The sequence below is a fragment of the Pteronotus mesoamericanus genome, unplaced genomic scaffold (assembly GCF_021234165.1).
Source record: "Pteronotus mesoamericanus isolate MK-2021 breed Mesoamerican mustached bat unplaced genomic scaffold, CSHL_Meso_final contig_164, whole genome shotgun sequence".
Classification (NCBI taxonomy): Eukaryota; Metazoa; Chordata; class Mammalia; order Chiroptera; family Mormoopidae; genus Pteronotus; species Pteronotus mesoamericanus.
The window spans coordinates 23,685,530-23,971,831 of NW_026555065.1; the positions used below are offsets into that span (position 1 = coordinate 23,685,530).

The following is a 286,302-nucleotide window of genomic DNA, read 5'->3' on the forward strand; positions in this document are numbered from 1 at the left end:
CCCCCGCCCAAAATAAGGTGACTGGTTATTTCGTCCAAGATAACTTCCCTTTGTACCAGGGTCTTGCTTCTCCTGCCCTTAACTGCAGCTGCGAACTGCTCTCCCCACCAAGGGGCGCCGACCGATAGGCTAGAATGCAATCCCTAACCCTTTTGGCACCAGGGACCGTTCTGTGGAAGACAGTTTTTCAACACACGGGGCTGGGAGGCGGGCAGAAGGATGATGGTTTCAGGATGATTCAAGCTCATCCTCTGTGCGCCAGATTTCTTAACAGGCCACAGGCAGGTCGACCTTGGAAGGTGTGGGAGTTGGGCGTTTGGCAGGAGGTTTCCTCCCTGGGAAAAGTGATCCCAGCCAGGGAGCTGCCCTGCTCTGCGCTTGAGGTTCCACCACAGATCACCTGTTATCTGCATTAGAGAAACACAAACAGGTCCTGTCAAAGATCAGATAACCATAAAAGATACACATACTGAGTACCGACAACGTGCAAAGCACCAAACTATGGTAAGTTCCTAATAATCACTATTACTTCATTTTGTACACACTCTGTTGCTATGAAGTAGGCACTACACTCTTCCCCACGTTACAAAAGCAGGAACTGCAGTTCAATAGTGGAACAATTTGTCCAAGGTCTTGTGGCCAGGAAGTGGGAAGCCAGGAGGCAATATTCAAATCCAAGCACACTGTCCATGCCCCCGTGCAAACTGAGAGAAGGGGGTCTAGCTGATGCCTCGTGTCTGTACTGTGCAGTGTTCCCCCTGCGTGGAGCCTGTCAGCATGGTGTGGTGTGTCTCAGGGACACAGAGTCCTTCCAGCCACCTCCTCACTGTTTCCAAAGCCTCCCAATTGGCCTCCACAGCTCTCTGGGATGTGGGGAGTAGGGCCTACGTGCGCTTTGCTTGCTACAGACACAGTACATTGTCCCTGTTGAGGTGATTACAGCAGTATCCTTCCACATACTCATTACTACATCCTTAAGCTGGACTTTGGAATAAGAACCAGAGACCAGCCCTCTTGTCCCTGTCCAGTCACTCATTAGCTGTGACACTGCACATTTCATGCTCTTAGCTTTGGTTTCCTCATCTACAGAAATTGTTACAATTACCTAGGATGTCTGTTTGAAAGAGTAAGTGAGGTGATCTAGAAGAAAGCTCACTGCTATAGCACAATGTCTCACATAGAGCATGTGCTCAATACACTCTAAATGTGGCTTTAATCTGACAGTCATTCTCAAATCCACCTCTTCCCTGGACCAAAACTTCCCCTCAGAACTGCTTATGGATATTCTTCTTGCCATTTACTGACACCAGATTATGAAGTGTGGGCATTCTGCTTTTATATAACAGAAGCTGATTGTGGGGAATAACTCGAACTTTGCTGAGCACAGGAATGCAGAGGTGCCTTAGGGAACTCCCAGCTACAGACACATCCACTAGTACCTCCCTACCTCTCACAATTCAGGTAGTAGTTGCCGTGAGACAGATAAAGGCTGACTACTGGCCCAGGGAGAGAGAGGGTCGGTATGCAAAAGTATGTGAATTTGACCTGGGACTTGAAGTCCAAGGACAAAAAGGGAAAGGCTTTAGGCAGGCCTTGAGAAAAGCAAGAGCAAAGGCCTGTGAACAGTGGTGTTTGGAGAAAATACCTAGAGCACTTGGGAATAGAAAATGGGATTAGCTGTGGCCAGTTTAAGAAAGGCATTGAATAGGCCCTCCGAAGGCATTGGTTGGGGATGAGATCATCTGATGTGGGTTCTAGAAAGACAGGCAAAAGCTTGGGTGGAGTCCACATTAGAAAGGATGAGCTCCGAGGCAGATGCAGAGGACCAGTGGGGAGGGCCCAACCTGAGGAAAGAGAGAAGACTAGGAAGACCCTGGGGAAACATTTCTGAGAAGGGAGCATTGGATTTTGTGTCAAGTTAGATGTGGAGGGAAGAGGGAAGAAGAGTGCAGGACTTCTCTTGGGAGACTTGGAAGATGGTGCAGTGACACCGTAGTCCAGGAAGAGGAAGAGCTGCATGGGGCAGGGCGGGGTGGGGGTGGGGAGGCAGAGGTCACGTGATTGACCTCAATCCAAACAGTGGCACTTGAGGCCCCTGCAGGGCATTAATTGAAAGAGACCCCCACACCTGTGGGACAGTCACTAACTCACTAATAAATATTTATTAAACAATTGCATAAATGAGCTTTGTCATGCTTCTGTGTTTATATTTGTAAAATGAGAAAAAACTTATGGCATCTTGAGTATTATGAGGTATGCAAATCACTCAGCATTGTGCCTATACCTGTAAAATGCATAATATTAGTTAATTATTAGTAGTAGTTGTTAACTGAATGAAGACCCAGACCAAAAAGAATGATTTAATTGACATAAGTAATTTATTTTTAAAAAATAGACGTTTTAAAAAATGGTTCTAGATTTCCGGAAAGAGTGAGAAGGTAGCAGTTTCCATGTGCCTCACATCCAGTTTCCCTCATTATGAACATTTTACATTAGTATTGTACATTAGTTAGAATTAGTGAACCAATATTGACACATTATTATTAACTAAAGTCCATACTTTAGTCAGACTTCTTTAGTTTTTACTTAACGCCCTCTCTCCGCTGCAGAACACCATATAGGATATCACCTTCTATTTAGCTGTCCTGCTTTGTTAGGCCCATCCCTCTTGACCGTGGCAGTTTTTCAGACTTTCCTTGTTTTTGATGACCTTGACAATTTTGAGGAGTGCTGGACAGGTAGGTATTTTGTAGAATGTTCTCTATTAGAATTTGTCTGATATCTTTTTTTCATGGTCTGCAGGTGTCATAGGTTTTTGGAAGGTAAAGTACCATTTTCATACATCATATCAGAGGTACATACCATCAACATGACTTATCACCATTGATGTTGACCTTGATCACCTGGCTGCGGTAGTGTTTGTCAGCTTTCTCTACCTTAAAGTTACTCTTTCCCCCTTTCATACTGTGCTCTTTGGAAGGAAGTCACTACACACAGCCCACACTTAAGGAGAAGGGGTTTATGTTTCCTTGAAGGTAAAGTATAAATCAATTAAAATTCTTCTTCATGGGAAATTTAGGAATTTGTTCTGAAATTTAATTTTTAATTTTATCTTTTTAGTATATTTTATTGATTATGCTATTACAGTTGTCCCAATTTTCCCCCTTTGCCCCCCTCCACCCAGTACCCCCTTCCCTTCAGCATTGCCCATCCCACTTAATTCATGTCCATGGGTGGTGCAAATAACTTCTTTGGCTTCGCCATTTCCTATACTATTCTCAACATCCCCCTATTTTTCTTAATTATTCTTCTTAACCCCTGCGTCTTTTCCCCTCCCCATTCTGGCCCTTCTCCCTCCTAGCTGATAACCCTCCAAATGATCTCCATGTCAATGATTCTGTTCCTGTTCTGGTTGTTTGCTTGATTTGTTTTTGTTTTTAGATTCAGTTGTTGATAGTTGTGAGTTTCTTGTCATTTCAATGTTCATAGTTTTGATCTTCTTCTTTTTCTTAAATAAGTCCCTTTAACATTTCATTTAATAAGGGCTTGGTGATGATGAACACCTTTAGCTTTACCTTGTCTGGGAAGTACTTTATCTGCCCTTCCATTCTAAATGACAGCTTTGCTGGATAGAGTGATCTTGGCTATAGATCCTTGTTTTTCATCACTTTGAATACCTCTTGCCAGTGCCTTCTTGCCTGCAAAGTTTCTTTAGAGAAATCAGCTGATAGTCTTATGGGAATTCCTTTGTAAGTAACTCTCTGCTTTTCTCTTGCTACTTTTAAGATTCTCTCTTTATCTTTAACCTTTGGCATTTTAATTATGATGTGTCTTGGTGTGTTCCTCTTTGGGTCCAACTTGTTTGGGACTCTCTGTGCTTCCTGGATTTGTATGTCTATTTCCAACACCAGATTAGGGAGGTTTTCTTTCATTATTTTTTCAAATAAGTTTTCAATTTCTTGCTCTTCCACTTCTCCTTCTGGCATCCCTGATTTGGATGTTGGTGTGTTTAAAGTTTTTCCATAGGTTCCTAAGCCTCTCTTCGTTTTTTTCTTTGTTTGTTTTTTGAATTCTTGTTTCTTCTTTCTGTTCTGGTTGAATGTTTATTTCTTCCTTTTGTCAAATCACTTATTTGAATCCTGGCTTCCTTCCCTTCACTGTTGGTTCCCTGTATGTTTTTCTTTATTTCACTTAATGTATCCTTTATGTCTTCCTTTATTTTGTGGACACACTTAATGAGATCTTTGAGCATCCTGATCACCAGTGTTTGACTCTGCATCTGATAGGTTGGCTATCGCCAATTCATTTAGTTCTTTTTCTGGGGTTTTGTTCTCTTCTTTCATTTGAGCCATATTTCTTTGCTTCCCTAATTTGGTGGCCTCCCTATGTTTGTTTCTATGTATTAGGTAGAGCTGCTTTTACTCTCTGTCTTATTAGCGTGGCCTATGTAGAAAAAGCACCTGTAAATTGTGTGGGTGGAGCCTTATGTGACTTCCAGGGCAGGGCAACCTGCTTCACTGCTTTGTAGCTTTGTGTACTGGGGAGAGGGGTGTGGCTCAAAGAGGGGTCAAGGCCACTGCCTGGCTTCTGGAGGCCTGCTGGGCACTTGCCCTGTTTCCAGTTACCTCACCCACCTCCTGTATGTGACTGGCGCTCTTCCAGGGTTTGTGTATGTTTTAAGTCCATGTGGGCCATTTAAGTGGCAAAAGTCCAGCAGTCTCTTCCACTGCCCCAACACCCACTGGTTTTTACAGCCAGAGGTGATGGGAGTTTGTCTTCCTGGTGCTGGAACCCTGTGGTCTGGTCTGGGGCTGGGATTGCTCACTCCCAAGGCATCTGTCCCGATTTTTATCCGCCACACATGAATATGGAACTGTCCATTCTGCCGCTACTGCCACTTCTCCATGCTGCACCATGTCTTCTCTGCCCCTCCTACCCATCTGGATGAATGTGGCTTCTTTAAATCCTGATTATCCGACTTCCATAGAGCTCAATTTTCTGATGGTTCTGGTTGTTATTTGTTTTTGAGATCTGGTTGTAGTTCTTTCTTCGGTGCAGGAATGGAAAGCATATCTACCTACGCCTCCATGTCAATTTAATTTTTAATTATCACAATAAATGTATATACATTTTAAAGTACAACTACAAAACTTATTAAGGAAACTGAGCAGTCCTTCACCTCATCCCCAGTTAAACTCCATTGAGTTTAACTCTATTCTCATCTCTCAGTGCTTATCTAAGGATATTCTCAGAATGCACCTGCACCTCCAGGTGCGTGTGAATTTATTCCTCTGTCCCCTCTGGACTGGCTTCCCTCATACTCTTCCTTCTGTGAGGGTCAGGGCCCCTTCTAGGTTCTCCCTGTGCCCCCTGTGTGGATCACCCCATATAATGACCAACCTGCATTACAATTACCTGATAACTCTGTCTCTCTCTCTCTCTCTTTCTTTCCTCTTCCCCTCTTCCTCTACCTTGTCTTCCCACTCCCTCTCTTCCCCCATCCCCCTCCTCCTCCCAGGGCTGACAATTCACTGAGGGTAGGAACAGGTGTCTTGTACACCCTGTCCTGGGACAGGGCCTTGCACATTGTTGGCTCCTATTAAAATATGCTGAAGGAGAGAAGGCTCTTGGCCCACTCAGCCTCTTCACAAGTTTTTACAAGAGGTTGTAAATTTATTCTCTTACCTGTTTGGGTTCAAACCTACCTGAATCTCCTCAGTTCTCAAAAAGCCTACTCCCCTCCCTGTTACTATTATCTCTTCTCCCACTGAGTAAATGTCAAAGCCTCATGCAAGGCAGTTGGGGACCTAGCCTGCTCCCTTTCTTCCCCAAACCTTCTAGGATGGTAGGCCCAACAGCCCCAAAGAAGCCATTGGGCAGCAGGGAAGAGGACACATGTCTAGGTGAGAAATAAAAGCATCCTCAGGTCAGCAGTCCTCAAAACTAGGGTTCACATGTCCCAAGGAGCACAAGGAACCAAAAAGTTTTAGGGGAATCGGTTTCCAGAGCCTCAGCTTCCCTTGGTTCTTTTCTAAAAGTAACCAGCAAGAGAAGGTCCAAGGGCAGGTTCACTTCCACCTCCGCTGCTTCTCTTAAAAAAAAAAAAAAAAAAAAAAGTGGACTGCTCAACAACCGGCATGGTGAGACACCCCCTACGCCACAGTGCATTGCTTCAGGGCATAAAAATTTGCAGAGCGACCACTGAAGTTACTGTTGTGTTCTCTCAAAGACAATAAGACTAGGTAACAAGTCCTTTGTACATCAAATGGATTCTAGTTCTTTAACTTGAATGCAATTTGAGAACCTAATCAGGTTTTAGCTAACTTAAAAAAAAAATCACTGATATTTTGGCATGTAATTTTAAAGAGGGTCAAATATTCCAATACCATTGCTATACCAAACCTCCTTTGATTCCCATCTAATGATTTATGTGAACAAGATTTCTCTACATTTATATCAACACAAAACCAAAAATATGTAGGAGGAGACTTGATCCTGAACTTTGTATCAGTCAAGCATTCTATCCATGAATATATGAACTAATTGAAAATAAAAAAAGTCCTATACAGCTAATTAAGAGCTGTATTTCTCATATAATTTTACTTTTCATGTGTATTTTTATGAAAATGTGAAATATATTCATGTTTTGATCAGTTGGATAATAATTATAACTTAATTCATAAGAAAACAATGTTAAGACCTAGAGAATTCCGCCTCCATTCTTCCCCACCCCCAGCCTGGTGCGGGCCATGCCACCAGTGACAGCTCTGACTGCGAGGAGGTGGCAGCCTAGGACGGTTAAGGGACACCCCGCCTGACCCCTGAGAAAGAGGCACATCACTCAGCACAAGAGGTAACGATTTCAGGTCCACCTGGGAGAGGGTGGCGAGTGAAAATAAAAACTTAGAGCCTTACAACAACAAGAAATACAACATTATAATGTTTAAAAAACATAGATACTAATTAAAAATAATTAGGATAAGGTATCAATAAAAGTTTTCAAGCATAACATACATTCCAGTAAGATTGGAAACACTGAAAGAAAATGAATAATGTGAAATTTCCAGCTGTTAAAGAAGATCTTGTCCACACATTTTTGTAGTGGATGATGGAGCATGTCAAATTGCTTTAGTATTTAGATTCCAATGTATATATTTAAGAGTAAAGTAATAGTTTTATTTATACATCAATATTCACAGTATGCTAGAAGTGATATCCTTTGAAACTATGGTCTTAAAATGAAAAGTGTTAGTATTTGGTATAGTTTGAGGTTTTTTTTAAGATTTTATTTATTTATTTTTAGACAGAGGGGAGGGGAGGAAGAGAGGGAGAGAAATATCAATGTGTGGTTGCCTCTTGAGTGCCCCCTACTGGGGACCTGCCCCCAAACCCAGGCATGTGCCCTGACTAGGAATCGAACCAGTGACCCTTTGGTTCGCAGGCCTGTGCTCAATCCACTGAGCCGCACTAGCTAGCACAGTATTTGGTATAGTTTTATAAACTTGTTTTAGTGATGGGTGTCTTGGTGGGATCCATGCTTTGCACCAGCACCACGTGTGCCAGGAGCCCCTCCCAGGCTGGCCTTGGCTCTCCGCTCTGCCACCCTCCATGCAGTTTCTCCAGGCCCCTTATTCAGGATACGGAATCACACTTAGCCAGATGCTGCTGTCGGACAAGTCACCTAGCCTCTCTGAGCTCCTCTCCTCCACCATCAGCCTTAACTTTCCTCAACTATGACCATCTGTAACATTCTGAGATTCTCTGAAAGCCAGTCCACTTAGAGATACTTGAGGACAGTGCCCAGGAAATAATGGTTTTCAGAGCACTGCCTCAGAGCCAGCAGCCATGCTTCTCACTGGTTCCCCAATCCAGGATAGACCTGGGCTCCAAGATCCTGGCTCTCTTTTACCTGTGAGGCCTCAGGCAAAAGATGCCTAAGCCAGGGAACTTCCTCTGATTAATGTGAAACCAATAAAATCTAACAACCAGCCCTCATCTGCCTCCAAACTTTTAGATCCTAAGACCTGACACACTGTAAGGACTTAGGGAGTGCCTGTTGAATGAATGCATGACTTGACATGTTAATGTGCATTCACATGGTTATACTATGTCACACTGCATATATCTGAACTAAACTTCCTATATGCTCACCCACAATGGTCTCTTGCAGGAACTGTTTTACAACTTTTAAAATGGTGAGATTTTTGCATTTAAAAGAAATAGCAACAACAACAATAAAATAAAAAATGTTTAAAAGGAGCACCAATACCAACCGTTGTGAGGTTGTGGAGCATCTGGAACTTATTGGTGAGAATATGAAATGGTACAACCATTAAAAGACACTTAACATGCACTTACTTTATGACCCAGCAATTCCATACCTGAAAGTTTACCCAAGAGAAAGAAAAACATAAGGCCACATAAAGATTTATACATGAGCCCCAGCTTGTGTGGCTCAGTGGGATGAGTGCTGGCCTAGGAACCAAAAGATCACCAGTCCAAACCCCAGTCAGGGCACACACCTAGGCTGCAGGCCAGGTCCCCAGTTGGGGGCGTGCAAGGGGCAACCAAGCGATGTATCTCTCACACGTGGATATTTCTCTCCCTTTCTTTTCCCCTTCCCCTCTCTCTAAAAATAAGATTTATACATGAATGCTTATAGCAACTTCATTCCTTATAGATCCGAACTGGAAACAATTCGAATGTCCATCACCAAGAGAATAAACAAATAGTAGCACATCCATACAATGGAATACTATTCAGCAATAAAACAGAACAAATTACTCTTATACACAACATGAATGAATCTTAAAAACATGCTGAGCATAACAAGCCAGACATGAGAGTACACAGAGAATGATTTTATTTATTTGAAATTCTAAAACAGGCAAAAATTAAGCTACGGTGACAGAAAGCTGATCAATGTTTGCCTGGGACTTGCATGGGGGTGGAGGATTGACTGGAAAGGAGCAAGGCAGAACTTTTTTTAAAACATTTTTTTGTTTATTGATTTGAGAGAGAGAGGAAGGTTGGGGGGGGAAGAGAGAAACATCTATCTGTTGTTCCATTTACGTATGTGTTCATTGGTTGATTCTTGTATTATGTGCGCTGACCAGGGCTCCTTCTGTTACCTTGGCGTATGGGGACAATGCTCTAATCAACTGAGCTACCCAGGCAGGGCCAGGCCCAGGCCCGTTTTAAGGGAGATGGAGATGTTTTGTATGTTGATTATTGTGGTGGTGATGACGTAGGTGGACACACTGGTTGAAACTCACTGAACTATGCAGTTAAAATGGGGGCATGATGTACATAAATAACCTCTCAATAAAGTGTATTATAACACAAAATTTTAAAAAGATCTCTGACCAAATGTTAGAATGATAATCAATGTGTATAAGGTAAAAGATAATAAAACAACAGATAACCTGCTTTGTAGCCCATAATTCTTAAGGGGAGGACTGAAAAGAGGGTGTTTTCAGACCAACAACAGACCTGGGCTCTGAGACCCTGCCTCTCTCTTACCCATGAGGCTTCAGCAAGTCACTTAACCTCTATGAAGCTCAGTTTTTTTCCTCATCTATGAAATAAACATAATAACAATACCAGTATATTAGAATGATAACTTGAATAAATGCTAGTTTCTTTATGTTTTCCCTGTATGAATCACAAAAGACAAAAATCTGGACCTTACATGACCTGGTGAATTTGTATTGTTCATTCTCAGGCAGGGCCTTGACTTCATCTGAAAAAACTTGCTCTGACCCAAGGGGAAGATAATCATAATAATAGTTCACCCTTGCAGAACACTGTCTATGTGTGAGCATTAGAGAACATTCTACAAGGTAAGTACTATTTTAATCCCATTTTATAGGCAAGGTAACTGGGGCTCAGAGAAGGCAACAGCTGTAAGTGACACAGCTGGACACCAATCCAAGTGCTTCATCCCAGAGCCCATGCTGTGGACTACCAAGCTAAATTCTCTCTCTCTCTCTCTCTCTCTCTCTCTCTGCCCGCCCCACCCTTGAAATATTTTCTTAAGGATATATTTACTGATTTCAAGAGAGAGAGAAACATCAATCAGCTTCCTCCCATCCATATCTTGACTGGAATCAAACCCACAACTTAGGTATGTGCCCTGACCAGGAATTGAACCTGTAACCTTTTGGTATATGGGCCGACACTCCAACCAACTGAGCAACCTGACCAGGGAAAGCTAACTAGTATCTTGTTGACAATATTTTAATTTGAGACACAGGAGGGGAAAGGAATTGGATTTAGAAATGCTAGCTTTATATAAATGTAAATATGAACACAAACTGGTACCTTTCATATAAATACTTTCACAAAAATTAGTGAAAGCTGATTTCATGTTGGTTTGGAAAATCCTGCTCTGTTTCTAGTTTCAAGTGCTGTGGTCTTTCTGAAGAGCAGGCTGGAATTATTAACAAGAGCAAAAAGAAATATACGAGTACTTAGGGTGACCAACCCTCCTGGTTTTAGCAATTTAAGTTCTGTTTCCGAGGACACCCATAGTCCTGGTCACCCTAGGCTGAGCTAGCTGTTCCCCCGTGACATAACCCCAAAGCAAAAGAGGAGTAACCTGGATCTGGCTCCTGTCTCCCTCTCCAGCTCGTTCTCCCAGTCCCTCCCTCAGTCAGGCTGAGCTACTTTTAGTTCCCAAATGGACCACACTCTCTCTTTCCCCTCTGGGCCGGATTCCTGCTGTTTCTTCGAAGGTTGTTCCCAAGCCTTCAGTGCTTGATTCACACTCACTCCAGATCCAGCCAGACTGGTGAAGTTCAGCAGGTTCATGCCAGTATGGCCACACAAGTTGTTGAAATACCCACTTCCTGAGTGTGTCCTTCCCTGTCATTCCTCCCCAGGATACAGGCACTAGGGTGTCCAACCTTTTGGCATCTCTGGGCCACACTGGAAGAAGAAGAGTTCTCTGGGGCCACACATTAAATACATTGCAACACGTAATCACAAAAAATCTCATAATGTTTTAAGTAAATTTACTATTTTGTTTTATGCTGCATTCATCACCATCCAGGCCACAGGTTAGACACCCTGCAAGGGTTAATGTCAAGCACACCAGAGATCTTCTATACGCTGCCCTAGCATAAGACTAGCATCTTTCTGAGGCCATACCCATTACTAAACAACTGAAATATTCCCAAGTACAACTATGCAAAGTGTGAATTTACGCAACAAATGCCAACAAGAGAATGTGGAGCGATGTGAGTATTCATTGAATACTTGTTTACTGGGCCCTCTTTTTGTAAAGTTGCTGATGTTTATCATGATCATGATCATCATCAGTGCTCTGGGGTTAACCCCAGAGACTCGAATGCACCTCAGGGGTGCCAGGCCCCAGCTTCCGTTGAAGAGGAGGTTTGGACCAATAGAATTAGTCTTTGGGGAGAAGCATTTAAGGATTTGATTGGGCCCAGAGGCTGGTCGTTTGAACAAGTACTTGCGGCATCAGGGGAGGTGGGGTTACCCTCTAGTCTTTTTGTCATTTGGCAAACCATGCTTCACCACTCATGTATTCATTCATTCCACAAGCAGTTTCTATTTTTTCTTTCCACAAGTAGTTAATAAGCTCCTACAATGGGATCCCACTGGACTGGGGCAGTAAGAGCTTGAAGTTTTATAAGACCTTCCCTGACTTACAGCCTAGCTGAAGTATGAGATATGCACACAGGAAACATGGAACGTTCTCAGAACTTGTGAGGCAGGGAGCTCAGAGAAAGAGGGTTGATGTCAGGCAGAGCAAAGTTGGGGAATGGATGAGCCCTGTTTTGTTCACTGTGCTCAGCACTTTCCGCAGTGGAAAACCTCCCAGAACAAGCAAATGAGTGAGAACAAACTCTTCATAATCCTGCCAGAGGCAATCATTGTTGACGTTAGTGTGTTTTCTCTTTTTCTCTAAATATACAGTAAATATATTTTTAAAATTCTAGTTACTTTTTTTCAAAAATAACATGCTCATTGCAGAAAAAGGAGAAAATGCTAATATGCAACATAGCACTAATAGCTAACATGATGAATGCTCATTCTTTGTCAGGCAAAATGAGCTTCTCAGTGGTAATGATGCACATTTTGTGTATGTCCTTCATATAGGACTCTCTTTTAGTATAAGTGCTTAGTTTTTAAAATGCTCAAATTGTTTATATAATTCTGCATTATTTAACATTATCTTTTAATATTTTCCCATGTCCTTGAAATTTCTCTTCAGAATCATTTTCAGCGACTGCTTAGCCTATCCCAGAAGGAATCTAACTAGAAGACAAGGGATGCCAGGCAGAGACTTTGCCCTCTATCTGTGGCTGACAGGGATGCACTGTAGGTTCTTGAGTGGAATAGTGGCAGGATAAATTTATTGTCCTGGGTGCACTAGAAATGAAGAAAACAAAGTCAGGGAGGCAGGTAAGGAGGTGATTATTGTGGCAAAGGAAGCCTAAAGGAAGAGGGAGTTAAGTACTACTTCAAAGAAAGGACTGAGGACCAAGGAGAAAGGAGAGGAAGGAGTCCAAGCACATTGGGAGGTTTGGGGACTATTCAGCCTCCTCTCTTCCCAGTTCATTATCTCCAGAGAATTATGCTACCATTGTCAGAGATAAAGAAATAGGAGCAGGGTTCATTTAATGAAAGGAGGGGGAGTCCTTTTAGATGAACGTTTGAGGCTGCAACTCCTACAGGTGTTTCAAAAACGCTGGCCAGGGCTTGAATGCAAGGTCTGCTCTGGGAAAAGAGATTCCGAGGGCACATTAGAAGCTGGGATCGGCTAGATAGAGAGAAAGGCAGGGCGGAGCTGAGGCTGAGGCTGGGTGTGGGAGAGAGGGCTGATCAGAAGCCAAGGGGACAACCTGAGCTTTGGGGTGAGAGGTTGATGTAGAGGGGGCGGGGACCCTTGGGGCTGAGTGCTGCCTAGTGTGCTCCTGTCCCAGAGGGCACAATGAGGCACAAACCCAGACCAGGCCCCTGAGTTTGTCACGACCCCCTCCCAGAACACAGGCACACTGAGTAGAGAAAAACCTCTAGAAACCCATTGAACTGGTAAGCTCCCAAGTGTACAGTCTAACTATTGCAGTATTATTATCATTAGGATGTTGGTAAATCAGTGGGTTTCCCCCCCAGCTTTACTGAAGTATGATTGACAAAGAAACTAAGTATTAAGTATAAAATTATTTTTCTCTCATCCTTTTTATTTCAAAGCGTTCTGACCTGCTCACCTGAGGCTCTGGGCTGTCCTGAGCAGCAGGCCTCGTCTGGGGGCCCGGGAGTGGAGTGCACAAATAGAAAGAGACTGCTTGAGGTGCACTTCACTCACAAAGAGCCTCCTGAGGAACTTTTTGTGGAAACACTGCATCAATACTGATGTTGTTTTGTTAACCCCTTTTTCAGCAGTAAGAAAATTATGGTGGTGGTAGGGGTATATTTCTTTTGGTTTATTCTTGCTGAGTTGAATTGAGGTTTGGCTGTAGATATCCCAAGGTAAGCAGTAATTTTAAATAAGATAAGGAATTAGCAGAAATGCCTAAGAATGTGACCACACCTGAGGGTGGACCTGTGGATTGCTGATTCTGGGACTGCCACTTAACCAGCTTCTTTGATCTTAGGGCAAGTCCCCTAACTCCTCAGGGCGCCAGTATACTCACCTCTCTTCCCAGCAATCTCACTTGGGTTCTTGTGAGACAGGGCAGATAAAGCACTTTCATAAGGCTAAAGTCCATTACAACTGTGTTGGCTTTTTGTTTTTGTTTTTGTTTTTTTTTTTTTTTGATTTTATTTATTTATTTTTAGAGAGAGGGGAAGGGAAGGAGAAAGAGATGGAGGGAAACATCAATGTGCGACAAATACATTGATCAGTTGCCCCTCATACACCCCCAGTTGGGGACCTGGCCCACAACCCAGGCATGTGCCCTGACCAAGAATTGAACCAGTGACCTTTTGGTTCGCAGGCCAGCACTCAATCCACGGAGCCACACCAGCCTGGGCTGGGGTAGGCATTTTTGAAACAAAAATGTTATTACTGCCATGATTCAATGTCAGGGCCACATTTTAGTTTTCTTTTTATTCTTTTGTTGTTGTTGTTGTTGTTGTTTAATAAATTCTATTTTAGAACAGTTTAGATTTACAGAAAAATTGAGAAGATAATAAGAGAGTTCCCACATACCTCATCCCCAGGTTCTCCCATTATGAACATCTTACATTAATATGGGACATTTGTCACAATTAGTGAACCAGCACTGATATACTATTATTCACTAAAGTTCACATTTTATTCAGAAATCCTTATGTCCTCTTTCTGCTCCAGGATCCGTCCAGCACATATTACATTTAGTCATCATGTCTCCTTAGGCTTCTCTTGACTGTGACAGTTTTTCAGACTTTCCATGTTTTTGATGACCTTGACAGTTTTGAAGAGTACTGGGCAGGCATTCTGTAGACTGTCCCTTAATTAAAACTTTTTTGATGTTTTTCTTATTAGATTGGGGTTCCTGTTATTTTTATCTCTTGTCTAAAAATAGACCACCTGACTGAGTATTGAGTATTAAGGATTTTCCACTGTAAAGTCACTCATTTCTAGCCCCCCCATCACTTCATATTGTCGTCTTTGGAAGGAAGTCCCTATGCACAGCCCACACTTAAGGAGTAGGGGTTTATGCTCCTTGTGGGCAGGGTATCTACATACATTATTTGGAATTCTCCATGGGAAATTTATCTATTGTCTCCCTTTTTATTTATGTGTTCAATCATTTTTTTTTATGTCAGAATAGATCTGTGGATATTTATTTTAGACTTCAGGCTATAATCTAATAATACTTTATTTTGTTGCTCACATTGTTTCAGATTTGCCTTTGAAAGCTCTTTCAGTTGGCTTGTGCCCATTTGTTGTATCGCCATCTTCCTGCTGTTTTGTTTGTTTAGCACTTTCTTACTTTCTGTACTGCAAAATGCTCCAGGCTCATCTTGTATATTTCCTGCTCCAGTCCAAGAATCAATCATTTCTCCAAGGAGAATGTCAGGGGCAAGTTTAAATCTTAGCAAATGTGTTGTCTGGCTGGAAGTTGGGGCAGGCGATCTGACAGGTGGGCAGAAATAAGACTCAACCCACCGTACGAGGTGATTTTCCCAGCAGTAGCAGCCAGAATTGCAAGTCCTTAGCTGAGAAATAGGTGACTCACCAGCTCCCCAGGTTGTCTCCTCCCTCCCCCTCTTGTGGACAAGACTGTCCCTAAACCAGTTCAGACAGAGGGACTTAGGTCAGAAAGTGTCCCCACCCACGGGGCGAGAGAAGGATGGCCTGTCTCAGGCTAAGTCAGGGCTTTTACCCCTGGCCAGCAGACACCTCCCCCCATTTGTGTATTATTTATACTCCTCCTGCTTGCAGAAAGGATTAAAACAGGATTACCCTTAAATTTACAGCTACAATTAAACTATGATTAAAAGTTGGGTAAAAGGACAAGAGCACTGTGAAGAAGAGCCTCTGTGTGTGTGTGTAGTAATTTTGCCCAGACACCTGGGCTAGGGTGACTTGCTTAGGTTCCCTGAATTACAGATTGCTAGCACCAGAAGGGCTTTTGGAAATAAGGACACTTCACCTGTCATTTTATAGCATGGAGATGGATCAAGTGATTTCTCAGGAGTCACAGAGCAAATGAGCTGAAGAATTAGGAATAGTGTGACAGGTCTCCTTAATGTTCAAATCCCAACTCTTGTCCCCCTTTCCAAAAGAGTAAAAACAACAGTCTTTGAGATCTTCTGTGGGATACAATGGCAAGACAACATTTTGGGTCTCTTTCACGTGCTAGATAAAAAAATGTATGTGGATGTGGCTGAGAAGTCTTTGGGACTGTAATTAAGGATTATTAGCATCTCCAGATATTTGGTCCTAGGAGATATAGGATGTAGACATGGTGATATAGAAGTGGATAGTGGGGATCCTACCATTTCCCCAAAGTCAAGAAGATAATGGTTAAATCAGCAATTTCTAGCTATTGTTCTCAACTTTTGGTTTAAAGGAGGAGGAGGGGGAGGAGGAAGAAGGGGGAGGGGAAGAAGGAGAAAAGGAAGGAAGGGAGGGAGGGAGAAAGGAGGAAAGAAAGAAAGGAAGGGGAGAAGGCAGGAAGGAAAGAAAAGAGAAAGAAAAAAGAGAGAGAGAGAAAGAAAAGAAAGGAAGGAAATAAATCAGGGATTCTGAAACTTTTCCCAAGAGATTCAGAGAGTTGGATTTATGGATTTATACTACTATTTGAGAAATAGAACTCTCTTTTTTCTTTAATATTCATTGCCTTCTTCATTCTCCCTGCAGAAACTCAGGAATGACGCGTTTTTGAATGATTTTTGTATAGGCTGAGATGAAAGACTGCCTTGGAGTTCAGAGAAAGGACTCTGGGCCTGGTGTCACTTTGTGGTGTGGGTGCATTAGAGATGAAATTAACATCAGGTTACTCTTCACTTGCTGTCTTGGTGACCTACCTAAGCCACCTGCAATACCTTGTCTCAGTTTTACCCTTCTAGGGTAAGGACAGGTGGCCCAGAGCAGCATGTGCTTTTGATGATGGTGATGATTATGATGAAGATAATATTAGGGACTTTTCCGACTTAGAAAATATTCAGATGAAGAATTGTCCTTGAAGACTCTCCCTAGCTAGTTTCTCCAACACCCTGAGTTCCTTTAGCACAGCAGAGCTCTATCTTGAAAGGGAGTACAATACATCCGGCCTGCTGTGTTCGCACTTGGGTATATCTTCTGCCTCTTCATGATCTGTATATTTTTAAAAATCATCCTTCATTAATAAAATTATTATCCAGACTTTTAAAATACCCGTACAATCATGTGTCAGATTTGTTTTAATTTGAACACATTTAATTTGAACTGGCTTCATTTTGTGTTCGGCAACTTGCTTCCTCCTCCTAAAGATAAATCCTCCATATACTTCTCTGGCAAAATACCTAGAGCTGCCTCATTTTGGCGACTCTTTGTCCTTGTACCTGTGTGATTCTCTGAGCGTCAGCTCCCGGCCCCCCCAGCCCCGCTTCCTCCCGGTGTCTGAGATTGCCTGGCCTGCGCTTTTGGCTTCTGCAGGGAGTTCCCGGAGCAGGTCCGGCGGGTGGGCGGGGTCCAGGCCGCTAGGGCTATGCAGATGAGGTGGGCGGGACCCCACTTATACTGGCAGTTAGCGGCGCTGCCGCGCCGGGCCTCGGCGGACTCAGTCAGAGGCAGCCTGCGGAACCGGCTTCTCTCAGCGCAGCAGAGCCTGGTCCTGGGCTGTCCCCGGAGCGGGCCATGCCCCCGCGGGAGCTGAGCGAGGCCGAGTCGTCTCCGCTCCGAGCACCGACCCCTCCCCCGCGGCGGGGCAGCGCAACCCCAGAGCTGGGCATCAAGTGCGTTCTGGTAGGCGACGGCGCCGTGGGCAAGAGCAGCCTCATCGTCAGCTACACCTGCAATGGGTACCCCTCGCGCTACCGACCCACGGCGCTGGACACCTTCTCCGGTACGTTCAATGGCCCCGGCGGCTGCGTGGCCGGGGGGTGGGGTTGTGCAGCTGGGGGGCGGGGGCCGGTACTCAGGCGGGAGGGCACTGAAGCCCCCCGCGAGGGAGGCGGGAACAGTCCCTGAGGTGGCGCTGGTGAGGCCTGGTGGGGCCCAGGACGCCTTCCTAACTCAGGCGATCCTCCGCCCCACCCCTGCAGTGCAAGTCCTGGTGGATGGAGCCCCTGTGCGCATTGAGCTCTGGGATACGGCGGGACAGGTGAGAAGCTGGGAATGGCCTCTACTGGCCTGGGGTACGTGGTCTGGAGGCTGGGAGGACCCCAGATGAATCAGGAACGGAGACGGCCTTGGGCCTTTGGTAATGAGTCTCCGGTCTCCAACCCTATGTGAAAAGCGAATTCCCGCTTGCTGCGATAGGGAATAATCCTACTAATGACCTGGCATTCCCATCCCAGGAAGACTTTGACCGCCTTCGCTCCCTCTGCTACCCTGATACCGATGTCTTCCTGGCCTGCTTCAGCGTAGTACAGCCCAGCTCCTTCCAAAACATCACAGAGAAATGGCTGCCCGAGATTCGCACTCACAACCCCCAGGCGCCCGTGCTGCTGGTGGGCACCCAAGCCGACCTTAGGGATGATGTCAACGTCCTGATTCAGCTGGACCAGGGGGGCCGGGAGGGCCCCGTGCCCCAACCCCAGGCTCAGGGCCTGGCTGAGAAGATCCGGGCCTGCTGCTACCTTGAGTGCTCTGCCTTGACTCAGAAGAACTTGAAGGAGGTGTTTGACTCGGCCATTCTTAGTGCCATTGAGCACAAAGCCCGGCTGGAGAAGAAACTGAACGCCAAAGGTGTGCGCACCCTCTCCCGCTGCCGCTGGAAGAAGTTCTTCTGCTTTGTTTGAACAGCTGTGGCAGAGTAGGGAGCAATAGGCATAAAGCCACAGACATCTGGAACCTGGGGTAAGGGGCTACTGGCAGGGCCAGGCCACCCCATGAGACTCAGTCCCTTCTGAACACTGGGGACATGGGCCTCTACCTGCCCACTCGTGCCAGGGTGAGCCCATGGCCTAGAGGAAGGAAGGCTGTAACTTGGATTTCAGTGGTCAACGCTTACAGAGAAATCCTAGCACTTTGATTTTCATGGGATGGTCCTAACAGTGTCAGCCACCTCCAAGCAGTTTGGGATCCAGTTTCCAGTTTCTTATCATGGGCCCTCAGGTCAGGCTGGCTGAATTAGGACCCCTTGTAGTGGTGCCCACCCCCTCCTTGGCACAGGGGTGAGGAAGAGCCCAGAGAATAGCTGGGCATCTTGGAGGGCTGGGAGGTGTACAGCTCTATTTGGAGATAAGTTTGGGATGGACTGTGTAAAGATAGAAGTCAGTGAGAGGGTGAGAGGAAGCAGAGAGTGAGGCCATGGAGCCTTGGGACTGGAGGCAGGCTGGGAAGGAGGAGGCAGATCAGGGAGCTAGGCCTGGAAGGAGTAAGAGTGAGAAGGAGAGAAGAGAAGTGGGGCAGCCGCGGAGCAAGGCTGACACCTGGGCTGCCCTCAGCCCCCAAGGCCAGGGAGGGCGGAGCTGATCCCTGGGAAGAACTGGGTCTCACCGCTCCCTAGGCACTGCCCAAACTGGCTGGGCCAGGAGTGAGGCAGGAAGTGAGAAGCAAGACCCAGCAGAGGAGGGGTAGAAGATGCAAACTAGAGCCTGAGGGAAGAAGGGGCTGGGGGTCACCTTTTTCTCCAAGGTCACAGCCTAGAAGGTAGGGCAGTGCAGAGTGTGCAAATAAAGACTTTAAGTTTCTGAAGCTAATGGTTTGTGTCATTTCCTGGAGTGATCAACCCATTGCTCTCTCATAGCCCTCCTCAAGGCCCAACAGTGTGAACAGAGGCTGGTTGGGTACCAAAAGACAGAGGCTAAATTGAAAGGTGGGGACTGGACTAGGTGGGACACTGTGATGGGAACGGGACTAGGGGGGCAGGTTTGGGGCTCCCCGCTTGGGGCTTAGCTGGTTCCCAGGAGAGCTAGCGTGGGAAGCAGCTTGGAAACGGGTTTCCCCAGGTGTCAGCGCCAGAGCTTCTTTCCCATGACCTCACCAGGTGGGTGGTGCCCCTCCCCTCCCCTCCTCCTTTCTAGAGCACCTTGCTCAGTGCTGAGGCTCTGAGGCAATCCTGAGCCCTCTAACTCTCCATCTCTGATCCTTCTAACAGTTCTCGGGGCTCAGGTTGGGGGCCCCCTGTTTTACAGCCTGAGCACGAAGGGACCCCATACAGCCTAAACCTTAACCAGTGGCCACATTTCTTGGACTTGGCATTGGTTGGACCCAGCCTTTAGCTTTGGCACCCAAAGTTCACACGACCTAGTCAAAGTACCAGTTGTCACAATTTAAATAGAAGTTTGGTCTCAGAAGTCCTCTGGGAATGAGGGTTCGTTTTGTGAGGACCTTGAGAGGGGCAGGAATCCAGAAAACACTCCCTGTTCCCCAGAATTGGAGCTGGAACGAATTTAAAAGGGCCCCTGTGGGGTGGGGGGAACATTTTATTTTACCCATAAGGAAAGTGAGGCCCAGAGAAAAATGGCAACATCTCCCTTGATAGTACCAAGCAGCTGTACTTTGCAAACTCTAGAACTGGGTACCTGGGTGTTATTCCTGTGGAGAGGTATTTCTAAGCACACCTTGACACCTGCTAAGCAACTGCTGGGCCAGGTGAGCATTCATCCTGTCTCAACCCAGCTCCCTCTGTAGGAAGTGCAGCTGTGTGTGTGTGTGTGTGTGTGTGTGTGTGTGTGTGTGAAGAAGAGAATGGCGGGGGGCGGGGCGGGGGGCGGACAGAAATCCCAGCCGAGTGAAACCTCAGATAATCCCCAAGTTTACTCTAAGCCGAGACTCCTGGCTCCTGCCCACCAGGACCCATCCCCCAGCACTCCCTTTGTGCCCTTGCCCCTCAGTCAGGCCCTGAGGGGTCTGAAACGCCAGCTCTACAGCCTACTGTTACCTCAATCCAGCCTGACACACCCCACGCTGGGGCAGAGTCCTGGGTTCAAGGTAGACTTTGACATCAACTGTGACCCTAGGCAAATCTTTTCTTTGTGCCTCAGTTTCCTTATTTGCAAAATGAAAGACTCAGGACTCTGAATTAGAGATTTTCAAACTGCTCCAAGGGGCCTTAGATGTACCGTGGATTGGGAGACAAGCCTAACCAGGTAACCTCTAACTGCTCCCCCCTCCCACCGATTCTTCCCTGATGGTGCCAGCACATCCACGTCACAATATGTTCTCTCCTGCTGGGTTACTGGGCCCGGTCACAGCTCCATCATCTCACCCCTACTCCCTGCCGCTGCGGCTCCCTGCTCCAGTGCCTCCAGCCTTGCTGTCTTCCCTCTGGCACCTCCCAACTCCAGAGTGTTACCAACTTTCTTTACCAGCAATTAACTCCCAACTTCTCATTTCCGCATTCAAGGCCCTCTCAACTCTGACACCAACCTGCACCAGGCCAGCCTGTCCCAGTGATCCCCACTCCCTGATCCCCAATTCTTTCTCAATTTCTGACTCTGAGTCTTTGCTTTTGCCAAATCCTCTAGTTTGGAAAGTGCCCCCACCCCATGCCCTGTTTCTCCCCTATCTAACCACTTTGCAGTGCTCCCCTTCTCCAGGAAACGTCTCTTACTGTATCAGTGTCCACACTGCTCTCTTGGCACATTGAAGACACTCAATTTGGTCACTCACTCAAGCTGTATCTCCCCAGCTAAACTGAGAGAGAGAAAGTCTCATTCATACCCCACAGGGTCTTGGGCTCAAAGAATGTTTGCTGCTGGCCTTTAAGTGCTTAAGATAAAAAGCCAACCAGTGAGCCACAGAAGGGATCCTGATAATCAAGTTCAGCTCCAGATTCATGTCACTGAAGCCTGGAGACAGGCCTAGGAGTGTGGATTGTTGCAAAGGCCCTTTAGAGTGCAGGGCCCAAGCCTGTGCAAGACCAGAGGATTTACCTCTGGTTCCAAACCCAGCAGCTTACTCTGCTTTTGTCTTTCTCTATAATATGGTTTCTCTCTGCTTTTTTCCCCCCTAACCCTTTGCCCATTTTTATTTTTACTTTTTTAAAGATTTTTAAAATTTATTTATCTTTTAGAGAGAGGGGACTAGAGAGAGAAAGCCAGGGAAAGAAACATCAATGTGGTTGCCTCTCGCACACCCCCTACTGGGGACCTGGCCTGCAACCCAGGCATGTGTCCTGACTGGGAATCAAACCAGCGATATTTTGGTACACAGGCCGGCACTCGATCCACTGAGCCACACTAGCCAGGGTCTTTTGCCCATTTTTAAATTGAGTCGTCTTTATTGTTGACTTTTAAGAGCTCTATATATTCTGGTTACTAGACCCTTATTAAATATATGATTTACAAATAATTTTTTATTAATTTTGAGAAAGAAAGGGGAAGTCAGAGAGAGGGAGAGACATTGGTTTGCTGTGTCACTTATTTATGTAGTCATTGGTTGTTTCTTATATGTGCCTTGACCGGGAATCCAACCCGCAACCTTGGCAAGTAGGAACAACACTCTATACCCAGCCAGTGCTCTCTCTACCTTTCTGATACTGTTTTTATCTCTATTTCTCTCTCTTTCCCTTGCCTCTTTTCTCTAGCTTTCTCCACCATTGAATCTAAATTTTAGGGAATATTGATTATACTAATTGGATAAATTCTGTTTCTTACATATACATTCATATATATGCCCTTATTGGTGTAAATTGTTTTTAATGTCTGTATAACCAACTCTTAGTGGATCTAAAATATATATTTATTTTTCCATACAAATACTCAGAAAAATTGGAAAATTAAAAGAATTAGAAGTTTAAAACTGTAATCATAGTGTTAAGTCCCAAAGATAACATTTTGATATACTTTCTTCCAGTCCTTTCTTGTGTGCATATTTATAATATATTTTTCTGTGATCATGTATATACAATTTTGTGGTTTTTTGCTTTTTTCATTTTTTTTTAAATCTTCACCCAAGGATATGTTTTATTGATTTTAGAGAGAGAGGGAGGGAGGGAGAGAGAGAGAAACATATGCACCCCCACTGGGGATTGAACCAACACCTTTTTGGTGCACAGGACGACAGTCCAACCAACTGATCCGCACCACTAGGGCTCATTTAAAACTTTAACAATGTTTTTCCATGTTATAAACTCTAACCAGAGGCTGTAACCATAGTATATGTTTGCTTACCATTTCACCCTGACCATACTTTCTTCAATTAGACCTCCATTTGGGGGCATTAAAGCTGTTTAACTTTTTTTTTTCTATTGTAAATAAAACTAATCAACAGTTGATTATTTTTTCCATCATTGCTTGGTGACTACCTACAGAAAAAAAAAGTTATTCATCTTTGGCTTAGAGACTGGACCCCAATACAATCCCAAGTTACTCATAGAGGGAGCTTGGGTTTCTGTGTATATATGACTTGATGGAGAAAGGTTCTTTCTATTGGAGCATGACTAGCAAATGGTACTTGTTTAATAAATACTAAATGATGACAAGGTGTATATACACCTTATATATGTGTATTTGTGTTCATGTACATTTCTCTGTGTGCCTGTTTTTGCTCTTGTGTATTTAAGGTGAGTATTGTCTTTGTGCAAAACTTTGAATAATTCTATATCCATGCAAGTCTGTGTTTGTATGTCTGTAAATGTCGGTGTCTATCTTTATACAAGATGTGTATAGCTCTGTATGTGTGTGTCTGTAAATCCATATGCTGCCTTTGGTATCATATGTATCATACATGATCCTATGTGTGTGTCTGGGTGTGCATGTTAGTTTCTGTGTCCGTGCATGCACATCCAGGGTGTCGTGTGTCTATGCGGCGGCCTCGGCTCAATTCTGTGTGGCTATCTTTCTCCATGTGCACCTTCCACTGGGTGCGTGTGCTGGACCTGGGCTGGTGTGTGAGTGTATGTGCACCTGAAGGAGCTGTGCCTTGCTTGCTTTTCCCCCGGGAGCAGAATGGTGCCCAGGGCAGAGGTGACACACCCTCCCTGAGTTCCCTATTCTCCTGGGAACCAGCTTGGGAGAGTGAGTGAGACCCAGAGCAGACTGCGTCAGAAGCACGGGGCCCCTTTTGCGACCAGCCCAGGCCCCAGGCAGTAACTGGCTCTCACAGGTCAGCCCTGCCCACTGCACCTGGCTGCCAAGAACCCCGGCTCCCAGCAGAGCTTGCTGTCAGCATCCTCCTTGGGCCTGGGCCAGATCCTCCACCAGCAGAGCTCAGCCAGTAGAGGGGCCACATTAGTCACCGTGTGGCAATAGCAAGAAGAGACTTCCTGGGCCCGGGCAGTGCTGGCTGTTCCAGGGAACCATTGCTTTTGGGCCTGTATGCAGCAATGCTTGGGCAGCCTTAACCCCTCCATTGTCACCTTCTGTTCTTCCTCTGGCTTACAAGGTAGGCCAGAGGACTCGTATTAGCTCCAATTTTCAGATGAGGAGATGGAAGCACAGAGCCACCCACTAAGGTAAAGGCAGAGCTGGGCCTTGGACCTGGGTTTCCTGACCCTGGGTCCAGGCCTCTTTCTAGTGCACCACCTGGCGGGGGCGGGTGGGTCTGCCCCCTAGAAATGTTTCTCCTAAAGGGCTGGGTTGGAAGCATGGCTTATGGCACACACTAGGTTGTAGGCTGGGGAGTGAGGCAGAGGGAAACAGGGCTGTAGGTAGGATGTGAGGAGAGATGTCAGCACTGATTCAGGCCTGCCTCCCTAGTGGAATGTTCTCGAGTCTTTTTCCACTGACCACAGGATTTGCCCCACAACTTGGATGATCATAGAATTCATTGTGAGAATCAGGATATTTCTGAAATTGAGTGGGAGCTCTATTAATAACATGGGCTTATGGTCACCCTGCTCATAAGAGCCAGTCATTGTCACCAACTCCGTGGCCTCCTTGGCCCTCACTTGTGCCAGCCTGCCTCCGTTCCCAGGTATCCAGATGACTCCCCGGCCCCTTGGTAGTGAGTGAGGGGCAGCAGGGGAGCCTTTGGGCCCAGTTTGGGCCTAGGGGTTCCCGGGGCCCCGTGAAGCTACAAGCAGGTCGCACAGGGCTCACTCAAGGATGCCTGACCCATGACGTCTTTCTCTCTCAGACCTATATTCTCTGTGGCCATGTGTGGCTGCCTCTGCTCATCTTCTCTTCTTACCTAGCACCCAGTACCTGCTGGGGAGCAAGCCAAGGTCATCCCCAGAGATCTCCCTCCAGGGACAGCAAGATCGCTCTCCCAGTGAAGACAAGAGACCCTTGATTCCTGGGGCTATGTGCGTTTTCCTCCCTATGGCACCGCCCCCCCCCCAAACAGGGCATGTGCTCTGCTGACCACTCCATCTCCCATGGGCCACCTGTTCCATCCCCATCGTTGACCTGCTGGGTGACTTTGGGTAAACTACTTCCTTCCTCCTTGTCTGAGTTTCTCCCAGCTATAAAGCGGAGCTAATACCCTCTGTCCCTCCCTAGCTCCCAGGGGACCTGTTGGGATAAGCAAGATAATACCCAGGAACTGATTTAGAGGAAGCTATCAAGAGCCAAAGAAGTATCAGTGCTGCCGTGTTTACATGGGTGTGGACCTTGGGTTCCCAGCCTCCTGGGGCTTGGGACCAGCCCTGACAGCTTCTTGGCCTGGCTTCCAACTCCTTTGTCTTGTTTCCAGAGAAAGGACAGAAACCAAAGCCAGGAGTCTGGTCGTCTGGAGATGAGACATCAGAGCAAAGTTTGGGGCTCAGGAACGGTGGCCTCCTGGCCTAGCTCTGTCCCCAACCACTGGGTGTGTGACATTGTGCCAGTCACTGCCCCTCTCTAGGCCTAGATAACTTGATTCTGACAGCCTCCCCAGCTACGCACTCAGGGGCCCAAGAGCCTATAACCAGAGGTCCATATCATAGTTTTGGGATAGAAAAGATCTTGTCATCTAGTCCAAGTCCTTCTTTTCCATAGAGTACTATGGACCCTCTGGGGGCCACAGGCTAACTCTGGTCGGCCTGATTACCCCAAGGCTATAAACTGATTGCAAAGGGGATCACTCAAAAGCGGGTAAGTGTGTTAGAAAAAACCCACCGGGAAGACAAGAGGTTCTGTCCTCACTTTCTGTTCTCGTCTCTGGGCCTGCTGTGCCCCTCCCTCACAGCAGCCACCCCGCTCCTCAGGCTCACCCTGACGTGGCTTATGCCCAATTCCAGGAGCTTGATCCTCTCCACCAAGCGCAGGCCCCCTCACCTCCAGACTGTTTGGGCCTCACCAGGATGCACACAACTCAACACCCAGAGCCCAGTGGATGGCCCAGAGACTACAGGATTCATGTTTCTGCTTTGTCCCTTGCCCTACTTTATGTTTCTTCTTGCTCTTTTCTTTTATCTTGTCTCTACTTTATATTCATGTTATATTATAATTCTTTTTAAGCTGCCTTTAAATTCGTCCTCAGTAAGACAAGCCATAAGCAAACAAAAAGTAAGATACCTACTATAAAATCAATATAACCAGCCTTCATCCGGAACCCGGTGGCCCCTCACCTTCTGCCTGGTTCTCTTGAAGCTGCCCCTCCTCCATTCGGCCCTGCTTCTGTTGGTGGCACCGCTACCCATTCAGACTCCCAGGACAGAAAACCTGGAGGCTCCTCTGACTCAGGTTCCCATGGGTTGCAATCCACTCATCAAGTCTTGAAGCTTCTCCCTCCCCCAGGTCTCCAGAGCTCCCTCTTCTCCATCCCCACTGTTTCTACCCATCTCAGAGTGTCATGGACTGATGATTTCTTTCTAAAATATATCTGAATGCTTGTTCAAAAAGTAACTTTTTATTACAAAATCAATAGATATTCATTGTAGAAAATTTAGAAAATGCAGGTTGACAAACAGAAAAAAATGAAAATCACCTGCCATTCAATCATGAGAAACAACAGTGTGGACATTTGGGTAAATATGCTTCGGTTTTGTTTGTCTTGTCTTTGTAGACACATGGCACAGCCTTTTTTTTTTTCTTTCTTTCTTTCTTTTTTTTTTTTTAGCTCCACGACAAGGAGCCTCTAAGTTTACTTTCTTCATCTTCCTGGTTTTGGGCCCCACTGATAGACCCCCCGTAGGAACCACTGCAGGTGGTAGGTTCTCTCAGAGAGCCTGGGAGAGAGTTTGGGCCACCGCCTGGGCTGAAGCTGAGCTTCTGGGTTTGGATCTTCCAGGTGGCACTATTGATGACAACCCCCCCCAGGGGGAGCTAAAAATTGCCTTCCCAGTCTTTAGTCTAGTTGTGGTTGGGCGGGGAAGGGTGTGGTCTTGTGCAAGACAGCAAACTACTCCCCATTCAAGGCTGTTTGTTTAAGTGAGCAGGGATGGGTTTGGGAGAAACAATACAGTTTTTGTGTTTATTTGAACTGTTAGGACAATAAGTTTTGGTGCAAACTCCCCAACAGGAGGAAGGCTGGATGGGTTACAAGGATAAAATGATGAGACTCCCAAAGTTAAATGCCTGGGAGCAGCAGGCAGTGTGGAGCTGTGGAGAGCTTAGTACCTGCCCAGCTCAACGGGACCTGAATTTGGCACCTGCTCTACTGAAGAAATGTGGGTTCTGGATTGCCAGTCCCCCAAGGTTTCACAAGAAGCTAGAAATGGCTTTACAAAATGAAGTTTCCTAACTCTAAATGTTGGTAACTAAAAAGAAGGCACTGTTTCAAAGTGTGATCGCAGGCTGCTGGGTGCAACCTTTCAGCTAGTCTTTACATCTACCATGTACTTCACATAGGTTACCCTGCCTTATTTACTGAGAGTGACTACCTCCTTCTCCCTGTGGTTTGACCTCTAGTAATATGGCCTGCTTACCTGTCCATTTCTTCAATCTGAGTTTAGGTCACTCCTTACCCTGCTCAAATCCCCAAGTGCCCATCAATGTGGCCTCCACCCACCAACCTCCTACCTTTCCCTCTCAGTGCTTGAGCCAAAGTGAGCAGCTTACTTGTCCCCAAATGAAACAAGATTCACGATCTCCACTTCCAACTGTTGCTCACTATGATTTTGTTTTGCCTGGGACACCCACACCCACCAGCTCATCTTATTTTACACCTCCGTGACACCTCAACCTCCTTAATCTCCATGGTTTGACCAGTCTCTGCTTTCTTCAACAGGCATTTGCTAGGTACCTCATATCTACAAGCACGGGGGATGCGAAAATAAATAAGACCCCATCTCCGCTGATGAATCTCGCCCGCGTAAGGGCAGACCTATACTGTGCGGGCCATGTGTACTCAGCAGAGCTGTGTGACGTGAGAATGGAGGGCAGCGATGAATTCTGCCCGGAGAAACAGGGAGGGCTTTTTGAGCTGCCTGACAGGTAAGTAGGAGCTTTCCAGGGACAAAGGGAGATTTGAGATAGAGGCAACTGCCGGCACAAAGGAATGGAGGCCTGAGATTCTGAGAAAGGAGTTATTTGGGCGTGGATAGACAGAGGACAGTGGGGGAAGTAACGGAGATTAAAGAGCGACTTGGGAATCAAATTGTTGTGTTACAGTATTTGCATCTCTTCTGCCTGCATCCCAGAGTGTAACTCCAGGAGAACAGGTGCGGCATCTCAACTTGCATAGCTTCACATCTGACACCTGCCCTGCACTGTGTACTCTGGGGGAACCCTTGCAGAAAACATAGCACTCAGTAGCGGTGAGCGCGCCCCCTAGTGGCCCCTGCGCCTCCAGCGGCCTCCAGCCGCTGCGCCCTCCTTCCATCCCAGCGCCTCCTCCGGGGATGGTACTTTGCTAGGCATGGTCTCACTTCATCTTCACCCTTCCCTGAGAGGAGGATGTTTCCTTCGGCCCAACATTTATTAAGCGCTTGTTCTGGGTTGATCCCTGTTTTGGATATTGGGATACAGAATTTAATGAGGCATTAATCTCCTCAACTCTGGAAATGCTTTTAGAGCACTAGGCGGTGGAAGTTGAGTAACGACTAGCACTGGCGGATTGACCAGAAAAGAGAGCAAGGACGGTCGAATTTGCCTGGTAAACTAGGAAGCAAAAATGCAGTGCCCCACAATGGCCTGTGTGGCTCGGCTGGTTGGAGAACTGTCCTGTGTACCACAAAATTTCAGGTTCAATTCCCAGTCAGGGCACCTTGCCTAGGTTTGTGGGTTTGGTCCCTGGTCAGGGTGAAACAGGAAGGCAACAAATCAATGCTTTTTTCTCTCTCTCTCTTCCTGTCTCTAAAACCAATAAACATAATTTTAAAAAAAATGCAGTGCCCCATGAAATGGGAAGAGCCAAAGCAAGGTAACAAGCCCAACCCCTTGCCATTTGTTCAACATTTATCAAAAACACTACTAATTACTAAGGTTATGCACTATGGGCAGGCTCAGAGATGACTAAGATGCCATCTGTGTCCCGCTGGGAAGACAGCTCAGTAAATGGAAAGGTAAAGGGGGCACTCTGTGCTCAGGGTCCTGTTAGCAGCCACAGGGGTGAGAAGCAGGGAATGCCACCCATTTGGGTGTGTGCAGAATTTCAGGAATAAGAACCAGTTTAGGCTAAAAGATGAGAAACAGGAAGGTGGTTCAGGCTGAGTACAACAGGCACAAAAAACATAGATATGGACGTTACCCATCAAAAGGAGGCCCATCCTGGGGTGCTAGGACCCTCTGTATCTTGAACTAGGTGTTTGCCTTCTGGGTGTGTGCAATTATGTTAATTCATTGAGCTGTATATGTATGACTCATGCATATTCACCTGAGTTACACTCCAGTTGTTTAAAACTAATCCCCAACCTCTCACACTGCCTTATTTTTCTGTGTAGCATTGTAAGACTAGACCCTGGAGTCATAATTAGGGCTTAAATCCAGTCTTCCTGTACCAGCTCTAAGACTATGAAGACTATGAGAGCTTTGCTGTCAGTTTCCTCACCTGTAAAATGGGAATAATAGTACCACCATCACAGGGTTGTGTGCCGAGACCGAGACGATTAACTTCAGACATGCAAAGCACTTGCATATCCTGACAAGACCAAATTTCTAATGATTGGCAGTACATAGCACACGGGAGCTCAATTATTTGTTGACTAAATGAAGAAAAGAAATAAAAGCATGTATTTGTTTTTGTTTTTTTTGCACCAAGAGGTGGTTCAAACACAGAGAGGGGTGTGAGGGGGAATGGAGTACCTCAATTAAAGGCTTCTGGGTAGGAGCACAGTGTCTGGGGAGCAGCTGCACTCCTGGGAAGCCAATGCTTCTGTGGGTGGGAAGGGGACGGTGGTGACCTGGGCGAGATAGGACCCCTGTCCCTAGACCCCACACCAAAGGGAGTGAAGACAAGAACCAGGGCTCAAGTCTGCGTGCCCACACTTCCTGTCTTCAACTACACACTGTAGTGAAGACTTGCTCCAGCGACAAAGACATACGACAGAGCAGCACTGCAGCTTCCCTGGGCCCCCTACTCCCGTGGCCCTCCTACCCCTCCCCTCTGGTGGTCAAACTTGGCACTTCTCTCCACCCTCAGGGGCTGAGGCAGTTTCGGGAAGGGTGGGAAAACCTGCTAAACAGGGTGGCCAAAGCCTGAACCGGTTGGACTGGGCAGTCACATCTCCCCCCAGAAGCTGAGCTGGGTCCCTCTCCTGGCCCACAGAGCAGAGGCGGAAGCCTCACAGAACAAACCATTTTATTACACTGTGGGTGGACTGGGGCCTATGGGAAGCGGGGGAGCTGGCAGGGGTGCGGTGTCCGAGGGAGCCCTGGGGAGGGCTGGGAGGATACAGCAGCTCTGGCTCCATGTGCTAGGTCAGGCCAAGCTGGGGCTTGTTCTCGGGAGAAGGACAGGAAGCAGCAGAGGCCAGACAACCACTGTCCATCGATCTCTCACCTACCCCCACAGTATTAAATAAACAATAAGCAACTCTGTACAGCACAAAATATATAGGGAGCTCCTTACCCCAGCTCTGGGCTGTGCAGAGCAGGAGGGGTGGCTCTGGAGGACAGGGGTGGGCCTCCAGCTTCTGACACTGCTCAGGCCCCTTCCCAACCGCACGGTGCAGGGCAGCAGCTCTGAACAGGAAACAAACCTCCAACTTCCTCTTAAATCCTAGGCAAGGCAGGGCCATCTATATGTAGAACTCCTGGCTCAAAGGTTTTCTGCTCCTCTCAGACACTAGAGTTTTCTCAGGAACAAGTGGCCCGAGCTTAGCTGAGACATCTCTGAGAGGGGCTAGAGCCCTGGCCTCTGAGGCAGAGAGGCCTGGGAAACAGGCAGGAGGGGTCTGGCCCCAAAATCTTTCCCGGTCCAGGCCTCCTTCTTGGTAAGGAGGAAGCAGGGCCAGGTGAGAGTTGGCAAGAGCCCATGAGAGCCCTAGGCCAAAAGGCCAAGGCAGCCCCGGGCTCAGAGAGGTCGGGTGGTGTGGTCATAGACCAAGTGCTCTGTGTCCTCAGTGGTGGAGACCGTGGAGCTGGCAGGGGTAGAGGGCGGGGGGTGGCGGTGGCCGTGGCGGTATCTGTGGAAGCCTTTTCTCTGGTTCTTGAGGAAGCAGTACCCCAGGATGGCCACCACCACCACGATACAGACAATCAGGAACACTGCAATGGTCGTCTCCACGGAGCCTGGGGGCAGAAAGGGTAGAATGAAGAGCTCCCGGGGCCTGCTCAGTTCTAATACCCAGCCCTGACTCTGTATTGAAAAGATCAAGTCAAATGGATGCCAAATGTGGAAGGGCCACCAGCCCATGAGCAGCTGAACGGCCCTATTGGGAGCTCAATGGGACAGATCCCGATGGGCCTCCGGCCTCGGCTGCAGGTTGCTCTACTTGCAGGGAGCTTGGGGAAAGGCCTGGGACTGACGGCAAACATTTAGCACGCACTCTACTGGGCTTCCCTCCCCTGTCACGACAGGTGTCACTACTGCTTGTGACACTCTGTCCTCTAGCCAACCTCAGGATCCTTCTCAACACAGGTTAAGGCAGCCACAACCAACTGTGCGGAGTTCATTGTTGAGTTGACACAACTCATCGGTAACACGGCAGACCAGGGCTTACCTGCGCTGGGAATGGGGCTTTCCCGCCGCAGACCAAACACGTCCTTCTCTACAAAATGACAGGGGAGAGACAATTCGGTATTAAGGGATGACACTCAGCTGCTTCCCAGTGACTGAGAGTCCCCACTGCCATCCTCTCCCACCCCCATTTCAGGCGCTCTGAGGACTCGGTGTGACCAGCCCAGGCTTTGGGACAGAACAGGGAGCTCTAGCGAAGCTTTCCCCCTTCCCAGCTTCCACCCCACCAATGCTCTGCTCACTGGAGATGCCACGACAGGACTCAAGACACTGCTGCTCCTCTTCAAAGTTGTTCTTGTTTCCATAACAACCGCCATAGGTAAAGCGGGCACAGTGTTCAGTGAAGGGGTTGTAGTACCAGCGAGGGATGCTCTCCTTGCAGATGCCCGTGTCTGGCATGTCCACGCAGTGCCCTGGAGGGTGAGGAGTGGGCAAAGGAGTGAGAAAGTCCATGCTACCATCTATGATCTCCCAGGCCCCCTTGGTGGCTGCCCGCCACCTCCTGACCCGCATCGTGCGGAGGAAGGCTATGGTTCAGGGAGGCCTCAGGGGCCCCAGAAACACCTGGCTCATCTGCAGTGTCGCCAGAAGCAGTAATCTTGGGCACAGAGGTAAACTACCCTGACTCACATAACTATTTCTTTTTCAGTCTTCTCTCAGCTTTTCTGATTGTGTCATAGTCTCAGTTTTCTCTCCTGCACTGGATGATCTATCGTTAAACAAGAGCAGCTCAGGGTCTAAGCATTGGCAAGCACCCATGTCAGGCTAAAATTTGTTAACATTTTTTTATTATATTTGTTTTAATAGTCAACCTCAAGTTGTGGCACATAATGGTGAATTTCCATTCCTAGCAGTGATGTGAAATTTCCTTCTTAACACATTAAATTAAAAGAATCATCGATTAATAAAAAAAAATTAAGTAAATGCCATCTCGGTGATACGTGGGCATGGCTAAATTTCTGAAGGTGTCACTATGCTTGGGAAACAGCCCAAGACAAAAGCTGGGAGCCCATGCTGGCTCTTTCTGCCCACACCCTGGCACACGCAGCAGCCCCTATCGGCACGCAGACCGAGTGAGGGAGGACGGCAGGGCCAGCATTTGCCCTCACCGAGAGGACCTATGGGGAATCTCACCTTTGTCACTGGGGAAATGGAAGTTCTGGAGCTCTTCAAAGCCTCTGGTGTCTGCAAAGATGAAATATCAGAAGCACAGCCCAACAGCAGACTCCCAGGGGTGCAGGGTGAATGGTCAGGACCTCCCCCTCCGCTGCCCACCGCCCCTCCATCCCCCAGGCCTCACATTTTTCACATGTGGCCTCGTCGGAGGCATCAGAGCAGTCAGGAGTGCCGTCACACTCCAAAAAGCTGTCGATGCAGCAGCCATCGCTGCAGTGGAACTCAGTGGGGTGGCAGGTTCCAGAGCACTCTGGATGGGAACGAAATGGGTCGGGGGCAAGGTCATGCTCCAGCAGAGGCCAGCGGCTACCGATGGGCCATCATCTCCCTGGCCCTCTCCACCCCAGCGTAGCATCATGACGCGTCCCCCCTTTCCCCACCTATCCCACAGGAACCCTTCTACACACGAACTGGGCAGATCCTGAGAGGCGGATGCTAGGCTGTAAGGGGCGGGGTGCTTGTGGTCCTTCCGCATACCACGAGGGCAGGAATGGCTTGGGCAAAAGCAGCTTGGTCAAGGGCATGGACGTGACCTGGGCTGCAGATGTGGTAGGGGTGAGGGGAATAGGAAACGAAGCAAAGCCCACCTGTGTGATGCCTTTCCTTGGAGGGACCTAGGAAAGAGAAAACAGAGAAGTGAGAGGAGACAGAGCCAGGCCCCAGTGGGGATGAGCTGGTGGGGGAGGGGCACGGGGCCTGGGAATTAGGGGCTCTCGTGCCCGCCTCCCTGACTGGTGAAGAGAAACCACTCACCCTGAGGGAAAGTTCACTGGAGCCCCAAAGCTGCCGCGCAAAGGCCCACCTTGCACATCGAGGCAAGCTAGCTTGCACTCTTCCTCCCGAAGGTAATTGTTCTTGTTGCCCGAGCAACCTCCATAAACGAAACTCTTGCACATCTGTTCTCCTGGGTCGTAATACCAGCGGGGGAAGGAACCACGGCAGCGGCCCACCTTTTTGGTTACGAGGCAATATTCTATGGGGAGGAAAAATTGTGAGGGGGGCCTCCAGGGCCAATCAACAGAGTGGGGTGGCTCCAGATGCGGCCTCCCCACCCCGCCCTCACCTTCTGTCTGCTTGGTGGAAAGAACAGTGACTGTGATGTTGGCCATGTTCTCTGGCTGGTTTGAGTTGGCCAAGGTCAGCTGGAACAGGTAGGTGCCTTCCTTGAGTCCCCATAACTCCACCTGGTCCAAATTGTTCCTCTGTGCATAGGAGTGGCTATTAGGCTGGGATTCCCTGATGCCCATTGAACTATCCCAGGCCCTCCCAGACACACAATCCCCCAGAGAGGACAGAGCGGGGCCCTGGAGAGCTGGGGTCAGGGAGCCAGACCAGCGTCTCACCTCCACCCTGACATCCGGGTCACCCTGCAGTAGGCGCCAATCTGTATTCTCCACACCCTTCAGCACCAGAGGTTCCTGGGGTTGTACCTTCAAGTCTATGCCTGCCCAGAGCATGGTGAACCCGGACCCTGTGGGGAAGATGAGGTGAGGTCAACTCTGGCTGAATGGACCAGATCTCTCCTGGGGGCGGGGCGCTATATGAGCCCCGCCGAGACCAATCCAGGACTCCGCAGCCAGCATGGGCCACAGGTGGGAACCCACAACTAAATCATCTTCTTGATCCCTATTTATATATATTATGTCTTTGGTATATTAAAGACCTTTTTATGTTGTAAGACTCACTTTCTGAAAAAAATTACTATATATCATGTGCCATCTGATTCAATTTAGGGGTGTGTGTGTGTGTGTGTGTGTGTGTATGGGGGAAGTTTATTCCTGTCTTCTACAATAAGTAGGAGTAGGTCTTGTGCTAATTGTTTAAAGAAATTAAAGTAATAATATTTTTGAAAAGCCAAATAAGTAAATGTGGAATTAATACCCATACCCCTCTCTCTCTCTGCTGCCCAACTGCTGCTGATAGAGACCTAAGCACAGAACCCCCAGGCAGCAATGTGGCAAGTCTCGGTGTCCTAGGGTGAGTGGCCACAGGAAGAGGGTGCCCCTGCCACCTCTGACAGACTGCCCGCGGTTCTGAGAAGGCCCAAGCCAACCACGCCCTCCCTCAATCTGATTGCGCCTCTGCCTGAGGCTTCCCTCAGTCTCTGGTTAGGGGCTGGAGAGAAAAACAAGCACCGAGAAGGAGTCCTGCCTGCAGTGGGTTGAATGGCGGTCCCCCAAAACATATGTCCATGTCTAACCTCCAGACCTCATGCATGTGAACCTGTTTGAAAAAAGGGACTTTGCGGAAGTCATCAAGTTAAGCATTTCCACATGAGGTCACCCTGGATTAGCTATATCCAATGACAAATATCTTTATAAAAGACAGAAGAGAAGAACAGAGTAAAGGGGAAAAAGGCTGTGTGAAGACAGAGGCAGAGACTGGAGTGAGCAGCCATAAACATAGGAAGCCCTGGTGGCACCAGAAACTGGAAGATGCAAAGATGGATTCTCTGCTAGGGCTGTCAGAGGGAGTGTAGCCAGGCTAACACCTTGATCTTGGACTTCCGACTTCCACAACTGTGAGGCTATACATTTCTGTTGTTTCAGCCTCTCAGTTTGTAACCATTTGTTACAGCAGCCATAGGAAATCAGTACTGTCCTTGAGGGGACTCTAGTCCAGTTATGCAGATAAGACCCAACAACCTGAAGCAACATGGGAGAAGAGAGCCAACGGACTGAAGTGATACGCACTGTGTGCACAGGACAGGAAAGTGATGGACATTCAGAGAAGGGAGAGCCTCTGAAAGACTAGAAGAATAAGGGGAGATTTTTCTGGAGAGCGAGAAACTATTTTTTTATTTTTTTATTTTTGTTTTTATTTGTTTGGATGTAGGAAAGAATAAGTTGTGTTGTTGATGACAACAGAAAACATGAAGAGCCAAAGCAAGGAGTTGGGGATTTTCAAGGCTGATGTGGTGACATTATGGAGACCAGCTGGCCTGGAGAGACCTCGAAGTGCGCTGAGTGCTGGGCCAGGGCATGTGGACACAGCAGGAGTGACATCCAAATGTTTAACAACCGGTGGTACAGGAAGGGCGCACACTGGCCGTGAGAAGTGCTGCAGAGTCCTAGAAGCCCTGGGCTGCAGCAGACATTGACCTTCTAGATGCACGATTGAAGTCCAGGAGTGCTAAGGCAGGGGTCAAGGGCCTGGGTGGCAGGGACACTCCTGAGCTCCAGGCAACAGATGTTCACCATCTGTTTGGAATGATTTCTACAGAACAAGGAGGCTGACGAGTGGACCAGTGCAGTGGGTCAGGGCAGATGAGACGGGAGTGGTCTGAATTAAGGGACAGCTAAGGGAATGGAAAGGAGGATGTTAGCAACGATACTGGGCAGACGCTTCAGGCTTCAGGCGTCCGTGCCTGAAGGGTGCTGGGAACTTGGGAGGAAGAGGAGGCCAACAGGCAGAAGGGAAACCAGACATAGACGGAATGTGTGGGTTCAGTCACAGAGAATTTAAATTTGAGGGAGGTAAGACCATCCAGAGTGGAGGAATACAGTGGGAGCTCCAGAGAGGACAGGGTTGGAAACACATCTGGAGTTGCTATATATATATATATTTTTTTAGATTTTATTTCTTTATTTTTAGAGAGAGAGGAAAGGAGGGAGAATGAGAGGGAAAGAAACTTTGATGTATGAGAGAGACATCAACCAACCGGTTGCCTCTCATACACCCTCCTGATGGGGGACCTGGCCCACAACCCAGGCATGTGCCCTGACCAAGAATTGAATCTGCGACCTTTCAGATCGCAGGCCAGTGCTCAAGCCGCTGAACCACACCAGCTGGGGCTGGAGTCATAATTATTAACAAAATTACCACTTGTTGGATATATATGCAGCACCATACTGTGTACTTTACCCTCATCATCTACACCATGGGTAGGCAAACGAGGCCTGCAGGCCAAATCCAGCCCACCACCTAGTATAGTTTCAAATGGTTGGAAAAAAAATCAACCGAAAGAATATTTTGTGACATGTGAAAAGTACATACAATTCAAATTTGTGTCCAAACCAGCCTCTCCTATTCAGTCACATATTGTGGATGGCTGTTTTCACCTTACAACAGCAGAACTGAATAGCTGCAACAGAGACTGTATGGTCCACAAAGCCTAAAATTATTTACTATTTGAAACTTTATAGAAAGTTTGCTCACCCCTGATCTATCTCACCCATCTTCCTAAATATCCTGCCACCACTGTGTCTCATCCCCCTTTCCAGAGGAGGACACTGGCACCAGAGAGGTTAAATGACTTGCCCAAGGTCCCTCCGTTTCTATACGGCAACATGGGGATTTGAACCCTACTCTGACTCCATAGCTCATTCTCTCTCCAAAACACCATGCTGCAGGCCACCCTTCCATTTAGAGGTGTAATTTTGACTACTTTTACCAATGGGGTTTTTGTTTTTAATTTAGGTAATACACGCACATGATGTAAAATTCAAAAAGTACAAAAGGGTAGTGAGAATTAAGCTCCCTCTTCTCCTTAACCCACAGGTTCCCCTTTCCGGAGGCATCTGCTCTTAGTTGCGCGCGCGCACGTGTGTGTGTGTGTGTGTGTGTGTGTGTGTCAATAGAGATAGTACTGAACACACAAGCATACAAGTTCTTCTTGTTTTTCTCATATATCTTGAGAATAATTCCATAGCAACATAAAAAAGTTTCTTTTTCTTTTTTGGTTGCATATTACTCATTGTATAAATACATCATAATTTACAACTTATTTAATTAGTCCACTAGTTTCCTCTTGATTTAGTTTTCCCTCCTTTCCTCCCTTCTTTTCTAGCAACTAAACCATGCTGCCTCAGGGTTTATTGTTATTGCTAAAATATAACCACAGTATCCAACTATAGGATGTGTTGGCAGACATCATGATCTTTCCCATTCTTTGCTCTTTTAAACAATGCTACAGTGAACAGCTGGCTGGTAAGTTGTTCTACACACATATAAGTAGAGCCACAAAATGAATTCCTACACATGGTATTGTGCTGTGGGTAATATGCATTTACAGTTCTGATGGATATTTCCATACTTCCCTTTACAGAGGCTCCACAGAGGGCACATTCAATGTAAGAGGGAGTTCAAAGGAAGAAGAGAAAGCAAAAATATAAGAACAGCTGGCTGAAGGCTGAGTCACAGGGATTCCTTTTTGATAAGGTAGAGAAAGCAGATTCAATGGGGACTCACAGATGGTGGTCACAGACAGAGGTGAGAAGATCAGGACACACAGGGTCAGCAAATGGATGGGAGGGGAGAGCTTACATAGAGAAACATGTCAAATTGGGCCAAGGTCCACAAGAGTGAGAAAAGGAACTCCAGTTTCCAGGGGCTGAGGGGAAATAAAACCAGGAGAGTAGGAAAGGAAAGTGTTTGTCTGGAACAGCTCCCCTCCCCCCACCCCACACCAGTAGTTTGGCTGGAGATCAGGAGAGGGCCAACAGGGGCCAGCCCTGAGGTGACCTCTGAGACTCAAAGCAAAAGGGGCAGTGAGCTGCAAGAAGCCCACTCCTCCCTCCTTGCATTTTACAGAAACTAATCAGCTATCTGAAAGGGGAAAGAAAACAGACTACTTGGCAGTCTACCGGAGAGGCTAGCCCGACAGACACCTAAGGTGGAAGTGGCAGGCAGAGTGATGTGTCAGACTTTGGGCCAAATTAGCAATGTCCACCTCCACACAGCTGGTCAACCCTGGTCATCTCCAAGTCCCAGTGCTCAGGAGCAAGGGGCAGATGACCTGTCCTACCACTCCCTTCTTCCCACCCCCAAGAGAGCAAAGGGCCAGAGTGGTAATAAAGCCAGCCCCTCCCCCAGCCGCCAGGCCCAGGACATATCCAGGCAAACGGAGACTCCACCTCCTAAGCCACTCCTCCAACGGAAAGGGGGAGAAGGTAGAAAAGAGGAAGGAGCAAGGTGCTCTGGAGCCCACAGGAATCTGGACTGAACTGGCCTGGCTACAGGCGGGGAAAGGAGGACCAACCCACCCACCCTGGGAAGGATTTCTCTACCTTATACAAGAATCAAAGGTTTAGAAGCCCTAAACACCTGCTCACCTTGCCTGACATAATGGCTTTCTCCTGCTCTTACCCACCTCCAGCCGTGCTAGCTGGACTCAGCTGAGAATAGGTTCCTTGACACCACACAGCTTCCTCCACTCCCCAAAGCACTGTGGCTCCCTGAAAATGGCCTGCAGCTCACACTCAGTCCAAGCCCTACCCAGCTTCCTGAGTGCCCAGGAAATCCCCACTCCGTCCTGTCTTGCGCTAAACAGGCCAGTCTGGGGGTGGGAAGATTTCCAGTGAGGAAAGCTGGTTCCAAGATCATGTGGCCCATCCAGCTCAGCTCCCTGACCAGATTCTGGAGTTTCAGACGCTGGCCAGGAGTGGGACGCAAGTCAGTTAGAGTCATCACCACCTACACCTTCTGCTACTCCCTGTGGAACAGGCTCAGGCCCAGTGGGATTCAGTGGCCCAGTCTGGCCCAGAGATGTTGCCCCCTCCTGGAATCCCCATCCCAGTCACCCAAGGAGAGCTCCTTGAAGGAAAAGGGCAAAGAATGGGCCCTTAACTCGGGAGAGAGACTAGACCAGAAAAGGGCTGGAGAGGATGGTCCCTTCTCCACTTTCCAGAAATGAGACCAACCCCAGACTCTGCCCCAGCCCAGTCCTGGCCCTTAGGCTCCCCAGTCTCTGGCTCAGAGACAGGTTTCTTCCAAAAAGGTGTTCTTGTGTGAAAAACAGCACAGGACTTTTGGAGGTCCTGCCTAGGGTTGAGTCCCAGGTCTACCATTTATGCAACATGGGAGTCAGTTTCCTAATTGAAAAGTGGGATGACTACTAATAGCACCCTTTGCAGAGTCGGTTATGATGAGGCCTCGGTGAGAGGTGGAATGGCACAGCAATCAGAGAGCTGCGAAGCGAGAACCGAGGTTATCAGTTGTGACCCATCCCTGCCCTGGAGCCCCACCTGGCCAAACAGCAGGTGGAGAGAATGGGGAATGAAGGTCTCTGGAGGAGCCCTGATCCCAGCTAATTGCTCAGTCCCAGGAGGAAAGAGGAGGAGCCCTGGCCCCCACTTTGCCCACATCCTCGGAGGTAAACAAGGTGAGCAGACAGCGTGGCTACCAGATCCTAAGAGGGGAGAGAGCGATCTGCCTGGCTCACTCGCTCACACAAACACACACACCTGTCTGGACAGCTGACATCCCTCCCCTACCAGGTATACATACTGGTGAACTGACTCACCCAACAATCCTTCTTATCCCCACCCCTGGGCCTCTGGCTACTGTGCCCACAACACCTCCCCCTTTGGGTCAACCCCAGACTGCACTTGTTCTCTAGTCTCTGCAGTCTGGCAGCTTTCCCCAGACCACAGAAGGCCAATAGGTGGGGGGAGGGGTGCAGAGATGCTAACCAGTCCCAAGTCCATCAGTGGAGGAAGAGGCACTCCACCAGGCTCACTTGACAGGGCCTCAAGGTGCCTCAAACCATCTTGGCTAGGGCGGGTGACTGGCCCAGGGGGTACCTGCTAGTCAAGGGCAGCCTCCAGACAGCTCATTCCCTGACTCAGCTTATCAGGGCCGGAAATCGGGAATCCAGAGAAGCTGCCTCCTCTGCCTCATACACACATCCCTGAGCCCCAGCCCACTCAACAGCACCCTGAATTCAGGAGCAAGTCGACTTCAGGATGTCACCCCTCCTCCCTCACCTAGACTGTCTGTCATTTGCGGTTTACACTGTCTACTTCTAAGGAGGAGTCGGAGTAGAGTGGGACTCTTAAACCCTCTTTATGAAGCTCGACTCTTCCGACTCCATAGCCAGTCCCTTTTCTGAGTCTGCCCAAATCCACCCAATCCTCGAACCACCGTCTTACCTCCAAAGCCGTGGGTCCGCAGCTCGCGGTAGGAACGGTAAACCTCTCTTGTGAGGTAGTTGACAAAGCCCTCCCTGGGCGCAAACTTGCACACAAAGTTCTGCCCGTAGAGGCAGTTGATGAGGAAGCAGGAGGCTACGGCGTCCTCCTCGCCGGTGGGCTGCCGCTCCACCAGCGCCAGGTTGCAGTTCTGGGTGGTGCAGCAGGCGCGCACGCAGTCCCGGCCGCGGCGCACGGTGGGAGAGCCCAGGAAGGTGGCCCCGTTGCTGATCGAGGCATCGGTGTCAAGCACAAAAGCGGGTACCCCGGGGGTAAAGCGGTCCAGGCAGGCGGCTCCCTCGGGCTCCGCGGGGGGCGTGGGCGCCGGCCCGGCCTCGGTGCCGGGGAGGCAGAGCGCACACAGGAGCCATAAGGTGACTGCGGGGATGCGGGCCTTGGACAGGGGAGGGCCAGCCATCGTCCTCACAGGGGCCCTCGCCCTCCTGCCCAGGGCGGTCACCTTCACAGTGCTGGCCTCTGGGCTCCGACGGTGCTTGCGGCCTGAGAGAGAGGAGGAGACAGAGGAGGAGGCACACTGGATCAGCCGGGGAACCGGATCAGCCGGGGAGACTTCAAGGGGGGCGGGCCGGCCCAGAGGAAGTGCAGGGGAGGACTGGGGAGCACGGAGCACCCTAGGAGACCCGGCCGCCAGACCCACGGCCCGAGGGACTGCTAATGAGGTCACGTACCCGGACACACGGACGAGTGCAGAACAAAGGGCCAAACATACTCGGAGCCCGCTCCACCTCCGGGGCCCCGGTTACCTGCGCAGGTGAGTGGGGTGGGGCCGGGGCTGTCGAGGTTCCGGTCCCGGCTTCCTGCGCGGCCCCGGCAGCCGTTTCCGCCCAGGTGAGGGGTGTGCGGCTGATAGGCCCTCTCCACCCCCTAGTTTCTGGTGAAACTGAGTCAGCGCGACCGGGGCGGGGCGGACATTAACCCCAGCGCGCCGGCCCGGCCCACGCCCCTGGCGCTTGGGTCGGCGCTTCCAAGCCGAGCTTCCGCAGCAACTGCCCCGCGGCCCCAGGATCCCCGACTCCTCCCCCGCAGTCTGGTCCCCAGAGGGGAAGAAGAGGCCCCGGACGCCCTGCCCCCGGCCACGCCCCTGGAGGCTGCTCTGCGCCGACTCCACCGAGTGCAGCTCGCGGGGGAGCCCGCGCCCCAGGACAGCACCCGGATCCCTCAAAGTCCAGACACCTCAGAACGCTCCAGTGAAAGGGGACAGGAACTTGAGCATCGGGCGCCCTGGGGAGGTTGCTTCGGTCTCCCTTTCGGGTCAGAGCCAGCATGCTTAGCCTCGGGCCCGAGGCGCTTGTAAAGGGGCCAGGGGTGGAGATGGGGAAAGTCCGATGCAAAGGACTTGGCCGTAGTCGTCAGCCCTCGAGAACTAGTTTCCGTCTCGTGGCCGTAAGAGGTCCCCAGAAGCTGTGCGGCTGCACCTACGACAGCCGGAATCCGGGTGCCTGCACCTCTATCACCACTCTCGCCAGTATCACCACCCGGGAAGCCCTCCTTTCTGCAAGAGTGAGAAACAGGAGACTTCCTCCCGCTGCTGGGCCTCTCGGCTTGTCCGCAGTGGCACCAGTTGTTCGACGCCCTTTCTCGACTTGTACTAACGTTTCCTCGTTTACGTACTTTGGAGTCTGGCAGAGCTGAGTCCCGGTTAGCGCTCTTGGGTCTGCTGCTCCCTCCCCTGGGCCGCAGGTTCCTTCTCTTCAACCACTAAGGGGGTGCGCCGGGTCTAGAGCTGCCACTCTCTTCCAGTGAAATGCCGTCTTTGGAAGCTAGAGATTCTAGCTCACCAAAGCAGCTGAGTTAATGACCTTCACAGAGCCATGGATTCCTTGAAGCCTTATTCATTGCTTTTCCTGAATGAAGAACCCCTCTTCACACTCATTCCTTACAGAGCAAGACTGGTCCTGTTAATGCTCTCCCCCAAAAAGAGATTCCACACCTTTTCATGATGACTTAACACTCGCACCACCATGGGAACATTCTTCCTAATTTATCTAGTACAGCTTTACCTACTAGGTCTTGTAGCCAACCATTTGGTCGTTTTTCTGGCTGCACTGCAACACCTCTCTGCTGCCCACATCATGGGAGAAAATCTGGGGTCTGTCTCCCTTTCTCTGGATTTTCTGAGTTTTTTCCAGAGTCCCTGGCATAGTGGTAGACACAGGGCAATCCATGATGATAAATGATATGCTGGGAATGAAGTAAATGATTGTGCAGTTACTGGGAAGAAAGGGTTTTGCGATTTGATTCCTGCCTCCCCCAATACATTATACATATGAGAGTCCTAACACAGGAGACTATTACCTTATAGTAATATTAGATTCCCACAGATTTATTATTATATCCATTGTACATACCATTACCAGAGAAACCTACTTTTGCCAGGCACTGACGGGGGCCAAATCCTGTTTCTCAGCACTACCTACATATTACCCCATATACTCAAACAAACCAAGAAAGTAGGTACTATTTTTATCCTTGTTTTACAGATGAGCATTCTCAGGCAGGTGAACTAACTTGTCAAGTCATGTGGCAGTTAGGTGACAGAGCGGGGACTGATATCCCAGCAGGCCAATGCCATTGCTTCAGTGGCTTTTCGGCATTTGCAATTCTGAATTCAGTTGGAAGTTCCACCCTCACCTCAGATTCAACCTCACCGAAACAAAAACTCATTTTCAAGTGGTGAGCAGCTGCCATTAGTTGAGAGACTTGACATATATAATTGCTAATGCTCAGACAACTCTTGAGAATAGTTTCCACTTTCAGAGAAGTTTACTAGCTTTATCAAGGTCACATATGAAGAGTGGGACGCAAGCCTGTATCGGGGTTGAGCTTGTGCACTTCATGCTCAGTGTCCTTGGTTTAATTCTCTTTTCTGCCATTTCCTAGTGGTGTGCCTTAGGTAAGTTTCTTAGCCTCTCAGTGACTTATTCTCCTTGTTTACAAAATAGGACTTCGCGAGGATTAAATGAATCTCTCTGTATTAAATGAATACAGAGAAAACATGTGACACTGTGAGTGCTCAACAAGTGTTACCTGAAAAAGTGACAAAGCCATCATTTTATCCCATTTCTCTGACATCAAAAACTACACTTTCAGGCCTGGCTGGCCTGCTCAGTTCACTGGAGCAGCATCCCAACACGCGGAGGCTGTGGCTTCCATCCCTGGTCAGGGCACATACAAGAAATAGTCAATGAATGCACAAATGAGTGGGACAAAAAAGTGATGTTTCTCTCCCTCTACCCCTTCTTCTCAAGTGAATAAATAAAAAATAAACAAAGGGAAAAACTACGTTTTTTCCACGAATGTAAGCTGCTTCTGACATACTGAAAAGAAAAACTACACATGAGGGAAAAAAAGAGAGCCCAACAAAGAGGTGAAAGTGATGGCATTTGAACGGTGGAAATATGGGGTTAGCTTTTCTTTTTAGTTTTTAAATTATTTTCCAAGTTCCCTTTAGTGAACACGGACTGCTTCCATAATAAAGAGAGAAATACATCATGACAACGTCCACATTCCTCGTATTTAACCCTAAATTGCTCTTCTCTCCACATTTTCTCCTGGCCTCAGTGTCCCAGTGATGTAGGAGTTATCTGTGCCCCCTGCCTTTCCTTGGGCTTTCCTTGCAAATATCCAGCCAGGCCCTGGGTCCTGGCAGTCTTCCCTGGTAATCGCTCACATCTGTCCCTGCTTATCTATTGAAATTGCTGCCCTTGCTCTGGGCTCTGTGCCGACTTCCAGACGGACTCCTGCCATCCTGCACACTGCATAGGATTCTCTCCTCCAGCCCTGCCTCCATCTGCCTTTCACCTATTCAGACCCTCAGTGACCCCCAGGAGCCTCTCTGACAGTGTGCAGAGCCAGCTGTTACCTGCATGGATTCATGACGTTTGTTTGTGGAGCAGCAGAGAGCGATTGCACTGTGGGTGGCCTTAGTTAAAGGCTTTCCCCTTACATATAGGAAACAGAGGCCCAGAGCTTTGTCCTTGATTTGTTCAGAGACATATAGCTAGTATGCGACAGAGGCCAGTCCAGATTTAAGGTCTCTTGACTGCCAACTTTGGGCCCTTTTTATGATTCTTACCTACCTTTCTACAAAGCATTTCCAGATGATAGTTTTTTTTTCTTTCTTTTTAAAATGATTTTATTTATTTTAGAGAGAGGGGAAGGGAAAGAGAGGGAGAGAAACATCAATGTGTAGTTGCCTCTCGTGCACCCCCTGCTGGGGACCTGGCCCACAACCCAGGCATGTGCCCCAACTGGGAATTGAACCAGTGACCCTTTGGTTTGCAGGCTGGCACTCAATCCACTGAGCCACACCAGCCAGGGCTAAAGTTTTCTAATCCTATAGTGCAGGTCCAGGCGCAGGTGTCTGGATGAATTAGCTCTTTTGTTAGACCATGTGGCTCACTGTCCCTCTGTGAACTTGGAGAAAGGAAGGCCTGGGTTTATGCTATAGCCTTCATTCCCATTTGCCATACTGAGGCAGGAGAAAGCGCAGAAAGAACTCTGAGACTGCGCTGCTGTTACCAGCCAGCAGCTAGCATCCTGGATGCTAGGAAATGCCTTATAGCACTTAGGTAGAATGAATAACAAACCAAGGCAGGGAGATGAAAGGAGACATGTCTCACCCACTAACTCAGCGGCCCTGAGCCTGGTCCGATAATATTGCCATGTGTTCCAACATGGCAACGCGGACATGCTGTGTTAGCACAGGAGGAGGGAAGTTGCTGAAATTCTATGTAGTGTTTCACTATCTGGGAAAGAAGGCCCTGAAATTGTGCTTTCACCCTAAGGCTTGAAGCGAGGGAGAGGATCCATGGTGCCCAAAGCAGTAGCCCATATGTAACTTTGGGTAACTGGTCCAACTTTAATTAACTGCCTCCTGTCATGTATCTTTTACAACAAGATGAACAAATGGAGTCTGGAGCAAGATAAAGATTGGGGCTAACAGACTCCCACGCATACCTAAGTTTGCTAACAGACTCCCACGCATACCTAAATTTGGGTAGTCACCTCCCCTCCAGGAAAGCTGGCACCACATTTACCCATCAATCAATATGTAACTTTTTCACTCTCCTCCTACCAACTATATAAGTTCTCAGAATGAAGGGCTTGCTCTCTTGGTTTCCTGGCCACCTGGCCTCAGGACACCTGGCCTCTGGCCACCCCAAGCTAGAGACCCCGGCCCCCAGCCGCCCTTACTTCTGCCACCCTGCTTTGCCCTGAACCTATGCCTTTTACTGCCACCCGCCATGGCCCATCTTAACTAGGTCCATTCTCTTCCATGGGAATGGATCCCTAATAAACCCTGATTGCATGCTAACGGATTTGCTGACCTGTAATTCTTCACATGCATCGTAAGAAGAACCAGGTCTCTTCCGTCAACAATATCACTGGTACCAACCACTGCTCCTAGGAGTGGGTGGTTTGGTGAGAATATTCAGGCCTTAACACCAAGACTAGAAAAGGACCATTGAGTGTCTTGTCTCAGATGGTGGACTGTCTACAAATACAGCCCCCAAAGATGGTAGATCAGACTTCACCTTCCTGTATGTGCAGGCTGCTCCTCCCACCAAGAGGGAGTGTCTGTCTTTTCCTTCCCTTTGAATCAGTAACTTGCTTTGACCAATAGGACATAGCAGAGGTGGTAACACCTGACTTTCAAGGCTCCACATTGTGGCCTCCATTTTTCCTCTTAGAACCAATTGTGATGTAAAGAAGTTTGACCCTGTAGGAGTGAGGCCACCCTAAGAGAGCAAGAGAGACTATCAGGGTCCAACTATCTCACAGCAACCCCAGGTGAGGAGCTGCATTAAACATTCTTAGCCCCAATCTAGTCGCCTGCAGAGCTCAGCTATATCTGCCAAATCCTGCCCAAGGTGCAATTTGTGAACAAATAAATGGCCGTGTCTATTTTAGCCTTTAAATTTTAGAGTGGTTTGTCATGTGGCAAAAATAACTGAAACAGAAGGATAATATATTTACAGAATAAACTTTAGTTTTAGTAGTCTAAGTAAAAGTCAACTAATTGCCTTGATAATGCAAAACAAAGGATTTTTTTTTTAAATAAAGAATTTCGGGGAAATTATGCAATATTTTTCAAGATGAGGCTGTTGTCACTGGTTTAGTCTTTATTTAAAGGAGACATTTCCATTCAGATACTGCTGCAGCCCAAAAAGGGGCTTTTTTGAAGAATTTTTTTCTTTTAATCATAGAAGATGATGAATTAAGTAGAATATTTTTTGAGAGAGAGAGGAAGGGAGGAAGAAAGAGAGGGAGAGAAAAGTCAATTTGCAAGAGAAACATCAGTCAGTTGCTGCCCCCAACAGGGGACCCAGCCTGCAACTCAGCCATGTGCCCTCAAAGAGAATCATACCGGTGACCTTTCAGTTCGCAGGCTGGCACCCAATCCACTGAACCACACCAGCCAGGGCAGAAGAGAAACTTCCATTTTCATTTGTTTTTTTTTTTTTTTAAATGAACAGCTGAGAAGAACAAAGTGTTCTATAACTTTTCTTAAAAAGTTTAGAAATTTTTGTTGCACAGGACTAAACAAACAAAAATACCCTTCCTTTCAAATGCAAGGATGTCTAGAAGTAGTAGTCCCTGACACCTGGGTAAAAGTTTGCGGGGTTTCCCCTGTGTCAGGAAGGACGTGATTCAGGGGAGGGTCGTTGACGATAAACATGGCTTCCTAAGCAGTTGCCTCTGGGGAAAGGGAATTGGAGACAAGGTTGATAAATTTGCCTTTATAAGCACACAGGGCCAGGCTACCACAGGAGCGCCCCTTCTCTCACATATTCCTAAAGGCAGCTCACATTCAGACACATCCAGACACAAGAGAGCACTGACTCCATGAGGACCGCTGATAATCACCCCCTAAGTTATCCCTGGTGAAACTGCTTCCCGCAGTGCCACACTGTGAGCAGGAGCTCCTACCTGCCAGGGACACTGCTGCAGGATCTGACTGCAGCTTCCCAGGTAGATCGAGTTCCAAGGAGGTGGAATGCAGAGAGCTCTCAGGTGAGTGTGACCCTGGTCCTGTCCCGGAGCTGGTCACAGAGCGCAGATCACAGACCTGTACGCCTCAGGACCCAAGGGCCCATTTCTCCGCCCAAGGTATGGCACCCTCTTGACCTTTGCTTATCTGCAGTTGATGCCACTTGGGGGCCTCAGAAAGGGAGGCTTGGGTACAGCTCAGCTCAGGAGTGCCACTTACTGGCAGCCAGGAGTGAGGAGTCTGGCATTCCCAGCACCAGACAAAGCCTTGTTGATCCTTGACCCCTGCCCCTCCCAGAGCCCTGGCGCTCCCTCCGTCTCTCCCGCCTTTCTCCCCTGCTGGCCTCTTCTGTTTTCTCTCCCTTCACTTCCCTAGCACCCTTGCTCTGACTGGTGGTTTTATCCCAGCTCCTGGTCCAGGCCAATCCTTCCATGCTGTCTTCAAGCCCTGCTTCCTGCACATCTCCCAACCCTGACAGGGAGGCCCCAAATAAGAAGGTCCAGTGGGCTTCTGGGAGGAGGAGAACGTCATCCACAGACTCCGAGTCCAAGTCCCACCCTGACCCCTCCAAAGTGTCCAGGTCCCGGAGATCAAGCCGGCTGACGGTGAAGTACGACCGGGGGCAGCTCCAGCGCTGGCTGGAGACGGAGCAGTGGGTGGATGCCAAGGTTGAGGAGCTCTTCCAGGTAGGTAGCATAGGGGAGGGTGAGGAGACAAGGGGGCCTGAGGCTTGGCGGCGGGGGGGCGGGGGGGGGCGGGGAGCAGGTGCTGAGAAAGCCTGCTCTGAGACCTCAGGAGGAGCTGGAGGGGGGGTGCAAGGTGCTCCATAGAGAAAAAGCTTTCGCAACAGGTGAAGCATGGGTCTGCAGCCTAGAAATCTGGCCTCTCTGGTGTGGGCTCTGCCTCTTACTCTCTTCATAATCTGGGGCATGTTTTTTACCATTTCCGAGACTTGGTTTCCTAATCAATGAAACAGGCCTATAGATGCCTGTCAATATCTCCTTTAAGGATTTTTTGATGCTCAAACAAGATAATAGAAGGGCTATTTTTCTTTATTTTATATCTTTATTTACTCTTCATTCTCAACACACATGTCTAGAGCTACATTGTCCACTGTTGTAGATATCGGCCATATATAGCGATTTAACTTTAAATTAATGAAAATCAAGTACAATTAAAAATTCAGTTTCTTAGTCACACTTGCCACATTTCAACTGCCCAATAGCTCCATGTGGCTAATGGCTTCCATATTGTCAGCACACACATAGAATATTTTCATCATTTCAGAATGGACAGAACTGGACTAGAACATCAGAGTATCTGGCACTAACACCAGCAGCTGATCTAGCCTTGGCCCTGGTTCTGACTGACTACCATCACCTCCACCCTGGGAAAAGGACGGGTCTTGGCCCCTTGTCGTGGGAAGTACTTAGATATCTTAGATATCTCCAAATTGGGATCCTGGAGTAGTATAGCAACCACTGCTTCAACAGGAATAACATTTTGAGCACTTAAGCTTGTGCTAGGCACAGTGCCGGCATTTGACATGCATTGTTTCATTCAGCCTCCCCATGACTCCATTAGGTAGGTACTGTTTTACCGTGGAGGAAATGGAGGCTTAGGGATGTTGAGTAACTAGCCCAAGGTCACACAGCTAGGAAGCGGCAGGACCCAGAGCTGCAGCTGGGGCTCTGCCTGCAGCACCTGAGCATTGACTGGAGCACTTAGTAATTCTCCACACCTGAAGTACTTCAGAAACAAGCCAGTGCTTTGACTGCACCTCAACTGAATTGAATTTAAATCTACTAGGGTGGGGCCCAGGCCTGGCCTTTTTGCAGAATAAACTCCACAGTTGATTCTAGCGCGTGGCTGGCAGAGAACCACCGCCCCAAGCCAGAAACCAGAAGTCTTCCTTATCCACATACCATGGTCCTGTTTCTCCTCCTTCTGGACTCAGGTCCTTTTTATTTTTCTTTTTTTCTTTTTTCTTTTGGGGGCAGCAAGGGCTTGGATTCTTCCAGGGAAGGGCTGTGTCAGCAGCTCTGCAGTCGGGATTGGGAAGAGTCATTCATGGGACCCAGGCTGCCTCATGAGGCTCCCTGGGCCATGCATCTCCTTGGTCCAGGTATCGGCCACGGCCGCTGAAGCATCCTGGGGTGGGTGGGAGATGTCCTGGCTGAGAGCAGGAGAGGCATACTTCCTCTGCCGGTGTCTGCGCTGACCTTGCGGGACACCGCCACCGCCCTTCATTATTGCCGGCACCCTCCCTCTCTGGATCAGTTTCGATTTCTGATTGTTTTGCACTTGTGTGAAAAGTCTCATATTTCAGCACCACAAGACAAATCCTTCTAGGCATCAAAGAAAGACACTATAGCCAAATCTTGTTTTGCAAGATTATGGGAGAAGGGAAAGCTGTACAATAATGAGCTCATAACATTAAAAAAAAAAGGGCATGCAGGAGGACTGCTCCCAGGCAAATAAAATACCTGACCTGCAGTTGCCATGGCAATTGTCCAAAGGTGCCGTAGCAGTTCCTCTCCCAATCACTGCTCTTCCCATCAGGAAGCAGCCAAGTGACTGGGGAAGCCCCAAGTGGCTGATCACCTTGGGCAGAGACGGAAGCAATAGAGCCTCCAGGCTTACCCTACCCCAGTTCTAACTTCACAGAGTCCCTCACCAGCCCCCAGGGCTCTCCCCGACATGTCTACCTCAAATGGCACCACTGAAAATGCTTTCAGAGAGGCATCAGTACTTGTTTAGTTCTTTTTTAATGAGACTCAACCTGCCTTCGTTGGAGGGCTGCACGTCTCTGGGTGTACAGCCTGCTGCCTGCTTTGTGGCCTTCAGAGGAAACAAGTCTGGGTTCAGCCAAAACAAACAGATTTGGGGCCCTATAGCTCCTATTGCTCAGAGAGGGAGTGTGGATTTGGCTCCTAAGCAAACCCCTACACACTCATAAGTTTCTCCTATTTTAAAAAGACTCTTGCTTAACAACCTGCCCCCTTCTAATTACTGTACCATATCTCATGTCTCCTTTACAAAAAGACTGCTTAAAGGATTTGTTCACAGTCACATCCTTTATGAAACTTTCCCCTTCTTATCACCATTCAAACCACCAAAATCTGGCTTCTGTTCCCACCACTCTATTGAGAGCTCTTGCTGCAGTCACCAATCGCTGCCTTGGGGCTAAATCTGATGTACACATCAACAGGGGACACTGTTGACCACCCCAGATGTTTTAAACATTCCTTTCCTTTGGCTTTCACATCATCTTTCCCTGGTGGCAGCTAGCATTTTGTTGCAGCCCTTTTAATGTGGTGAGATTGTAAGAAACAATCTATTAACCTTCCAACTTTAAAAACCTGTTGTCAATGAATATGTGAAACAACACTGTTAGCTCATCTCTGAGCCTTACAGCATTGCTGCTCCCATGGCAGAAAAGCCAGGAGTAAGAGGACTGAGTAGGGAGGTGAGGAAGGGGTCAAATCTGGCAGCATCTGGCAGGATGCCACCACCTGTAATACAGTCACGCGTGCACCACATCTGTTCATCTCAGCAGGAGCTGTTTGATATATCTGCTCATTTTCTCAGAATTAAAAAAAAAACTTGAGGGAAAGAATATTTGGATTAAAATGTGGGCCCATTTCACAACCCCAGATGCAGTGCCAATCGGACTCTAGGTCATACACATACCTTATATTCTATGCACATATAGCTAATATCGCAAGTGATATAAAATATGGGAGGGGGTCCTGACTGGTGTGGCTCGGTTGGAGCGTCGTCCTGTAAACTGAGGGGGGGTCACAGGTGCGACCTCTGGTCAGGGCATTTGCCTAGGTTGCGGATTTGGTCCCTGGTCGGGGCACGTAGGAGAGGCAACTGATCAATCCTTCTCACATTGTTGTTTCTCTCCCTCCTTTCCCCTCTCTCTAAAGTCAATGAGCGTTTCTTTGGATGGGGATTAAAAAGAAGAGTGTAAAAAATCTGGCCCTGGCTGGTGTGGCTCAGTGGATTGAGTGCAGCTAGTGAACAGAAAGGTTGCTGGTTTAATTTCCAGTCAGGGCACTTGCCTGGGTTGTGTGCCAGGTCCCCAGTTAGGGGCATGTGAGAGGCAGCCAATTGATGTATCTCTCCAACATCGACATTTCTCTCCCTCTCTTTCTCCCTCCCTTTTCCTCTCTCTAAAAATAAAGAAATACAATCTTTTAAAAAACTTGGCGGGGGGGGGGGTGCCGCATTAATGCTTTTTTAGAGGCAGAATTCTAATCATTAGAATGTATCTTTATTCTATTCTATATAATCATTCCATCCAGTTTCTGGGATTCCAATTACCGTACACACATATTAGACCACTTGATACCATCCCACAGGTCACCACAGCTCGGTTCTGTTTCCTTCACCCCACCCCCAGGTTTTTTTCTTTCTGTGCTTCATTTTGACTTTTTCTTTTGCTGTGTCTTCCAGGTCAGCTGATCCTTTTTCCCCCTGCAAGTATGCTGTTAATTCCATCCAGTAGATTTTATATTTAAAATACTGTATTTTCACTCTGGCTGGGTAGTTCTGTTGGTTCAAGTATCATCCCAATACACCAAGGTCATGGGTTTGGGCAATTATAGAGTTATCCCTTTTATTTCACCAACATTTGGTATTGTCTCTGTTTTAGATTTCTTACCATTTTAATAGATGTGTAATGGTATCTAAATGTTGTTTTAATTTGCAATTCTCTGATGACATGATATTGAGTATCTTCTCAGATACCATTTGACACCTGCATATCTTTGATGAGCCATCTGTTTAGATCTTTTTTCCATTTTTTTAATTGTTTGTTTCTTATTGTTGAATTTTAAGAGATATATATATATATAATTCATCCTTACTTGAGGACTTTTTTTCATTGCTTTTATTTTTCTTTTTAAGATTTTATTTATTTACTTTCAGAGATAGGGTAAAGGAGGGAGAAAGGAAGGGAGATAATCATCAATGTGTGAGACATACATTGATTGGTTGCCTCTCACACGCCCCCAGTTGGGGACCTGGTCCGAAACCCAGGCATGTGCCCTGACTGGGAATCAAATCTGCGACCTTTTGGTTTGCAGGTTGGCGCTCAATCCACTGAGCCACACCAGCCAAGGCTTTCATTGCTTTCAGAGAGAGAGAAAAAAGAAGAGAGAGAGAGAAAAAAGAAGAGAGAGAGAGAAAAACAATCAATGCGAGAGAGATTGATTGGTTGCCTTCTCATTCATGCCCTGACTGGGAATTGAACCTACAGCCTGGGTATTTGCCCTGACCAGGAATCGAATCCATGGCCTTTTGGTCCACAGGCTGATGCTCCAACTAACTGAGACACTGGCTAGAGCTGTATATTTTGGATAGCAGTCCTTTATCAGATATATCCCTTGACAATATTTTCTCCTGGGCGGTGGTTTGTCTCTTTCTGTTGAGCATCTCTCATTTTTAATTTTATATCATCTACAGTTTAATTTTTTTCAGTGACCAAATAACTTTTAAAGATGGCTTTATTTTACATACCATATAATTCACCAACTTAAAGTGGAAAATTAAGTAGACTTAAGTATCTTCACATGATTGTACAACTATCACATTCAAATTCTGGGCTTTTTTATTGCCCCTAGAAGAAACCCTGTCCCCGTCAGCAGGCATCCCTCACTCTCTACCGCCGCCACTCCTGGCCCCGCGAAACCACCAATCTACTGTGTGTCTCCATAGATTGACCCATTCTAGACATTTCATACAAATTGAATCATGTAATAGGTAGCCTTTTATAACTGGTTTCTTTGACTAACAATGTTTTCAAGGTTCATCCATACTATAGCATGAATCAGTACTTTGTTCCTTTTATCGATGAACAATATTGTATGGCTATGTCATATTTTACTTATTCATCACCTGATGGGCATTTGGGTTGTTTTCAACTTTTTAGCTAGTATGAATGATGCTGTTGTCAACATTCACGTGCAAATTTTTGTGGGGACATATGTTTTCATTTCTCTTGGGAACAGACCTAGGAGCAGAATTGCTGGGTCAGATAACTGTCTATTTAACATTTTAAGGAACTGCCAAAATGTTTTCCAAAACAGCTGCTTCACTTTACATCCCTACCAACATTATGTATAACTTTTGAAATTAAATAGATACCCTTTTTAAAGAACTCTAGTGTTTCAGGTGGAACATAGTATGTGTTCAGAAACTTTACGGAAGAATGAATGTGTGGTTTGAGTGAGGAGTGGGAATGAACATGGGAAATAGAGTGGGGAATTAGTTTGCCCTTGACAGTAACCTTCACTCCAGCACTAGCTGGCCAGGCCTCTCTGAGCCCCATGTAATTCCCAAACAGGATCAACCAACCTCTTCTGAGCCTGAGATTGACCTGGAGGCTCTCATGGAACTATCCGCAGAGGAGCAGAAAACTCAGTTGGAGGTAGACTGGGAGGCTGGGCCCCAGGCCCAGGGGTTGTGGTTGGAAGCTGGGCTTGGACCAAGGAGAACCCAGGAACCCAGGCTCTGCCTCCTCAGGCAGAGTGGGGAGAACCAAATGAGAGGGAAGAATTCTTGGAGGACTGAGTGGGGGCTGGTGGGAAAGTGCTGTGGCTCAGGTATCCACTGTCTGTCTCCTACCCAGGCTGTTCTCCAAGACTGTCCCCGCCCCACAGAGGTAAGGACGCTTTGCTGTTCTGGGGTAAGAGGGTACCCAGTGGGGAGGCAGCTAATGAAAGGGGAGCTTGGCTTTGTGTCTTTTCCCCTTCCCTGGCTCTAGGGAGGCGATGGATGGGGTAAGAGATGAGGGAGGACAGTGTGGTGGATGGGCATGGCTCCATGCCTCAGTCTTACCTGTTTCTCCCTCAGCCTTTTATTTCTGAGCTACTCAGTCAACTCAAGAAACTGCGGAGACTCAGTCGGCCTCAGAAATAAGACACGGGAGACTACATCCAGCAGCCTCAGCACCGTCGGGCCTGCTCTGAGCCTCTGGATCCTGGGCCAAAAGGGAAGTGGCTCCCTGGGGCACGGACGAGGAACACTGAATGATGAAGAGGGAAATTAGGACACCCCTATTGTATATAGTTACAGCTAGTTCTTGTCAGCTGGGCTTTCTGTGAGCCAGTCACTCTGTAGCCCAGTGCTTTCCTTGACAGCCAAATGGATAAACCTTTGGGAGCCCTGGCTGAATGGAGTGTGAAGTATATCTGTGCTGAGGGATGGGGGAGCGAGAGGGTGAAGTGATATACCAGAAGGCCAGCATCCTGAGTCACTACACTCTATCCAAATACTTCATCCATCCATCCATCTGTCCGTCCATCCATCATCCATCCATCCATCCATCCATCCATCCATCCAAATAGTCCTTGAGAATTTAAAGATGAAGGTCACAGTTCTACTTCAGAGAGATCACAATTCAGCAAGGCCCAGAAGCTAAGATGCAAAGCATCCTAGAATCAATGAGAGAAGCCCAAGTGGCAAAGGCTGGTTTTGAATCCCAAAGAGGCAACAGGAAAAAACTTGGGTCTGGGGCATCAGGGAAGCCTAAACCCTCCTAACCTCTAAATGATGCAGGAGGCCTCAGGTTGAGGACCCTTTCTTGAGCTGGCCCCAGCCAGAGGAAGGGGAAAAAGAAGGGGCTAAGCAGAGGGATGTAAATGGGTACAGAAGAGGCCAGGGATCAGGTCAGGAGGGAGTTGCTGGGAACAGACACTGCATCAGAATGGCAGGCAGGTTGGGACAGGAGCACAGGGAGGTGGTGTCCTCTGGGAGCAGGGCAGGAAGCGGGGAATGCACCCATTGTGCATGCAGCGTTTGAGTGCTAGGGAGGCTGACAACCCAAGGTCGCTCTGGGGCCTGCTGGGCTGCCCAGAGCAGATACACAGTTTAGTTCAGTTGAACGAATACTCATGCCTGCTGCCTGTGAGGCCTCCTAGATGGGTGGTGCTGTTCCTGACTGGAGAATCTTACGATTCCATCCTTTCCGTCACTCCGCAGGTGTGGACTTAGAATCTACTCTGCCTTTGCCACCTCTCTAAGGGCCCAGGCTCAGGGCCTACAGGGTTCTAGAGATAAAAGATACTGAGCCCTGGGAGTCAACGCACTTTATTTGATACACTAAGTGCTAGGGCCCTTGAGCAGGTTTCAAGGCCCATACTTAGATTCAGTTTGGTCTTTCCAGTCTAGGCTTTGCTGGTGGAGGGTTCCTGACTTCTGCCTTCCCTCTGGCTCCACCATTCATCATCTCCAATGGAAAATCTTTCTTCATTCCAGGGACACCGAGGCTCAGGAAAGGGTGCACCCACGAGCAGTCTAGCCTGACATGCTCTCCCATCAGATGCCCTGAGGCTGGGACCAGAGGTGGGTGTTGCAGCTTATGTGACTGCCTGTAGGACTGCCTTCCCCAAGGACCAGCATTTCCTTAGTGCTCTTGGCCTGCATGTGAGGGGCGGTAAACAGATGTCTGGTGCTCTTTAAGTTCAAAGGCATCATGGCCTTCCCTGTGGAACAAAGAGATACAGCTCAGGGATCACAGGTGGGCCTTGAACACTCCCAGCCCCAACAGAACGTTCTACCTGCACCCACCGGAAGCAGCGGACACAGTAGAGGTCTCCATCGCAGCCAGCACAGCGAAGGGTGGCGTCCTCATTGCAGATGCAGCACCAAGGGAGCTCCTCTTCCTCAGCTGCAGGCCTTGGGGCCACAGCCTGCGCCTTCAGGGAGCAGAGAGGGGTGGGGGAAGGTCCCTGATGGAGTATGCGTGGGTGGGAGGGCGGCTGCAGGAGCAGTCCGCCAGTCAAGAGGGAGGGCGTGGAGGCCGCCTAGGGGTCTGTGTCTGGGGCTTTTCTCACCTCCGGTTCTCCCCTGCCGGCCTTGGCCCTGGGTTGGAGAGCCGCCTCTGCAGGGCTGTTAAAGCCACTCGCCTCATCCAGGGCAGCTTCTTCAGTGAGCTGTGGACAGGGCAAAGAGGTGCAGCTCCCTGCTTGTGGCCCAGCTCCTCCCCAACACCCCTGAAGCTTCCACTGCCTTAGCTTCTCAACCCATCTTCCTTTATCTGTTGCTTGTGGCTGCTGATACCCCATCTCAAGGGGCCAGGGTGCAAGTCTAGGTCACAGGGACGATGTGGCTCTACTAGAACAGGAGCTGCAGAGTGACTGGCCATCCAGTCCCAGAGTGGAGGCAGGTTGAACAGGGCCAGGGGGGTGGTGGGCAGTGCGGTAGGGACAGGACAAGGGGCGGGCAGGAGGGTAAGGCAGGCCCACCTGTTGCAGGACTCTCTGGATGGCTCTCTCCTCATCCTCACTGTCATCACTGTCTGGGAGATGATAGTCTTGGAGGGTCACTTGAAGAAGGACAGAGGTAAGAGCAGGGGGGGAGGGGTGAAGTTGAGAGTTCATCTGAGTGACTGCACTCTTGCCACCAGGAGCTGGTTCGGTTTCCAGTGGCACTTGTTCCAGAGCCGAGCAGTCTCTGCAGCCACACCAATCAGACTCTGCCCCTCCCTGCTCCACCCTGCAGGGCTGGGGGGTGGGAACAAAAGGCTCTGCACCTGAAGGGACTGAGAGTCCCCTGTCCCCTGATGGCTGCCTCTTATTCCTCATCCACTGCTTTGTTCCAGTTGTCCTCATGGCTCTGGGCAGAGCTCTACAGATCCCTGGCCACAGGGACCTCTAGCCCTTGATTGAGCCTAGGAGCCATTTTGCAGAGCTTGGCTCAGGGGTCGGGGTGGCGGGCTGCCCAATGGACTGGAGTGAGTGTCTGCTCCCCAATTTCTACCTCTGTCAGGGTCCTGTCCCTGGAGCACAGCCAAGCGCTTGGCGAGGGCCAGGATCCGCTCCTGCTTCGTGTTCTCCTCCTGCAGTTTGGCCGCTGCTTCAGCCAGCAGCCTGCTCTCCTCCCCATCCTGCCCCTGGGAGCCAGTGCTCTGGCCCCCTGCTCCACCCTGGTTGAGGTCCTTCTGGATAGAGGTAGCTGGAAGGAGCAATGACATTTCAGGGAGGCAGAGACATTCCAAGATCTCTCATCAGAAGCTACTGAGCCCATTTTTCAACTTTTTATAAAAACCCACAGAGCATCAGCTTTTTGTTCAGCACTAGCTCCTGCAGTTTATGTTACAAATAACTATTTCCTCCATTTTTTTCCCAATGTAAAAAACTGGTAATCTTAGACTTTTTTCCAACCACATTCATCCCCACCCACCTCAGATTTTAACATGCTGTCCTTAGGGCTGGCATCTCATGGCATGAGAACTGCTGCCCAAAAGGAACAGGACCGGGGGAAGCCAAGGTGCAGCCAGTGCCGCTGCCTTACAGGCTGGAGTTATCATTTCCAGGAAGCAGCACACAGAGGACATGACAGAATCTGAGGTCTTCCGTGTTACTAGGCTAGAAGAATTTTGCCGGAATGGGTGTGGCTCTGACATGTTCTCTTCAGCTCAGTTTCAGAGCAAGAGGTTTGAAAACAGACAGCTTTGGGTTCAAGTCCTAGCTTTGTTACTTACTAGCTGTGTGACCTTGATCAAGTTTTTAAGCTCAACAGGCCTCAGCTTCCTCATTTATGCAATATGGATAACAAGAGTATGCACCTCACAGGATTACTGAGGATGTTTAATGAGATCATGTCTCTCTAAAGCAGGGTTTCTCAATGTTGTTTCTATTGACACTTAGGGCAGGATAATTCTTTGTTGTGGGGCTGCCATACATCATTCATTGTATGATGTTTTAGCAGCATCCCTAGTTTCTTCTCACTAGATGCCAGTGGTACTTTCTGAGCTGTGATAACCAAAAGGTCTTCAGACACTGTCAAATGGACCCTGAAGGGGAACTCATCCTTGGTTGAAAACCCCTGCTCTGAAGCCTTTGAAGAGCACAGTCCAACGAAATTTTTTATGATGGGAACATTCCATATCATGGTTATATTTATACTGTCTAAGATGGCAGCCATGAGTCACATGTGCCCACTGAGCACTTGAAATATGGCTAGTACCACTGATGGAACTGAATTTTAGTTAAATTTAAATAGCCTCTTCCTCTTTACCATCATCATTGCAAGACACATTCACTGAGCAATTACTACGAGCCAGTCAGGGTCCTAACAGTTAATTGGATTCACTCATTTACTCCACATAACGTACTTCCCCATGAGGTAGGTTTTACCACATGCACCTCCATTTTACAAATGAGGAAAGTGACACTTTCCCAGGGTCACAAAACCAGTAAGTGGTAGGACAGGGAATCACTGATTCTAAAGCCCACACACTTATCCACTAGGCTTATATCAGCTCCTGATGAAATGACCACTCAATAAATGGTAGCTCTTATATTGATTGTTCTCTGATATATATTCACCTTGAAGAAGGTGGGCAGCAGAGCCTCTCCCACCTGGGGAAAGAGGGCAGGTCCCTGGGGGCCCAGGTGGAGAAGTTACCTGAGCCTCCTCGTTCCCAGCTCTCATCAATAGCCACCTCTGCTGTCAGCTGTGTCAGCAGATCCTGCGCTTGCTGGGCCTGGGTCCTGGTGTCTGGTGTCTGATGCCCCTGCTCAGAGGAGAGACTCTCAGTGGGAATCCGGATAGGGGGGGAAGCCACACTGTAAGGTCCAGAGCAGCCTATGTCAGCGGTCAATGCTGAGGAGTTCCCAAAGATCAGGGAAAAGGGGACTAATCCAGGGCCCACATAATCAAGTGGGTCTGACATTCCCCAACAGGGCCGAGGGGCCATTCTTTCTTGCCCCACCCAATCTTGGCCTGGCAGCAGACCTGAGGGTCAGGAGGCGGGGGTCAGAGGCTTGCCAACTCCTACACAGAACATAAGCCTACAAGTACTAGGACCCTCTTCCCTCTCAAGCCATAGCACTCACCGGCTGGCGGGCCTGAGAAGGTGGAACTCTGCCCTGAAGTGCAGCAAGCCGGGCCTCCATCTCCTGGGTGGAAGGGATGGGACCCCGGGGTTCATCCCTCAGCGCGGCCAGCCTGGCTTCTATCTCTGACTGTGAGGGCACTGACTCTGCAATTGGCATGGGGAGCCCTGTAAGATCCAGAGGAATCCCAGTCCCAGGAGCCTTTAGGCCATCCTGCCTGCTCCCACTCACTGGGCTTCTTCTCCTGGCGGAGCCGTGCTAGGCGCTCAGCGATGAGCTGGTCTTGTTGGGTCAGTCCCTGGCTCTGGGGAGTGCTGGGCTTCTGCTTGGCTTCCAAGGCTGCCACACGCCTGGGAAGACATGGGATAAAGGCTCTTGGAGAAGGCAGAAGGGAGGGGTGAAGGCACCCACTCGCTTTTTCCTATTCAAATCATTTCTAGGCATCTATGGAGGCCTCCCGTGGACAATCTTCTGTGGCCCTCATGCATGTTGTCCTGCAGCTCAACCCAGCTGCCCAGATGGAGGGTTCAACGGAAAGGGCAATGTCTATCAAAAACTTTTTCTGGGGAGAGGGCTAATGGGCTGCTTTCCGATCTCGAGGAGGTGGGCAGGAGCCTGAGAGGTGGATATTCTCCTGACCCTGTGTTCATTTGCTCTAGAGACTGGGAAGAAAGTCCTACCCTAGGGCTCCTTTGTCTCCCCGCCCCCGCCCCCCCCCATCCACATTTGTCTCTGTCCCTTCAGCACTTACTTCTTATAGTTCTGAGGTGGTGACCACTTGGAGGCATTGGCAGGAGAAGATCCTCTGTAGAAAAGAAATCTGGTTTCAGAAGTCCTGCCATCTGCTAGTCACTGCCCCCCACCCCAAACTGGGCTGGGCTGACCTCTGGCCACAAAGTACAGGCTGCAAGGGCTGGCCAGCTGCCTGCTGCCATGCCTGGCTGAATACTCACCCACATCGGCTTCTCACCTGGTCAGGACCTCATGGCACTGCTTGCACACTTTCTGTTGGCTGTTCCCAGCCCGGGGCACTGCTGCACTGAAGCTAAGGCAGCTGGAACAGTAGGCTCGGCCACAATTCTTACAGCCGTTCTATAGGAAATATGAAGCAGGGTTATCCACCTCTCAACTGCCCTTGTGGGCTCCTCCCTGGGACCCTCTGAGCATGCGCGTGCGTACACACGAAGACACTGAAGTTGTGACTAGCTCCTGGGAAGAGGATGAAGAGTAGAGCCCCTAAGGCCTAGGGAGACACAAGGGTGGAGGGTAAAGTGATTCCTCAGTCTCCAGTTTTTTATTCAAATCAAGTAAAGCTTCATGGAAAATTCCCATGCTTTCTTTCTACCCTGTCTTCAATTCCCTGACACTGGAGTGTAGAGGACAAATAGGCAAAGCCTGTTGGTCACTGACTCTTCAACAAAGGAGAATCAGAGAAAGTGGAGAGCTCATGTTGTCTCTACTCTAGAGGACATGGAGGGAAGCTTGGCTCAGGATGGAATGATAACAATAGCCTCCATTTATTAAGCACTTACTGTGTGTCAGGCACTAAGCTCAGTATTTAACATTCATCAACTGATTTAATGCTCACAATTTCTATACACTATTTTACTTAATCTTGATGCCCTATTTTAGGTGGGGTCAGAGAGGTTGTGTGACTTGCCCAAACAAAGGTCACCCTGTGAATGAGAGGGATAGCTCATTAGAGCATTCTACTGATACTCCAAGGTTGTGGGTTCAATTCCCAGTCAGGGCACATACAATAATCAACCAATGCATGCATAAATAAGTGGAACAACACTCTCTCTCTCTCGCTCTCCATCTCTAAAATCAGTAATAATAATACGACGCTAAAATTTGAACCCTGACCACCCTGATTCCCAAATCCAGGTTTATAAGTACTATACGGATCTGCCTCCCCACGTGCTCTTTTTTCATGCTGTCTGGTTCCTATCTCCTGGTCATAGCTGAGGCAGAGGAAACCTGCAGTTTACCAGGGAATCTTGAACGGCCTGGGCTGAAGACAGGAGAAACATTGCTATGGTGCCCTGAGGGCGGGAGAAACGCTGGTAATCTAACTCAAGAAGCTTGGGAAGGGCAGGATGAATGACTGTGAAAGTTTCAGAGCAAAGAGAGTAACAGGGCATGGTGTGAGAGAGTGTGATCACAGGGCTGCGGAGAAGCAGGCTTGAGAAGAGGAAACAGCCGGATCCTATACTTGGCAGACAGAAAAGTCTAGCTTTCCAAAAACGACAGGGGCGTGCTTTACAATTTACAGATAACTTTTACCTCCAGCACTTCATTGGAGCCAGAACTCCAGCCCCGTAAGCAAATGGGAGTGCTAGTCCCATTTTACAGAAATGGAAACTAAGGATCAGTGACTTAATCAAAACCATACTGCTGGAAAGGGGCGGTAAAACCAGTCTAGGGGCTGCAAGTCCCGTGTTTTTCCCTCCACTCCGCCCCCCAGTCCACGGGGAGAGATGACTTGCCTCCTTCTTGAAGAAGGTGAACTTGACAGCGCAGCCGTAGCACCTACTCTCCATCCTGATTCCCGGCGTGGCGCGGCAGGGTCTGCGGAATTGAGATCAAGCCGGCAACGTTCAGGGCCCCCTGGACCTTCACCCTGTTCCGCCCCTCTCCCCCACGCCCACTCGCGCGGGCCAGCTACGGTCTCCCGCAGAGGAATCGTGACCCGCCACCCCAGTCGGAGAGCAACAATGGCGGAAGCGGGGGCTCCTGGGAGTGGTAGTTCATTCGCGACGGCCGGCTTCCTTCAGAGGCAGTCAGGCTCGACCCAGAACACATTTCCCAGAGGGCTAAGCGCCATTCAGCCGGGTCGGGGCCGACTGTCCCCGGGAATCCCCGCGCACGTTTAGACTTGGGAGTTGTAGTACGAATCCAGTCAGGGTTGGAACCATGGCGGTGACCAAGGAGCTCTTACAGATGGACTTGTACGCGCTGCTAGGTATTGAGGAGAAAGCGGCGGACAAGGAGGTGAGAACGGTGGCGAGGAGAGCCAGTCTCGAGAGGTCTGGCAGCCTTTCCTGTCTCGGGGCCTAACCCGCAGCTGGTACCCGCTTTCCAGGTTCGACCGGGCCCTGGGCCGGTAGCGAGGCGTGGCCTGGCGGCCTCAGAAGTTGGGCTCCCGGTCCATTCCAGGGTCCTCTGGGAACCTCACGAGGAAGAGGGGATCACAGAAGGGAGGCTCGTTTTGCGGGGTACTCTGCTGTCCCTCAGGCCCTTGTCTAGAAGAGGCGGCAGGGTGAACCTGGAAGGGAACCCTAGCCGCCTCCCTGGGCCGGCGCAGGAGGATGGCCTGTAATTCCGTTTGTCTTCACTGTGGCTGTAGATATTTAAGTCTCTTCTGAAAGCTGATTTAACTCCACTTGGAGCCTACGTCTCAAGGCTCCTCCACTTCTTTTGCACTCCCTCCGTGACGTTGACACCTCCGACTCTGCCGTCTCTGTTTTCTTTTTCGTCTCAGCCCATTGACTTTTTTCAAGCAGCAGATGCCGAGGTGTTGTCCTCTCAACATTTGCTAGTGCGCCAGAAGCAGGAGGATCAGAAGGGTAAGGCAGAGGGACTGAAATTCCACAGGAAGTTGGTGATAAAGGTGCCAGGGAATGGGACACTGAGCGAGCCGTTATTAAGAGCCTGCTGCTCTTTTTTTTTCATGAGTCTGGTTAAAGATTTGTCAATCTTGTTTAGCTTTTCAAAGAACCAGCTCTTGGTCTCATTGATCTTTTGAATTTTTTTAGACCATATTTTACTTCTGTCCAATTTTCCCAACACCATTTATCAGATAGACTGCCTTTGTTCCATTGAATGTTCTTGCCTCCTTTGTCAAATGCTGTTAATTTCTATTATGTAACCTTGGATCACGGTTGGTAGTTGTAGCATCGTAGGAAGGGGAAGTAACACCACACTGCTTTCCACAGGGGCTGCACCAGGCTGCATTCCCACCAACAGTGCACCATGGTTCCCCTTTCTCCACATCCTCACCAGCAGCACTGGTTTGTTGATTTATTGATGATGGCCATTCTGACCGTGTGAGGTGTTATATCTTTGTGGTTTTATTTATTTATTTATTTAATCCTCACTTGAGGGCATTTTTTCATTCCTTTTAGAGAGAGAGGAAGGGAGAGAGAAACATCGATGAGAGAGAGAATTATTGATTTGGTTGCCTCCCATTCCATCTGGGGTTGGGACTGTACATGTCCAGCCTGGACCAGGACTGGGGATCCAACTGCAACCTAGGCATGTGCCCTGACCAGGAATCTAGCCAGGACCTTTCAGTCACAGGATAAGGCTCCAACCAACTGAGCCACACTGGCCAGGCCTGTCATTGTGGTTTTAATTGCATTTCTTGATAATTATTGACATTGAGCATCTTTTCATATATCTGTTGACCATTGTATGTCCTCTTGGTCCTCTGCTGACTTCTTTATTGGATTTTATTTTAGTGTTGAGTTGTATTAGTTTTTTATATTTTTGGATATTAACCCCTTAGCAGATGTGTCATTGACGAATATGTTCTCCCATTCACTGATTTTTAAATATTGTGCTGGTTTCCTTTGCTGTGCAAAAACTTTTTAGTTTAATTTAGTACCATTTTTTTTTTCATTTCCCTTGCCCTAAGAGAGATATCAAAAAAATATATTGCTATGAGAAATGTCTGAGATTTTACTGCTTATGTTTTTTTCTATCTAGGATGTTTATGATTTTCAGTCTAACATTTAAGTCTTTCACCTATTTTGAGTTTATTCCTCTGTTTGGTGTAAGAAGGTGGTCTAGCTTTATTTTTTTGCATGTATCTGTCCAATTTGCCCAACACCATTTATTGAATAGACTATCTTTACTCAATTGCATGTTCTTGCCTCCTTTGTCAAATACTGTATTATTTGACCATGAAGGCATGGGTTTATTTCTGTGGTTTCTATTTTGTTCCATTGATCTATATATCTGTTTTTATGCCTGTATTTTGTTTTGATTACTATGGTCCTGTTGTATAGTTTGATATCTGGTAGTGTGACTCCTTCAACTTTGTTCTTCTTTCTCAAGATTGCTGTGGCTATTCTGGGTCTTTGATGGTTCTGTATAAATTTTTGGAATATTTGTTCCAGTTCTGTGAAATAACGCCATTGGTATCTTGATAAGACTTGCATTGACTCTATAGATTGCTTTGGTTAGTATGGACATTTTAATGATGTTAATTCTTCCTATGCATGAACATGGTATATACTTCGACTTATTTTCATGTTCTTCAATTTCTTTCTTCAGTTTCTTATAATTTTCTGAGTATAGGTCTTTTACATCCTTGGTTATATTTATTCCTAGGTATTTTATTTTATTTTATGATTTTGTTTTATTTTTGATATATTTGTAAATGGGATTGTATTCTTAGTTTCCCTTTCTGATTGTTCATTATTGTTATATAAAAATGCAATTGATTTCTGGATATTTATCTTATGCTAATTTACTAAATTCATTAATGAGTTCTAGTAGTGTTTTGATGGAATCTTTAGGCTTCTTTATATACAGTACCATGTCATCTGCAAATAATGACAGTTTTACTTCTTTTCTAATTGGGATGCCTTTTATTTCTTCTTTTTATCTGATTTCTGTGGCTGGGACTTCTTATACTATGTTGAATAAGAGTGGTGAAAGCAGACATCCATGTCTTGTTCCCAGCCTTAAGGGAATCACTTGTAGTTTTTACCCACTAAGTATGATGTTGGCTGTGGGTTTGTTATATATGGCCTTTATTGCATTGAGGTATGTTTCCTATATTCCCACTGTGCTGAGAGTTTTTATCATAAACAGGTGGTAAATGTTGTCAAGTGCTTTTTCTGCATCTGCTGATTTGATTATGTGGCTTTTAGCCTTCATTTTGTTTATGTGGTGATTATTGATTTGTGGATATTGTATCAGCCTTGCATCCCTGGAATAAATCCCACTTGATCATAGTGTATGATCTTTTTAGTATGTTGCTGGATCCGGTTTGCTAATATTTTGTTGAGGATTTTAGCATCTATGTTCATCAGGAATGTTGGCCAATAGTCTTCTTTCTTTGAAGTGTCTTTATCTAGTTTTAGAGTTAGGATAATGCTGGCCTTGTAAAATGACCTTTGGAGTTTTCCCTCCTCTTGATTTCTTTTTCTTTTTTTCTTTCTTTTTTTTTTTTGGTAATAGTTTGAGAAGGATAGATACTGTTCTTCTTTGAATGTTTGGTAAAATTCACCTGTGAAGCCATCTGATCCAGGACCTTTGTTTATTGGGAGTTTTTTAACTACTGATTTAATTTCTCTACTTGTAATCTGTCTATTCAGACTCTCTGATTCAGTTTTGGAAGATTGTATGTTTCTAAGGAATTTATCCATTTCATCCAGATTGTCCATATGTTGGCAGGTAGTTGTTCTGTAATATTTTCTTACAATCCTTTGTATTTCTTAGGTGTCAGTTTTTACTTCTCTTCTTTTATTTCTGATTTTATTTATTTATTTGGGTCCTCTTTTTCTTGATGAGTTTGGTTAAAGGTTTGTCAGTCTTGTCTTGTCTTTTCAAAAAACCAGCTCTTGGTTTCATTGATCTTTTGTATTTTTTTTAGACTATATTTTACTTCTGCTCTGATTTTGTTTTTAATCTCTATCTGAAGATATGTTTATTGATTTTAGAGTGAAAAGAAGTGGCAGAGAGAGGGAGAGAGAGACATTGATGTGAGAGAGAAACATTGACTGGTTTGGGTATTGAACTTGCAACCTAGGTATGTGCCCTGATCAAAAATTGAACACCCAACTTTTTGATATATGGGAGGATGCTCTAAGCAGCTAAGCCATCCAACAAGGACTGCTCTAATGTTTATTATTTCTTTTTTTCTTCTCACTTTGGGCTTTGTTTGTTGTTCTTTCCAAGTTCCTTTAATTGTAAAGTTAGAATGTTTGGGGTTTTTTGTTTCTTTTTAAAAATATTTTTTAAGTTTATTGTTAGAAGGGAAGGGAAGGAGAAAGAGAGGGAGAGAAACATTAATGTGTAAGAGAAGCATTGATCAGTTGCCTCTCGCATACCCCCAGTTGGTGACCTGGCCCACAGCCCAGGTATGTGCCTTAATTGGGAATTGAACCAGTGACCTTGCGATCTGCAGGATGATGCCCAGCGCACTGCACCATAACAGTCAGGACTTTTTTGTTTCTTGAGATAGGCCTGTAACGCTATGAATTTCCCTCTTAGGACTGCTTTTGCTGTGTCCCATAGATTTTGGATTGTTCTGTTGTCATTTTCATTTGTTTCAAGATTTTTTTTATTTCTTCTTTGATCTAATTGTTAAAACATTCATTGTTTAGTAACGTGTTATTTAGCCTTTATGTCTTTGTGTTTTTCAGTTTTTTTCTTGAGATTGATTTCTAGTTTCATACCATTATGGTAAGAGAAGATGCTTGATATGATTTCAGTCTTCTTAAATTTATTGCGACTTGTTTTGTGTCCTAACATGGTCTATCCTAGAAAATTTTCATGTGCACTTAAAAAGAATGTATATTCTGCTGCTCTGGGGTGAAATACCCAGAAGATATCAATGAAATCCATCTAATCTCATGTGTCATTTAAGGCCGCTGTTTTCTTGTTGATTTTTTGTGTGGAAGATCTATCCACTGATGTCAATGGCATGTTAAAATCCCCTGCTGTGACTGTATTACTGTCAATTTCCCCCTTTATGTCCATTAAAATTTGTTTTATGTTTTTAGGTGCTCCTATGTTGGATGCATACATGGTTATGAGGGTTATATCCTCTTGTTGGGTTGTTCCCTTTATCATTATGTAGTGTCTTTCTTTGTCTTTTACTATTACCTTTGTTTCAAAGTCTGTTTTGTCAGATATAGCTATTGCTACCCAGCTTTTTTCCCTTTTCTATTTGCATAAAATATCTTTTTCTATCCCTTTAGTCTGCGTGGACCTTTCATTTTGAGGTGGGTCTCTTGTAGACAGCATATACATATATATTTCTTCCATTCAGCTACCTTATATCTTTAAATTGGAGGACTTAAGCTATTTACATTTAAAGTGATTTTTAAAAAAAGATTTTATTTATTTACTTTTAGAGAAAGGGAAAGGAAGGGAGAGAGGGAGAGAAACACCAATGTGTGGTTGCCTCTCACACGCCCTCTACTGGGGACCTGGCCCGCAACCCAGGCATGTGCCCTGACTGGGAATCGAACCAGCTACCCTTTAGTTTGGAGGTTGGCACCAGTTGCCCATAGCTGCAGCCTTCCGTAGCTGATAGTCCACTGAGCCACACCAGCCAGGGCTAAAGTGATTATTGATAGGTACGTGTTTATTGCCATCTTAATCTTTTAACTGCATTCCTCTGTTTTTTTTTTTTTCTTTTTCTTTTTCTTCTCAAAGAAGGCCATGTAACATTTCTTGTAATACTGATTTGGTGGTAACGAACTCCTTTAGCTTGTTCTTTTCTTGTAAACTATTTCTCTTTCAAGTTTAAATGATAGCCTTGCTGGATAAAGTAGTCTTGGTTTGTAGGTCTTTGCTTTTTATCACTTTGAATATTTCCTGCCAATCCCCTCTGGCCTGAAATGTTTCCATTGAGAAATCAGCTGTTAGTCTTAATGGGCGCTCCCTTGTAGGTAACTGTCTTCCTCTAGCTGCTTTTAAGATATTCTCTTTGTCTTTAACCTTTGAAATTTTAATTATGCTGTGTCTTGGTGTGGGCCTCTTTGGGTTCATCTTGTTTGGGAGTTTTTGTGCTTCCTGGACTTGCATGTCTTTTTCCTTCACCAGGTGAAAGTTTTTGGTCATTATATTTTCAAATACATTCTCAATCCTTTGTTTTCCTCTTCTTCTGTTACCCTTATGATTCGGATGTTGTTATGCTTCCTATTGTACCAAAGGCTACCTATCCTCATTTTTAAAATTCTTTTTTCTCTTTGCTGCTCCGTTTGGGTGTTTTCTGCTATGTTGACCTCCAAATCGTTGATTCGATCCTCTGCTTTATCCAACCTACTGTTTATTCCTTCCAGTGTGTTCTTCATTTCAGATATTGTAGTCTTCATTTCTGACTGGTTCTTTTTTATGGTTTCTGTGTCCTTTTTCATGCTGTTGTAGTTCTCACTAAGTTCCTTGAGCATCCTTATAACTTTTTTCCGAACTGTATGATGTGTCTGGAAAAAGTCCAACCATTGTTAATATAAGGAGAACAGTTTGCATGACATTGATGAAACCTGGCAGCCAAGGAGAGTGGACTGGAATGCGCATATGTAAACAATGACGACTTTGCTATACTAGTCAGTGGGGGCAGTAGACGCCATCGAGTGAGCATGTGTACTGTGTGGCTGCTGGATTCAAAATGACTGAGCAAGTAGAACAATGAATCTGCATCAGATTTTGCTCTAAGCTTGAACATTTCTCTGTGGAAACTATTTGGATGATTCAGAAGGCTGCAGCTACGGGCAACTGGTGGTTGGCAGCTTCATCACAACAGTGCACCTGCTCATGCATAATGTCTTGTGCAGTGTTTTTTTGGTGAAACATGAAATCATCCAGGTGACTCAGTCCCACTACGGCCCAGATATGGTGCCCTGCGACTTCTGGCTTTTCTCAAAACTATGATCACCTTTGAAAGTGAAGATATTTCAGACCATCGATGAGATTCAGGAAAATACAACAGGGCAGCTAATGGTGATTGGGAGAACTGTGTGAGCACCTAAGGTGCCTACTCTGAAGGGAACTGAGGTATCATTGTCCTATATGCAGTGCTTCTTGTATTTTCTTCAATAAATATCTTTTTCATAATACGCGGCTGGATACTTTCTGGACAGACCTCATATAGCTGATAAATTATTTGCCTCCAGTTAATTTAGTGCTTTCTGGAGACTTCTCGTGTTCTTTCATTTGGGATATGTTTCTCTGTCTTCCCATTTTGGCTGCCTGCTTGTGTTTGTTTCTGTGTATTTGGTAGATCAGCTATAACTCCCAGTCTTGGTAGGGTGGCCTTACATGGTAGATGTCCTGTGACACCCAGTGGCACTGTCTCCTTGATCATTTGAGCTGGGTGCTCTATGAATGTCCGTTGTGTGGGCTATGTGGGCCCTCCTGTTGTAATGGAAAATTTATTGCTCTTGGTCTGTTTGTACATGGGGTCAGCCTTTAGGCTGCTGACTCTGAAGATCAAGCCCAACCACAGTGTAGGAGCTGCTGACCACATGAACCTCATGTTACCTTATCAGGGTCTGGGGCCTGCCAAGATCTCCCTGTGTAATGTATGCTGCTTGTGAAGCTGATCCTGCTCTGATGTTGTCTGAAGCTGGCTTCTGGTGTGTTGGTTCTGGGGCCTCTTGGGAGGGACTCTGGTAGATAGGCAGGTGTCTTTGACAAGGAACACACATGGAGGAGGGGAATATGATTTTGATGTCTTTACAGAGAAGGCACAAGAGGAGGCTCTTTTGAAGGCTATGTTGCTAAGCAGTCAATATCAAATATCAGGTATAATAAATCTTGGTCCCTTGTTTTATAAATATTATCAAAAATTTTACAGTTAGATTTTCTTTTAAAATCAAATAATTAAAATCTTCATTACTGACCACTCCAGCTTTGCCGCAATTGCTGTCACCATCCTTCTTTCTGATAGCAGCCCCTTCTGAAAGCTTTTTCAAAATTGTCTTTCTGAAAGGTGGCGCACTCAAACCGAGTAGGCAGGAGATCGCCCATCTCTCTGCTGGACAATCCTGCACCGTGGGATCGCCCCACCCTGATTCTTGAAATCAGCATGCAATGTGCCCAGTGCCTTACCCAGAGCAAGTACACACACACAGTTTATTAAATCACGCTTTATAGTGTTCCCCCTACCACCTTTTGGTTTCCATTTTCTTTCTCCATGAGTGTTTTAGAGGAGAGAAGCGTTTCCCACAAACATCATTTGATTCCACAAACTTTTAAATGACTGCTGTGTGCACTTCCCAGAGCCTGGTGCTAGGGATACAAAGGTGAAGAGAGCAGTCCCAGAGGGTCACCCCAGCTCGTCTGTTTCCAGCTTCCATGCCCCTTACTCCTGTGGCCCATCATTTTGAAACAGAGGTTAAACTTGGTAATTCTAGAAGGTGATGTTTTCTAATCAGATGATGATTTCCTAGAGAAGGCCACTGGTACAGAAAATAACAGTGTTTATTAATCAGTCTTAACAAGTAAGGCTAAGAATTGTTGCTTGTTTCATCAACTGTGTGTTGAGAATGGATGGAAATCATAATACAGAGCACTAAGCAGTGCTGGGAGTTGTAAATGTGCCTTTATTATAACCACTGTTCTTACCACCAGTGATAGTTAAGAAAGTGGACTTTGGAGTCAGGTTGCCTGGATATTGGTCCCAGGACTTACCTAGTTTGTGACCTTGAGCAAATAAAATTTGTTTGTTGTTGTTTTTTAATAAAACAATCAGCCTTTATTGCAGTATTATAAAACACTTTCCATTTTGGCAATATTTTACAACACGCTTATCTTCAGGGACTGGGAAGAAAAAAGTTGGAATCTAAAGGGGGAAATTTCAAAAGACATTATTAAAAGAAAAACTGTCCGAGCTCTCCCACCCAAATAAAATTCCAAATATCACTTAACTTCATGACCCAAGAAGAGGCCACGAAGAAAGCAACAGGCAATTTCACTATGGATCATGTCAGAGACAAAGGAACATTCAAATAATCATCAGTATGGTCGGTTGCGCCAATCATTTCTGTAATCATTTCTTCCTCCCATTTTCCCTCCCTGGCCACGTTGGTCTGCTCCGTGGCTGCCACCCCTCCTGTCTTCTCCGTAGCCACCCGGCTTTGGATCTCCCCCGCAGTCTCCTTGGTCTCCTCCGTAACCACCTCCTCAGTCCCCTCCATAGCCATCTCCTCGGGCCCCACCATACTCACTTCTCTCTCCACCATAGTTGCGTGCCTCAGTCTCCATCTTTGTCCGCGTGACCTCTGTGGCCCCTCCCTCCACCGTAGCCTCTTCCCTGGAAGTCTCCTCCTGAGGGACAGAGTCCTCTGGTCTGGGCTCATTGCACTGATTAAAGGTATTCCTTCGAGCAAAGTTCACATTTGCACGTGACGGATTAGGGTATACCCAATCCCCACTTTTGGGGTCTTCACCTTTCTCCTGAAAGCCTCCGTGGCCTCTGAATCCTCCATGGCCTTGCTACCCACCTCCACTTCCACCTTCTTTCGTAAATTCAGGTCATCTGGTGGCAAAGGACATTTTAGTGATGTTGCCAGGAGACTCTTTCCTAACAAACCTGTCATTGGCTGCCTTAGCTGAAGGAAGGTTGTCAAATATACTGTTGCCTCCTCTTTTGGCTTCCCTGTGTCCTTGTCTGTGATTTATCATCAGTTTTCTAGTCATGTTGTTTGTCTTGATAATTTCTATCTGTTTAAAGAATTCCCCCACTTGATCTGTAGACATACCCTCCCCAAGTCCTTGCACAAAGATTGTGTTATCTGAATTATCAGACTCTGACTCAACATCTGATCTGGGTCCTTAATCACTGTGACCACCAAAACTTTTGAAGCCACTGCAGTCATCACCACCTGATCCTGTAATAGGACCTCTTTCATCCTTGTCATATCGCCCATGCCCTCTACCTCCTCCCTGTGACCCACCATGGCCTCTGTTGTCTTCTCCATATCTGTTCACATCAGATAGTCATCTCGTGTGTGGTAGCTGTAGTTTTTCCTTAGTGAATGGTAAGATTGCTGTTTTTATTTTTATTTTTTCCAAGCTGTTTATTCCTTTTTTAAAATTTTATTTATGTACTTTTAGAGAGAGGGGAAGGGAGAAAGAGAGGGAGAGAAACAGCACTGTGCCAGAGATACATCGATGGGCTCTTACACACCCCCAGCTGGGGACCTGATCCTACAACTCAGGCACGTGCCCTGACTGGGAATCAAACTGGTGGCCTTTCGGTTCTCAGGCTGGTGCTGCGCCAGTCAGTGCTGCTGGTTTTCATTTTTAAGATTTTTTTCCTTTTTATTTTTTTTTAAGAGAGGGGGAAGGGTAGGAGAAAGAGAGGGAGAGAAACATCTATTGGTTGCCTCCCATATATGCCCAACTGGGGACCAAACCTGCAACCTAGGCATGTGCCCTGACCGAGAATTGAACCGCTGACCTTTCACTTGGCAGGGTGATGCCCAACCAACTGAGGCACACGAGCCAGGGTGGTTTTTCAAAAAAAAATTTTATTGGTTGATTTTAGAGAGAATGCACTTACTTATGCAGTCACTGGTTGATTCCTGTATGTGCCCTGACCAAGGATCAAATCCAAAACCTTAGTGTATCTGGAAGATGCTCTAACCAACTGAGCAACCCGGTCAGAGCAAAACTGCTGGTTTTGAATATAGGAATCATGCTGCTGATCATAATTTACAGTTGAGCAAATATTTCCCCTCTGTGTACGTTGGCTTCCCCATCTGCAAAATGGGAATGGTGACAGTTCCCCCTTGCTGATGTTGTGAAGCTTGGTCCGGGTAAAGCACTTAGCACAGGGCCCGGTTCAGAGTACATGTCTATGACACGTTAACCTTCGCTGTTATTATTGTTGTTCTACCGTCCTTACACTGTGAGTGCTAAAGGTAAATACCTTGCTGCCCGCAGTTCTTGTCTGAGGTTGCCCTCCACCCCTTGCCCCTCTCACGTATTCTAGTCCTGACAGACCAATGCCAGCTCACCCAACACCACACCAGTGATTCTTGACTGAGGCAGCGGTCAGGGTAGAAAGGAGGTGGGTAATCAGAACAAAATTGAAGATTAACAAAGTTCACTCTTGAGTTCAAATCTACAAATGAATGGAGTCATCATGGACAAGTACACTTTAGAGCTGAATGAGACATCACTTCTCCTTTCAGACAGCTCACACAGTATAGTAAGCAATAAATTCTGAGGTAAAGCACAGGAGATTTAATGAAACTATATAAGGAAAATGTATATATAAAGAGGAAGACATGATTCATATGATTGGCAGGATCAGGGAAGATATCCCTCAGGAGATGTTTTTGTGCAAGACCTTGAGGGGAGAAAAGAACATAGAATGTCAGGGTTAAAAGGAATCGTGGTGGTTCCCTGCTCTCTTCATTTTATAGACAGGAGGATAGAGGTCCAGAGAGGCTATGGAGCTTGCCAAAGACCACCCAGTGAGTGAGTGTCAGGCCAGACCCGAGCCCCAGTTTAATGCTCTCTCCACTCCTCTGCAGCTGACACGCGAATTTCTTTCCTGTCTGTAGCAGCCTTGCCTTCCATTTGAAGCCCTTTGAAGGCTTCAAACTCACTGTATCATAGTAGGTATTACTTGGTGAAATCAGATGCTTGAGATGCATTTTGATCAACTTTTGAAGACTCAAATTTTAAGTGTATTTACCAGGAAAACTACCATGGAAACTTGATATATGGGGGGGTGTGTGTTATATTTTATTATTACTTTAAGGAAAAGACTATTTTACCTGTATGCCAGCTAATACCTTTCTTTAAATCATATATTTCTGTTATACCCTAGAATGCGTGCATGGACATTGTTTCTTACAGATTTAAGAAGAGTTAAGCTTTCGAGGACAGATGGTCTTGAAGGAGCAGTGTGAGCATGAAGATGTAAAAGTCCTTGGCATGACAAGGAATGGGATATTGCTTAGGGTTCATTGAGGATGTGGCAGGAGGTGAATCAAAAAAAATACGGTGTTTTGGGGCCTCTGGGCTCTAGTGTTGTTTGACTTGACTTTCTGGGCATCTAGGGGCCATTTCTGAACTTGAGGTTCACCGTCTCCAATGGGATCCTCTCCCAAAGCCTCTTACCTCTAAACCAGGTGCTGAGTCCTTGAGATTGGGCACCCAGCCTGGTTTCTCTTGATGGTGGGTGGTTGTTCCCCAAGGGCCTGAACAGCACTGGGCAGAACCGGGAGCCAGGCTTCCCAGTCTTCTCCATATCTCTTTGACAGTTAACTCCTGGGTTTGGTTTTCCGGCCGAAGCTCTGGATTTTTGGAGTTACTTGGCTGCCTGTTAAGTCAAAAGGAATGATTCATTCGTGTCTGTAAGCTGTTCACTAGCATTCAAGATAATACCTCACATTTATATGACACCAAATTGCTTTCACATAAATGATCTCATTTGATGTGATCTTCAAAAACAAGCCTGTGAGGTAGGCAGGAACCATTAGCTCCAATTTATAGATGAGAGAATAAAGAGTCTAATTGATTTTCCCAGCATATGGTGGCTAGTGAATGCAGAGCACGTGCCCAAACCGAATTTTCTACGTCTCTCTCAGCTTTTTCCATGACCCACACTCAGGAGCAGTGAGGGCAATAAGATACGGTCTTAGGGCCCCAGAGAGCCTCCGGCCTCCAACTGTGACACAGAGATTTGAGTAAAGCTGCCCAGCAGGTATTAAGCTAATCTGGAAAGTTTGAGGAGTTGCTTGAAAAATTTGAGTTAAAGCTACTGCAGCAGAGCTTCCATTTCAACTGAGGCAGTATTCAAAATATTCTCCATTTGCATAGCTGCTTCCCTATTTTTGCTGTTCCTGAGTAGTTAGTTGATATTTTTCTTTAAATTGGCTCACTTCTTTTTACTACTATAAATTTGTTTATAAAAGAAACCAGGGCATTAAGGGAAAAAGGAAATGAGATGTAGGAAGTACCAGGGCCCAGAGGGGAGGAGTTCTACACCCTGGGAGAGGCCAGAGAGAGTGGCTTTGGAGCTGGGACTCATGGGTCGCTGGGAGTTGAGGCTGTGACAGCAGGCAGTGGGGAGAGAGGGACAGCCAGACCCAGGGTATCTTTAACAGACCTGGGGGTAGGAATCTCCAACCTGAGATGAGAAGGTGGGCAAGGAGTTTGGGGTCTGAACCTCATATAGAGGTACTTAGGGGTTAGGGTAGGAGGGTAGAAGCAAGCACTGAGAGAAGGGGGCTGAGAAGGAGGGCAGAGGCTGAGGCCCAGGAGAGTGCTGGGAGGGCTAAAGGGAAGAGGCAACCCAGAGGGGAGCGCTGGACCCAGATCCCAAAGGGTACAGAGGGGCCACATTTGGGGCAAAGCAAGCCAGGCCTCACCCGTGGTCCCAGTTGGTTCAGGCTACATAGGTCACTACCTTGAGTTTGGACCATTCGTATGGTTAGCAGCCTGAGAGAGATGTTGGTGTGGGGTCTGGGGGCCCTGAGAATCATCTTGGCACCGCCAGCAGGCCCACATTTGGGGAGTGTTGAGCCGAAGCTGCTGTCTGGGGGTTGGCTGGCACCCTGCTTGCACTGAGCCTTAGGAGCAGCCTGTAGTGTCTGTAGTGACCAGGCACTTAGGGATTCCTCCGTAGTGCTGTTGCAGCGTTGGCCACAGGCTGTAAGGAATGAAAATGACCAATCTTGTAGTCCACAGAGCAGACTAGGGAAGTGCCCAGAGCTCTGTGCTTTACTTCCTTCCCGTGGCATCAGGCAGTCACATACCACTGGTGATCCTGGGGAAATGTCTGCCTCCTACAGGCTTGGGGAGAAATTACTGCCAGGTAGTAATCTGACTATTCCCATTCCTTGGACCCAGCCTTTCTAGCTGATTCACTGGGGCGGTTTGTTCATTCAGTACCTGATGTCACACAGAATGGCCTCCCACTGTGTCCTCCACATCTGAGTCCTATCTATGAATCTCCATATCTGAGTCCCATTTATGAGTCTGGCTTTGGAGAGCAAGGTTTAATTACTTGTATCATTTACTTACCTGGCTCCAAGTTTTATTATAAGAAAGGCCTTTAAAAAATTATGTTCTCTTCTTTTTTAAAAAAGATTTTATTTATTTTTAGAGAGAGGGGAAAGGAAGGAGAAAGAGAGGGAAAGAAACATCATGTTTGGTTGCCTCTCACATACCCCCAACTGGGGACCAGGCCTGCAACCCAGGCACGCGCCCTGACTGGGAATCGAACCACTGACCCTTTGGTTCGCAGGCCGTCACTCAGTCCACTGAACCACATCAGCCAGGGCTGTTCTCTTCTTTGTAGGGCACCTTTCTTTTAAGTTAATTATGGCTATTCTATGTTTACTGGACCCCTTAGTGCCTTGCTTTTTGAGTAAATCAGGAGTTCATTCCCCTCAATATGTAAAACTGGATGCAGGTGGATTGTCAGAGGTCCTGCTCTGTGTCTGGTACAAAGCCCCGTGAAGACGGCAGGAGACCTGCTCCGGGCTTCTGGGCTCAGGTTGGTGCAAGTGGTAGAACCAGTTATGAGGACTCCAGGAAGGGCTGGGCAGCTGCTAATTCATGACTCATTCTCTATGATGTAGGCTCTGGGGGGATTACATTTCCTGCCCACACTGGCTCTCTTGACAGTCTGCTATAGTGATTTCTTCCCTTTTCCAGACTTGATTTCTCAAAAGGAGATGTTAGGTAGGAGGGGAAATTGTGAAATAGTGGTAAGGTCTCCTAGTGTCAGGACAGCACCCACTTCCTTCCGCTCCTCAGTGGGCCTGACCTAGTTGACACAGTTGAGGCTTGCTAATTGTTTTGGTGGAGAACAAATGAATGTTTGCTCCTTTCATTCAATAGGCAGGAAGGCTGTGGGTGGGAAGTCTCAACTGTCACCTAGCTCCTCCCTGAAGTCTCAGGAAATGCAAATGAATGTTTCCAGGTATTAAGGAGACCAGAAGACTTTAGGGGAAATCTATAGGTAAAGAAGGAAACTGCAAGTGCTAAGACAATGCAGTAGCCTTTGGCAACTTCGGTGGCTACTTGCACCCTCCTAAGCGATCCCAGTTTCATAGAGAAGCTGCCAAACTCGGTGCTTTGGATAAGCAGTCCTGTCTTTATCTCTCATCATTCCACATTGGGTCTCTCTATTTCTCTGATCTTCTAAAAGTTCCTCCTCCTTCCCAACTTTAACATAGTTAAGGAAAACATTGTTGTCCTGGTTGGTGAGGCCCTGTGACCAAGGGGTCGCCAGTTGGATTCCCAATCAGGGCACATGCCTGGGTTGTGGGCCGGGTCCCCATTTGGGGTCAAGTGGGAGGCAACCAGTCCGTGTCTCTTACACATCAATGTTTCTCGTTCCCTTCCGCTCTATAAATAAATAAATAAATAAATAAATCTTTTTGGAAAAGAAAAATATTGCATCTTTTTGCCCTCATCTAGCCTCTGAGCTGCTCATGAGGTAGGATTATTTCATAATAAACAATATTGACACCAGAAGCTTTTTCAAAGGCCTACTTTAGGAGAATTGTGTTTACTTCATGAGAAATTCTTCAGGCAGCAGTCACTCCATGAGGGCCGGGCAAAGCTGGGAGTCCAGTTTGTAACACAAAACACTGAACTCCAGGCCAACTGGTTCGAAGTCAGCACTGGCCTTCCAGGCTAAAACCCAGGAATGGGCCCTGCCCAGAGCAGGCTTAGCCGCTAAAGATAGTAATAACTAGTTAATCAGGACAGACACACTTGACCAGCATTCTTAGGCCAGCTGGGTTTTGGTTCATGGCCTCTCTGGAAGATCTCGGGCCACCGATCTGTGCCCTCTACCCTTTGAATGGGAGTATTTCAGAGCCCCCTGGGGCTAACCCAGGGAGTGGTTCCTGCTGCCTCCTGCTGGGCCAAGAGAGCCAGATGGGCCTGGTTGCTTTGGCAGGCGAAGGGGTGGTGCTGGCAGTGGCCCAGCAGGTGGCAGCACAGCCCTGAGGTCTAGGCAGCTGCGTGATTTTCTTGGCCATAGTTGTGAGAATGGAATGAGGCACCTGCCTGCTGGCTCTTCCGCGGGCCACTGGCAGCTTGCCTGTAAATGTCCTCATTTAGCACATATTAGAGAGAAGTATTTATTGGTTCCCTCTGAGAAGTGGAAGTTCTGGGTCCAGAGGCTCCTCCCAGGAGGTTTGAGCAGCAGGTAAGGTATGCAGGCAGAAGTGAGTGCAAGCCCTCAGGAAACTGAGCACAGATTCTGGGATTTTGTGCTCTGCCTTCCCTTAAACCAGCTGAGTGCGTAACATATGAAAGGGAATCTTGGTAACAGTTTATTTTTACTAATGTAAGAAACATTACTTTCCAAATCAGATATGCAAAGATAAAAACTAAAAATGGACTATAACCTCCCCACCAATATAACCTCTGTTGACAATAAAAAATGATAGTAAAATAAGATTGGTTTAAGGGTTGAAAATTTGAAGTACAGAATGGCCTAAATGAGATGCGAATGTTTCCCTCCCCTCCATCTTTAGCTTCTCTCCAGAGGAAACCACTCTTAATTTCTTATGATTGCTTTGAGGAAAGCAAAACACAGAAGCTATGCACATGTCAGAGTATCTGAACTATTTTTATTTCATTTATTTAATTGTTTATTTTATTTATATATTTTTAAAGAATGGGTAATTTAAAGTGATTTTTTAGAGAGAAAGGGAGAAAAAGAGAGAAACACCAATCTGTTGTTCCATTGATACAGTCATTGATTGATGCCTGTATGCGCCCCGATCAGGGATCAAACCAGCAGCAACCTTGGCTTATCCCGATGATGCTCCAACCACCTTAGCTACCTGGCAAGGGCCACATTTATTTGTTTATTTTAAATCCAAAATTGGTCATATGATATAACGGTTCTAAGCCTTTTTTCCCCCACACACACTATACTTTGAAGATCCTTCTTTTTTCTTTTCTAAATTGAGATATAATTGATATAATATAACATTGTATTAGTTTTAGGTATTCAACACAAAATTTTGATATTTGTACATCACACGAAATGATCGCCACAGTAAGTCTAGTTAACATTTGTCACCACACATAGTTATAAGATCTTTTCTTTTCCCTTGTGATGACTTGAACATCTTTCTAGTCAGCACAGATAGGCTTCCATCTATCATAATTTTTTAAATGGATCTCCCTGTTAATGGAGATTTTGGTTGATTCCAGTAGGGGGCCAACATAAACAAAGGCGCAGTGGGCATTCTTACACACTTAGGTTGGCGTGCTTCTGTAAGTCTGCCTAGGACTGGGTTAAAGGGAAAGCAAATTTAAAATTTGATGGCAGAATTTTCCTCCAGAAATGTTGCCGCAGTTCACATGCCTACCAAGAGTGCTGAGAGTACCTGTCCCCGGGTGGCTGTGCAGAGCCTGCCCCTCTGGGAGCCCATGACATCCCTGGCGGTCAGATTGGCCACTGGGCAGGAAGTAGGCTCAGCCCCTCTGCTCCAGGCAGCAGTGGGCTCCCTCCACGCCCTTTGCCTCCTCCACTGCAAATCTCTGTGGGGGTCATGAGGTGACTGCCTCAGGGCGGAAGCCAACAGCCTCTCTTTTAGGGATGGGGAACACTTTCTGAGGGGATTTCCCTTATCACTTTAGCAAGGCTTTGCTCTTCATTCTGGGTGAGAGAAGGTGAATGACTGTGTCTTTTGATTCTTCCAGGTGAAAAAGGCATATAGGCAGAAGGCCCTCTCTTGCCACCCAGACAAAAATCCAGATAACCCCAGAGCAGGTGAGACTCTCCCGGGCGGGCGTGGGGAGGAGGAGGCCGGCCCACCTAGGCATGGTATGTTTGCCGCCGGTGCTCCCGTGGGAGTGCTGTGGAATGCTGGAGCTCCCAGCGTGGCTACTGGTGTTAGGGGTGCCTGCTCAGTTGCTGATGCTCCTACCCTTCCTTGCTGGTCTCTCATCTGCTGATGTCGGCTTTTTTGTCTGCCTGTGGCTTCTTTGAGGTGCTTATTTTGAGGGAGTACACTATTACTGCATCTCATTTAATTTTTCTCCTCTCTGTGTTTTGATCCTTGTGTTTAGCTGAACTCTTCCACCAGCTTTCTCAGGCCTTGGAGGTACTGACCGACACTGCAGCCAGGGTGAGCACATCCTCCTCCACCTGAATTGTCGCCATGGTTAGAGACCACCGTGGTACTTCAGCCCCAGTCCTCTGTACTCTGCCGTGAAGCACAGTCCTTGCTGTCCCAGGCTAGAGACACTCCAAGTGGCTGTGGGGCTAGGTGGTGGGGCCTTATGCTTGTTCTCTGGCTGACTGCCCCCCTGTGTTCCTTTCTCCCGCCAGGCTGCATATGACAAGGTCAGGAAAGCCAAGAAGCAGGCAGCTGAGAGGACCCAGAAACTAGATGAGAGAAGGAAGAAAGTAAAGCTTGGTAGGTGACACCATGGTGCTGGGTGGCCTGCTGTTTCCTAGGCCGTTTTTATGCAGCTCCCTCACCTTTCTTCTTGGAGCTTCATTCAGTTGCAGCAACTTAAAGCCTCTTGGCCCCAGCTCTGGGGAGAACCTTGTTCTCAGGGGTGGATCCTAAAGGACACTCTCAGGGATAATAACAATGGCTAGATTTACTATTAGCTAAGCACTGTGGCAAATGTTTTATTATCTCTTTTAATTATCACAGTGCTCCAAGGGTGGGTATTACTAAAGCCATTTTTTGTGGACAAAGAAGCAAAGGCACCAAGGATGAGAACTTGCTGGAGCTGTGATTTAAACCCATGCAGTATGAGTAGATCCATGTTCTTGTTCACCATGCCATCCTGGGTCTATTTATTCATTCTAGCCTCATTTCTTTTTTTATCCTCACCCGAGGAAATGGGGGTGGAAGAGAACGTCAATGTGAAAGAGAAACATTGACTTGGTTGCCTTATACACACCCCAACTGCGGATCGAACCAGCAATCTGGGTGTGTGTCTTGACTGGGAATCAAACCTGTGACCTTTCAGTCTACTGGCCAACACTAACCAACTAAGCCACACTAGCCACATTTCTGCACAAAGCTTTCATTTTGAGAAGTCCTCTCAGAAGGATCCAAAGAGGTCCAGGCATTCTTTTTTTTTTTTTTTTTAAAGCAGTTTTATTGATTTACATTTTTTTATATTATAGTATCCACCCATTTCAGGTGTACAGTACAGTGATTTCTAGTAATATGCCAAGTGCTGTAACTATGACTGTAAATCAATTTCATCATCCCAATAAGATTGGTTCAGGCCTTCTTCACTCAATTTTCTCCCCATCTTCTTGCCTATTTGATATCCATATATTTAATATGTACATATACCGTCCCAGTGCATCCATCTCTTTACCAAAAACAAACAAAAAACACCCCTAGAGATTGTAAGTAAATAAAATACACAGAAAAGAAAGCAGTGAGTCCCAGGCCTGAGAGAAGGGTTTATCACAGCAGCTGTCCTGGAACAGGGCCACAAGCAGTTTCTCCTTGGAAAGCAGGAAGGGCTTCATGACGTGGGGTGATGTCCTTACAGAGTCTGCCATCCCTGTAGGAGCCACTGTAGCCGGGTTCACAGTGAGGCTTGGTAAATGTGAGTTGAGGGCCAGGTGAAGGAGACAGTGACAACGTGGCTCAGTGGTGGGAAACACATCAAAGCCAAACAACACTGCAGGCCGGGCTGTGGCGCCAGACCACAGGAACGGAGGCCAGCTGCCCCGCTCCCCGCCCTCCCTGACATGTGGCCCTGGGCTGCTGCCATGAGCACCCACCCACACCCTGCTCACCGATCAGAGGGCCAGCTTGGTCAGTGTGAGCTGATTTAACTCTTCTAGACCCCGGCCACTCAGCTGGAGCCTATACTTCTTCCGTGCTCTGACTTTTCCTTAATGGAAATTAATTTGAGGGCACATGGGCATGGAGGGAGGGGGCAGAGTTACTTTATGATTTCATCCTGTGTGAGGCTGGGGAAGCAGCCAGAGCTGGGGGTGTGAGGCCATGGAGAAACTGCTTAGACCATCCATTGGGCCGTTCAATCCCTGTGCCTAGACCTGGAGGCCCGGGAGCGGCAGGCTCAGGCCCAGGGCACTGAGGAGGAGGAGGAGAGCCGGAGCACCAGGACGCTGGAGCAGGAGGTGAGCTTCCGGGCGTGTGGGCCTGAGGCCACCTGCAGGAGGTGAAGAGGGTGGACATAGGTGGCTGTGGCGGCTGGGGAGGCCATAGCCTTCCCACCTTCTTCTGTGGGATCGGGGTCATCTGCCCGACCCGCAGGTTGCTGAGCCCTAGTTTACAGGTGGAACCTCCTGGGGACCTTTACAAGGGGAGCCAACCTGGAACTGGATCTGCACAGAATTGTCACCCCCCAACCCCCCGCTCTGCAGATCGAACGCCTGCGAGAAGAGGGTTCCCGGCAGCTGGAGGAACAGCAGAGGCTCATCCAGGAGCAGATACGCCAGGAACGGGAACAGAGGTTGAGAGGTGAGAGTCCCTCACCTCCCGCCGCCTCCCACTCTGAGGTGGCTCTCTGTGGAGTCGTTGTAGAGAATTCTACCTGCGGGAACCCTAGTGGCACCCCACTTGGACACATGCCACCTGTCCCTTCCTCCTACCAATTCTCTGGGGCCTGTTTGCTTTTCACTCTGCCCTAGATCTCCTGGCCCAGAATGTCTTAGTCCCAAGTCAGGCTGCCTCTATTTTAGTCCCAAGTAAGGAGAAAGACACCGGAATACTTTGTTTTAGTAGAACTGTGTGGTCTGTACCTCTGTGTCTGGCCCCCGGAGGCGCTCACAGCCCTGCGTTGGAGCGCTAACCGTGCCCTTCAGCAGGCAGCTGTGCGGACTGCCCTGGGGGGGCTGGGGGTGGAGTTTCCTCTCCCTCCCCCGCTCCTCAGCAGGGGGCAGATACTACCCTTGGTCAGAAGTGACCTTTTCTGGGTCCTTCTACCCCTAGGGCAGAAGTTCTCCTTTGGGAGAACTCTCTCTCTCATACTCTTACCTTACTAATTTTCCCAAATTTTCTAGGAAAGGCAGAAAATCCTGAAGGCAAAGAAACTCCCAAGCTAAAGGTGAGCCTCATGGGGACCCATGGGTCACCGGACACTACCTCCTCTCAGCAAGAACACATACTTTCTGTGGCTCAGGGGGTTCTGGTGGGGACATTGCATCCTGGGAGCCTGCACCGCTTCCCACGCCCTCTCATCTCCCGCCGCCCAGGGGTCAGGAGGGCCTCTCAGCGCTGGCCCCGGAAGGCCACTCTTAGCGCACCCTTTAGGCAGTGCTCCCCGGAAACCCTCCAGGAGAGCATCTAACGGGGCTGGCACTGTGGCTGTGGGTGGGCAGGCTGCCCTGCCTGTCCGTTTTCAAGGGGAACACACTTTTGGGGGGATGCTCCCGTGATTACTAGTGGAGAGAGTCGGTTCAGACTGGAAAGCTCAGGTATGGGGTCTGGTCCTGTTCAGGCAAAGGTTGGAAATCAGTGGTGACGCCCACTGCTGTCTTTCCAGCTAAAATGGAAGTGCAAGGAAGATGGGTCAAAAGGCGGCTACTCCAGAGATGTCCTCCTGCGGCTTTTTCAAAAGGTCTGCCCTGCTGACTTCCTTCTTTCCCATTGCCTCAGTCCAAAGCCCAGGATTTCCACGCCTCAACTTCCCTAACACCTCTACCTGCCTTGTTTCCTGTTCATAGACCATCAGACAGTTTGGCCTGCACCCAGGCCACAACCCCCTCTCACTTGTGTTGCTGGTGCCCCTCCAGCCTCTCTCACCTGCATGGCTCACTTCTGCCTCTGCCACCTGAGAAGCAGAGGGCTTGGCTGAGTGTGTGGGGAAAGGAGGGGGGCATCTGGCACAAAAGCCCTGTCCTCTTCACCGTCTCTAGTCACTAAGGCAGCTTTGCAACTCTTGCCAGTCTGAGTCCCAGTCCTTTACCAAACTCTCCTTTGCTTTGCTTCTGCATTCCTGGAACAAAATCCTTTCCTCCCCATTTGTGATCTCCCCTCTCTGGAAACCTGGCAACAAGAACTTATCCCCCAGCTAAACACTCCCTGATGGGCCTCAGGGCAGCCCAGGCATGTCTCTGGCATGAGCTGGGCCTTCCTTGTCCCCACAGTATGGAGAGGTGCTCAACCTCGTGCTTTCCAGTAAGAAGGCCGGCACCGCCGTGGTGGAGTTTGCAACCGTCAAGGCCGCGGTGAGTACTGTGTGAGGCTTCGGGGGAGCCACTGCCAGCCCTGCCATTCCAGGGTGGGGACTTGGTTCTGTGGGTCCCCTGAACTTAGGCATCCACGCTCTCATGGAGTCTCTGGGCCAGCTCAGAGCCGAGGGATGGGCAGGAGAGTGCGCTAGGGTAGTGGAGAGCACAGACCGACTTCATGTCCTGCTGCCTGGCTCAACAGCCTCCACTCTGCCGCCAGAGCTGGCCTGCCTCCGGGCTGGGGCCCCACACTGCCTTTCCCCTTTGTCCAGCTACGCAGTCAGAAGGCTTACACCCCCCGCTCACCCTTGAGGAGGGTCAAAGCTTCGGTACACCAAAGGAAAGGTTGTTCAGCTTTGCTTGGAGGATGAGATTGCTGGTTCTGGTACTTTCTGTGGGAGTAGAGAGCGCCACTCCATTGCTGATTGGCATGACGGGACTGACTGGATGCTGTGTTTGGCAGGAGCTGGCTGTCCAAAATGAGGTGGGCCTGGTTGATAACCCTCTGAAGATTTCCTGGTTGGAGGGACGGCGCCAGGGCAAGGACGGCCCCAGGTGCCCACAACCAGCACAGGTAAGGAACCAGGCCGCGCACAGGTGGACGTGCTCAGGATTTGGGGAACCTTTTCCTGTCTGGGCTCTTTCCTCGCAAATCCAGGTAACCCCGATGGAGTCAGGTTGGCAAATCCACTGACCAGAGCAGGAGGACCGTGATTCCATGCTGACCCCCTTTCCTCTGCAAAGGCCAGTGGGCCCCACCCCACATAGAATTCTTAGCCCTCCCCCCATATCCTAGTCTCCTGTCGGAGACCTTCATCAGCACCCAGAGGGGTTCTGGCCCACAGGCTGCTTGGTTTTAGTGTGAAGCATTTGGCACTTAGACAACCCGTTGCCGTGGGGAAGAGGTCGAGGATGAGGACGAGGACAAAGACAGCTGCTTCCATCCCTAACTCGTTTGCCAGGTGTGTCTGTGGCTGCCCCAGACAGGACCTACTGAGCAGAGGTGATACCCCTCCTTAGAAGTGATGCTAGCTTCCCTGTTGGCACCAGGGCACTCCCTTCCTGGGTGCCCGACTCACGGTGAGGCAGAGACTTCAGCGGCTGTGTCTCAGTGCTGGCTGTTTGTCCTCACAGCACGCACACACACACATGGTGACCCTAGTCACACCTGCCCTCGCTCTGGGGGATGGAGAGCTTGTAGGCCAAGAGCTTTCCCGCCTCTGAAATGGCCCGCAGGTCTGCGCGGGAGCCTCATACTGGTGCGTTCACACCCCACTCTGAGGGGAGAACGCCCCTCGGTGGTCAGCAAGGCCTTTGCTCTCAGTCACTGCAGCCCTGCCTTCCTGCTTGCCCCTCCCCTGCCATGAGAACAGGAAGCCCTCTGGGAATATATCCCAGGCCCTGGACAGAGCAAGAAAAGGAACTGGTCTAAGCCCAACTCAAGGTCCTTCTTTAGAGAGTTCATTCCCTCACCGTAACTCCCAGCATTTCACACCCTAGACGACATTCCACAAGCTGTTTTATAGAACTTTCTTTATTATCTCTTGCGTCCAGAGGGGAGCCTTTCTGGGTACATGCACATAGGAGGAGAGGAGACAGGCCACAGGTGGAGCCGTGGGAGCAGTGTGCATCAAAGCCTCCCGCTCCCACTCTGCCACACCTGGAATCGCAGAACTGCCTGGTCCAGCCAACCTGAGCTCTGGTTTCTAGTCTGGCCAAGCCACAGCGTGGGGCAGCAGCACAGCGTGTGGCGCTGACCTGGTGGGCTCTGCCCTGGGTGGCAGGCCCCCTTCGGCAGAGGGGTCAGGCAGGGCGGAGCTCCCCGGCCCTGGCGGAGGGTTCTGGAGACCAGCTGTGCCTCTTCATGGTAACAGCCATGAGTTTCCTGTCCAGTCCTCCTATGTTCTCGTCGGGGGCCGGATGGAGGGAGGGAAATCTGCCGCTGTTCTTACTGCATTTCCCAAGGGATCCCATCAGAAATAATTCTGGGAACTCCCCAGAGCAGCCCTTCAGAGCTGTGTCCGTGCCGTCAGCTAACAGTCCCCAGAGCCACCCTCCTCAGGCGTCAGGGGCCGCTCTGGGCTGCTGTGTTGGCAGCTTGGGCCTCTTGGGGCCCCTTCGCTGCGAATGACTTGGGTGGCCTTTTCCCTAAGTGATAGTCTATGTATACCTGCCTCGCTCTTCCCAGCTGCCAGCCCCTCCCTCCCGTTGCAGGCCTCCGAGTTTCCACCCTCGCCCACCATGCCCCTGCCAGCCGCGGGCCGTGCTCCAGGCCAGCACTGTCCGACGCGGCTTCTTCCAGGGATGTCGATGTTCGCCCTCCACAGCCCAGTGTGGTAGCCCTTAGCTGGGTGTGGCTGTCGACCCTTTGAAATGGTAGCCAGTGCGGCTGAGGAACTAAATTTTTAATTTTATTTAGTTTCAGTTATTTAAATGTGAACAGCTGATTATAGCTAGTGGCTTCCACATTGGACACAGTCAAGCCTGTCTCATCCCTCTCCCCTCTGGTCTCCCTCACTTCCTTCTTAGGCCTGATTTGGACTGCTTTTGCCTAGACCTGTCCTGTAGCCTCTCTCTGTTGACAGTAGCTTCACAGGTGGCTGTGGCAGGGTATCGCCCATCTGATCTGTCCAGCCCATGTGTCCTCCTTTCTCTGACTCATCCCCTGTGCCGCCCACCCCCTGTGCTGGCCTCTGCGTGGTCCCTGGACTTGCAGGCCCGGCCTCCCTTTCCCAGCCCAGCCAGCTGCCTTCAGGGCTCACAGCCTTTCCAGCTTGCCTCTGTGCATCTGTCCTTCCACTCTGGGGTGATCTGGAGGACTGTTGAGGACCCAGAGGGCAGGCAGGGCCCTGGATTACTAGCCCTACCTTTTTCTTTCTTTTAACGATTTTATTCCTTTTTTAGAGAGGGGAAGGGAAGAAGGGAGAGAAGCATCATCAATGTGTTTTTCACGCACCTCCTCCCGCCCGCACTGGGGGTCTGACCTGCAACCCAAGCATGTGCCCTAGACTGGGAACCGAACCAGTGACCCCTGGTTCACTGGCTGGCACTTGATCCACTTAGCCACACCAGCCAGAACCCCACCTTTTTCTTAATCTGTGACTGTACCTTCCTTTCCCGGGTACTGAGGTTTTTCGTTCTTCCAGTCCCCACACCTCTGCCCACCCTCACCCCATTCAGAGGCTGGGCTCACTGGGAAATTGCTCCCTCAGCATCTGTAGAACTTCCTCAAGAAGTGAAATCCCCAGGTCCACTTTGAAGGAGAAGAAGGGGTCATTAAGGTCCGCAGCAGGTGCCCTCTGGAAGGGGGGAGTATCCGAAAGGTCCTCCTCAGAGTATTCATGGAGGGGGCCCGCCAGGGAGAGTGCCGATGACAGGGTAGCCGAGTAGGCAGATGGGGGCTCCAGGATGTTGGGGCAGCTGGAGCTCTCTCGGTAGAGGCGCGGGGGCTTGGGTGGGGCCAGAAGCGTGGCCCGGGGTTGCTCGTCTCCCCACAAAGGCAGGCGCCGGCCATCCGGCCTCCCTCGAAGCTCCCGGACCACCTCTCTGTTGCTGTACTCCTCATGGTCCCCGCCGGCCGTGCTGGCCTGGCTCAGCACACTGCCCTGCCGCCGGAGTCGCCGAGGCCGTCCCAGGCTCAGTCTCTTGAAGAAGGAGGCATTGCGGAAGGAGCCTTTCCGCCAGGTCTCCATGGACTCAGGTTGCCAGTAGACCTTAAAAGTCCAGTTCAAGAGTGTCTAGGGACCATCTGGTCCCTGCCGGAGCAGTGAATAACAAAGAGCGGGAGACAGTGCCGTGGACTTTTCAGCAGAGGCCGCCAGCTTTCTGCCTAGCTCAGACCTCAGGCTAGCACCGTGGGCGGTGAGATGAGGTCCCAGGCAGAGCAGAGCAGAGTGCTGCAAGTTCCTGGTGTCCGGAGTTTCTGAGAGGGACAGGAGCGGCCTGGTTACTTGATAGGGCAGTGGAAAAAACCCAAAGAGGAGGAAGCAGCACTTACTGGAGCCAGAGCGAGAGCAGCTCCATGGTGTCAGAGACGGATCTTCTCAGGCGGGCAGGAGCGGCTCATTCTCCTTCCCTCTCTCCCCGGCCCCTGCCTCCCTGCCGAGGCTCCCTGCCTCTGATCAGTGCCCGGCTGGTTGTGCTGGTGTGTGGCGTGGAGGTGTGTTTTTCTCAGCTGACTCAGTCAGGTGGGAAGCCAGGGTTTCATGCTCTGAGGTGATTGCAGCATCCGCATGCAGGAGTTGGAGCAGCCATGGCCAACACCCCAGGGCCACTGGGGAGCTTAAGATTCCTCTAGGGGCTCGTCTGGGGGCAGTCCTGTTTTCTCTTGTCACCGCACTGTCTTCTTTTGCCCCACCACCCGGGGCCCTAGCAGGGAGCCCAGCTGCCCAGCCCCCAGTGTGTCTGGGAGGGAGGAGCTCAGGGAGGGTGGTAGTTAATTGAAAGGCAGGCGTGTGGAACAATTGTTAGGGAAGGAAGAGCCCTGTTGCTGGTGTGGGTGACTCAGCCCTGGGGCCCGGCGACAGGCCTTCATTAGCAGAGCCCACAGGTATGGGGGGGAAGGAGGCAGAGGGTGTGTTAACAGGGAGCAGCTCCATGCCAATAAAGGGCTGGCTCTCTCCGGGGCTGGGCTCAGGGCAGGCCGGGGTGACTCTGGGTTTCCTCAGCAGAGCAGCATTACCTTGGGGAGAGGACAACTACCCTCCTCTTGGCCTGACAGTCTAGCTGCTCAGTTTCCTCATCTTCCGCAATTTATCGGGTGACTTCAGGGCAGGAGAGAGCAGCTGAGGGGCAAGGTCCTGCTGCCTCCTACCCTGTGCTCCGTTCCTTCCCCAAGGGCTACCTGGGCCTCACTTGAGGTCCCTCCTTTGTGGAGGGGCTGAGTCACATGGGCTGCCTTGAATTGTCAGCAGTGCTCTGGGCCGAGCTTAGACCACAGGCCTGGCTGGGAGGGCAGCTCTCCTCCGAGCTTTGTCGCCCAGGAGAGAGGAGAGGGGTGGGGCGGTTGGGAGGAGCAGGGGGATCTAGGCTGAATAACACTTCCTGGTTCTATACACCCCTTCCTCCGAACCAGCTGGCCAGGGCCTGGCACTTTACCCCCAGCCACTCCCTTATTCCCCAGGTCACTGACCACCAGTTTCCTCTTGACTTGCTCCATGAGAGTGCACCAGCTTGGCATACTACGGAACAGGGCTCCGCACCTTTGCCTGCTCTGCAGCCCCTTGGTCTGGCTCACTTCTGTGCCCCCTCAGGTGGGCTTCCCACTTCCCACGGCTTCAGCTGCCTCAAGGGAGGAAGTGATTTCATTCCCACTGTGGACCTTATCAGGGCGTAGGGTTGGCAACCCAGGGCTCGTGGCACTGTAGAGCCGCCTCTCCACCCCTCGGCCTAGGCCCATTGAGGTGGTTGTTTATTATTCTTTTGATTATTAAAATGCGGCAGTCTTTAATCCCCTGCACTCTGCTGGCAAGATCATAAAAGAAAAAGAAAAAGCTACAGGCCCTGCCCTCCAGGAACCCTGGTGTGTGTTTTTAGGAGGCAAGCCAGCCTAATGCTTGTTTCTCTTTTTCAGGGTGGGGCTGCTTGAGGCTGTCTAGGGTAGGGCTTCCTTCTCCTGCGTCCTCAGCAGAAGCCAGACCAGAGGGAAGGTGGGCAGCTGCGAGAGAGCAGTGCTCTTACCCCTGCCTGGCAGAGCAGAGTGGGCTTCTAAACCTCTGACAGCGTCCCTTCCCTGGGAACCTGTGAGAAGCAGGGCTACAGGGCAGAGAGCTGAGAGGAAATGAAGCAGGATGTGGGCCTGGCCAGAGCATGAGGAAGTCAGTCACCTGGGAAAGATGAGCCAGAGCTGGCAGTAGATGTGAAGGGCCTGAGGGGGAAGGAGACGGGGGATCGCTGGTGGAGATGGGTTGAGGTGCTGGCCTGGAGGCCAAAGGCCTGCTTGCTCCAAAGAAACACATGATCTGAGATTGCAGGCTGCTCCGGGCTCCCTCCCTTCCTGGGCATCGTTCTTCCTTGACTCTTGACTGTAGCTCTTCTGAGGCCCTGCCTCTGAGTCGAGTCTGTGGGGCTGTGCCCTGATGCCCTGACCCTGTCCTGTCCCTTCTCTGTCCCCTAGGGCTCAGTGGTGTCCGAAAGGGACTATGAAAGCCTCGTCATGATGCGCATGCGCCAAGCAGCGGAGCGGCAGCAGCTGATTGCCCAAATGGAGCAGGAGGACAAGGTGGGGCAGCCCACGTAGCTCCAGTTCTGCCCCCCACAGCCTTTTCCTTAAACCTCACAAATAAACTTTTCTTTTTTAAAAGCCTGCCTGTATTGCATACATAAGGGTAGGGTGCTGGCCTGTCCAAGTGTGGCCCTGGTCGCCGGGCTCTGCCTCAGAGGCCCTGCCCAGGCTGGCTGGCCCTCCCAGCAGCGGGCAGATCCTCAGGAAGGCACTCCGCTTGGTGAGAGTCCCTGCACGTGAGGAGCGTAGGATCAACCACTCATCGTGGCCCTTTATTGGCTTGAACTAGCTGCACAGTCCTGGGGCCATCGCTCTCGGCCAAGGCCAGCCTGGCTCTTGCCAGCCGCTCAGCCCACCCAGGAACATAGACTCCTCCAGGACCCTCAAGCCAGGCCAGAAGGTGGAGGGGCGGCTGGGAGCACCAGGGCAAGGGGCCTGCTCTCCCTGCCCCCTGCTGAGGCAGGTTTCAAAGAAGGCCATTCCCTGCCCAGCGATGCTGGGTCCAGGAAAAATGACAGTTTGCAAAGAGAGGGGCAGGGCAGTGAGTGAGGTGAGGGGTGGGATTGGGGCCCCTGGCGACCAAAGATGGGGTGCCCTGCACTGCTCATTGTGGGGGTCACTCCTTGTGCAGGCACCACACCAGCGTCTGACCCACGCCTGTCATGCTCAGCACACGGAAGCCCCTGCGTTCCAGCTTGTCCAGGACTATTCGAGGAGGGTCGTTGACATAGTACTCTTGGCTGTGAACAGAAGGAGAGGGGGCAGTGTGAGAGGGCACCTGGTGCAAGCTCCACCCACAAAGCTAGTCTGCTGAAGGCCACGCCTGGTCAGGGATGCACAGAACAGTGACTCATATTTGCTGATGTCTTCTAGGCTAAGTGCACATTCCTTGCCCCTCTCCCCGGCTAAGCACTTTTTATGCATTTTCTCATTTATTCCTCTCAGCAACCTGAGGCGGCTCATTGATTGTTCTCACTTCATAAATGAGAGAACTTAGAGGGCTTAAGTAGATTTCCCAATGCCGTAAGACAAGAGAACCACGCTGGTCTGCTGACAGCCCCACGTGCCCTAGCCTGCTGCACTGTTCAGGAGGAACAGGCTGCTCTCCCCAGGGTCCTCACCCAGTGCCTCGCCCCTCCCGCTGCCCAGACTGTCCTACAGTAGCTTGGCCCTAATAGTTCCTGGCTCTGGGTGCCTCTCCCTAGCACAGAGAATGCTTGCTTTTTCTTCTTTCAGGGTGAATTCATTCTAAAGAGCCATGATTAATGGCTCAAGCCCTAAGCTGGGCATCTCCAGACAAATGCCTCATGGCAAAGGGATAGGGTTGGGGTTGGCTTCAGCCCTCCAACCCTGACCCAAGGGGCCAATACCAGCTCTTCTCCCCTTTGCGGGAGCCTTTGAACTGGGGCTCACTCTGGGGACCCTTCTAAGGAGTTCCAGCCTGTGGAGCCAGGGTTCTCCCTGCTTACAGGGTATGAGGTGGGGAGGGGCAGAAAATGAATTAGCTCTCACTGTTTCGACTCGAAACTAGTGAGAAGAATGTTAAAGGAAGTGGCTGAATCCCTAGGCACCTAGTTAAGCTGGAAGTAGGACCCGAGCCGCCTGCTTCCTGTTTCTACGGCTCAGGTTTGTTAATCACCCGGCTCTTCAAGACAGAAACCTTTTCCTCTATGCCTTTGCCTTAATGAGGTCCAGCTTAAAAGAGGGTAGGGCAAGGGGCGGTCCACTTACATTGACCTGCATCCAGGAAACTAGACTCTGTCCTGGGACTTTGCCCTTGTCCTCTCTCGTGAAGGGAGGGCCAATGAGAAAGCCTTAAGAGCAAGCCTGGGGGAGCGGAGGGGCTGCGAGGCTGCAGATGGGACTGGCCTTGCAAGAGCACAGAGCCCCAGGAGGCAGGCAGAGAGGCTCTGAGGTTGGGCAGTGGCCTTGCCCCTGGTTTTGGTGGTGTGTGAAGGGAACAGGGACAGGTCTAGGGGCCAGTGAGAAGGTACTTAGGAATGCTGCTACTTACAAGTTGTTTCCCAGGACGCCTCTTTTTGAGGCCCCCAGATGCTGCATCAGCTCTGGATCCGAGTGCTCATCGCCCACCAAGGTGGGGCCCACCTCCTGCAAGGTAAGCAACAGTGGATGCTTGGCTGGCTTCCAGGCAGGGGTAGAAGGTCTGGACTCTTCTTCCTCCCCTGTCTACTCTCACTGAGTCAGAAAACTGGAGGGGTCAGTGAGGGAACTTGAGGGTTGAAAACAAGCTGGCAAAGCATGAGGCCGGTCAATGGTCCAGCCAAGCAATGCGAGGCTTCTCTAGCCCTTCCAAGCTGAGCTGGGCAGTGCCTGAACTGGCACCTTCATGCCAGGCACCACCCACCACCCCTGTTTGGTGTGTATCAGAAGCAGTTGGAGAGCAGAGAAATGAATGCCTGTCCACACAAAAACTTGTACAACAATGTTTGTAGCAGCATTATTCATTGCCAGAAAGTTTTTCAACTGCTGAGTGAATAAATAAAATGTGATATAGCCATATGATGGAATTTTATTTGCAATAAAAAAAAATGAGTATTGATACATACTGCAATACAGATGAACCCTGAAAACCTTATGTAAGGGAAAGATGCCAGATACAGGACCATATATTATTACAGAAAGTGAATCAGTGGTTACCTGGGGCTGGGGGACTGGGGCGAGGGTAATGAGGAGTGACTGCTAAGGTGATAAGAATGTTCCAGAATTTATTAGGATGATGGTTGCAAAACTCTGAGCATGCTCAAAACAAAACAAGACAACAACAAAATTGAGTTGTAAAATTGGTGGCTTCTATGGTATGTGTATTATATAGCAATAAAGCTGATATATTAAAAAAGAATCACCTGAGGACCACTGAATTCCCACACCCCAGTCTTACAGTTTTGGGAGGCCTGGGACGGGGCTCAGGAATCCACATTTTAACAACTCAAGTGACTGGTTCTCAAACTGCTGCCCTATGGCACTGCCAAGACCGCTCCTGTCACGTGGTGAGCCCGCCCTTTCCGTCTCCCCCGAAGGTTCCTTCCTCTCCGATGGATCACTCACGCATTGGGAGTGAAAAGGGGCAGAGCAGCAACCTGCTGCCCAGCTGGGGGACCAAGTAATATCACTCTGAAGCTAAATAGGGACCCTTGAGGCAACCAGCACCTTCTTAGACCAGCAAACTGCGCCCAGGGGAGGGGAGCGATTTTTTTGGACTCCGAAATAGTGTTCTCCCCACCTCTAACCTCACGGGTGACGGTCTCCCCTTTCTTTCTTCGTGGGCAGGAAGGTTTTCCTTTTCCTTTCCTAAGGCCTCAGGGACAGCTCTCCCTGGACGCACTTAAGGGAGCAGCTAGCGGATGTGGGTGGGCCGGGCTCTTGGCACAGGTGTTTTAGCGTCTTAGCACGTCCTTTTCTTTTTCAAACCTTTCTCTCAGGTTATTGCACTTCTTTCCCCTGCGGAGCGGTTCTGGGTAGGGCAGTGAGTGTTGCACGTGTGAGGTCAGGGTTTCCCACGGAGGTAGGACAGGAGCCGCTAGTGCCCGGAGCTCGCTGGGTAGCGGGAACCCAAGAACCTGGTCTCCGTGGCCCTGAAGGCGGCGGGTGGGCCAGAGTTCCGAGTCCCGGGAGCTCGGCAGAATCCGATCCCCAGCCTCCCTCTCCGGGGTTGGGATAGGGGGTGGGGGCGTGTCCTGAACGACTTCCGGACCGGCACCCCTAGACGCTGCCCAGGAGGGAGGCGCCAAAGTGCGGCTGCAGCCCCGGAGGCCCAGGTCGGGCCCCAACTCCACCGGCCAGGCGGGGCTACTCACCATGCGGATCTGGGTGCTGATGAGTACGTAGGGCATGGTGCGCGCGTTCCGGCTACGCTCCCAACGTGGGCTTTGGGCTTGACACCGACGCCAGCCCCTTGGGCTCCCGGACTGCGACCCGCTACCCCAGTCCCGTTACTCAGGTTCTGGCCTCTGGCGATGCCAACCCGCAGTGCGCCCCGCTGGACTGTAGCAGCGTCCAATCAGGAGCCGGCGCCTGTGACGCGCCCCCGGCACCGGGTGATACAGGGCCCGCCCCTGCTCGAGGACAGCTCACACGGAGGGTGCGTGTCGTGGTTCGTGGTGGACGGCTTCGGTACTCGCGGCCTGGAAGCCAAGATGACCTGCCGGGCTCCCTTTCTACCGTGGGCCAAGTTACAAAGCGCGCGTGTTGACTTTGCACCCTTTTACAGCAACACTTCCAGTAACAGGTTTAAAGTCCTGTTAGTCTCCTCACCCTCCCCCCGTCCCAGTGAAGCCTCCCAAGCTGCAGCCCACAGCACCCAGAGACGCCTCTAAAGGTTTTAGCGGACCCCACTCCCCGTCCCCAAGGCACGTTCTCCAGAGACTCTTTGAGAGGAGTGAAGACGGGGGTTGGAGGCTTGTGGTTACAGCTAACGTACCACCCCGGGAGCGCTGCGCATTCCCGCCTCCCTGACTGTAATCCTAGCACAGCAGCTGGACCTTGCCTTTCAGGGCCGCTGTAACCTGTAAACCTGTAAAGGAACTAAGCGGGTTGGCTGGGTGCCAAGCCTGGAGTGACTTGAACCAACAGAATGTGGCCCGCAGTTTGGAGAGCTTTCCGCGAATCTGGAGAGACGTGGCACAAGCGGGGATCACAAGGCAACCCCTGCAGCAAAATAAACAACTCCCACGCTAGTCACCCAGGAGAGAGCAGAGAGTTCACTTCTGTGCATCCACACCCTCATCTGACTGTAGCAAAATATGACAAGTCAACACTCTTGGGTTTATTGTTATTGGTTCTTTTTTGTTTTCTAATCCTCGATCAGTGAATTATTTTTTACTTGATTTTAGAGAGAGAGGAAGGGAGGGAAGGAGAGAGAGAGAAACATCGATGCACATCCATGGGTTGCCTCGTGTACGTGCCTGACGGGGACTCGAATCCGCCTCCTAGTTCTGTGCCCTGACCAGCTGTAGGGACGATGCTCCAGCCAACTGAGCCACCCGGTGAGAGGGTGACTGGTTCTTTAAAAAAACAAAGCAAAACGAAAACTGTAACATTCCAGCCCAGCAATTGAAAAATCTTGATTTAATTGACAGGCTCTTAGGGGTTATGCTCTGTCTCCAGCACTTTGACAGATGTGAAGAGAGCTGTAAGGGAAATAGGAGGTTGTGTTTCTACAGGATCCTTATTGGTCTGATTAATTTTCTATACCCTCTACCCTGTCCCCATCCCAGGGTTAACAATTTAGCTAGATAGATAAGACATAGACATATTCATGATTAACAAAGCACTTGTTAAATGGACAAAGGATGAATGCCCAGGACATATAAAGTACTATAAATCCATAAGAAAAAGATAAATCAATAGAAGAAACATGGGCAAATGACGAAAATAGCCACTTTTCAAAAGAGGGAATGAAAATGGCCAATAAACATATAGCATGATGTTCAAGATGATTACAAATCCCGGAAATGCAAATTAAGCTACATTTTAATCACAATGAGATACTGTTTTAATGATTGGCAAAAAAAAAAAAGGAGTAAACATCAAGTATTGGTGAAGATAATTGGTGAAGATATCTAACAACTGAAACACTACTGTTGGGAATGCAAATTATGGTTGATGCAGTATGATGCAGTTAACCTTGTACCACGGAAAACAAGTTGGCATGATCTGGTAAAGCTGAAGATATGCATTCACTATGACCCAGCCCATTTCCTCCTACATAAACCTCAGGAACACTCACTGGGTTCAAGAATATTCATAACAGCACCCTGACCGGTGTGGCTCAGTTGGTGCGGTGTCCTCCTGCAAAGTGAAAAAGAAAAGATGTCCGCTTGATTCCTGGTCAGGGCTGATTGATGTTTCTCTCTCACATCGATGTTTCTCTCCCTATCTTTCTCAACTCCCTTCCCCTCTCAAACAAACCAGAGGTGGTTAAATTATAAAGAAAATTAAGGGAATTATAAATGTAAATTAAGGGTAAGAGTTATCTTGGAGAGCAGCTAAAGGGATGGGATGGGGAAAAACATGTATTATAAATATTCTTTTGTAGCCATTAAATACTTTATAAGAACAATTTAAAAATAAGAACAATTTTTTAAAGTGTCAGTTTCCTTAGAGCAGTAACTTTCAACCAGTGTGCCTCGAGAATTTTTAAAACATGCAATACCTAACTATTTAGTTGGGGGCACTGACCTCTTTTCCCTTAGACTGTCAAATTTAAAAATGACAACAGCCAACACAACAATAGCTGTCCGGTGTGAATGCCCTGTCTTAGCCATAAATATATAGGTTATATAATAGAGTTGCATCTTACTGGTCTTGTTACATAAGGTTGTTCCTGTTGGTTAATTCAAGTATAGGCACCTGATATTTTAAAAACTCACTTTGAAGCAAAAAATGGTAGGTTATTACTACTGGTATTATTTTTTTTCTAAATCAGTCAAAATTATACCTTTTATTTGTCAGATTGGGAAAAAGTGTTTTTTGGTGTGCTGCAGAATTTTAATAATTACTTTGTATGTGTCAGGAGATGGAAAAGGTTGACAATCGCTGCCTTAGAGGTTGGATACAGGGGTACTGCCACCGTCCCAAGGCAGCGATTTTCAACCTTTTCCATCTCATGATACATGTAAGTGAATTATTAAAATTCTGTGGAACACCAGAAAACATTATATTTTTTTGCCAATCTGACAAAAAAATAGGTATAATTTTGATTCCTTCACACTAGGTGTTCCGGGTGGCTATTGTTCATGTTGGCCAGTGTAATTTTTAATTTTTTATTACTACTCTTATTTATTGTTGACACTGTTGCAGATGTCCCCATTTTCCCCCTTTGCCCACCTTCATCCGGCCCCTGCACACCCCTCCCCCCGCCTTCGCCACACTGCTGTTTGTGTGCACGGGCTATGCATATATGTTCTTTGGCTAATCTCTTCACCTTCTTTTATTGAGACCTGTTGTCATTTTTTAACTTGACAATCTAAGGGAAAAGAGGTGAGTGCCCCTGACTGAATAGTCAGATATTGCATGTTTTAAAAATTCTTGTGGCACAACGGTTGAAAATTGCTGTCCTAAGGCATTTGACTATGTTCCAAGTGAGTGTCATGTGCTGGTCAGAGATCAGAACAGGAGTTTGGGGCCTGTCTGCTCTGATTTCCTCTCTCAGGCTGGGCATGGGGAAGTGAGGAGGCGACGGAAGGGCACTGCATATCTCAGGCTGCCAGGGCTTTATTACATTTGCAAAACTGGTCTGCAGATGCAGCATAAGATAGAGAGCTTCATCCAGAATAACCCACCCCCCTGCTGATTGCCCTGGCAGCCTCACGCCTGCCAGATAACATCTTTAATATCCAGGGGGAAATGAATTCCGTCGCTTGGTCTGCCCATTTGGCCTCGCCTCTTGCCATAGTCTATTTATCTGGCAGATCTTCCTCCCCTGTAAACAGAGGAGAAATTATTCTTCCACAACTCAGCTTTTCATCATGAAAACATTGTCCAAGTGGCAGGGCCTGGATATTGCTCATTCCTTCTTTCTTTCCTCTATTTAGCTTTTATGGATGGCTTGTGGATTAGAGTTGTGCTAGGCACAGGGGACATGGAGACGAATGAGGCGTGAACTCTGTCCCAGAGCAGGGAGCAGTCCAGTGAGGCAGACAAACTAGAAAGCAAATAATCATGGGACCAAGTGGAATAGGGGTAATAGAGCTTCAGAAGCAAAAGAGGATAAAAAGATGAATTCTATGAGAGGAAATGAATTTTTATTCCCTCCAAAATTAAATATTTTTTTCTTATTACAGAATAAAAATTTACACATGCGTAGTTCAGGAAAAAAATGAGGAAAATAAGGGAAAGGAATATTAAAAACATTCTTCAAACATGAAAACACTTAACCTAAAAATAAAAGGCCAACATGAGAGGCAACAAGCGTTTGATAACTTATTGAGTTCAAAAAGAATAGCTATTGGGGAAGCTTTGATTCACGCAGAAGCCCAGATAAAGTTCTGGCTAAGAGGAGGCAAAGGCAAGGAGTATTTATGAGAAAGGGAAGGGGAACTATTACCATATTTTGCCATGTGTAATGTGCACCCATATTTTTGGCCTAAGTTTTCGGGAAAAATAATCTTCCGTTTTAATTTTTAAATTCAATTATTTATTTATATTTAGAAACAAAACTGATTATCGTATTCCAGGGTATTATTTTGCATACAGATATCATTATTGCTTTCTAGAGTTACACCTTTTTTAAAAAAATTGTATTTATTTATTTTTAGAGAGAGGAACGGAGGAAGAGAGGGAAACATCAGTGTGGCTGCCTCTTGAGCGCCCCCTACTGGGGGACATGGTTCACAACACAGGCATGTGCCCTGACTGGGAATCCAGCCGGTGACCCTTTGTATGAGGCCAGCATTCATCCCACTGAGCCATACCAAACAGGGCTAGAGTTATACTTTTAATGCATAAGAACAAATAAAATAATTTAAAACTTTTATATAGATACAGAATTAGTACTATCCACGTATAATGCTCCTCCTTATTTTTCCCTCAAAAAATTGGGCAAAAAGTGTGCATTATACATGTCAAAATATGGTGCATCAATACCTAGGAAGGCATTTCTTTTTCTTCTCTCTTTTTTTAAAAAGATTTTATTAAATTTATATTTAGACAGGGGGAAGGGAGGGAGAAAGAGAGGGAGAGAAACACCAATGTGTAGTTGCCTCTCACGCACCCCTGCCATTGGGGACCTGGCTGCCAACCCAGCCATGTGCCCTGACTGGGAACTGAACCAGCAACACTTTGGTTCACAAGCCGGTGCTCAACCCACTGAGCCACACTGGCCAGTGCTCTCTCTCTTTTTTTAAATCCTCATTGAGGACATACTTATTGACCTTAGAGAGAGAGGAAGGGAGGGAAAGAGAGAAACATCAGTTGGCTGCCTCTCATATGCACAATGAGGAGGACTAAACCCATAACCTAGGCATGTGCACTGACTGGGAATCTAACCTGCAAACTTTGGGTATACAGGCCGATACTCCAACCAACTGAACCACACCAGCCAGGGCTAGAAAGAAGGCATTTCTATTGGTGCAGATAAGCTAACTTAATGACTCTAATTCTAAACAATTCTAAAAAATTCATAAATTTTCAGTCGATACTCAACAGTCCAGTAAGCAGAATACATACTTTCTTGTTATCTTTACAAAAAGGTCTTTAGCACTGCAACGTTGCTTTAGGCCCAGTCCAAAGGTTAATTTGCCCTGTTTAATATTCCAAAGGTTTGAGGCATAAGATGTGCCTCTGAACTGGCAGCTCAGGCTCCATTTATGTTATTTTAAGGTGGCTTCATTTATGGCTCTGGCTGGGTGGCTCAGCTGGTTGCAGTGTCGTCCTGTGACATACAACAAAAGGCGCACCTGTGGGAGGCAACCACATCCCTGTTTCTTTCTCTCTCTCCTCTCTCTGTAAAATCAGTGAATATATCCTTGGGTGAGGATTAAAATAATAAATAAATGGGCTTCTTTTATGTTATTTTTTGCACATTGCAATATTATTTACAATAGCTAAGACATGGAAGACATTCTAAGTGTCCATCGAGGGATGAATGGATAAAGAAGATGTGGGACACATATGCAATGGAATGTTACTCAGCCATAAAAAGATGAAATATTGCCACTTGTGACAACATGGATGGATCTTGAGAGTATTATGCTATGTGAAATAAGTCAAAAGGAAAAGGACAAAAACCTATGATTTCACTCATATGTGGAATATAAAACAAAAAGTAACAGACTTGCTAGTAACAAACCAAACTCACAGATACATACAACAGACTGGGGTTACCACAGTGGAAAGAGGGTAGGCAGAGGATGAAGTGGGTTAAGGAGGTCAAATATATGGATGGTAACAGAACAAAACTAGACTTTGGGTGGGGAGCGCACAATGGAGTACACAGATGTCGAATTATAATCTTGTATACCTGTAAATTATATAATGTTATTAACCTATGTTACCCCAACAAGTTTAATAGAAATAAAAACTTAAAAATCCTTCTCTTTGGAGACTGCGGGTCAAGATGGCAGCATAGGCGTACATGGCTCGCCTCTTTGCACAACCACATCAAAATTACAACTAAAATACAGAACAATCATCACTCAGAACCATCAGAAATCAAGCTGAATGGAAGTCAGACAGCTATGGAATTAAAGAAACCACATCCATCCAGACTGGTAGGAGGAGCGCAGAGGCAGAACGGGTTGGTTCCTCACCTACGTGTGGTGGATAAAAATTTGGGAGGTATATCTTGGGATCGAAGTGTCTGAGTCCCACACCAGATCCCCCCAGCTCAGGGTTTCAGTGCCAGGTAAGTCCCCACACTTTTGGCTGCAAAAACCAGCAGAGACTGAGTCGGTGGAAGAAACTGCTGGAGCTCCAACCAGCTCCCCTTAAAGAACTCACATACGGACTCCTCTACTCAGACTCACCCCTCTGAGCTCCAGCACCAGGGTAGAAGCCTGAAAGGCACCTGTGGCATGAAGGGAGAAACTGAAGTGTCTGCCATCAAGGTGAGCAGAGGCCATTGTGTCTTCTAAACCCTCTCCCCACAGAGCAGACAAGCTGTGCCATATCTGAGACTCCATCAACCTGGTTAACACTGTTTGACCCTCTTTGGAGATCCCCAGAAACTCCACCTATCCAATTTATGGGTCCGCCCAAGCTGCTTTTCCATATGAAATATGAATGCTAGGTCTTGGCTCATGCTTCCCAACTTCCTAAATCCTATCAAACAAACAAGAGCAGGCCTCAGTGAACCTCAGGCCAGACACTGGCAGCAGCCAGCTGAGATTCATAACTTGGCTTCACCTGGGAATGTCCAAGCCCAGCACAAGTAGCAGCCATCTCAGGCTGCTTTACAGTGTGGCCCTGGGCAAAACACAGGTGAGAGCTGACCCTGGCCTGCACCACCCAGGAAACCCCAGGGCCAGCGCACCCAGTGGACACCTACAGTCCACATCAGAGCACCACCACCCTGCCCCTGAACAGCTGATCCTCCACGGAGGGTGGAGGTTGGTGGTCAGTGGTCACAGCCAGTCCTTGCAGCTGACTGGCCTGGGTAAATCCCTCCCATTGATTTGCCAACAGCAACCAAGGCTCAACTACAAGAGGAGGATGTACTCAGCCCACACAACGGGCGCACCTTGAGTACCCAGCTTGGGTGATAGGGGAGGCTGTGCCACTGGGCCCTACAGGACACCTACTACATTAGGCCACACTTCCAAGACATGTAGTCAAAGCATCTCTACCTAATACATAAAAACAGACACAGGTAGGCTGCAAAATGAGCAGACAAAGAAACAAGGCCCAAATGAAAGAACAGATCAAAATTCCAGAAAAAGAGCTAAATGAAATGCAGATAATCAATCTATTAGATGCAGAGTTCAAAACACTGGTTCTAAGGATGCTCAAGGAACTTAGTAAGCACCTCAAGAGCATAAAAAAGATCCAGTCAGAAATGAAGGATACACTAAGTGAAATAAAGAACAATTTACAGGGAAACAACAGTAGAGTAGATGAAGCTGAGAATCAAATCAATGATTTGGAGCATAAGGAAGCAAAAAACAACCAAGCAGAACAGCAAGAAGAAAAAAGAATCCAAAAAATGAGGAAAGTAAAGCAGCCTCTGGGACAACTTCAAGAGTTCCAACATTCACACCATAGGGGTGCCAGAAGGCGAAAAGAAAGAGCAAAAAATTGGAAATCTATTTGAAAAAATAGTGGTCCTGGCTCATGTGGCTCACTGGATTGAGCACTGGCCTGTGAACCAAAGCATTGCTGGTTCAGTTCCTAGTCAGGGCACATGCCTGGGTTGCAGGCCAGGTCCCCAGCTGGGCGTGTGGGAGAGGCAACCAATCAGTGTATCTCTCACACATTGACGTTTCTCTCCCGCTCTTTCCCCCTTCTTTTGTCTCTCTAAAAATAAGTGAATAAAATCTTAAAAAAAAAAAAAATAGTGAAAGAAAACTTCCCTAATTTGGTGAAGGAAATAGACACATAAGTCCAGGAAGCACAGAGAGTCCCAAACAAGATGGATGTAAAGAGGCCCACTCCAAGACAAATTATAATTAAAATGCCAATGGTTAAAGATAAAGAGATAATCTTAAAAGCAGAGGGAGAAAAGAAGTTAGTTACTTTCAGGGAAGTTCCCACAAGACTATCGGCTGATTTCTCAAAAGAAACTTTGCAGGCTAGAAGGGATTGGTAAGAAATAATTAAAGTCAGGAAAAGCAGAGACCTACAGCCTAGATTGCTCTACCCAGCAAAGGTATCATTTAGAATTGAAGGGCAGATGAAGCGCTTCCCAGACAAGAAAAAACTAAAGGAGTTCATCATCACCAAACCACTGTTACATGAAATGTTAAAGGGCCTTATTTAAGAAAAAGAGTAAGATCAAAACTATGAAAAAAATAAAATGGCAAAAAAACACATATCATCAATTCAATCTAAAAAACAAACAACACAAATAAAAAGAACAGAGACAGAATCATGGAAACATACAGCGTCTGATGGTTGCCAGATGGGAGGAGGGTATGGGGAAATGGGTGAAGAGGTGAGGGGATTAACAAGTGCAAATAGGCAGTTACAGAATAGCCATGTGGATGTTCAGTACAGTACAGGGAATGGAGTAGCCAAAGAACTTACATGCATGACCCGTGAGCATGAACAATGGTGAGAGGATTGCGTGAAGGAGTGGGGTGTGCTGGGTGGAGGGGGACAAAGGAGGAAAAATCAGGGCAACTGTAATAGTGTAATCAATAAAATATAGTTTAAAAAAACCTTTTCTCACCATCAAGACAATTATAATTAATCCCCTAGTGTATTTCATGAGGTGCTAATTGAAATACATCCTTAAGAATGAATGGCAAGTATTGAAGTTCTATTCCTTAGGCTGTGGGGTGAATACCTCACTGTTTCTAAATTATTATTTACAATGTACATATACATTAAATGTACTCATATGTAAAATATCTCATAATTAAAATGTATATTAATATAATATCTAATAAAAAATTTGGTGAGGGTTGCATGTTGGATTCCAAGTCAGGACTTGAAACAATCCATTGATGTTTCTCTCTCACATCGATGCTTCTCTCTCTCTCCCTCCCTTCCTTTCTCTCAAATCAATAAACATATTCTCAGGTGAAGATAAAAAAAAAATGGAGGAGGACATGTAAATATTTTGGCTGTCACTAAACTAAATTTTAACTCAAGAAATGCTGACAATCATAGTCCATAAAATCCTGTATTTTTAGTTTCTAAAATTACAATAAGTTACATAAAATCACAACTAAAAAGGAATTATAAAAGAATCTATGGGCCAAGGATGGGCACAGAAAAACTGATGAACACAGATTAAAACACACACCCCCCCCAACTGATGAACACAGATTCACACACACACACACACACACACCCCCACACACACACCCACCACCCCTCCCCGAATGGTATCTGAACCAATTTAAGTAATCAGAGAGCAAGTTTCTGCCTAACCCAAATGTTAGAGGAATGAATTTCATTTACATTCTGGAAATGGAAAAACAGTTCATTACCCTGTCCCTGGTTAATGCAATACCGACTATGTATGGTTTAAGAAAGTGTTTTTTTGTTTTGTTTTGTTTTAAAGCGCTTGTGTATACATCTGTGATACGACTTTTTAAGTACAGAGTAAGAGTTTTTTAAAAGCTAGCCCTGGGAACTCAGGATCCTCTTGTGGTCAACCACCAATAACCACCAATTTATCTGTTCTAATTTGAACTGCGAAAGGCGCTTGTGTCTAGTGTTTAGTAAATGATTTTCTTAAAAATGCACGAACAAATTAAGCCCAAATGAAGTCGGAGTTAGAGAATGGGTTATTCTAGGCAGAAGCAGCAGTAGATATTCTGAGAACAGCAGATAATCTGGTGTGACTGGAGAGAAATGGTAACTCAGATGTCCACACCGGAAGGGCTTTTGCTCGAGCCTCCGCCGCAGTAAATCAGCTTTCCCGCTCTCCCTCGGATTCGGTTTCCCTTTCCCACCTCTACGCTGGCCCCGCCGCGGGAAGAAATTTGAACGGCAGGCGTACCCTGGCATGGTCATTTCACCGCGCCTTCCCAATGTCGCGCGGGGTTTATGGCGCCGCTTAATGACGTCACGATCATTGACAGCGTGAGGCGGTGGCAACTGCTGCTATGGTGCTGAGCGGCCCGGTGAGGGTCTGAATTTATTTCTTGCAAGGCCTCCAAGGGGCGGGGGGGAGGCTAGGAGTTTGTGGCCAGGGCGGCGGGCGTGTGGTGTGCAGTGTCGCGAGGCTGGAGGGGATGGTTTGGAAGCCCAGAAACCTGACTCTGAGATCAGGGCTAGGGGGCGTGTTGGAGGGGAAGCTGTGTCCACGCTGGGTGATAGGTGCGGAAGTTAGGCTGTTGGGGCTGACCGAGTCTCAGGGTCCGGATTGGGGTGAGGGCAGTTGGGAGCGCAGCGTCTGGGCAAGGTGATGTCTCCAGGGATTCGGCGTGGCGGTGCGTTTACCGCGCTCACAAATCTTTCTCCCCACGCCCGTTTGCTCCCGGTGCCTCACGCGGGCTGCAGGTGCATCATGTCTAGATTGGGGGTCTTGGGCGGCTCCCGCTCCGGGCTGGGACTGCTGTTGGGCACCGCCGCGGGCCTCGGATTCCTGTGTGCCCTTTACAGCCAGCGATGGAAACGGACCCAGCGCCATGTCCAGACCCAGCTCCTGCCCAACTCACTGGACCTCACGCAGACTTCAGAGCCCGGACGCCAGGGTAGGAGCCGGTCCACTGACAGATGGGGCTAGGGAACAAGGCTGCCTTTTGCAGAGCCCGTGGGAGAGGATAACGAAGGCGGGAGCCTGGGAGTCTTTCGCTTTTCTGAAAAGCTTATTGAAAAGGAAAGCCTTCTCCCTCTTCTTCACTCTTTTTCCTATAATCTCAGGAAAGTATATTGTGAAAAAGCTGTTTAATTTTCATTTTTAGTTCTGGCTACAGTGGTGCCATCCATATACATATATATGCAGTTGCTTTGTGTTGGGTGAGGTGTTTAATTAAGTAGAGGAAGAGTCCTAAAGTAGGCAAAAGAAAAAAACTAATCTCGTAGGAATTAAAAGCCCCGAGGCTTACATGTTAAATTATGTATTAGAATTTGAAGGGGATCATGGAGACTATCTAGTCCAAGTGTTTTTTATCCTTTTTATGATGAAATCAAGATTTAAAAAAAATGTTTAAGTTTCCCAAGGTTGTCACACAGCAAGTAAATGGCAGGTTTGGGCATGATCACCTGGTGCTGTGGATTTACCACAGTATGGAACTGGGAGAACGCTTACTTGCAATTGAAACCGAACATGGCCAGAAGCAAGCCACAGCTGAAAATGGTAGTGCTTTCAGTTTTGCAAAAACTTTCATGTTAAATTAACACCTTTGAGCAAAGCATTTAGGACTGGTCAGACCTCATGGTGGTGTAATAGAGGAGCTTTCAGATCATCTCACTGCATGTTAATTGGGAATGAGTGTTTTCCCTGATTACTAAATGCCATGTGGTTTAGGAAAGTTAGTTTTAGAGGAGTGTTCAAAGAATTATCATTTTAAATTGTAACTTTGTTAGCATCTCATAACCTGGTAGTAACCTAGTGTTGCAAGTGTGCTTGTCTTTCCTTCATTTTCCTAGTGGTTTGTTTGTTTGAAATTCCTTAGCAGTAGTCCTTCCGCTGAGGATGGGAGAAAGTGGCCGGGTTCCCAGGAATTTTTCTTGCTCTGCATTCTTGAACACTGTTGGTTGTGTATTGTAATTTGGCTGAGACTGTTACTAGATTTAACAGATTTGTGCTTGCTGGACTGTGGGTTCTTCTTTCCTGGTTTCTTTCCTGTTTTTACATTTTCTAGTAAAATTGCCTTAGGTAGCTCTCAGTTTACTGGCATTTACTGTTGGCATTTACCTAGAGCTCATTTCAGGGCTTGGCAATGGTGTGTTTCCAATGGGTTTTGATGGACCTTTACCAATGTACCTTTTCTCTCAGTAACTGTCCTTTTTCTCTTTGCCTCTCTCTGATGATAGTAAAAGAAATTCTTGAGAGGAGCTCAGAATTTTATTTTTTATTTTAAAAAATGTGTTGATTTTAGAGAAAGTAAGGGAGAGAAACAGAGAAACATCAGTTTGTTGTCCTACCTACTTACGTATTCATTGGTTGCTTCTTGTACGTGCCCTGACCAGGGATCAGACCTGCCACCTTGGTGTATCAGGATGATGCTGTAACCAACTGAGCTATCCTGCCAGGGCTCTATGCTATTCTTTTTGAAGTGAAAGATCAGAATTTGAGTGAGCTCAAATTAGTGTGTAGTTGGTAATGACTGGTATTCGGGCATTATATACAGGCACACCTTGTTTTGTTGTGCTTCACTTTATTGCACTTCACAGGCATTGCATTTTTTTTCCCCCAAATTGAAGGCAAGACCCTTCACCAGCAAAAGATTACGACTCACTTTATTGTGATACGCGATTTATTGCAGTGGTCTGTACCACACCTGCAATATCTCCAAATTATGCCTGCAGCCAGGTAAAGGTTTTCCTTTTATTCTAGCAGGGCAGCTGTCCTGACTTTGAGGAATGTCACTCTTGCAAGCATTTTATATCATCTGCCATTGTGTGCAGTACTGCCAAATGCCCTCCTGTGGAAGGTTCATAGAACAGCGGCTCTTGTTTGTAGATTGGGACCGCGATGTGTTTTTCTGGTTACTTGGTACTTGTTAACAGGACTTAGCTGTGAACATAAGCTTTCTGAGCCTCAAGGGTCATTGTAAATTGAACTCCAATGGGAAGCAAGTGTTTTTGAATTCTAGGCGCAAGATCTTTTCCTCACTCCCATGGGCATCACTGTGTCCTGTCCTCCTTCCCTCAGTGAGGCCATTGCGGGCAGTTCCAGGTGAGGCTGGGGATGCTGCGGTGCTGCCCAGCCTCCCACGAGAAGGGCAGGAGATGGTGCTGGACCGCCTGGACTTCGTGCTGACCAGTCTGGTTGCACTGCGGCGGGAGGTAGAGGAGCTGAGAAGCAGCCTGCAGGGGCTTGCTGGACAGATTGTTGGGGAATTCCGGTGAGTAATGCAGCCTCCTCTTCTGCCTTGTCCCCTGCCCCTACAGCTTTTTCAGCTGAGCTGTTTTGGCCTTTGCTCTCTGTCTATAAGGAAGAAGCCAGGTTTATAGCTTTTCACCTAATTGGCAAGGAGGCTGGCCTTGCACAAGTTCCTTGCTGCTTTGGGGCCCTCAGGGTCTGCTGTAGCAGCTGAAAAGCATAATTCTTACTAACCTGGTCTGTCCTGGTTTGCCCAGGGAGCTACCCTTGTTCTCATGAGTGTAGAGACCCAAGATTTTCTCCGTTCTTGGGTCTTTAATGAGGAGCAGTAGTAAGAGGCTCCTTTATGGTGAGGGGAAAGACAGGCTGGATGGGGCCTAATGCCACCCTGCTTTTCAGATCTCACATGGAAGAGAACCAGAGAGTGGCTCGGCGGCGAAGGTTCCCCTTTGCCCGAGAGAGGAGTGACTCCACTGGCTCCAGCTCCGTCTACTTCACAGCTACTTCGGGAGCCACATTCACAGATGCTGAGAGTGAAGGCGGGTGAGTCATCTCTCCCGGAGGTAGTTGTAGCTCCAACCAGGTTATATTTTGTAAAAGTAATGTTTATCCATGGAAACTTCACACCAAGCTGCTATAAATTTTTTTTGGAACAAAGTAAGAGTATTGATAAATACAGAACAGTTGAAATAAGAAAAACCATCCACCTTATGTTATCCAAAAAAATGAAAATGTCATCAGTGGTTACTGCTTGCATCTGTTATTTTCCTCTGAGCAGGTTTGTTTTTTGCATTGTTATTATATATTTTTTATTTGTTTTCCTATAACATTAACCACAAGAACTTTATTTCCTCTGCTGAGTGTGCTCCCTTCCCCTGGAAGTTCTCTTCCCACGGGGAGGCTTGCTCCCTTGTCAGCTTTATAGAGGGAAGGTGACTGACCTGAGGAATTGGTGGCCTGGCAGGTCTGACCATACACCTTACCGTGAGATGGGGCAGCAGGCAGGAGTCTCATGGAGTCTCCAAACTTGGTCAGGCTAAAGCTTTTGATTTTAAACCACTAGTGCCATTTTGAAACTTTGGTCCCAAACATAAAGTCTGAATAAACATCTCTGTTTTAACACCTGATGCCATCAGTGGCAGCATCTGCTCATTTGCTGGCAGCTCCAGTAATCCAGGTGGTCTGAGGTCTAGGGGCTGATCTCCCTTTGGTAGCCTCTGCCGACCTTTCTTCCTCTTCAAGGAAAAGATGGGCGCACAGAACACCTAAGCCTTCTGTCAGGCCAGAATGGCTGGTTTAGCTATACGCCGGCCATCCAGGACGGTCTTTGCAGCATTGTCCCTCTTTAGCTAAAATACCTTATATTAACGACTCATTATTCTTCCTCTGTGACAGACTGTACTAAGCACGTTAGAGGTATTTTCTCACTCACTCCTAGGTGAGAAAGGATACTGTGGAGCAGGTGCTGCTTTTCTGTTTCTCAGAGCAGACTTGAGGCTTAGGTTTGATGCCTTGCCCAAGGTTGTCCTCCTATCAAGGTCAGGCTTAGCTGGGTTCATCTGCAAGGGCGTGAGGGTCTGTGATCTGATGAATGGCTTGGTCGTCGCAGAACGGCACAGGAGGGCTTTCACAGGAAGACGTGTCCCTGGCATGAAGCCCTTGGGAGTTCTTCCCATTGACCAAGAGCTGCCACAGCTCACTGCCCATAGTAGTACTGTGTGTTCAGTACATCTTACTCAAGATATTTTGGCCTTGTTTTCTTATTTGGGCCATTATATTCTCCTGCCTCTCCTCATTTGGTTTTCTAAGAAAATTAAGAATAGTATTACTCTCTTTTTCCATTTCACTGCCGTTGGGCACCTGTGCTAGAGATGATTATTGCTCATGTGCCTCTTGAAGCAAGTGAAGTCTTGGTAGAGCATTAGTACTCCAGTCACGATTACTGATGCCTGGGTTATCAGATCCCTATTACCTGTATTCTCAAGGGCAAGCAGAAGTGGCCCTTTTCTGTTCCATTTACCTGATAATTCTGGGCTGAGAGATGTTTCCAGAGGGCTGTTTTAGAAGAGGGGCAGAAATGAAATACTTGATACATCTGGATTGAAAGGACAAAGTGGTTGACAATGGGCCCTGAGAATTAAGGAGTATCTCTGTGCACCCAAGAAAACAGGTCTCTTGTGTGGGGAATTGATGTTTGAACTTTGTATGAGGGTAGAACAGGAGAGGTCCCAGCTCTATCCAAGACCAGGATGTGGAACTCAAGGTCCTTGATGATTTTTAATAAGTTATACAAATTCCTGTGGGCAGTGAGAGCCAGAGAGTTTAACCACGGAGGCTTGTGGGTGCTCACTGGGGCTCCCATAAGGGGCAAGACATCTCATCCTGTGATGGGATGAGAGGAATGATGGCTTTCTCAATAATAACTCAGAAGGGTCACCCCATGACTGACTGTGTGTCATGTGGAAGCCAATGGGGGCGTGTGATGCAAGACTCTGGTTTAGCTGGCTGCCGTCTGTGGCAGTGGCCATAGTGAGTAATTATTTTTGCCATGGTCAGTGCCATATAGGTCAAGGGGAAATAATGGGAGGAGGCCTCAGCTGCTGGAATGACTTGGAACGTGTGGGCCCGCGGGAAGGAGTGCCTCTCTGAGGGATGAAAGGATAAGAATATTTGATGGGCTACTCAACCCCATTGAAAGCTGTATTCCCTTTCCCCACCCTGGGAACTGACTGAATGCGGCAGAGGCAGAATCACTGTGTGGGTCCGTGAGCTTGTTCCCTGAGCATTGTAGCAAACACAGCTTCAGTTCCCTCCCTGTAAAAACTCTACTTGCCCTAAAACACCAGCTCTTCCAGGAAACCTTCCAGGCATCCCAACCAAGAGGGATGGCCTATGACCTCATCTCCTTGGGCATTTATCACCTCATTGAGGTTGGTGTTATATTCTGCACCCCTGGGAGTGTCTCAGGGTCAGGGCCTGTACGTGCTTTCTTTGAATGATTCAGCTCCTCTCTCTAATGGGGCTTAGGAGGACTTTAAGGAAAGAAACGTAATGGCCAGGAGGTGAGATATGTGTAACTGAGTCCTCGATCACTCAAGGAGTAGAATAGGATAACTCCGGCTCCTTGCTCTGAGGGAGCCTTGGGTCCTTGACCCACGGAGGGAACAGTGTGTTCTGTCTGAGTACACAGATCCAAATTTTCAAAGGTCCTGCCAGTCCCTTGCTGATCTCAGAAGGTGAACGGCATGTCAAACAAAAGGGCCGCCCCTTTCCCTCTGGTGGATTTCTCCAAAGGCTGAGTTGGTGGTCCAAGAGGTGTGAGAGCATGATGTGAACATACAGACGGCAGCCCATGTAGCTCTAGCACATGATCAGTCTCTTCTCAAGCCCTGGAAGCCCATGGTGCTGATGTCAGCGCTCACTCAGCAAGTGTTTGCCCACTGTGTGCCAGGCAGTGGGGCTGCAAGTTAGCGAGGCAGAGCTCCTTGAAGTGGGGCTGAGGTGCAATAAAAGACCTCACTGTGCCGGCCTTGCTGGAGCCTCGCTGCCTTACAGGGCTCTATCATCTCTCACTGTGGGTGGACATAAGGCCCCTTCTGACCTCCCCTTCTTGGTCTTTAGGACCCAGAGGGATCACAAACTATAGGACTTTCCTCCTGGCTCCACTCCCTGGAGAGACTGCTGATGCCTGTGTTCTAAGCATAAAAGCAGGGATCCCTCTCTGGGAGACTCCTGATTTGAACTGATTGACCAAGGCAGCCTTCAGTCCAGCAGGGAATGGGGTCTCCCCTTTTCCTCACAACTGGAGGTGAGGAGACTCAGATAATCCACTCACCCATTTGCCTTTGGGCTTGGCTGGGCTAAGTAGGGGCAGGCTATTGTCCAGGCCTGAGGAATGGGCTGGGAGTTTCTCTAACATGCTCCTGTATGGTCTCACTCATCACCACCAGGTTGATTGTGAAATCTGATGCCACTTTTTCTTCTCCTTTTATTTTTTTTAAGATTCTATTTATTTATTTTTAGAGAGAGAGGAAGGAATGGAGAAAGAGAGGGAGAGAAACATTAATCGGTTGCCTCACTTATGCACCCTGACCGGGGACAGAATCCACAACCCAGACATGTGCCCTGACCAGGAATTGAACCAGAGACCTTTCACTTCCTGGCATGATGCCAGACCAGTCAGGCTTTCCTTGTCCCTTCAGTTTCTAAAGTTTTTTACTGCAAATTGGTAGAAGGGAAAGAGAACTTAATAACTTCTTAAAAAGCAGGGTGAAGTTAAGGTTTTAAATACCTTATGTTTTTATAGTAGATGTTACTAGGGCCCTTTTGTTAGGGGACTCAGAAAGATCCTCTACAAAGTAGTCAGCATGGATTGGGCACCAGGTCTGATTGCTCACTTGGTACCTTCTAGACGGAATCTGCCTCCTTGTCATCTCTGGCTTTCTGGCCTAACACAGTGTTCAGCCCCTGACTTTAGGTGGCCCTTTTTTTAAAAAAATTTTTTTTAAATTGATTTTAGAGAGAGAAAGAAGAAGAGGGATAGAGAGGAAGGGATGGAGGGAGGGATATATACAAGGTGTGTCCTGAAGAAGTCCAACCATTATTGATATAATGAGAACAGTTTGCTCGACATCAAAGTAACCTGGCAGCCAAGGAGAGTGGACAGGAATGCACATGCATGAACAATGACAGTTTCACTGGACTAGTCAGTGGGGGCAGTAGATACTGTTGAGTGAGCATGTGTACTGTGTGGCTGTCACATTCAAAATGACTGAGCAAGTAGAGCAATGAATCTGCATCAAATTTTGTGTTAAACATGAACATTCCTCTGTGGAAACTATTTGGATAATTCAGAAGGCTGCAGCTATGGGCAACTAGTGATTGGCAGCTTCATCATGACAATGTGTCCGCTCATGCATCATGTCCCATGCAGAGTTTTTTGGTGAAACGTCAAATCACCCAGGTGACTCAGACCTGCTACAGCCCAGATATAGTGCCCTGCAACTTCTGGCTTTTCCCAAAACTAAAATCACCTTTGAAAGGGAAGAGATTTCAGACCGTCGATGAGATTCAGGAAAATACAACGGGGCAGGTGATGGTGATTGGGAGAACTGTGTGAGGTCCCAAGGTGCCTACTCTGAAGAGAGCTGAGGTGTCATTGTCCTATGTACAATGTTTCTTGTATCTTCTCCAATAAATGTCTGTATTTTTCATATTACATGGTTGAATACCTTCTGGACAGACCTCATGTACATTAGGTTGCCCAAAAACTCCATTTTTTTTCCCATAAAATAAAAGACATTTTTCATTTTCAACAATAGCTTTATTGATTTGGATATTTTATGTATGTCGGCTATCTCCCACATGGTATAACATTGATTGTTCTCAATTAATGTCTCAATTTGATTGCTATCAACTTCAACTGGTCTACCTGACCATGGAGCATCATCCAATGAGAAATTCCCAGCACGAAACTTTGCAAACAACTTTTGACACATTTGATTAGTCACAGAACCTTCTCCATATATTGCACAAATCTTTTCTTGCATTTCAGTTGCGTTTTTACCTTTCTTGAAATAATAAAGGATAATATGCGAAAAATGTTGCACATATTCTTTCATCTTCAATATTAAAATAGCAACACAAAAATTCACTAATTTTAATAGTTTTTTAAAAAAATGCATGCTGATACAACAGCTGTCACAATACAATCTAACAAAATTGTTTCAAATGAAGTTAAAGGCAACTAAGCGATACTAGAGCCATCTTATGGGGGAAAAAACACACTTTTTGGCTAACCAGGGTGGGGGTGGGGAAAGAGAAGGAAGGAGAGACGGAGAGAGTAGAGGGGGAGAGAAAGAGAGGGAGAGAGAGAAGAGGGAGGGAAACAGAAAAATGCTGATTTATTGTTTCACTTATTTATGCATTTATTTGTTGCTTCTTGTATGTGCCCTGACTGGGGATTGAACCCGCAACCTTGGCACATCCAGCCAGGACCTTAGGCTGTCTTGTATTGATTTTATTTGTAGGTGTCTTCCCTCATCTCTCCTTCAGTTCTGTTTTGCTCCAGAATAGAGATCCTTCCACTATCTCTCATTCCAAGATGGAGGAAGACTTGTCCTTACAGGTCTCCCCATGTGCTTCAAAACCTTCTGACTTACAGAACCTACATTTTCTTACTCAGTCTGGAGGCCTCTCTGGTGTCTGATTCTGGCCCCTGCACAAGTCTTACTTTCTTCCCTGCTCAGTTTTTGTCTGATTCAGTTGGCAGTTAGGAAAAACACCCTGATCAGCTGCTGGTAGAGGCCAAGATCCAAGAGAAACTTGGCTTTCTCTTCAATGGGTGCATTTAGGTTGGGGTTCCCTAGGAGACCCCTGGCTTATGGTGGCCCCAGATACTTTTCCACAGGGTTCTGTTTGCATCTTCCTCCTCTTCTGCTTCCAGCTGCAAATGGCCCTCACTCCACCCCAGCAATTCCAAATGTTCCCAAGGGCTACTCCTGTTGTAGCTTAGGTTTGGTTACTGACTGACATGGGATGGGGTACACAATGGCTTGAGAGAGAAAATGTGGATATCTGTGGCTGCTCAGGGCCTCAGAGGCTGGCACCCACCCATGTTAGTCCTGACAGGTGCCTTTGGCTGATAAAGCAAAAATGAGTGACAGAGACCTGGTGAGCCATCTAGCTCAGATCAGTTCCACCTACTTTAAAGTTTATATCCTTTAAACAAATGTTTTTCCCATTACCATTTAGTCCGTTTATATCCCCCTAAAGTTTTTATCTTATTCATTTCTTTTTTATTTATGACTATATGCTCACTAAAGCAATTATATTAAAAGATAGAAAAAGCATTTCCTTTTAATTCTTCTGCCCTGAGAGGCTGACTGGCAACATTTTGGTACATTACCTTTCTAAGCTTTTCTTTTTCTCTATTTTTCTGGCAGACGTGGTAATAGCTAAGCAGAGGGTTCTTATAATAGTCCCTCACTGTCACAGCACCCCCAGAGGTGGTCACTCTTCTAAATCATTTTCCTCATTTTCCCAGGTCATAGTTCCCATAGGAAGCTTTCTCTAGGGGACTAGTTTTTGACCTTAAGTGGGGGGAGTGTTTCTTACTTGGTGCTCTGGACAACAGTGTCATGGAGAGTCCCTCTTTGTGAGTAGGGAACAGACTCTAGGGCTCTAGGGCTGAATGATCCCCTCCTTTGACCCTGTAACTTACATTTCTCTGTCACAGTTACACAACAGCAAATGCAGAGTCCGACTACGAGCGGGACTCTGACAGGGAGAGTGAAGATGGGGAAGATGAAGTGAGCTGTGAGACCGTGAAGATGGGGAGAAAGGATTCTCTGGACCTGGAGGGAGAGGTGGCTTCAGGCCCGGTTCCTGGAGCCCTGGAGGCTGAAAGCTCCCCTGACTTGGAGGATATGCTGCCCCTCCTACAGCAGGCGGACGAGCTGCACCAGGGCAGTGAGCAGAGCAAGCGGGAGGGCTTCCGACTGCTGCTCAACAACAAGCTAGCGGTGAGGCTCCAGCTGCCTGCCTGCCCGCCCTCTCTCTCTGCTGAACCCTGCTGACTCCTGGGGAGTGAGAGCAGGCCGCTGTGGTTACTGACCCTGCAAGGTGACATGGGAAAGAAAATGAGGGTGAGATGGCTGGTTCTGCACCTGTCCCCCAGGGTTGCACATCCTCTTCCAAGGGGCTAAATGCTACCCTAGATTTACAGCCTGTTCCAGAGCTTCCTCCTGAGGGCAGTCCTCTGCCTCCTGTAGAGTCACCGCAAGAGCTCCACTTGTCACAGGAGTGGGAAATGTGGAGAGAACTGGATGTCCTTTTATTTCCCTTGAAGCAGAGCCCAAGCTGCATACTCCATTAGAAGTTTCCAACACCAGGGATAAACATTTAGCTCACCCAACCGCAATTCCTTTCTCCTAAGGTTCACGGCCAGAATTTATGTTCACCCAAGAATAAATGCCCCCAAAGTTAGAATTTTCCCTTTTTAGGGCATTACTGCAGAGTGAGGGCATTCTTGTCCGCTGATAGTATAAGAAGGTAAGGTCAACTCCAAGATGTAATAAGGCACAGCAAGAGAAATCTTGATGACACCATGAAGAAAATGTGAAAATGCGCAAGGGAAGCCATGTGGGGAAGGGGGGCTGTGCATAAAATGGGCCCACTGGTCAGCATTTGTAACACACTAGCTTGGAAACTCAAACTTACAGTGTGGGAAGGCCAGGGCCCCAATTCTCTGAGGGAAGAGGAGTCTCCATCCCTTTCTCTGTTTGGTTTGCAGTATGGAAGTCAGCAGGACTTCCTCTGGCGCCTAGCCCGGGCCTACAGTGACATGTGTGAACTTGCTGAAGAGGTGAGCGACAAGAAGTCATATGCTCTTAATGGTAAGTGCTAACAGGCTCCTGGTGGGAAGGTGACTGATTGTGGGGGTGGAGCCAGCCCATCTGCTTGGGGCCCGGAGGACCCACCAAGCCGCAGACTGCCAGGGCAGCTGCAGCTCAGTTACTCACTAGGGACAAACTCTGGCTCCCAGGGACACCTGCATCCTTGATACAGAGAACAATCTCTGCATGTCACTGTGATTTGGGAAACACTAGTGCACATTTTTAGGAGTACTTGTATCCTATCAGCCTAATTGTTTGTTCTCACTCCCCAAGCACAAGAGGGCAAAACCTATCTTAATCTGAAGAGGTTCTTTTTTGCTGGTTTCAGTTGTGGAGATTGTGGGGCAGGTGTTCTAAGAGATGAATCTAGTGTATTTGGTAAGCACCTGTAAGGAGTAGTTCAGGAACACACTGCTAGCTTACAAGCCCCTGGGATCTCCTTAGCAATTCTATTGCCAGGTCTGTACCTTGGGGGATAGGGTGCATCTGACTTATGCCAGGCTCAGGGCTCATCTCTCTCTGCCATTAAGTCACTGAGAATTCTGCTTTAAAAAGTGACTGGTTTTGAAGGGAAGGTGATGTGTCCTGCCTTGCTACACGCCTGCGGCATGCACCATCAGTGGGCTCCCAGGTCTTGTGGTTCCGTTAGTTATCGAAAATGGATTTGTCTACTTTCCCACTTTTATACGTACAGCCTTGTAAATGTAACTGACTCTTTGATAATGTAGAATCTGCCAATACCTGAAGGTCATTGTTCTAAACTTTCGTAGAATTAGGAAGTCAATAAAGAAAGAATAGGCCAACTGAGTAAAATGTTTATTGTTATAGATCTTCATAAAACCCCCCCTGGAAATTTTAACAAAAGGTACTTAATTACTGTTTGCTTCATTCTTTTTAAGTGTCTGCCTTCCCATCTAAATTTCAGTTGAGGATTCTGATCAGTTCTTGGTTTGATTTTTGGTATCAAGAAGAACCTTTCCTTTCCCTTTGGTCATTGATCATCTTATTAGGAACTACCAGAGAGCATTGGTTGCTTTTCCTGAGCTGAGCACCCGAGACAAGTTGATTTCTGCTGGAGGTCGAATAACTATGTAGCATCTTGGGAAACACCCCCGCCCTGGGACTCTAGCTTTTTAGGACCATTCTTGCTGGGTCTAAAGTTCTTCATTTTGTTCTACCTCCAGAAGCTGGACCACCAGGAGGAAGCTATTTTTGCGGATGTCAGGCAGTATCTGTTTACCCCTGTGTCTAACTTGGCAGGGACTGTTTCTCATTCTTCAGTTATTTTCCTAGTGAGACAGTGCTTGGAAGGGGACAGAGAAATCCCTTTAGAGACAATGCCCCTCACTGGTGGGGGGCATATGGTCTTTATGTTTGGAATGGGAGATGTAGGGTTCTCATCAGTTGTCTTAAGGATAATTAGCTGCATATACAACATACCATAATTACTATTACTTAAGGATGAAGAAACATTTCAGATTAGCCAATCGACAATTTCAACATTACTTTTGTTCCATTTTCTCCATATTCCCTTCCAAGCCCTCTGTATTTTCATGAAAGGAGAAGTCCCATTTTGCAGGGTGCTCTTTTTTCCATTGTACGGGCATGGTGGTCCTCATATGGAGGGCTCCATGTTCCCTGTCACTCTAGGGGACCCTTGTCAAGAACTTTCATGTATGTAGGCCTCAATTTCGTGTTAGTGCCTAGAAAACCTAAGATTCAAGTGAAAGTCACTTCTGGTCATACCTCAGTCAATTTGGCTCTGGTAAGGAGTTTTGGCCTAGGACTATGATCGATGGTCTCAGATCATGTGTCCTTTTGAGAGTTCTATCAAAGCTGTAGACCCTCTCCTTGGGGAGATTCATGGATACCCTGAAGCCTATTCAGAGACCCCAAATAACAGACCCTCCAGGGTCAGGTATATTGGGCAGTCTCAGGTTGGCTTTGGGTCCTTTTGTATTTTAAGTGCTGTGAGCACATTGGTGAATGTTGTAAAAACAAGATAGCTGGGTCAGCTGATGACAGAGAGCAGGAAGCTGAGGTGAAGCAGAAGCCATCCCTGAGAAGCTGTTTGCAGCTTTTCACTCTGTTCAAGTTCACAACTATTTCCAAACAAGTCCAGGCCGGGATTGGTATCGGTGGAGCAGTCATTCTTTCTGAAAGCCCCCGCTTAGGGAAGTGTGCATGAGAACCCTTGTCAACTCTGGATCACCTTTGTCCTACAGGAAAAGAAGAAGCGGAGGCCGCTCTGGAGAAGGGGAATGAGAATGCTGACTGTCACCAATGGTAATAACCCCCTGCAGGGTCCCAGGAACAGCCAGCAGAGTGAAGGGGGCAGGGCTTTATGGTGTCTGCTTTGGCCATAAAGGCATTTGCCAAAAAGAGCCAGGAGAGGGAGCTCTGGCCTTTACTTCCACATGCCCCATTCAACCCCCAGCTGGGGGCCTAGGGAAGTTTTCTTTGGCAGGTGCCTTCAGGATGAGGCAAGGGAGAATATGAGCTTTTTCTTTTTTTTCTATTGGGGCTTGGAGAAATGAGCAGCTTTGTAAGTCACCTGAACTACAAAACTTGTGGGTTCTTGGCTCCTTAGGGAGGCTGGGACAATGCAGCTCCCCTCTCTTGCACAACTTCCTCTTTCCCCTAGCTGCTATCCCTGGCTGGTGGTGAGCTTTGGCTTCTTTGCTTGGCTTGCACGAATAAAAATGGATGTGAGTTCACCCCCAGGAAGTTGAATAGTCAACTTATTAGCTCACAATAATATCAACCCTGTTTGTAGTCTCATGTGAGGCAAAGTTCTGCCAATATGCATGGGTCAGGGCAAACCTGTGTCCTGGGGCCTGGTTCCAGCACCTCAGGGTGTTAGTGAAAACAATCCTTTCCTGCCTCCCCTCTTGCTTTCCATCTCTGTCCTCAGATTGTGAGCTGAGAGATGCTGTTTCTCTATCTGTAGCTGAAACTTTACCTCTGCAAGGCGTCTTCTCAGAGGCCAAGGTCATCACTGTTTCTAGGATGTCACAGGTGCTACTTCCCTGTGGGCTTCTTTGGGGCTCCTGGACTGGAAATCGGCCTCATGCTTCCTTAGCTATTCTTGGAGAACAGCTGTTTGGACTAAATATGGAAATGAGCCCCTGGAAGTATCTGATACAAATATCCCCAGAAATTTGGTAAATATATGAAAAAGCAACTTGGGCCTTTAAACACCAATTTAATGTCAACTGTGCTTCTGGAAACAATGCTGGAGAGGGGAGTAATGAGATCTGTGTTTTCGAGACGAAAGATGGGAAGCTGGCTGGCTGGTTTTGTACCTATGTAAGGATTTGAAAGAGGGCTGAAATCAGAGGCCTTTCTTCCTTTGCTTCTTTTGGTTCTCAAGTTAACATCAGAAATTCCTAGAGTATCTTATTCCAATTTGATTGTTCAGAGTCGAGTCGGTATACCTGTATACTGCCAAGGCTAATGAGACCTTTTTTTAGTGTTGGTTCAGGAGGCAAAAAGCAATGTACTCAGGTATTATGCTTTGATGCTGTTTATTAGAGAACTGGTTTTTAAGTTTTTGACACCTATGTGTACTCATTATGAGGAGAAATTTGTTGGATATCTGGACCAAGACCTTGCCTAAATAAGTGTAAGAGATTTACTGTGGTGGTCCCAGATCTTTGTACCCAATATAGATACTTTGGAGAGCCTCCCACTGTTTGCGAAAGAGTATTAATTGGAACCACAGGCCTGTGAAAAGGCAAATTATCTACACATATTTTCAGCTGTAGTTGAGGGTGCAGAGGTGGTGTTAGTAGGCTGTGGGTGGGAAGTCCATCGCTGTCCCTGAGCTTGCTGCTGCTTCCCCCTTAGGTATGCAGTGCTTTGTGGTCAGCTGGCTGAGCATGAGGGCATCCAGAGGCGCATCCAGAGTGGCTTTAGCTTCAAGGTGAGGAAAGGCTTCTCTTCTTTCCCTTGTGCTGTCCACATTCCCTGCTCCATCTTAGCTCCTTGCAAAGGGTGTTTCTACTGCTTCTATGACTCACCGCTCTTTCCTAATCAACTCTGGTGTCTGAAGTTAGTTTATATTTACATTTTTCCCCTCAGGAGCATGTGGACAAAGCCCTGGCTCTCCAGCCAGAAAACCCCATGGCTCACTTTCTCCTTGGCAGGTGGTACTACCAGGTGAGCTAGATTCCAGGACTTAATATAAGGGCCCTTCAGTGTCACAGGACACTGATCTTCTTGCAGTGAAAATTTGGGAGCAGGGGCCTCAGCCTGGCTTATGTGCCATTTCCTCTGAATGGTCATGTTACTATGATTGGACCCAGCTCTGTTTGACCCTGTTTGTTTTCAGTACAGAACATGCAATATTTCTAAAAATACTTGCTTAAAATATTTATTCACACCTTGATCTTTTGATGGCAGGTCGCTCACCTGGGTTGGCTGGAAAAAAAAACTGCTGCAGCCTTGTTTGAAAGCCCTCTCAATGCTACTGTGCAGGATGCCCTCCAGAGCTTCCTAAAGGTATCAGGAGAGGGACGGAGGGAGGGAGGGAGGGAGCAGCACCTAAAAATGCCTGGGTGACATTGTTTTTCCTAATGATATTGTTTGGAGGGGTTTCTGGCAGGGAGGCAGTTTTGTTTGCCTGTCCAATGGGAAAATCAGAACCACCTGGAGAGCTTATAAAAATATATATGTTCCCAGACCCACTAAATCAGGCTCCAGGTAGAGGACTGGAAATCTCTAAAATACTTGAGAGCCTGACTTGAATTTGGGAACACCTTACTGGAATGTCTTCCTCCCTCCTCCAGGCTGAAGAACAGCAGCCAGGATTTTCCAAAGCAGGAAGGGTATATATTTCCAAGGTAAATTCACCTATTTCAACACAGATGAAAAGTATGTATGTTGATAATATTCTGGAAACTCCTAAAAGCATACCCACTTATGCCTTTTTCTAGTCTCTTGGTGGTATTTATCCCAGGTTTTCACTACTGTCTCTTTTCAGTGCTACAGAGAACTAGGACAAAACTCTGAAGCTAGACAGTGGGTAAAGCTGGCCAAGGAGCTACCGGATGTCACGAATGAGGTAATACTTTTAAGAACTTTTCTAACACTGGATTCCATCAAGTCATTCCTGGACCTTTTCAAGAAAGAAAATCTTCCCTTGAAATCTTATTTCCCTAGAAAGAAGTCTATACTTTTACATGTAGGCGCTATGACAACAGCTCAGAAAGGAAGCAGAGGGTCCTTCTTCTTGCATACCAGTGGTTTGGGAAATGTTGGCTTAGATTTTGGGTCCTAGTCTTGTTCTCTTGTCTTCCTAGGATTCAGCTTTCCAGAAGGACTTGGAAGAACTGGAAGTAATTTTAGGACACTAACCACATTTCAATGGCCTTCATGACTTGAGAAATACCACTGCTTGAGGGAGACGAAAATCAGGTCCTTTCCCCCTTAGATCCTGCTTAGAGCAGGAAACTGAGCAAGACTGGTTAAGGGAGTACCCTGACTCCTGCGTCTGACCAGTACCTCCTACCATCTTCTTGCCTACTGTCCACTGGTTACCTTATTCTAATCGCTTAACTAATCTGCAACTGCGGAAGCACTTAAGCCTGAGTTTCTGTTATAATCTCCCTTGAGTGAATTCTTAAAAAAATCAAGACCCTGTTGAAAAGAGGGGAGAACTGAAGGCCTCCTTTCAGCTGCTGGTAAGGTGAATGAACTTCAAAGAGCTATAAGAACAAAACACAGAACTTGTACTCTAATCCAATCTTTTTTTTTACTGATTAATATTCAACACCAAAGTACATAATCCTAAAATCATATCCTACCTATCAAGGTAAAAGGAAGGGTCAAGGCAGTCCACGGATACTGCCTTCTTTTCACCTATCATGTGGATTCTAATTATATTCCTGGGCTGAGGGACTGGGCATCTTGGCTGCTTTTGGAATGACAATTGTGCATAAGGCTTATGAGACATTGAATTGATGATCTGAGGAGGTGCCTGGAATATATTTTGGTACAAACTGAAAATAAACCAAATTTGATCAGAACCGATTATATTCCCCCATGTTTATTTATCAACTCCTTATTCTTGACACTTCCATAACTGTTACCTGCCACAGGGGCTATTGCAGACAAGTAGAAAATAGCAAAAAAGGGTTTAGAATAGGCTCTCTGGTTAATGCTATTTCAGTGAAAATTTTAGTTACAGGTAAAATACAGGCAGAGAGCTGATTTTTAGCCTACCAAGGCCTATTCCAAGTAAGCAGGTGTTCCCTGACCCACTCATGTTCACATACAGGCAGCAGCATAAAGCCTAATCTCAACTACAAGAAAAATTAAGACAAATTTCTAAGTCAAAGGCATTTACATACTTTATAGTTCCTAAAAGACTGAGATGCTTTTATACAAGAACCAAGATTTCATTCCAGAATCCGTCACTGTGGCTTTATTCTACCACCCTAGGTATGTTTTGTGGTAAGAAAAGACCTGAGAGATATTCCATTCTTAAAAGCCAGGGAACAGAACTGCTTTTAAAACAAAGCTGCATCAAATTGTATCTCCCTACATATACCAGGATAGATACAGGCACCAGCAGGGATTTTTCACTGCCTTTCTTTCCAGTACTAGCTGAGAGTCCCTTTGAAATTAGAAGAACTTGTTAAAACCATCCTGAATATAAGTTTAAAGGGTTAGAAGAGTACGTCAAACTCCTGAAGTTGAATAATCCAGAGTAGCATCAGAGTTCTACAACATGAGACTTACAGAATAAAAACAAAGGCCACAGGAAAGCCATGGTACATCCACCTTGTAAGAGTACATTAGGTTGAAGGACAATAAGCTGAATCATCTGAATATAGGACTTCCCTTTTAAATTTTCAATTTTAAAGCAATAGTAACTGATCACTTCTACCCCATGCCAAAAAGATATAAAGGCCCTATCTAGTTTGTTCCAGAATAACTCCTATAAACAGCAGTCACTACAAATAACCACTTTACAGCAGTTCCACACTGAATCTACTTACTTCAGCCTCCGAAATGCTTATGATTCCAGAATTATCTGGAGTTGCTCTTAGTAAAAACAAAAACAAAAACAAAAACAACACAACAAAAACCCCAAGCAAGTAGGTGGTTAAAGGACTGGTGGCTCAGCAGGTCTGCTCAGTATTCCTTAACTAAAAACATATTCTTACATATGATAATTCAGGCATACAAACTTAAAAAACCCTGTCTGATTGACAGATTTACTCACAGAGAGAAAGAACCTGTGAAGAGACCCATTCCCTTTGCCACACAGCTAAGACACTTTTTTCAACATTATTCAGACAGTGAGAGAAGAGACAGGTTTCCCCAGCTTGAGTTCTCTTGGAGACACAAGGTTGTCCAGCTGTTAGTCATAAGTCAACCTCAAGGCACTATGTCAAAGGTATTCCATACACCAACTCCCAAAACCAAAGAATTCACATAGAGATTAACACACTCTCTAGGGAAGGAATAAACAGATCAATTTGTGACTACTGACCTGTCTCCTGTTTACACCACCAGAAAGGCTGATATAATAGTTATTTTCCTGGAAGCCTTTTTTTGACAGTCACAACAGGAAGAGGCCCATGAGGAAGCCCAGGGAGCAGCCTTCTCCACTAGGCTGCAGCAATTAGGTTTATCACAGGAAACAACTCAATGATTCAGTCTTTGGCATCTCCCACTCCATCCGCATTGATGGCAAACATAGCTTCAGCCTCAGGAAGACAAGGAGAGTCGTAGATTTTGCAGATTCTGGTTTCTCCTCTTCCTTTTCTCAGGTAAAGTCTGTCCCAAAGACACAGACCAAAATACCCAAGTTATTATAATTTAAAAAATTCTATTCCTATTTATGGTAAGAACTAAAAAAATTTTGGATGTATATACTTCTTAAAAGGACTTTTGGAATCTTTCTGTATTCCTTCGGGCACTTCTAACCTAGAGGAAACCATTTTTGTCCTCCCCGCCCCCCGGCCCCTTACTGGATTTTCCATACTAAAACAATTATTTTTAGTAAAAAATTTTTTTACTGATTTTAGAAAGAGAGTTGCGGGGGGAGAGGGAGAGAGGGAGAGAAAGAGAAACATCAATTTGTTGTTTCTCTCATTTATGCATTCATTGGTTGATTCTTGTATGTGCCCCGACTGGGGACCAAACCTATAAACAAGGTGTATCGGGACAATGCTACAACTGAGCTGCCTGGCCAGGGCCAATTATTTTCATTCATTCATTCACAGAGAAAGGGGGAGGGAGGGAGAAAGAGAGGGAGAGAAACATTGATGTGTGAGAGAGACGTCTACTGACTGGTTACCTCTCATGCCCCCAACTGGGGACCTGGCCTACAACCCAGGCATGTGTCCTGACTGGGAATTGAAACACCTACCCTTCAGTTTGCAGGCCAGCACACAATCCACTGAGCAAACACCAGCCAGGGCTATTTCCTTTTAATAATGATGGGGAGGCATATTCTTCATATTCAGTCCTCAACATTTGAGGGCTTTCAATTTTTTTTTTTTTTAAAGATTTTGTTTACTTATTTTTAGAGAGAGGGGAAGGGGGTGTGAAAAAGGGAAAGAAACATCTATTGGTTGCCTCTCCCATACCCCCAACCGGGACCCGGCCCGCAACGCAGGCACATACCCTGACTGGGAATTAAACCTCCAACTTTTTGGTTTGCAGGACGACACCCAACCCAATGAGCCACACCAGTCAGGGTGCTTTTGATTCTTTTATGAACTAAAAGCAGACACCTAAACTAACCAAAGCATGATAATTAGATTTAGCAAAGGCTCCTTTGTCCAATTACACAACAGTAGCTTTAACAGGAAAATGAATGGTATATCTTCATGTCTGCTTCATAGTTAACATGATATTCCAAGATGAAGTCATCTATTCCATCATTTTACCTGGTTGTTGAAGCATGAGCAATGATATTTCCTCCAATAGGTTTTTTAGGATCTGCAGCAAACATGGCTGCTCCATCCACTTGGGCTACCACCTGGTTGGTGATTACCACTGCAACACCAAACTGATGGAGAAAGGATGAATGTCATTTTTTTGTGGCCACAGACATTCCAAGAACCTTACTACTGCCACCCCTTTCCCTCACAAACCAATGAAACGACACAAGTTTCTCTTCATATCTAACTGGTATCTGGATGATACCAAGCCCTGATGTCCTGGCCTCCCAGCAAGTCTCCTGGAATTCGTGGCCCCTGAAAGTAGTTATTCTTTCACAACCTGACAACTTACCTCATCAGCAAGTCGCAGAAGCATCCGCAGAAACCTGGCCAAGTGCATCTGCCTGGCTGAAAGTTCACCTCGACCAGAATAGTCTGTTCTGTAGAGGGCAGTGGCACTGTCTACAATTAGCAGCGCATACCTACAAAGAACAAGGGTTCTCTGAAGCCTATTTCTAGCTTATGTCAGATTCTGCTTCATTCCTCTCATTATGCTAAAATTTCATATTCATAGTTACACTTCTGCATAGATGTTTCATTAACATATATGTACAGCATTCATGTCTGAGGTGCCATATAACAAGGTAAAATTTCCAATAAGTTCAGATGTGTTATGCCTTCATTTTTTAATAGTGACTTGACTTTAACCACAAAGCAAGAGTGTCAAAATAGGAACTAAAATGCAAATCTCTCCATTTCTAATTCAAGCTACTCTCAATTTGGTCAAATAGCTTGTATGAGTCAAGGTAAGGTCCCTGGGAGCACATTCAGTGTCTCCTACTAAGCACATACCTGGACTCTACCATCATAGCTGATGCCTGATAAAGTAGCTGGGTCTGGTGGTCTGTGTTGAACCCACGAGCGTATGCTACGTTATCTAGGACATCACTGCCAGAGAGGCCATATCTGGAAGAGAGGAGAGGACATTTTTAGGCTACACACAGAACTCAGGCAGACGAGAAATTCATCTCTGATAAATAAATTACCGGGATTGGGTAGGTAAGAGGTAGTGTTGGGGCTAAAGAACATTAATTCCCTTTCCCTGAGGAAGTCCAGTCCAGACAAAGTACAGAGGGAGAGATGATAGCACTGACTGCTTTGGAGATCTACCTGGTAGGAACTTTAAAATAAATAAAAGCTATTGAAAACTCCTTAAGTATAAATTTCCAAATATAAGGAAACAATGTTCTCCTGGAAAAACTAAAAGCAACATGACAGAACTGAGACAGAAACAAACAAAAAAAATCACTCAAAGATCTATTAAATTCATATAAACTTGTTACATGGGAATAAAACCATCCAAGGAAAAACTCAAAAACTCAAAATTCTAAAAAGTTCAGGAGAAACAAGCACATCCTTTTTTTTCTTGCTAGTAATTAGTTATAGTTAAGATAGGAAATGTGACAGGTACCTACCATATTTTGCTGCGTATAATGTGCATCCATGTTTTAGTACTAATTCCCATGTATAAAGTGGATCCTTATTTTCCTGCAAAAATTTGGGCAAAAAAGTGCACATAATACACAGCAAAATATGGTAGTATGGTTAAATGAATGGTACCTTAATTCATTTCATACCTCAATAATGATTTTTCCCCCTATTCATTTAAAAAAGGCAAATAGCCCTGCCTGGTGTGGCTCAGTTGACTGGGTATTGTTTTGCAAAATGGAACATCACCAGTTCGATTCCCGGTCAGAGCACATGCCTAAGTTGTGGGTTTGATCCCCTGTTGGGGTGTATGGGGATTAATGTTCCTCTCCCTCTCTTTCTCCCTTCCTTCCCCTCTCTCTTTTAAAAAAAAGAAAAAAAAAAAGGCAAATAAAATCTCTTTTTTCCTTAGGCCAATCTATTTTTTAAACTTTATAACTGCTACCTAAGACATAATTGGTTCAAGCAAGACAGTTTTCATTTTCATTAAATGTACCATAATGAAGCCCCATTTCTTCAAGATATTTTGATTTATGCACCTATCAAGACTCAACTAATTGCCTGCACTTTCATAAAAACTTCCCTGTTCCTCTCAAATAGATGTGATTCTCCCTCTTTTGCCTTCTAAGAACAAAAACAAAAAAACCAAACCTCCCAAAAAACCAACTATACTGAGGTCTTTTTATGGCACTTGTGAGGGGCTATTCTGTCATTCTTTGAATAGACTACAAATTCCTTGGGTAAAGACTAAGCCCTATGCAGTACATTTTTTATACCTAGTAAATTCTGAATAAATCTTGCTGAAAAACCTTTTCCCACAATCCATACAAAGAGAATCATATATATCACTTTAACCCAAGTCATAATTTCATATTAATGTCACCTAAATTCATTATAGTCCCAAAATATAACACTTTCTTAAATAATAGTTTAAAAGAAGATCTGTTTAAACAAGAAATCTATTCTATGTGGAGACTCTGTTACAAAAACATATACTGCATCAAACCTATTTTTGTGAAACTTAGCTTTATTAATTTTTCTCCCCAAAAGAATAGGAAAATAAAAGGCTGTTCTAGCACTTGAAATAACAATGCAACAAGATAAATCTTGGTATCAGGAGATCCCACCCTACCCAATTGCATTTTCCACACCATACAATGGATTTTTCATATTACGAGTTTTCCTGGACATTTCATCTGCTATTCTTCACCATCATCAACATAAATGAAAGGTTAGTCCTGGCATTAACTTCACTAATCACAATGAATTATCAGTTAAGTCTGGGCATGAAAATAAGGAGACAGAGAACAGAATTTTACCTTGGGATACTGACCAAATAAAATGGAATAGGAGATAAAATTTTCCATATTTAAATCATGGCTATAAGATTTTTAAAAAGATTCAAGAGGCCTAAGTATTATACCACATAAGTCTTCTAGTCTTGCCTCAAGAAACACTGATGTAACCTACTATGAGGAAGGGAGATTATCTTTTGCTATCAGAACATTGATGGTTTACCAGAAAAACAAAGAATTATCCTGGCACCCTGACCAGGTAGCCCAGTTGGTTAGAGCATTGCCCAGTTACACCATGGTTGCGGGTTTTGATCCCTGATCAGGGTATATACAAGAATCAACCAATGACTGCATAAGTAAATGGAGCAAATAAATGCCTGACCTTGTTTTTGCTCTCTAAAAATCAATTAAAAAAGAAATTATCACCTGATGAATACTAACTAAATACTAGATTTATTTAAAAAAATTGTCCTGGCTTTCCTCTCAGCAGTGTGCACAAAGATGGCTACAGGGATCTCTGTGCTTAAGTACCTAAAACAACATGAAATTTTCAATTCCCACAATTTGGAAAATGTTGGTTAGAAATAAGCATCCTCTCTCATAGTGTTTCCAGAACTTCCTCAAAGATAAGAATACACCTATTAAAAAAATAAAAATCCTTGGCCTAAAAAAAAGACTCACTAAATCACAATCTTCAGGGAAGACGCATATTAATTTGTTTATTTACCAGATACCTCAGGTGATTTTTTAAAAAGGATTTTATTTATTTATTTTTAGAGAGAGGGGAAGGGAGGGAGAGAAACGTCACCATCTGTTGCCTCTCTCACACATGCCCAACTGGGGACCTGGCCTACAACCCAGGCATGTGCCCTGACCAGGAACTGAGCTGGCAACCTTTTGGTTTGCAGGCTGGAGCTCAATCCACTGAGCCACACCAGCCAGGGCTCAGGTGATTCTAACATGTAAGTTTGAAAAACTGCTACATCACCTCAAAGGAGTATTGTCACTCTCTCTTTCATAATACTTAAAAGATTTCAAAAAACATGGTGACAATGTAGCTAGCAGTTGTGACTATGATTCTCAAACTTCAGCAAACATTTTGATTACCTGGAGAGCTTGTTGGACCCTATCCTCAGAGTCTCTGCTTCTGATTCAGCAGATCTGGTGTGGAGTAGGGTAATTTCCGTTTCAAACAAGTTCCCAGGTGATAGTAATGCAGCTCTACTGAGGACCACATTCTGAGAACCTGGATTTATAGTAACCTAAATGTGGACTAACATTCTTCACCATGACATGTAAAAAATTAATCAGGGAGGGTTGTTCTGTTGTGAAGGGAAATTTGGTATTAGCTTAAGGAGGCTCTGTAACTTTCTCAGAAATATAAATTTAAATGCAATATACATAAACAGAAATTCAATTACAGGTAGAAATGATTACAATGAATTAATGAAAATTCTATTTAAACATTTTTCTTTTAGTTGATAAAATAGTCATAAACATGGTCCTACATTAATATTAATTCATTGTGAATGCTCTGTTTTAGGATTTAGGGATACTCTGAGTCAAAACAAAGTCCCTGCCCTAGATGGTGTGGCTCAGTCGGTTGGAGCATCATCCCACAGAGCAAAAGGTCACCAGTTTGAGCCCAGTCAGGGCATATGCCTGGGCTGGGGGTTCGCTCACCGGTTGGGGTGCGTGCAGGAGATGGCTGATCGATGCTTCCCACATCACATTGATGTTTCTCCCCCTCCCTTTCCCTCTCCCTCTCCCTAAAAATAAATAAAATCTTTAAAAAAAAAAAATCAACAAGCATGTCTTTGGGTGAGGATAAAAAACAAGAACACAATGTCTCTGTTCTCAGAGCCAATATTCTACTATCTCATCTATCCTATCTGAACACGAAATTGTATTACTGGACAAAATCTTAATGATGATCCAAGAGAACTCTTCAACTACTAAAATAGAGTACTTAAAAATTACAAGTGTGATTTCTGTACAAGAACACCAAAAACAACTTTGGGAAGGAAGATACAGTTTAGTATACACATCTTTAGAAAACTAAGATCAGGTTGTAAGACAGTGATTTTGTAAGCAGAGGCAAAGAGCTACAATTATTGTTCCAACCTAATGTTATGTCTGAATGGAATACACTCCACAGCAAGATTCCTCAAATTGTTAACAGGAAAAGAGAATTTGATTATAATTATAAAACCAGAAAATTAAATTCTCAATTTAGCTGGGCAATTTTCAGCTCACATCCCAATATGCAACGACTTCCTAGTAAATTTGCAGAGTTGTACAACTATCCAATTTTAGAGCATTTCCATCACCCCAAAAAGATCTCAAGCCTATTTGTAGTTATTTCTATTCTTACTCCCAGGCCCAGGCAACTACTTAACCTACTATTCTTATAGATTTTCTCCTTCTGGAAATTTCATAAATTAAGTCATATACAATATGTTTAGCATCTATCAGTTAATATGTTTTTGAGGTTTCTCCACATTGTAATACGTATTGGTACTCAACCTTTATATGGTTGAATAGCATTTCATATATAATGGAAATACTATAATGAATAATTTTGTATATTCATTCACCAGTTGATATACGATGGATTATTACCAAGTTTTGGAGAGTATGACAATATTATAAACACCCACATACAAATCTCCATGTGGACATGTTTTCATATTTCTTGGGTATATGCCAGAGTAAAATTGCTGGGCCGTATGGTAAATTTTTTTAATTGACATATTCTTTTCCAAAGTGACTGTACCATTTTACATTCTCACCAGCAGTGTGTTAGGGTTTCAGTTTTTCCACATCCTCCCCAACACTTGTCAATATCTGTTTTATTATAGCCACCCCAGTGGTGGTATCTCACTGTGGTTTTAATTTGCATTTCCTTTGACTACTGATGGTATCTGCCCATGTGCTCATTGTCTACTTGCATGTCTTCTTTGGAGAAATCTCTTTACAAATCTTTGCCCATTTTTAAAATTGGGTTGTCATTTTATTTTCTGGTTGTGAGAGTTATTCATATATTCTGGATCCTAGATGCTTATCAGATTCCCCACCCCCCCCCAAATGTTACAGTTTTAGCTCTTACGTTTAGGATTATTACTTTTTAAAAAAATTATTGTAGCCCTGGCTGGTGTTGCTCAGTGGTTTGAATGCTGGCCTGAGAACCAAAGGGTTGCCGGTTCAATTCCCAGTCAGGGCACATGCCTGAGTTGAGGCCAGGTCCCTAATGGGGGGTGCTCAAGAGGCAACCACACACTGATGTTTCCTTTCTCCCTCCTTTCCCCTCTCTAAAAATAAATAAAATCCTTAAAAAATTACTGTAAATATACATAAAATTTACCATTTTAACCTTTTAAAAATATACAGTCCAGTACATTTCCATTGCTGTGTAACTATTCCTTTCAGAATTTCATCACTCCAAACTGAAACTCTGTACCCATTAAATAATAAATCTCCATTCTCTTCACCCCAAGCTCCTGGAAACCACCATTCTAATTTGTCTTTATGAGTTTGACTAAATACTTCATATAAGAGCAATCATACCTTTATCCTTATGGCAACTGCTTTATTTCACTTAGCATATTTTCAAGGTTCATTCATGCTGTAGCATGTGTGAGAATTTCCTTCCTTTTTGAGATTGAAAAATATTCCATTGTATGTACATACAACATTTTGTTTATCCATTTACCTGTTCATGGATATTTGGATTGGTTCCACCTTGTGGCTATTATGACTCTATGAACATTGGAATGCAAGTATCTGCTTGTGTCCCTGCTTTCATTCTTTTGAGTATATAACCAGAATTGGAATTGCTGGATCACAATGTAATTCTGTTTAATTTTTTGAGGAATCATCAGACTACTATCCATTTTTAGTTAATTTTTATGTATGGTATAATGTAAGGGTCTAAATATATCTTTTTACATGTGGATATTCAACTACATTAGCCAGTTATTGAAAAAAAAACTATTATTTTCCCCCTTAAATTGCATTGGCACCTTTGTAAAAAATCAAGTGACAATAAATGGTAAGGTTTCTTTCTGTACTCTCAATTCTGTTCCATTGATCCATGTTTAATTAGCCTTATGCTAACACCACACCGTTTTGATTATTGTTGCTTTAAAGTAAGTTTTCAAATTGTAAAAGACTAAGTAAGACCTCCAGTTTTTTCCCCCTCAATAATGTTTTGGCTGTTCTGGGTCCCTGATATTTCCATATAAATTTTATAATCAGTTTGTCAATTTCTGCAAAAAAGCTTGCTGAATTTCAATAGGGATTGTGTTGAACTCACAGATTGATTTGAGGGATAACTACCATTTTAATAGTATTGCATCTTCCAATCCATGAATGTGGAATGTTTCTCTGTTCATGCAGATGTTTAATTTCTCAGTACATTTTGTAGTTTTCAGTCTTGCATTTCCGTTAAATTACTAAGTATTATTTTTGATGTTACTGTGAATGGTACTGTTCTCCTAATTTTTGAACTGTTCATTGCTAGTGTATAGAAATACTGACATTGTGGCCTACCACCTTGCTGAATTAATTTAGTTCTAGTAGTTTCTGCATGTGTAGATGCTTTAGGATTTTCTACATACAGGATCATGTCATTGGTGATTAAAAGAGTTTTATGTCTTCCATTCCAATCTGGATGCCTTTTATTTTCTTGCCTGATTGCACTGGCTAGGACCTTTAGTACAATATGGAATATAAATGGTGAGTGGACACCCTTGCTTCATTTTTTATCTTAAGGAGAAAGCATTCAGAATTGCACCATTATGATGCGAGCTGTAGGTTTTTGTAGTTCCCCTTTATCGAGGCATCTATCCATTACTGATAGTGAGATATTGGTCCCCAACTATTATGGTTGAACTGTCTATTTCATCCTTCAATTATGGCAGTTTCTGTTTCACATATTTTGGGGCTCTGTTATTAGATGTATATATGTTATACCTTCCTGATAAACTGACCTTTTAATTATAAAATGTTCTTTGTCCCCAGTAATATTTTTTTTTGCGCCTGAAAGCCTATTTTGTCTGATATTAGTGTAGCCACTACAATTCTCTAATGGTTGCTGTTTGCATGCAAGTCTTTTTCCAATCTTTTACTTTCAACCTATTTGTGTCTTTGAACCTACATAGTATTTCTCTGGAAAACAACATATAGTTGGATCTTGTTTTTTTATCCTGTCTGGAAGTAATTCATGAATTTCTGACTATAGGAGAATGCTTTCCTCTACTATATACAAACAGCTTTGGAATATGGAGTAATAAGTAGACACTCTTCAGCCAGACTATCCCTGACAATAATGACAATGACAGTACAGCCATACTTCTCTCATTTAATCCAGTAACCTACCTCTCAGCCACTGCTAGCAGCCGTTCTGGCCTAAAGGTACCCTCGGTGTCAATGTACATGGCCTTTCCTTCACCTCCACCTCGGTCAATGGGAAGCTAGAGAGAACAAAAAGAAAAGTAGAAATGAACACTGTACTTCTGACATAACTGACCAACTTATCCATGATTCTATGAACTCCCCATCTTCAATAACTCAAAGAGAAAAAACACATCAAAGTGACAATCAGAGGTAGGAAGAGGGCATTCCCTTCTGAGAAAAATACAGCTAGTAGTAGATATGTAGCTCATTGTGTCCCATAGCATATAAGGCTAAATGTCTTTATAGAGTTGGACTGTTTGGAAATACACAGCACAAAACAGGTGGTAAAATTCTAGGATAGCATACCAACACAAGAGTGATCAATCCTCTCAAAAGTACAAACATTTGGAAGGTCATTTATCTTAGCTTTAATAAGTAAGAGAGCCTGACCCAATACCCAATTAATTTTAGCATATCCAAACCACACTTATACTTCATTTTATTGAGCAGAGTTCATTTCTGTGGGTTACTAAAGGAGCTTGGCAATGCCCCAGGGCACCTCTATCAAGTTTAATATATGAGCAAGAAAAAAAGTGTCTGCTCCACTAGTACATATAGATGTTAAAAATGAACAAAAGGAAAAATAAATAATAAAGTTAAAAAAAGAAAAGAAAGAAATGCTATGAAAATTGTCTCATGAGCTACTCAAGGAAATCTGCTTTAGGCTACCCAGTCCATGCCAGACACTTTGAGTTTTACAGGTTTTAGATGAATGATACGAAAAGACAGTTTTCACCCTAGAAATCTACTGTGGAGCCATAATTTACCTTTAAATTCTGAGGAAAATTCCTTAGGACAATTTACATTAAGGACTTGGTAGTACCAAATTTTCTTTCTTTTAGTTCTGAGCAAAAACTTTGCTTTCAAAATTACAAAAGTACTACATGTTTGTATTAAATATTCAAATATAGAAGTAGAGTAATAATTGAAAGCTCTCATTACTCCCATCTCCAAGAAGTAATCTTCCAGATTATTTCCTATGTATTGTTATACAAGCACTTTTATTATTTGTGGTTCTGACACTTACGATGTGTCCCGAAGAATATTGTTTTGTTTTCTGCAAAATGTAGATAAAACCCACCTCCTGGGATTGTAGTGAAGATGAAATAATTTATGTAAGGTGTTCACCACAGTGCCTGACAGACAGAAAGCACTTTGAAGATTTATGATATTCTCTACTTTTAAGGCACTGACTATAACATACATTCAGTTACTGTAGGCTTTGTTAATTTGGAAAGGAAAAAATGATGTTATCATTTGGCAGTTTAGCAGACAAAATCTTTCAAGTCATAGGAATCCATGGAAGGAGCAAAGGATATGTATACAATAAAAGGGTTTTGACAAAGATCTGGAACTACTGGCCAAGAGGACAAAAAGCAGAAGCTGCCTCAGTTTTGGGGAGAGGAGAAAATATTAACACTCAGGGGGCTAAGTCCCCAGGAATTAAGATGAATGAGGTTCCCCCTTCTCTCACTTTCTGGTATCTTTATTGCTAGTATGAGAGGGGTTTCTTTTCTAGCTCGGTAGAAGGGAAGGAGGGAGGCCATAGGTCACTGAACATAGGGAGACAGACTGAGAGCAGAGGCACAGACAAGGTCCCGGTGTATTGTTGGGCCAGTCTCAAGGGGATGGACCACATGTTCCACACTCCAGTCCATTTTGTTTCCTCCACCTTGCTCTCCCAGGGCCACCGTAGCCACCATGTTTTACTGGACTGGGGTATCACTGACTAGCTTTTTAAATAACTGCTTAGTTATTTTTTAGTGACACAGATTGTCTCAAACTTTCACCATTTAAAAATCCAGCTGTGCAAATTTTTTTGTACATGTATTCTTGATAGTATGTAAAAAGTTCTGAAAGACATTTTTCTGTCAAAGGACATGTAGACAAAATTGATAGTTAAATTGTCTTCTAAGAACTTTAAAATTACACTAATACTTTGAATAAGCATGACCTGCTTGTATTTTTGTAACCTAACTGTGGCTCTCAACTTTTTATAACTTCACTGTAAGACAGAGATCTAGCTCTGGCCAGGTGGCTCGGTTGGCTGGAATGTCATCTAATACACCCAAATGTTGCAGGTTTGATCCTGACAAGCTACAGAGAGGAGGCTTTTTATCATTTATCAATGTTTCTCACTCCCTTTCTCTCTCTAAAGTCAATAAAAACATATACTTGGGCAAGGATTTAAAAAAAATTAAAAATGACTTTTATTAGACTTCTGGCCAAGATGGAGGCGCAGGTAGATATACTTTGCCTCCTCGCACAAACAAAAGGACAACAAATTTCAAAACAAAAAATAACCAGAACTGCCAGAATATTGAACTGAATGCAAGTCCGACAACCACGGAGCTAAAGAAACATTCATTCAGATTGGTAGGAGAGGTGGAGACAGGCAGCTAGGGCAGCGGTGGATGGTGCAGGCAGTTCCATATTTGTGTGTGGATAAACCATGAGGAACAGCTGGGGAGCGAGACAGACCACGCAACCCAGTGTTCCAGTGCGAGAAAAGAAAGCCTCAAAACTTCTGGCTGTAAAAATCTGTGGGGGTTGAGGTAGCTGGAGAAACTCCCAGCCTCACAGGATAGTCCACTGACGAGACCCACGGGGTCCTAGAACATACACAAACCCATCCACCTGGGAATCAGCACCAGAAGGGCCCAATGTACTTGTGGGTAGTGGGGGAAATGACTGAAAGCCAGCTAAGAGCCGACCAAGTGGCATTGTTCCCTCTCAGACCCATCGCCCACACACAGCGTCACAACACAGTGACCTGAGTTGCCCTGCTCTGGTGAATACCTAAGGCTCTACCCCTTTTGAGGTAACGGTGTGCTGAGACAAAGAAATATGGCCCAAATGAAAGAACAGATCAAAAACTCAAAAACAGAACTAAGTGATGAACAGGTAGCCAACCTATCAGATGCAGAGTTCAAAACACTGGTAATCAGCGTTTACCACTGGCAATCAGGACGCTCACAGAAATGGTTGAGTATGGCCGCAAAATGGAGAAAAAAGTGAAGGCTATGCAAAGTGAAATAAAGAAAAATACACAGGGAACCAACAGTAAAGGGAAGGAAACAAAGACTCAAATCAACGATTGTGAGCAGAAGGAAGAGAAAAACATTCAATCAGATCAGAATGAAGAAACAAGAATTCAAAAAAAATGAGGAGAGGATGAGGAACCTCTGGGACAACTCTAAACATTCCAACATCCAAATCATAAAGGGTTGCCAGAAGGAGAAGAGGAAGAGTAAGAAATTGCAAATATATTTGAAAATATAATGGAGAACTTCCCCAATGAGGCCAAGGAAATAGACTTCCAGGAGATCCAGGAAGCTCAGAGTCCCAAAGAAGTTGGATCCAAGGAAGCACACACCAAGGCACATCATAATTACATTACCCAAGATTAAAGAAAAGGAGAGAATCTTAAAAGTAGCAAGAGAATAGGAGACAGTTATCTACAAAGGAGTTCCCAAAAGACTATCAGCAGATTTCTCAAAAGAAACCTTGCAAGCAAGAAGGGGCTGGAAAGAAATATTCAAAGTCATGGAAGGCAAGGACCTCCATCCAAGATTACTCTATCCAGCAAAGCCATCATTTAGAATGGAAGGGCAGATAAAGTGCTTCCTAGATAAGGTCAAGTTAAAGGAGTTCATCATCACCAAGTCCTTATTATATGAAATGTTAAAGGAACTTATATAAGAGAAAGGAGATTAAAAACTATGAACAGTAAAATGACCACAAACTCACACCAAGAACTGAACCTAACCCCCCCACCAAAAAAAAAAAGCAAACTAAGCAACAACTAGAATAGGAACAGAATCATGGAAATGGAGATCAGAGGGGAGGCGGAGGGGGGAGAATGGGGGAAAAGGTATAGGGAATAAGTGGAATGAATAGTAGGTACAAAATAGGCAGGGGGAGGTTAAGAATAGTATAGGAAATGGAGAAGCCAAAGGACTTATACGTATGACCCATGGACATGAACTAAGAGGGGGAGGGAATGCTTATGGGAGGGGCGGTGCAGGTTGGTGGGGAATAAAGGGGAGGAAAAAAATGGGACAACTGTAACAGCACAATCAATAAAATATATATTTAAAAGAATAAAAAAATTTTTCAAAAAATGACTTTTATTTAAAAAAGAAAGACAGAGATCCAACACATAATGGAGCTTCACTTCATTAAGTTGAGAAAATCTGAACAAATAAGAGCATGTACTGTTTAGATTAAAGTAGTAATCTAACGTCCTCTCCATAACTCTGGTTCTAGCTTTTAGGGTGGTGAAATGTATTCTTTTTTACAGAAATTTTTATTTATTGATTTTAGAGAGAGAGAAGGGAAGAGGGGAAGAGAGATGGGGAGGGAGAAGAAGAGAGGGAGGGAGAGGGAGGGAGAGGGAGGGAGGGGGAGGGGGGGAGAGAGAGAGAGAGAAATAGCAATTGGTTTTTCCACTAATTTATGTATTCATTGGTTGATTCTTGTATGCACCCTCACCAGGGATTGAACCTGCCTGCAACCTTGACCTATGGGGATGATGCTTTAATCAACCGAACTAGCTGGTAAGGGCTTTTTTCTCTGGAAAAAGATATTTAGCCACCTGTGAATGTTCAGTTATTTTTACAGAGAGGACATGTTTATTTGAGAATTTTGCTTCAGTTTATTGTTGACAGGCATTATCTGACTACTAAATAAACATTCCTAGGATAGCCCTGGCTGGTGTGGCTCAGCGGATTGAGCACCAGCCTGTGAACCAAAAGATCTCAGGTTCCATTCCCAGTCAGGACACGTGCCTGGGTTGTGGGACCAGGTTCAGGGTTGGGTGTATGTGAGAGGCAACCGATCGATGTTTATCTTGCATGATGATGTTTCCCACTCTTTGTTCCTTCCTTCCCCTCTGTCTAAAGTAAAAAAATAAAAATCCCAGGATAGAATTCTGTTTGTACAACTTAAGAGCATCAGTGACATGCCGAATTGCCCTGGTAACTCTAAGTACTGTGGTACTGTGTACTGTACTCTAAATATTTATTCCACTTAAATTCCTGTCAGAACATGAGGAAAACATTTCTATTTAAACGGGTCACACATCATGTCAAATAACCCATATGGGGGTGATAATTTAAATAGTACTATTTCCCTTTAGCTAGTAATTTTCTAATAGTGCTCAGGCAATAAGCTATAGTTTCCACAGTTTACTAATAACACTCTTCTTCTCAGTGATTCTCCCTCTATAAAGTTTTCCTATCCCCGTAACTGAGTCCTCTGTGGAATTATTTATGAGGGGAACCAACAGTGGCTTAGATCTCCTTGATAAATGGCTGACTCATAAGACATATGGTGACATTTTGGTCTGCAATGAAAAGATCAGTAGAACAATTGAGAAAAGAAACAGAATTGAAATGACAAATGAAAAGGGAAAAGTGAGAAAAAAATGAGCGACTATCAAATTGGGACTTTTTTTTTAATTACAATTACAGTTGTCCAAATTTTTCCGAGTTGGGCCTCTTGCTGTTAGATAAACTTTTATTCATAAACAACCAGAATATTTTCCTATCTTAATAAATGACATTCACCACTTCAACACAGACGTGGTAAGTGATAAAGGACATATCTGTAACATGAGAAAAATAAGAAGCCAGCTTTTCTTGGGTGACTTGAGAAAATCAGCCTCATTATATTAGTCTCTATACATACGTGTTTTACTAAATGTAAACCCTATGCAAGACACAGGGTCCAAACAAATTTATATATTTTATAACACTATCTTAAACTATATCAGAGCGTTACATCAATGTAATAAACATTTGCTGATAAAGTGCTATTTAAAATACAGAATACATTATGAAGGACAGTCCATAACTTGTTTTATAAGGGGAAAAAAACAAGAAAATTTAGGAGGTAGGAGTAGGAGGAGGGTATGGGGGGATAAATGGTGATGGAAGGAGACTTGACTTGGTGTGGTAAATAATACAGTGTACAGATGATGTGTTGTGGAATTGTGCACCTGAAACCTGTATAATTTTGTTAACCAGTGTCATGGCAATAAATTCAATAAAAAGAAAAAAAAATTTATATTTGATGTCTAAATTTATAAATAAGTTCCATGAACTATTAGTATTTTGTTGAGAGGATAAGAACTCACACTAGGATGTAAAGACACTTTATATAGCCCTGGCTGGTGTAGCTCAGTGGATTGAGTGCTGGCCTGAGAACTGAAGGGTCACTGGTTCAATTCCCAGTCAGGGTGTATGCCTGGGTTGTGGTCCCGATTCCCTGGTTGGGGGGCATGCCAGGGGCAACCACACACTGATGTTGTTTTTCCTCTCTTTCTCCCTCCCTTCCCCACCTCTGTCTAAAAAATAAATAAATCTTAAACATACAAACAAACAAACAAAAAAAGATACTATATATAAGGAGGATTTCATTCCAGTTGTTCCTGAATTCCATTGATTAGTTGTGTCCCTGGGTGAAGTGAGTATGATCTTTGAAAATTAAAATAATGCCATTTTCTTCCAATACATAAAACTGTAATTAAGCCCCAAAAGACTATAACAAGAGTTGGCCCAAGGGAATGGACCGGGTTCCGGGGTACTTTGTGGGTTAGCTACTCACAGCAGCACAGCCTTAAAAGCCAGGGAATGTTAGGAACCCATTCAAAGAGGGAAACCGGTTTCCCCAAAACGCTTCTTAAAGTTATAAAACAATAAAACGTTTCTTCATCTTCTCTCCTATATCCTTCTCTCTCTCATAAATCTTTAATTTTCAGAGATTCCAATGTTACTTTTCTATATAGGACTTAGTTCTACATCTCTAAATACTGCTGGAAATTTTTACTTGGTCGTCTCATCACTTCAAACTTGAACCCGCCATTTCTGAACTTGAATTCATCTCTCCATTAAAAACGGTCTTTCCCAAACCCTAGTTTACCAAATTAATACAGTGTTCAGTTGAGGGGTATTTTTTTTGCCAACCATTAAGCACTGCCCTTTACATCACCTCTATCCTTTCAGTGACAGTTTTTTAGTTTAGTCCTGATCAGCTAGTGCCTGTAATAATCATATATCAAATATCCTCCACTCTTGCCTCTCCTTTCAATTCATTCAACAGGTTACTACCAGAATATTTCTGAATATAAAGCTCATGTTCTGCTTTAGTTGAAAACATTTGAATAATCCCTACTCTTTATAGAATCAAGTGTAAGCTTCTTACACTGCAATCAAGACCTTCTAAAACATGACCTTGATGTATCCTTTTAAGACTTAGCTCCTACAACTTACCCAAATAAAACGTCTGAAGTTGGTAAACAAGTTTATTGTTTTCTCCTCAATACTCTATGCTTCCCTGCCCCTTGCAACCCTCGAAGGCAACCCTTATGAAGTCTGGTTTGATTCCTGTACTTGTATCTACTAGTACTTAAATATGGCATGATCTTAGGCAATTAAGTAACTCACTGTGTCTGTTTTCAAATGTGTCTGTGAATGGGAGAGTAAGGAAGAAGAAACTGAAGGGGTCCAATGGAAGGTTTTTCCTAATGGAGATATTAGCCATGTTTGTGTAACAAAGAGGATAATCTTACACAGAGGTAGAGCAGACAATAGGAGTACAGTCCTTAAGAAGGTGGCAGGAGAGAGTAATCAGATCACCCTGGTAGGACAGGCCACTGAGAGGAAAACAACTTTCTCCATTGTAACCCAAGATAAGAAAAGGTGGGTATAAACGCAGGCAAATGTAAAGATTTGATATAAAAAGCAGGTTAGGTCATTGGCTGACAATAGTGTTAAAGAAGAGCATGAAGGTTGAAGAAATGATTAAGTTGTCTTACTGAGTGGGAGAAAGTATGCCCAAATAGAGAAACTCAGGATATCTGCCAAGCGTTATTGAATGTTAACCTAACGCTTGTCTTCTTTAAGTGAAGCCAATCAGCTTTATGGTATGATTTTTCCCCTGTATGATCAGCTATTTGGGGAATAGGCGTTGAGAAGACAGGGTTCATTGAGATAGGCATCTCTTCAGATATGGGATGTAAATCTGAGGGTATCTGTAAAGGGATGACTTTAATGATGAATCACAAAATCTAGACTAGCAAAGAAGGGAGGTAAAGCCAGGGGAAGGCCTAGTGGATGGTAAGAAAGTATTTGAAATCAATGATTGGAAAATTTCTATGATGTGGAAGAATATTGCAGTAGGAATCTCTCTTTTAACTAGCATGTAGGATTCTTGAGGAGAGAGAAAGTACCTTTTATGTTCACCCCAACAATGCTTGAAAACAGTGGAAACCAACTCGTTTTGCTGATTTGATTAGTTAGAGGCCCAACAACTCACCTGGCATGTTACAGCCAATGTATGACAGATCTGGGTCTTCCCAGTTCGGAATTCTCCAAACATCTCTGTGATGGATCCAGTCTCAATTCCTCCTAAAAGAGCAATAACAAACATCTCTTAGCACAATACAAATGTTTAGAAACAATAATCATAGAAATGTTCTTGGAGCTCATCAGAAAGAGGAGGGTAGAGAGGTACAGGAAGGAGAGATAACATCCAGATTTAAGTGTGATTCCTGAACCCATGCTATTTTATACCCTAAAAAAAAAAAAAAAAAAAAAAAAAGAACACTTGAATGATTAAATATTTGGGGAAGCAACAAAAAATCAAAAATAACTTAGGACAGTAATGTTTTCAAAATTCAAAAACTAGAGCTTTCCATAAAGTCCTGAAGATTAATGTATACTACAATGTAGTATTCAAACATGGAGTGTTTTAATCAGTCATTGGATTTTCAACCTTGTGTTAGAGTAGAACACTAAAATTTTTTTAGGCAGAGGGAGCTTACTCTCTGAATAAAATAATAAATGGAGATTAAATTATTTGACAGATAACTTTAGTATTTTATGAGTCATGTTCCACCCTGCAGCAGTCTTCCTTCATCTATGTGGATACTTTCATCTCTTAATCATATATAACACATAAATCCATAGAACACTTTAGTTTTGTTCTGTGACTTGGATGCTTTGCTAACTGCAGTTCACAACATAGGATAAAGAATTACTACACCTTGAAGTAGTTTGTCGAGCTCTTTGGAGCCAGTTGTAATCTGTATGATCTCTGATCGCCTTTGGTGGAACTCAGTTGCAGTGGTGAAACCCATTGGAACTAATTTAGCTGCCTCAGTCTGGGAAAAATAAGAAATGTCAAATCAACAAAATAAGCTTACCAAAACAAGAAACAGGCATACAGTAGGAAGAGACAACATATAACAAATTTCCAATATTATTTCTCTTTAAGAAGTCATCAAAATACTAGTAGTTCTAGTTCTAGGATTATTTTATCTCTCTGGCAACCAAAGGATAAGCTAATTTCGGGACTCCATGAAGATTAATGTTTAAATTGCCAATTCAAGTAATACACTCACGTACTTAAACTTCTCCATCTCTGTCAGCTATACCTTTTCTTTTATCTTTTATTTTATCTGAGACATCTCTATCCTATTTTGTAGTCACTGATAAGTCTTCAATGATCAGTCTATCAGTTGATTCCAGAATTTAAAAATAAATCCATTCACAAATATGTGGAAATTAAACACTACACTCCTAAATAACCAATCAGTCAAAGACGAAATCCTAAGAGAAATTAGAAAACACTTTGAGATTAATAAAAATGAAGACTAAAACTTATCAGATGCAGCAAAAGCAGTGCGGAAAAGGAAACTTACAGCTGTAAACACCTATATTAGAAAAAATGTTAAATCAATAATCTAACCATCTACCTCCACCTTAAGGTACTGGAAAAAGGAGACAAACTAAACAAGCAGAAGGAAGGAAATAAGATTAGAGCATAAACTAAGAAGACAGAACAGCTCTGGCTGGATTTTCAGTTGGTTAGACCGTTGTCCCAATACCACCAGGGTTGTAGGTTTGATTCCCTGTCAGGGTACAAGCAAGAGTCAACCAGTGATGCATGAACAAGTGAACAAATCAATGTTTCTCTCTTCTGTTCTCTCTCTAATTAAAAAAAAAAAAAAAGAAGAAGAAGAAGATAGAGGACAGAAATATAATAGAGAAAAATTAACACCAAATGTTGATTCTTCAAAAAGATCAATAAAATTAATAAACCTTTAGCTAGACCTCTTCCACCCCTCACCAAAAAAACTAAAATCAGAAATGAAAGAGGGGACATCACTACCAACCTTACAAAAATAAAACTGTCAACAAATGAGATAACTTAGATGAAAAAGGCAAGTTTCTATAAAGACTCAAATGATCAAACTCACTCAAGTAGAAAAGGAATCCAAGCTAAAGCACTGAAAGATCAGTAGAACTTGTGTCTAAATTCAGTAAAATAAATGGTCTGAGTTTGATTACAAAAAAAAAAAAAAAAAATCGGAGTAGATCAATAGTGAGTAAAGACATTAAACTTATAATTAAAAACTTCTAAACTTCTCTACATTTGTAAAACTTCACTTAAAAACTCATTACAATGTTTATATTATAGCTCTATGAATATAACTCATTGCAGAACCAAATGGTGATAAGAAATACAATTCTTTCACTAAAGTTCCAATGTTATTATTATGTCTCTCAAAGGTTTCTACTTTAAAATTCTAATAAATTCTTTTTTATACTCCACCATTTTCAAAATCATGCCCTATTTTACCTTGCTTTTATATCTGGGCCATGTTTTTCTCTAGTATTTTCTGACTACCATTTCTCAAATTTTCCAACCCTGCAATCTTACTATGTATTCTACTGAATCCTTCTTCCCTGCTCCAAAGATTTCTTTTCCTTCTCCAAATCGGACTTTCTGCTCTCTAGGCTTGCTACAGTCCTGGGCCTTTCTTCACTGAGTACTTGAGTTGAAGCAGTTTTAACACAGATACTGTGTGTTACCATCCTCACTTTAGTAAAATGTATCCTCAAGTAACTTCCTAAGAAAAAGTATGTAACAGAAAAATGTCCTGAATTCTTATATTTCTAATGTTTTATTCTGCCCTAATAGTTGAATAATGTTGCTACAAACAGGATGCTAGGTTTAAGATTATTTTCCCTCACAGGTTTAAAGGCACTGCTCTACCTGCTTCTACCATCCAGATTTGTTAGGAAATTTACTCTCTAATTGTGTTCCTTTAGAGTTCACTCACTTTTTTCTCTCTGAAATCTTTCAGAATATTTTATGATTGTATACTGAAATTTCACACTGATCTGTCTAGTTGTTGGTCTTTGATACCCTATGGGTCCTACTATGTAAGATTTCTGCTTTCCTTTAATTGTCAAATTTTCTTGTATTATTTCTTTGAGAATTTCTTCCCTTCTTTTCTCTGTGATCTCTTCCTGTAACTTCTACTAATTGCAAGATGAATAAAGATTAATGAAGATTAGGAAATAAAAATACCAAAGGGAGGGGAGCTAAAAACCAATACTGAACTCTATTTAATGTATGCTAAAATATTTAGAAGGAAGTGTACTAATATCTGCAACTTTCTTTGAAAAGCATAAGGAAATTCTAAGATTGACTGTGGATATAGATGAACAGACAGGTGATAAAGCAAGTATATTAAAATACTAATGGTATAGTTTAGGTAGTGGGTACATGATTGTTCACTGTACAATTCTTTCAGCTTTGCAGTAAGTTAAAGAAATTTAAAGACTTTATTTATTTTTAGAGAGAGAGGAAGGGAAGGAGAAAGAGAGGGAAAGAAAACATCTATGTGCGAGAGATACATCCATTAGTTGTTTTTCCCACACCCCGACCCAGGGACCTGCCCACAACCCAGGCATGAGTCCTGACTGGGAATCAAACTGGTAACCTTTCAGTTCGCAGGCTGGTGCTTAATCCACTGAACCACACTAGCCAGGGCAAGTTCAAAACTTTCAAAAACAGCCCTGGCTGAGGTAGCTCAGAGGGTTAAGAGTGTTGTCTTAGTATGCCAAAGTTGTCGTTTGATTCCCCAGTCAGGGCACATACAACAATCAACCAATGAATGCATAAGTACATTCAACAACAAATCCATGAATTTTTTGTTTTTGTTTTTGTCTCTCTCTAAAAAGCAATCAATCAAAAAATATTAATAACAAAATGTTGAGAAAACTCAGGAGATGCTTTACCGCGTCATTTTAACCCCTAAAATTTCTAGTCTGTGAGCTCTTAAAAGAACAGAATATTATAACCAAAGTGAAATTTGAAGTAAAAAACCATGCAACTGTCTAATCTGGCAGAACTTTACTTCTATTCCTATACTTAACACAATATACTTGCTTTCATCTGTGGTAGATAGAAGTCTTTGGAAGTTTTCAATAGGCAAGAACTACCAAACCCTCGGACACAAGACATAAAATGGCAAGTAAAAGGAAAACATTACAAAAAATATCCATGCTGAATGTATCAGTGCTATGACAGTGTGCCAAGCAAGGGAGAAAAACCTCAAAAAAAGCCAATAATTTTTTTAAATTTTGAAAATGTGGAAAAGACATAGGAGAATATGGCACTGTCTGAATGAATTATTTCATTCACAATATCTTTCTTTCTCAACTATTTTGATTTATATTCTGAAAATGGATTTCTTTTCTTTAGTTTCCTTTCATCTTCTATCAACATGTATTTGGCCCCTTTTACCCTTTATTACCCTCCTTCTCTCTGATAACTTCCATTCTGTTGTCTGTGTCTGAGTTTCAGTTTTCTATCCGACTTACGAGTGGAACTGTAGGATTCTTAGCTTTTTCTGACTAACCTATTTCACTTAACATAATATTCTCAAGGTCCTAGATCATGTATCATAGAAATGTACGGTTGAAACCTACATAATCTTATTAACCAATGTCACCCCACTAAATTTAATAAAAAATAAAATAAAAAATTGTGGAGATAGTTTTCTTTCTCCATTGTGACAATGGATATTCTTGCAGAAAGTCTCAATTCCAAATATTTTTGGGAATGAGGGGGAACAGCCACAGTACTGAACAAATCTTTAGCCTTTAAAAGTAAATAGCACAATCTTTATTCACCAGAAATTCACAATATAAAACGTCTGAAATCAAGAGGACAAAAATATAAAAAGACACATCTATATCATTTTGCACATCTCATTTCACTTATTATGTGTTTGTTTGTTTTCACAGAAGCAGAATGTTGATTTGATTTCTAAAACTAAGGTCTGACAAGCCATAAAGATCCTGCCAGGATATGTTCAGTCACAAAACCTGATGTGAAAAAGGAAACAATAGACTTTAGGGACACCTACTGGCTTAGTCAATATCACAATCTTTCAGTGAGGTATTAGGGACTGAGAACTTACTTCAAACAAAGTCACCATTTAAACTTTATTTATTTGAGTAATCCAATAAATGACAACATCTTTCCTCTAAGGGCTCAAATTAAGAATTATGATTTTTGAGCCCTGACTAAATTACTACTACAGAGTGGTATTAAAAAAATGGAGTAACAGCCTGCCAGTGATTAAAAATTCAAAGCTCTTAGTATAATACTCATAGAACAGAATTTACTGGTTTGTGCATATTTTATGGGTGATATTAAATAAGTATACATAAATCTCAGACACTATCCATTTGACTTAAGTTACATAGCAGAACTACAAGTACTGTCGCTACCCAATAACAAAGGATTAATTCTTTTGAAAGATTCTTTCTTTTTTTGTAAGTATTTTTATGTATTTACTTTTAGAGGGAGGGATAGGGAGGGCGAATGAGAGGGAGAGAAACATCGATCCTTTGCCTCTTGTATGCACCCCAGCTGGGGACCAGACCCATAATCCAGGCATATGCCCTGGCTGGGAATTGAACTGGCAGCCTTTTGCTTTGCGGAATGACATCCAATCAACTGAGCCACACTGGCCTGGGCAGAATCTTTAGTTTTTAAAGATTACTTTTCAGAGAAAATTTCTATAAAACTATATTTGTCATGTTGATTACTAGAATTAATACAGATAATACTAGCTTTATCTATCTTTCTCAGTGTTGTTATAAAGGCCTAATGATAATATATATTAAAGAGATGGGATTTCAAAATTAAAGTGCTTTATAAGAAACTGAATTACTACCTCACTTTGGTTAAGCCAGTAAAATAACTTTTCTGTCATTTATTAAGTTAAAAAAACAAAACAAAACTCAGTGCGTGATTTGAAATCACACCCACTTTTCATTATTAAAAAATCTTGCCTGTGATTAGTTGACTAACAGATTATACACACTGACAGCCTAATTAATATGGCTTCAGTATTCAAACAATAAAAAATTTTTCTATTTGAAAGTAAAACATGTTTATTATAGAAAATGTAGAAACTTCAGAAAATTGAGGTAAAAAAAATTGCTAACAATCTTACCATCCAGAAAAGTATTAATATTTTAGTGTATATATCCCCAGTGTAAGTGCTATACATTTAGACATACATTTTTAAAAACTTAAATCAAGCATATATGTACACATGCACACACACATTCATACACACATTTTGTTAATGTTTCTTACATCAGGAACATTAATTATCATTCTATGTCAATGAATATCCTTTGAACCTGTTTTTTTGTGGCTGCATTCTAAAGAATATTCCTAAGGCATGAGATCATAATACCTAGAAAGATAAGGTATGCACCACTCACTGCTGGTGGGAGTGCAAATTGGTAGTCAATTTGGCAAAATTTATGTCATAACCTACAATACTGCAATTCCTTAGAGAAAAATCCCAATTTAGTCAAAAAGGTACACACAGAGATAATTAACGGGTAATAGAGTCACCCCTGGAAAGAGGAACAGGATGACACTACGAGGCATGGAAGGACCGCTGCCTGTCACTGTGTACCCTTTTGTACTATTCCCTCTAAGCCTCCCTAGGTCACATAAACAGTACTTACCAGAATTTTATCAGCTTTGGCTTCACTAATCCCCTTAATGTTTATAAGCTCTTTCTTTGGTGCATAGGCAACAGCCTCCACAGTATGGAATCCAGCTTCTTCCAATTTCTTTACGTCATTGGCATTTATGCCACATTGCTGCAAGTGAAGAAAACCATTGACAAATTTCTCATCTGTCTAATGTGGACTTCTGCCCTACCAACTTCACAGAGCTATTTGGAAGAACTGTGATATTATATGCAAGAGCTTTGAAAAGTGTGCCATACATATAATGTATTTAATAAAAAAATTATTAAAACCAGGAGTTTTAAACTAGTACCATCTCATGTATATTAAAAAGCACTCATCATGAATTGGGATTAAACCAGTTACTTCCACCACTGGAAATAAAAGTGTAACTCTCAACCTTTTATTACTAAGAAGCTAAATGAACTCTGAGACCCTGCGTTCTAAAAGACCACTTTAAGCCAATCTTTCCCGATATTTTCCAAATCAAGCACCCAAAGAAAATGGTATTTTTTTACTCTAAAGTGGGGTAAACAAATGAGGCTCCCTTAGAGCTGAGGGGAGCACTATCTTAGCATATCAATACTCTTTTTGTAACACAATGACTAAAAAGCTCTCCTCTAACAACCAATACTAAGGATGGGAAAACTACTATTGGTCAGGGACTTACACACCACTTCTCAAAACAAACCACCCGGACACTTCTTTCTCCCTATATACGAAGTCAGCTTTGGTTTTATAAGCCACCAAAAACATGACTTCTGGGAAAGTAGGAGTTAGTGGTGGGGTGAGGGCGGGGGGAGGAGAATGTGTATGTATCAGGGAGTCAGGAAAAGTTTGGGAGAAGAGAGAATGATACCTGCCCATAGAAACCATGTCTGCTATTAATATCTAGGCAAAAAGCAATACACATGTGTGGGTATAAGGATGCTCATGGTACTGATATGACTCTGAAATCTAATGTCTATCACAAACCAGTTTAAGTAATTTTTGGAGTCTTGAAGCTCAGCTGGGGATGAAAAGAATACATGTAAAAAGAGAGAATGAAGGTTTTCTCTGCTTTCTCTCCTACTTCTTTCAGCTAGTGTCAGTTGCACTAACACTGGGGCCTCTGCACAATAAGTAGAACAGTACAAGGCCCCAGCTCCTATGTTTGATTTCTTGTGCTAAGTACTGAATTAGGGCATGGTTCTTACACCTTAGCAACTACAAGCCCTTCTTCCTGCCCACGACAGCTGTTTTGGTAGTAACTTCAGCACAAGCCTCCCTGCATCACTGGCCAGCTCTCTGTATTCCCTGGACAGTAATTTTATATTTAGTACAAACAGCACAGACTCATGGGATCCTAGGACTTCTTAGTTTCTGACAATCTGGCTCTGGAAAAGAAAAGTGATAAAATAGGAGAAGAATTCTTGACAAAAGAAGAGATCTGCCCTGACATGATTAGCAACTATCATAAGCCTTTCTACAGGATCCTTGATAATCCTTCCGAAAACTCTAATTTGGGTCTTGACAACAGGCAGTAAACCAATGGCTTATATAAAGATTGTGATTTCTCCCAATAGGTAGAAGAGTCTAGTCCAGCTTTAAAATTCCCAAATTAGCAACTAAGTGCATACCTCTAACCGTGAAATAGGTTGTGGGCCAAAGCTCTCTTCTTCCACTGAAGTATCTGCATTTGCTTCAAGCTGCATCTGCATTGCCATCACTCTTTGTTCAATGCTGAAAAATACAGTCGGCCATCAGGAAAAACACTAGAGAAAGTACAGAGCTGCAAACTTAGTTTTGTAATAAATCTCTGAAGAATTACTAGTTAGGCTTCTGGTGACCTACCCATGGCAAGAAAAAGAACAAATCTCTCACCAGTTTTCCCTTCCATCTAGCTAGCTGTATCAGAAAAACTTTAGGAAGAGCCAGGATTATTCTGCTTCGTAACAATGCACAGCTTAACTAGGTCAACTATGTCCCTGTTCCCCTGCTTCATATTCCTGGAGGGTGGGGACCAAGTCTTATTTATTTGTATATAGTTCATGATACATTATAAATATTAGGTGTTTGGTAAATATTTGGTATATGAGTGCAGACTTTCCAGAACTCTACTTAAAAAAAAAAAAATTGATGAAAGGTTAAACTGCTTTGATTCTATTGTTCCCCTCCAGCCAGCAGGGATTGGAGGTAGTGGGACAGGAGTGAAATAACAGTACAGAATGACTGTCTATAAGCCTCCATTCCTGACAGAGAAACAGTGGACTGAGATAAGAAAAGTACTTCCCATCTCAGGCAAGGATCATAGCTTGTAGTTATGCATTCTGCTTCTCACAGGAGTGTGTGAAATTTAAAGATCACCATTTTAATCAATTCCAGACCTCAGGAAATGCACAAATGAATAAATAACATGCAAGTACCTGGCCCAGATGGAAATCTTCCATAAAAAGAGTACTTAAAAGTCTGGTTATTATGATAAAACTAAGATCACTCAGGCTGAAAATAACCGAGAATGAAAAATTTTTAAATTATCTTTAAGAGGTGTTATTAGTAAAAGTGAGCAAGTCTTACGTCCACAAGAATAAATGGACTTAAATTATACCAAAATGATCTAGACAATATAACAATCAGGGTAAATTTAATTCAAAAGATATGAAATCTCCATTCTCAGAGACTTGACAGATGACCCTTTGTTCCTGATTGGCTCAAGTACAGATCTTTTAGATGTTAGTTATAGCATAATTTGAGTCCATGATAATTCCAAGTATCAAAATCACCAAAATGCAATTTAAACTTAAATCTTGTCCTTCATAACTTATGAAAAAGATGACACTGTAGAATAATGGGAAAAGGATGTTCCTCTTAATAAATAGTGCTGTGTTGATTGGATAACCTTATAGAATAAGAAAAAAAAACCCCAGGAAAAATCTATTTCCAATTTAGATTATAAATCTAAATGTAAGAGGTAAAACAAGAGGCTTTTAGAATATAGGCGAATACCTTCATGACTTTGGGCTAGAGAAAGATTTCTTGATTGGACACATAAAGCAGTAACCTACAAGGAAAAGACTGAAAATTTGAACTACTTTTAAACAGAAATCTTCTATCCATCAAAAAACACCATTAAGAGACTGAAAAGGAAAACTGTAATGAAGGGAGAAACTATTTACCACATGTACAACCAAGTGTTGATAACTAGAATATATAGTAAAAAACTGCTCTGGCTGGGTAGCTCAAGCATTGTTCCAATATGCCAAGATTGCAGGTTCAATCATCAGCCAGGGCACATACAAGAATCAACCAATGAATGCATAAGTGGTAAAACAAACTGATATTTCTCTTTCTCTGAATCAATAAAAACAAATACAAAAACAAAAACCCCTCCAAGTCATCAAGAAAGCAATGCAAAAGAAAAACGGTTTGATTCCTGGTCAGAGCACATACAAGAGGCAACGAATGAATACAGAAAGTGGAACAACAAATTGATATTTCTCTACTTTCCTCTCTCTAAAATCAATAAAAACATAAACAAATGCTCAACCTCATTAATAATCAGAAAAATCAAAATGAAATATTACTATATACCCACCAGAATAGCTAAACTTAAAAAGATTGACATTATCAAGTGTTGGCAAGCACATTAAACAACTAAACACTCATACAGTGCTGTGCTGGTTTTAGTGTAAATTGGTACAACTTTGGAAAACTGGCATAAATGTGAAAATTTAAATAGAGAAATGCTATGACTCAGGAATTTCACTAGTCCATATTATTAACCAACTGAAAAGTATACACATGTGCACCAAGACATATACAGGAATAGTCTCTCAGCACTGTTTCTCATACAATCTAAAAAACAGAAACAATCCAAATGTCCCCCATGAGCAGAACAAGGAATACCAACCATATAGCAAAAATAAAGTACTGATGTACTTCCTGAAAGTGACCACAGGTGACCTCTGAAAATGGTTCACTATTCACTTGACCCAGAAAACCCCACAAAAACATGTAAAACATGAGGTTCAAATGTTCGTGTTCACTTTAAGAACACTTGTGAAACTACCCAGACCATCAAGGGTATGGATATCCAAAAAGCCACCAAGTACCTGAAGGGTGTCACCTTAAAGAAGCAATGTATGCCATTCCGTTGCTACAATGGTGGAGTTGGTAGGTGTGCCCAGGCCAAAGAGTAGGGCTAGACACAGGGTTGGTGGCATTAAAAGAGTGCCGAGCTTTTCCTGCACATGCTCAGAGTGCAGAGAGTAATGCTGAACTTAAGGGTGTAGATGTGGATTCTCTGGTCATTGAGCGCATCCAGGTGAACAAAGCTCCCAAGATGCAGTGCAGAATCTTCAGAGCTCATGGGCAGATTAACCCACATGAGCTCTCCCTGCCACACTAAGATGATCCTTCCTGAAAAAGAACAGATTGTGCCTAAGCCAGAAGAGGAGGTTGCGCAGAAGAGTAAGATATCCCAGAAGAAACTGAAGAAACAAAAACTCATGGCCTTGGAGTAAACTCAGCATAAATAAATACTAATAAAAGTAAAAGAAAAAAAAAACCCCCAACAAACCCTACTACTATATTCAAAGATATGTTTGAATCTATGGACAGAATGTTAAGGGAAGCCAGTCATATGTATAGCATTAATTAGAAGAGCATTTGAGATCTTGCTTCCTGGCATATATGTCATCAATTTGGCTGAAATAAACTCGTACAAATACCATACCCACACACAGGCACACACTTTATTATATAAAATTCAGAAACAGGCAACATTAGTCAATGGTCTTAGAAGTCAATAGTGGTTACCTTTGGAGAGAAGGGAGAGTATTAGACCAGGGGGCACAGGGATGCTACTGGGGTGCTGAGAGCATTCTTTTTTTTTTTTTTTAACCTGAGTGGTAATTACACAGGTTTATTCATTTTATTATAATTCATGGAGCTGTATACACTTTTGATTTGTTATTCTATATGTATATTACATTCACTTTAGCGGTTTAAAAAAGAAATCCCCAGCTCACTACAGATCATTCCCTAGGCATCATACGAATGGTCTTCCGATTAGATAATGAAAATATCTTTTTGACAACTGGAGTAAGAAAAACATGGTGTAATGGACAGAGGACTGACCAGAAATCTGGTCACCACCCTGACTATAACGTTAAACAGCTGAGGTTTTAAGTCATTACACCTCTGTTCTCGGCTTCCTCGCCTAAGCCCATAAAATGGGTGTTGGAAACGAAAAGGAAGGTCTCAAAAAGGCTCCTCCCAGTCTAACGACGGTTCCGCTTTTGTATTCGCCATCGAGCTCCAAAGATCGGTTGGGTCCGGCACGGCCCTGCCTCATTTGCGGCGGAGAGGCCCCATAAGCTAAGTGAGAGAGCATTGGCCCGGATCCCGGTCTCGCTAACGAGGAGACGAACCCGGAGGTGAAAAGGGACCCTGGCTGCGCCTGACAAACTCACCTGGGCCTGCAGCGCCACTCGCTCCGGCTGGCTGTGCGCTCCGACCTCCGTCCGCTGGCCTGGCACGCACCAGACCCTGGACGGACTCGAGACGCCCTCGTTTACGCCCCACTTCTCTACTCCCTTTCTCCCACCTTCTACACACAACCCGAGAGAGTTTCAGCTCTCAACTACGCGCCCCGGAGAACGCCTCAGCTACCCTCAGTCCTGTCTCCGGTTGCAGCGCGCTCTCTGCCCGGCGAGTTTCGTAAATCCCGCCAAACCCTCTCGAGTAGCGTCACGCTCGCGTCAACGTAACGTCTCCCCGCCCTTCTCGGATCCGCCTTCTACCCTGTTGGGCCGCTTTTTGCGAGCCCCGGAGATAAGCTCAAGGAACTTGAACTTGCGTGATATTATGGATTGCCCTTTTTCGTTTACCTCTAAGGACTAGTTCAAAATTTAGGAGTGGCCACTTTCTCGTTTACTAGATCGAGGACTACAACTCTCAAGTGGTAATGTGGTCGGCTCGAGACTACATCTCCCAGTGTGCACCGCAGGCGGACGCGGCGGACGTAACTCCTCGAACTCTCTCGGAAATAGCCTAGTTCTGAGAGCTAAATAAATTATGTATGTAAACGTCAGCTTTTGGAGCTTTCGGTAGCTGAGAGTCTCTGACTCAAATTCCGAGTCCGGCGTTTTCCAGGCCTCTGGAGGTGGTAGAGTTGAGGAAGCTAGAGTAGATGGATGAAACTGGAAAATCGAACTGGTGGAGGGGAAAAAAATGGCTAGAATGTTAGTCAAGCTGTGGTACTTCGCCGGAGATTTGTAGAACTCCAGAGAAAGGAGGCATTGGTTTTGGGAAGGTAAACCTTACGGTTTACTGGCAAGTTTGATCCGTTATTCCCGTTTTTAAGAGTGAATAGGGGTTTCCCGGAGAAGAAGCGCTGGACAAGCAGATAAGAGCATTATGGATATAGAAATTTAACAGCTGGTCAAGGAATAGTATTGTCTGATAAGGGAGGGAACGTGTTGTAAGAGATTCTGAGACTGGAAAGTTACGTTTGAGTTCGGGCTATGAAGAGGCTTAAGACCATGTATGGAGCTTTGGTCTTCATTCTCTAGGTAATGGGGAAATCATTTTAAGTGTTTAACCAGACGAGTCATATGAGTAGATTTATTTTTTTCCCCCAACCACTACTTTGTATTCGTGGGGTGCTTTTAAAGTGTTCATTTAATCCTCACGTCATTGCTTGTGGCATTGATGGATAGATTTCAGGAGAGACAACAAAAGCTTAAGGAATCTCCTGCAATATTTCAGGCAAGAGATGAAAGCTTGACAACAGATTCAGGAATCATTTTGGAAGTACAATCAACTTAGCGATTATAGATGGTCCTGGGGATAACAATAAGCTGCATTTCATACCAGATATGCACATTTACCTCCCATTCTTCACACATACTCCTGAGAGCATCTGCAAATCCATAGTGCCTCTTGGCTGAGTGAAGTCACATAATTTTGACCTTTACTAAAATTAAACTTTGTAGCGTTGTGAATGTTAAACCAGAGAAACCCCATTTGCAGAAAGATTAAGACATTGATTCCCTGGCTGGTGTGGCTCAGCGGACTGAGCACGGGCTTACAAACCAAAAGGTCATCGGTTCAATTCTCAGTCAGGGCATGTGCCTGGGTTGCAGGCCAGGTCCCCAGCAGGAGGTGCATGAAATACAACCACACATGGCTGTTTTCCTCTCTCCTTCCCTTCTGCTCTCTAAAAATAAATAAATAAAATCTTAAAAAAAAATTGAGAGACTAATAAAATGGAAGAGAGTCTGAGACATAAACAGTTTCGAATTCTGATTGCTTTCTAGATCTAGTTTACAATTTCTCAGGGGCCCAACAACACTTAACTGCTCTTAAGGTCTATGAGATATCCCTACACTCCAATATATTTCCCCTTTTTTTCTGTGAAAACCAATTTGAGTGGTTTTCTATTCCTTTCCTAAAAGACAATCTACTAATAACTTGGAAATAAGACAAAGTAGATTTCTCACTAATAGTTAAATTAGCAATTCATGAGTATATGTAAATATGTAATTGAAAGGCTTTGGATATATCCTTAATTATAAATTAAGTGGCCTATCTGAAATCTCAAGGAGGCAACCTCTGATAAGACCAAACTCAGTCAGCAGAAACCTAATCTTTTGTCTGAAGAAAAATAATTTAATCAGCATAGTCAACCTGGAACATAGAAAGGGAAACCAGGAAAGGGAAACCCAGTATCCAAGGTGATCCATTTGCATAGTGCAAGGATGATTTGATATTAGGAAGTCTTTGTCCATGTTAATAGGTCAAAGAGAAAACGGCCATCTGTCGATTTCATCATTTTGAAAAATCATTCAATAAAATTCAACATAAGTTCCTGATGAAGGTGAAAAAATGTAATTATGTTTCCTTAGCATGGTCAAGAAAATATATAGACACCCCAAGTAAACTGCCATTATCTGCTTACTGGTGAAACATTAGGAACACTTTATTATTTTTTAAGACCGCATTTACTTTTAGAGAGAGGGGAAGGGAGGGAGAATGAGAGGGAAACATTGATGTGAGAGAGAAACATCCATCCGTTACCTCTTGCACACACCCCAACTGGGGACTGAATCTGCAACTCAGGCATGTGCCCTGGCTGGGAAGGGAACTGGCAACCCTTTCCCTTGCAAGACAATGCCCAACAACTGAGCCTTACCCCAGTCAAGGCAGAAACACTTTAATTAAAACCAAGAAAAAAATTGTATTTACTACTGTTCAGGAAGTGCCACTAAGTGTTATATTAAAAGATGTAAATGTTGAAAAAGATTTACAGATATGATTATGTAGCTGGATAGTTTAAAGGACAAATAAGAGATAACAGTAATATAACTAATTAGAAATATAAAAAGATGAAAGCTTTATTAAGTGTTAACAATAACAGATTAAACAATGTTAATAGGAAAAAAACTCAAAGTAGCAACAAAAACCGTAAGTAACTAGGAATAAACTTTTAGAAATGTTCAGGACCTGCATGGAGAAATATCTAAAACTATGTTCCCAAAGGAGAAGGCTCAATATTATAATCTTGAAATTTCCCCCAAATCAGTGAATTCTCAATAGAAATCCCAATGGGATTTGTGGCAATCGCTGTTGGTTGCCTACCCAATAGTCATAGCCCTTCTTTATTGCTAGAAGAACCTAGTGTGTGGAAAGATGCTCAACAGTAAGCTTTTAGATTACTTTGTAATCTAAATGTCTTGAAATAAACTTAACAAGAAAAGTGCACATTCTATATGAAGGAAACTTTAAGAAATATTAAATGATATTATAAAAGTACAATTAAAAGGTGTACAAAAAATTAGGCCAATGGAATATAATTATCCCAGTTATCTTAGTTTCCTGTTGCTGATGTAAGCAAATTATCATAGATTTGATGGCTTAAAAGAAAAAAAAAAGGTATTATTTTATAGTTCTGGAGGTCAGAATTCCTAAACTGGTTTCATTAGGCTAAAATCAAGGTTTTCACGGAACTGTGTTTCTTCCGGAGGTCCTAGAAAAGAATCTGTTTCCTTGCCTTTTCTAGTTTCTAGAGGCATCTACTTTCCTTGGCTCAAGGCCCATTCATCTTCAAAGCCAACAATTACTGGCCTCTGCTTTCAACAACACATCTTGTCTGACTCTAACATCCTGTTTCCCTTATAAGGACCTTTGTGATTACACTAGGCCCACCCAGCTAATCCAAGATAATCTCCCCAGGTATAAGATTTCATCCAGGCTTTAGGGAAGCCTGATGAACTACTATGCAACTGTTTTTAATGCTAAATTTAATTTCTTTCTGCCGTTTTAGTCTCTGCCAAATTCTTGCTCTTGATGTTATTCCATCCTTTAAAAATTTCCCCAGATGAAAACTTTTTTAATAGTGTTATTTATTTAATCCTCACCTGAGGACATACTTAATCGATTTTAGAGAGGGGAAAGGAGAGAAAGAGGGAGAGAAACATTGATCAGCTGCCTTTTATGGGCCACAGCCCCACAACCTAGGCATATTCCCTGACAGGGAATTGAACCCATGATCTGAGCCACACTAGCCAGGGCTATGGTGTTCTTTTTTTAAAAAATCGCACCTAAACTATTCTTAGTTTTTAAGTGGCTAATAACATTCATACGATCCAAAATTCACAAAGTACCCAGTAGAAAATTTCGCCTTTCCTTTGCCCTCAGACACCCAGACACTCAGCTTCCCTTCTTCGAGACAATCAGTGTTACCAGTTTATTGTCCATCCTTTCAAAGCTATCCTATAACAAAAAAGCAAACATGTATGCAAGTAGGTATGAGTGTATAAATACTTTTTTACATAAACAGTAGCACATCAATACATTGTCTTTCATCTTGCCTTTTTCACTTAACTACATATCTCGATAGGTTCAGATTAGTACATACAGAACTTCCAAAACATAATTTTTCCTTTTAATCAAATAGTTCACTGAATGCATACACCATACCTCTATTGATAGACATGTAAGTTGTCTATCACCTTTTAATACTGTAGGCAATGCTGAAGTTTTGCATCTGTTTATCTGTAGGATAGCTTTCTAGAAATGGAGCTGTTGAGTCAAAGACTAGTTGCATTTGTAATTTTATTTTTACTTTTAAAATTTTTAAAAAAGATTTTACTTATTTAATTTTAGAGAGAGGGGAAGGGAAGGAGAGAGAAACATCAATGTGTGGTTGCCTCTCACCCACCCCCTACTGGGGACCTGGCCCAAAACGCTGACTGGGAATTGAATGGGTGACTCTGATTAGCAGGCCAGCACTCAATCCACTGAGCCACACCAGGCAGGGCAATTTTTTAAAACTTTTATTAAATCTAGGTAATGGATACATGGGTATTTAATTTCACTGTTCTTTCAACATTTCTGTAAGACACCAAGCAAAGCTCTTTTCACCTCCAATTTTTTATTTTCAAAAAATTCAAGCCTACAGAAATGTTGAAAAACCAGTGCAATTAAACACCCAGGTACCCATTACCTCGATCCATCAATTGTTAACATTTTGCTGTATTTGCTTTCTCTCCCTCACACACATATACACAAACATATACAGTGTAGTGTTAAAAGCCATTTGAAATTAAATTGGAAACATTTGTATCCTAATAAGGACATTCTCCTATAGAACCATATTACTATTATCACACCCAAGGAATTTAACACCAATACAAAAGTAGAATCAATATATAGTTTATTATACTTTAAATTTTTTATTTTTTTATTTTTTTTAAGAGAAATTAGTTTTTAATATTCCTTCAGTATATTCAAAGATATAAATTTCTCTCTAAGTACTATTTAGGTGTAGCTCATTATTTATTTATTTTTAGAGGGGAGAAGGGAGAGAGAAACATGAATGTGTGGTTGCCTCTCAAGTGCCCCCTACTGGGGACCTGGCCTGCAACCCAGGCATGTGTCCTGACTGGGAATTGAACCAGCTACCCTTTGGTTCTCAGGCTGGCACTCAATCCACTGAGCCACACCAGCCAGTGCCAATATATAGTTTAAATTCAAATTTCCATGTATCCCCAAAATATCCTTTATAGGTTTTGTTTTTAATACAGAATCAATCAAGGATTAAGTATTTTGTTAACTTTATTTATTTTCAGAGGAGAGGGAAAGGGAGGGAGAAAGAGGTAGAGGAACATAAATGTGTGAGAGAAATATCGACTGGTTGTCTCTCTCATGCCCCGAACTGGGAGCTGGCCCACAACCCAGGCCTGTGTCCTGACTGGGAATTGAACTAGTGACCTTTTGGTCTGTGAGACAATGCCCAACTCACTAAGCCATACCAGTCATGGTGATATTTTTATTTGTGTATATGAGAAAGGTATAGCTCCAGAAATCAATACCTATATTAAATTCATTACTACTGCCAGAATTTGAAAAAACTGGTGTTTTGTGAGTGATACTGCTTGAAGTGTAATCATTTAATGAAAGGAATTGAGAATATTGCTATAATGCATCTTTCAGAAAGATGGAAACTGCCTAGGCAGAAGAGACGGTATCTTTTTCAACATTTCTGTATATTTCTATCTCCTTACTATATCACAAACACAAAATCAATATATTTACATATATGTACTGGGCCAAAATCAATGACCTTTCCATACAAAATTATACTAAGAAAACACTAATAGACATTATATAATAAAAGGAGGCAAGGTCATCAAGAAAAAAAAAAAGGCAAATTATCCAACAGTTGAGTGCTATTGATTTCTCTTAATAACACTTCTGGAATGGAGAAAACGGAGGATGAGTGCTTTGCAGACAGACATGTCTCTATTTCAGAAGTATCCGCTAGGAAGAAGCCAGGAAACCTATGTTTTTGTCAGTGGTTACACATCCTCAGGGCTTGTATTAAAGCAGAGAGCATCACTTTAGTGAGGAGAAATTGTTCCTAAGTGCTCTACTCCTTAAATCTTTAGTAGAAAGTTGAGCAAGTTGATAGCAGGCTATTTAAGGCCTTTCATTATTTTGAACTGTAGAGCTTTAAAAACTAACCTACAAATTAACTAGAAAACCATCAGAAGGAATTTTCTAGGACCTAAAATTGAAGATTTCACAGAAATAGAGACTCTAACATAATATTATTGAGTGTACTGTGCTTTGTTGTTATAGCTGTGGTCCATGGGTCTACTGGTAGAAATCACAGCCCTGAAGCAGACCTCGGTGAATTCGTTTGACTGCGTTCTTTAGGTAGTTGTCCTCCAGTGGCACTTTAAATAGAAGGTCAGAAATTTCATCATGGCTGGAAAAAACAAAAAGATAATCAATTTTTCTGGAGACCTACACTATTATAGTTAAATGGAGACCTATCTCTATTTCAGTGGAATTCATGTTTTTGGGTAGTGTCCTGGGAAGCACGAATAGGCATTTCTGGAAATAATTAGACTATTGAGTTTGAACTGAGATTCTAAAAACAAAGCCAAGAACCAATTTTGGACATAATTGTGAGGTATCTTGACCTAGCTGCATTCTCTGGCTATAAAATCTAAACTCTTGGACTGCTAGTGTTTGCTGATGGATTTGAGGTGGGCACATTTTAAATTCTGCCACCTTAAAATCTGTCAGCAGTGAGTCTGAAAAGTTGCATACTATATTGCAAGATTTAAATATTTTTAGGTCTGGTTCCACAGGCTAATTGAGAAAAACATCATGACTGCACAGCTTTGTAAATGATTATTCTATTTTTAAGACCACAAAAGTTGTTCACATATGACCGGGGCTAAGCTTATGCAGGATTTTTTCCTTTCTTGATTCCTATTTTAGGTAACAGTGTTAAAAAAGTGGAACAAGTATAAAAGAATAGACTGGTGGTCTACAACATCCCCTGGAGATAGCAATGAAGGTCACTGGCTTTGAAAGAACAAATTCTTCAAAATAGAAGTCAGAAAGAAGTAACATTTGGTTCTCACTATGGTCTATCCATTTGTTGACCACTTTGAAGATCTTTCAAATGATCTAACAAAGATAAAAAAGTAATGGGAAGCCCTATCCTGCTGGCCCTTCACTCACCTGATGTTTCCAAGGTGATTTTTAATGGAGAAAGGTAACGGTACAGATGGATAATGGGCCGAGAGAGAGAAAGTTATCTCAAACTTCGCAAATGCTGCAGAACTGGAGAATAAAAGCCTCAATCTGCAAAAGACAAAATCCTCAACTAAAAATACAAAACAAAAATAGAATGAAACACAAATATATCTTCTTTTTACAATGGCATGTGAAACTTTGGTGTACATTATTTCTTGCTCCTATCAGATATACAGGAGGTAAAACATCTGGAACAAAGTATTGTTATGATTAATGAAACTCATTAATAAAGTATTTTAAAAGTTTTCTACTCCTTTTATGATTGAACTGTGTTCCCCCTCCACAAATTCATATGTTGAAATCCTAACCCCAGTACATCTCAGCATGTGCCCTTATTTGGAAATAGGGTCATTGCAGTTAAGATGAGGTCCTACTGAAGTATCATGGGTCTCTAATTCAAAATCACTGGTGTCCTTATAAAAAGGGGCCATTTGGACACAGACATACATGTAGGAAGAACGTCATGTGGAGATGAAAGCAGATAGTGGGGGTTATATATTTACAAGCCAAGGAATGTCAAATATTGCCAGCAAATCACCAGAAGTTAGGAGGGAGACGTAAAAAAGATTCTCTTTCACGGCTCTCAGAAGGAACCAACCATGCCGACACTCTGATCTCAGACTTACAGCCTCTGGCACTGTGAGACAACAAATTTTTGTTGTTTAAGCCACCAAGTTTGTAGTGCACTTTGTTATGGAAGCCCTAGGGAACTAACACACTTACTCAGTATTATTCACATCTGTGTTCATTAGGTTATAATTTGGTCCCCATCTCTTTAAAAACTCAATCTCTTCTCCAAGCAGTCTGCAATGGCTTACTATCAGTGAGATTTCTTGAAGCATCTGGGAAAAATAAAAGAAGCAAAAGAAATTATAAAAACATTTCAGTGTTTAGTGGCTCTTTTATAAAGAACTCTCCAAAGTTAAATGATTTAACACATTTATCATTTCAAGATCCACAATTACACATCTAAAATTTTAGTTCTGCATTTTTGGGACAGGTAACATAATTTGCCTTTAAATACTTTAATCAGAATTTACCTTGGATACCTGATGCTGTGTTGTACATTTCTTCTTCCAGGATTCCTGTTCCTCAATGTACTGAAAAATAAGCTTATGAACTAAAAGGGAGGAAGAAGGAGCTTTATCCTCTGAGGAAGGAAAAACAAAACAAAACAAAAGCAGAGCATTAATTATTCAAATATTTTATATAAATATATAAGCTAGAAATATTATACAAACTATAAATACCTTCAAACTACTAGGTGTCTAAGTATCCTCTCCATTTTATTTTCAAACATATAAATCAGAATACATGGTGAACATAAGACATTCTTATAAAAACTCAAGCCTTTATCACATACAGAATAAAACTTGGTTAAGAGCATAGGCTTAAAAATAACATAAACGTGAGTTTAAAATCCTGTCTTTCCCCACTACCTGAGTGATCCTAAGCACAATGTTTAATTCTTTTGGGCTGTAGGTTCCCAATTTGTGAAATGGAGAATAGTACCTACCTCATAGTGTTGATGTAAGTAATATGCATTGCCTGATACAGAATAAGACTCACAATGATAATTTTTAGATTACAAAAATAGCTATTAATCATCACTCAAGATCTAGCAATAATAACTTAAAAATTATTTCTTTTAAAACCTACCCAATATTTGGAACATAACTCTAGCAGTTTTGTGTCTACTACACATGTCTAAGGACAAATTATTATTATTATTTATATTTAACTTAGTATGTGAAAGAGTTTTCAAGGAGCAATTTACATTTGTAAATTTCCAACATATTTTCTAGTGGCTTAAATGCTTTGAACTTACCATCTAACAGAGATTGAAAATTCAGGTCAACAATGCTCCTATAAGCCTTGTTCAGGAAAGGGAGACCATCTAGGAAGAACCACAATAAGGACAGTATTTCTTTTTATTATCTGATTTTAAGCTACATACAACTCAAGTACTTTAGAGTCCTACTCTTTCTAGGTAGCAGGACTTTTTCATAGGGAGTTGAAGGTTTATCCTTGAATCATATTTTTATCTCTATATGGTAAAGGCTCCTCTGAGACAGCTAAACTATACTGATTTGCAGGCCTTTGGAAGAAATTTAAGGTGTAATACATTTATAGTTATATTTGTTAACACCTCCTTCTTTGACCCCTAACTGCTGTGCAAAGATAATATTATTTTCAGGAACCATATGAAGAGACTGTGACCTCCCATGCCTATTTTCTTTGTACAAATACAGTAAAAATGATTTATGTTTTTAGCATTAGAGTAATGAATTTTAGGTAGCCAGAACAGCTGCCTGCTCCTCCAGACTCTAGAATTATCTCTTGTCTCTCAAATTGATTTTTCCTTTGGATACTACCATGATACAAATAGACATGATCAATCTATACTTTCAAAAAGATTACAGCTCACAGGAACACACAGATAATTGCAGTAATAAACACACCAAGAACTACAAACTGTTATAAACACTATTAAGGCAAACTGCAGGAAGCAACAAGAACATAAAACAGGAGGGCAAGTAACAAAGAGAATAGGTATAGTGAGAGTCTGGTAAAATTTCCTTGAGAAAGTGATAATTAATCTGAGCTTATAAGGATTATTAGTAAAAATTCATTTAGTGAAGAGGGGGTGCTAAACATTTGTGTTTCCTCCAAATTTGTATGTTGAAATCCTAATATCCAATGTGATGATACAAGTGGGACCTTTGGGAGGTGCTTAGATCATGAGGGTAAAGGCATCTTATAAAAGAGATCCCAAAGAGCTAAACTTGGTCTTTTGTCATGTGAAGATACAATCAGAAGCATGCAGCCGGGAAAAGGGCCCTCACCTGACCATGCTGGCTTTCTGATCTCAGATTTCCAGCTTCCAGAACTGTGAAAAATTTCTGTTGCTTATAAGCTACCCAATTTATGTTACTTTTGTTACAGCAGTCCTAATGGACTAAGAAAGAGCAAGAGCTCCCAGGTATAAGAAATGTCAGTATGCAGGTCCAGAGGTAGAATGGAATATGACTTAAGATGAAAGCCCTTAATCTTTTTTCAAAAAAGAAAATTTATTTATTTATTTTTAGAGAGAGGAAAAGGGAGGGAGAAAGAGAGGGAGAGAAACATTGATGTGAGAGAGAAACATCAATCAGCTGCCTCTCACATGTGCCCTGACTGGGACCAAACCCGCAACTGAGGCATGCGTTGCGACTGGGAATAAACCCAACAACCTTTCCCTTTGTGGGACAATGCCCAACTGAGCCACACCAGCCCGGGCAAGACCATACTCTTTTAAGAAAATAAAAGAAATTCATTGTGCCTGACATGCAGAGAACAGTGTAAGATGAGACAGGAAAAGGAGGGAAAAAAAGAGCTTTACAGGCTATGTTAAATATTTTGATCATCAGTCTAAGAGAAGTAGGTGCATGATCAGATGTCCAACAATCATTATAGCTCCAGAAAGGAGAATGAAATGGAGTAGAAAACGAGAAGATCCACAAAGACCAGCTGGAATGTTATTGTAGTCACCTAGGTTAGAGGTGACTATGGACAGAAGAGGGGAAGAAAAGTGAATGAACATTAAATTAAAAACAGTAAGTCTTATTAATGATTTAAATATGCCTAGTGAAGGAGAAAGAGGTATGGAGTGATTCCTAAGTTTTAATTTTGGACCTGGATGGAAGTTGATGGTATTCATTAAGAAAAAGGACTTTTAAAGAGAATCATGTTTGGATGCTGGGACCATACAATGGATTCTAAAGATCCTAAACATTTTATTTATTTTTAGAGAGAGGGGAAGGGAGGAAGAAAGAGAGAGAGAGAGAGAAAGATCAATGTGTGGTTGCCTCTTGATTGCCCCCAATTGGGAACCTGGCCTGAAACCCAAGCATGTGCCCTGGCTGGGAATTGAACCGGTGACGTTTTGGTTCACAGGCCAGTACTCAATCCACTGAGCCACGCCAGCCAGGGAAGATCCTAAACTCCAGTTTGGTCATATTTACCCATGATTGGCTATGATGCAGTTAACTGTTTTAAGAGAAAAAAACCTAAAGATACTGAGGCAACCCCAACAAAACAGCTAGGACTCTCTCAAGTCACCATATAGTGGTTATCTACCTACTTTGATAAGCCTACCAATACACACAGGACTTCCAATTAACTTTTAGGTTAACTGAAGTATAAAAATACAGTCAAGAGTCACCAGCCATAAAAGTAAATTCTCTATGACAAAAGACAAAGAAAAAAGGAACTCAGAGTAAATGGATGTGAATAGCATGTGATCCAGTAACTGAATATGCAAAATTTCTACTGTCTAATGTAATTCAACAAAGGGTAACAGTCATTAGATGAATTTTTATTTTACTCTTTATCGAATAAAATAGACACAACTCTATTCTCACTAATTGAGGTGAGAGCCCATTCTAAGATTTTTTAGCAGTGCTTTTGTTATGTCAATAGTTATTATTGCGTTAAAATAAAAATTTGAGTTTAGCCATATATTTTTCTGCAGAGGGATTATCTTACTTTTGCTACTTACCTACTGGCTCTCCGAAAGTGATGGTGAGTTCTATTGAATCATAAAGAAAGGTGAATACAGCTTGATTATCACTCCACTCAATGATATCCCACTCAGACAGGCTGGACAGATAAACAAGACAAAAAAAATATGTTTTTGAGATAAAAGAAGAAAGTTGACTTCAGATACCACCTAGTTAGTACCAACAACTGCTACTCGAGTTTTTCTGCTGGATTGGGAGAAAAATTTTAATTCAAATATTATGAACGTACAAGCATGCTTTTGAAATAAGAATTCACTCAATCCTGAGTTATATATCAGAGAAAAACCAAGTCTAGGCAATACAAAATATTAAATATTTTAAAATTATAATTACATAGCTCTCTCACCTTGTATACTTCCAACTTAGTGTTGAGTACTTTGACTTGTTTTGAGGCGACATTGGTTAAAAACAGTGACATATACTGCAAACACATGTCAACTGTTCTAGTAGGTGTAGACAACCATAAAGGCATAGGATAAAACACAAACTAATGATATCAGCTTTTTCTTACCTCAACTGATCCAGTAGCTCTTCAGTTGTATTTATTTCTTTTTGTACAAAGTCTATCTGAGCAAGGGTTTGCTCTTTCTGTACTTCTAGTTCTAAGAGATTTCTGGAAAAAAAAATTCACAGAAAGGTAAGTTCATTGTTAGAAAATTCAGACTCTATTAAAATAAAAGGGTTATGACAAGAAGTCACATTTTAGATGGCTCCTCAGTGAGGTGAATGGCATCTATTTTTGCATTCTCAAATGTGTTACTTTTGGGATGAGCATTAATCTAGAGCATGGGCCTTAGGAAAGGCCTAAATCAATGGCTCTTAAATTAGAATCTATAAAGATATCCTTGGGGTTTTTCATGTTCTTTAAAATTATTAAAATTTATATTTTCATTTTGATGATAAAAATGTAAACACAATGCAGATTATGAGATTGCCCACCTTAAAACTGAGACATGCCATAATTTCAGTGCTTTCATTTGGTTTTGTTTAGTTTATTAGATCTAAATAGAACTGATGCTTTATTAGTCATTTTGCTAGCATCAGTTTAATTTCAGCCAAACATTATCACCTGTCAAATTAATATTGTTAATAGGAATTTTACTAGTTTTGTAATTACTTATATTTGATCTCTTTTAGTCTTACAGTTAAATAAAATTCATGAGTATAAGAAATATACATCTCATATTATACTTATTGATATTTAAGTATACTATAAAAATAGTAGGTTTATTTTGCTTAAAAGGATCCTGATATTATTCAAGTTTGAGAAATAGTGTCTTGGATTAATACCCTATAAACAATAGTGCTTAGAAAATACTGTCAACCCCAGGGTCAACGTCAAAGCCTTGAGTCAATAATCATATCCCTGATCTTGTCAGTTTCTAGAGACAGGAAGTTATTTAACCTTGTGAAGTTTAGCATATTTTCTAACACTCAAATTGAAGGCTGACCTTTGAAGCTCTTCTTCATCAGTTTTCAACTGTTCCAGTTCTTTGAAAAGAAAAATAAAAACAAATCTATCAAAATGGATACGTTGAAATGTTCCTACAAAAAATCATCTATTTATTGAAAATTGTATCTCATTAATCTCGCCTAAATAAACCAACTCAGAACAGAAGGGTTCCCCCCGCCCATTTATCTCCTTACCTTTCTCTGCAGTTCTCATTTCAGAATCCCATTCTTCCAGGAAATTGTCTTCCTCTTCATGCTCCAAATTCTTAGTTTCTAAAGTAGACAATGTGCATTAGAATAACCCAGTCAAAAATAGTTTAAAAACTGGACTTAAAAAGAATAGATGCTCCTAAAATATATTGTTAAGAATATTTGACATGGCATAAAAATAGACATATAGATCAATGGAACAGAATAGAGAGTCCAGAAATAAATCCATGATTTATACCCCATTAATATTAAACAGAAGAGGCAAAAACATACAATGGGCTAAAGATAGTTTATTCAAATAAATTGTGTTGGGGAAATTGGACAGATATATGCAGGAAAATAAAACTAGACCACCTTCTTACACCACAAACAAGAATAAATTCAATATGGATTAAAGACTTAAATGTTAGAGTCGAAACCATAAAAATCCTAGAAGAAAACATAGGCAGTGAAATGTCGAAAATGGCTTGTAGCAATATTTTTTCGATATATCTCCTTGGGCAAGGAAAATGAAAGAAAAAAATAAACAACTAGGACTTCATCAAATTAAAAAGTTTTTGCACAACAAAGGAAACCATCAACAAAATGAAAAGACAACCCACTGAATGGGAAAACACATTCACCAATACATCTGATAAAGGATTAATATTCAAAATTTACTTAAAAAACCTTATAAAGCTTAACACCAAAAAACCACGAACAATCCAACTAAAAAATGAGCAAAAGACACTTCTCCAAAGAGGACATATAAGTGGTCAATAGACATATAAAAAGATGCTCAATGTCACTAATCATCAGAGAAATGCAAATTAAAACCACAATGAGATATCACCTCACACCAGTCAGAATGACTATCATCAGTAAATCAACAAACAGCAATCGCTGCAAGGATGTAGAGAAAGGGGAACCCTTCTGCACTTTTGGTGGGAACGCAGATTTGTGCAGCCACTGTGGAAAGCGGTATAGAGTTACCTCAAAAAATTAAAAACGGAACTACCTTATGACCCAGCAATTCCACTTCTGGGAATTTATCCAAAGAAATCTGAAACACTAATTTAAAGAATATAAGCACCCCTATGTTTATTGCAACATTACTTATAATATCCAAGATGTGGAAGCAGTCCAAGGGTCCATCAGTAGATGAGTGGCTAAGACAGCTGTGACACATTTAAACAATGGAACACTACTTGGCCATAAAGAAGAAAATTTTACCATTTGTGACAGCATGGATAGACCTGGAGAACATTACACTAAATGAAATAAGCCAGTCAGAGAAAGACAAGTATCATATGATTTCACTTATATGTGGAATCTAATGAACATACTGAAATAACAAGCAAAATAGAGATAGACTCACAAATAAAGAGCAGGCTGATAGCTCTGGGTGGGAGGGTTGGGGAAATGGAGGGACTGAGCAAAAAAGAAAAACAACTCATGGACAAAGACAACAGCGTGGTGATAGTGGGTGGAGGTGGAAGAAGGTATGGGGGATAACTGGTAATGGAAAAAATACAAAAAATAATCTGTTAAAAAAAAGAATATTTGATAACCACTCATCATTCCCCCATTTTTCCTTGCCAAAAAAAATCACTGAGATATAATTATAATTTCATTCAAAACTTGCTCCTAGAAGCAGACAACTGAACTTTGAGCCATATACCAATGTTCTCCAATAGTCGCTTTTCAGGGGCCATTATCACTTGGAAATTGTTTATATAAGTTTGCATAATCAAAGTTATGTTAGGCAACCCAATGGACTAAGCAGAAACAGATACTATATACATATATATTTAAAAATTTTTACTTATTTTTAAAACCTTGTAGTCATCCTTAAAAATACTGCTCCCCCATCCAAACTAAGTTTAGATTTTTACCTCAAAAATATTTTTTGAATCTTTTTTTTCTTCACCATCACTAGCCCCCCTTAATATAAGCTACTGTACTTTCTTAACCATACCAGTTCAATAAATAACTACTGAACTTCTTACATTTACTCTTGATCTATTCAAATTCCATCCCAACACTGAATAGTCTGCTTTCCTCTCTACTCAGTCTTTGTATCTTAGCTTAATTGTCACTTCCTGAGAGGGAAGCCTTTCCTGACTCAACTAGATCAGAATTCTGTTTCAGGACTTTATAGCACCATGTAACCTCTCTTCCATAGCACTTGCTGTAACATTATTTGTTTAATTCTTATATTCTCCTGTAGACTAAAGCTCTATAGGGCACTTTTTCACTTTTTGTTTTTAATCACCATAGTATTTTTAGCACTGAACACTGTATATGACATTTACTAGGTATTCAGTATATTTGCTCAAGGAATAATGAAAGAACAAGAAAGAAATAGGGAGCCATTTAGTAGTGATACTTAGAGAAGGAAGTGTGATTGTTGGTATTTTTAAAGATGAGAGAGGGGTGCATACATCCAGTAGAGGAGGCAGAGGTTGAATATACAAGACATAAGGAAAAGTTGGTGATACATGATTTCTGAGAAGAGAAGGAGCGATGAAACTCAAAATTTAGGTAGAGAGATTGGTCTTATGGAAAACAAAGGATGAAAGAATGAATAGATAGATTCAAGTTTGGTTTGTTTGGTCACAGAAAGTTTAGAAGTTCAAACCTAATGGTTTCTATTTTTTTTCCATGAAGTGAAGAGAGTAAGGTAATGAACAAAGGGGTAGGGCAGTCTAAGATTATGAAATTCAGATATTTATCAATTCAATGAAGAAAATGTGCACTAGACACTTATTGTATGGAAAGCACAGTTCTAAGAATTTTGAAGGATATGAAGAAAAATAAAAGCTGATTTTTGCTCCCATAGAACTCACAATTTAGTTAGGAAGATAAACTATACAAAAGTAACTATAATTACAAGTAGATTTGATAGGTACTATAAGAAGTACTGATAAAATACCCACAAAAGCTCAGTGGAGATAAAGACTACTTCTTTTGGTAGAAAACAGATTAATGCATTAGAACAGACAAAGTGGCAGGACTGCAGAGAAAGGACAAGATTTGGTTGGAATTTAGAATGTATAAGTAAAACAGTAAATCATGTAAGAAAGAAAAATCTAAAAATGATTATAGAAATGTTTTATGTCAAGTTCAGGAGTTTGGACTTTATTTCATAATAAATGCAAAGAGAAAAGTCTTTCGGGGGTATAAAATAATGAAAGCTGCCCTCCATAATTACTAAGCTGCTGGTTATTAAATATGCAGGTTGGACTGGAAGGAGATAGAATGAAGACTGTGAATGTCAAGTTAGAAGACTTCAAGTAGCACATTTCAGAATTAATGACAGACATGACGGGAATGGGAAAGAACGCAAGACAAGTTGAAAAGCAGATATGACAGAACTTGATAACAGAGACTGAAAAACACTAAAAGTTTTGAGCTTTTTACAGTATATAAGAATGGCGATGCCATTAATAGAAACAAGAAACATTATAGGGAAAACAAGTTTTCAGATTTTAATTTGGAAATGGGAGAAGATAGTAAATTCCATTTATTTACACAGAGTTTAAGGTGCTTAAGGACATGTTTGCAGAGAGTTTCAGCAAGAAGCTATAAAAGTTAAGTCTGGAACTCAAGACAGAGAGGTTAAAAATGCCCTCACCCCAAAACTGTACGTTCAAACTTGTACTTTACCTATTTTCACCTCAGTGAGACAGCTGGCAATCTTCTTAAGTATGTTGTCCATCTCATCTATCCTTACCTGAAGTTTCTCCCTCTCATTCTAAACACACAATATTATAGACTGTTAAATTAAAGTTCTAAACAAAACATTATAACATTATCAGGTTTGAAACAGCTGACATAACTATGTCTAAATCATGAACAGGCAGATCTTAAAATGAATGCCAAAGTTTCCACTCTACATTTAAATACTACTTCAAAAAAAGAGTTCACTAAAAAATGTTCTAGCTATGGGAAACACTGGTCTAACAGAATCATGGCATTTTTTTCTTTACAGAATTTTTAAAAAAGATTTTTGACTGTAGACATTAATATGCTATCTATTATATTTCTCTGAAAAGTGATATTGTATGTAACATATCCCAGACTTACTTGCTAATAGAAAGTTTTTAAACACAGAAATTTTCTTAAAGGATGATCATTTTGGGAGATGCTACTTTAAACACAAACACAAAAGTACGCAGCTAGGTATGAACTGCATAAAAGATAATACTATAGTCCTTAGTAATGGAAAATCAGAATCCTATATTGTTTTATTTTAATCTGTATAATGGATAACAAATTTGAGATAAGAAATAGGTCCATATTAGTAAACATATTTTAGAATTACTCAAGGTTCTAAGATTTGCCACTTTTGATAAATTGAACTCCCCCCTTGAACAATTCTAAGTTTTTGCCCAAGTCTCATTCACGTGTCTAAGAAACAGTCTTCATATTCCACAACCACCATAGAATAATTTCAATAGATCTTTCTATGCTATTAACTTTCTCAAATTACCTGAGCTGACTGCACCAGTTTGTTGTAGAGAGCCACTTTTCCTTGGTGAGTAAAGACTTTAGTCATCTTGGTAAAATGTGATTTTATTTTGTTCAGGTAAATTCCGAAGGCCTTCAGCTATAAGGAAAAGTAAAAGGCTACAATGCACTAAACAAATTAGAAAAGGCAAAAGATCTGAGAAGGCTGGTTCAGATGATACATGCTAAGCGTTACCAATTCTAGATTCTGATTCCGAAGGCAGGGTATTTCTCATTTGTAAATTTAATTTCATTTAATAGTTTAAAAGTGCAACCAAAGATTTTAATTTTGATTCCTGCTTTCAATTCACTTATTCATATTACAAATTAGAAAATAACAGGTTCTTAATAACTCTTTTAATGTATTAGAGCACATATAAAATGAGTTATAATTTAATCAAATCTTTCCTCATCTAAATCTAAGTGAAAAGCAAACAAGGAGGGAACTCTAAATAAACTTCAACTATATTTCATATATTAATATTAATTGATAATTTCAGGTTTGAAAAAATTATATATTAACAATTGCTCGTGTATAATTAAATAAAACCTTGGTAACATATTATACCTCAGAAGGAAATTAAAGAAATCATTACTAAACACCAAGTAATAGTTACCTATTTCATAATAAGAATTGTTCAAAATGTCTATATTGATTCCTACTCAGAAAATGAGACAAAAGTACCTCTTCATCCGAGCAGTGTCTCATTTTTTCCCATAGGTTCCCATTTACATCAGTCAACAGTTTATCTTGGTTCAATGCAGAAAGCTTTAATCTAAAATATAGAAAAGTTAATTAGCATAGGTTTCAGAAGTTAGCTTCAATGAATCAACTCAGATCTACAGGCATACTTAATTTAATCCTAGTGGTTTTTCTACATAAATAGAGGGGAATAAACTCAAGAACAGTGACCAGCCTTATTATTTCAACACTTGTAGAACAGTTAAAAAATGTTATAAATCAAAAAAACTTCGCACAAATAGAATCCTCACCTCAATGTTATCAGCTTGTTCCAACATGAAAACATATGCTAATAAAGAATCCTGAAGGCCTATCAATGCGTAATTGTGAGGTTGTAACTATTATTTTAAATACAGGTTCCCAATTCAGTTCAAAGTCCTATCTCAACTCTACAGAATGACATTGATAAAAGTAGCAAAGACACACATATATATATTGGCCTCTTGTTAATAAGCAGAAGAAATAAATTTCTACCAGAGTTAAAAGATATTACATACAAGCATTGAAGTGCAAAATCAAATAGCAGAGCACCTCTAAACAGGCTATTCATTGCATTTAATTCAAATAAAGCATTCTCAGACAAATCATAAGATGCCCAACTTATTTATACAATGTGAAGAAATTTGTCTGTCTCATTCAGTGAAGAACCCCAGTACTTAGTACAGTATCTAGCACACAGTAGGTGCTCAATATATATATTTGTTGAATAAACAAGCCAGAATCAGGCAAATCTGCAATATAATAATTTAACAGCATCTCAAGCTCCTATTTTTAAAACTACATACTTCATAAAAGATTATTTTATTTCTTTTCTGTTTGTTAAACTGGTTCAAATTTAGTTGGATAATTCTAGATAAATAAAATATAAACATGATTTGGGTTGCAAATCCTGATCTACCTGAGAGAATCTAGGTATAGTGTAGCTAACTCATAAATTAGTCTGCAGCATCTATGTAATACCAAAGCACTAACCTATAGTCTGAGTAAAACCATATTATTTTATATATGCAAATCAAGGGCAAATGTGATAAAATTATAAACTCAAAGGCATTCTTAATTGTAGGTACTATATATAAATCTCTAAAGAGATACCTCTTTTTTGAAGAAGTTCCTTTGCAATCAATTTATGATATAAATCTAATAATTATTGTTCATTGAGGACATACATTTTACAAAAAGTGGCATGAAACATTTTATATACACTCTTATCTACTTTTCATATCTACCTGCTGAGTAGGTATTGTTATCCTCAATTTATGGATATGGAAATAATGGTTAAATGGCTTATATAATGTTACACAGTTAGTGTCATAGCCAGGATTGAGCTTCAATCTGAAAGCCAAAACTCTTTCTATAAACATACTGTATCATATCACCAATTAATGACATCAACTTTTTCTATGCTAGTGTCATTCTAATCAAAACCTTACCACACAAATTATTTGCCCATGCAACAAACACAAAAAATGAAAACTTTCATACTCTTCAATCTTTTGGCGAAGAGCTTCACAATCTTCTCTATAAATCTGTATCTTGGGTCGGTAAACATATTGATTTAACATCAGATCTTCTGGAGTAGTCTGCGTGTTTACAGTAAACTGAAAAAAAAAATCAGTCCCTCAAAACTAGTATTTTGAGAATAAGACATGTTTAAGAACTCTTTCAAGTTTCAGAGTACCTATTTCTCCACGTTCTACAAAGAAAAATTTGAATATTCTATTAAAATTGTTATACCAGTAAAGCCATAAACTGAAATCTGAATTCAAGTCTCTGACATCAAAGTCTACTTCCCACAGATGTTTAGGTAAACTATAGATGTTCCACTCACAAAGAATTGTGAATGATTTGAAAATGGCTATGTAGAATTGGTCAATTATACCTCAACAAAGCTGGAAAAAAGAATGGCTATACATTATTTTAAGTAATTCAATACCAAAAAATTCATTAACTTCATCATTTACCTGCATTAATTATCCTTCTGACTTTTTAAGGATAATTATTTTATTGTTCCAATTTCTTAAAGCGAGTATTAATAATTCCTTTATTTTTAAGACTCTCTTCTGTAACAACGGTATGTGAGACTCTTAATTTCCCGTTAAGCATAATTTTTTCTGTATGTCCCATAGATTTGGTGTTAAATGTTTTCCTTTATTTTGCTTTCTAAATAGCTTTGATTTCCTCTTTGATATAAAAATTATTAAGAAGTGTGTTCCTTAATTTCTAAGAAGCTAAAGAATATTTAGTCCTTTTATTAGTTCTAATTTTACTGGATTAAGATCAGATGATGTGGTTCATAAAAATCTCCATTTTTTTCAATTTGTTAATGTTTTCTTTGTGGCGAAAGGCATAGCTAATTTTTGTAAATGTTCGACAGACTTAAGAGAAAAAGAATTCCTATGAAAGTGTTTTAAGTTTTTCTATTAATCTTTTAAATTGAGTTTGTTGATTGTATTATTCAAAAATTTATGATCTTATATACTTATTTTGAAAGTGTTTATTAAAAACTGTTATTCTTAGATTTTTTTATAATGGGAAAGCTTATGTTTAGGAAAAAGTATCAAAAACAAACTAGATAGCAAGGAACGAGAAAAATTTCACCTTATGAAAATCCATGGTACAAAAAAACATCAAATTTTTTTTTTTAAGAGAGGGGGAAGGGAAGGAGAAAAACGTCAATGTGTGGTTGCCTCTCGCATGCCCCCTGCTGGGGACTTGGCCCGCAACCCAGACATGTGCTCTCACTGGGAATAGAACCAGCAACCCTTTGGTTCGCAGGCTGGCACTCAATCCACTGAGCCACACCAACCAGGGCAACAAAACAGTGACTTTTTATGCTAACCACAAATACACCTATTATAGGAAAACTCTTGTAAAAAAATTTGCTTCCTTTGATTCTTTTTTCTTTCTGAATAAATGCTTGCTTTGATGCAGTTTAGTAAATAAGAACAGAATAAGAAATGTTCTGAGGCAACTATTTTGCCAAGAAATTGCACTTACTTTGGCTGGGAGAGTGCTCTGTCGGGGTTTTTGTATCAAAATGTGGACTTGAAGAAGTATAAAGAACTCCTTTATTGTTATTCTCCCATCTTTGAGTTTCTGAGGAAAGAAGAAAGTTTGCATGACCATTCAAGGTGGGCTCATTTTGATTTGTAAATAGCTTAAAGTTCTTTGCATACATTTGTAGAAATACTATCCAGATACTTGTAGTCTGTACATGGTAGATTTTATCTAAAATCTATTTCTTGAGATTATTCAGTAACAGTAGAACTGGGGGACGGGGGGAAACAAAACTGAGCTCTTCTAATCATATTTTTACTCCCTATAATTAACTGCCACATTGGGTCCCTAACTGAGAAAACTCACCATCTGTATATTTAAAACATATCAACATTTTTTAAAAATTAAAAAAAGAGAAAACAAAGCAACAAAATCAGTTGCCTTAGTAATGAGGAATACGTTAACATACCTCCTTCAAGCTCTCTTCACAAATAGTATCTGGGAGAAACTGTGATTCCATCTGACTGTTGCGTTGTGCTAGAAGTAAGGCAAATTCAGGTGATGAACAAGTCAGAATTAAACTGGAAACTTAATTTTAGTTATCATTCAGGTTTATGTGTAGTTCACGCTCCTGAAGCTATCCATTAGGATCTTGTTAGAAAGACAGTCATGTGTAAGGCAAAGTATGTTACAGTTTTAAGGCTCCATTCAATGTTTTCTCAACTGAGTATAGCCTCTTAAGGAAGATGCTCTACCCAGGGTAGTATTTCACTTCTCAATTTATTAAAACTAAGAATTAAAGATAAACAAAGTATTATTTTACTTATCAACTATTTATAACCCTAAAACGCTTATATAAATTTTATTTTTATTTATTTTTAGAGAGAGAGAAAGGGAGAGAAATATATCTACTGGTTGCCTCTTGTACGCCCTCAACTGGGGACCTGGCCTGCAACCCAGGCATGTGCCCTACTGAGAATTGAACTGGTGAACTTTCAGTCTGTGGGAAGGATACCCAACCCACTAAACCACATCAGTCAGGGCTAGCTTATACAAATTTTAAACATCTCTTGAACAGAAATACATTTATTATCAGTCAAGTAAGCAGATGACTTGTATTAATTAGCTTTCATGAAAATCATCTTACTGCTGAAGTCCAGAGAGATTCCATCAGTCTTGATTGATTCCAGAGAACTGCTGCAACTAGATGGGGTCCTGCTCAGGCTTTTTATCAATACACTGTTAGCATTTTTATCTCTATCCCCTTCAGTATGGTACCCAAAAATCTGAAATTATCAATTAAGGAATATCATCAGGACAAAGTTATAACACTGTATACTCATAATGACTAAAAGTTTGTTGAACACTAACAGAAACACTTCTAGCATAAAATTTATGTATAACTCTTATGAGTTCCCTTAGCAAAGAATCAGAGTAAATACCAGGCAAATGAAGTCTTTAGAGTTAAAGGTAATTTTATTTTAAAATACACAGATATAACTTTGTGCATTACACTGTATAAGCAAATTATTTCTCTGAGGTATCTTAGTTATAGCCAGATTCTATGAACTATCAAATATAGACCTATCCAGTTATTCAACTACTAGCCACCAGGGCCAGGGATACCACACTACAGAAAACCAGAAGAGAATATTGGCTATACATGGTGGCCCTGGCTATAGTACAGAAAAGAAACTTATTTCCGGGCTTTAGTACTTTCTTCACTTGATGAAGAAGACTCCTTTGGATGAAGTCAAATAAGTCACGGGATCCTGTTTTTACCATTTTAACCATTTGACTTTACAGCCTTAAATGTCATGTTTGTCTACCTACTTTACATATGTTTTTGAGGACATTATATTCTTTGTCTAAATGCTGTAATATAAGCAAGCTCCATGATAGCAGATTTTTGTCTACAAATTCTTGCTGATGTATCCTAGCAATCTCAACAGTACCTAGGACAGAGCAGATACGAAATAAGTATTTATTGAAAATAGTACTAATTTTCATAGAATCTGTTCAGTTATATATTTTATATTGCTATTAACTACTTTTTCAAAGCTTCATAGACAGGCCATTTCCTCGACACCTCATCTTATAGAACCACTAAAATCATCTTCTAAGCTTACATATTTTTTAATTTAAACTGCTTTCTATGAACTTCTGATACTTTTAATCTTTATTTCTCTACCTATAACTTAGCTTGAATGACAGGTTTTATTCTCCCAAATTATCCAAATCAGTGTCCCACAGCTTTACTATCTATGATCTCTTTCATAAATACAAAATCTCACTTACTTCATTTTGAGATAGTGGACTTGACCTAGGTATTTTCCCATGAAAGAAATGGACTTTCAGTTTCCATAGACCCTCGTTAGCCAAGAAAATTCAGTCAAGCTTTTCTTTATGCAGTTTGCATAATAAAAAGGCTTTTCACCCTTCAAATATTTTAACAGTGAAGATGGCTTTTCAAACCACATATACTCTGCCTTGAAATTTTCACATGCAAAGCTATGACAAATTATCAGAGGTAACAGAATATTTAGAATTGTATAATTTCTACATTAATTTTTGTACTACTTTTAATTTTATTTTTTGTGACCATCTGCCACTTCAAATCGTTTTTAAGTCTGTTAGTCAGTTTAGTCCTTAAGATTCTACAAAGAAATATTTCTTCAGCCCTATAACTGAAAATAATCAATTTCTGCTTACCCAAGACTAAAAATAAAAATTCAAATATGCCCATAACTTTTTCAAGACAGAACTCACCTCTTGATCTTGTGCAGTATCACTAAACTTAATCTCACTTTTTCTGATTTTTTTCTCATTCTGAATATCAGCATCATCTTCTGGTACCCAGGTTCTTTTTTGGCTATTGCAGGTTTCTTTCATTTTATCTTCAGATGGTGAAATCTCTTTTTGGTATGTCTCGATCAAAGATTTTTCCTCAGTTTCTATGCTAATAGAGTCTGAAGAATTAATCTCACCAGGATATATAGGAAGATTTTCCTCATTTATATATTGAGATGGACTTAAGTTCAGCTTATCTGCAATAAATCCAATGCCTAAATCCTTATTGGAGACGAGGTGAGTTTCTAAGTGATTCAAATCAGTTGTGTCTGGCGGAATCTGCTCCAGGTCATCAATACCAGTGACACTACAATTTCTCTTGTTTGGCAATCTAGGCAAAAATATTCCCAAAGAACATCTCCTCACTTTATCTTTTACAAATGGCTTTAGTAGTAGAGAGTTGGTTTCAGACCCACAATGAAAAAATTTATTTTCTTCCTCTCTATCATCTTCAACATTGTTGGACACTGTGTTAAAATTACATATTTCTGTAGCTTGTACTCTACTCATATCATTATCTGCCTTATTTACTAATTCAAGTAATTGTTCTGGAAAAGATGGTATATGAACAGTTTGTAAATCCAAAAATTCTTCAGTTTTCTTATTCAAATTATTCAGACTTGGATTGCCACTACTAAAACTTGCAGTATTAGATGAAATTACAGGATCTGATGTTTTTTTAGGATTGGCATGAGTTTGAACAACTTGCTTAGTCAAGTCTGAGTTACTGTGGAAACCTATGGCTATATTACATTTAGCTGTTTGGATCTTTTTCTTCAGTTCTTTTTCACAGGCTACAGTAAACTGTTGCTCATTATTGAACATTATGGACTCATTTTCACATGTAGGTACAGAGGAATTTCTTATAACAATATTTAAATCCTTACTTTCATCTTTATTAACAACACTCTGTCCTTGTTGAGGCAACGGAGGTAACTGGGTAGACAGATGAGGCTGAGAACCAACATGAACATCACCATCAAAGGCCTGTTTTAAACTATGTTCTGCATTATTAATGAAGTCCTCCATTTGATCCTCTGGAAGCTTACCAGATACTTGCTTTGAATCAAGTTTGGTCATGTTCTTCAAATCTTGACCATATACTAAAGTTTGGTTAGCTAATAGATTTTGGGGCTCCTGAATCAGACCTTGATCTTTGAGTACTGTTATGACACAGTCTAACTGTCCTTTGATATTAGTTTGAATAACTTTTTCCTTCTCTAACAAAGAACAAGCAGCAGAGAAAGGCACCCCCTCCGATTTCAAGTAATATTCACTGGCTAAATTGTTTGTATAAGCAAGATCATTTTGCACTGGGCAATTATTGGCTTTCTCATCTTCATCACATAAGGACATGGCATTCCCCTCTAAATTATCAAAAGAGGTAATAACATTTGGTAAACAGGAATAATTATTGCTGGATCCACAAATAGCAGGTGCATGACTCTTTGCAAAATCTACATTTCTTCTGTCTGTGCTATTTAAGTGGCAGCTTTTAAGTTTGGCTTTTTCCAGTGTATAGGCCTGGTCTAAAACTTTCCCCCTGACATTTTCATCCACAGCAGTACTATGGAATTTGACAATTTCTATCTCGCCTTGATCCCCAGACAATGTATTAGAATAGGCTATCACATGACGCTTTTGCTCAGTGTGAAGAACAATTTTGTTTCCTACAGACTGTACTTGTTTTTCAGTGATTTCTTGAACAGAGCTACCATCCTTAGGAAAAGAAACACCCAAGGTTTTTCCTTTTGCTGTTCCTAACTTAGGGCACTCCTGAAGTATTTTCTCTGTGGCTTGACAATCAATGAAAGCATTATGGGACTTGGTGACTTCTAGATCACTGTGATTATCGACAAACATTACAGTATTTTCCATAGGCTTAGTGGTAATTTTAACTGGTGAGACAGTTTTACACTCTAAGGCAGTTGTGTGACTTCTAGTGATCTCCATGTCATCCTGTCCACATGTATAAAAAACAGTTTTAGAAGTTCTCGCTAAAGGCACCAAAAGAGACTCTTCTCTATCTTCTAGGGAACTTTTGTTATTTATTTCCACTGTGCAACTCTGGATGATATCCATGTCATTTTTATCATTATTTGAAAATGTAATGGGCTTGTCATTTTTGAGTCTGAGGCTTTTCTTTCTTTGACTTATGTCTGACAGGGGTTCATTAAAAAATCCAGGCTTTTGTACATCTTTGCCATTTTTCCAAATGGTTGATGTAGACACTTCCATGTTATCATCAGTTATAAATGCTACAGCTCTCTCTTTGGGACCACTATTAGACCGTTTCTCTGATGTAAGCTGGCTGGCTTCTGCTGCTGAATGGTCATTTTTAGCATTCTCTGTAAAGAAAACACTCTCTTCACCTGGAGGAGTCACTTTTGGTTTTCCTAGGCTTTTCCTTTTGGATAGTTTAAAGTCAGGTCTGTCTGGAAGCACAGTTCTTTCTTTTGCTTGGTAGTCAATGAAAACAGTGTGGGACTTTGTCATTTCCAGTTCATCATGATTACCTATAAACATTACAGTTTTGTCCACAGGCCTGGTAGTTATTTCATCTGGTAAGAAAGTTTCATATTCTATGGCAGTTGTGTGACTTTTAGTGACCTCCATGTCATCCTGCCCACACGCATACAAAACAGTTTTAGAAGTTCCTGCCAAAGGCAACAAATGGGAATCATGTTCATCTAATAAAGGTCTATGATTTATTTCCAAAGTATAGCTCTTGGTGATATCCATATCATTCTCATCACCCTCTGAAAATATAACAGTCTTATCAATTTTTAGTCTGTCAATACTTTTCCTTCCACAAATCTTGACATCTTGTTTTTCATTCAGACATCCAGGCATCTGCACACTTCTGTCCTCCAATGTATCCATATCATTAAAAATGAATACTCCAGGTTTTTCTATAGGAATTTTATTATATTTTTCAACTTTTACAGCTTCATGTCTGTTTATGGTTAGTTGGCTGATACTGTTTTCTAAATTAGTCTTACCAAGGTCTTGTACTTCAGAAGGACCAAATCCAATGACAACAGTGTGACTCTTGGTTAGATCCATATTTTGATCCTCTTCTGAACAAAGAATTATCTTGTCATGAGAGCAGTCAAAGATGGGATTGCCTAAACTTTTCCTCAGTGCCTCGGGCAGTTTAGAATTCTGGCCTGGTATAGATTTTACTATATTACTGTCAATAGCAGTATTATGATTTTCTGTAGCACACTGTCCTTCTGATGAAAATAGTTTTGTGGTAGGAAATACAGATTGCTCACTTGACACGGTATTTCTATTATTCCCCAGTGCTACTTGTTTATTAAGATCTCCGTCACAGTATACTATATTATACTTTGTGTTGTCCTGGTTAATATTGACTGACTGAAGAGAAACTTTATCAAGATATGGTGAAATCTTCAAAACTTGATCTTTTTCTTTGCTCCAGGTGTCAGTTAGGATGTTTTTAGATATCATGTTTGATTGTTGGGATAGTTCAATATGACTTTTGGTCATTTTTTCCGATTCATTTAAAAGGCTATTGCTATCAGAGTGAGACTTACTAATATCCTCAGATGCTTGATTGTAAGATGCAAGAGAAACTTGACTTCCTAAATTAGTTGTGTGACTTTTAATCAAATCCTTATCTTCACCTGTGAAGATTACAGTCTTTTTACCAGTCAATGAAATAGACAGAGGATTTGCCAGGCCCTGTTGTAATCTTTCCTTAGATACACAAGGAACTGAGCTACAGTTTACATTCATTTTTTCTTCCTTTGACATGGTTACGTGATTTTGGAGCATCATTTCTTTTTCAGATATTGGTATGACTGTCATCTGTACATTTGTTTGATCTTGTTTAAAAATCTGATTGTCTATTGCAACTGTGTGACTCTTGGTAATGTCCATGCTATCCTCTCCTGAATAAATCGTTTTCTCTATGAGAAGAGAGCTTGCATCTGGATTAGGATACATTTTGGCATAATTACTGTCATGCTTCAGCAAATTTTTTTCCTCTCTCATACTTGACAGACACTTGGTCAGTTCCATGGCATTATTACAACTAGAATACAAAAATGTCTTGTAATCTTGAAATGATGGACTGGAACATATAGATTCTGGGATCATGGCCAATGTTTTGATATCTTGATTAGAAGTCTGTGTGACCATGTGAGTTTTTGTCCCAGAAGTATTGCTTCTGGTGATATGTATTTCAGCTTTAGGGTCTAAGGAAGTGTCTTGAAAAGAAGCATTTGGTTTATTCTCAAAGATCCTCTTCTTCCCTGAAGCTCTGGTTCTATAACCTGTTGTAACATCCATCATGACAGTCTGAGTTTGATTTTCTATTTCAGATAAATTATCTGCTGAGGGTAAAATCTGTATAGTGTGGTTTCTTGTCAAGTCCATCAAGTCACTACCATAAACGGTAATATCATCACTTTTAAATTCCCTTAAGCTGGCCTCACTGGATGTCGGAACGAAACTCTGAATATTGGCTGTATGACACTGGGTAAAATTCATCCCATCATCTTCTTCTCTAAAGATCCTAGTCACATTACTGTTATTTTCATCAACATTAGGGGATTCATGCATTTGATATATAGAAGAGGTCCTATTTGATTCTTTGGAATGAACAGTTATCTCAGAATTTTCTTTATCAGGTCCTATAGAAGCATTAGATTTCCCTGTTTTCAATCTTTTTATGAAGTCATTGAAATTTATTTTCTTTTCTGAATTAGTGTTTTGATCCATGGAAAAATTTAATTCTTTTTTCATTCTTGAATCCTCAGTGTGAAGCTTTAAGTTAGCCAGGAAGGATGTAGTATCTATCTTGGTAGAATTCTCACTTTTTGTACTATCTAAAAGGCCTTTGGTAATCATCACAGTATGACTTGCTGTTAGGTCCATCTGGTTTTCATCTGAAAAGATGACTGTCTGGTCATTTGAATATTTCTTTTCATGGTTGTCTTCTGTAACAGAAATCTATAATGAAAACAAAATATCAAAAAATCAAATGGAATGCAAACTATGAAAGATATTTTACACATACTATATAAATAATCTTCAATGATGGTTTATGATACCTTGGTGTGTTTGAGTCAATGGTGTGGTGTGTAGTAATTTGTCATAAAAATTTTTTCTAAAGACTTTGAATATTTTTAGTGTTTTCAGACAAATTAAAAGTTCAAAGTTAATTATATATCCATTAGAATGATTAAAAATAGAAAGGACTGACAATACCAAGTGCAAATATAATGAAAATTCTAATTACTGTATCAGATAGGTCATTCTCATTCTAAATAAAAAAGGCTTAGAAAGGGGTAAGTGCATAATGACTAATTTATAGCACATTCTGTACTTCTGGGAGTCAGATTTTCTTTGAATCTAATGCAGTGATTTCATTTTTAAGGATATGGTCAAACTCCTTGCTACTTAAAGTATGGTCCAATAGACCAGTTTATCGGTAATACCTAGGAGATTGTTAGAACTATATAATCTAAAGGCGTACATTAGATCTACTGCATAAGAATCTATATTTTAACAAAATCCTGAGATGATTCATAAAACTGGCAGTGATTTAACTTTCCTTAGTTAACTTAAAGGGTAAGAAATTTTTCCAGTCTATGGGTCCATTTTGGCAGTTAACCCCTAAGTCATGCTATTACCGTTAAATTTTGAGTTTAAAAAAAGTTTTAGCTGTCAAGAGAAATTAAAATATGAAGGCACTTTCATGAACTCATACCTCTCTCTGTTGCATCTGGGTCTGAATGGGAGCACAAAGCAATGTGTTCATTCCTATTGGAAAAAAAGAAAAAGAAAAAAACTATAGTCAATGACAAAAATATGTATCACCAAGAGGCGAACTTTCCTTTTGTTAGGTTTTTTATCAGTTACAAGTACGGTGGCACTCTTATCAGTAGCTTTGCTTTTTGTGGTCATTCATGGTCAACCATGGTCTAAAAATACTAAATGGAAAGTTCCAAAAATAATTCCTAAGTTTTAAATTACATGTCACTCTGAGTAGCATGATGACATCTTGAGCCATCCTGTTGTATCCTGCCCAGGACATGAATCATTCCTTTGTTCACTGTATCCAACACTGTGTATGCTGCCTGTCTGTTAGTCACTTAGTAGTCATCTTGGTTATCGGGTCTATCATGACAGTACTGCAGTGCTTGTGTTCAAAAGCCCTTATTTTACTTACTAATGAACCCAAAGTCCAAGAGTAGTGATGTTGACAATTAGAATATACTTCTCTTAAGTGAAAAGGTAAAATTTCTCCACTTTATAAGAAAAAAACAGCTGTATACTGAGGTTGCTAAGAACAAATTTCCTATTTGTAAAATTGCTTAATGATTTATAAATTAAGCTTTATCATAGCTATGTATGTATAGAAAAACAATTACATACAGTTTGTATTATTTGTAATTTCAGGCATATACTGTGGGTCCCGGAACATATTCTCTGTGGACTACTATATTTACTGAAGTTTTATTAGTTATTAAGTCTTTTGTAAGGACTTAGGTATTCAATTTTATTGACTTTTAATTGTCTCATTTTAGAGACAGAGATAGTTGCTGTATTCTCTGTGTGACTAAAATGTTTTTAGAATGTGGTACAAATTTTAAAGATGGAGAGTTTAGACTACCTTTTTTTCCCTTCTCCATTTTTTTATTTCCTGGATAGTAGAGGTTACATGGTAAAGAGTACCAACTGATTAGACTGAAATTTTAGGGTAAGACTTTGAAATCTAGACATAATAAAATGTGCATTTTATTTTAAAAAATTCTAGAGGAGAAAAAAGAAGATTCAAGAGAAGATGAACCAACATGGAAACTACTGTAATAGTTCGGATACAACATATGAGAGTTTATGTTAGGATAAGACACAATGAGAATGGAAATAAGGAGTTAGACTCAAGACATTTAAGAATTAAAATATAAAAGTTTAGGGAACAAACTGGACTTAAAAAATACAGGATTGAAGATGATGCTATAATAAAAAAAAGGAAATTGATTTAAAAATACTTAAGTTTAAAGGCATATCTTTAGAATACTTTAAAGAGTTTACAGCAACCTTGATTAAACGCGATGAAGTAGTTATAGGCTTATTAGAAGCCTTTTTATCAAGTTTTCACTCATTTATTCAACAAATATTGCTTCAGAACGTATTATGTGCCCCCAAACAACTATTTGCTAAAGCACAAAGACAAGACAAAATTTCTGGACTTCAAGAGTTTCTAACTTAACAAAAGAGCCAGAAGTAAATACCAAAACTACAATGTGATGGGGTGAGTTGAATTTCTGCTGCTGAACTTTGGGGCCTGCTGGGAACAGGACTTGTACAATGACAAGTATGTCTGGAAGGCTGTGGTCCAAGGCCATTTTTGCTGGCTATAAATGAAACAGGATCTCTGGAACCAGAGGGAACACACAGCTCTTTTTAAAATCTAAGGTGTTTATGCTTGAGATGAAACTGAATTCTATCTGGGCAAGAGATGTGCTTATATGTACAAAGCAAAGAACAACACAGTGACTCTGGGTGGTAAACCAAACAAAACCAGAGTCATCTGGGGAAAAGAAACTCGTGCTCATGGAAACAGTGGCATGGTCCATGCTAAATTCCGAAGCAAACTTCCTGCTAGGGCCATTGGACACAGAATCCGTGTAATGCTGTACCCCTCGAGGATTTAAACTTAACTGAAAAGCAAATAACAGCCCTGACTGGTGTGGCTCAGTTGGTTGGGGGCCCTGTGGCAACTGGAAGGATTCCTGTTTGGAGCACATGGCTGGGTTACAGGTTCATTTAGTTCCTGGTCAAGAAGCAAACGGGAGCTAACTGGTGAATGTTTCTCTCACATGCCAATGGTTCTCATCCTCTTTCCTCCTCTCTTTCCTCTCTAAAATAAGTAAATAAAATCTATTTTAAAGAGTAAAAACAAAAACAAAAACAAAAAACTACAATGTGATAAATTCTACAATAGACTGAGAAGTAAAAGGAGTGTTGTGACAGCACAGGACAGAGTTTCCAACTTCTTGGTTTTGTCAGAAAAGATTCCACTTAAGCCAGTACTACTCAATGTATAGTTTCAGTCTGTGAATGGCTAGTTCATGAAGCTTGCAGCTAATGTAAATTTATATAGTATTTCTTACATCAAGGAAGCTTTGCTAAGAAAAAAATGTCACCTAAAGAGTAGCAACTTCCGGTCAACATGGAGGTGTACGTAGATACACTTTGCCTCCTTGAACAACCAAAAGAAGGGCAACAAAATTTAAAAACAAAAAACAACCAGAACTACCAGAAAATTGAACAATATGGAAGTCAAACAACCAAGGAGTTAAAGAAGAAACACTCATCCAAACTAGTAAGAGGGGCAGAGATGGGAAGCCGAGGCAGAGAGGGCTCGTGGCAAGGCAGAGGCTGGAGGACCAAGTGGGCAAGATGGGGGCTGGTGGTCCCACATTTGCGTATGGATAAATGGGGAGGAGCAACTGGGGAGTGAAGCAGACCGCACAACCTAGGGTTCCCGTGTGAGAAAAGAATGCCTCAAAAGCTCTGGATGTAAATACCTGTCAGGATTGCAACAGCGGGAGAAACTCCCAGCCTCATTTGAGAGACCCACCAGGTCCTAAAATGTACACAAACCCACTCACCCAGGAATCAGCACCACAACTGCCCAATTTGCTTGTGGGTAGCAGGAAAAGTGACTGAAAGTCTGCCAAGAGCAGAGCAAGCAGCACTGTTCTATCCCTGACCCCTCCTCCACATATAGTGCTGCAGAGCAGAGATATGAGTTGCCCTGCCCTGGCAAATACCTAAGGCTCTGCCCCTTACAACATAACAGGAGCACCGAGACAAAGAAATATGGCTCAGATAAAAGAACAGATCAAAACTCCAAAAAAAATAACTAAGCGATGAAGAGATAGCCAACCTATCAGATGCAGAGTTCAAAACACTAGTAATCAGGATGCTCACAGAAATGATTGAGTATGGTCACAAAATAGAGGAAAAAGTGAAGTGTATGCAAAATGAAATAAAGAAAAATATATAGGGAACCAAAAGTGAAGGGAAGGAAACCGGTATTCAAATCAATGATTTGGAGCCGAAGGAAGAGATAAACATTCAACTGGAACAAAGTGAAAAAACAAGAATTCAAAAAAATGAGGAGAGGATGAGGAACCTCTGGGACAACTTTAAATGTTCCAACATCTGAATCATTGGGGTGCCAGAAGAAGAAGAGGAAGAGCAAGAGCAAGAAATTGAAAACTTATTTGAAAAAATAATGAGGGAGAACTTCCCCAATCTGGCCAAGGAAATAGACTTCCAGGAGATCCAGGAAGCTCAGAGAGTCCCAAAGAAGTTGGATCTATAATTAAGTTACCCAAGGTTAAAGATAAGGAGAGAATCTTAAAAGCAGCAAGACAAAAGGAGACAGTTACCTACAAAGGAGTTCCCATAAGACTATCAGCTGATTTTGCAAAAGAAGGGCCTGAAAAGAAGTATTCGAAGTCAGGAAAGGCAAGGACCTACATCCAAGATTACTCTATCCAGCAAAGCTATCATTTAGAATGGAAGGGCAGATAAAGTGCTTCCCAGATAAGGTCAAGTTATAGGAGTTCATCATCACCAAGTCCTTATTATATCAAATGTTAAAGAGACTTACCTAAGAAAAAAAAAAAGATAAAAATTATGAACAGTAAAATAACAACAAACTCACAACTATCAGGAACTGAACCTAAAAAACAAAAGCAAAAACATAAACAAACTAAGCAAACAACTAGAACAGGAACAGAATCCTAGAAATGGAGATCACACAGAGGGTTATCAGCGGGGAGAGGGAGGGGAAGAATGTGGGAAAAGGTACAGGGAATAAGAGGCATAATTGGTAGGCACAAAATAGACAGGGGGAGGTTAAGAATAGTATAGGAAATAGAGAAGCCAAAGAACTTACATGTATGACCCATGGGCATGAACTAAAGGGGGATGGAGGGGAGAGGGGAATAAAGGGGAGAAAAAAAATGGGACAACTGTAATAGCATAATCAATATACTTAAAAAAAAAACAAAAAACAACAACTACACAGTAGCTTATTGCTACAGGTGATTCACATTCCAGTGCAAGGTCTTCTGTCATGGACTGTAACAGTTTGTGGACTGGTTACTCTGTTTGTTTTGTTCTGTTTTACCTTCACCTGAGGAAATTTTTGTATTGCTTCTAGAGAAAGAGGAACAGAGAGAGAGAAATATCGATGTAAAAGAAACAATGACCTGTTGTCTCCTACATACACCCAGACATGGGATAGTTCAAGCTTGATCAGAGGAACAAACCCACACCTAGGCACATGCCCCGAACAGGAAATCAAACCCACAGCCCTTCAGTTACTGGATGATGCTCCAACAAAATGAGCCATACCAACCAGGACAGACTGGTTACTCTGAATAGCACTGAAGTTAACCTAAGTTAAGTGAAGAATGAGAAGACTGCTAGGCAAATTGTAGTAGGAAGAGCACTTTAGGTAGAGGAATAGCATTTACAATGGATACGGGCAGGAAAAAAGTCCACATGTGGAACTGCAAATAGTTCTTCATGGGCTAGAGGAAAGAACACCTATAAAGAAAAGGGAATAAGGTTGGAGAAGATGACAAGCCAAATCACAATGGCCTTTCTAAGTCTATGCTGAGGAGTGTGGGTTTTATCCTGCAAGCAAAAGTGTCATTAAATAATTTTAAGCTGGAAAGTAATATGTTAGGATTTAGAAATACATAAAATAGATTAGAATGTAGGCGGCTGCTTTGAGTGGTATCGGGGACTGTAGTCCTGTGCAAGCTAGGGCCTTGAAGAGGCTCCATAAGTCTTGGCCGGAAAACCGGTAATGCAATTGATAGGCAGGACCCAATAATAGCTCTGAAGTCCCCCGGGGGGAAAACAGCCCTAGAAGCAAATTACACTCCTTGAAGCATGCCTTGTTTCTGCCTCAAGCCCTGTTAATCTTATACTAGATAACCAGCCCAAGGCTGGGAAGGAAATTTACAAAATTCCTGTACCCTGACCCAAATCCCATCTGGCGCCATAATATTTACTCATCTCGGACCCAAGCAATTTGGTGTGTTCCTGCCATTGTCTTCTTTAAATATCATCTACTCTCTGTAAATTTAAGATACGGATGTAATTAGATTACCTATACATTCCTGCTACCTATCGCCTGCTTGTAACTCTCTCAATAAAAGCCATTGAGCATGGGGGCTTGGGGCATTCTCCTTGAGAGAGAATTGCATTCCCCTTTCCTTGACAGGCAAACAGTGTCTGGAACGACTCTTTTCTTCCATCCACAGCGAATCTGGGACTTTGCAGGCCAGAGTCCCTCATATTAGAAGGATAAGAAACTAAATACAGCCCTGGCTGGTGTGGCTCAGTGGACTGAGCACTGGCCTATGAACCAAGGGGTCAACCAGTTCGATTCCCAGTCAGGGTACATGCTGGGATTGTAGGCCAGGTCTCCAGTAGGGGGCATATGAGAGGCAACTACACATTGATGTTTCTGTCCCTCTTTCTCCCTCCCTTCCCCTCTGTCTAAAAATAAATAAATAAAATCATTAAAAAAGGAGAAGGAGAAACTAAACACAATAGCCCAGGAACTTGAATTCAAACAGTGGCAAGAAGGAACAGAGAAAAATAACAGATTTATAAGATATATAGGAGACAGGACAGAAAGCAAGTAGGGACAAATAGATATAGGGAATGAAGAAAAAAAAAAAAAAATTTAAAAAATGACTCAATGCCTGCTTTGAGTAAATAAATGAGTGTGGGGGTGTCTAAGGTTGAGGAAATAAGAGAACAGCAGTTTTGGAAGAAATAAAGTAAATTTGTGAAATTTTAAATTGAAAATTTTGTGTAAAGAACAGAACCCTCTTCACATTCTTTTTCATGGTTCTTTTAGCTATTACTTACCGAGGTATCTGGATAAAAAGAAAGGTATATGATAAGAAGAGTATCCTGATCATACTCACCAGTAATCTCACAGTAATTATCTTCTGGATTCTTATTCCTAAAATTTAAAAAGTGTTTAAAAAACTGTACCCCAAATAATTAACAAGAATCACAACAGTTGAATAATAATACCAATTACCTTTTACAATTTATTCCCATTAGCAATGAGTGACTAGCAATGAGTGATTGGATGAAAAACTAGTTATCTTCAAAACTAATCTGGCCTTAGTTTTGAAGATAAGCATCGTTTCATTTGCCCAAGAGCTACTGGTATTTACTTTCCTAAGTATTAACATTATAAAAATAATTTTTAATTTAAAAATATCTGTAGATTAGTATTTCTTGTTTTATACTAGATGATATATTTAAGGACTTATATATAAAAGCATATTTCATCATTCTATTAAAATAAGCTCTACAATGCACGTACTTATCAGATATAACAGTATATTAAATTCTGTGAAAAATTTGTTTAATTACTACTAAGTGTTCCACAAAAGGGACACAAAAATAAAAAATGAAAAGAATATTAATTTAAAAATCACTTTAATTAATAGGACTAAACAACTTTTAAAATATAATTTGAATCACATTTTCCTTACTTACTGCATAAATAGAACATTTTCTCTTGCTTCTGTTTCTAAAAATGAAATAAAGTTGAAAATATTTCAAGGACACATTGATAAAGCATTATAAAAACTGCATAAGGACGTTAACAAGAATAAAAAAAAAAATGCCCCCCATGCCTCAAGTTATACTTTTTAAACAATACGATAAACAATAAGTTATATCAATTATCTGGTTAGATACCCGCAGTAAAATTTTATAAAATACATACTTAGCAGGGATTGCATTAAGACATTACCTGCAATTTCTGACTTTCTCACTATTTTCTTATGAGATTCTGTCTGGAATACCCTAGAAAAGAAAATAAAGATTGATGAATATCTGTAATTTTGAATTAGAAGATTATGGTATTAATTTATATTGTTTTTATCTCAAAGTAATAAAGGCCAAATATGAAAAACCCACAGCTAATATCATACTCAACAGGAAAGCATTTCCCTTAATATCTGGAACAAGACAGGGATGTCCACTTTCACCACTTCTAGTCAACATAGTATTGGAAGTTCTAGTCACAACAATCAGACAAGAAGAAATAAAAGGCATCCAAATTCAAAAAAAGAGGTAAAACTGTCATTATATACAGATGACATGATACTGATATAGAGAACCCTAAAGAGTCCACAAAAAAAACCCTCCTAGAACTGATAAATAAATCAGTAAAGTAGGAAGATACATAATAAATACCCAGAATCAGTTGCATTTTCATACACTGATACGTAACAAACTATCAAAAAGAGAAACTAAGACAACAATCCTATTTATAATTGTGTTAAAAAATAAACAATACCTAGGAATAAAATAAAATATCTAAGAATAAATTTAACCAAGGAGGTAACAAAAAATAATAAAACACTACAGAAAGAAATCGAAGAGGATACAAATAAATGGAAGCATATACCTGCTCATGGATAAAAAGAATTAACATTGTTAAAAATGTTCATACTACCCCAAAGCCATCTATAGATTCAATGCAATTCCTACCAAAATAATAATGGTATAATTAACAGAACTAGAACAAATAATCTAAAATGTTATATGGAACTACAAAAGGCCCCCAAATAGCCACAGCAATCTTGAGAAAAAAAGAACAAAATTGGAGGAATCACATTAATTTATATTAAACTATACTATATAAGGCCACAGTAATTTAAAAAACAAACAAACAATGGTACGGCATAAAGAGACATATAGATAAATGGAACAGACTAAAACCCAGGCCTATATGGTCAATTAATATTTGACAAAGGAAGCAAGAACATACAATAGGGTAAAGACAGTCTATTCAATAAATGGTATTGAGAAAATTGGCTAGATATGTGCAAAAGATGAAACTAGACCACCTACTTACATCATATATAAAAATAAACTCAAAATAGATTAAAGGCTTAAATGCAAAACTCAAAACCATAAAACTCCTAGAAGAAAACACAGGCAATACAATCTCAGTCATTTCTCTTAGTAATATTTTTTGTGATGTATCTCCTCAGGTAAGGGAAACAAAAGAAAAAATAAACAGGACTATATCAAACTAAAAGTTTTGGCAAAGCAAAGGAAACCATCAACAAAATGAAAAGACAGTCTGCAGAATGGGAGAACATATTTGTCAATAATACATTTGATAAGAGATTAATTTCCAAAATTTATAAAAAACTCATACAACTGAACACAAAACAAACAATCCAACTAAAAACTAAGCAAAGGACCTGAATATGCACTTCTCCAAGGACATACAAATAGCCAATAGACATGAAAAGATGTTCAATGTCACTAGTCATCAGAGAAATGCAAATTAAAACCACAATGAGATATCACCTCACATCTGTCTAAATGGCTATCATCAATAAATCTACAAACAAATGTTGGCAAGAATGTGGAGAAAAGAGAACCCTTCTGTACTCTTGGAAATGAAGATTGGTGCAGCCACTATGGAAAACAGTATGGCAGGTCCTTAAAAGATTAAAAATGGGATTGCCTGAGGACCCAGTAATTCCACTTCTGGATATATATCTGAAGAAGCCCAAAACACTAATTCAAAAGAATGTATGCACTGCTATGTTCATCGTAGCATTATTTTCAATAGCCAAGGTGATTGCAGTCCAAGACCCTATCAACAGACGAGTGGAAAAAAATGATGTGGTACATTAATACAATGGAATATTACTCAGCCATAAGAAAAAATGAAATTTTACCATTTGTGACTGCATGGATGGACCTAAAGAGCGTTACGCTAAGTGAAATAAATCAGTGAGAGAAAGACAAATACCATATGATTTCACTTATATGTGGAATCTAAGGAGAAAAAAAAAAAATAGCAGAAACAGGCTCAAAGAGAACAGACTGATAGTTGCCAGAGGGGATAAGGGCTGGAGCACTGGGTGAAAAAGATGAAGGAACTGAGTAGTATAGATTGGTTTTTCCAAAACAGTCATGGGGATGTAAAGAACAGCATAGGAACTATAGTCAATAGTGTATTAACTATGCATGGTGCCTGGTGGGTACTGGAAATACCCAGGGGAACACTTTATAAAGTATTTGATTGTCCAACCACTATACAGTACACCTGAAACTAATACAAAATAATACTGAATGTAAACTTTAATTGAAAAAAAATTTTAAATTAAAAAAAATTTATACTCTACTTTGAGATAGGTAAATATTAACACTTTTGAGTTCAATTTTGTTATATCACAAATTATTAATATTTCAAATGCCAAAATTAGTTTACCACATTAAAATCTTACATTTTTTAATGAGCTCTGAGAGGATCATATTTTATCACTCTAAATAACCTAGAAAAATGTATTCATTCTCTATATACCTGGTGCTATATACTAGAGTCTGACACAAGATCCTTAACCTCAAGGTACTTTCACTGACTTTTTAAAAATATATATTAATTATGCTGTTAGAGTTGTCCCAATTTTCTCCCTTTGTCTCCCTCCACCTGGTACCTTCAGCAGTCCCCCTCTTAGTTCTTGTCCATGGGCAGCATATATAAGTTCTTTAGCTTCTCCATTTCCTATAATATTCTTAACCTCTCCATCTATTTTGTACCTACCAATTTATGCTTCTTAATCCCTGCACCTTTTCCCCTATTCTCCCCCTTTCCCCTCCCAGCTGATAACCCTCTAAGTTATCTCCATATCTATGATTCTGTTCCTGTTCTGCCTGTTTGCTGTTTGTTTTCTTAGATTGTTGTTGATAGTTGTGAATTTGTTGCCATTATAACATTCATAGTTTTGATCTTATTTTTCTTAAATAAGTCCCTTTAACAATTCATATAATAATAGTTTGGTGATGATGAATTCTTTTAGCTTTACCTTGTCTGGGAAGCACTGTACCTACCCCTTGATTCTAAATGATAGCTTTGCTGGATTGAGTAATCTAGGTGTTAGGTCCTTGCTTTTCATCACATTGAAATACTTCTTGCCAGTCCCTTCCTGCCTGCAAAGTTTCTTTTGAGAAATCAGCTGACAGTCTAATGGGAACTCCTTTGAAGGTAACTATCTCCTTCTCTCTTGCTGCTTTTAAGATTCCCTTTTTATCTTTAACCTTTGGAATTTTAATTATGATGTGTGTTGGTGTGGTCCTCTTTGGGTCCAACTTGTTTTGGACTCTCTGTGCTTTCTGGACTTTTATGTCTATTTCCTTCACCAAATTAGGGAAGTTTTCTTTCATTAACTTTTCAAATATGATTTCAATTTCTTGCTCTTTCTCTTCTCTTTCTGGCATCCCTATGATTTGGATGTTGTTACATTTAAAGATGTCCCAGAGGCTCCTTATACTATCCTTGTTTTTTTAAAATTCTTCTTTCTTCATGCTGTTCTAGTTAAATGCTTATTTCTTCCTTATGGTCCAAATCATTGAATTGAATCCCAGCTTCATCCTCTCCACTGTTGGTTCCCTATAGATTTTTCATTTCACTTAATGTAGCCTTCATTTCTTCCTGGGTCTTTTTTATGTCATTGACATACTTAATGAGATCTTTGAGCATGCTGATCACCAGTGTACTGACCTCTGCATCTCATAAGTGGGCTATCTCCATTTTGTTTAGTTCTTTTTCTGGGGTTTTGTTCTGTTCTTTCATTTGGGGTGTATTTCACCTCCTCAATTTGGCAGGCTCCCTGTGTTTGTTTCTGTGTATTAGGTAGAGCTACTTTGACTCCCTTAGTGTAGCCTATTGTACAAAAGGCACCTGTAAACTGTGTGGGGCAGAGCCCTAGGTTAATTGCCAGGGTGGGGCAACCTGCTCCACTGCTGTGTGTCTCCTTGTAGGGGGAGGAATCAGGGAGGGGACAATGCTGCTGCCTGGCTTCTGGAGGTGTGTCCAGCACTCACCCTATTTCCAGTCACTTCACTTACTCCCCATATAGAACTGGTGCCCTTCCAGTTGTTGCCCTGGTGCTGAATTCCAGAAGGGCTAGGTCTGCATACATTCTAAAACCATGCAGGCCCTTTAAGTGGAGCCTCCTGAAAATCCAGCGGTTTCTTCCCCCATCCCAATACCCATTGATTTTTATAGCCACAAATTATGGGGATTTATCTTCCTGGTGATGGAACTCTGGGCTGTGCAGTCTGGCCTGGGACTGGTATCTCTCACTCGCAAGGCATCCCTCCCAATTTTTATCCACTACACAAATATGTAGGACTGCCCGTTCCACCATCACTGACTCTCTGTGCCACACTGCATCTCTGGGCCTCCCTGCCCAGCACAACATCTCTGCACCTCCTACCCATCTGGATGAATGTGGCTTCTTTAAATCCTTGGTTGTTGGACTTCCATACAGCTTGATTTTCTGATGGTTCTGTGTGTTTCTTGTTTTGAGGTTTAGCTGTAATTCTTCCTGTGGTTGCATGAGGAGGTGAAGCATGTTTACCTACACCTCCATCTTGACTGGAAGTGTTCCTCACTGACTTTGTTATTAACAATTCAGATAAGTTGGCATGGACTCCAGAGGAAGAGATTTTTTCATTGCGATGATTAGGAGTAAGTTGCATGCAGAAATAGCATTTGATATTTCCCTTGACAAATTAGATCAGTTCATTTTCATTCAGCTAATATTAAGTATTGTCTATTTTGTAAGCATACTGTGTGCCAAGCACTGTGCTATGTTCTTTACATGCATTTTTAATGATTATAACAATTACCATGTTGTTTTACAGATGTAGATATCGAGGGCCATAAAGATTAAGTAACTACCAAGGTCATATAACTGATAAATGGCAGACCAAAAATGCAAACCCAAACTTTCTGACTTCAAAACCTGAGCTTCAAAACCTGTTTTTGAAGCAACTTTTCTTCAAATGATTTACAATAGAACAATAGAAGACTTTTTATTCAATATGAGTAGGATCAGTAGTTGGTCAATTAATTAAAAATATCTTTAAGAAATAATCTGATACATATTATCATACTGATAATATTTTGAAACTTAAACATTAATTTGCAAATCTTCTTATATCAATCTGAGGTCTTTACTCTGAGTGTGGATCTACTGATACAATTAATTTTAGTGTATTTATAAATTATTTTCAGCACACTTTAACACAGAATCCTTCTAAATTTTTATGATTAATTTCCCTTTTATCTTGTCTCACCCAAACCAAATTTGAAAGCATTTTAAAAAATAAATTAATCGTCATCACCCTGACCACTGTGACTCAGTTAGTTGGGCACCGTCAAACAAAGCAAAAGGTCGCTAGTTCAATTCATGGTCAGGGCACATGCTATACTTGTACATAAGGATTTCTGGTATCAAAAATGTATCAATCAGAAGCAACCTTATTATATGATATGACCAATAAGGTGCAACTCTATTATATGACCTATGTATTTATGGTTCGACACAGAGTAGTCACACCAGCAGCTATTGTTGTGTTGGCTGTTGTCATTTTTTTAATTTGATAATCTAATTGAAAAGAGGTCAGTGCCCCAACTAAATAGTCAGGTATTGCATGTTTTAAAAGTTCTTGTGGCACACTGGTTGAAAACCACTGACCTATTTTAACAAAGAACATCTTTTTGAAACACTACTTATACATTGTTTATTATTACTCAAATTAACACCTTATGGCCATGTAATAATACTATGAGATATGTAAAGACTATTATTTCTATCCTAAGAAAGGAGAAAATTGATGCTCTGATAAGTTAAATGACCCGAATTAGGGGCTATTTAGCAATAAGCCAAAACTTGTTCAAAGTTTTTTTTGGTTTTGAATATAAAATTTGTTTTATTATATATATTGTTTTCCTCACCAGAAGATACGCTTTTTTTATTGATTTTAAAGAGAGCAGAAGCGGGGGGGCGGGGAGGGAGAGGGATAAAAACATGGATGTGAGAGAAATGGATTTGAGAGAGATCAGCTCCTGCAGGCGCCCTGACCAGGAAGCAAACCCGCAACCTGGGTACGTGCCCTGACTGGAGAAGGAACCCACAACCTTCTGGTGTACAGGACAACACCCCAACCAACTTAGCCACCTGGCTAGGGCTGAAATTCCTGTTAATATTCCACAGCCATTTTAGAAAAATAAGTAAATAGATTTTTTTATAAGGAAAGGGTGAAATAGGTTTAACAGCATTTGGGCAAGGTAATCAGCAGCAGTGGAAAAAGCAGTAAAAAAAAAAAATCAGAGGACCTACATTATTATTGTGACTCTGTCTCTATGTATACTACCACTGGAAAGTCAAATCACCTCCCTGGCTTTAACCTTTTCACCTTAAAAATGGAGAGTTTGGACAATATCCTCTTGTTAAAGTTTCTTCTAATTTTAACGTTCTATCATCCAAAACACAAATTTGAGTAGAAAATGCTGAATTTTCTTATATATCTAACTGTATTTTATGGATAGATAAGAAAGAACTCCTATCCCAGGCACCTCTTCTTGTCCCATAAGCTCCCTGTTAACTTCTGAGAACATGTTTTTAATTAATCAAGCTCATTATAAGACAAACAGAAGAAAAAGAATAAGCCAAATAAGCATTAAAAACGGAACAAATCTGAAAAAAAAGTACTGTAATCAATTTTCTGAGATAGGCTCAGAAAATACATCTAATTTCATAAATAATACAGGTACTAGAGAAAAAAAAATACCAACAATGTAAAAAACATAAGAGAAGACACAATAATATAATGATTAAGAATACTTGATGTGAAATAGTCCAAAGTCTGAGCCCTACCCCTTCATAAGTATGGGAAACTGAGGCTAAGCCTTATCCATAAAATGAGATATAATTGTTAGAATTAAATGAGTAATAACTGCACATAGCAGCATATTGCCTGTCACATTATAAATATTCATAAATATTTATAAATCAAATTTGACATATAAATCCACTTTTAATTATTTGAGACAGGTGATCTTTCTATATAAAAATGATCATTTCAACATGATTACTGAGATAATGAGCTATTTTTTTGGAGAAATAATTTTTTTAAAAGGCACTTTCAAGTTTCAAGTTCCTATTGTCAGGTTTTTAAAATTTGAGAGAGAAAAGAGACTCATAAGTTGCTTCTAGGAAGGAGAAAGAATATTTTTAAACTGAAAAAAAAAAAAGAATGGTATCTGATTTGTTCTCTCCAACTTTATGAAAAATGCAGACTTGGATTTAAAAAAAACAATCAACTTGATTGTTCCTTCTTATTCCTTAACACCAAAATAAATTCTAGATGGATTAAATGAAATGAACTTATAAAGAGACCTAAAGAAAATACAGGTGACTTTAAAAAATAATTTGGTTTCTAATTTTTAAAAAAATTATTGATTCTATAGAGGTGAAGTTGACTGAGAGAGGGAGAGAAATATCAGTGTGAGACAGAAACATCTGTTGGTTGCCTCTTGCACATGTCCAGATTGGGGACCAAAACCCAAACCCAGGCATGTGCCCTGACTGGAATTAAACCCGCTACCTTTTGCTTTGTGGAACAACACCCAAACAGCTGAGCCACACAAGTCAGGACTGGCATCTGTATTTTAAACAAATCTGGAAACAAGCAGCAAAAACATGGGCAGATTTGACTATATAAAATTTTACACTTTTATATAGGAAAATATCAAATAAGGAAAATTAAAACAAGTAAAAAATATTGCAATGCAGATGAAAAAGGGCTGATATCCCTAACAGTTAAAAAACTCTAACAAGTCAGAAGAAAATGACCACTCTACTCATCAAGAAGACGTGTATAGCCCTGGCTGGTGTGGCTTAGTGGATTGAACGCCAGCCTGCAAACCAAAAGTTGCCGGTGTGATTACTGGTCAGGGCCCAGGGTCATAGGCTAGGCTCTAGTTAGGAGTGTGCGAGAGGCAACCGATCAACCAATTGTACACTGACATTTCTCTCCCTCTCCTCCCTCTCTTGCCCATTCTCTAAAAATAAATAAATAAATAATATCTTAAAAAATAAAAAAGGAGAATGACCTAGAAACAATGAGTAATTCAATAGTGAAGAGAACCTATAGCATCCATATTGTGGTTTCTAAATGCCATTTTCTATGTAAAAGAACTGAACCACTCCTTGAAGAAATGGTTGATTCCAGGTCTCGGAGAAGATAATACATAAAATAAACATGAAAATCTTGTTATACTATAAAGGAAAGAAGCTATTAAGATTATTAGGGTTATGTTAAAAGGTCAGAAACCAATCTGAAGAGATTCTACTGGTCAAAGATAGAATAATCTGAGTATGAATAAAAATAATAATTACAACTACTGAAACACATCAAATACAGTTAAATTCATGATATAGATACTGAGATTTAGATATTTAGATAAAGATACTAGGGGAAAATATCTTATGAGTTAACTTTGAAGGACACTAGAAAACCAACTTGTACTGAAAACTAGTAAATAAAGGGGAAAAAACACCCCCGAACATTTAACCTGCCTTTCCTATATGAACCATAATTCAGAGCAAACAAATAGCTTTATGGGAAAATCCTCTCAGTAGAAATGATGCTAATAAACAAAGAAAGAATGACAGAATGAGAATATTAACAATTAGCAAAAACTCTAAAGAAACAATGGATGTAGGTAATGATCGCCAATGACTTAACATCACAAAAAGAGAGATAACTGAACAATAAATCTGATGAAAGCACAGGACAGTACTTATGAAATATTGTCTAAAATATGAAATATAAGTCAAATCAAGCCTTCCAACTCTAACAACCAATCAACAGGAAATCAATTATAGAGGAACATAGTAAACAATGGGTATATAAGGGTATAATCAGCAAAATCCAGAATGTGGGACATTCAATTGTACAATTTGATTTCTTTAAAAAAGAAAAGAAAATATTTTCTTCAATATTGCCTAGATAAACAAGGAAATAAAAAATGAAACACATCAAAATGAGGGGGAAAAAACCAACCATAAATGAACAAAATGTAGAAAAAATAGTAATGGCAAATAAAATACAAATTTAAAATAGTAAGAGAGAACATTATAATCAATCAAGTCAGCTAAAAATAAGTACTAAAGACTAATGTTTACCATGTATTCATGGAAAATGTACATTATTGTGGTATTAAAGTCAATAACAAAAATGTAATAATGGCTACATTACTGTCTCTTCCTTTAAGCCTAGCAATTCTACTTTGGAGAATATAGTCCCATGGAAGTAACTCAAAAAGAAAAAATGTCATTTACATAAAAATATGCCACACAGCACAAGGAACAGTACAGAAAGTTAAAAATGATAATTTTTACATTAACATAAATATACCTAAAGAAACCATGTGAAAGAAAAGTCAGTCTGCAACATATGGGGATAAAAATGAGTTATTAAATCTAACCATGGCCCTGCCTATTTAAGGAATATGCAAACAGAAGTATTTCAAGGCTTTGCAATAGGTGTGTGTGTCTACTGTGGGAGTGACTTCATTAGGTTTCATAGACAAATGCCATTAAACATTCTAAATCACTCAAATAACTAATAGTTCAGATGCCATTATCAGCAAGCCATGTTCATGTTATAGCTTACTTTCTTAGGTAGAATTAAGACAGTGTAGGGACTTGGGCCTGGTAATAGAAAAGTACTGCGTGGTCAGAAAGCCAAATTAGGAGGAACATCAGGTAAGAATGTCACCACTCCTCCTCTCCTTGCTCAAAAAAAAAAAAAAAAAAAAAAATTGCAGAATTTTTACCTCCCTTCTAACCACTTGTTTCTCCTACACCTACATGAAAAATTTCACAAGCCCGCCTTTTTCAAAAGGCCTGTTTTTTTCATGCAAGCTAGCTTTGTTCCCAGCTTATGAAAGCAGCCAAGCTGACCTTCCTTTTCTGTGCCACTTTCCTTGGACCTGAGCATAAAGCTTAATAAAATCTGCCTGGAAATTTCTCTGGGGTTTCCTCTTGATTTCTGTCTTGGACAACCCAAGAACCCTAATGCCAGTACCAGAATGTCTATAAGGAATATACTGATCTATTTACACAAGTGTTCTGATTCACACAATTTGTTTTTCATGATAATATTTAGTGGAAATAGCACACATCTCTAGTGAATTTGTTCAGTACAAGCCTGTCTCTGACAGATCGACCCATATTTGGTACAGAGAGGGGGGAAAAAAAGGACTCTGCAAAGCCAAGGGCTAGATCCAGGATGACAGTGGTAATTTCACAAAGGAATATATCACCTAGGAAAGTCTACTGGCAGGCAATAAATGGTCTTCCCTGATTGTACCAAATTTCATTATGCATCTTTTTCCCCCCCAAAATTCAACACATGAAATATTGACAACTCATGTTTATCCAGGAAGACATTAATTAATTTATGGATAAGAGATGAATAAAAAACTTATAAAACAATTAAAATTACTATCAATCAATAGCAAAAATTTATATTTTAGAAGGCATCTACTGTTTGGAACTAACAATGGGTAACCAAAGATGTCACACATTGTCTACAGTAAGATGGGAAGCCCTTCTTCACCCCTTACCAACATCTACTTACTACTCCTCCAAGGAAAAGAAGAAAACACATTCCTAATAGCCCCACAACCGAAATCTTGGGCAACCATACATCTATCCTAATACAAAATCATGTTCAATTATGGTACTGGAGTTCTTTAATTTGTATGATCCTAAAGATTTGTTAAGCTAAAGAATTAGGGGAGACAGAGAGGAAGAAATGAGGAATGGGAAACAGTGCAGATCAAAGCCCAGGACTTTGTCAGAAAGATTTCTGGACATGAAACAATAAAGCCTCATCCTAAAATGTTTAAATTTAAGGTTGAATTGATCTAGGAGCTCACCTCACTTAAGGTCAAATTGAAGAAGTCTGAGTTATACAGAAAATAAAGTTTGATGGCCCTTATATTAAGTAGACAGTCTGTCTTTACAGTAGCTAAAGAAGAGTCTTTGTTTACATAGAAATACAGCTACCCTGGAATACTACCATACCCCTTCAAGAAAGGAATGTCTTGAAAATAGCTGGCTGAGGAAAACCCAACCCATTCAATGATGAGTAAAAAGTACCAAATCTATAAAGACACCATAATATTAAAAGAAAATCATAGCAACTTATTAATGTAAGAAAAATAGTCATCAGGAAAATGTTGTCCCAGAGCGTAGCAGATGAAAAATGTACATACACAGTACATTTGTATGTACTTCTAAATCCTTGCAAAGGATTTAAAAATCATAGCAGCCCTGGCTGGCTGGCTCAGTTTGTTGCAGTACCACCTGGTAGATCAAAGGGTCACAGGTTCAATTTCTGGTCAGGGAACATACCCAAGTTGTGGGTTGGATTCCTGGTTGAGGTGTGTATGAGAAGGCAACCAATCAATGTTGTTCTCTCCCTCTCCCCATCTCTCTCACTCCCCCCTCCCCGCATAAAAGCAATGAAAAATTGTCCTGCAGTGAGGATTTTAAAAAAGCATAGCAAAGCAATCATCTCTATGAAAGAATAGAAATGAAAGTAGAAATACAACAGCTCTAGGAAGGGGATAAGACAGCAGATAATCAAACACATAGATGAAACTCATGAAAGAAGCGGAACCAAAAATATAATCACCACAGAATGAAGGCAAAACTGGAAGGGACACAAGGTTCAATAAATACTTTGGAAAATATGGAAAAGGATATAAATTTTTAAAAATGAAAAAATAAAAGGAATTAGGAGACAATAATGTACACAGAAGAAAAGCAATTATTATAAACATAATTTGTTTATAAATTATTGATTGCCTAAAGAAATCTAACATAATGGAATAGAGAAAAATATTAAAAAGTTAATTCAAGATTCAAGACACAATAAGGGGCCTGGATGGTATGGCTCAGTGGATTGAGTGCTGTCCTGTAAACCAAAGGATCGCTGGATCGATCCCCAGTCAGGGCACATGCCTGGGTTGCAGGCCAGGTCCCCAGTAGGTGGTGTGCAAGAGGCAACTACACATTGATATTTCTCTCCCTCTCTTTCTCCCTTCCTTTCCCTCTCTAAAAATAAATAAAATCTTAAAAAAAAAGACACAAAAATTTCAAAATGGAGATGTATCCAAGTCAAGTCAATGAACATTGAAGATAAATCTGTTAGGCAGCCTGATAAAAAAGATCTAATCATTTTATGACAGGAAAAAAAACCCATGAACTCTTCAAACTTGTTCATAGAAACATTCAATGCCAAAATATGATGGAATGACCGTAACAAATTCCTTAAGAAAATATAAACTGAAGGTTTTATATCCACGTAAACCTTCAAGTATAAAGGTTATAACTAACAGGTTTCAGTACCCAATAACTCAGGGATATCATTTCAATGAGCCCTTCTTGGGGAAACAATGAGAGAAGAAATTTCAGTCAACCAAGAGACAGGGCTACTATATATAGCAATGGAACAGATGTGGAACATTTAAATACTGTTTATAACAGAACTAAGACAAACAAATGTGACAGATGCCCTAGCATCAAATACTGAGAGAAATAAAGATGATATAACTAAAAAAAAAAAGGCGGGGGGAGGGAATGATGGGCAGAAGGTGAGAGGTGGAAATATGCTAATTACCTCACCTATTATAACTGCCAAAGGATGATACAAGCTTTTTTCCACATGTATGTCTTTATAATATATCTGTATACTCTACTGTGTGCCCAACAACTCAAGTCTAGTCTCCATGCAGCACCAAATATTTGACTCCCTTTATTATTTTCATCTTCCCTCCACCTTTCTTCTCTGGTCATAGACTATATTTTTGTTTGTGTTTGTTTATTCATGTGTTACTCTTTGTTTTATAACCCACATATGAGTAAAATCACACAGAAAATCTTGTCATTTTCCATCTGACATTTCACTTAGCATAAGACTCTCAAGATGATCCATGTTGCCACAAATAGCAATATTTCATCTTTAAAAAAATTAAGTTTTACCCTGGCTAGTGTGGCTCAGTGGACTGAGTGCTGTCCTGCAAACCAAAGGATTGCTGGATCGATTCCCAGTCAGGGCACATGCCTGGGTTGCAGGCCAGGTCTGCAGTAGGGGATATGTGCGAGGCAACCACACATTGATGTTTCTCTCCTGCTCCTTTTCCCTCCCTTCCTCTCTTATTAATAAGTAAAAAATAAAATCTTTTTAAAAATGAAGTTTTAATTGAAGTTTAAACATATTAATAGTACAAAGGTATATTACTGACTAAAATTGGGTTGGGGGAGAGTAAATAGATTAATTTGACGATTGCTCATACATGATCGAACAGTACACAAAGGTATACCAGGCAAATGAAAACAAAAATATAGCAGAGACAGAAATCTTAATATCACTCTAGGGAGAATTTGTGTCAAAAGCAATAAACAAAACAAAGATAAACATTTCATAGTGCTAGAAAGTGCAATTCCAGAAGATAGAGGCGTAGGTAAACACACCTTGCCTCTGCACACAACTATAGCAAAAAATACAAAAACTAGACTACAAAACGAATATTACCCAGAATTGTCAGAAAATCAAGCTGTGTGGAAGTCCTACAATTAAAGATTTAAAGAAGCCACATTCATTTGGACAGGTAGGAGGGGTGGAGACACAGAGACCTGACGCACAGAGATGCGCAGAGAGTTACGGACACTGAAGGCATGGTCCCACATCCTCCTGTGGTGGTTAAAAATCAGAAGGGATACCTCAGGAATGAGGGATACCAGCCTCAGATCAGACCACTGAGCCCAGGGTTCCAGCGCCAAAAGGTTAAGTCCCCATAATTTCTGGCTGTAAAAACTGGCATGGGTTGGGGTGGCGGAAGAAACTGTGGCACTTTCAAGAGACTCCTCTTAAAGGGCTTGCAATGACTTAGGACTGACTCATACAGGCCCACCCCCTTTGGGATTCAGTACCAGGGCAACAGCTGGAATGGCATATGCAAAGAAAGTGAAGTGATTAGCAACAGGGAGAATGCTGGGAGACAGCTTTCTCCCCAGCAAAACTCCAGAGACCCGGCAGTGTCACTGTCCCCTTTGCAAGCCCTCCCCTATACAGAGCAACAGAGCAATGACATGGGTTGCCTGGACCTGGCGATTACCTAAGGCTCTGCCAAAAACAACTTACAGGTGCGCTTTCCTAAAATAGGCCACACTACTAAGACAGGGAGTCAAAGCAGCTCTACCTAATACACAGAAACAAACACCGGGAGGCTGTAAAAATGAGGAAACAAAGAAATATGGCTCAAATGAAAGAACAGAACAAAACCAGAGAAAAAGAACTGAACAAAATGGAGATAACCAATCTATCAGATGCACTGGTGATCAGGATGCTCAAAGAACTCATTGAGTACAGCAACAATATCAAAAGGAACCAAGAAGAAGTGAAGTTTGCATTAAGTGAAATAAAGAAAAATCTACAGGGAACCAACAGTGGAGGGGATGAAGCCAAGAATCAAATCAACGATTTGGAACACAAGGAAGGAAAAAGTATTCAATCAGAACAGCAAGAAGAAAAAAGAATTAAAAAAAAAAAAACCAACAAAACACGAGGATAGGCTTAGGAACTTGTGGGACATCTTTAAGCATACCAACATCTGAATCACAGGGGTGCCAGACGGGGAAGAGAAAGAGGAAGAATTTGAAAACTTATGTGAAAAAAAAAGTGAAAGAAAACTTCCTTAATTTGGTGAAGGAAACAGACATACAAGTCCAGGAAGCCCAGAGAATCCCAAACAAGACAGACCCAAAGAGGACCACACCAAGACACATCATAATTAAAATTCCAAAGGTTAAAGATAAAGAGGGAATCTTAAAAGCAGCAAGAGAAAAGGAGATAGTTACCTACAAAGGAGTTTCCATTAGACTGTCAGCTGATTTCTCAAAAGAAACTTTGCAGGCTACAAGGGACTGGCAAGAAGTATTTCAATGTGATGAAAGGCAAGGACCTAAAACCTAGATTACTCTATCCAGCAAAGCTATCATTTAGAATCAAAGAGCAGATAAAGTGCTTCAAAGAAGATCAAAACTATGAACATTAAAATGGCAATAAATTCACAACTATTAATAATTGAATCCCAAGGTGCAGGGATGAAGAAGCACAAATTGGTAGGTACAAAATAGACAGGGGATGTTAAGAACTGTATAAAGTAATGGAGTAGTCAAAGCACTTACATGCATGACCCATCGACATGAACTAAGGGGAAAGATTTCTGGAGGGAATGGGGGTACTGGATAGAGGGGGACAAAGTGGAGGAAATTAGGACATCTGTCATAGCATAATCAATAAAATGCATTTAAAAAAAGAAAGTACATTTCAAATAAAGACATAACAATGTCACACCAATAAACATAGAATCAACATTCATAAAGAAAAACTACAGAGAATATAAAGACAGAGTGAGATGCATTACCAATAAAGAGGCAAATTGTTTTATAATTTGTGACATATAAAAGTAACTTAAATTATATAAGATTATAGAAGACCCAAATAACACAAGGTATAAGGTGGATATAAACAATATATATTAAACTCTACAAAATATTTCTTTTGAAGTATCTATGAATCACTCACAAAAATTGATCATATACAAAGGAAATTACAAAGGAAATTTCAATAGAAATGAAAATAATACAAGATTATCATTCTGACTACAACACAACTGAAAATTAATGCTAACAAATGTCCTTACCACTTAATCTTTTTTTTTTTTTTTTAAGATTTTATTTATTTGCCGAGAGAGGGGGAAGGAGAGAAACAACCATATGTGAGAGAAACATTAATTGGTTGCCTCCTACACACCCCCAACTGGGGACCTGGACCATAACCCAGGCCTGTGCCCTGATTGGGAATTGAATTGGTGACCTTTCAGTTTGCAGGCCAGCCATTCAATTCACTGAGCCACACGAGCCCAGCACCACTTAGATATTTTTAAATTCTCTAATAAACAACTCTTGAATCAATGAGGAAATACAAATATACTGCTGATCAGCAAGAAAATAATCATTAAAACACTAATATAAGAATTACATTAATAAATTAACTTAGGAAGAAGTGACATCTTTATCATGTTGAATACTTTTATTCAGGAACTTGTTATGTCTTCATTTGTACACTTATTCTTTAGTATTATTCTTCAGTAAGATTTTATTCTTTTTTAAAAAAATATTTTATTTATTTATTTTTAGACAGAGGGGAAAGGAGGGAGAAAGAGAGGGAGAGAAACATTAATGTGTGGTTGCCTCTTACGTGCTCCCCATTGCGGATCTGGCCTGAAACCCAGGCATGTGCTCTGACTGGGAATTGAACGGGCAACCCTTTGATTTGCAGGCCAGCACTCAATCCACTGAGCCACACCAGCCAGGACAGGGCTTAGGTTTTATTCTTTATATGCTTTATAGCAACAAAATTTAACATAATAGAAAAAAAGACATTTATCTTCTACCTATTTATTATTTACACAGGAAAAACTGTTGATTTCTATATGTTAATTTTATATCCTACTACTTACTCTCTGTAGAGTTATTTCAATTGATATTCTTAGATTTTCATAACATACAATTTGCAAAATTGCAAAAAATAATAGATTTACGCCCATCATTGCAATTTTTATAACTCCAATTTCTTTTTCTAGTTTATTTATGTTGGTTAGCACCTCCAATACAATGTTAAATAATAGGTATAAGACTTAGTTGTTTTGTTCCTGACTTTAGAGGAAATGTTTTCAATGTTTCTCTTTTAAGCTTAATGCTAGATAACACCCTTTAAAATAACAAATTCTCTAATTCTTACCTAATAGAAACAACAGGCTATCTGAGTCAGTGCTGGCATTTAGTTTGACACACAAAAAAAGCATTACCTGTCACTTTAAATTATTTCTTCTTTTAACTTACTTTATAGTATCTGCAAAGCTAACTCGACGAGAGCTTTTCTTATTCCTCAAAGCACTGGGTTCCTAGGGGCAAAAAATATATGGTATGATTCTTAATGGAACCACTGTGAATTAGGTCCCCAGAGTACTACAGGGAGACCAAGTCTTATTGTGAATAACTTGATATTATTAATTTTATTATTAATTTGATTCTCCAAAATATCCCAATGTACAAGCATTTAACAAACATGAATATAATTTTCACTGTGAGTGATAACAAGCATACTGACAACATATATTTAAGGAGATTATTGTCCCTTACCTTTCCTCTTTTTTTAAGTGAATGGCTATTTTGCTATCAAGAAGAGAGACTGAGAATAAAGCAAGTGACATGTTGCCTGTTATGGTAACCTTACTATAGTATCTTTAAGATTAAAAAATTTTAATTGCAGTAAAATACACATAAATAAAATTTATCATCTTAACCATTTTTAAAATTTATTTTTATTTTATTGTGGTAATAACACATGGTAAGAAACCTACCCTCTTAACAGATTTTTAAAGGTAGAATACAATATTGTTAACTATAGGCACAGTGTTGTACAGACTCTAGAACATGTTTATCTTGCATAACTGAAATTTTATACCAGTTGATTAGCAACTTTTCATTTCCCCCTCCTTTCTGGCCCTGGCAACCCACTATTCTGGTCTTTGCTTTTAGGAGTTTGACTACTTTAGATAACTCACATAAATGGAATCATACAGTATTTGTCCTTCTGTGACTGGCTTATTTCACTTAGCATAATGTACTCAAGCACCTTAACCATTTTTAAGTGTACAGTTCAGTAGTATTAAGTATATCTATGTTGTTATGCAACCAATCTACAGAACACTTTTCATCTGAAACTGTATCTACTAAACAACTTCCTTCTCCCCCTGTCCTTTATGTAACCACCATTCTATTTTCTGTCTCTATGAATTTGACTACTCTAGGTACTCCTTAAGTGGAACCATAACTTTTTCGCTTTGGTCCCTCATATACTTCATTTAGCATGACGGCCTCAAGGCTCATCTATGCTGTATGTAATAAGTGCCAGAATTCCCCTCTTTTCTAAGGTTGAATAATGTTTCATTGACACCACATTTGTTTGTCCATTCATCAGTTAATGGACACTAGGTTGCTTCTTCCCTTTGACTACTATGAACAATGCAGGGGTGTACATCTCTTCAAGATCCTTCTTGAATTTGTTTTTAAGATTTTATTTGTTTATGTATTTTTTTAGAGAGGGGGAGGGTGGGAGAAGGAGAGGGAGCGAAACATCAATATGTGGTTGCCTCTCACACACCCCCTACTGGGGACCTGACCTGCAACCCAGGCACATGCCCTAGACTGGGAATCGAACCAGAGACCCTTGGGTTTGCAGGCTGGCACTCACTCTACTGAGCCACACCAGCCATCAAGATCCTTCTTTCAATTCTTTTGAGTATATACCAGAAGCAGACTTTTTGGATCATATGGTAAATCTATTTTAATTTTTTGAGGAACCACAATACTGTTTTCCATCATAACCACACCATTTTACATTCCTACAAGAGGGCACAAAGATTCAAATTATTCCACATCCCAGGCAACATAAATAACAAAGAAAATAACAAGTTTGTTATTTTCTGGGGTTTTTTTGTTTGTTTTTTTGATGGTAGTCATTCTAATGAGTATGAGGTAACATCTCATTGTGGTTATGATTTGCATTTCCCTAATAATTACTGATGTTGAGCATGTTCCATTATAATATATTATATTTTTATTTTCCCTCAAACTCCTTAATAAGAGTAAACATTTTTACTCACATAGATACCAAAAACAAAAAGCAAGACAAATAAACAAAATCCACAGAGAATTTTACTGGATTTAATTTTGTGGATTTAATTCTGAATAACTGAACATAAGTCTTATCATAACAAAAATCAGCAACATTCATCCTAGTGGATGATACAGGTCACTTTGACCTTAGTATGATAATAATACTGACACAGAAAATACTGGGACTAAAGGAGACTAATACAATTTAATACAGTGTCTTTTTATTCTTGAAAGGCTTTCTTTACAGAAGTCTTTGAAGGTCTAAAGTGAAGTATTCAGCATGGAGAGAAAAAAGTGTGATAAACTACTTATCACCTAAGTCAGTTCCCTCTGATCTTCAGAACTGATCTTCAAAATGCAAACTCTACTCTCCTCAGTATTCTTACAAGGCATGGTGGATCTAGGCAACGTGGCCTTACATGGATTAGGTCTGTGTTCCTCCAAAGGTACTTATATACACTTCTTTCTTGACTTGCTGTAGTCTCTGTAAACTAACTTTGACTAGTTCTATCAGAAGAAGACAGGAAGGGAAATTGCTAGACTATTTCAAGTCTTCAATGGCTGGGGCTTTCTACTGTTCTTCAACAGTATCCTCAGATCTAAATACTAGCATATTTCTGGCTAAAAAAAAGAAAAACAAATTTATGTATTAGAAATTAGTAGATTAAACCTCTAATTTGAAGTCTGCCACTAACTAGCAATGCGGGCTTAGACAAAACATTTAATGTCTCTGGACCCCATATCTCTCACCTATAAAATGAAGAAACCAGATTCAAGATTACTGGTGAGATCCTGTTGATTTTAAAGTTCTATGAGTCTATGAATCTGTCATTTAATCATTCAAAGTTCATTAAAAACATTTTTTAAAGCAGGATTGGGGGGAAGGAGGAGAGGGTAAAGGGGGGATAAATGGTGATGGAAGGAAATTTGACTTGGGGTATGAACACACAATATGATCTACAGATGATGTATTCTAGAACTATATCCCTGAAATCTATATAATTTTATTAACCAATGTCATCCCAATAAATTTCTTAAAAATTAAAAAGCAAACAAACAAACATTAAAAAAATATATACATACTCTAGATCCTGTGCTCACTGCTGGGAAAAAAGTGGAAAAGAAAATATAGTCCTACTCTACTGAACATTAATGCTGAAAGAGTAAAACAAAAAAATCCATACACATATAAAAATCAAAATATGGCCCTGGCCTGGTAGCTCAGTTGGTTAGAGCATTGTCCCAATACACCAAGGTTGTGGGTTCAATCTCTGGTCAGGGCGCATATAAGAAGGAAACATGAATGCAAAAGTAAGTGGAACAACCAACCAATGTTTCTCTCTCTCTCTCTCAAATCAATAAATAAAAACTTTTTAAAAACACAAAATATGATGAGTGGTATGAAGGAAAACTACATTAGAGACTAATTTAGCCTGAAAATCAGGAAAGATTTCTTTGAGACAATATATTTAAGTTGAAACCTGACGTGTGAGTTACTAATCAGATGAAGAGTTGGGCAGAAGGAAAGCATTTTAGGCAGAGTGTGTACATGGATCCTAATGCAGAAAAAAGCTTAATATATTTGGAGTAATAGAAAGATTATATCAATGAAATAAAAAGACAACCTACTGAATGAGAGAGTATATTTGCCAATGATATATCCAATAAGGGCTTACTATCCGAAATTTATAATGAACTCATAAAACTCAACACCAAAAAACAAAAAAATCCAATTAAAAATTGAGCAGAGGACCTGAACAGACACTTCTCCAAAGAGGACATACAGACAGCCAATAGACATGAAAAGATGCTTAATGTCACTAATCATCAGAAAAAGGCAAATTAAAACCACAATGAGATATCACCTCATGCCTGTCAGAATGGCTACCATCAATAAATCCACAAACAATAGGTGTTGGCAAGGATGTGGAGAAAAGGGAAACCTTGTGCATTGTTGATGGGAATGCAGATTAGTGTAGCCACTATGTAAAGCAGTATGGAGGTTCCTCAAAAGATTAAAAATAGGACTACTTTATGACTCAATGATTCCATTTCTGTGTACATATCTGAAGAAGCCCAAAACACTAATTTAAAAGCATATATGCACTGCTATGTTCACTGAAGTGTTATGTACAATAGCCAAGCTATGGAAGCAACCCAAGAGCCCGTAACAGATGAGTGGATAAAAAAAGCTGTGGTACATATACACAATGGAATATTTCTCAGTCATAAAAAAGAACAAACTTTTACCACTTCGGACAGCATGGATGATCCTAGAGAGTATTATACTAAGTAAAATAAGTCAGTCAGAGAAATATGATTTCATTTCAATGTGGAATCTAAAGAACAAAATAAACAGAGAGACAGAGAACAAACTGATGGTTTCTAGAGTGGATGGGGGGGTTCAGTGACTGAGTAAAAAAGACGAAGGGATTAAGAAGTACAAATTGATAGTTACAAAACAGTTGTGGGATGTAAAATATAGCATAGAGAACGTAGTCGACAATATTCTAACAACTATGTTTGGTGCCAGGTAGGTAGTGAAAATATCGGCGGGGGAACACTTTGTGAAGTTTTTGATTATCTGACCACTGTGCTCCACACCTGAAACTAATACAAGGTAATACTGAACATAAACTGTAATTTTTTTTAAAAAAGAGAGAAAATGAAAAGTGAAAGTAAAAAAGAAAGATTAGAAAGGCAAAAGTAGAATGAACACTCAGAACTGTATGTTCTCCAAAAATGTTACATCTATCAACAAAGTGTACTAAAAGCCATTATGTACTGGGCACAATAAATTTAAAAAACACATGATAAAGTTCTTGCCCTCAGGGATCTCTTAATTTAGAACAAACATTGGTAAACAATTACAACAGAGGGTATTGAGGGATGATTTTTCTGAGATAAGTGATTCCAAATCTGAGTTTTGAAAGACAAATAGGAATTACCAAATAAAGAGGGCTACAGATTTATTATAAAGTATGATAAAATATTAATTGTAGAAACTAGGTGATGACTATATAAGCATTCACTGTAAAATTCTTCCTACTTTTTAGTATGTTTGAAAACAATTTTAATAAAATTTTGGGAGAAAAGAGAAAAATGAAGGACTGGCCATTTAGTCAGAGGAAATGTCATGTGTAAATACCGGCAGGTTTGACAGTTCATGTCTTCTTTGGGTAACTATAAGCAATTCCAAATGGTGAGGTACATGTGTGAGAGTGGCAAGAAAGGAAGGCTGCAAAGTAAATGGGGGTTAAAAATTATGGGCTCCAGCTTATTCAAGTGTTTGGATTTTAACCCAAAGGCCACTGGATGCTTATTTGTTCATATTTAATTGAGAATCATTTATGATGCTCTCTTCATATGGCTAACAAAGTTCTGACTATTAACAATATCATTGAAAATAGTCATCTATGAAGCATTTGCACTAGAAACTTACCTAAACTTACCTGAACTATTTCATTCCCATCTCTCAGATCCCGAAGAGGACTCCTTGGGGGTTTCAAAATCTAGAAGTTAAGAGAATTATTAAAGAAAATCTGGCATATCCATTAATTATCAGCTCATTTCAAATTATACCATGAGTAGAAAGGTAGAGATGCTAAAATTCCTATAAAAACCTCTCAAATTCATACTGTTCAGTGCTATCCTTTTTGGTTTGTTTAAATATTTTTCATCTATTCCTTTCCCCCTCCCTGCCCACCTTCTGCAATTATTTTGTCAACTCTGATCCCATGTGGTCTGAATGAAGCTCCATCCCAACCTAGCTACATTCTCAGTGTGTACTCCTGGTCTAGAACAATCTGCACAATTCTCTCAGCAACAGTGGTTAGTTCAGGAATGAGGATTTGACTCCTATCAAGATAATCAAGAAACTGATTCAATCTTGAGTGTTTGTGTTTTTTTTAAAGATTTTGTTAATTTATTTTCAGAGAGAGGGGAAGGGAGGAAGAAAGAGAGGGAGAGAAACATCATTGTTAGAAACATTGATCCACTGCTTCTCATAAGCACCTGACTGGAACCTGCAACCCAGACATGTGCCCTGACCAGGGATGTAACTGGCAACCTTTCACTTTGCTGGACAACACCCAACCAACTGAGCCATATCAATCAGGGCTTTTTTTGTGTGAGTAGCATGCGTGTGTGTGTGTGTTTGTGTTGAGGACATAGATACTATTTTTCATATAGGACTTGAACTTGGAAGTTGGGAGACCTAGATATATTGTAGTAACCATGAAGAGCCTGTCTAATAATGGATATTACCCAGGGAAAGCAGAAAGCAGTCAGAGTAGACAAAGTGAAAGGAAATCCTACTACTGATGATATTGCTGGAACCCAGGGTAAGTCGTGCCTAAAGTCTTTCTTATCTTTGTAAAAAATAAAAATAAATAAAGTCTTTCTTATCTTTGGATTTTTCAAATTCATAACCAACAAATTTTGTCCTCAAATCAGTTTAAGTTGAAATTTTTTATGTCTAGCTACAGCTTTGTACACCAGTATGTGTGTGTGTGTGTACACATATGTATTATATATTTTTTTTTCATTTTTAAAAAAGATTTTATTTATTTATAGAGAGAGGGGAAGTGTAGGAGAGGGAGAGAAATAACAGTGTGTGGTTGCCTCTCGTGCAGCCCCCTACTGGGAACCTGGTCCACAACCCAGGCATGTGCCCTGACTGGGAATGGAACCAGAGACACTTTTGTTTGCAAGCTGGCGCTCAATCCACTGAGCTGCACCAGCCAAGGCTATTTTCATTTTTTTAATCCCCACTTGAGGACATGTTTATTGATTTTAGAGAAACAGGAAGCCGGGTGGGTGGAGAGAGGAAGAGAAAGAGAGAAACAGCTATATGAAAAAGAAACTTCAATTGGTTGCCTCCCATAAATGCCCTGACCTGGCATGGAACCAGTAACCTAGGTATTTGCCCTGACTAGGGAGCGACCCGCAATCTTTTGGTGTATGGAAGGACATTCCAACCAACTGACCCACCCGGCCAGGGCTAAATGTGTTTTTAAAAAGCTGTACTGAAGTACGATATACATAGCATACAATTCATGAAATTAATAAATATTGACAATAAAATACATATTTTAATATATTTATAGAATTGCGTAACCAGGTTAGATATTTGAGCCATTATCCAGAAAGCAACAGAAGTCAGTGGGGGTGGAATGGTGATGCCACAGTCAAAATTACTGTTATATGTAGTCATCATTCAAAAAATGTTAACAATTAAATAAATGTTTCTTACTGAGGAATGTCGTCTTCTAACAGGTCTCTCTATATTGTCACTGAAAGAGGAAAAAAAATTTAAATAGATACTGGCAAAAGACTGATTTTTCAAAAGCCCACATCATCTTTTACATGCTTTTAAATTGACTATCACTTTTACTTAACACTTGACATCACTTTCATTTAGCAAAATTTGTAACACTTTAAATTCAATATTTAGAAAATCAGTGTTTTAAAATACATATTATATACTACAAAACCATCTCTTAGAACACAATCACTACAACATAACTTAAAATATCTATAGAGGTAAAATTATAAGATAAATGCACTATAAATCAAGAGGCTCTACCTCTGGTTTTCCTTTTTGATTTTTAGACCACGTTTTGAAAATTCCTATGAAGGTTACACACATAATTTATTTAGCAAGTGCAAGAATAACAGGTGGGGTGGAGACTATAAGGGAAAGCTGAAAATCTAATTGTTGTATGAACTCTTGAGGCTTTGATATTTGGCAACTAATTCAAAAATTAAAAAACAATGCTTAGGAAAAAACATTGTCTCTGATTGTAACCAGGCCACCAGTTTGTGATGCCAATTTTAGACAAATTATTTCATTTCCTCATGCCTCAATTTTCTCATCCTTAAATTGAAGAGATGAGACCTGCTCTCTAAAGTCTCTCTTAGCTTTGAATCTAGATGAGTTTATACAAAGATATGGAATGGAAAACCTATTGATAACTTTTGAAATCTCTTTCAATTCTCTTCCAGGGTAAAAGAAGTAAATGTTACAAAGTCAAAAGGTCTTACTAGTTGAAGAAGTATCTTTTCTCTGATAGAGTTTAACATTTTTTAGAGGCATTCCATGAACTTACTTTTCTTCATTAGTCTCTGAAGATAATGCATCCATTTTTGAAGAAAATCTTTTCTGTAACAAATGCACAATATTAGAAAGGTGAGAAAGAAAGAAGAGAAAGTAAAATCCATGAAGAAATTAATAGCAAAGTTTTGACTTCAGCATTATTTTCTGGGAGAAGACAAAAAAAAAAAAGACGGAAAGCTACGCTATGGGGCTAAAAGACAAAATATTTTGAGTTTAAACTACGTACTCTGATATAATCAATAATCCTGGAAAATTCTCATATTTAAGATATAATCAGTGATTAACTCTGAAGGGGATGATATGGACTGTAGCGGTTAAAACAAAAGCTTGCCCTAGTTTATAAAAGTTTATGGATTATATAATAATTCAATCCTCAAGTGAAGTCAATTAGATATCAAAACAGTGGATTTGCTTAGTATGCATATTTATCTTATGAAAACTCAACTATAAGCACTCCACAAAAATATTTTCAGAAATGAAAACATTTTAAATAGTGCAGTTGATTATACTTACATTTCCATTCAATGCATGTTTGTCTTCGAAAAAGTGTGAAACAAGAGGCAAAACCTGATGTTTCCTCAATTGGTCTTAGTTCTTCCCTACCCATTACTATACAAGATTTTTATTTTAGGCATTAACTTTTGAACCTCACCCCTGAGTAAGAAAAAACTCCATTTCAAAAAAAAATTAGAGATTTGACTCAACAATATTAGAACTTGTACGACAACACTAATATCATATACTCAAACTGTTAGAATCAATGTTCTTATTTTTAGCAATAAGTAAAAACATCAATTATTTAAAAGATATCTTATTTTACATGCTTTCATCATATATAACAAAAACCAAATTAGAAATGATCCTTCATAATGAACCTGAAATTCAAACTGAAATAAAAGTCTGCTTATTTTTTAATATCAATTTATTCAAATAGCTATCCATATAATAAGATGATGGGCATCTTCTAGGATCTAATCTCTGACCCTCTCCTTTTGTTCTCTACCACTCTCAGTCTCTCATCCACTCTTCTGGTTTCACTTATCTCCTGTTCACAGGTAACACCCATATTTACTTAAAGTAATATTTTAAAATTTTTGTACAGTGTATAAGAAGTTCATTTTACAAGATTGGTTTTTTAAAAAATCTTGAGTTTTCTCCTTCCCAAAAGCAACCATTTCACTACTTTAAGCTAATTATTTTGTATTCCTTGCAATCACCTCCATCTAACATACACAAACATTGACCCTACCTCACCACAGCCAGATAAATACAGTACAAGAAAGAAAAGATTGCATGTCAATTTCATTATTAAATATAAAAATCCTAAGTAAATACCAAAAAGGAGCCAACAATTTGTAAAAAGGATATATATCTTCACTTGATCTTAGCCAAAAGGCCGAGAAGTGATAAAAGGATATATATCTTGGTCATGTTGTTTTTATTTCAAAAATGCAAAACTGGTTTAACATTAGAAAATTAATTATACAATTAATCATACTAACAGATTAAAATGGAAAAATCATATGCTTATTTCAACAGATAAAAAAAGTATGATGAACTTTAACATCCTTTCATGCTTAAAACAAAAGAAAACCTTAGCAAATAGGAATAGAAAGTAAATTCCTTAATCTAACAAACAATATTTAAAAAAACAGCAACAATCAACTTAATGGTAAAACTTTCCCTTTGAGATCATACAAGTATGACAGTTATTTCCATTTATCCAAATTATTATCAAGTCTTAGTAGTCCTATTTCCAATATACAAGGTCTGTTCAGAAAAAGTCCAGCCATTGTTAATGTAACGAGAATGGTTTGCACAACATGGATGTAACCTGGCAGCCAAGGAAAGTGGACTGGAATGCACATACATGAACAATGACAACTTCACTGTACTAGTCAGTAGGGGAGGTAGATGCTGTTGAGTGAGCATGTGTACTACGTGGCTGTCATTAAAAATGACTGAATAGAGCAATGAATCTGCATCAAATTGTGTTAAGCTTGAACATTCCTCTGTGGAAACTACAGATGATGTAAAAGGCCGCAGCTATAAGCAACTGCTGACTAGCAGCTTCCCACGACAACATGCCTGCTCATGCATCACGTCTCATGCAGAGGTTTTTGGTGAAACATCAAATCACCCAGGTGACTCAGCCACCCTATAACTCAGATTTGGTGCCCTGCAACTTCTGGCTTTTCCCAAAACTAAAATCACCTTTGAAAGGGAAGAGATTTCAGACCGTTGGTGAGATTCAGGAGAATACCATGGGGCAGCTGCTGATGATTGGGAGAACTGTGTGAGGTCCCAAGGTGTGTACTTGGAAGGGTACTGAGGCGTCATTGTCTTATGTACAATGTTTCTTGTATCTTGTATCTTCTTCAATAAATGTCTCTATTTTTCATATTATATGGCTGGATATCTTCTGGACAGACCTCGTATATCCCAAATCCATTCACTTCTATATTTATTATTATCACCAAAGTTCAAGCTACCATTATCTTTCACGTATGATATTGCAATATCTACCTCACTGGTATCCCTGTTTTTGCTCTTATTCCCCCTCTCCTACCACAGTCCTTTTCCCACATACGAGGGAGTTACCTTCTTAAACATAAATCACATCTTAGACATTATCCTACTTAAAACCCTTCAATGGCTTCCCATCTTACCAAGATAAACTTCACCAGGACCTAACAAAGCTCTACAAGATCTGGTCCCTGTTTGCTTCTCTGACTTCATACTGTGTCTTTTACCCCTGTCTTCCTCACTCACTGTGCTAGCTACACTAGCATTCCTGTTTTTGCACACACAAAGCTCTTTCCTGAGTCACTGAATTTATATTTGAATTTATATTTTCTTGGCAAGAAAGCCAAGAAAACTACTCCTTGTCCCCTCTGTAGCATTACCACACTGTAATTTAAAAGTATGTTATGTAAATTAATTATTCCTGTTATTTCCCCAGACTGCCCTTGCCCCAACAGTAAACTATGAGAATAGAGCTGGTGTCTCTTATGTTCACTGTTACAGCCTGAGAACCGAGAGCACAGCACTCATTTGCTGGATGACTAATTAAGAAACAATTCTTTAAAGTTACCTTTACGATCACTGTCGTGCATAGTTTTTCTTCTTCTGGTAATATTTTCAAATTCAGTGACATATTTAGATTCACAGATAATGATATTAAATACTATCAAATCACAATCACCTAAACATCTTCACTGTTTGAAATCCTGAGCATCATTCCTGTCTAACCTACAGACTAGCTGGCACTTAAATGATAAGAGTAAAAAAATTATTAAAGTCTCCTTTTAAAAATATTCTATTTATTACATAACTGTAAGTTCCAACTTTAACAGAAGTAGGAGACCCAAGATTCCCATGTTAAGCCTCATTTATAAAATGCTTTTATGATTGAACTCTTGATCACTGCCACATATCGTTGACTGATTGGTTCTGAAACTGCACCTGGAAACCTGGGGTGCTACAGCATATTCACAGAGGTGTCCTGGTATATTTTAAATGTAAGAAACAGCAGTTCTAAACATCTGTCAGGCACTGTGTGAACTACTAGCTCAAATAGTAAGTACCCGTTTGCATTATATTAGTTTTGACAACAGATTATTGCAAAGCTTGGTCTTTGGCAGATGCTGTGACATAAAGCAATTCTTCTAATGAATATGGTACAGGAAATGGGAGAGGCAATGTCCAGTTGATTCCAAGACTTGAGAAGCTGTGCAGTGTTCAACAGGGACAGATATCCAATTAGTAAATAATTGTAATTATTAAGAATAAAGTTAAAATATCTTTTCCTTCAATGGATGCATGTTATGTTTTTTCAAATGGCTATTATGTGGTTAGGACATAAATTCATTTCAACTTAATAACAACTTCTAAAGTTGTTTGGACCTAACTATCTATTAAAAGAAATCCTCAGGTATTTCATTTGGCCTAAAGGTACCATGAGCCAAGAAAGTTTGGGAACTACTAGTCTAAATAACCAAGAGATCTGCCAACTATGGCTACTGGACCAAATGGGTCCTTAAAAGTGGTTTTTTACATTTTCAATGGGTTGTAGAAAACAAACACAACAATAAATAAAGAATATATGACAGAGACCATGCCAGTGACCATGTAGCCTGCAAAGCCTGAAATATTTACTTTCTGGCTCTTTGTCCATTTCTGCATTTACGCTACCAATAACTAGAGTTATATGTTCCATACTGTCCATTGATATAAGCTCTAGATTGGTGCTGTCCAATACAGTAGCTATTTAAGCTTAAATTAATTATAATAAAATTTAAAATTCTATTCTTCAGTCACAATAGACACATTTCAGGTGCTCAATAGACACATGTGACTAATGGGTACCAAATTGAACAGTACGGATATAAAACATTACCATTGTCACTGGAAGTTTTATTGGACAGCCGTCCTATCAATATCTAGAGTATTTAATACAGTTCCTCATCAATCATCAAACACATCATTAATATTACCACTCCAAATGTTTTTACTTAGTTTTCATGCCTTTGACATCTTATAAACATTTGCAGCCATGAAATAGTAAAGGACAATTATACTTGTTTGAACCCAACCTTCAATTAGCAAAATCTTACATTTACCTCTGTAAATCATTCTTCCCTTCAAGTTACACTTCAAATACCACTTTCTCAACGAAGCCTGTCTTATTTCCCTTTCTGGACGGTAAACTTTTTTAGGTAAAGGACTCTGAATCACCTGCTCTCAGCCCTGGTATAAGACAACAAGGAACCCAATACATATCTGAGGAATTCGATTGATCCAATTCAATTGAAGTGAAACTTTCATCTTAATATCTAGAGCAAGCTCTGCTTAGTCTCCTCTGACATCTCTATGAACTTATCTTTCCATCAGCAATTTTTTTAGAATTTTTTTCTTAAACTCTATTATTGAGGTAAACAGCAAGGAAAAGGGCTTTAACCCTGAGCTAATAATGAATGGAGGAAGACTTACAAAAACTCATTTGTGGTGTACTAATACTGGCTTATTTGCTAAGGTTATTGTATTTGCAAAAAAACCCTAAAGTCTGTTCAGTGTTGCTAGCACTCCAAACACTATAAATAAACCACGACAAGCCGATAATTTAAAATCACTTATTGCTGTCACTTCAGTTACATCTAAGAAAAGACTGAGTCAGAAATACAAACAGCCGAGTGCTCCCCAGGAAGAGTTGCAGGGGTGCGAAGAAGAATCCGGAAACGAGGACAGAAGACAACCGAGCACCACGGACAGGGAGGCCGAGGACGCCGTGGATAAACCAGCCGAGCCGGCCCAAGGGATCCAGGTGTGGGTGGGAAGTGCTCGGGAGGAGGGAGGCGGCACAACGCGCAGGGCCAGGTGAGGAAAGAAAAGAGCCCCACTCTGGGCCCAGCGCTTTCGTGGGCCGCCTGGCTGATGGAGCGTTCCTCACCTTCCACCACTGGACGTTCAGAGTACTCAGACTAAACCTAAAGTACGCCCCCAACCCCGGAGCCCAGAACGAGAGGGTCATTTTCTTTACCAGTCGTAGCCTCCTGCTTGACAAATTCTCCTCTGACTTGTTTGGGGTGCGCGGTCCTCAAAGAGGTAGCTCCTCACCGCCTTTCCGCGTCACCTCACAGCGCCCAGACTGCCTCCGTGCAGTATTCAAATCTAACCGCCTAGATGATGCGCAAGCGCAAAGCCACTCTATGCGTCGGCTCCGCCCCTTAGACGCCAGGAGGATCGCATTCCGAAGACACCTTTAATCCAGCTTCTTTTCCAGCCCGTATGCCAGTTTTATGTCCTTCAAAGTTTCTCATTCTCTACCGAATTTTCTTTTGTTTCCCGCATTGAGACCTCCCTCTCCGTATTATGGGAGCATCCATCTTCTTTTGATTACTTGCTGTAAAAGAAGATCGGCTCTTTGTTTCCGTACAAAATGGCGCCCACCATAATATTGCGTCACATCCCCCTTGTATTACTCCCTATAGCTACCGAGAAGAGGTAGGCTTCTGGGACGAGGTGGCCGAGTGGTTAAGGCGATGGACTGCTAATCCATTGTGCTCTGCACGCGTGGGTTCGAATCCCATCCTCGTCGGCGTTAAGTTTTGCCTCAGATTTGAATAGAAGAATAAATTTATTTACGGTAATGAAAGAATTGGATAGATTCCAGTTGTGATATACTGGTCAATTTAATCTAGTACCACTAATCTCAGGTTTAGGTATTTAAAAGACGGCTTTTGGAGCGTTCTAACCTCATAGATAAGGAAAAGGCAAGGAACGCTGACGGTGTAGTTAAAAATGCAGAGCCACTGGTCAATTTGGACGTCAATAATCCTGATTTTAAAGCCAGTGTAATGGCTTTCGCTAACCTTCAGATTCAGCGTCATGATAATTACCTGATAATGCATTTTGGTCCAGCAGCGCCTAACACAGGATGTAGTTGCTAAAGCAAATCAAATAAAAGAGGGATCGCCTGTTGCTTTAGAAAAGCACAGTCTTGGTTTAGACACAGGAGATGCCGTTTCTAATGAAGCTGCTCAAATTCTACGATTGCTGCATATAAAGAGCTCAGAAAACAAGAGACAAAAAAATTAATGAGGCGATAGCAGCTTTCCAGGCAATTATTGGCAAATCAAAGACAGGCCACACACTGAAAAAAGTTGGAAGATGAACATTTTAGGACTTCAGCCTCTCACCTACTTGGTACAACTGGGAACCATGTACACCCTGGTACGTTTTCAAGAATCCCAGAAAAGTACGTTCTAGAGAAAGGCATTTTCTGGGAATCAGAAAATGGCCATGCTGGATTTTATTTCTTTTTATATGAAGTAAACAAGTGCATAAAATTCTAGGATTATTGCCATTCCCATGTAAATTTAATGCTGGTCTGCTCCATATTAATTAACCTCTTGATTTTTTTTTTTTAAAACCTTACTCTTGATTGAGGGGCTTCAATTATTGTGGATTCTTATCCCAGTGTTTTCAATACCTGTCCTAACTATGAAATATCAGCTTTCACTTCAAAAGCTACCTGTAGACACAGACTGTTCTGGATTCTCTTCCAGTCCCCAGCTGGCTGCAGGTGCTCAAGAAAAATAGACACTGGGAAACTAAAAAGATGTTGATAACACGTGTAACCTTGGTAGTACAAGTCTAGAAGCCAGAGGCTGAAACCTGAAATATGGCTACCTTCCTGGAGGAGAATAAAGTGTTAAATCCTCTCTTGGATTTAAGCAGAGTGGGAGGCACAGGGAGCAGAAAAAGAATAGAGAGACTCTCCTCTTGAATGGTCATCAGACAGATTTATTCAACTCACATGTAACAACCTTTATTTATCCAGTATTTATCTACAGGTATCACAATGAATTACATCACTTTAACTCACCATAACACTGTGATCATGAAAGACATTTTTATTACTTCATATTACAGATGAGGACACTTGTCCAAGTTTAGATTGCTTTTCTTATTGTAGAAAGGGCAGTGTAACCCAAGTCTGTCAATTCTGGTGATTCTTAACCATCATCCTATCCTGTGCTGGAAATTAGTAAACAGAGCTCATCGATCCCTTGCAGCAATGGTTTTCAAGTTCTCTCCACCTAGCATGGTACCCCAGAACCTGGTACCTGGCAGGTACTTCAGCAAGGTTTGTAGCACTGAGAGGGGAAGGCAATAAATAAGTAGTCCTTGCTTGCCCTACTCCACTCCGCCCTCTTAATTTGTATCCCTTGGGAATATTGATACTTCCCTGAGTTGACGGCTGGGAGTCATCCCAGCACGTGTCTTCAGCCTTGCTTTCCAATGCATTCACTACCTTGCTGCTAGGAAGGGTTTCTATACAGGTTCCACATACTCCCAAAGGACCATCAATAACATTTAACTGGTTATTTGATTGGGAGAAAAATGCATCTTTATTTTCACTAATCTCTAGTTGAAAGCTCTTCCTTCAAGAAAGATAAGCAACAAATCACAGTAGTAATGTTAATATTACCTGTGATTTTTGTCGCCAGTATAAATCATGGATATTTTTATATCACATTACCATTGTTGCTTTATGCTCATCACTTGTTCAACATAATGGTAGTTATTAGACCTGTCATTAGATCTTGTAATCTCATCCATTCATAAAGAAGTATATATATTATTATATTATTATACCACAGATTTTTAAAAAATATTTTGATAATTGTATTCCAAAATAATTGATTGCCTTTGTATTCCAACAAACTTAATTATATTCGTTTTAAAATAATATTTTGATAAGGTACCCATAGAATTCACCAGGCTGCCAAAGGGGTCTATGTCACAAAAACAAAACAAAACAAAACAAAACAAAACAAAACACACAAAAAAAACGGTTAAGAGCCCCTCAGGGACTTTTCTAAAGTACCCTCAAGATACTGATCTTAAGCCTTCTCTGAAATAGGCCTTGCTCTCTCTCCCTAAGACCTTTGCTGATGCTGTCCCCACGCCTGTCCCTGGAAAAGCACCCACTTTCCTATCTTTTCCATGTTTGGCTGGCTCCTGCTCTTCCTTCAGCTCTGTTTAAATGTCATCCCCATCACCAAGGCTCCCCTAGTCCTGCAACCTGCAGCTCCTTCATAGATTTCCTTCAATTAGTGCATGTGCTCTTTCTTGCTTCAGGGCCTTTGGTCCCCTCCTAGATGCTACTGTAGTTCCTGGGTTTCCCCCAGCACTTGCCAGACAGTATTTAAATTGCCCAGTAGTGCTGTAGCCTCTCTAAAAACTAGTAAGACTGCATTGTTCTTCTTAGTTTTGCCTGCTTTTTTTAGTGATGACTTCCTATGGAAAATGGATAAGTCTATCAATGTGTCCGGTATCTGCAAATAAAAAGTGAGTGGATTTTCTTCTCAAAGGAAAATCTTCAGCTGTAGAAGTTCTGAAAGTCCAAAGCACTAGAAGTTTCTAGAGAGAGAAGAAAAAGAAATTTTGAGTGGAAACTCACTTTTCTATTCCTCATTTCTGTACCTGTCTTCATGTCTACTTCATTTGTGGTTTTTTTCATATGAAATTGCAGTGAGACTGGTTTTGATAGGTCATTTTTTTCCATTTATGATCTTTTCATCTATAGGACCATTTTTACCTTTTTCTAAGAGAATCAAAATAATCAACAACATGCCATATTACTTAAATGCCTAGAAAAGAATACTTAAATTAGTGATGGAAAAAGCAATTTTTAAGCTAAGGTAATATGAAAGTTAGAGGCGCCATCTACTGGAATAGGAGCAACTGCAAGACTTGGACAAGCTAGTTCTACAGGAATGGCTGCTAGGCTTGGAAAGGTTTCCATCACTTCCCCAAAGTTGTCAACAAACCACAACTCAAGGAAACCATTCTGCATCTACACCAGGGTTCCTCTCCATAAGTTCTATCCTGAACAACTGCAGGACACTTCAGCCTCTGGAAGACCATGTGAGAAAGATCCATTGTACAGTCAAATGCATTAACAATATATTCCAGCTCCCTTAACAGGAAATAGTCCTTCATTCTCTGAGTCCACCTTCAGGAAGAAGACTCATTCTTCCTGGACAATGAGGTGCTCTGGGAAGAACTGTCCAGTATTTGGTTGGTGATGGTTTACAGCTAGGCGGGCCCTTAGATGTCAGCAGCCCTTTTTATGACAACTCTGAAGAAAAGATTGAAATTATCAAATAATTTTGGTGTGCCTATAGTTTTATTTAACTCTTGCAAGAAAAACTCAGACCCCAGGCTGCAAGACTTGCAAAAATTGATTGTGAGAGTCAGGCAATGACAGAAGTGAGTTCAGTCTGTTTCTTACCGTTAGGAAGTGTGGTCTCACTTGGAGAATCATCTCTGGGACTACAGTCATGACAAGGCCTAGAGAACTTCAAGAATAAATTCAGGCTTTTTTCTCCAACTGTGCAAGACCAACCCAAAACATTTTTCTTTGCTCAAATTATTCCCTGAGCTGCATGCTATCATGTGAAAAACATTCACTTTGTTATAACAGCTTCTGGGAATGTCTACTGCTCTGAAAATGAAATGGTTTTTTGTTCTGGTTTTTTTTTCATATTGAAGATCAATAGACCAAAAACTAAAATCTACTTTATAGTAACCTGGCTTAGGAAAGAGAAAGTGAATAAATGCCAACACGCTAGGGGAAATGGGGAATTATATTGTAATATCCATGCTTTGTATTGTCTGCTGAGATAGCTATGGAGCAGCGGTGTCCAACTTGCGGCCCACGTGCTGCATGTGGCCCAGGATGGCTATGAATGTAGCCCAACACAAAATCCTAAATTAAAAAAAATAATAAATTTACTTTTAACCTTTTTTATATTCATCAGTTTTTATTAGTGTTTGCACTAATGTGTGGCCCAAGACAACTCTTCTTCTTCCAGTGTGGCCCAGAGGTGCCGAAAGGTTGGGCGCCCCTGAATTGAGGAGGAACAATGAACCACATTTTAAATTTCAAAAAAATAATTTTGTTTGAAATCCCCAGAACGAAGTAAATCTGGGTTGAACCCAACCCCAATAGGGTGAAGTTAATGGATGAAGGCAAGACCTGGGGATATGACCTGGTGATTCCATCAAGTTAGAAACAGAAGCAAAAATTTTTTTTTTATTGTGATACTATGGAGCAGTAAGTTGTTCTTTGGTTTTTTTTTATCCTCACCTGAGGACATGCTTATTGATTTTAGAGATAGAGGAGAAGGGAGAGAGAGAGAAGGAGGGAGAGAAACATTGATAATTGATTGCCCCTCAAATGCACCCCAACTACCAGGAATCAAACCCACAACCTAGGTATGTGCCCTGACTAGGAATCAAAGCTGCAACCTTCCCTTCAGTTTGCTAACAAGGCTCTAACCTGCTGAGCCACACCAGCCACGGCAGTAAGTTTTTTATGTTTCTCTTTGGGCTAAATAAAAGTTCTTGACTCTAAGTACTTTTCCCCCCATGCCTTTCTCAAATATTGTTATCTGAATGCTTTGATTTTTTAAAAATTTTATTTATTGCTTTTAGAGAAAGAAAGGAAGGGTGAGAGAGCTAGAGAGTGAGAAATACTGATTAATTGTTCCACTAACTTGTGCTTTCATTGGTTGATTCTTGTATGTGCCTGAACCCTGATTGAATCTACAATCTTGGTATATCCAGACAACCATCTAACCAACTGAGCAACCCAGCTGGAGCCTGAACATTTTGATTTATATTTATCAATTCTAGATCAAATCTCTTCAGTAAATGCTTAGGTGTTACTGATGGACAAATGAAGGCTGCATTTGTTATGCAATATGACAGCACAGCAAGTGATAAAAACACACCATTAAAAAAGCCTAAGCCATCTCAATGATCAGCTTTCCATTGGTAGCTAATATAGCTATGGATCTAAAATTGTGATTTTTAAAATCTTGACTGATACAGAAATTTAGCTCCTGAAAAGAATTTTTTCTTATAGCTTTTTGAAAATTGAAATAGCTCCTTGACAGTGGTTTCTGGGTTTCTGTGAACTCACCGAAAGGATCACTCCCAATCAACTCTCCTTTCAGTGACTGTGAGTAACCATTTTTTGGTATAAGCTAGCAAGTAACAGAAACAGTCTTTATTTTAGCCCATTACACGGGACTTAAAATTTGTTTCAGCTGAAACAACTGAAATGGTCCCATAGTTCTGGTGACTAGAAGTCTGAGGTTGAGGTGTCAGCAGGGAGGTTACAGCTGGTAAAGAAAATGACCCTTTTGTTCTGGGCTCCGGGGGGTGCTTTAGGTTTAGATTGTTGCCACCACTCCATGGTCAAACTGACCAAATTCTTTTGCTCACTTGTATCATTCTAGGATTTAAAAAAATATTTTTCCCATAACCATGTGCAGTAATTCTAACAAAAGGGTTTTGCTTTTTCCCTGATGTAAACGGTAATGAAGACACCTGCCTTGTAATAATAAACTATTCCTCAAAAAACTTGTCATACTACTAGAAAATGTCATTTAGACATTGGAGTTGAATAGCAAACTCCCTCCTTGGGGAGGGAAGATTTACTGTGGATCAAAACTATGAAACATTCAAATGCAGAGCGAGAGCCTATGCTATTAAAAATGCCAATGACATTAAACATTCCACAAACCCCCACCTATTGTTTCAACTTAAAGACTCTATTGGAACTTATACAATAATTCTTATTAATAACCTGAGAAGTTAGAATCTTCAAAATGACAAAAGCAAACTGATAGAGCATCCCTAATTATTGGTACACCATGTTATCAAGTCGTTTTCCTGGGTTGCCCTGGTTATTAAATCCCCAAATTTTAAATTATTCTATATTCTTCTGTAGAAAACTATATGTAAATCAGATTCAATATTTTGGCTGTATTTCTCCAACAGGGATTTCCAAATTTATCTTTGAAAATGCAGCCCTTGGTTTAGTTTAAATAATAATCATCATGTAAGCACAACTGACTCAAAATTCCTCACTACTGGGAAGAAAACCTAGATAACAAGTTAATAATGGATTCGGTCTCAAAAGGATAGTCACTATGTCAAAGACTACCCATTCCTGGAATGTTAAAAAATGGTTTATGTTGTAAAGTCAAGTTTCACAGCATACGTACACACACACACACACACACATACACGCTTATATGTATATATATTATTTATTCACATTTCCATTCATATAGTAAGATTCCATACTCAAAAGTTTACATCATGTCCTGGGTGGCATGACTCAGTTGGTTGGGCATCGTCTGGCACGGCAAAAGGATGCCAGTTCAATTCCCGGTCAGGGCACAGGCCTGGGTTGCAAGCCAGGTCCCTGGTTGGGGCGAGGCAACCAATGTTTCTCTCTCACATGGATGTTTCTCTCCCTTTCTCCCTCCCTTCTCCTCTCTCTAAAAATAAATAAAAATATTAAAAATATAGTTTTTATCACAACATATGGAGAAGAGTTAAGCAGTGCAAAGCAATTTATTTTCTCCTAGAAGTGTAATGTCATTTCTACAATTTAAGAAGGCTGATAAACAATTTGCTCTTTTGACACTAGGTAGGAATGCTGAACTTTTGCCTAGCAGCTTTATTTAAAAGTGAAGAAAATAAGATATTTAGAGTGACCATTCTTCTTCCCCATATTTTGGGGGTTGGGGAGGGGGTAGACAGAGAGGAGAGAAAAATCATTAACTTTTCAAACTGATGATCTTCATCAGTTTTCAGAAATGGACTGAATTTCATTATACTTTAGACTTGCATAGCTCTCAACAACAAATTATTAAGGTGCTTAAAAGTAAAAGATTCACAATATGAATCCCGAATAATGACATTGCAAAAACAAGTTAAGATTGCATGCAAAGCATCCGAGAATATCGCTGTGGTTTCACCTTAGACCCATAACCATGGTCTGTTACAAAAGCAGATCATACATACAAAGATATAAAGAACATTAAATTTTTAGCTAAAGGCAGCATTTCTTTTAAAGGGACATCCCCAGCAATCCAGTGAGTAGTAGAATTTAAGTATGACAATGCTGAAGAACATGATGTGTTATTCAGTAGTCATCCCTGACTATGCAACTATGATTTTCTCATGTTCCCAAACCTCAGCCACCTCTACTTCCCCTGAAGGCTCCTTTCTGCTCATAATTAAAGTTGCCCAAATTGCTGCTATACTTCCCGCTAGGAAGATTATAAATCTGCCTTTTTGGTCTTGCTGGAGATTTCTTGGTGCTGAACCCAAAAGTTGTATCTTCTTCAGCTCTCTTTTGACTGACTTCAACCTTCTTTATATTTCCAGGATAATGTTATTGTGCTCCTATAGAAGAGGAGTGTGGAAGACATCCTTGATTAAAACATTGGCATTATTTGGGGCTCTGTGCTGCCTGAATGGTGGGGCTGGTGAAGGACCACGAGGCTTTCCAGAGGTTCAGCTTCTTGTACCAGGGGCCCCTCAGTGAAGAGGACTGTCTGTCGAGGCTGCTTTTCCCAACTCCTCCAGGCTTGACTTGCACACAGCGCCAAAGACACTGCAGGGGACAGCGCTGGACAGTACCGACCTGCCTAACATGCCAGTGCAGCCAACGATTTCTCAATGACCCTGGGCATGTGCTCTGGGGAGCCAGGCAGATTCCAACCCACCACAATCCCTGCCAAACAGCCACCTTGCTGAGAAGAAAGTGCAGCGTCAGGGCTCCAATGACCAGTGATGGATTCACCCTACCTTCCAAATAAGTAAAGTTTAATTCTGTTTCACTTTAAAACAAAACAAAAACATTGGCATTATTTGTTACTTTTAATGCAATAACTTTAATTTTGTTCTTTTGTTTTTCAGGCCTTGCCTGTTTTACCCTGGAGAGCCAAGTGAAGTTGTCTGATATAAAACTTCAGACCCTGTGCAAAGTACTGTAGTCTAACTTTAAAATCTTTGAGCTTTTCTGCATTCGGTTTATTAAGAAATCTAGAATTTTTCAGCTCCACTGGTGGAAGTTGTACAATGAACATTCCACATAACTGAATTGCAGCTTGGGTTCTTCATTACCAGGATTCTCCCCATTTTCTGCTTCTTCAGGAGGGAGAGGCAGGTACTCCAATAATTTATCAAAGTTTCCTTAACTGTCTTTCTAGTTTTTCCATGTCACCACAAAATAAACTCATTTCCACCAACAGTTTCAATGCCTCCAACTGTGGATTGAGACTTCTCACTGCGATAGTCAAAGAGCTGAGGTTAAGGTGAACCTGCTCACAGAAATAAGCCACGGACTTTCTGGAATGCACACTTTTAGGGAGGAAGGGTACCGCCTGCACAGTAAGAGTCTGGCCACACATTTAGGAGCTGATGGGTTGAAAGTTTGTTCTAGGTCAGCCTGGTTAGCTACTAACTCACAAGTTGTGGTTTTCCTTTCACTGCCTATAAGCGTTTTAACCCAGGATAGTATCTTCATGAACTGGACAAATTTTTCCCCAGTCACATCTTCTAGGACCTTTTTGGATTCAATTAGTATAAGTTCCTTTACTTCCTTTGGTAAGGCCTCGTCTGGTAAAGTCTTACATTTTGTGGAAAGGATTATGATTGCTCATTCTCTAACAATGTCCTCTCCTTGAAGAATTTGGATGAATAAGGCACCTAAAGTCCCTTTTGCATCCATCTTAAATGAAGTAAATAGGGCATTGTTCATTAAGTTAAATTCTGCCGTCATCTGCCTGTAAAAGTTGGGTTAGAATGTCCACCACTGGGGGAAGATTTTCTCTAGTGGCAAATTAAGGAAGCTCTTTAATTGCTTGCTGGTGAATTAATACATCTTGATCCTCACAGAGGACTAACTGTGCATTAATAATAGAAGCAGCCAATTCTGGAAAATGTTTAAAGAATTTTGATATAAACTGAGCTAATAATCTTTTTGCCTTGACACTACCTTTCACACCATCCAACATCACTTGATAAGCATCTGAGTGTTGGCCCAGTTGCTCCATGCCATTGGCTAGGATGCCATAATTGCAGTAAACCTCCTCCACAGTCAAAACGGTGATCGGCAGGCCCAGGCCTCACTCCTGTTGTCTCTATGGTCCTCACTGGTGTCTCCGTTGCCTCTGAAGTTTCCAAAGCCCACCAGCCACACTATTATGCTGCTGACAGTCACTTTACTAGGCAATTCTTAATTGTTCTGATGTAGTTAATAATTGATCAAATTATTGCAGTCATTTTAGTAGGCAATTCTTAATTGTTCTGATGTAGTTAATAATTGATCAAATTGCTGCAGTTTTGAAAACATGAACAAGCTTCAAATGAAGAGAGTACACAAAAGGTTTAAAGGGGGAGAAGTAAAATTATCTCTATTTGCAGATGACACAAAAAAATACAGGTATTTTAAGAACATACACACATAAACTATTAAGCTAATAAATTCAGCAAAGTTGCAGGATACGAAATCAACACAAAAATCAGTTGTAATTCTATACTCTAGCAATGAACAATCCAAACAAAATTAAGAAAACAATACCATTTAAAATAGTATCAAAAAGAATAAAATATTTACGATTAAATTTAACCAAGGAAGTATAAGACATGTACACTGAAAATGACAAAACATTGCTAGAAGAAAATGGGACATTAAAAACTTTTTGTGTATTAAAAGATATAATCAATAGAACAAAAAGAATCTGTGGAATGGGAGAAAGTATTTAAAAATTAAACACCTGTAAGGTTAACATCCAGAACATGTAGAGAACACTTACAGAATTCAAAAGAAAAAATCAAATAACTATTAAAAAATGCATAAAGACTTGAAGAGGCATTTCTCTAAGTGATATACAAATGGCCAAGAAACAAATGAAAAGATGCTCAGTATCACATATCACTAAGCATCAGCGAAATGCAAATCCAAACTACAATGAGATATCACCTTACACCTATTTCAATGGCTACTATAAAAAAAAAGCAGAAAATGTGTTGGTGAGGATGTAGAAAAATTGGAACCCTTGTGCATTGTTGATAGGATTGTAAAATTATGTAGCTGCTATAGAAAACAGTATGGAGATTCCTCAAAAAATTGCAAGTAGAACTACCATATGATCCATCAATCCCATTTCTGGATGTATACTCAAGAGAATGGAGAGTGGGATACTTAAGAGGTATTTGTACAACAGTGTTCACAGCAGTATGATTCACAACAGACAAAAGGTAGAAGCAGCCTGTGTCCATAAATGAATGAAAGGATAACAAAATGTGGTATATACAGACAATGGAGTATTACTCAGCCTTAAAAAAGGAATCCTATCACATCACAAGACGGATGTACCTTGAGCACTTTATGCTAAGTGTAATAAGCCAATTACAAAAGATAAAAGTGTATGATTCCACTTATATGAGGTTATCTAAAGTAATCAAATTCACAGAAACAGAAAGTAGAATGGTGGTTACCAGGGCCTTGGGGTAGGAGGGGAAAGAGGAGTTGTACAGAGTTTCAGTCATGTAAGAAGAAAAAATTCTGGAGATCTGTTTCCAACAATGTGAACATACTTAACATTACTACACTGTACACTTAAAATGATCCAAAATGGTAAATTTTGTTATGTGTTTTCTACAATAAAAAAAATTAAATAAAAAAATACTTTCACCCTCTTTTGCAGGAATGCAATCAAAACAATGTGGTAGTGGTGGAGGATAGACATAGAGATCAATGAAAAAGAATCAAGAGTCCAGAAATAAAACTATATATCTGTGGTCAATTGATTTTCTACAAGAGTGCCAAGATCATTCAATGAAGAAAGAACAGTCTCTTTAACAAATGGTGCTAGTGTTACAGAACAGCAAATGGGGTCCCGCTGCCCACCACCACCCTCTAGGCAAAATTCCAGAGGCAAAGGTTTAGTGATAAGGGAATCTTTATTCAAAAGCTTCATAATTTTGGAATAACAGCTTTCCACTTGCATTAGTCACTTAAATGTATCAATTAAGGATAAACTCTTTAACTCTTCAGTTACAGCTTTAATCACTTACACCTATCAATTAAGGCTAAACTCTTTGACACCTGCTTTCTCCTACCATTCCCCATTAGTTTTTAATTATCTTATTTCTATAGGATTAGTTTACAAACTAAAACAACATAAGATACAAAAGCTACACAATTTTGGAAGAATGGCAGGCTTCTGCCTTGAAGCTTGTCCCCTCTAGATCACCCGAAGAATAACTCTGCTGCCCTCTGCCAGGCCAGCCTGATCCTAGGTTGCACTGAGGTCCTTCCCATCCAAAATATCATCTGCTGGGAAACACAGGCAGCTGCAGGAAGATCACCCAAGCATCCCTGAGGAAGAAGTGAGAGCCAGAGAGTCCGAGAGCCCTTCTTTTATTTCAGATCTTCCGGCATATTAATTCCATGAACTTTAGAGGCATTCAGCTTCTCAGCGGATCCCTTCTGATTTATTTACCATTGCCTCAGGCAACCTCGTAGGGCTCCTCCCTTCTCCCCAGTGATCTGATCAGATCTCTCTGTATCACCAGGCAAAGTGGATATCCACACGTAGCGGAAAGAAATTAGACCCCTATCTCACACCATATACAAAAATCAACTTAAAATGGATCAAACACCTAAATATAAGAGCTAAAACTATAAAATCCTTAAAAGAAAATCCAGAGGTAAATCTTCATGCCCTTAGATTTGCCAGTGGATCCTCTGATAATAACATCAAAAGCACAATCAATAAAAGTTGGACTGCATCAAAATTGAACCTGTCAAAGGCACACACAACAAAAGCAAAAATAGACAAGTGAGACTACATCAAGCTAAAAAGCTTCTGCACAGCAAAAGTAAGAAATTGACAGAGTGAAAGGCAACCTATGGAAGAAAATATGTGCAAGTCATAATTCTATTAAGGGGTCAATATTAAAAAAATGTAAGAACTAAAAAAATGTAAGAACTCCTTCAACTCTATAACAACCCTCCCCGCCCTGCCCCCCTCCTCGCCTCCCTTCCCCCGCCAAATAAGCCAGTTAAAAAATGGGCCAAGGATTTGAATAGATGTTTCTCCAAAGACATGCAACCTAGGTTCAGAGAACTTCCAGGTTCGTGAAGAAGGCATCACATGCCCAGGGGGTGGCATATCCGAGATCTACGGGGTCAGAAACACCTGTGCTCAACACCCTTCCAGACCTTACCCAATATATCTCTTTATCTGGACATTGATTTGTATCCTTTAATATCCTTTGGTAATAAATCAGTAATCTATCAAGTAAACCATTTTCCTGAGTTCTGTGAGCCATTCTAGTAAATGATTAAACCCAAGGAGAGGGTTGTGGGAACCTCTGATTTATGATTGGTCAGAAGCGCAGGTAACAACCTGAGCTTGAGACTGGCAATGTGGGAGTAAGCCCTTAACTTGTGGAATCTGACCCTCTCTCCAGGTAGATAGTGTCAGAATTGAGTTAAATTGTAGGACTCCTTGTAGCTGGTCTAGGATTATTTCTTGGTGTGGAGCAAACCCCACACATTTGAAGTATACAATATTCTCTAAGTAGTGAGTAAAGGAAAACAAGATTTTTCTTTTCAGGTATCTAACAAAATCAAGCATATAGAAACAGAGTCAAATGGTGATATCAAGGGTTGGGAGCAGGGGGAAATAGGGAATTACTATTCAACAGGTATAAAGTTTCAATTATGCAAGATGATTAAGTTTGAGAGCTCTACTGTACAACACTGTTTCCAGTTAACAATACTGTATTGTACATATAAAAATTTGTTAAGGGCTAGATCTCATATTAAGTGTTCTTACCACGATAGAAAAAATTAAAACTTTTGTGAATTAAAGGACACTATCTACAGAATGTACTGACAACCTACAAAATGGAAGAAATTATGTGCAAATTATTTATTTGATAATGGTGTTATATCCAAAATATACATGGCGGTTTTATAACTCAACAAAAGGGCAAACAACCCAATTCAAAAATGGGTAAAAGACCTGAATAAACATTTCTCCAAGGATATATAAATGGCCAACAAGTACATGCAAAGATGCTAAACATTACTAACCAGTAGGGAGATGCAAATTAAAACCATGACATATCACTTCCACTAGGCTAACTATAATCAGAACAAAAGAAAGTAAGTCTTCGTGAGGATGTGGAGAAATTGTAAACCTGGAGTGTTGCCCATGGGAATGTAAAATTGATAGGGGAACTCAAGAGTTAAAAGATTTTAGCTTCTGGTAGAGCTGACAGGCTTAAGTGATTAACGCACGTGGAAAGCTGTTATTCCAGGAACTGGAATGCACAACCTACACTACAGGACAAGCAATTCAACATTTGTGCCCTAGGGGGTCTGCAAGCTACGGTATCTGAACCATTGTGTTCCAGGGAGGGAACATCTGTGACACAGATAAAGAATTGTTGATCAGCAGATAAATACTAGGAACATCACAGCAACTGCAACTCTTATCTGATTAATCTTTTTTCAAACCCCTTACCTACCCTTTTCTTCTCCCCATAAAAAGATGGACTTGAGATGTTAACATGTTTTTGATTCAATCCTTGTCCCTACTTACTGGTTCTGGTAGTGACAGGCAGCACAAATGCTAACTTTCCCGGTTTCAAAATGGCTCTGTCACTATGGAAAAGTTACATGACTCCTCAAAAAGTTGAACACAGAATTACCATATAACTCAGCAATTCTACTCTTCGGTACATACCAAAGAACTGAAAATACAAATTCAAACAAAAATTTGTGCACAAAAATACAGCCAGTATAGTATACCCATACAATGGAATATTATTCAGCCATAAAAAGGACTGAGGTACTGATGTATGCTATAAATTGGATGAACCTTGAAAACATTATGCTAAGCAAAAGACAGACAGACACAAAAGGTCTCTATTATATGACTCCATTTATATGAAAAGTTCAGAATAGACAAATCCATTCAGACAAAAAGTAGATTAACAGTTACCGGTGGCTGGGATGAAGGGGAAATGGAGAATAACCGTTTATGGGGTATGGGTTTCTTTCTGGGTGATGAAAATGTTTTGGAATTAGGAAAGAGGTAATGGCAGCACAATGCCGTGAATGTGCCAACTGCCACTAAACAGTATACCTTAATATGGTTAATTGTATGTTATGTGAATTTACCTCAACCTAAAAAAAAAAAAAGTAGGAAAACCAGACACACAGGGTATAAGAAAAAGGGATATATTTACAAACCAAAAAGTCCTCAAACTCTAGCTCAAGGAGGTAAAAAGTATAAAAAGTTCCAGAGTCCAACTTCACTCCTTACAGAAAGCTTGAGTACCACTCCACGAGGTCAGTTTTTACTCCATGGCCTCTTCCAACCCAAGAAGTAATTTCTCCATAGGCCACAGGTCTCAGCTCTCTTGCCAGTCATCCTGTGCCCAGGTAGGCATGGGTGAAAAGTACTCAAAGCCTGGCCCTTTATAGCGCAGGGCATGCAGAAACATCACAAGGTCTTGGGGCAAGGGGTCCAGTCGCACCAGTCGGCACTCTGCACAGAGGGGGTCTATCTCTTGATTCACAACATCTGTTTCAGCTGCATTCCCAGGTGGCTGGGCCACTATGTCCGGATCCTGAGGGGCTGCCTCAAGTATTCCATCCATCTTTTGGGCAGATGCAACCAAGTCTTCTAGGTGGTCCTTGCCCAGCTCTGAGGAGGGAGCTGTAGAGTCTGTGAGTGCTGAGGACAGGTCACCTTCACAGAGATCTATCACATCCAGGCTCTGTTTGGCTTGGTGCTCTGCCACAAGGTCCCGCAGCAATTCCTCATCTGTCTTGGGAATGTGGCCACCACGGCCCCGGGAGGGTCCCCAGGCTGCTGAGTTGTAGATAGGGTCATTTAGGATGGGGTGGCCCAGGAACTGGAGGTGGACTCGGATCTGGTGGGTGCGACCTGTGAGTGGCCGACACCGCACCACACTGGAGTGGCCATTGTAGCTCAGTCTCTGAAACACTGTCTCACAGGGCTTGCCCCGAGAATCTACACGGCACACCCCTACCTTGTAAGACACTACCAAGATGGGTTCCTTGCAGGTCACCTCCTCGGCCGGGAACTCCCCCTCCACCCGGCACACGTACTCCTTCTCCAGCTACATGGGGGGAAGAGGGAGAAAATCAGCACAAAGCATAAACGCATGAAGCCCTGCTCCTCTGCAAGTGGTGAGGAATATACCAGCACCAGACAGAAGAGGATGCAAACTCCATCTCCATCATTTGCCAGTTTTGTGATTCTGAGTCCATTACTTAGCCTCTTTAAATCCCATTAATTTGTCTAGAAAAAGTGATATTAGAAAAGGTTTTATCTCAAAGGGCTATTTTAAGGATTCAGTAAGTGAGGCTCCAATGTACTTGGTACTTAGCCTGGTATACAGTAAACACTCAATAAATGTATCAATCAGATCCAGAATTACAAGTCTCAAGACCACAATCACTATCATATAACTCTTCTACCCAAGCCTCTTCCAATTTCATCCACAATCTTTCCATCAAGTAGGCTCTCCCCACAATCTCAAAAACCTTGCTCAGCCTGTCAAAACTTTAAAATTTCAAAAGAGCAAAGTACCCAGAGAGACAGTGTGTGCCATTTCTAAAAATCTCTTGAAACATAAGAGATATTAATAACCTGTTTTTGGCATGTTAGGTGTTGCCCTCCCTGAAAGTAGGATGCTTGGCCAGATTAAATAAAAAGGCCTACTTCAGTTAGAACTCAGTGATGCCCTTTTGACACATAGCATTTGTGAGCCCAAGAAGTGACCTGCATGAGACAAAAGCCAGGCTCACCTGCCGGTCCCGAACCTGCTCGTGTATTCTCTCTGAAACGGCCGCTGTCTTGGCAAACATGAGGACCCCTGAGGTAAGGCGGTCAAGCCGATGCAGTGGGTGTAGCTCTTTAAGTTGGTGCTCCTTGCCCAGGATGAAGATGACTGTGTTGTGTCGGAACCGGCCACAGGGGTGGACAGGAATGGAAGAAGGCTTGTCTACAACCACCATGTCTTCATTCTCAGCCAGCAGGCGGACAGGCTCTGCTGTGACTGGTGGCTCATGCCTGTGCACAGTGTTCCGCAAGAAGTCATTGTCCTGCCAATAACATAGGCAATTGGTCAGCCCGGTGGCCAGCAACCTGTAAATGAGTCAACTTCACACACCGCCTCCTCTTATTTATTGACACGGAAGAATGGTCCCAATGTGTCCTTACATAGAAAAAGCAGTACGTATAGTGCATTCTCATTTTGTAAAAATGCAGACACACAACATAGGCAAGAAGTAGGTACTGGAAAAAAGAACTAAAAGGATATATACGAAAGTGTTAATGGTACTATGTCTGGGTGGTGGGATTATGGATGTTTTTTGATTTTGCTTATTTGTATTTTCTCTACAATGCTATATTTAAAAGGTAAATTTGTCTTAAAGAGAGGGAAAAAACCCCCATAAATCATCTCTTTTCATGACCTTAAAAAAAAACACACCAAGCTTTAAGTGCAGAGATCTGAGCTCTACACCTAGATTTCCCACAGGTTCATTGCAAGCCACTTCACTTCTCTAAGCCCATTTCCTTGTCTGTAAAATGTGAAGGTTAGACCAGATATGTGCTTTTCAAAACTAGGATGGGAGAGAGGATTCAAACTATCCATTCCCCAAATGCTGCAATCACCTTGTCTCCTCTCGCAACCTGGTGAGCCAGTGTTCCTGATAGGGGTGTGTGGTACCTCTTAGGTGTGAAGGAATTTTAAAGAAGGGTCAAAGCACTGGGCTAGACAGCTCTAGTCTTTATCCCTGACAGTTCATCATTCTATCAAGTCAGGCTCTATAATAAATAATTTATTTAAGCAGTTATAAGAACACAGGCTTTGGAGGTGACACTGTTGCCTTACCTCTGCGAGGTTTAGTTTCCTCACAGGTAAAATGAGGTGGCAATACGTACCCCACAAGGATGTTGATTAAATTAAATGCTAAATATATAAAATGCTTCCTCTGTGCCCAACATATAGTAAGGAGACATAAATGATAGCCCCTACTATACTATTTGTACAGAGATCCACAATGCAAAATAGAAAGTGATCAATGTCAGTGTCAGTGGTACAAGGCTGCATAAAAGGAGTCACAAGAATTCCAATTTCTGTCCTGAGGAAACAAAAATGCAATGTTTTTGAAGCACTGAGTTTTGAAGCGCTGAGGCTACTTGAGGAGATGGGGTGCGAGGAGGGGGCTAAAAGGCTGTTTCAAGTGAAAGCGAGAAAGCTTCAGAATCACCCCGATTTTACTCCAGTACCTATGCCCTACCAGCTCTGAAAAAAACCCTGCCCCTTTCCTCGCTCCCTTCCGGCCGGCCCTATCAGGACTCCACCTTGAGCACAATGCTGAGGTCCTGTACCGGCTCCTCGTTGAGGTGCAGACGCCCTGCTCGGACCGCGGCTTCGTAGTAGGCCAGAGGCTGGGCTCGGAACTCGGTGCTGAAGACGTGCAGCAAGCTGTGGCCCACCCACCGGCCTTTGCAGTAGGTTCGGAAGTCAAAGTAGTAAGGCCGCACTTTGCGCAGGCCGCCCTCGAAGTAGTAGCTGGTCTCTGCAAAGTGCTCATCTCCGAAGCTCACTCCTGCCCGGCGCTTCTTCGGAGGCGGCACCACTCGCTCCCCGACTGTGCCGCGCCGCTTCTTCCGCTTGCCTAGGTCCTGCGGTGCAGCCGGGGCCTGCTCCTCGCTCCCTGTGGCCTGCGGCCCCTCCCTTGGGGCCAGCTCCACTCCCTGGGCCGCCGGCTGCGGGAGTCCTGGGGGCCGTTCACCCCTCGCGACGCCACTCGCGTCTCCGTTTTGCTGAACCGGAGCCCTCAACCCACTCGCCGCCTCCGCCTCAGTCGAGAGCGTTTCAGCCATCGGGCCCCCACGGCCACGACAAGTCCTGGCAAAGCTGAGGCACCGCAGGTTAGAACACTCCTGCACGAGAAACGGGAGCCATCCACGGACGCCTAGCCACATACCCACGCGGGCGCCACTGCTCGGTCGCGATCTGAAGACGTCACCCAGCACCAGCCAATCCTGAGATCCAGTGCCGAGGTGGGGACTGCGAAAAGAGGAGTGAGGGGAACGAGTTGAAAGAATTGAGTGGCCAGTTGAGAGGCTGTGAGAAAGCCTCACCAAAAGCATTGATTTCCTGTAGATATACTCCAAGGTCCTTGGGGCTGGAAAAGCTCCTGAAAAGAACTCCCTCCCTCCCCCCCTTCCTTCCTTCCTTCCTTCTTTCTTTCCTTCCTTCCTTCTTCCTTCCTTTGAGTAGGGAGGAAGAAAGACAGAAACGTCAATGTGGGAGACAAGCGTGATAGGCTGCCTCTCCTATGTGCCCTGACGAGGGGGTCAAAGCTGGGAACTTTCGGTTCACAGGATGATGCTCCAACAGCCTGAGCCATACCGGCCAGGGCTCTTTCCTTAAAAATTGATTTTTTAAAAAGGTTTTATTTATTTATTTTTGGAGAAGGGGGAAGGGAGAGGGAGAAAGAGGGAGAGAAACATTGATGCGGGAGAGAAACAGGGAAACATCAATCGGTTGCCTCTCCTACACTCCCCAACTGGGTAGGAACATGCAACTCAGGCATGTGCCCCCACTGGGAATCAAACCAGCGACCTTTTGCTTCAAGGAATGATGCCCAGCCAACTGAGCCACTGCAGTCAGGGCTAATTGATTTTTTGATAGGGGGCATGTGTGGCGGGGGTGGGGAGAGAGAGAGGTTTAGTTGTTCCACTCATTTATGGATTCATTGGTTGCTTTCTTGTACGTGCCCTGACTAGAGAACAAGTCCGCAACCTTGGTGTATGGGGACAATGCTCTAACCAACTGAGCTACCTGGTGAAGGCAACATTTGTCGTTTTGAATTAGTGCTCTTGTTTTCTTTGGATCAATACCCAGAAGTGGAATTGCGAGGTCTTAAGGTAGTTCTATTTTTATTTTTTTGAGGAACCTCCATACTGATTTCCTTAGTGGCTTTGCAGATTTACAATCCCAGCAACAGTGCATGAGGGTCTCCTTTCCTCCACATCTTCGCCAACACGTTGTTTGTTGATTTATTGATACTAGCCATTCTGACAGGTGTGAGGTGATATCTCATTGTGGTTTTAACCTACATTTTCCTGACAATTAATGATGTTGTGCATCTTTTCATGTGTCTATTGGCCACCTGTATGCTCTCCTTGGAGAAATGCCTCTTCATGTCCTAAGCAGAGTCCAAAATAAAGGGATGCTCACTGCCCTCATGTGGCTCCCAGTGTGAGAAGTCACTGAGAGGAGGAGATCACCGTGGTTTCAGCTGTGCAAGTCCAGGATCTGGTTTGGGTTTACTCAGCACACACACTAATTATTCAGAGGACATGGATGAATCACTAAGGGTGCCAGTTTGTCATTTTACAACTGCAACTTTAAGTTATAAAGTGTATTCCATTTGTGCCTACTGTTAAAGGCACCCTTATCAAGATATTTAAGAGGCCAAATTTGAAATCAAGAGTTTGTTTGGTGAGCAGGAAATCACAGAAAAAGGCATAAATGGGTTGAGAGCACCCATTATGGGTGCATTTGATGAAGCACCCATAAGCCTGTGAAAGTGCTCCTCTCTATGAATCAGCTGCTGCCAGATTCAGGTTACCACATAGGGTGGTAGTTGGAGGACTGTAAGGATCCTTCGGTGAGAGATTCCACTCCCCCCATATTATTCCCTGTAAATAAGCATTGTCAAAATCTTGCCTGTTATCTGCTCCTTTGTTCTGTAACCTCCTTGCTTTTCACTTCCCTCCATTTGCATATTCTACGTATGGTTGTAAATGTGAGCAAGGTAGTACTTTGCAGTTTCCATTCACATGTTGGTAGTTATTAATACCATAGCCATATTAATTGGCTTTCAACACATCTAGAGACTAGATCATAAGACAAATTACTTCTACTGATGGGGTTTTTTTTTTAGGAGTAAACAGCCCTGGAAATTGGGGTTTTAGGGGTAAGAAGAATTGCATCTCAGCATATTGATAACTCCTAAAAGATATCAAAGGTCATCTCCTTTTTTTTTATAATTTTTAATTCTCACCTGAGGATATATTTATTGATTTTAGAGAAGAAGGGAAGAGAGAGAGAGAGAGAGGGAGAAACATTGATTGTTTGCCTCCCTGGTGCACCTCGAACAGGATCCGTGACCTGTAACCTAGGTCAGTGCAAGTGCCATATTTTGCTGTGTATCATGCACACTTTTTGCCCAAATTTTTGAGGGAAAAATAAGGATGTGTGTTATACGTGGGTAGTACTAATTCTGTATCTATAGAAATGTTTTTAATTCTTTTATTTATGTAGAGCTTGTGCATTACAAGTAACTCTAGAAAGCAGTAACAATATCCCTATGTTCAAAAATAAGTGCTAAAATTCCTTTGTAATACAAAAAACAGGTATCTGAATATAAATAAAATAAATAATTGAATTAAAATATTAAAACAAAAGATTTTTTTTCCTGAAAGTTTGAGCCAAACACGTGGGTGCGCATGATACATGGCAAAATATGGGTATTTACCCTAATGGAAATCAAACTCGAAACCTTTTGATCACTTTTGAATCACTTTTGATGTAGGGGAGGATGCTCCAACCAACTGAGCCACCTGGCCAGGGCAAAGGCCATCTCCTTTTAAAATGCACTTCTGACACGCACCTCCCAAGACCACTCTCTCCTTTATATACTCTGGTCACACTTCTCTCATATCCTCTGTAACTATTTGCTGTTCTTTGTAAAGTCGTCTGCCCCATGGCGCACCCTGTTACACTAAGCTGTGAAGACCTCTGGGACTCATACCAAGTCTGTCTTGGATTCCTTCTTTTATTTATTTATTTATTTATTTATTTATTTAATTTTTTTTCCAGATACATTTGTCTCTGCCTACCCCCCACCACTTTCCCTTGCCCCCTCCCTCCTTCCCTCCCTCAGCTCTTCCCCCTTGGTTTTGTCCATGAGTCCTTGCTATAAGTTCCTTGATTTCCTTCCTTGGATTCCTTCTTAACATAACGCCTAGAACACAGCAGGGGCTTGGCCACTGTTGCCTAAAGGAATGAGGGAAAGCTTCATAACTTGAATGGGACATAGGTGTCCTGTAACCTGGGGAAGAAGAAGCCTCCTTCCCCATCAGAGCCGCAGAAGTACTCTAACTTGGGTAGCGAAAGGGTGAAATTTTCGGAGACAAACACTGGTCCAGAGAATTGCTGAGGAGGTGAATTTGCTCAAAGAAGCAAAGTCAAAGGCCTTAAAAACCGGGCTTCCTCATCCAAGCAGGAAATAGGTGGAGGGCACTGTCCCCACTACTGAAACACACAGAAATAAGTGGAATGGGCCCTTGCCAGGTAGTTCACTTGGTTAGAGCACCATCCCAAAATGCCAAGGGTGAGGGTTCGATCTCCAGGGAGGGCATATACGAAAAGCAACCAATGCATGCATAAATAAGTGGATCGACGAATCTATATTTCCCTCTCTCCCCCACTCCTTCTCTCTCTAAAAGTCAATAAATAAAATTTAAAAAAATAAAGAAATAAGTTTAATCAATCTAGCTCCAGGGGAATGTAGATACCCAGGGTACTTGGCTCCACGGTTTCCCGGCAACAACAGGCCCGCCCACCCGCTCTTGGCACTCAGTTCCTCACTTCCTTATCCACTCGACCTATGGAGGCACAGAATATCGCCAGATTGGCCGGTGATTGGAGGACTCCCGGGATCCGTCACTCGGAGACTCCGCCCACCCATTTCTTCCCGGCTGAGAGACAGCTGAGCTGAGGGTTTGCGGGCAGCTCCGCGGGCTGTTGCGGTAGGTGAGGAGTGGCGGGGGCCCCAGCATATCCTCGCTTCGGGCCGCATCCTGGAATACCACAGAGAGACCTCGGACTCTGATTCATTCCTCCCAGCGAGTCCTTGAGGACAGAGTGCCTGAGGCCCCGGGTCTGGACACCAGAGTTCCTTGCGCTGTGGACTTCCTGCGGGGAAGGAGTACCCCCGGGCTCTGGCGTGAGCAAATTTTCGGTTCGGCTGTGTTTAAATGATTTGGGGGTGGAGTGGGGTTCGTTGTGGCCCCTGGCATCAGTTCATTCAGGGTCACCGTGACAGATCTGTCCCTTTTACTTCCGGGCCCTTGCGCTGGTTTGGGTTTTCCTGGAATTATTCAAACCTTACTGCAGGCAGCCTTCTTAATCTCAAAGGCCCACCGCCACCCCGTGAGAAGGTGTCAACCCATCCTGTAAGACTAGATCGTTATGAAAGCCCCTAGGCGCTGTGCTTAGCCCTTACCAGTTACCTCTGCTGGGGGTACTTTCAGTATATTCCCAATCAGGCAGAATGGTATTGGGTAAAAACATGGATATATTGGAGTGGCCCAGGTCTGGTTTCCCATCAAGGAGTTACCATATAGAAATAATGTACCATTGACAAGTTAATCTTCTGATCCTCAGATCCTACAGATTCTTCATCTGCCAAATGATGAAAATGCCTGTCTTACAGTGTCTCTATTAAAATAAGAAAACGAGGCATACAGGCCAGCTTCTACATGTAATGAGCACATGGGCCTTTGCATGTGACAGTGTTCTCTGAGAGGCACTTTTCACCAAGCAGCACTTTTATTATTCTTACGTGTATGGGACTGGGCAAGATTTTTAGTCTGTGCCCTATTGAAAGCAATTTAATTGGCTGAGGACTGAGTGGTTGAATTTTGGGGATTTTTTTGGGAAAAGTGCAGGATGATTGTTTTCATTGGTAATAGCATAGAAATACACACACATATGTGTGTTTTAAAACAAACAAGCATAGAATTTACCATTTTAACCATTTTTAGATGTATGATTCAGTGGCATTCACATTGTCCTGCAACCATCACCACAATCCATCTCTAGAACTTCCCAAACTGAAACTCTGTAGCATTAAACAATAACTCCCATTCCCCTACCCAAAAAGCTCCTGGCAACCACTTGCCCAGTTTTCTGTCTCTATGAGTTTGACTGCAGTAGGCACCTCACATAAGTGGAATCATTTGGTGTTTGTCCTTTAGTGTCTGGCTTGTAGAAATCTCATTTTTAAAGACAAACTTCATTATGAAAACAACTTGAATGCAGAGTCAGAAGAGGAACCCAATTACCTTTTTGTAATCTTTTTATCTGTAACCAGAAACCTAATTAATAGAAGACATTTTAACTTTTGTTAAGAGAAACTTCTTAAAAGTATATCACCTTCAATGGGTAAACATATCTGAATATTACATACTTATACTATATCCTTAAAGCCTGTCCTTGCTAACTTGAGCTTCTGTTTTTCAGTTTAAATTCCAAATGAAAATGTTTGAGAGCGTTGACTCTACAACCACAAAATCTGGCCCAGATCTTTGGGCTGAAATCTGTTCCTGTCTGCCAAATCCTGACCAAGAGGATGGTGCCAAAAATGCCTTCTCAGACTCCTTTTTGGATTCTTACCCTGCAGGCACGAGCCAGAGGGAGGCCCCAGACTTTGCTACTCAGCCAGCCATAAAACCTTGGGCTCCCTTGCAGGATTCAGAAGTGTATCTAGCATCTCTAGGTAAGTTAGATGGCTTTTTTTTTTTTAATCGTAAACTGATGGCTTTAAGGATGCTTGTTGAAATTTTTTTACATCAAACCTGGTTTTCTATTGTTTAAAATAATGGGTTTTTTTGTCCTCACCACATACATCTGTCAGATATAAGTCTAAGAGGTGTTTCAGGTTGGTTATGGCAAGGACCCCCTTTTTCTTGTATGTCCCTTAAAACAGTCTTTATCACTTCTTGCCTCTGTCTTATCTAAATTCTGCTTTATTTTTTGGCATTCTGTAGACTCTATTGCCTACTGTTGGTGGCTCATATATTCAAATAACTCTATAAAAGTATCAAACCTTTCGCTATCCTGAAAGAAAAGGTCATGGCCCCAGAGCTATGTGTAGGTTTCTGATGCTACAGTTTGTAAAACTATTATATTAAATAGATCGACTGTTGGAATGGGAGCATGTTGGCATAAAATTTATTCTGCTTCTTGTTAGCTATTTAATGTTTTAATATTTCCTGAACACATTTTCACTGTTCTGTCCTATAGCCTTTAGTGTAAGTGTTTAGAGAGACTCCAAAAACAGGAAAGATATTGAGATTGTCTCATACTAGGGGAAAGAGAAATATCAGTCTCTAGCAGCCATTGCCACACTTTAAAATTGTGGTATATTTTTATTATTACACATTCATGAGTAATATATCTGTTTAACAATTATACTTAAAATGCAAATAAGAGTAATAAACATCTATCATCTGGAAGCCATATGGATCACTCACAAAGGGATTACACGATGTTTGTTTTTATTAGACTCCAACATCCAGGCTACAAGTTGAGCGACTTTAAAAGTGTTGGGAGATTCCCTCTTTTTAACCAGGAATTTAATCACACGTAGAAATCTTAAAAGTCTTTTATTATTGAGTTCTTATCGAGTCAATTTTAGTGTCTAATGAGCCATTGGATCTCTCATCATTTTCTCTAATTCTCATGAGGTTTGGAAACCACTTCATATCATTGTAACAAAAAGAAAAACCATTTGCTCCTCAGAGGGACTATTTTCACAGAGTTGAAAAAAGATGATAGTATACACATGTCAAGCCAGGGAAAACAAGCATTCCTTAGAGAAATACCTGCTGGGTTCTGTGATTTCAAAGAAAACATACCATCAATTTATTTATGAGAACCTATGGCTTTTCCCTTTTCTGGGGTTAAACATTTATTTGACAAAATGTAGAGTGAAGACATTGTGCTGGAAAAAGAAAATGGTACATTTTCCTTTGTCTGTCCTCTGTAAAGAATAAGCTCTTCTGTAGGGAGTGTGGATGTACTCAGCGAGAGAATCTTTAAGTTGGCATTTGCATTTTAAATTTAGTTTCATTTCATATTCACTTTCCTTATTAAGCTCCATTTCTTCCCTCTTTAGAGAAGAAACTGAGAAGAATCAAAGGTTCAAATCAGGAAGTGACTTCTAAGGACATGCTTCGAACCCTGGCCCAAGCCAAGAAGGAATGCTGGGATCGGTTCCTCCAGGAAAAGTTAGCATCAGAGTTCTTCGTGGATGGACTCGATTCTGATGAGAGGTAACTGATTCCCAGTCCAGTTCCAGGCAACAGTCTATTTTTCTGTGGGCCCTTCTTTTTCACTAACAAATTCAGGGAGAGTGACACCTGAATCAAGGTATTATTTGATATCAACACCAGCTTTTCTGAGCTAAAATCATCCTTTGTCAATTTGCCCTGTTTGCTCTTAGTACAGCAGCAGATTTTTGAGAAAGAGCTTTTTGCCAAAAAGAAAATACTCCATCTACATCTTCATCGCAGATTGGATATAGTTGAGAATAAAACATTGCCTTCATTTTTTTAAATATTGATTTTAGATAGAGAAAGAGAGGGAAAGAGAAACATCAACTTGTTCTACTTATTTATGGATTCATTGTTTGATTCTTGTATGGACCGTGACCAGGGACTGAACCCCGCAACCTTGGCATAGCAGGACAATACTAACCAATTGAGCTATCTGGCCAGGGCCAGATATCTTTGAGTACAAGTACATAATGCACTTGAGAAAGTACAATAGCATTCAATCAACAGTTGGAACTGTCTTCTTACCTCTGAATCTCCATTGCCTCACAAAGTCATATTGTAGCCACTCAATTTTGTATAGACTAAATGAATGAATTTCTTAAGCATCTGCTGACTGAAGGCACTGTGCTTGGTGTCATGGGGCTGGGATGGGGTAGAGGAGACATGGAAAGAAGTTTAACACCCTCTTGTTTTGTCCTTGGAGCAAGTTGGGGAGAGATGACAAGTACATATAAAGACTTACAATATGAGGCAGCATAAGAGTGAGATGAGTAGAAGTGATAGAACACGCTTGGGAGTTAAGAGACTGTTGAGCTCCCTATGGGCTCTGGTGTTTGTGCCAGGGAAGGAGGCAGGACTTGAATGATACCTGCAGGTGGGCAAGATGTGGAGGGGGGGGAGGACACTCTGCCACAACACAAGGTAATGTCTGACACTGGGAAAATGGCTCTGCCACTTACTGGTTGTATGTTCCTGGGTAAGTAAACTGTATGTGCCTCAATTTTCTCCTCTCTAAAGCGGAGGAAACCTCATAAGGTTATGATGAGGGTTTAATGAATTACTATGTGTAAAGTGCTTAAAGAGTGCATATATATGGTAAGTACTGTTTAAATGTTAGCTATTATTAATATGCTTCTCCCTAACAAATTATCCAAAATAAAGAGCAGTGAGGGGAGTCAAAACCTGAATTTTAACAAAAGGTCTTAGGGGAGTATGACTTAACCTAATTTTACAACATATCATTAACATTGATTTTGAGAGTCCCATAGTGTGAGATGAAGATATTGCTGCTGAAATTGTGGACAATGTGTGAATAAAACTTCACGGTTACATTTTACTTTTTAATTTGCAAAGTACCTTCACTTACATTATCTTAAATACTTAATCAGCATTTTCCAAGATCCTTCAGAATTCAGTGTGGCATTGGAGCTCAGGGCAGCTACCCTCTTAGGGTTCAGAAAATGATACAAATTTTGCTCTTTTCTGTATTTAAAAGCTCAACCCAGTTGTGCTTTAAGCTGTCTCACACACAAAAAAACTTGAAGATGTACAGATTCCTGACTCACTCATAATTTGACAGTCTCTCTCCTTTTGAATATTTCCCTCCTCTCCAGTTCAAAGATGAACAGATAAAACTGTCTTCTGCCTAATTCTTAACTAGAAATTCGTTTTCTCTGAAATCAGATCTGCACCGAGGCTCGTTACCATTTCTGTGTATTTATTAATACCTAAAATAATGTGATTTTCCCTTCTCTATAGAAATAATTGAAATAATTCTATGAAAGGTGTGGTAGGTGAAAATTAAATTCCTGTGTAGCATCTGAGTCCCCGAACCCTGGGCACTTGCTCCCCGAGCCTGCACCTGCGGGAACACTTCTGTCACTGTTCAGAGCAAGCACCAGGAAACAGTAGGTATGCATTGGTTTTCAAGCTTCAAAATTTATGTTCTAAAAAGAGGCCATTTTATAGGGGAATTGTGCACTTCTTCCCCTATGTGAAGGCCAGGTAGGTGACCCTCTTTACGGTCTGCTTTTGGCAAGGGAGTGATGGGCTGAGAAATTCAACTGTGCCCAGCATAAATCCCCCACAACGTGAGTCCCCCACACACTGAGAGGTGTCTTAAATCTGCTGGTTATGGCTTAAGACTATGTGCTATTGAAGAACATAGAGTGAAGTTAACATTATTTCTGGTCATTTATATTTTACTGTGAATGTCTAATAGCTTTAGAGTAAGGATCCCGTGTACTTAAGGAAAGTGGGAGGGGAACACTTCTCCCCTCCCCACAGATTCAGACAATAAAAGGGCCATCCGGCATAGTGGCCCTTCCTTTTTTTAGGGAACATTGCCACTCAAATGTTTCCATGTTGGGGAGTTGCTAAAGGATAACTGAACAAACAAAATATTCGTGTTCAGTGCCACTAAACATCATTGTCTCAGACTGCCTCAGGTATGAGATTTCAAGGTGCTCAGGTTTCTGCCTCACTAATAATTTGGTATTTATTTGAATGTTTCCTCCCCTTGACAATTTCTCTCCTCTCCAGTTTTGAGGAAAAAAACATCAGGACTGAGGCATGGGCTCTACAGCTGTTCTCATCAAGCCTTCAGAGGCTCTGCATTTGAAGGGGCCTGATGCTGCTGATAGCCAAAATGCCCACCAGGGGGTACATTATGCCTGGGAGCTGCCAGGATGCACAGCTGCCAGAGGAGTATTGTTGTTCTTTCCACGTTAGCAGTGAAAAACAGTTGTAGGAAGAAATTGGTTGTGGGTGGGAAGGCAGTATTTGAGTGACCGAGATAATCATGAAGCAATTAATCATCGAAGTCTGATGCAGTCACCCTTTTCTCTTGCTCTTTCCTAGCACCTTGGAACATTTCAAGAGGTGGCTCCAGCCAGATAAAGTAGCCATCAGTACAGAGGAGGTCCAGTATCTGATTCCTCCAGAGTCACAGGTTGAGAAGCCAGTGTCTGAGGACGAGCCAGCGGCAGAGGAACAATAAATTACACATACTTTCACACACATGTGCTTGCGCTGAGCTGCTGTCTTGAGTCCAGAGGGAACAGTGGAGAGCTCAGCAGCAGCAGCGGCAAGGAGGAAACTTGGGAGGGAGAAAACCCAATCTTCCACTCAACAAGCACACAGCTGTGGGCCCCTGAGGACTTGCTTGGGGCTGCCATGTGTGGCTGTCTTTTACGAAGTGACTGACCCGGTGTGCCCTGGATCAAAATGTTGCTTTCCTGTATGTCTCACAGCTTGCTTGATTGAGGGCTGGTGCTGCAAGTGAAAAGTCTGCTAAGAATCTAGTGAAGGACCCAGGCATAAGTGTATTTGGAGAAACTGATGCCCTTGTGTATCATGTATACATTAAGTGAGCCATATTTTTCCTTGCCTCTTCTGGATTTCTGTGCCTGCGTCCCAAGCATTTCTGTGGTAACTTGTCAGGAGTGAGTGGGGCCAAGGAAAGTGAAGTCTGCCTCCTTAAACCCAAGCCCCATTTGGGGATTCGCTAACAAGTCCATAATAAATATGGGGACTTTCGGAAAAGAACCTGGGTTTTTCCTTTGTCTGATTTGTTTCTTGTGGGGAAAATGGACAAAAGAAGTATGAAAAGGTAGGTGTGAATATATTTTTAAAATTACATGTGGGATTTCTCCCCTAACTTCTTCTTGCACGTAAAAAGGGCTAAGTTCCAAATTAGATTTGCAAGAATGGTTTTGGTATTTGACGCCACTGCTTAAATAGTTCCCTGCTTGCTACTTGTAGCAGCTTTTTTGGCTCAGCCTGTGCTTCCCTCCTTGTTTATGGTGTTCTTGTTTAGTTTGTGTTGTCCATATAAAACTTTTCTCATCAGAACAGCTGTATGTGTGGTACAATTGACCTGATTCCTCCCAGAGAAATGCTCCCAGGCAGTGAGAAGGTAAAAACAAATGCATGCCAACGCAGGAAAGCTGCTAACTTCTGTCAGCCTCTTGTTTTTAACACGTGCCCTCTGATAAGACAAACCTTGGTGCTCTGAGGGTACATGTCTGAGGCCATGGCTCCATGGAGCTTCTTCCTGGGTAATAGCCCCTAGGCTAGTTCCTAGCCCCTAATGATGAGCAGCATGGCCATAAAAATCTTTACAGAACATTTTCTTCTTTCTTTTTTTTAATTGAACTTTATTGGGATGACATTGGGTCACAAATCCATACAGGTTTCAAGTGTACAACTCAACAAAACATCATCTGCACACATCACCCAAAACAAAGTCTCTTTCTGTCTCCATTTATTCCCCTTTTACCCACCTCCACCTACCACCAATCCCCTTCTCTCTGGCCATCACCACACTATTGTCTGTGTCTATGGGTTACACATATATGAGTCATATGTTCTTCAGCTAATTCAGTTCCTCCCTGTATGTCTCTGGCACGTTTTTAGCTACTACCCCAGCACTGGAGCTCAGAGCAACTGAGTCTGAGTAAGTCCATGTGCAGACTCTATAAGAGGAATTCCTGGGACACCAGAAGCCCTCCATCTCCCTCAGCCTCAATACCTGCAGGTTTTTACAGCCAGAAGAAATGGGGACTTCTCCTGGCACTGGAACCCTGGGCTGGAGGCAGGGGACTCTGGTGTGGGGCTAGCATCCCTCACTTTTCAGAGAAGACCACCTCAGCTGAGATATCCCCCTTGATTTTTATTTTCCACACATGGGTGTGGGACCAGCTTGTTCCACATCTCCACCCCTCCTACCAGTCTCATTGTAACTTCTTTAATTCCCTAGTGGTAGGACTTCAGCAAGATTTCAGGCAGTTCCGTATGATGGTGGTTTTGTGTTTTACTTTTTTAAATTTTTTCCCAAGGACGTGGTTATTGATTTTAGAGAGGGGGGAGGGAGGAAGAGAGAGAGGGAGATACACGTTGTGAGCGAGAAACATCAATCTGTTGCTTCCTATATGCACCCCAACTGGGGACTGGACCAAACCTGTAACATAGGCATGTGCCCTGAATGGTAAGCAAACTCGCCTTTCAGTTTATGGGACAATGCTTTGAACTACACCAGCCAGGGCTCTTTAGTTGTACTTTTGAAGTGGTTGTAGGAGGAGGCAAGTACTGCATTTACCTATACCTATACCACCATCTTGACTGGAAGTTCAAAAGACGAAGGTTTTTCTTCTCTCAGCATGATAAACAAAAATTATTCTTCCTTATATATTTTGGAGATTAAACCCTTGTCTGATGTGTCATTGGCAAATATGTTTTCCTATACAGTCAGTTCTCTTCCCATTTTGGGCAAGGGTTTAATCTCCAAAATATATAAAAGAATCCATATGACTCAGCACCAAGAAGATAAAAAATCCAATTAAAAAATGGGCAAAGGAATGGAATAGACACTTCTCCAAGGAGGACATACAGATGGCCCATATACATGAAAAAATATCAACATCACTAGCCATCAGAGAGATGCTAATTAAAACCACAATGAAATCACCTCATACCTGTCGGAATGGCTATCATTAATAAATCAACAAAGAACAAGTGCTGGTGAGGTTCTCGAGAAAACCCTAGTACACTGTTGGTGGGAATGCAGACTGGTGTAGCCCCTGTGGAAAACAGTATGGAATTTACTAAAAACAATAAAAATGGAACTGCCTTTTGACCCAATGATTCCACTGCTGGGATATATCCTAAGAATTCCAAAACACCAACTCAGAAGAAGTTATGCACCCCTACATTCGTAGCAGCACTATTTACAACAGCCAAGTGTTGGAAACAGCCTATGTGCCCATCAGTAGATGAGTGGATTAAAAAATTGTGGTACATTTACACAATTAAATACTATGCAGCAGAAAGAAAAAAAGGAACTGCTACTTTTTTGCACCAGCATGGCTGGAACTGGAGACTTATGTTAAGTGAAATAAACTAGTCAGTGAAAGACAAATACCATATGATCTCACTTATAAGAGGAATCTGAAGAACAAAATAAACTAACAAGCAAAGCAGAACCAGAGGCATGGAAACATGGAACAGACTGACATCCGCCAGAGAGGAGGGAAAAGTCAGGGGATGGTAGAAAGAAGGGGAAGGCACTAGTCAAAGAACATGTATCAGTGACCCAAGAACATGGATAGGACCCATGTGTGGAGATTGCGGGAACAGGGAGTGGGCTGGGTGGAGGAGGGGCAAAGGGGGAAAAATTGGGACAGCTGTAATAGAATAAACAAGAAAAAGAAAAAGAAAATAGAAATTATTCTTCCTCCATAACAACAATTTAAGAAAAAAAAAATGCAGTAAGGTCGCAAAACACTCTCTCAAAGAGTAGCTGATCATAAGACGGTTAGGGAATATTTCTGTAAGAGAAAATAGTGTTTCTATAATTCAGGCAAGATTTTAGCCTTGCCTTTTCTCTACTTTCTTTTCATTTTCTCTCTAAGAAACAAGAAATTTTCATATGAGGAAGTGGGGAGTTGATTTAGAGGAACCAAAAAGGAATCGTAGGACTGAAAGGCTTTTAGCCCCACATGAAAACCTGGGTGAGGTGTGAGAAGGTCCCAGATCTTTGCTTACCTTCTCGCTTAACTCTTCAACAGAGATAGGTTTCCACAGAAGGCAGTCCAAGAAGTTGTAATGGTTTCTTAATTGGTTTAGAGGTGACAACTTAAGTGATGGCTCTAAAATCGGGTAAAACTCTATTTACCAAAAACAAAGTTGATATTAGTTCCCAAATCTAATTTATTAATATAGATTTACCTTAGGCTATTTAAGCAGCACTAAATTTGAAACCAAGAGTCTTGGGTGCTATCTTTATCTGTCTTGTGGCTTACTGTGTGGTCATAAATAAGTCAAACGAACTCTCTGTGTTCCAATTCCTTTCAGAATTTGGACTAACCATAGGAAAAATAGTATTGGCCAAAGATACTGATCTGTTTCTTTTGACCCTTGAAACTCCCAAGAAACTCTAGTTAGGACTTGCTCAAATCAGTAAAATTTTTTAGTGTAGAGAGCCTTTCTTATCACCCCAAACTTTGTTTCTTCCCCATATCCTTAATGAACAGAATGTTAGAGCAAATGGATCAATATTTATTGCTAAACCTTAGAGCCGGGGAAGGACAATTACCCACAAGGGCAAAGCAGTAATAATTGGGTACATCCAGAGAGAGCTGGGTTGGAGCCAGGAAGATCAACTAAGGGACAGCCACTGTTCCTTTCCAGTGCATGCACTCATCGCCCAGGGCTTGGCGAGATCAGCACTGGAATGGCACAGGCTTGTATCCAGTACCTGCTCCAGAAATAGGCTCTAGTTATAGGCATAGCAACTAAACAAATTTCCTACCAGCTGTTGCCAAGGTGTGTCCCTCCCAGGCAGGCCTGGCCAGGAGGACTGTTGCTGGAGGAGGAAGACCGTCTGGAGCCACTCGCTGGCCTGCCTTGGAGTGAGTCCCCAGGGCTGAGAATAGCTCCAGTCACATGAGACAGCATTTTCCTGAAAATTCCAAACTCTTCCAACCAGTTTTGGCCCTACTTCGGTTATAAGATTCAAGGCAGGACACTGCCATAGCAATCTTAGGTTTGTGGGAGGGCTATTTACTTGAACCCAGAAGGGGATTATTGAAGGCACAGATTCATTCATCTAACCAATATTTGTTGAGCCCCTGCCACACTTCAGGCAGCGTATATGTGGTGAATAAAATAAAACCACCTCTCCCCTCGTGCAATGATGGAGGGGAAGCTATGGCTAGCTAATTAGTGCTGTAATCACTACTGCTGTAGAGGGTAGGGGTAAGCACAGGGTGCTTTGGGAGCACATAGGAAGGAGACTGGAGGGCCCGAGGAAGGTCAGAATGGCAGGCAGGAGAGAAGCTGTTTTAGGAAGCTGAATTCAGACAAATGAATAGCAGAGAGAATAAAGGAATAGAGCATGGAGGCAGAGAAAGATCCCAGAAGAGGAAAACAGCATATGCAAACACCCAAAGGCAAAAGAAAATTTGGAGACTGGAAGTGCAGTGTAGCTGGAACACAAAGGACAAAGGAGGAAGCATCAAAAGGTGAGACAGAATTAACAAACAGACGTGAAGGGCTGTAAGAGCCTTGTTAAAGAGTTTGGAATTTAATGTGGGAACAACAGACATCTAAAGGAGTCATTTTATGAGAGACAGTGGCAGGATCAGATTTGCATCTAGAAAGATGGTTATGGCTGCCGTGGGCTTGACTTGATCAAACCGATTAGAGGAACACAAATTCACATTGTGTGAACTGACAATATGTCTACATGAAATAACACAATTAGAGGGCTTGTGGTTTCACTTTTTTTTATTTTTTAGCTTAATTTCTTTGAAGTTAATTTTTTCTCTATTACAGAACAAACAGAATCATGTATGACATGATCTGTATCAATATCAATATGACACATCCCACATTTTCATTTTACAGAGTGATGAGAACACTCCTCCATTGAGATGTTGGCTCAGTCTTCCCTTCCCTTGAACCTGGGTAGACCTATGTAACTGCCTTGCTAACAGAATACAGCATAAGTAATGTGACTTCTGAAGCTAGATCATGCAAACATCCCGCCTGGATTCTCTCTCTCCCAGCATGCTCCTTGTTAGTCCTGAACCCACAGGTAAGAAGCCTGGTTGCCTTGAAGCCACCACACGAGAGAGGCCACACAGAGACAGAAGTGCTCCCAGCAGTGTAGTCCCTAGTCGTTCCAGTCTTCCCACCAAGGCATCAGGCATACACATGATTCCAATGGGTTCAGGCCTAGTCTTAAAGCTGCCCCAGCTGTCTCTGCAAAGCCCTGAAGATTCATGAACAAAATAAATTTCATGGTTTAAGCCATTTTGGGGTTGGTTTGATACTCAGCAATAGATAACTAATATACCATGACCTAGGTTTCAGATTTTATGTAGCTAATTTCAAGTATTTGCATTCTTTCTAGTTTCTGATGGTGACAGAATTTTTATACTTGACTGGATGCAGTATGGAGAGGAACAAAATTGGATGCAGGGGACCAGCTGTGAGGTGGTTGCAGTTGTCTGAGAAAGAGATGATAGTGGCTCGAGGACTTCTTTTTCTACTTGGGATGTGGAATGCTGCCAGAAAGTCATTCTCATCCTAACAATGAGAAATAGCCAAATAATCTACAAAATCATAGCTTTTCTTTCTTTTTTTTTTTTTAAGATTTTTAAAAATTCATTTATTTTTAGAGAAGGGAAGGAGAAAGAGAAGGAAAGAAACATCAATATGTGGTTCCATCTCACATGCCCCCTACCAAGGATCTGGCCTGCAACCCAGGCATGTGCCCTACACTGGGAACCGAACCAGTAACCCTTTGGATCGCATGTCAGCACTCAATCCATTGAGCCACCACAGCCACGGTTCATGGCTTTTTCTTTTGAGCCCTTAGAAAGCTGAGGTCACAAGGCAATCACATAAAGCCTCTTCAAGGAGACAGAGGGACATATAACCTGTTTCAACTTCAGCAGGCCATACAAGAAAGAGGTGGTTGTCATACAAGTGGGTAAGAAGATCCTAACAAAAATGTAACACAATTTTAAAGGTTACACATGGGCTAGCGTGCAGAGGGGAGTTTGGACTCACAGGCAAGCTTTTCTCCACAGGCCTCCCGCGAGGTTCATGAGAAAAAGCTGGAGCAGGGCAGGAACTGGCAGAGAGCTTTCCTCCTTGGTGGTGTGAGCATGTAGGGATTGATTAAGGCAGCTGCCGGGGCAATGAAGAAACCTCAGCTGCTTCCACAATCCTTCCCTCTTATAAGCAAAAGCCATAAAACACTGGGGGAGGGGGTGAGACGAGGGGGAGGGGCAAATTCTTGCTTCCTGGGAGAAATAAAAGCAAAACTCAGCTGCCTCTGTGTGTGGGGTAAAAAGCTTCTTGTCCTGCTTGAACACGGCCAAAGATCCATTGCTTCCAGGGGAAGAACAGAAGCAGAACCCCTCTACCCCAAGAGGAGGGGCAGGAAGCAGTCTTGGACTGAAGATTCAAGCAAAGGCTACTCTTTGGGGGAAGAGAGCAGAAAACTCTGGCCACCCAAAAACAACCCTAGAGATAAGGGTTGACTTTGGCTGTCACAGTGAATAAGGGCCGAAATACTGAGAGAGCCACTTTCCTGAAGCTCAGGAGCATAGGATCAGCGTAAGACTGAAGCTGAACCAGAGTAACAGACACACAACCCCTCCACCCCCATGCCCTGCCTGTCCTTGAGCCTAGCACCAAATAACAAGCAGTCCACCACTGGTGGAGGGCAGGCATGCAGGAAACACGGAAAAACCCTCTGACACCCCAGTCCCCACTCTAAGCAGCCCACCAGAGAAACTGAAGGCTGTGTTGCGCTGAGGTAATGATAGCAACAACAAAACCCAAATCCTAGCACCTAACCAGCTGACTCAACCTTTCAGACCAACAGGCTGACAGAAGAGGCATGCCCACTTCCAGGCATAAATATTTTTTTACCTTAGTCTCTGCTGTTCTACAGATGCTAGGCATTCAATAAAGAATTTAAGAAACACAAAAAGGCAAGAAACAAAACGTTCCGGTTCATTGTCAGAAGATAAAGAAATCCATAGAACCAGAGTCACAGGTAACACAAATGTTGCAACTACCAGACAGGAATTTTAAAATAATAATTACCACTCTGGCTGGTATGGCTCAGTGGGTTGGGCACCAGCCTATGAATCAAAGGGTTGCTGGTTCGATTCCCAGTCAGGGCACATGCCTGGGTTGCGACCAGATCCCCAGTTGGGGATGCACAAGAGGCAACCACAGATTGATGTTTCTCTCCCTCTCTTTCTCCCTCCCTTTTTCTAAAAATAAATAAATAAACAAAATAATAATTACTAATATGTTAAAGGGTCTAGTGGAAAACGGTGAGCTACTTGAATCAACAGATGGGGACTTACAGTAGAGGTGTGGAAACTATAAATACAATGAAGCCAAATGGAAGTGCTCGAAGTAAACTATGACATCAGAGATAAATTCTTTCAACATGCTTTTTAATAAGTAGATACAGCTGAGGAAAAAACCAATGAACTTGAGAACGGTCAATAGAAATCATCAAAACTGAAACAGAAAGAGAAAAAGGAGCAGGGAATAGGGGGAAAGAAAACAAATCCAAGCTTCCAGAAGCTGTGGTTCAATATCAAACTATCTAATAATTGTGTAATTTGTGTCCCAGAAGGTAGAGGCTGGGAATGGGGCAGAAGAAATATTTGAGGAGATGAGGGTTACATGAACGTGACGATGCAGTTAGAAGTGGATATGAGAAGCATTTGGGGGAAGGACCGCTGCAACTTGGTAACTGAGTGGAATGCAGTGTGAGAGAGTGGGAAGGATGAAGCGTGGCTCCTGGGGGTGGCACAAGGTAGCGGTGGATGGTTAGCAAGTGATTGTGTCAGGATTGAGGGCCAGGCCTAGCTCTCTCCAGAGCATGTGCTTTTTGTTGCTGCACTACATACTGCTGCCTACAGACCAAACTGGAATGACAGTAGAACTCTGCTGCTTGAGTCCCCAATCTCCAGTGCCAGGCCATCAGGGAACCGTCCCCATGAGTCAGTGTGTGGCTAAGAGATATCTCCTCCTTCCGTTCTCCCCATTTCCCTTTTCGAAGTGCTGTGTGTCACAGATTATTCTGAAGTAAAAGTTTTCTCTTCCCCAAGAATCTGACTCTCTTCTTCCTTCATGCTAACCTAGTATGCCTTTTAAAAATTGGTTCTTGCCCTGACCAGTATGGTTCAGTTGGTTGGGTGTTGTCCTGCAAAGTGAAAGTTCTCCAGTTTGATTCCCAGTCAGAGCACATGCCTGGGTTGCAGGTTCGGTCCCCAGTTGGAGCAATTACAAGAGGCAACCATTCGATGTTTCTCTTTCACAACGATGTTTCTCTCCCTTTCTTTCTCTCTTCCTTCCCCTAGCTCTAAAAGTAAATAAATAAAATCTTTTAAAATATTGATTTTTTTTGCCGATAAGTAGGGAGACAAGAAGCAGAGATGGAGATGAGTGAGGGATTTTGTCTATGTGTGTGCATGCATATGTGCACAGGTAAGGAGTTGAGTTACTGAGAGCTTATGAGCATCTTAAAGAACAGGACCACAGTCAAGATGGTGGTATGGGCAGACGTGGCTCACATCTTCCCACAACCACATCAAAATTACAACTAAAATACAGAACAATCATTACTCAGAACCATCAGAAATCGAGCTGAATGGAAGTCGGACAGCTACGGAATTAAAGAAACCACATCCATCCAGACTGGTAGGAGGAGCGCAGAGGCAGAACGGGTTGGTTCCTCACCTACGTGTGGTGGATAAAAATTTGGGAGGGATATCTTGGGACTGGAGTCTGAGCCTCACACCAGACCCCCCAACTCAGTGTTCCAATGACAGGAAGATAAGTCCCCCCAACTTCTGGCTGCAAAAGCCAGCAGGGATTGAGTCGGTGGAAGAAACTGCTGGAGCCCCAAACAGTTCCCCTTAAAGAACTCACATAGGGACTCCTCTACTCAGACTCACCCCTCTGAGCTCTGGCACTGGGGTAGAAGCCTGAAAGGTACCAGTGACATTAGGGAAAATGTCTGACATCAAGGCAAGCAGAGGCCATTGTCCCTTTTCTAAATCTTCCCCCAACAGAGCCAGCAAGCTGGTGCCATATCTAAGACTCCATCAACCTTCCCAACACTGTTTGACCTGCCTTGGAGATCCCCAGAGACTCTGCCCCGCTCAACTTATTGTCCCACCCAAGCTTCTTTTACACATGAATGACAGGTCTTGGCTCAGGCTTCAAAACTTCCTAAATCCTATCAAACAAGCAACAGCTGGCCTCAGTGAACCCCAGGCCCTGGCACTAACAGTAGCCAGCCTAGATTCACATCTTGGCTTTGCCTGGGAATCTCCAAGCCCAGCACAAGTAGCAGCCATCTTAGATTGCTTTATAGCTCAGGCAAGGTGGTCCTGGGCAAAACACAGGTGAGGGCTGACTTTAACCTCCTCCACTGGGGAAACTCCAAGGCCAACACACCCAGTGGACAGCTACAGACCATGTCAGAACATCACCACCCTGCCCCTGCACAGCTGATCCTCCATGGAGGGCGGAGGTTGGTGATAAGTGGTCACAGCCAATCCTTGCTGCTGACTGGCCTGGGTATATCCCTCCCATTGATCTTCCAACAGCAACCAAGGCTCAACTACAAGAGAAGGATGTACTCAGCCCACACAAAGAGTGCACCTCAAGTACCCTGCTTGGGTGATAGGGGAGGCTGTGCAACCAGACTCTACAGGACACCTACTACATTAGGCCACATTATCAAGACACGGAGTCAAAGCAGCTCTATCTAATCCATAGAAACAAACACAGGGAGACTGGCAAAAAGAGGAGACAAAGAAGCATGGCCCAAATGAAAGAAGAAATAAAAACTCCAGAAAAAAAAAGCTAAATGAAATGGACATAAGCAATCTATCAGATGCAGAGTTCAAAACACTGTTTATAAGGACGCTCAAGGAACTTAGGGAGGACCTCAACAGTACAAAAAAGACCAACTCAGAAATGAAGGATACACTGATATAAAGAACAATTTACAGGGAAACAACAGTAGAGTGGATAAAGCTGAGAATCAAATCAATGATTTGGAACATAAGGAAGCAAAAAACAAGCAATCAGAACAGCAACAAGAAAAAAGAATCCAAAAAAGTCAGAGTAGTATAAACAGCCTCTGGGACAACTTCAAGAGGTCCAACATTCACATCATAGGGGTGCCAGAAGGAGAAGAGAAAGAGCAAGAAATTGGAAACCGATGTGAAAAAATAATGAAAGAAAACTTCCTTAATTTGGTGAAGGAAACAGACATGCAAGTCCAGTAGGCACAGAGAATCCCAAACCAGATGGATGCAAAGAGGCCCACCCCAAGACACATCATAATTAAAATGACAAAGGTTAAAGATAAAGAGACAATCTTAAAAGCAACAAGAGAAAAGAAGTTAGTTACCTACAAAGAAGTTCCCATTACACTGTCAACTGATTTGTCAAAAGAATTTTTGCAGGCTAGAAGGGATTGGCAAGAAACATTCAAAGTAATGAAAAGTAAGGACCTACAACCAAGATTGCTCTACCCAGCAAAGCTACCATTTAGAATCAAAGGGCAGATAAAGTGCTTCCCAGACAAGGTAAAGCTAAAGGAGTTTGTCATCACCAAACCATCGTTATATGAAATGTTAAAGGGACTTATTTAAGAAAAAGGAGATCAAATCTATGAACAATAAAATGGCAAAAAAATACATATCTATCAACAACTGAATCTCAAAGACAAACTAGCAAACAAGAACAGAGACAAAACCATGCACAGAGAGAGCAGTTCTGGTGGTTACCAGGTGGGAGGGAGGTGTGGGGAAATGGGTGAAGAGGTGAGAGAATCAAAAAGTACAAATAGGTAGTTACAGAATACCAATGGGGATGTAAAGTATAGGAAATGGAGTAGCCAGAGAACTTGAATGCATGACCCCTGGACAGGAACGATGGTGAGGGCACTGCCTGAGGGAGTGGGGGTGCTGGGTGAAGGGGAGCAAGGGGGGGGAAATCAAGACAACTGTAATAGCATAATCAATAAAATATAATTCAAAAAAGAATAGGACCACTTTTGAATTTTTAATCTTATGTCCTTTTTGGATAGATTATCAAGAATGGAGCTGGCCTCAAGGTCAGCTGCATTCCAGAACTCAAAAAATATCTTTAATCCCCTCTTTCTTTCACTCTTAACTTTTCTTTGTGTGTTGGTATAGTACAGAGAGTTCCGGGAGTTCTGCACCTTATCCCAGTTTAGCAAACCTAGAGGCGCAGATGTCCTTAAGAAAATTTTTATCTGTTACACCTAAATCATGGGCCCAAACCTATAACTAGGGGTACAAGGTACTGTGGTTCACCAGAACCTTTTAAGAGTAGGAAGTGGAGGAGAGTTGCTGTTACTTGAGGAAAAACAAAAAGGATGCTGAGAAGCCAAAACAACAAATTTTCTGTGTTTTCACAGTTCAATATCAGCCTTATCGTACCTTGCCAAAATAGTTGAAATTCCAGGAGTCAATAGTGAAAATATATTTAGGGCCATAGAAGTATAAAAATATATTCTGTACTGGCCGTACTATTCTGAAGCATCATCCGGGTACCACTGACAAACTCTCAGTGCTCCCAGCAGGAGGGGCGCAGGGAGAGGAGGCTCAGAAGACTGAGTCATTTGAAGAAAGGTCAAGGCAGCAAGGTATTCTGGCTGGAAAATAGAAGATGTAATAGACATTTTGGACTTAAACTACTCGGAAGAGTCTTGAGTAGAAAAATGAGACATTGAAGTACAAAGCACAAACTACGACCAGTGTGGGGAAGTTTCAGTGAGATTAATTGCCATTCAATCTATGGAGAACTTTCTAATAGCTGTCCAAGAGTAGATAGGGCCACCTTCTAAAAGAGAGTGAGGTCCCTGTCACTGGAGGTGTTTAAGCAGGTGTCAGAAAGGTTGTAAAGGGGGTTCCTGTATTGCAAAGAAACTTGAGTCAGGAGACCCCTAACGTCCTTTCCAGTTATGAAAGTCTGTCCGTCGGAGACCTATGGGGGCTTGCTGCTAGTAAGTCAGCCCTGGCCTCCCTTCCAGCAAACATCTGATCACCTACCGTTAAGTGGTCAGAGGCAGAGCCCTCTAACACTTCTTACCTTAGCTCAGCCTTGTGGGGCAGGCTCTGGCTGGATAGAGCACAGAAAGGTAGCTCTTGTGCTATTTTATGTCCTCTGAACATATTCAATGTGACAAGGACTTGGATGTAGGCAGCTTATTTCGCGGGGAGAGCAGAATGAGGGAGTAAGGAGAATGAGACAGAGAAGGGTGCATGCAGTAGGGCTCAGTACCACTGGGATCACTCTGAGGAACCATAAAGATACCGCTCAGAATTTTCCCATTGAGTGCTGGGGAAATCTAGAGCATATTCCACCAGTGCCCATCTCTCACTGGCTGAAGTTTGCCCTTTCGGAGTGTCAAGCTCTTGCTACTTCCAGGCTGCCCTGCGAGGGTTGAGAAAAGCTTTTGGCAGAGAAGGAGAGAGCTGGGGAGCTGTGAGCACACACCAGAACTGTCCACTGCAGCTGCAGCTGGACACAGAAGCAGGTTAAAGGGAAGTGGGGCTTCAACAACACCTGCCATAGTCCCCTTCCTGCCCAGTCCAGGGCCCATCATCCAGGGATGCAGACCTTTGACTTTAACATTCCAGCCTCTGTGGCCCAGTGTGTTCTCCAGATCGGCTAATTCAACACAGCCTTGTCTGAATGTCCACCCCTAACTCTCTTGTGCTCAAGTCTCCCTTCTGGGCCCAGCTCACTCAGTGGGCCCTTTGGGCAGAGGGCACCAGGGCAGTGGGCTCTCCAGGCTGCCACCTGTTCTATTCTGCTCCTGTACATAAGTTTGGAACATTGTAGGGACACTGGCTCCATCATCTCCTCCACACTGTAGCCAAGGTCAGGGTTAAGTCAAAGACTAGAGGGGCTCCAGAATTTCCTCTGCTGACGGTCTCATTATTTCTTAAGAAGAAAAATATGCCTTGACTGGTGTGGCTCAGTGGATTGGGCGCCAGCCTGCAAACTGATTCCCAGTCAGGGTGCAGGCCTGGGTGTGGGCCAGGTCCCTGGCTGGGGGGCATGTGAAAGGCAACCGATAGATGCGTCGCTTATGCACTGATGTCTCTCTCCCTCTCTTTCTCTCTCCCTTTCTCCCTCCCTTCCTGTCTCTCTAAAATAAATAAATAAAATCTTTTTAAAAAGAAAAAGCTAAGAATGACCAAAAACTCAAAGACCTCGAGAGGTCTCATTCAAAGCCTTGTAGACATTTTGAAGATGGGAAATCATTGCACTAATAACGTTCGAGGCAGGAATCCTGGCCAGACCCGGGAGACCAATCTGAGTTGGCCCACCACTCCTGTTATTTATTTTTATTTTTATTTTTTTAATCCTCACCCAAGGATATGTTCATTGATTCCTAGGGGAAAGGAGGAGGAGAGAGGCAGAGACAGAGCAAGAAACATCAATTAGCTGCCTGGAACCTGGAACCTAGGTATGTGCTCTGACCAGGGATTGAACCTGAAAACTTTTTGCTGTAAGGGACGATCCTCCAACCAACTGAGTCAACTGGCCAGGGTGGTTCCTCTTATTTCTCCTCTGACCGGCCTTGGTCAGAGCTCTGAACCTGTCTCTCTTCCTCCCTCTGCTTCTCTCTCCTCTCACCCCTACACCCCTGTCTGTACTCACTGTCTTTCCAGCTGGGCTCTGTTTCCCTTTCGTGTTAATCATCTGCAGGGCCTTTATCGTCTCTGATGTTCACACTCATTACTCCCTAGTTTTGTCTCATTTCTTACCATTCCTGTCAGTATTCTGATGCCCATTTCACCTCCTGGGAGAGGTGAGGCTGCGAATAGATTTATAATGAGTTTGGGGTGAAATGGAAACAACCGTCTCCCAAGGGTAAGGAGAGGTTTGTGTGTGTTGGGGCGGGGTTCAATTTTACCTTTGTTAGCTTAGAGTGAGGTCCATCCTAATGCGGCAAATGTTATCCAGCCCGAGGAAGAACCAGCTGAGACCTCAGACAGAATGAGACAAAGAGAAAGCTATTGAACCCAAGCCCTGCTCCGAACAGGTAATTTACTGGATGGGAATGAGGGTATTTGAAAGCTGACTTCTCTCACCTCTTCCTCGTCTGTTCCTCCCTCGGGGCCCTCTCCATTTTCCTTTTAGTTTGTGGTTCTCTCTCCCTCTGTCCTTAAGGGTCCCCTGTGCCTGTCTTTGTCTCTTTTTCTTAATTCCATCTCAGGCCCTGTTTTTGCTTTCTTCATCCCTCAGTCCTGCATCGTTGAGGTTCTGCCACCATCTTACTTTCTTGCATCTTCCTATTTTCGGCGCCCCTAAGTATGCTTGTTTCTCTCTGTCTCAGTGTTTACGCCTTTGAGCCAATCTGTTTTTCTGTGTCTCTGTCTGAATGTCCATATTCCCAGAAGCCCTATAACTCTGGAATGCCTGGCAGGAGTGGCCTTTCTGAGAATGGAGCCTGGGACAGCCACCCGAGAAGGAGAGGTGGCTAAGGACATTTCCAGCCCAGCAGTTGTCATGGTAACAGCCAGGGCGGGCCAGGAAGGGGACGTGGGGAACCACGTGGGCTTGACCTTTCTGTGGGTGTCAGGTTTGAGGGGGAGCTGAGGAAAAAGAGCAACAACTGCTTTCCTCTGGCCCAGCCCTCGGGTTTCCGGGCTGGGCTGAAAGGAGGGAGGGAGAGACTTAGAACTGGGACAACTGGCAGCAGAGTTAGAGAAAGGACAGAAGGTTAGCCATAGCCATCCAGAGAAACCTCGGGGGAGAGAGACAGAAGCACAGGCATGCACACATGCACGTGCACACAGTCCCGGGGTCCTCGCCAAGACTCCCATTGAGAACTGACCTGTGGAGGGCACTAGACATCATTCCTGGAGGCTCCGCTTGCTCTTCACCAGCCGGCAGCTGTGGGTGGGTGGTTACTAAAGGTCAGTTCTCCACACTCAGAGTTCCCTTCCCTCCAGACTCCTTCAGATCAAATGTCACTTTTTCCATATTGCAAAAGCCTTTATTGCTTTAAGGAAAATATGCTAACATAAAAAGAGCCAAATGATTCTTTCAAACATAGTAATGTTATAAATGCAAAAGTCCTAAGAAAGACACTCAAAATAAAAGGCATTCTCCCAGCTCTTGAGGGGCGATTGCATCCCATACCAGCCAGGTCAGGCGGTAGAGACGAGAACAGACCCCCGTGTCCATTTCTCTGACAAGGGTCCATCGGGGAAGCCAGATCGGTTGTTGCTTGTGTGTGAAGGGGGCTTGGATCACAGCCCCCCTCCCAGCCCATACACACCCTCTCCATGCCTTCTCTTTTTCCTGTGGGAGAAGGAATGTAGGCACCAGGAAGAGGTGCCCACAGGTACCCTGTTAACCCTTTGACCCCTTAAGGGAGAGACAAGCATATAGGGCAGCCTCAGGTCAGCTCCGGAAAGAACACAGCTCACCTGTGGATCTCATTTTCAGACTTTCAAGTCATGGCCACACAAAAGATCTCAAGCTTTTTGAACACACTGCCATGGAAAACAAGACCACAAAGTCAGAATGAAAAATAAGGTCTTGTCAGGTACTGACCATATTCAGACATCAAGAGGCACTCACTCGCCAGATAAGAGGTGGGAAACTTAACACATCAGCATTCCAGGCTTTCTTTTACATGGCAGTACAACCCAAGATCGCCCTGAGGAACTGCTGCTGCGGCAGTCAGATAAAGACAGGGGAGGTCTTGTGATACAGGAGAGGGGACAGCAGACCCTGGGGTCATAAGTTAGCACACTTCCAAAAAGCTATTTGAAATGACTTCAGATTACATGTATTTGAAAGCGGTAACAGTGTTACCAAAGATGCAACTTTTTTTTTTTTTTTTTTTTTTTTTTTTTAAGATTTTACTTATTTACTTTTAGGGAGAGGGGAAGAGAGGGAGAAAGAGGAGAGAAACATCCAAGTGGGAGAGAGATACAGTGATCAGTTGCCTCTCACACACTCCCAAATGGGGATCTGGCCTATAACTCAGGCATGTGCCCTGACTGGGAATCAAACTTGTGGCCTTTGGTTTGCAAGCCGTTACAGAATCCACTGAGACACACTGGCCAGGACAAATCCAATGTTTTTGAGACTAACCTTTCTTTCTCTGTCTCACAGGCTCATGTGTGGTGGGCCTCTCTTTTGGAGTTGATTGACATCACCTCCTAGTTCTGCTCCTACAAAGCCATCTATCTCTCTGCTGGGGACAGAATAGGTTCTGGAGTCCTTCAGGTACTTGTGCATCTAGGACAGTAGGCAGAGGACGGGTGGGCAGAGCACAGGAGGGCAACTGGTGCTCTGATGCCCCACACATGCGGCCCGGGCCCCACCCTGGGACACACGCAGTGCACCACTCCTCTCCCCAGGTTGTGACTATTTCTCTGGGTGGGACCCAGCTAAGTCTCTCCTTTTTTTTCTGTTCATTTTACTCTTCTGAGTGTATGTCCCCAGGATTGGATAAGTCATTCCTTTTTTGTTCTTTGCCCCTTCCCTCCAATTCAGTCTTTCCTATGTCAGCCCCTCAACCCCCCTCCCACCCCCGTACCCCTTCAGCTCAGCATTTGCGGTTGGGACAGCTACCCAGGGATGCTGATAAAATCTCAGAGCATCTGCCCAGCACCTGAAGTGCTGTAAGCTGGTGAATGTGGGCTGCTTGGCAATTGCTTCTGCCAGGCCTGTGACCCCTGATGGCTCCCTTAGGCTCTATCCCTTCTGTCCCCACTGACGCTGTGGGCCAAGCCCACCACAACTCCTGTATGCTCACAGGCCACTTGCTATTTTATGCCCCATGCCTTGGTTCAGTCTATTCCCTTTGCCAAAAACATCTTTTCTGGTCAATCCATGTTTCTATTTAAAGGCTCAACTCGAATGTCACCATACAAGTCAAGCCCTCCTCAATCTACTCTAGCCTACTCTGCTGTCCACAGACCTTTTTCTTATCACTACCACAGCAGCCTTGTCTCTGTTTTCACATAGGCCCCCCACTAGAGGGCGTACTTTCTGGAATGGGCTGGTTCCTATTATCTGTGGATCTCCAGAATTCTGCTCAGTGTCCCTTGCTGAGCACCTTTATTGTGGTTGACCCCCACCCAGAGCAGACTCTTGGTCTAGGATGTGAGCCAGAGAAGGTCCCAGGCTCCTCAGAGACCACAGAAGACCTGCAGGCCAAGGAGTAGTGAACGGTGTGTGTCACGCCTCCCCTTCCTGGTCAGACCAGGCCCCACCCTGCTGCACGTCCTGTAGTGCCAGGCTGGTTGCACGAAAGGGGACTCTTCACCTTTTTTTTTTTTTTTAAAGATTTTATTTATGTAGTTTTAGAGAGGGGGAAGGGGAGAGAAAGAGAAAGAGAAAAACATCAAGATATGGTTGCCTACCTGGCCCGCAACCCAGGCATGTGCCCTAGACAGGGAGTCAAACGTGCGATCCTTTGGTTCACAGGTTGGCACTAAATCCACTGCGCCTCACCAGCTGGGGGGACTCCTCAAAACTATGGCTTAGCCCATTTGGCACCCACAGAGGGATGTAGAAGTAACACCTGGCTGGCTATCTGGATCCTTTTTCTCCAGCCCTGGGCAGCTGTCTCCTATTGCTGTCCCCTCCTTCAATGACTTTACTGACACCTCTTGCTGCACTAAAGATAGCGGGCTCAGTGTGGGAAGAGAGGACTGGGGGTATCCTTCCTCTCTCTCTCCCTCCTCCTGGAGGGCTGCAGCTCTGCTTCATGATGTGGAACTGAACAGTCTTAATTACCACTCAGCCCTGCCCCTGAGTGCTCTAGAATCCTGAGAAGCCCCAAGTTTGGGAGTCTCCATTGCGGTGGGGCCCTCAGATTTCCTGGGTGATCGCAGTTCCACTTATAGTGGGTTGGGTCTGTGTGACTTGGGATCCCTTTTTGGATCTCTAGAAGGAGATGCCCTCCCTAGGGTGGGGGAAAGTCTGAAGCTGAATGGAGGAGAGGAAACCCTAGGTCCCCTCATGGGTTCTCACTTGTATGAGCAGAGTATGTTGGAAACAGCATATGGTGGGACACGCAGAACTCCACAGCAAGCAGAGAAAGATGAACGAATGAGTAAATAAATCAAATGTGCTCAAATTCAGCACACTGATGACTTATCTGCCTTCGAAGGGACCTAAGCAAGGAGCCTTGTGCATTGTCAGCCCCTCTTTTTTTAATTTTAATTTTTTTTTTTTGAGTCAAGAACCGTGAAATGCATGAACACTGAACAAAAGGAAGCTGAGTGAAGGAGGAGGAGAGGTGGACCCTGGAAATTATAAACTTTTGGGCCTGGCTCCAATATCTAGGAAAACTCCTTCATAAATATCAACTTAAAAACACCCTAGAAGATCAAATGAGATAATACACATGAAAGTAATTTCTGAACTGTAAAGGGCTTTAGAAATATAAGATGTTAGTTATTATGTAATATTTCTACTCAGTGCAGACTATAAAACAGATGCTACAGGGAGGCTGGAGATTTATGATAATGGCTCCTCCCCCTACAAGGTACTCACACAATTTGGGCTGTTTCTTTAATTAGTCGTTTGCCTCTCATGTAGACTACTCCAGAAGCCTTCTAAGTGGCTCCGCACCTCCACCTTTTCGCTTATTCCATTCATATATGCCACTGACGGGTTAATTTTCCTGATGCAGAGCTCTGATCAAGTACTTGCAATGCTTCTCCTGCCGAGCGCACAGAGCCGGGAGGCCTTGGCTTAGCAGTCAAGATGTTCCATAATCTGTTCCCACATCACTTTCCCAAACTGATTTCCCTCCTTCCACCCTGGCAGATGTAGGCTCAGAAAGATCAAGTCACTTATCCGAGATCACACAGATACCAAGGGGCAGATCCTGAAATCAGACTCTCGAACCCTGAACACGTAACTCCAAATGCTCTTTCTAGCACATCACTTTTTCACTATGATGGATACAGCTGCATTGAAAATCTTACCACGCAGAGCCATAGAGCTTTTTTCTTCTTTGGAAAAATTTTCTCAAGACTAATTCCCAGAATGGGATTATCAGGTTAAATGACATTAATATTTTTATGGCTGCATGAATGAACGAATGCTTTGCAAAAGGGCTGAGCTGATCTATATTTTAGCCAAGGATGTATACACAAGTTTCACCAGACCTCCTCTCCACCTAGGATAACCTTTGAATAAACTTCTAATTGAATAAGGTATTTCTCTGTTTTAGTGTCAATTTCTTGGACTATTGCAGTGGAATTTTTTCCATGAATCGTTTTATAATTTGTATTTTGTCTTGTGTGAATTATGTGTTCATATCTGTGGCTCATGTAATTACTAAAGTCTTCATGTTTCAGAAGCTGCAATGCAAAAAAAAGAGAGAGAGAGAGAGAGAGATAAGGTAATCTTGAAGGACAGACATGCTAGACTTTGTGAAATCAAAGCAGAGGTCTCTATCTGATAAAGGCATGGAAATAAGTTGTATCTTGAGTAAATCTTTAAAACAAAATTGAGGTCAACTAACTTAAAATACTAGCCTACACTTAAAGGGAGAATTTAGGGAATGGCATTTCCCAGACTCCAATATACTTTTCCTTACCCTGTTAATGTGTCATTACACTAACATTCATTATTTAATTTCATTTTGGTGATGATGAAATTGTCCTAAAACAGCAGTGCATTGTATTTTTTATGTTGTTTTAAAAGTTATTTTATTTTTTGACCAAGTTAGGTATATATATGGAACAAAGGTCAAAAGATTGACCTTTACAAGATACAAAATGATAGCTGATATATACTTTGCTGTTTTGGAGAACATTCCATATCAGTATATAGAAAGCTTAAATACATTTTTAAAACTATAGTACCCAATGTGCTCTACTCTAAGAAAACTCAATAAACAAAAGTCTACATATAGTAAACAAAATTTTAGTAGGTATTTACTTCACAAACTAAACTTTTATTTGTATAGAAAACCTCTAACATTAAGCTAACTTCACACATTTCAGTTATGATTCATTTCATTGAATTTATGTTTATGGCTTTATGACAGAAACATTCTATGGGAAGCAAAGGCCATTTAAGGTCGAAATTATTTATTAAGCAAATGAATTTTTAAAAGAGTATACCTTGGTCAAAATGTCATATCCTAAACTTGGGCAGAAAGCATGGCTGTATGTTTGAAAAGTTGATCTTATGCAATTCTTGTTTTTTAAAAGCCACAAATGTAATAATTATGACTTCCAATTTGCAATTTGTTTAACAAATATCAATAGAATGAAGTATAAGGAAAAGACTTTCAATGTTCGTTGACATAAGCTATGCAGTCCAGGGTCATCTGAATTTGGTAGGGCCCAGCCTACCAAGGTCTTGTGCCCTAACCTGGCAGGAAACTAGACTTTTACCCTGGATCTCGACAAAGGATTGGGGGATACCCTACAAATATCCACACCTTTTTTTTTTTTTTTTGCTTTATTTTTTTCCTTTTTATTGAATGTATTGGGATGACACTGGTTAAAAAAAATTACACAGGTGTCAGTTGCCCAATTCTATAACGCATCATCTGCACACTGTATTGCATGTTCACCACCCCAAGTCAAGTCCCTGTCCATCATCATTTACCCCTCCATACCCTCTTCCGCCTCCCCCCCGACCTCGCCCCAGCAATCCCCACGCTGTGGTCTGAGTTTTCTCTCTTTTTTTTTCTTTTTTGTTCAATCCCTCCATAAACCACTCACCCATATCCCCATCTTTCTATCACTGACCCCAGAGCCTGCATCTATGGGTTTATTAAGAACTGTCCTATTGCTTCAGGCTGTACCATCTTTAGGGGCAAAAGTCTCCTGTGTTTACTGACTGCTTCCTATAAAGCAGCTGTCTTTGTTTGCTCCCAGAGGACTCAAAGGCAGCAAATTGCCTTTCTTCTGCAATGAGCCATTGTTTACCCTGTGTTTGGTATAATATTTTAAACTTTTATCTTATCTCTCTTTGAAATTTATCTTTCCAAATTTAGGGTCTCTGCCCTTCTAAATGCCTGCTTTCTAATTGCATAGTCAGAATGTATCATAAAAGTCATTTTATTCGTTCATTTTTCACTCACGCAGTATTTCATGTGCTCTCATCTTCTCCAAGTCTTTGTAAATGTTACCTCCTCAAAGTGACCTAACCTAATTACTCTACTTTAAAATTGAAACACCCCCTCCTCATGTGCCCCCTTATTCTTCTTTCCCTGCTCCGCTTTTCTATTTTACTGGGCACCTCCTAATATATACTTTTCTTATTTATGATGCATGCTCTTTATTGTACCTCGCATCGCCTTCCTCCAGAATGTAAGCTCTATTTTGTCTATTGAATTGCTGATGTGTCCTAAGAACCTAGCAGAGTGCCTGGGGCATAGCAGTAGGTCCTCCATGCTATGCATAAGACATGGGGCTAAGCATGTTGATGCCTTCAAAGATGAATCTGCTGTGAGTTCTACCCTCAAAGAGCTGAGTCCAGCCTTACAGTTGAGACATGGAATTAGTAACTACAATACAGAAACAGCAATGCAGAGAAAGAGTTGTGCACTTAGAGGAGGAGAAAACTTTCAATCATAGAAAAACTCTGGCTGGTGTGGCTCAGTGGACTGAAGTAACAGCTTGCGAACCAAAGGGTCGCTGGTTCGATTCCCAGTCAGGGCACATGCTTGGGTTGCGGGCCAGAGTCCCAGTAGAGGGTGCACAAGAAGTAAACACATGTTGATGTCTCTCTCCCTCTCTTTCTCCCTCCCTTCCCCTCTGTCTAAAAATAAATACATAAAATCTTAAAGAAAAAACAAAAACAAGGGATGGCATTAGCAGAGGCACTGGATGGACTGAGGAATCAAAGAGACTGGAACTGAATCCTGAATCTGCCCTAATTGAATGAGGTTAGCTTGTAATAAGCAACTCATCCACAAATTGGGGATAAAAATATTTATCATAGTAGAAATGTGAGGGTCAAATAAAATGATGACTGTGCATAGCCTATGGTAAATAGCACCTGGTACCAAGTCCATGAAGAACTAATATCGCTCCCCTTCTCCCTCTTGGGTGTCTATCAACAGGAAATCATAAATTATGATATAGAATGGAGTATTATGATTGCCCTGGCTGGTGTGGCTCAGTGGATTGAGCGCCAGCCTTCAAATGAAAAGGTCACCAATCTGATTCCCAGTCAGGGCACAGGCCTGGGTTGTGGGCCAGGTCCCAGTAGGGGGCGTGAGAGAGGCAACCACACATGGATGTTTCTCTCCCTCCCTTCCCCCCTCTCTAAAAATAAATAAATAAAATCTTTTTAAAAAAATAATATGGATGTGTAGTAGCACAGAAAACAGCTTTCAATTGATATTAAATGAAAAAGAGGCAGTGTACAAAACTGTCCATGATTACAACTGGCTAAAAATAATTCAAATATATGAAAAAATTAAATCCATTTTTGGGCTAGTCTGGTGGGAATGAGAATTAATTTACCTAAATATGCTCCTTTAATTTTTGTAATTCTGATTTTTTGGTCAGTATTTAATTTTGATATATTTCAAATTTTGCAGAAAAGTTGCACAGTACATACAAGAAATTTCCAAACATCTTTTACCCAGGATCAATTATTGGCATGTTCCCTCTCTCTCTGCATGCATGTATACATTTCCTAAAACAGAGATTCTCCTATAACCATAGGACAGATTTCCTACTATTTTTACAAATAAAAAAGCCAAGAGAGTTTATCTTCTTTTCTTAAGATCCTGGGCCACAGTCTCCCTAGGTTCAGGATGCAGGGCTCTTCTCTGAAGTCTTTGGGCTTTTCACATCCGCAAACACCAGTAAGCCACCAGGTCAGCCATGCTGCTGGTGGCAGGGCCTCCTTAAAGTGCCTGATAGAGGGAATGGTATGTTGTGCCGCCCCCCTCGGTTGTATGGAGGAGGGGCTAAGATGGAGCCACCCTGGGAGGCTCCTTTTTCAGGACTGAATCCCGCGTGCACAGGGCCACAGTGGTTCCTGTGACTCAGGAAGTCGGTCCACTTGGGCCAAGCTTCCCGGGAATGGAATTTCAAGGGGAAGTCACTTAGCTCCATACTGGCTCCCCGACCCCCGACACCCCCATCACCCGCCCCGCGCCCCAACAGAGTCTGCTGAAAATGTTTCTTCAAACCCCTGAGCTCTGAGAACCAAACTACAAGTGCTGGAGCCAAAGGTGCTTACACAAGAGCCTGTCCTTGGAACTCCGAAACTAGAGCTACTGTTGCAGGAGGAGGATTGTTTAAGGGGGTGTTTTTTGTTGGCGGAATGAAGCCTGTGCTGAGGCCCTGAGCAGTGACTGGAGTAGCAGCCAGGTGGAAGGACGGGAGAGGTTTCCCATTAGCTCGTGGACAGGCCTGCTTGCACGTAATCAATTCATACACACCTCCGCCATCACCAGGGAAACAGTCCGCCCCACTCTTCCCGCAGCCCTTCTGAGTTACCAGACACAGGCCATTCCTTTTTCCTTATTTGCAGCCTCTGCCTCGTGCCTAATCAGGACAAGCGCAAGCAGAACAGACCCCACACCGCACAGCCCAGGAAAAAGAATTTAGTATCATTCCCAGCCCCCACCTTCATCCCCGCCCGTCTGGCTGGAGCCTGGAGATCCAGGCCTGGTTCCACCCAAGCCTCAGGGTTAATAATGGCTTTGCCCTGCTACTCTTCCCGCCACCCTGGAATGCGCCTTCCTCACTTGCTTTTACTAGTTAATTCAGTGATTTGGAGGAGTCAGCCTCTCTGGACCTGTCTTCTCATCTAAAAAAACCATAATGACATTTATCTCAGAGGACGGTGGTGAGGGAGAAAAGAGACCTTGCGTGTGAAAGCACATGACTAACCCGGGCAAGTGTTAGTCAAACTTAAAGCTTATCCATGGGAGACGCCAGTTTGACCTCTCTTAATTTATGCTCTGCAAGTGCTGAAGGTCATAAGCTGCTCAGTCAGTATCAATGGCTGAGGCTGATTTTTATTGAAAAGATTATTGCCCATTTTCACCTATCAGGTCGATAAAATTACTTCTAGACCATAGAGACCATAGGGAGCAGAGTCTTCTCATACACTAGTATTAGGAAAACAAATGAGCACACTCTTGATGCCTGGGTACAACATTTAAGAATATTTAGCACATTTCTTTTAATTAAGCAATTTCCCTCATAAGAACCTATCTATCAGACATATTCACAAATATAAACAAGGTCAAATGACAAAGTCATTCATTACAACGTTATTTGTAATTGAAAAATATATGGAGGCAATCTGCATGTCTAAAATTAAGGAACTAAAGAAATTGTGGAGTTAGGCTTCCATGTTTTAAGATGCATTCGAATGTCAAAATAATGACAGATCTCAAAGCAATCTACAGATGCAATGCAATTCCTATCAAAATTCCAATGGCATTTTTCACAGAAATAGAAAAGATAATCCTAAAATTTGTATGGAACCACAAAAGACTCCAAATAACCAAAGCAATTTTGAGAAAAAATTGAGAAAAAGACACATCACACCTCCTGATTTCAAACTGTTTTACAAAGCTATAGTAATCAAAACAGTATGGAACTGGCATAAAAACAAACACAGATCAAGGGAACAGAATAGAGCGCCCAGAAGTAAACCCATGCATATATGGTAAATTGACTTAACAACAAAGGAGTCAGGAACATGCAATGGGGAAAGGACAGTCTGTTCAATAAATGGTGTTGAGCAAACTGGACAGCCACAGGCAAAAGAATTAAACTGAACCACTGTTCTACACCATACATAAAAAACAACTCAATTAATTTGAATGTAAAGATTTGAATGTAAGACTTGAAACCTTAAAATGCCTAGAGAAAAAAAAAACAACAGAGGCAGTAAGCTCCCTGACATCGGCCTTGGCAATGATTTTTTGGATCTGCCACCAAAAGCAAAGGCAACAAAAGCAAAAATAAACAAGTGGGACTATATCAAACTAAAAAGCTTCTGCACAGCAAAGGAAACCATTATCAAAATAAAAGGGCAACTTACAAAATGGTAGAAAATATTTGTAACTTATATATTAATAAGGGGTTAATATCCAAAATATATAAGGAACTCATACAATTCAATAGCAAAAAAACAAAACTAAAACAAACAAAAAAAATCCAATTAAATTAAAAAATGGGGAGAGGAATTGAATTGGTATTTTTCCAAAGAAGATATACAAATGGCCAACAGATACATAAAAATGTACTCAACATCACTAGTCATCAGAGAAATGGAAATAAAAACCACAATGAGATATCACTTCACACCTCTAGTTAGAATGGCTGTCATCAAAAAGATACAAAATAGCAAACGCTGGCAAGGGTGTGGCGGAAAGGTCACCCTTGTGCACTGCTGGTGGAAATATAAACTGGTGCAGCCACTATGAAAAACGATACGGAGTTTCCTTAAAAAATAAATTAACAATAAAACTACCATATAGTCCAGTATATCCAAAAGAAATGAAAGAGATACCTGCACACCCTTGTTCATTGCACTGTTATTTACAATAACTAAGGCATAAAACAACCTAAGTATCCATCAAAGAATGAGTGGATCAAGCAAATGTGCCACACACACACACACACACACACACACACACGAATAGTATTCAGCCATTAAAAGAAGAAAATCCTCCTATTTGCAAAAACACAGGTGGACCTTGAGGGCATTGTCCCTAAGTGACATCAATCAGACAAAGACAGGCAAATACTGTATGATCTCACATACACATAGGGTCTAAAAAAAGCAGACTCATCAGAAATAGATAACAGATTGGTGGTTGCCAGAGGTATGTGTTGGGGGATGGAGGAAATGGGTGGAGTTCGCCAAAAGATACAAACTTCCAGTTGTAAGACGAATTAGTTCTAGGAATATAATGTATAGCATGTTGACTATAGTTAACAATATATGTATTGTGTATTTGAAATGTGCTGAGAGTAGACTTTAGAAGTTTTTATCACAAGAAAAAAATATTTGTAACTATGTGATGTAATGGATGTTAACTAAACTTATTATGTTGATCATTTTGCAAGATATACATACACCGAATCATTATGCTGTACACCAACTGTATGTGTCGAATATATCTCAAGACTGGAAAATAAAATAAAATAAAATAAAATAAAATTCCAATCTTGCTCCTGCTTAAAACTCTGCAATCCCTCCCATGGCTGTGTATGTGGCCTCCGGTGTCCCCGGCACTCAGCGTGCATCCCGGCCCTGCCTCACCCCCCCGCGTGCTGCCCTCCAGGCAGAGAACACCGCCTTCACGTCGGTTATCACAGACACGCAGCGAGGCTGATGGAAGTAGCTGAGGAACTTTGACAAATTCCATAGTTATCAGAGTATAAAATACATCGAAGTGATAAACACACTAATGTTTTACAATGATAAAAAAAATGACAGGTTATTATATAGTGGCATGGGAAGATTTTATGCTTTTAAGCAAAAACAGCAAGTTGCAGAATTCTTTTCAATGATTGAAAACTGCCTAGCATGTAATAGGTAATAAACAAATACTGAATCAAAAGAAGATGATCTCAGACTGCTTTCAAAAGAAAATTACCCACCCCCACACTTAGAAACTAGCCCATGTATTTTCATGTGCCTAAGAAAAGCTCTGGGAGGACAGTGACCACTGTTAGCTATGTTTACCCCTGGGGTGTGAGCAGCTTTAAGCTTCCCTGGCTCTGGTCTACAGGAGCCACGTCATGTGAGGTGAGGCTGCAGCGCACAGTCTGCGCACACACCTGGCAGCTCACAGCGACGTTGCTGGAGGTTGCCTTTAGTCCTGCTCTCTCAGCAAGCAGCAAAGAACAGTAAAGCCCAACCACTCCCAACAATTATTCAAGGTAACTTGCAGGGTCAGAGAGAAAAAAGCCAAGGACAAGATGTGCAATTATTCAGAACACTGTGTTATTTATACTTAAGGAGAGACACTGGAGTAGAAACCTCCAAGAGGCCTGGGTCTAGGGCAGGTCAGACATTAAGGGTGGGTCGCTTCTACGGCTTGGAGATCCCAGGCCAGAGCCAGCCAATATGCCCTGAGCAGGGGGATCATGTTCCATCAGGTAAATCCTGAAAGTCCTGCTCACTGTGCTCAAAGCTTAAGAAAGAGCTCTGGCCGGGTGGCTCAGTTGGTCAGAGTGCCATCCTGTGCACCAAAGGGTTGAGGGTACGTTGTAGGCTCAGTCCCTGGTCAGGGCACCTGCAGCAGGCAACTGGTCCATGTTTCGCTCTCTCTCTCTCTCTCTCTCTCTCTCTCTCTCTCTCTCTCTCTCTCTCGCCCCCTCCTCTCTCTCTAAAATCAATGAGCATGTCCTTGGGTGAGGATTAAAAAAATTTTAGGGGATTAAAAGGAGTGTCAGGCAGGGTTAGTTGTTGGGGCAACGTCAGAGAAATACCTGGATCTGGGTGAGAGGTCACTGAAGAGCAGAAGACAGTATGGCTTTGAAATATTCAGAAGGAATTTTTCAAAATTTAGGAGACCTACCATAGTTTGGGGGACTCGCAGAGAAAGGGTTTATTTCCAATTTGCCAGCATGAGGTCTGTCTTAGCCTGTTCAGGCTGCTATAACACACCACAGTAAACTGACTTGTTTAAACAACAGACATTTCTCACAGTTCTGGAGGCTGAAGGTCAAAGATCAGAGTACCAGCGTGGTTAAGTTCTTGGTGAGGGGCTTCTTTTTGGTTTGCAGACAGTCACTGCCTCGTATCCTCAGGTGGTAGAGAGGGAGTGAGCTGTGGTCTCTTCCTCTTCTCAAAAAGACACAAATCCCACCATCGCATTGGGAGGTAGAGCTTCAACATAAGGATTTTGAGGGGCACACAAACATTCAGTCCATAACAGGGCAGGAGTGACTGCAGTGCAGTCAAGACAGTTTACAAACACCCTCAGGCCAGTCAGAGCAGGAAGCATCCCTGCACCTTGCTACAGGCCAGGAGACAGAGGTCCACCCCAACCCCTCCGGGCTCTCAGAGGCAAGGTGCATCCCAGTGGTTCCTGCCCGCCCCACCCCATCCCCTACCCTCCATGATCCACAGAGACGGGCCCTTCAGAAGGCTAGGGCTGGGGCTGATGTAAGCAAACCAAGCAAGCAGAGGCAGCCAGAGGGACCTTCTTAGGTGGCTAGGCCAGGACTGTGGGGAAGCTGGAAAAGCTGGAAGCCTGGGAGATTTCTGCCTTGCAAGCCGTGACTAACTTGTAAAGCCCATCAAAGCTATACTTGCATATATATTATCACATTTGATCCTGAGAACAATGCTGAGAGGCATGTATTTATTGATTCATAAGTCTTTATTTTCACCAAGGAAAACTATTTTTAGCATTCATTACGATAATTAGTGAAGGACCTGATACAGATAAGATCTAGAGAGAGCAGAAGCACTTGTAATAGCTAACTCTAGAGTATGGACTTCTTATTTTTTCAGCACCTTTGTTGAAGTATGATTTACATATAATGAAATGTACCTATTTTAAGTGTATTAATTTTAGTGTTTTTAAAGAACAGTAAAAGCAATTTGATATGTCTTTCCACGAAAATACACACATATAACCATCACTCCAATGAGGACAGAGCATTTTCATCACCTCAGAAAGTTCCCTCATGCTTCTTTACAATTGTCCTACCCTCACTGTCCCCAGGAAACCACTGATCTGCTGCTACTATAGCTTAGTTTTGTCTGTTCTAGAATTTCATGTAAATAAAATCATCCAGAATGTACTCTCTGTGTCTCGCTTCTTTCACTCAACATAATATTTTAAGGATTAATGTATGTTACATATCAGTAATTTGTTCTTTTAAATTATTGATGAAATAATGAAAATTATCCATTTTCCTATCAATGGATAGTTAAGATGTTTCTGATTGATGATCATTGTGAATAAAACTGCTATGAACATTCATGTATAAATCTTTCTATGGATATAAATTTTCATTTCTCTTGGATAAATACCACAGACTGAAATTACTGCTATGTTATGTATGTTCACTTTATTTAAAAACAATAAAACCTTGCCAATCTATTTTCCAAAGTGGTTGTACCATGTATGTAACACTCACCAGCAGTGAATGAGTTCCAGTTACTCTGTACCCTCACCAGTACTTGGTATTGACAGTCTTTTTAATTTTAGTCATTCTGGGGAAGGAGGGAGTTGTGTATCTTATCACGGTTTTGATTAGCATTTCTCTGTTGACTAATGATACAGAGCATTTTTTTTGTTCATTTTTTGGGCATTTATATATCTTCTTTAACAAAGTCTCAAATCTTTTCTGTTTGTTTTTTATAATGTATTTTTAAAAGAAATTTTATTCAACAAAATTTTATAGAAGTGATTGAGGTAATTATGGTTTCCTTTTACAGGTAAAGAAAGTAAGTCCAGAGAAGAAGGCTTCCCCAAGCTTTCTTACATTAGAGAACCAGCAGTTTGTGGCAGCAACTCCAGGCTCTTCTGATCAACTATCTGTACTGCAAAGGGAGGGATTGCTAACTTCAGCTGTTCCGAATGACATTCACCTGCTTAGCAGGCTTTATTCAAAGTACTCAGATGTTTGAGCATGAACCAGAACCTTCTGCCCAGTAAAAATAAATTTAAAAATCAGACATGCACCTAATTAATAGAAAGACATCATACGTTCATATGGTTAAGATGCCAATGCTCCTCAAATTATTCTACAGATTCAACATAATCCATATCAAAACCACAGCTGTATTTTTTTTTTGTAGAAATTGACAAGCTGATTCTAAGATTCATATGGAAATTTCAGGAACCCAGAGTTATCAAAACAATCATGAAAAAGAAGAATTCGCACTTTCCAATTTTAAAACTTACTACATATTCATAGTAATCAAGACAGTGTGGAACCAGCATAAGGATAGACACAGAACAACAGACTAGAAATGAGAGTTTATATATAAACCTTTATATTTATAATCAGTTGATTTTCAACAAGGGTGCCAAGACAATTCAACGGGGGAAAGAATAATCTTTTCAACAAATGGTGCTCGGACAACTGGGTATCCAACTGCCAAGGAATGAAGTTGAACTTCCACCTCACACCATGTGTACTATATATTTCTTAGAAGAAATATAGGGAAAAAATATAGGCATAAATCTTTGTGACCTTTGTGTGGGCAAAACACAAATGACATGAAAAAAATTAAACTTTATCAAAGTCAAAGACATTTGAGCTGAAAAAACACCATTAGGAAAGTAAAAAGATAACCCACAGAATGGGGTAAAATATTTGCAAATCAGAGGTCTGGTAAGGCGCTTGTGTCTAGAACATATAAAGAACTCTTACAGCACAGTAATGAAATGACAAATAGTCCAACTGAAAAAATGAGCAGAGGATCTGAATAGGCATTTCTCCAAAGAAGATATGAAAATGGCCACTAGCCATCACGGAAATGCAAATCAAAACTACAATGAGATATCTCTTCACACTTACTAGGATGACTCTGATCAAAAAGACAGATAACAAGTGTTGTCTAGGATGTGGAGAAATTGGAACCCACATATGTTGCTACTGGAAAATAGCCTGGTAGTTCCTTGAAAAGTTAAACAGAGTTACCTCTGTCTGTACCCAAGAGAAATGAAAACATATGTCCACACAAAAACTCATACACAAATGCTTATAGCAATATTATTCATAATAACCAAAAAGTGAAAACAACCCAAATATCATTCAACTGATGAACGGATAAGTAAAGTTCCATACAATAAAATATTATTTAGCAATAAAAAAGACTTGATTACTGATAGATGTGACAACACGGATGAACCTTGAAAACATTATGCCAAGTAAAAGAAGCCAGTTGCAAAAGACCATGTTATTATTATTTCATTCATATGAAGTGTCCAGAATGAGCAAATGTATAGAGAGCAGATTAGAGCTTTCTTAGGTCAGCAGAGGGAGTTTTGGGGGGAAATAAGGAATGACTGCTAATAAATACAGAGTTTCTTTTGTGGGGGGTGATAAAAATTTTCTAAAATTGACTGTGGAGATGGCTGCAGAACTCTGTGAAACTACTAAAAATGTTAAAATTTATGCTTTAAACAATTAGGTGAATTTTTGAAAATTATTATGCAAATGTCCATTTTTATAAATTATTAAACATTTTTGTAATTAGGAAATGGTTTTATAAATATAGTTATTGTTTTGTAGATAAAGTACTTTTATTATAAGCCCACAGTGTGTAATACACAATGTTACCATCAGTCTGTACACTTTATATTAGTCATTATTTGCTGAAATTATAGTTCATTGATCCTACTTCAAAGGCAGGTATAGAAAGGATTTCTTATATGATGAATAATGTGTGGTCTAAAAAAAACCAGAAAATATGCATAGAATTAGGTACAAAGTAAATGTGTTTTCTTCAATATTCTATATCCACGTTGTTTTTCTGTAATAAAAGAACAGGTTGTAAACATGAAAACAAACACACACAAAAACAAAGAAAATGACACAATTAGTGACATGCAGAATACATTCTTAAAAACACATTTCATACATGTGCACATGCACTCGAACTGGCAGCCAATGCCACATCTAGAGACAAGTGTTGGTGCGGGTGGCTTCCCAGTTTCCCCAAGGAAGAAAACATTTCCCAATTTGCCATCTCCACTGACCTGCGCCATTTGCACCCCTAACCTAGGTGCAGAGAGGGCAGGAGCCGCTGGTGTACATCCGGTTGCCTTTCTTCTTTCAGGGGGTACCTCTGTGTTTTCAGGATTAGAGGAGAGCAAGGGGCAAAGTACACTCTCCTGGATGCAGCAGAAGGTGATCAACCCAAGGACAGTGGCCTCAGCAAGCGGCACTGCCACCTTGTGGGAGGGGATGGTCCTACCTCTGGGTAAGGCCCCAGGGACCTTCAGTGGGGCTCCTACAAATTCTCTTAAGAAAACACTGGATAATTCAGTAATGTTCCTTCAAACTTCATTTTTTATTGTTCTTTCTTAAAATAAAAGTAACTAGTGATCACTTTATAAATTTTAGAAAGTAGAACTGAGGAAAAAGAAAATAATAAAAATTACCTGTAAATCTAACCCTCAGAGATAAAACCAAGGATAGATACTTGGGTGTATATTTTTCAAGTTTTTTTCATTGTTTTTTAAACAAAAATGAAATCATACAGTACATAATTTTTCCCCATAAATTAAATATATTGTATGAATATATTTCCACTGATACATTGTTCGGCAACACCTTTTCTTTTTTTTTTTTAATTAAGGAAAAAGTTTTAAACATACAAAAGTAGAGAGTCTGGCATAATGGGCTCCTATATACAAATCACCCAGCTTCAATGATATCAACACATGGCTGATTCCAAAACTTTTAAAATGAATGCATGATATTCATTTCTTTGGGTTCCTGGCCGTAATTTAACTAACCAACCTTTTACTGGTTTTTTTCCCCACGGTTTTTATTAGGTTTTATTATTCAAGTGTTACATATTCACTGCTGAAATTAAAAGTACTGTAGAAGGCAGAAAGCAACAGTTTTCTTCTCTACCTGCCTCTTCCCCCTCACCAGACAGCTCTCAAAGTCTGACTTTTCTTTTGAAGATTGCTCTTCTTCTGGGATGTATAACATTGAGTGTGTGATTAAGAGACAGTCTCAAGAAATTACATTTCGTTCTCTTCTATGAGGAAATTAATTAACATATTTAAGCTTTATTTCTCAAATCTGTTAAATGGGCATAATAATAATAATTCTGATCTCATAGAGTTCCTGTGAAGGTTAATGAAATGACAGTATGAGAATCACTTAGTGTGGTGCCTGGTTACATATGTATAATTAGCTGTGGGCATGAGAAAAGGCTTGCATTCAGCCCAGTGACCCTATATCACATCATAAAAGGAATCTCTTCTCTTCTTTTATTTTTTCTATTTTTAAATCATTTAAAATTTTTTCAATTACAGTTGACATACATTATTATATTTCAGGTGTACACTCCTGTGATTAGGAATTACATAACTTACTAAGTGATCTTCCTGATAAATCTTGCACCCATCTGACACTATACATAGCTATTAGAATATTGTCGACTATATTCCCATGACTATTACACCCTCATGACAATTCTGTAACAACCCATTTATACTTCTTTTTTTTAAAAAAAGATTTTATGTACTTATTTAAATAGAGGGGAAGGTAGAGAAAAAGACAGGGAGTGAAACATCAATGAAAGAGAAATGTTGATTGGTTGTTCCTTGCACATGCCTTAACCACGTAGCAGGCCTACAACCCAGGCATGTGCCATGACCAGGAATCAGACTGGTGACTTTTTGCTTTGCTGGATGATGCCCAATCATCTGAGCCACACTGGCCAGGGCAATCCATTATTTCTTAATCCCTTTTCCTTTTTCACCCACCCTCCAAACCTCCCTCTCATCTGGCAACCACCAAAATGTTCTCTGAATCTATGAGTCTGTTTCTGCTCTGCTTGTTCATTTATTTTGTTTTTTAGATTCAATTGTTGATAGATATGTATTTATTGCTATTTTATTGTTCATATTTTTGATCTTCTTAAAGAAGATTCTTTAACATTTCATATAATATTTATTTGGTGGTGATGAACTCCTTTAGTTTTTTTCTTGTCTGGGAAGTTCTTTATCTGCCCTTTAATTCTAAACGATAGCTCTGCTGGATAGAGTAATCTTGGTTGTAGCTCCTTGCTTTTTATTTCTTTGAGTATTTCTTGCCAATCCCTTCTGGCCTACAAAGTTCCTTTTGAGAAATCAGCTGACGGTCTTATGGGAGCTCCCTTGTAGGTAACTAAGTGCTTTTTTTCTTGCTGCTTTTTAAGGGTCTCTCTTTGTCTTTAACCTTTGGCATTTTAATTTTGATGTGCCTTGGTGTGGACCTCTTTGGGTTTACCTTGTTTGGGACTCTCTGTGCTTCCTGGATGTGTATGTCTATTTCCTTCACCAAATTAGGGAAATTTTCTGCCATCATTTTTTCAAATAGGTTTTTAATTTCTTGCTCTGTTCTCCTTCTGGCACACCCACGATGCTAACATTGGTATGCTTAAAGTTGTCCCAGAGACTCCTTACACTATCCTCATTTTTTTTTTATTCATTTTTCTTTTTGCTGTTCTTACTGGGGCTTATTGTTTTCTTATATTTCAAATCACTGATTTGATTCTTGGCTTCATCTACTCTACTGTTGACTTTCTGTAAATTATTCTTCATTTCAGTTAGTGTATCTTTCATGCTGTTGAGGTTCTCGCTAAGCTCACAGAGCATTCTTATAATTAGTGTTTTGAAATCTGCATCAAATAGATTGCTTGTCTCTATTTTGTTTATTTCTTTTTCTGGAGTTTTGTTCCATTCTTTTATTTGGGATATGTTTCTATAGCTTCTCATTTTGGCAGCCTCCCTGTGCTTCTATGTATTAGGTGGAGCTGCTATGTCTCCCAGGTTTGGTGGAGTGGCCTAATGTGGTAGGTGTTCTGTATAACTAGTGGGACAGCCTCCCTGATCACCCAAGCTGAGTATTCAAGGTGTGCCCACCTTGTGGGCTGTGTATGCCCTCCTCTTGTAGTTGAGCCTTGACTGCTGTTGGCTTGTCAATGGGAGGGATTTACCTATAGGCCAATCAGCTTAAAGGACTGGCTGTGACCACCAAACACAAACCTTTGACCACACCGACCTCCAATCACCATGGGATCAGCTACGCAGGGGCCCTCCCCACAGAGCAGGACTTCCTTCAACAGGGCTCTGATGCCCACTTAGTCCACCC

The 286,302-nt window shown here is 42.3% G+C and overlaps 12 protein-coding genes, 1 non-coding gene and 3 pseudogenes across 19 annotated transcripts; 7 read left to right on the plus strand and 9 right to left on the minus strand.

Moving 5' to 3' along the window:
* The first annotated feature begins 17,274 nt into the window (after positions 1-17,274).
* RHOV (ras homolog family member V) lies at positions 17,275-18,409 on the plus strand. The gene is made up of 3 exons (XM_054565136.1): positions 17,275-17,507; positions 17,707-17,765; positions 17,962-18,409. The coding sequence occupies exons 1-3, from the start codon at positions 17,300-17,302 to the stop codon at positions 18,403-18,405; spliced, it is 711 nt and encodes a 236-aa protein (XP_054421111.1). The 5' UTR covers positions 17,275-17,299; the 3' UTR covers positions 18,406-18,409.
* Positions 18,410-29,780: 11,371 nt separating this feature from the next.
* Positions 29,781-41,351, minus strand: SPINT1 (serine peptidase inhibitor, Kunitz type 1). The gene is given in 11 exon segments (XM_054565137.1): positions 29,781-31,089; positions 31,521-31,568; positions 31,780-31,950; positions 32,672-32,722; positions 32,838-32,963; positions 33,301-33,327; positions 33,516-33,686; positions 33,777-33,915; positions 34,057-34,184; positions 40,585-41,245; positions 41,247-41,351. Coding segments are annotated over 11 exon segments (1,845 nt in total). The 3' UTR covers positions 29,781-30,871.
* A 6,718-nt stretch (positions 41,352-48,069) lies between these two features.
* PPP1R14D (protein phosphatase 1 regulatory inhibitor subunit 14D) lies at positions 48,070-54,634 on the plus strand. Its single transcript, XM_054565138.1, has 4 exons — positions 48,070-48,324; positions 53,994-54,077; positions 54,279-54,311; positions 54,503-54,634. The coding sequence occupies exons 1-4, from the start codon at positions 48,070-48,072 to the stop codon at positions 54,566-54,568; spliced, it is 438 nt and encodes a 145-aa protein (XP_054421113.1). The 3' UTR covers positions 54,569-54,634.
* Positions 54,635-55,765: 1,131 nt separating this feature from the next.
* Positions 55,766-62,408, minus strand: ZFYVE19 (zinc finger FYVE-type containing 19). The gene is given in 14 exon segments (XM_054564014.1): positions 55,766-56,133; positions 56,219-56,346; positions 56,485-56,583; positions 56,896-56,975; positions 57,410-57,604; positions 59,060-59,168; positions 59,491-59,636; positions 59,722-59,840; positions 60,242-60,295; positions 60,461-60,582; positions 61,980-62,051; positions 62,054-62,115; positions 62,118-62,154; positions 62,385-62,408. Coding segments are annotated over 14 exon segments (1,326 nt in total). The 3' UTR covers positions 55,766-56,054.
* On the plus strand, positions 62,360-90,590 carry DNAJC17 (DnaJ heat shock protein family (Hsp40) member C17). The gene is made up of 11 exons (XM_054565575.1): positions 62,360-62,484; positions 79,873-79,942; positions 80,242-80,300; positions 80,504-80,591; positions 82,212-82,297; positions 82,544-82,640; positions 83,183-83,226; positions 83,665-83,739; positions 84,269-84,349; positions 84,816-84,926; positions 90,468-90,590. The coding sequence occupies exons 1-11, from the start codon at positions 62,407-62,409 to the stop codon at positions 90,588-90,590; spliced, it is 912 nt and encodes a 303-aa protein (XP_054421550.1). The 5' UTR covers positions 62,360-62,406.
* Positions 71,191-73,841, minus strand: LOC129064427 (TATA-binding protein-associated factor 2N-like; annotated as a pseudogene).
* CUNH15orf62 (chromosome unknown C15orf62 homolog) lies at positions 86,229-88,213 on the minus strand. Its single transcript, XM_054565576.1, has one exon. The coding sequence runs from the start codon at positions 88,042-88,044 to the stop codon at positions 87,529-87,531; it is 516 nt and encodes a 171-aa protein (XP_054421551.1). The 5' UTR covers positions 88,045-88,213; the 3' UTR covers positions 86,229-87,528.
* Positions 90,591-90,631: 41 nt separating the features above from the next.
* GCHFR (GTP cyclohydrolase I feedback regulator) lies at positions 90,632-94,568 on the minus strand. The gene is made up of 3 exons (XM_054565577.1): positions 94,391-94,568; positions 92,590-92,684; positions 90,632-91,315 (listed from the first exon to the last, which is right to left on the minus strand). The coding sequence occupies exons 1-3, from the start codon at positions 94,424-94,426 to the stop codon at positions 91,192-91,194; spliced, it is 255 nt and encodes an 84-aa protein (XP_054421552.1). The 5' UTR covers positions 94,427-94,568; the 3' UTR covers positions 90,632-91,191.
* Positions 94,569-104,770: 10,202 nt separating this feature from the next.
* RMDN3 (regulator of microtubule dynamics 3) lies at positions 104,771-122,117 on the plus strand. 4 transcript variants are annotated; one of them, XM_054565139.1, is made up of 13 exons: positions 104,771-104,824; positions 105,204-105,397; positions 107,524-107,716; positions 108,094-108,237; positions 114,932-115,217; positions 115,988-116,090; positions 118,316-118,376; positions 119,940-120,015; positions 120,174-120,251; positions 120,495-120,593; positions 120,881-120,934; positions 121,075-121,155; positions 121,394-122,117. In XM_054565139.1, exons 2-13 carry the CDS (start codon positions 105,211-105,213, stop codon positions 121,445-121,447), a joined length of 1,416 nt encoding a protein of 471 aa, XP_054421114.1. In that variant the 5' UTR covers positions 104,771-104,824; positions 105,204-105,210; the 3' UTR covers positions 121,448-122,117. The 4 variants fall into 4 exon arrangements, 3 of the variants coding, with proteins under 3 accessions (XP_054421114.1, XP_054421116.1, XP_054421115.1); XM_054565141.1 differs by lacking the exon at positions 107,524-107,716; XM_054565140.1 differs by lacking the exon at positions 104,771-104,824 and having other exon boundaries at positions 105,149-105,397.
* A 1,637-nt stretch (positions 122,118-123,754) lies between these two features.
* On the minus strand, positions 123,755-149,797 carry RAD51 (RAD51 recombinase). 2 transcript variants are annotated; one of them, XM_054565143.1, is made up of 9 exons: positions 149,711-149,797; positions 148,086-148,223; positions 142,279-142,396; positions 141,550-141,641; positions 133,153-133,247; positions 125,843-125,956; positions 125,343-125,472; positions 124,997-125,118; positions 123,755-123,878 (listed from the first exon to the last, which is right to left on the minus strand). In XM_054565143.1, exons 1-9 carry the CDS (start codon positions 149,795-149,797, stop codon positions 123,755-123,757), a joined length of 1,020 nt encoding a protein of 339 aa, XP_054421118.1. The 2 variants fall into 2 exon arrangements, with proteins under 2 accessions (XP_054421118.1, XP_054421119.1); XM_054565144.1 differs by lacking the exon at positions 124,997-125,118 and having other exon boundaries at positions 123,810-123,878.
* A 10,414-nt stretch (positions 149,798-160,211) lies between these two features.
* On the minus strand, positions 160,212-216,390 carry KNL1 (kinetochore scaffold 1). The gene is given in 25 exon segments (XM_054565145.1): positions 160,212-160,347; positions 161,115-161,237; positions 161,913-162,031; positions 162,230-162,339; positions 163,018-163,086; positions 165,730-165,830; positions 166,263-166,364; positions 167,203-167,242; positions 167,399-167,476; positions 171,062-171,149; positions 171,888-172,004; positions 172,590-172,680; positions 174,129-174,244; positions 175,644-175,742; positions 176,113-176,180; positions 176,791-176,929; positions 178,413-183,473; positions 184,234-184,286; positions 190,499-190,536; positions 191,085-191,118; positions 191,344-191,396; positions 208,397-208,458; positions 213,688-213,747; positions 215,490-215,529; positions 216,346-216,390. Coding segments are annotated over 25 exon segments (7,032 nt in total). The 5' UTR covers positions 216,381-216,390.
* On the plus strand, positions 185,847-186,184 carry LOC129064064 (60S ribosomal protein L35a-like; annotated as a pseudogene).
* A 5,978-nt stretch (positions 216,391-222,368) lies between the features above and the next one.
* On the plus strand, positions 222,369-222,450 carry TRNAS-GCU (transfer RNA serine (anticodon GCU)). The gene has a single exon. It is a non-coding gene; the product is annotated as a tRNA-Ser (tRNA).
* A 7,480-nt stretch (positions 222,451-229,930) lies between these two features.
* On the minus strand, positions 229,931-233,868 carry LOC129063016 (apoptosis inhibitor 5-like; annotated as a pseudogene).
* Positions 233,869-234,814: 946 nt separating this feature from the next.
* RPUSD2 (RNA pseudouridine synthase domain containing 2) lies at positions 234,815-240,790 on the minus strand. The gene is made up of 3 exons (XM_054565578.1): positions 240,158-240,790; positions 238,594-238,890; positions 234,815-237,902 (listed from the first exon to the last, which is right to left on the minus strand). Exons 1-3 carry the CDS (start codon positions 240,782-240,784, stop codon positions 237,168-237,170), a joined length of 1,659 nt encoding a protein of 552 aa, XP_054421553.1. The 5' UTR covers positions 240,785-240,790; the 3' UTR covers positions 234,815-237,167.
* Positions 240,791-244,581: 3,791 nt separating this feature from the next.
* CCDC32 (coiled-coil domain containing 32) lies at positions 244,582-251,482 on the plus strand. 3 transcript variants are annotated; one of them, XM_054565581.1, is made up of 4 exons: positions 244,582-244,624; positions 246,120-246,375; positions 247,777-247,933; positions 250,796-251,482. In XM_054565581.1, the coding sequence occupies exons 2-4, from the start codon at positions 246,132-246,134 to the stop codon at positions 250,932-250,934; spliced, it is 540 nt and encodes a 179-aa protein (XP_054421556.1). In that variant the 5' UTR covers positions 244,582-244,624; positions 246,120-246,131; the 3' UTR covers positions 250,935-251,482. The 3 variants fall into 3 exon arrangements, with proteins under 3 accessions (XP_054421556.1, XP_054421555.1, XP_054421554.1); XM_054565580.1 differs by lacking the exon at positions 244,582-244,624 and adding an exon at positions 244,634-244,836; XM_054565579.1 differs by lacking the exon at positions 244,582-244,624 and adding an exon at positions 244,634-244,821.
* Positions 251,483-286,302: the final 34,820 nt, after the last annotated feature.

What these genes read in the sequence shown, in the direction of transcription:
- RPUSD2 (XM_054565578.1), bottom strand. Translation starts at nt 240,784, where the DNA reads ATGTGGCTAGGCGTCCGTGGATGGCTCCCGTTTCTCGTGCAGGAGTGT. An exon ending in ACCTCAGCATTGTGCTCAAG is followed by an intron (nt 238,891 to 240,157) that starts GTGGAGTCCTGA and finishes TGTTATTGGCAG; the next exon opens with GACAATGACTTCTTGCGGAA. An exon ending in AGCAGGTTCGGGACCGGCAG is followed by an intron (nt 237,903 to 238,593) that starts GTGAGCCTGGCT and finishes CCCCCCATGTAG; the next exon opens with CTGGAGAAGGAGTACGTGTG.
- RHOV (XM_054565136.1), top strand. Translation starts at nt 17,300, where the DNA reads ATGCCCCCGCGGGAGCTGAGCGAGGCCGAGTCGTCTCCGCTCCGAGCA. An exon ending in GGCGCTGGACACCTTCTCCG is followed by an intron (nt 17,508 to 17,706) that starts GTACGTTCAATG and finishes CCACCCCTGCAG; the next exon opens with TGCAAGTCCTGGTGGATGGA. An exon ending in TCTGGGATACGGCGGGACAG is followed by an intron (nt 17,766 to 17,961) that starts GTGAGAAGCTGG and finishes TTCCCATCCCAG; the next exon opens with GAAGACTTTGACCGCCTTCG.
- CUNH15orf62 (XM_054565576.1), bottom strand. Translation starts at nt 88,044, where the DNA reads ATGGAGACCTGGCGGAAAGGCTCCTTCCGCAATGCCTCCTTCTTCAAG.
- RAD51 (XM_054565143.1), bottom strand. Translation starts at nt 149,797, where the DNA reads ATGGCAATGCAGATGCAGCTTGAAGCAAATGCAGATACTTCAGTGGAA. An exon ending in AACCTATTTCACGGTTAGAG is followed by an intron (nt 148,224 to 149,710) that starts GTATGCACTTAG and finishes CTTCACTTGCAG; the next exon opens with CAATGTGGCATAAATGCCAA. An exon ending in GCTCATGCTTCAACAACCAG is followed by an intron (nt 123,879 to 124,996) that starts GTAAAATGATGG and finishes TCTTTGGGACAG; the next exon opens with ACTTTACCTGAGAAAAGGAA.
- DNAJC17 (XM_054565575.1), top strand. Translation starts at nt 62,407, where the DNA reads ATGGCGGTGACCAAGGAGCTCTTACAGATGGACTTGTACGCGCTGCTA. An exon ending in TGACCGACACTGCAGCCAGG is followed by an intron (nt 80,301 to 80,503) that starts GTGAGCACATCC and finishes TTCTCCCGCCAG; the next exon opens with GCTGCATATGACAAGGTCAG. An exon ending in AAGAAACTCCCAAGCTAAAG is followed by an intron (nt 83,227 to 83,664) that starts GTGAGCCTCATG and finishes CTGTCTTTCCAG; the next exon opens with CTAAAATGGAAGTGCAAGGA.
- PPP1R14D (XM_054565138.1), top strand. Translation starts at nt 48,070, where the DNA reads ATGCTGTCTTCAAGCCCTGCTTCCTGCACATCTCCCAACCCTGACAGG. An exon ending in AGCAGAAAACTCAGTTGGAG is followed by an intron (nt 54,078 to 54,278) that starts GTAGACTGGGAG and finishes TCTCCTACCCAG; the next exon opens with GCTGTTCTCCAAGACTGTCC. An exon ending in ACTGTCCCCGCCCCACAGAG is followed by an intron (nt 54,312 to 54,502) that starts GTAAGGACGCTT and finishes TTTCTCCCTCAG; the next exon opens with CCTTTTATTTCTGAGCTACT.
- CCDC32 (XM_054565581.1), top strand. Translation starts at nt 246,132, where the DNA reads ATGAAAATGTTTGAGAGCGTTGACTCTACAACCACAAAATCTGGCCCA. An exon ending in AGTGTATCTAGCATCTCTAG is followed by an intron (nt 246,376 to 247,776) that starts GTAAGTTAGATG and finishes TTCCCTCTTTAG; the next exon opens with AGAAGAAACTGAGAAGAATC. An exon ending in GGACTCGATTCTGATGAGAG is followed by an intron (nt 247,934 to 250,795) that starts GTAACTGATTCC and finishes GCTCTTTCCTAG; the next exon opens with CACCTTGGAACATTTCAAGA.
- GCHFR (XM_054565577.1), bottom strand. Translation starts at nt 94,426, where the DNA reads ATGCCCTACGTACTCATCAGCACCCAGATCCGCATG. An exon ending in TCAGCACCCAGATCCGCATG is followed by an intron (nt 92,685 to 94,390) that starts GTGAGTAGCCCC and finishes CTTACCTTGCAG; the next exon opens with GAGGTGGGCCCCACCTTGGT. An exon ending in GGCGTCCTGGGAAACAACTT is followed by an intron (nt 91,316 to 92,589) that starts GTAAGTAGCAGC and finishes TTCTGTTCACAG; the next exon opens with CCAAGAGTACTATGTCAACG.
- RMDN3 (XM_054565139.1), top strand. Translation starts at nt 105,211, where the DNA reads ATGTCTAGATTGGGGGTCTTGGGCGGCTCCCGCTCCGGGCTGGGACTG. An exon ending in TTCAGAGCCCGGACGCCAGG is followed by an intron (nt 105,398 to 107,523) that starts GTAGGAGCCGGT and finishes TCCTTCCCTCAG; the next exon opens with TGAGGCCATTGCGGGCAGTT. An exon ending in AATGCTGACTGTCACCAATG is followed by an intron (nt 118,377 to 119,939) that starts GTAATAACCCCC and finishes CTTCCCCCTTAG; the next exon opens with GTATGCAGTGCTTTGTGGTC.